The sequence below is a fragment of the Phyllobates terribilis genome, unplaced genomic scaffold (assembly GCF_046119375.1).
Source record: "Phyllobates terribilis strain yellow unplaced genomic scaffold, ASM4611937v1 Scaffold_8__6_contigs__length_399053987, whole genome shotgun sequence".
Lineage (NCBI taxonomy): Eukaryota > Metazoa > Chordata > Amphibia > Anura > Dendrobatidae > Phyllobates > Phyllobates terribilis.
The window spans coordinates 375,959,740-376,201,739 of NW_027362768.1; the positions used below are offsets into that span (position 1 = coordinate 375,959,740).

Genomic DNA, 242,000 nt, shown 5'->3' on the forward strand with positions numbered 1-242,000 from the left:
TTATGCACACGCCCGGACTGACTGGCGTGTGCGGGTGTTGTGGTTCCACTGGACCATGAACCGGAGAGTGCCTGGAGGGGCGTGACTAAGTATCTGGCCGATCCGACCAAGATGGCACGACGGCATACGACGCCAGTGCACCAGGGAGAAACCGGGCAGAGGGACCAGGTGCTACTCCAGGTCAAACTCCGGACACGGGGGTTGACCCACACAGGGATTACTGGATCAGGCTGGTTAGGCTGGCGCACAGACTGGAGGGTATAGGCAGGCACGACTGGTATGCAGGCAGGCGGGTAAGGGCAAGCGCAGCTAGAGTGCAGACAGGGAGGCACTAGCAGGTAGGAACACAGGCGGGATAGGACCCAGTACACACTGGGACTCAGGAACAATACAGGTAGAGGGGTACAGGCAAGCACAGCTAGAGTGCAGACAGGGAGGCACTAGCAGGTAGGAACACAGGCGGGATAGGACCCAGTACACACTGGGACTCAGGAACAGGCAGGTTAGGCTGGCACAGACTGGTGGATATAAGCAAACACGGCAGGTATGCAGATGGGTGGATACAGGCGAGTATGCAGGCAGGGAGGTACTGGCCGAAAGGACGGGCTGGAGCACAGAAAGGTTAAGACCCAGTACAGACTGGGTCACAGAACCGCAGATGCGGTAGACAACCACAGCAGAGAGGGAACGCCCGAAGCGGTGGGCAAGAACAGAGCAGGACGGGGCTGCAGGAGCAGCGAGCACAAGCAGGGCAGGACAGGACTGCCGGAGCAGCGGGCAGAAGCAGGGCAGGACAGGACTGCCGGAGCAGCGGGCAGAAGCAGGGCAGGACAGGACTGCCGGAGCAGCGGGCAGAAGCAGGGCAGGACAGGACTGCTGGAGCAGCGGGCAGAAGCAGGGCAGGACAGGACTGCCGGAGCAGCGGGCAGAAGCAGGGCAGGACAGGACTGCCGGAGCAGCGGGCAGAAGCAGGGCAGGACAGGACTGCCGGAGCAGCGGGCAGAAGCAGGGCAGGACAGGACTGCCGGAGCAGCGGGCAGAAGCAGGGCAGGACAGGACTGCCGGAGCAGCGGGCAGAAGCAGGGCAGGACAGGACTGCCGGAGCAGCGGGCAGAAGCAGGGCAGGACAGGACTGCCGGAGCAGCGGGCAGAAGCAGGGCAGGACAGGACTGCCGGAGCAGCGGGCAGAAGCAGGGCAGGACAGGACTGCCGGAGCAGTGAGCAAAAGGGACAGAGCGGAGCAAGGCTGCGGAGCAGTGAGCAAGGAGTCAGAGCAGGCTAGAACCGCCGGAGCGGTAAGCAAAGGAGTCAGAGCAGACTAGAACCGCCGGAGCGGTGAGCAAAGGAGTCAGAGCAGGCTAGAACCACCGGAGCGGTGAGCAAAGGAGTCAGAGCAGGCTAGGCTGAGTAGGGGGGACAGGGCTCTGTTCACACGGAACAGACAGGAAGGGAAAGGCAGAGCCAGACACCCACAGGGTACTAGCAGAGAAGTAGCGAGTGGACCACAAACTCACAAACGGGAGTACAGAGACAACAAGCAGGAGTTAGGTACGAGTTCAGACTCTGCAGAAAAAGGAAGGGAACGGACATAGAGGCAAAACAAGTAAAGGATAGGAGAGAGTTCAGACTGGAACTGAGTGTACGGAGGAGACCGACACTGCAGCGGAATACAGGAGCGGGTCTGGGAATACGGCCCCCAGAGAGGCAGGACGAACAGGCAAGGTGCGTGTTCAGACAGGACAGACAAGATACAGGAGCGGGTCTAGGTAATCGGCCCCTAGAAGGCGGGAGGAACAGGCTAGGAGCGTGTTCAGACAGGTCAGACAAGATACAGGAACGGGTCTAGGTAATCGGCCCCTAGAAGGCAGGAGGAACAGGCTAGGAGCGTGTTCAGACAGGCCTGGAAATACAGCCTCCAGGATAGGCAGACAAGAGAACACAGAACGGGACCTGGCACCTTCAGAGTGCAAGCACACACTGAATGAAACACTATGCTCAGGCAGGGATAGATGGGAGCAGCTGAGCTATATACCAGGTGACAGACAGCAATAGGCTGAGGACGCACAAGGGGTGTGACCCACAGCAGGTACAAAAAGCAGGAAGTGATTGGGCGCCGCCCTTAAGCAGCAGAAACAGACACAAACAGACAGCATGGAGGGAAGCCAGAGAGACATTCTGGACTGGAGATCAAGTGCGCGCTCTTGCACAGTGGGAGATGGACCACCATGCAAGGACGCCGCCAGGTATGTTACATCCACTATGTATAAGAATATAACTACTATAATACTGCGTCCTATGTACAAGAATATAACTACTATAATACTGCCCCCTATGTACAAGAATATAACTACTATAATACAGCCCCTATGTACAAGAATATAACTACTATAATACTGCCCCTATGTACAAGAATATAACTACTGTAATACTGTCCACTATGTATAAGAATATAACTACTATAATACTGCTGACTCACCCCCTGGGCCATGTTGTGCTGCGTTGCGCATGCGGGGGATACCCGGATCCGATGGGGGTAGTAGTCTTCTTGTGGCGGTGACCAGGTCCGCGCCCAGGGTGGTCAAACTAAGTGGCAGTGCTCGGCATTAAGATGTTATAGAGTTCGACTACGCCACCCGTTGATTGCGGCTATGAAGCCGCCGCTGCAGGGCAGACCGCTGAGGCCGGTGGTACGGTGGTGCAGCGTGGATGGTATAACCCCCAACGGGAGGGGTATAGCCTCAGGGCAGCTGGTGAGGCAGGGAGGAATGATGGTGGTAGTGGTAGTGTGGCAAGGAATCACTGAGACGTGCGGTTGCAGTTTTCACAGCTTTACTCACAGTTCTTTATCAGGTCACTTGTGCGCAGTAAGGACCACCCGAGCCGTGCTGCGCCCACCAGGTGAGGGACTCGGCTAACTCCCAGGCAATTCCGGAGTGTGGTCCAGGGCTCCCCTCTCTTCCTTTCTACTGGCCGTCCCCACCAGGGACCCACCTTTGTCCGGCTCCCTCGGGCCTTCTGGTGGCGAAACCTTTCCCGGCTCCCCTGACCCTATACGTGGTATGCCTTCCTGGTGGATATGGTGAGGGGTCGCGCCAAGGCTTGACCACGACCTCCGGTTCCTGGCTGAGGATAATTGGCCTCCACCAGTTTGGGATCCGGTACCCTGTTCTGCCAACCCTTCACCCGTTAACTCGTGGGATCTCAGGGTTCCCTCTCTTCTTGCGTCTCTGGGCCTTTCCTGGTGTTCCTGTTCCTCCTTCTTCTTCTTTCTCTCTCTCTCCCTGCCTCAGGCCTCCACTTCAGGCCTGGCTCTGGAGCTGGGCCCGGACTGAGCCACAGCTCCCTGTCAGCCCTCTCTGGCTGAGCTCCTCTCCTCCAGACTGCGCTGAACCGAACTGACTGCTGTCCTAAGATGGTGCCCACCTTATATACTCCCTTCTGACACCCGAGCCCAGGTGACTAGCACCCAATGGGCTCCTACCTATGCCCAGAGTCCCTCCCCTCTCTGCTCCTACACCACTGGGATGTTCCTCCCCCCTCCCCACTCCAGCCAGGGACAGAAGCTGTCGTACCTGCACATCTATCTGGTGGGAGTACCGTTGGTCTGTCCCCCGGAAATGGGGTGAGTGTAGTGCATGCAGCTAACTGAGCTATGTTCCACACTCCATCCTTACCCGGGAGTGGAATACCGCACCTCTGGTTCGAGGTGCAATACCCCTGTAGCAGCCGAGTCCTCGGGGTGCTACATTCCCCCCTGGTAAATCACAGCACGTCCTCGGGCTGGAATAGAGCAAAACAATTAGACATACAAAAATTTTAAAGTGCACTCACATATAAGATATTAACTATGAACTCATCCCTTTATGGGAGGTACTCTTTTCTTTTTAAACGTTACAGGTATAAAACATTTTCCTATGACATTATAAAATATCTGGCTAATGCCACCGGAACTCTTTTGTAAAACATTATGCAAGACTTTGGCATTACTGTTTTAGCAGCATAATAAACTTTCTATTATAAGACATTTTCACATACAACGTTTTCAGAACATATTCTTGATTTCTGGCCACGGTGCAACTTGTGACCAGGTAAAGTGCAAGTCACCAATTCCGTAGTAGAAAAACAGTTCCTTATAAAACCAGTAGGGGGCACTTTAAGAAGCGCAACTATTTACAGGGTGTTGACCGCTCTCAGTCCTCGGCCAGTGGGAATAGGGAATGGCTGCTCACAGTCCTCAGCCTGATTAGGGATTAGGGCACACAGGTAACAGTCCCTTTAATAACTCCATACTAGTCCCAACGGGGACCACACTCCAATTAGCAGCATGACAGGTACCCTTACGGGTAACTATATACAGTTTCAGTTACCGTTCATTAGTAACAATGTCCTCCTGCTCCTTCCTGAGGGTAGTCTTCAGACCCGTCCGGGTCCTCTTGGTCTTCCTCATACTGCATCTCCTCCTCAGTCAGCCGGTGTACGTGAAGGGCGTACGGTCCTTTAGCACACTGATGCCGGGTGAAGGCGACCACATCACCCGGGTAGAGGTCACGTCCGCGGTGTCCCTCCAGCAGGTGGCTCTCGACATCCCTGCGGGTGACAAAGACGTCGCCGGGAGTTCGGTGATCCCGGATAAAGCCCCAGCCATTCTCTAGCTGGAACTTTATTACGGTCCCGGTGGTGCGGGGGCCGTGGGCCGTACGGGGGTTTCGTCGGGCCCGGCGTTTCTGCTCCGCGCTTTGGGCCTGCAGCTGTTCCTCGCGGATTCGCCTCTCTCGCCGTTCTCTCCCAAAGACCTCCAGCTGTTGACGGCTGCACTCCTCACGCCGGGCTGCGTCTGCCTGGGTCTCCTTGGTGAACCCCATGAGGTCCTCACCGGTCGGATCCCATGCAAATTGGGCGTCCTCCAACGGGAGTGGAACAATTTTGGCGGGCGCCGGAGCCGGGATCAGGGGCTCGCACAGGGGCCGTTCCCTCCGGAGTCGGGGGTTGACGTACTCCGGTGGCAACACGAAGGGCAGCCCTTCCAGGCAAGTATGCTGTGCGAATAGATCTGCTCCCAGGGGTGGCACTGTGGAGGCAGAGTGCGCGGTGGGGGCTGCGGCGCCCGGGGGTATTCGGCCTTGCGTCAAAGCCGGAGGCATCCTATTCGGGTCTAGAAATGGCACTTTCGGGGCAGAAGGCACTGTGGAGACCGCGGCGCCCGGAGGTACTCGGCCTTGCGACCAGGCCGGGGGCGCTTCCTGTTTCGCCGCGCTCAGGGTCAAGGGGCGTGGCGTGGAAGAGGGCGTGACCGCGGCTCCTGCCGCTTGAGGCCTAGTTGGGAGCAGTGGCAGTGCGGCAACGGGCGCGGTGAGTAGGACTTCGGGCTCTGCGACGGGGAGCTGGGGCAGGCTTACGGCTACTGGGCTCGGGGTAATGACGTCCCCATTACCTGCTTCCATCCTTGCAGCTCCCTCCGCGGCGTCGTCTCCGGCCTTCGTCCCTCCTGCACCATCCTCAGGGGCAGACATGCCCCACGTTGCGGGTGGCGTCCTCTGCTGGCGGGTTCCAGCCTGCTGGGCCATCTCCCTTCTCCATTCGGCCAGTGCTTCCTGCTGTACTCGGGCCATCTTCCGGGCCAAGGCCTCCAGCGCGGTCTGTGCACGCTCCCGATCTCTGGGGAGTTGTGCCAGGATCTCCACCAGGCCTTCTGGGGTGGCGGCCTGCAATAGGCTCCGAACCACGGGGTCGGTGCTGCTCGACTCTTCCTCCATCCCCGGGTGCGATCTGTCCAGACTCCTCCAGGCCGCACCCATCTTCTCAGCTTTATTCCCTATCCGCCCCCATTGGGAGTGGTCCCGGGGCATCTTAGTGACAGTCAGTTTCAGGGGCAGACCCCCCACTCTGATGGACATCTCCATTATTGTAGTCTCGGCTGGTGGGGGCGGTCTCTTCCTTTGGCGCCACTCTGGGGCCATGCCCACGATGGGAGGTGGTCTCTTGCCACCCTTTGGCACGCCCATAATGGCGTCCGCTCTGCCAGGGCGGGAAACCGTCTCAGATGGCGGGAATCGTCTCCTGATGGCGGGAAACTCCGCGGATGGCGGGTAAAGGCTGCAAATGGCGGGCAAACGGCGGGAAACGACTCCGGACGGCGTCCGATGGCGGGAATCCTCCGGAATTGGCGGGAGACTTCTTTTTGGGGTACATGTTAACTTTCCTTCAGGCACGCAGTACCCGGTGGTTGCGGGCACGTAATCCTGCCGACTACGCCAAAGTTGACTCACCCCCTGGGCCATGTTGTGCTGCGTTGCGCATGCGGGGGATACCCGGAGCCGGATCCGATGGGGGTAGTAGTCTTCTTGTGGCGGTGACCCGGTCCGCGCCCAGGGTGGTCAAACTAAGTGGCAGTGCTCGGCATTAAGATGTTATAGAGTTCGACTACGCCACCCGTTGATTGCGGCTATGAAGCCGCCGCTGCAGGGCAGACCGCTGAGGCCGGTGGTACGGTGGTGCAGCGTGGATGGTATAACCCCCAAGGGGAGGGGTATAGCCTCAGGGCAGCTGGTGAGGCAGGGAGGAATGATGGTGGTAGTGGTAGTGTGGCAAGGAATCACTGAGACGTGCGGTTGCAGTTTTCACAGCTTTACTCACAGTTCTTTATCAGGTCACTTGTGCGCAGTAAGGACCACCCGAGCCGTGCTGCGCCCACCAGGTGAGGGACTCGGCTAACTCCCAGGCAATTCCGGAGTGTGGTCCAGGGCTCCCCTCTCTTCCTTTCTACTGGCCGTCCCCACCAGGGACCCACCTTTGTCCGGCTCCCTCGGGCCTTCTGGTGGCGAAACCTTTCCCGGCTCCCCTGACCCTATACGTGGTATGCCTTCCTGGTGGATATGGTGAGGGGTCGCGCCAAGGCTTGACCACGACCTCCGGTTCCTGGCTGAGGATAATTGGCCTCCACCAGTTTGGGATCCGGTACCCTGTTCTGCCAACCCTTCACCCGTTAACTCGTGGGATCTCAGGGTTCCCTCTCTTCTTGCGTCTCTGGGCCTTTCCTGGTGTTCCTGTTCCTCCTTCTTCTTCTTTCTCTCTCTCTCCCTGCCTCAGGCCTCCACTTCAGGCCTGGCTCTGGAGCTGGGCCCGGACTGAGCCACAGCTCCCTGTCAGCCCTCTCTGGCTGAGCTCCTCTCCTCTTCTCCTCCAGACTGCGCTGAACCGAACTGACTGCTGTCCTAAGATGGTGCCCACCTTATATACTCCCTTCTGACACCCGAGCCCAGGTGACTAGCACCCAATGGGCTCCTACCTATGCCCAGAGTCCCTCCCCTCTCTGCTCCTACACCACTGGGATGTTCCTCCCCCCTCCCCACTCCAGCCAGGGACAGAAGCTGTCGTACCTGCACATCTATCTGGTGGGAGTACCGTTGGTCTGTCCCCCGGAAATGGGGTGAGTGTAGTGCATGCAGCTAACTGAGCTATGTTCCACACTCCATCCTTACCCGGGAGTGGAATACCGCACCTCTGGTTCGAGGTGCAATACCCCTGTAGCAGCCGAGTCCTCGGGGTGCTACACTGCCCCCTATGTACAAGAATATAACTGCTATAATACTGTCCCCTATGTACAAGAATATAACTACTATAATACTGCCCCCTATGTACAAGAATATAACTACTATAATACTGACTCCTATGTACAAGAATTTAACTGCTATAATACTGCCCCCTATGTACAAGAATATAACTACTATAATACTGCCCCCTATGTACAAGAATATAACTACTATAATACTGCTCCCTATGTACAAGAATATATGTGGCACCCCAGGGGTCTGGTTTCCACAGTAATAGCAATATTACGTCTGAGAGCAGGTGGGAGGTCTCCTGGTCAGGAATCCTAAGCATGCCACACCTCCTGCCCAGTCCTGGGAGGGGAAGAACTTCCCCTATATAAACTGGGGCTGAGGCAGGGTTAGAGGAGAGAGAAGAGAAGAAGAGGAGTCCCAGACAGAGACATAGTCTGGTCTGGAGAGGAGCGGCTATAGGAAAGAAAGATCAGGAGCTCAGTGGGAGCTGTGCTAAAAGAGATCAGGGGCTGGAAGCTGTAGAGCTCGCCCTGATTGAAGAGTTCTGACCGGACCCGGAGTCCGAGGCTGTGGGGACGAATCCTTACCCAGCAGCAGAAACCGCCCGGCAGGGGATTTCAGGTCCTCTGGCCAAGAAACCCGAAGGCACGGTCACACGCAAGGGACCAGCACCGCCGTCGTGGAGCGGAAGCTACCAGAAGGCCCCGAGTCACCGGCCATACGGGTGAGCACCACACGGTACACTTTTACCCGCCTCTAGCAAGGTAGCCAGAAGAGTACAATTAGTTGGGGAGGCCTACAACTCCGCCTGGCCAGGGGAGATCCCATCTGCTCACGGACTGACCAGGCCCCGATCGCTAGCCAGTACTCCGGGAGGGTCTACCTTTGCCACCAGTAAAGACCCTGAACTACACCGCACCGTCTCCGAGTGTTTCATCATCCACGTCCGCTGCCCTGAGGCCATACCCCTCCCGTTGGGGGTTATACCATCAACGCTGCACAACCGTACCACCGGCCTCAGCGGTCTGCCCTGCAGCGGCGGCCTCATAGTCGCATTCAACGGGTGGCGTAGTCGAACATCGTACCATCTTCTGCTAAACTCTGCCACTCAGCTTGACTCCCTGGGCACGGACCGGGTCACCGCCACGAGACTACTACCCCTATCAGATCCGGCTCCGGGTAGGCTCCCGCGTGCGCAACGCTGCGCGACTCAGGCCCAGGGGCGCGTCAGTTTTTGGCGTAGTCGGCAGGATCACGTGCCCGCAACCACCGGGTACTGCGTGCCTGAAAGAAGACTGTTAAACTTACCTGTGGTGAAGATTCCCGCCATCCGGCGCCATCTTCTGCCTTCTTCCCGCCATCCGTGAAGTTTTCCCGCCATCCGGCGCCATCTTCTGCCTTCTTCCCGCCATCCGTGGAGTTTTCCCGCCGTCGGACGCCATCTTGAAGACGCCGCGCGGGAAGAAGAGGGGCGTGGACTCTGAAAGCGCGCGAGAACTGAAGCCCCGCCTCACGTCCGGACATTGCGTAAGGTCCTGGAAGGAGCCCCGCAGACGCCGACGTCACAGGAGCGCGACGGAAGGTCCTCAACCCTGACGATCCACTGCGGAACCGCGGCCTACGGAAGAGGATCATCGCAAGGTAGGCCACGGTCCACTAGGGGGGAGGAGGATGTCGGATACGGAGGAGAGCTACACTGCCACAGCCACCGCCAGCGCCGCCGCTGCTGCGGTCATGCCTTTCACCATGCCCTATATCCCGGGGGCAGCCTGGCTACCCCAGTACTCAGGGGAGTCACATACCCTGAATGACTTTAGAGAAAAGCTGGATAGCCTCTTCCAGGTGTACCCCCTCACAGAAGAGCAAAAAGTGAGCATCCTGGTGGCCCAACTAACCGGGGCAGCCCAAAGGGAGGTAAAGTCCTGGCCACCTGGGAGGAGGACTGTCGCAGGGATATTAACCCGGCTGAAGGACACCTTTGATACCCGCACCTCAGCCGAGATTAAGCTTAGATTCTACGGATGCAAACAGCGAGCACATGAGAATATAAGGGACTATGCACTAAACCTACAAGAGGCCCTGAGAGCCATTAAGCAGGCAGACCCTGACAGCGTGGGAAACGAGGACAGGCTGTTGACCGAACAATTTATAGAGGGACTATATTGCAATGCCCACCGAACCCAGTTGCAGGCAATGGCCTTACAGGATCCTCATCTGGACTTTGCACAGTTCAAGGACAGAGCCATTCGGGTGCTCCGAGAACCGGCACCGGGTGGCGTTGTGGCCCACAGGCGCCCTACTACCGCTTACCACCAGGAGGCGGCGCCCTTGTCGGCAGGGCCTGTGGGAACTAATGCGCAGGCTTTGAACAATGACCCGGCTCCAGACCTGCACCATCAGGTCCAAGAGCTAGCTAAAAGCGTAGCTGCGCTAACCCGAACTGTGCAGTCTTTACAGGTTTCTACTCCAGGGAAGATCCAGCTGGCATCCGGACCGGAGGACATCCCGTGGCGTCGACCAAGGAGGACCCCACCGGCCAGAGGAAGACCCAGCGACCGATACAACGAGGACGGACAACCCATCTGCCGCCGCTGCAATCAACCCGGACATATGGCAAGGTACTGTCCTTTAAACTGGCACAACCTGGGGTAGAGGGCCAACCCCCAGGAATAAGATCACCAGGCCCATCGAACTGGCGTGACAAATACGTGGGAGGACGTCCAGTCTTGCCTGTAGTACTGGATGGCATTCCTATGAGTGCCATACTTGACACCGGGTCACAGGTCACCACCATCCCGTACGTGCTCTTTAAGCAGTACTGGAATGACTCGGATATAACCCGCTACCCTGACGACGACTTGAGTATCATCGCCAGCAATGGTCAACCCGTGCCACAGATCGGATTCAAAGAGGTGACCATTAAAGTCGGTAGAGTCGAACTGGCAGCACAGGGACTGATCATTGTAGACATTGACAAACACGAGAGTCACCCAAAGATAACTCTAGGAACTAATGTGATTGAAAATTGTCTTGCAGAGGTGATTTTCATTTTACAGCAGGTTGCCAAGAACGCCAGCTCCGGCCAGCAGCGAGTGCTCCAAAAAGAGATCCGGGCACTGATGCGGCGGCAACAGGTGGAACTCTCTGGTGGTGAGATTGGAAGCGTGAGAATGTGTGACCCTTTCCCTATTGCCATGCCCCCAAAAAGCGAAATGATGATTTGGTGCCGGGCAGCTATTGGTCTAAGAGGTAGAGACTACCAAGCAATGGTAGAACCCGTCTACTCAGACAGTAGGCCCACCATTTTGACAGCACGGGGGGTGGTTGATGTACGCCATGGGAGGGTGCCCGTTCGCATAATAAACATCGGGAAAAGGGAAGTGTACCTGCCCCGGTATGCTACGCTAGCCAAATTGTATACCATCAATCAAAATTCTGTACAGTCCGTGGAACCCTTGCCTCCATCTCATCCAGAGGAAGGTAACGGCTCTAAGAAAACAATAGAGGACTGGTGTCAGCAACTACATTTGGGTACTGACTCCACTCCCTCACACCAGAAACAGGGAGTCTATCGGGTGGTTCAAGAGTACGAAAGAGTGTTTAGTAAACACCCGTTAGACTTCGGGCGAGTAAAGGGGGTAGAACATCATATCCCCACGGGAGACCATCCTCCCATAAAGGAGAGATACCGACCCGTACCCCCTGCACACTACCAACACGCCAAGGGAATGCTTAGAGACATGAAGGAGGCTGGGGTAATCAGGGATAGCTGTAGCCCCTGGGCAGCTCCACTGGTCTTGGTTAAAAAGAAAGACAACACCATGAGAATGTGTGTAGATTACCGGAAAATCAACCGTATCACACACAAAGATGCGTACCCCTTACCAAGGATAGAGGAGTCTTTGGCCGCTTTAAAATCTGCTAACTTCTTCTCTACTTTGGATCTCACTAGCGGGTACTGGCAGGTTCCTGTAGCAGAGGCGGACCGGGAGAAGACCGCATTCACCACCCCGATGGGACTTAGCGAGTTTACCTGCATGCCGTTCGGACTCTGCAACGCACCAGGAACCTTCCAACGGTTGATGGAATGCTGTCTGGGACACCGAAACTTTGAGACGGTCCTGTTATACCTGGACGATGTCATCGTCTACTCCAAGACCTACGAGGACCACCTGAAACACCTGGCAGAAGTGTTCGAAGCCCTGGCAAACTACGGCCTAAAGGTGAAACCCTCCAAGTGTCACCTCCTGAAACCAAGGGTGCAGTACCTGGGACACGTGGTGAGTGCTGACGGAGTGGCTCCCGACCCTGATAAGATCACCGCGATTAAGGAATGGCCAAGACCCTCCAGCGTAAAGGAAGTGCGGCAGTTCCTCGGGTTGGTAGGCTACTACCGAAGGTTCATTCCCGGTTTCACCAAAAAGGCAGCTCCTATGCAGGACCTCCTGATAGGCCAGTCCAGGAAGGCCAAGAACCAGAAGCCGCCCTTCAGATGGGAGAAGTTGGAAGAAGAGTCCTTCCGCCAGCTGAAGATGGCCCTCACGGGGGATGAAATCCTGGCGTACCCTGATTACAGCCAGCCCTTTATCCTCTACACCGACGCAAGTAACATCGGGCTAGGAGCCGTACTGTCCCAGATCCAGCAGGGGAAGGAACAGGTAATTGCTTACGCCAGCCGAAAACTGCGACCCACCGAAAGAAACCCTGAGTATTACAGCTCATTCAAGCTAGAATTCCTGGCAGTGGTGTGGGCAGTCACCGAACGCTTTAAGCACTACCTCGCCTCTTCCCGGTTCACCGTGTACACGGATAACAACCCGTTGACACACCTGGATACGGCAAGACTCGGTGCCCTGGAGCAGAGATGGATGGCCCGCCTGTCCAGCTATGAGTTCACGATCAAATACCGGGCAGGACGCTCCAATACCAACGCGGATGCCTTGTCCAGAATGCCAAACCTACCGGACGTAGGGGAAGATCCAGAGGAACTGGAAGAAGTTGAACTCCCCGCGTTCCACCGTCATGGGACTATCCAGTATTCCCACCGTGTAAGGGGTAAGCAATCCGCTACGTTCAACCCCTTACCTCATTACAACTGGGCGGAAACGCAAGACAGTGACCCTGCCGTCCGACTGGTGAAGGAGATGCTGACTCAGCCAGATGCCCGCCTTGACCCAGACGCTCCGGAGGAGACCAAGCAACTGTGGGCTGAGAAGAGTCGACTGTTCCTTTACAAGGGGAAGTTGTGCCGCAGAATGGTTAACTCCCGGACGCATGAACTGATCTGGCAAGTAGTGGTACCAAGAAGAGACGCGGCAATGGTACTGGAGGCATACCACGACGGAGCTGGGCACTTCGGATGGAAGAAGCTGGAGTTCCTGCTGCGTGAGCGGTTCCACTGGGTAGGCATGAGAGGAACCATCGAGAGGTGGTGCAGAGACTGTGGACCGTGCCACCTAAGAAGGAAGGACCGTGCCAGCCAGAAGACTCCCTTGCAGCCCATCATCACCCGACAGCCACTGGAACTGGTAGCTCTGGACCATGTGAAACTGGCTCCAAGCAGATCTGGGTATGTCTACGCCCTCGCAATCGTGAATCACTACTCCCGGTTCTTGGTTGTCGTCCCCGTCAAGGACTTAACGGCTCAAACAGCAGCTAGAGCCTTCCAGCAGCACTTCTGCCGTCCACACGGATACCCAGAGCAGGTGCTGACGGACCAAGGACCTAACTTTGAAGCGGAAGTCTTCCAGGAGTTCTGCACTCTGTATGGCTGCCGGAAGATAAGAACAACACCCTATCATCCGCAAACCAATGGACTCTGCGAGAAAATGAACCAGGTGGTGATAGATCTTCTGAAAACATTGCCCCTGGAAGAACGCAGTTTGTGGCCTGAGAAACTGCCTGATCTGGTGGACCTATACAACCACATCCCGGTAGGTTCTACCAACTGTACCCCGGCTTACCTAATGAGAGCAAGACCTGGTAAGCTGCCTGTTGACCTGGATATGGGAGTCCTGACACCCGAGGACACTTCACCAGAAGCAGACTGGGACACAGAGAGGCAGCAGCAGTACCGGAAAGTACATGAGAGCGTTGAGCGAAGTCTCTGTCAAGCTAGAGAAAGACAGGAGAAGACTTACAACCAGTATGCTCCCGCTGTTCCCCTGGTACCTGGAGAGCAGGTCTTGAAGAGGAAGAGACGGCTCCACAAGTTGGACGACCAGTGGGAGAAGGACCCGTACACCGTACTGCCCTCAAGCCATGAGAACCCAAAAGTCTGCACCATCAGTAAGGACGGAGGAGAAACCACAGCCGTTGTCTCCCGAGATCACCTGAAGAAGTGTCCCGAGCAGCTACGAAACCCTGAAGAAGATCAAGAAAACCCTCAACCCGTAGAGGAAAGGGAGGAGATGGTTAGTACTGTACTCGGAGACTTCCCTCGGTCTTGGACTCAAGTAAATGGCGCTGTTGTGGTACCCGTCCTCACCTTCCTCCAACCAGCATCTCAAGTACCTACGGAGAAACAGGTAGAGCTGGAAGAGCAGCCGGTCCAGGAGGCAGAAGACCCCACACAAGCAAACCAGGAGGATCAACCCTCTGCTTATAGTGAGCCTGCCGTACCCCTAGTGAGCCAAAGAGCCCGTAGACAGCTGCCCAGTTTACCTTTGACAGCTCCTACACCCCGTAGCTCAGGACCAGTCAGTCAGCTCCGTAGGTCCACTAGGGTCACTAGAGGCCAGTTGCCCGTACGTTGGAGGGTCTAAGTGTTTAGACTGTTTTATTTGTATTTACCTGTTTATTGTTGCTTGTGAATAATTGTGTATTTCTAGTTATTTTATAGGTGTCGTTTATGGATTATCCGGAATCCATTGTACATATGTTTGGAGCGTAACCCAGGAACGGACTAAAGACTGTTAAAGACTCGGGGCAGGACAGACCCCTACCTGGTTACGGCTCCCTGTTCTTTGGTGAAATGGACACCCTTGTTTTCTTCAAAAACTGCACCCGGTTGCGGACACGCCGTGACCATCATAATGTGTTTTTCTTTGTTATGCTGTTTCTGTTTATAACTTGCTGTGTTTACAAAAATATGTTTAGTCCCGGAGTACTAAATTTTACTAGGGGGGAATGTGGCACCCCAGGGGTCTGGTTTCCACAGTAATAGCAATATTACGTCTGAGAGCAGGTGGGAGGTCTCCTGGTCAGGAATCCTAAGCATGCCACACCTCCTGCCCAGTCCTGGGAGGGGAAGAACTTCCCCTATATAAACTGGGGCTGAGGCAGGGTTAGAGGAGAGAGAAGAGAAGAAGAGGAGTCCCAGACAGAGACATAGTCTGGTCTGGAGAGGAGCGGCTATAGGAAAGAAAGATCAGGAGCTCAGTGGGAGCTGTGCTAAAAGAGATCAGGGGCTGGAAGCTGTAGAGCTCGCCCTGATTGAAGAGTTCTGACCGGACCCGGAGTCCGAGGCTGTGGGGACGAATCCTTACCCAGCAGCAGAAACCGCCTGGCAGGGGATTTCAGGTCCTCTGGCCAAGAAACCCGAAGGCACGGTCACACGCAAGGGACCAGCACCGCCGTCGTGGAGCGGAAGCTACCAGAAGGCCCCGAGTCACCGGCCATACGGGTGAGCACCACACGGTACACTCAGGGACGTGGGCTACTTTTACCCGCCTCTAGCAAGGTAGCCAGAAGAGTACAATTAGTTGGGGAGGCCTACAACTCCGCCTGGCCAGGCGAGATCCCATCTGCTCACGGACTGACCAGGCCCCGATCGCTAGCCAGTACTCCGGGAGGGTCTACCTTTGCCACCAGTAAAGACCCTGAACTACACCGCACCGTCTCCGAGTGTTTCATCATCCACGTCCGCTGCCCTGAGGCCATACCCCTCCCGTTGGGGGTTATACCATCCACGCTGCACAACCGTACCACCGGCCTCAGCGGTCTGCCCTGCAACGGCGGCCTCATAGCCGCATTCAACGGGTGGCGTAGTCGAACATCGTACCATCTTCTGCTAAACTCTGCCACTCAGCTTGACTCCCTGGGCACGGACCGGGTCACCGCCACGAGACTACTACCCCTATCAGATCCGGCTCCGGGTAGGCTCCCGCGTGCGCAACGCTGCGCGACTCAGGCCCAGGGGCGCGTCATATAACTACTATAATACTGCTCCTATATACAAGAATATAACTACTATAATACTGCCCCCTATGTACAAGAATATAACTACTATAATACTGCCACCCCTACGTAGAAGAATATAACTACTATAATACTGCTCATATGTACAAGAATATAACTACTATAATACTGCTCCTATATACAAGAATATAACTACTATAATGCTGCCCCTATGTACAAGAATATAACTACTATAATACTGTTCCTATGTACAAGAATATAACTACTATAATACTGCTCCTATATACAAGAATATAACTACTATAATGCTGCCCCTATGTACAAGAATATAACTACTATAATACTGCTCCTATATACAAGAATATAACTACTATAATACTGCCCCCTATGTACAAGAATATAACTACTATAATACTGCTCCTATATACAAGAATATAACTACTGTAATACTGTCCACTATGTATAAGAATATAACTACTATAATACTGCGTCCTATGTACAAGAATATAACTACTATAATACTGCCCCCTATATACAAGAATATAACTACTATAATACTGCCCCTATGTACAAGAATATAACTACTATAATACTGCCCCTATGTACAAGAATATAACTACTGTAATACTGTCCACTATGTATAAGAATATAACTACTATAATACTGCCCCCTATGTACAAGAATATAACTGCTATAATACTGTCCCCTATGTACAAGAATATAACTACTATAATACTGCCCCCTATGTACAAGAATATAACTGCTATAATACTGCCCCCTATGTACAAGAATATAACTACTATAATACTGCTCCTATATACAAGAATATAACTACTATAATACTGCCCCCTATGTACAAGAATATAACTACTATAATACTGCCCCCTATGTACAAGAAAATAACTACTATAATGCTGCCCCTATGTACAAGAATATAACTACTATAATACTGTTCCTATGTACAAGAATATAACTACTATAATACTGACTCCTATGTACAAGAATTTAACTGCTATAATACTGCCCCCTATGTACAAGAATATAACTACTATAATACTGCCCCCTATGTACAAGAATATAACTACTATAATACTGCTCCCTATGTACAAGAATATAACTACTATAATACTGTTCCTATATACAAGAATATAACTACTATAATACTGCCCCCTATGTACAAGAATATAACTACTATAATACTGCCACCCCTACGTAGAAGAATATAACTACTATAATACTGCTCCTATGTACAAGAATATAACTACTATAATACTGCTCCTATATACAAGAATATAACTACTATAATGCTGCCCCTATGTACAAGAATATAACTACTATAATACTGTTCCTATGTACAAGAATATAACTACTATAATACTGCCCCCTATGTACAAGAATATAACTACTATAATACTGCCACCCCTACGTAGAAGAATATAACTACTATAATACTGCTCCTATGTACAAGAATATAACTACTATAATACTGTTCCTATGTACAAGAATATAACTACTATAATACTGCTCCTATGTACAAGAATATAACTACTATAATACTGCTCCCTATGTACAAGAATATAACTACTATAATACTGCCCCTATGTACAAGAATATAACTACTATAATACTGCCCCTATGTACAAGAATTTAACTGCTATAATACTGCTATATTTTTAGTATCTACAGTAAATAGGTGTGTTGTCCTATACATGTTCTTCTCACTAAATGCATGGTTAATGGGACAAGAGATATTTGGGGTCCTCTTTTCTTGTGACCCTCCATCATCTCCAGGAGCCATCTCCTCTTTTGTACAGTCTCTCCTTGTATTGTGTCCTTCCAGCACCTTCATGACTTCATCCTTTAGTCTCCTGTTTTTCGAGCTGACCCAGCAGAGCTATAAGTGTCCCCTATGAGCCTATAAATTCCATGTTGCACTAATCACTATAATATCTTCAGCAGTTACCAGACGTTACAGGTTGGAGCTGCGCGTTCTCTCTGTAGCCCCAGGAAGTGCTGATAATAGAAGACAATAAATTATTTCAGCAGAGTGGAGATCTCACTTTTAGATGCCTCCTCTCTATATTCTTGGTTTATAGAAGGTAAACTGCTCTACATCTGCTTCAGAACAAGAGAAATACTACAGAGCGGCTGTCAGAACCAATGACTGTTCTAATAACTATAGCAATGTCTATATCACACTGGTGGTATCTGCAGAGATGGGTGGAATGAGTAGCTGAGCAGCACAAAGGTTACATACATTATATTATCTTGTACTGATCCAGAGATACATGCTATATTATACTCCAGAGCTGCACTCACTATTCTGCTGGTGCAGTCACTGTGTACATACATTACATTACTGATCCTGAGTTACATCCTGTATTATACCCCAGAGCTGCACTCACTATTCTGCTGGTGCAGTCACTGTGTACATACATTACATTACTGATCCTGAGTTACATCCTGTATTATACTCCAGAGCTGCACTCACTATTCTGCTGATAGTCACTGTGTACATACATTACATTACTGAGGCTATGTGCCCACGTTGCGGAAATGAAGCAGAAAATTTCTGCTTCATTTCCGCATGTCCTCTCCCGGAAAAACGCATGCGGAATTGACTTGCGTTTTTAATGCATTGCACAAGGCAATTCCGCTTTCGGAAACGCAAAATTAATGAACATGCTGCGGATTTTTGAACGCAGCATAAACGCTGCGGAAAAATCCGCAGCGTGGGCATTGAACTTGCGGAATCCCCTTGGGGACCATGGGGAGCGGATTACCTAGCGTTTAACAAGCGTTTACGCTGCGGAAATTCCGCAGCGTAAACGCTTGAAAAACGCTACGTGGGCACACAGCCTGATCCTGAGTTACATCCTGTATTATACTCCAGAGCTGCACTCACTATTCTGCTGGTGCAGTCACTGTGTACATACATTACATTGCTGATCCTGTACTGATCCTGAGTTACCTCCTGTATTATACTCCAGAGCTGCACTCACTATTCTGCTGGTGGAGTCACTGTGTACATACATTACATTACTGATCCTGAGTTACATCCTGTATTATACTCCAGAGCTGCACTCACTATTCTGCTGGTGCAGTCACTGTGTACATACATTACATTACTGATCCTGAGTCACATCCTGTATTATACTCCAGAGCTGCACTCACTATTCTGCTGGTGCAGTCACTGTACATACATTACATTACTGATCCTGAGTTACATCCTGTATTATACTCCAGAGCTGCACTCACTATTCTGCTGGTGCAGTCACTGTGTACTTACATTACATTACTGATCCTGAGTTACATCCTGTATTATACTCCAGAGCTGCACTCACTATTCTGCTGGTGCACTCACTGTACATACATTACATTACTGATCCTGAGTTACATCCTGTATTATCCTCCAGAGCTGCACTCACTATTCTGCTGGTGCAGTCACTGTGTACATACATTACATTACTGATCCTGAGTTACATCCTGTATTATACTCCAGAGCAGCACTCACTATTCTGCTGGTGCAGTCACTGTGTACATACATTACATTACTGATCCTGAGTTACATCCTGTATTATACTCCAGAGCAGCACTCAGTATTCTGCTGGTGCAGTCACTGTGTACATACATTACATTACTGATCCTGAGTTACATCCTGTATTATACTCCAGAGCTGCACTCACTATTCTGCTGGTGCAGTCACTGTGTACATACATTACATTACTGATCCTGAGTTACATCCTGTATTACACTCCAGAGCTGCACTCACTATTCTGCTGGTGCAGTCACTGTGTACATACATTACATTACTGATCCTGAGTTACATCCTGTATTATACTCCAGAGCTGCACTCACTATTCTGCTGGTGCAGTCACTGTGTACATACATTACATTACTGATCCTGAGTTACATCCTGTATTACACTCCAGAGCTGCACTCACTATTCTGCTGGTGCAGTCACTGTGTACATACATTACATTACTGATCCTGAGTTATTTCTTCTCTCTGCTTTATATTTTGATTTCTGGAGTCTCCTTGCATTGGGGAATTCCTCAGGCTTTTGTATTTTCTCCTTTAGTGTGAACAGCGCTCACTTTGCAGAATAAAGATTATGATTATCTTATTGATCGCAGTATAACCTGATTTTTTTCCGCCTGTTAAACACGATTGCCTCCTTGGGAATATGTATCTTCTAGATGCGAAAGATGATTTAATTAGTAGTGCGCCATGCGACCTCGCTGCTGCCTGCGCTGGATCCGGGGTGACAGTATAGAAGGGGAGTCTGAGGAATGAATGCGTTACACTCAATGGGATATGAGGGAATCACATTAACCCCTCCTGTCCCAACTGCCCTGAAACTGCATGTGATCAGGATTTCGGAGATCTTCAGTGATTGTAATTTTGTACTACAGGTTGCCAAAAAGTATCTAGTGAAATGTTCTAAAATGTGGTGGAACTTTCTCCTTCTCTCATTGTCGCCCGTCCTGAGCACAATTCTACACCACCTATGAAGCTTTACAGCAAGTGCAGCACCACCACAGGAGAAACATGGTATTACACAAATACTAAAATTCAGTAATGCATGGGCTCGTTAGCAAATATTTTTCATTATACCTACAATGGAGAAATTAGAATTTCCCTGCGACAGGTGTCGAAGTGCTTCCTGTTTTAATGCTCCCATCCCTTCCTTACTTAAATATTCGTGGGGTCATACAGCAGGAGCTCAGGGGGCTGCTGGATTGATTGCCTGTGTATACTAAGAGGCTTCTCGTCCTGGAAATACATTAGAGTCGCCCTTCCTATACCAGGAGCCTTGAGAGACCTTGTGCAAGAGCTGAAATCACAGAGCTAAATATAACAAACTGGCTGCATATATGAATATAAAGTGAGGTCCAACACGACCGCAGGTGAGAAGAGGCCGCAGCACCATGAAATGGCATGAAGTGCACTGATTGTTAGGTTTCATCTTCTCTAGAAATCATTATTTATTATGCTGCTTATTATATCTGTTTCTTTACCACAGAGCATCCTACCTCTCCTTCTTACTCATATACAAAACCATAGCTGCATGTTATCACCACTAGGAGGCGACCTGTATAGGCATAAGTGGTGGCAAATAGATCTGTATAGAGATAAATGACAAGATTCTGTCTGCAGCCACCACTAGGGGGAGCTCCCTGTATACAGAGATACATGATAAGATTCTGTCTGCAGCCACCACTAGGGGGAGCTCACTGTATACAGAGATACATGATAAGATTCTGTCTGCAGCCACCACTAGGGGGAGCTCCCTGCATACAGAGATACATGATAAGATTCTGTCTGCAGCCACCACTAGGGGGAGCTCCCTGTATACAGAGATACATGATAGGATTCTGTCTGCAGTCACCACTAGGGGGACCTCCCTGTATACAGAGATACAGGATAAGATTCTGTCTGCAGCCACCACTAGGGGGAGTTCCCTGTATTTTGGCAGCAAGGTGGCTCAGTGGTTAGCACTGCAGCCTTGCAGCGCTGGAATCCTGGGTTTTAATCCCACCAAGGACAAGATCTGCAAGGAGTCTGTATGTTCTCCCCGTGTTTATGTGGGTTTCCTCCCACACTCCAAAGACATAGTGACAGGGAACTTAGATTGTTAGCCTCATTGGGGACAGTGATGATAATGTCTGTAAAGCGCTGTGGAATTAATGGCGCTATATGAGGGAGTAAAATAAATAAATAAAATACAGAGACACAGGATAAGATGGTGTCTGCAGTCACCACTAGGGGGAGCTCCCTGTATACAGAGATACATGATAAGATTCTGTCTGCAGTCACCACTAGGCGGAGCTCCCTGTATGCCGAGATACATGGTAAGATTCTGTCTGCAGCCACCACTAGGGGGAGCTCCCTGTATACAGAGATACATGATAAGATTCTGTCTGCAGTCACCACTAGGGGGAGCTCCCTGTATACAGAGATAAATTATAAGATGCTGTCTGCAGTCACCACTAGGGGGAGCTCCCTGTATACAAAGATGCATGATAAGATCCTGTCTGCAGTCACCACTAGGGGGAGCTCCCTGTATGCCGAGATACATGGTAAGATTCTGTCTGCAGCCACCACTAGGGGGAGCTCCATGTATACAGAGATACATGATAAGATTCTGTCTGCAGTCACCACTAGGGGGAGCTCCCTGTATACAGAGATAAATTATAAGATGCTGTCTGCAGTCACCACTAGGGGGAGCTCCCTGTATACAGAGATAAATGATAAGATGCTGTCTGCAGTCACCACTAGAGGGGGGGGGCTCCATATATACAGAGATACATAATAAAATTATGTTTGCAGTAACCACTAGAGGGAGCTATCTATATCTGAACTTTATGGCCAGGTTGTGAACTATCATATGTCTGCAGTGAGCTCCCCCTAGTGGGACTAAGGACTAACTTTTTTACTGTATCAGGACGCAGTGTTTATTGTATTTTTGTAGGTAATATTTCGGTTATTCTTTGATGATCTTCGGCCCGAGTGTACATTATTTCCAGGCTTTCAGTCGCTGCACATATTTTGCATAAATGATTTATAGGGAAGTCCCGTCCTTGTCAGTAAATCGTTTCATCTCCTGCAATGGGGGAGACATTTTACTGATCATATTCGTCTCACCTCTTATCAAAGCCTCTTAGCTGATACCAAATACACATCCAGACTCATTTAGGAAATGCGAGTAGTAATGGATCCTCACAGTGTGAGGCGCAATGATAATGTGGGAGTTATTGTTATTCATATTGGGTCTCCCTCCATCAGCCATTTATAGAATTTGCTCTGGAGCCAATATTGCGGATGGGCAGGACGCTCTGTCATCTCTACAGCTCCGGATGTGCAGGCTCGCCCCGAAGATAATAATGAAAAATGGCTGATGGTGAAAACAAGAACTTCAGCCATGCAGAAGAGCAGAAGAAAACCAGCAATTTTTACTTTTTCTAGCAATTTGGTCTGTAGGTGGCGCAGTAGTACTTGTTATATTGTATTCCATAAAGATCTAGAATATTGTTATAATTATTACTATTAATTTTGATACTGACATTTAAGTAATTTCTAAAGATGCAATTCACCTGCAACAGCTCCACATCTTGGGGGTCAACATCCTCCCAAACACAGAATTTATTAAACAGTCAGCAGTCTTTTAAAATAAATCTCCATCTTTCAACATTACATCATTTTTAGGTTCAATATACTGTTCTGATTATTTTTTAAATATATCTTTATTATGGTCAAAGCTCTGTTTGATTTATAATATAGACCATCAAATCCCTGTTTAAATAAAGAGTAAAAATGATGAGATTCTGTCCGCAGCCACCACTAGGGGGAGCTCCCTGTATACATAGATGCATGATAAGATCCTGTCTGCAGCCACCACTAGGGGGAGCTCCCTGTATACAGAGATACATGATAAGATCCTGTCTGCAGCCACCACTAGGGAGAGCTCCCTGTATACAGAGATACATGATAAGATCCTGTCTGCAGCCTCCACTAGGGGGAGCTCCCTGTATACAGAGATACATGATAAGATTCTGTCTGCAGCCACCACTAAGGGGAGCTCCCTGTATACAGAGATACATGATAAGATCATGTCTGCAGTCACCACTAGGGGGAGCTCCCTGTATACAGAGATACATGATAAGATTCTGTCTGCAGTCACCACTAGGGGGAGCTCCCTGTACACAGAGATACAGGATAAAATTCTGTCTGTAGCCTCCACTAGGAGGAGCTCCCTGTATACAGAGATACATGATAAGATTCTGTCTGCAGTCACCACTAGGGGGAGCTCCCTGTACACAGAGATACAGGATAAGATTCTGTCTGCAGTCACCACTAGAGGGAGCTCCCTGTACACAGAGATACAGGATAAGATTCTGTCTGCAGTCACCACTAGAGGGAGCTCCCTGTATACAGAGATACAGGATAAGATCCTGTCTGTAGCCTCCACTAGGAGGAGCTCCCTGTATACAGAGATACATGATAAGATCCTGTCTGCAGCCACCACTAGGGGGAGCTGCATGTATACAGAGATACAGGATAAAATTCTGTCTGCAGCCACCACTAGGGGGAGCTCCCTGAATACAGAGATACATGATAAGATTCTGTCTGCAGCCTCCACTAGGGGGAGCTCCCTGTATACAGAGATACATGATAAGATTCTGTCTGCAGCCTCCACTAGGGGGAGCTCCCTGTATATAGAGATACATGATAAGATCCTGTCTGCAGCCATCACTAGGGGGAGCTCCCTGTATACAGAGATACATGATAAGATTCTGTCTGCAGTCACCACTAGGGGGAGCTCCCTGTACACAGAGATACATGATAAGATCCCGTCTGCAGCCTTCACTAGGGGGAGCTCCCTGTATACAGAAATACATGATAAGATCCTGTCTGCAGCCACCACTAGGGGAGCTCCCTGTAGGCAGAGATACATGATAAGATTCTGTCTGCAGCCACCACTAGGTGGAGCTCCCTGTATACAGAGATACATGATAAGATTCTGTCTGCAGCCACCACTAGGGGGAGCTGCCTGTACACAGAGATACATGATAAGATCCCGTCTGCAGCCACCAATAGGGGGAGCTCCCTGTATACAGAGATACAAGATAAGATCCTGTCTGCAGCCACCACTAGGGAGAGCTCCCTGCATACAGAGATACATGATAAGATCCTGTCTGCAGCCACCACTAGGGGGAGCTCCCTGTATACAGAGATACATGATAAGATCCTGTCTGCAGCCGTTACTAGGGGGAGCTGCCTGTACACAGAGGCACATGATAAGATCCTGTCTGCAGCCACCACTAGGGGGAGCTCCCTGTATACAGAGATACATGATAAGATCCTGTCTGCAGCCACCACTAGGGGGAGCTCCCTGTATACAGAGATACATGATAAGATCCTGTCTGCAGCCGTTACTAGGGGAAGCTCCCTGTTTACAGAGATACATGATAAGGTTCTGTCTGCAGTCACCACTAGGGGGAGCTACCTGTATACAGAGATACATGATAAGATCCTGTCTGCAGCCGTTACTAGGGGAAGCTCCCTGTATACAGAGATACATGATAAGATCCTGTCTGCAGCCACCACTAGGGGGAGCTCCCTGTATACAGAGATACATGATAAGATTCTGTCTGCAGCCACCACTAGGGGGAGCTCCCTGCATGGTTGAGTATTGATTACACTGTATACTTTATATGCAGTCACCCTCCAGCTCCTCCTAGTGGTGACTGCAGGTAGACAGAATTCTATGTCTATGCAGGTGGTTTTGAGCAGTGTTTGGAGTTCCAACCATTACAATACTATACAATCCCCTTCCACGTGTGATATGCTACTTAAATCACTTCTTTTGCCAGTGCTGCAGATCATTTTATGAAAGCTTTCTTTTTCGTTCTTGCATTGGATGCTAGACAATCCCCAGGTCGGCTGTAATAAGGGAGAAGCTATTTATTTTTGATGATGTTGTAATTGCAGGTGGGATGTGTCAGCTCCTCTCACAAATAGCTAATATCTGCATATTTTCTAATGGGTTTAGCTACAAAATTGCAGAATATAAAGGTCAGGAGAAAATCACTGCACTGGAACCAAAACAATATAATAAAAGATGAGCGTGTGTGCAATGTGAGAATCGCTGGGAGTGTTGTGTAACATCTGCTCTTCCCCTAGTGATACAGATAAATGTGAAATTCTGGCCGCCTGCAGTCACCACTAGAGGGAGCTCTCAAGCCTATTGAAGACAAGTCTACAATTGAGTACAATGTAAGAGGTATAATTCTGTATACAGTGATCCCCCCTCGGGGCTGCAGGCAGAATATCATCATGTAGCTGCCAAACTATTTATTTAGGACATAATGACGAAGTCACAGACTAAGAGTGGCATGATCTCCCAGCAGCACAGAGTATTTCAGGAGAGGAGTGTGCAAATCTTTTCAGAGTTAACAGAATGTGAGTTAAATTTGAAGCAGAAGTTACTCTAACAGCACAGAGTATTTCAGGAGAGGAGTGCGCTCATCTTCTGGGAAATCGAGGATGGAGAGCTACACTACAGTATAACGTGGAAGGAAGAGGGTCTCCCAGCAGCACAGAGTATTTCAGCAGATGATGCTTGTTGATCTTGTAAGAAATCAAGAACAGAGAGCTATGTAGTGGAATGAGGAGGGTTTCTCAGCAACACAGAGTTTTTCAGGAGAGGAGTGCGCCTAATGAACATTCCATGATGGATAGAGCAAAGTTCCTTTCCCAGCAGCACAGAGTACTTAAGAGGATAATCAGCATAATTCAGTTGAAGAACTCTAATTGAATGACAGTATTAATATAAATGAGGCAGAAATGACCCCGAAACCTTAAACTGACCCCCGGTCACCCACGCCAGGGGGTTCATCCTTCACAGGGAGTGGAAGCCGATCTCCAGAAGTAAGGATGGTTTATGGCCGCCATTGGCTGCGGGGGGGGGGATCTCTGCGCCTCGGGGAATAATTACGGATTTACAATATTGGTGTTTGGTCTCATCTCTCCTCCGCTGACATCACAACTTGTAATCAGGTCTCCCTATCAGTAGATGATGATGTTAACCCCTCAGCTGCTGCAGGCACGAGGTCTGGTCGCCTCCCATTCTGCACCATGTGGGGCTCATTTATGTTTCAGCGATCATTTGAGGCCATTGACTTGCATTGAACCGCAGCAAACCCGCATGTATAATATATATACCTGCGGCTACTAATATCAGCCCCCAGCGGTCAGCTTTCCCTCTGCTGGTTATAAAAATGACTAGGGAGCCCACGCCATTTTATTTTTTAATTTTAGGCTCTGTGCCCACGATCCGAACGTAGCAGCGCTTTGGACGTATATTTTTTGCTGCGTCCAAAACGTTGCATTCTATTGAACGCAGGTAAATCCGCATGTGCTCACTAGACCATGTGGATTTACCGCATTCAATACGTTATAGTGGTCCTGAAAGACGCGCCGCATGTCAGTGTCCACAGGTGATTTGCAGCCTCAGATGCACGCATAGCGGATATGGGATTTCTAGAGATCTCATCCACTATGCTGTAACATCTGGACACTGCGGGTTTGACGCTGCATAAACACAAAACGTCAAACCTGCAGCGTCTCCTGACCATGGCCACATACCCAAACTCACCCGCAGCATGTCAATTTCTGTAGCGAACACGCTAGTCTCAACTGCAGATTTTGACCGATTGAAATGTCATTATATGCAATGGATTCACATGTACCAACAATAAAAATGCGGCGTTAGAACACTGCGTTTTGGACGCAACAAAAATATGCTACGTCCAAAGCGCTGCTGAGTGCTGATGGGGGGGGGGGGGCGTACTGGCTAATGAAACAGCTGTGAGCTGTTAGTAATGGCCTGGGACCATGTTTGCAAATGGCACCTTCCCAGGCTAAAAATACCAGCTCACAGCTGCCTAATTTATGAATAGAAATGCTAATGAAGATTGAATGAATGGGATCAGCGGACACCTAGCTCTTTTGTTTGGTGATGACACGGTGTCAATCAGACCTTTTCATGACCAAACCTAATTAAAGTAAAGAGTTAAATAAACACACAGACACAGAATAAACACTTTATTTGAAATACAACAGACACAGTCTTTAATCATTTAAATTATATACTCACCCCAGTTCTCACGGTAATCCAAGGGTTTAAGCAATGTCCCACCAAATAAGTTTATTTAGCTCCAAAAAGCATTCATTGATGTATAAAAACGCTTAAAAAAAACGCTTGAAAAAACCATCAAAAAGGCGGCAAAACCGCATGTTTTTTTCCGCAGCGTATTTCTTTGCTAAGGAGATGCAGAAACGCTCAGGAAATTTCTGCTTCAAATCCTGATTATGCGCACATAGCCTTTGTCTTTTTAACTCACAATGTGTCCTCTTCTTTTTTGAGGATTTAGCATTCCTGTGAATCACTAACTTAATATGTAGTTGCATACCCACAGTTTTTTAGAACTGCTTCACATCTATGTTGCATAGAGTCAACCACCTTCTGGCCCCTGTCACCTGTTATTCCAGCCCAGGATGCTTTGACTACATCCCACAATTGTTTGCCATTTGTTGGTTTTGCCTCAGAAATGGCATTTTTTTATGTCACCCCACAAGTGTTCTATCAGATTAAGGTCCGGGGATTGGGCTGGTCACTCCATAACCTCAATTTTTTTGGACTGGAACCAAGATTTTGCTCATTTACTGTTGTGTTTAGGGTCGTTGTCTTGTTGAAACACCCATTTCAAGGGCATATACTCTTCAGAGTAAGGCAACATGTATGTAAGTACCTGGATAAGAATGAAGTGATTAACCAGAGTCAGCATGGGTTTGTAACTAACAAGTCATGTCAGACTAACTTAATTTCCTTCTATGACAGAATCACTGACTGGGTGGATCAGGGAAATGCTGTAGATATAGTATATCTTGACTTCAGCAAAGCATTTGACAAAGTATCTCACACCATCCTTAGTGAAAAAATGACCAAGTATGGAATGGACAAGGCAACTGTTAGGTGGATTCATAACTGGCTTAGTGATCGGACTCAAAGGGTGGTCGTAAATGGCTTCACATCCAGTTGGATGAATGTCTCAAGTGGGGTACCACAGGGCCCTGTCCTGGGACCTGTATTGTTCAACATCTTTATCAATGATTTAGATGAAGGAATTGAGGGTAAACTGATTAAATTAGCTGATGACACAAAGCTAGGAGGGATAGCTAATACTAGAGAAGAGAGAGAGAGGATTCAAAAAGACCTAAATAAACTGGAGCAGTGGGCAGCAACCAACAGAATGGTTTTTAACAGGGAAAAATGTAAAGTCCTACATCTGGGCAATAAAAATGAAAAAAGCATATACAAAATGGGAGGAATAGAGCTAAGCAACAGTACATGTGAAAAAGACTTGGGTATACTAATAGATCATAGACTGAACATGAGTCAACAGTGTGATGCAGCAGCAAAAAAAGGCAAATACAATTCTGGGATGTATTAACAGAAGCATACAGTCCAGATCACGTGAAGTCATTATCGGACTTTACTCCTCTTTGGTCAGACCTCATCTGGAATACTGCGTCCAGTTCGAGTTTTGGGCACCACATTTTAAAAAAGACATTGAAAAACTGGAGCAAGTTTAGAGAAGAGCGACCAGAATGGTGACCGGTCTGCAAACCATGTCCTATGAGGAACGGTTACAGGATCTGGGAATGTTTAACTTGCATAAAAGAAGACTGAGAGGAGACTTAATAGCTGTCTACAAATATCTCAAGGGCTGTCACATTGTAGAAGGATCATCTTTATTCTCATTTGCACAAGGAAAGACTAGAAGCAATGGGATGAAACTGAATGGGAGGAGACACAGATTAGATATTATAAAAAAAAATTTGACAGTTAGGGTGATCAATGAGTGGAACAGGCGGCCACGAGAGGTGGTGAGTTCCCCTTCAATGGACATATTCAAACAGAGGCTGGACAGACATCTGTCTGAGATGATTTAGTGAATCCTGCTTTGAGCAAGGGGTTGGACCAGATGACCCAGGAGGTCCCTTCCAATTCTACCATTCTATAATTCTATGACCTCTTCAAGTATTTTAATATATGCAAACTGCTCCATGATCCTTGGTATGCGGTAAATAAGTCCGGCACCATAGTAAGAGAAACATGCCCATATCATGATGCTTCCACCATGCTTCACTGTCTGCAGGGTGTACTGTGGCTTGAATGCAGAGTTTGGGGGTCGTCTGACGAACTGTCTCCAGACCTTGGACCCAAAAAGAACAATTTTACTTACATCAGTGCACAAAATGTTTCTCCACTTCTCTTTAGGCCAGTTGATGTGATCTTTGGCAAATTGTATCCGCTTCAGTACACGTCTTTTTTTTACCAGTGGGACTTTGCGGGGACTTCTTGGTAAGAGATTAGCTTCACACAGGCGTCTTCTAACTGTCACAGTCCTCACAGGTAACTGGAGACTGTCTGTGATCATCCTGGAGCTGATCATTGGCTGAGCCTTTGCCATTCTGGCTATTCTTCCATCCATTCGGATGGTAGTCTTCCGTTTTCTTCCACGTCTCTCTGGTTTTGATTTCCATTGAAGCATTGGAGATCATTTTAGCTGAACAGCCGATCATTGTCTGCACTTCTTTATAACTTTTACCCTCTCTAATCAAGTTTTTAATTAAAGTACGCTGTTCTTCTGAACAATGTCTCGAACGACCCATATTTCTCAGGCTTTCAAGGAGAAATGCATGTACATGCATGGACTGCTATTATTTTGAACACTACTGTAAATGTTGAAATTGGAGATGTAACTGGTTAGAGACCCTCGTCTTATGGTAATGGGGTCCTATTGTACACATTTGGGATCGGCCCCATCTTTATAACATGTAGCACAGCTCCCTTCGGCTCCCCACAATCTCTGTACGGTGTCGGGTGACATTTTACAAGAGACTACAATCTATTACTCCCTGTTATCATCCATTACTGGGGGAGGTGACTGTAGGACAGGAGACTACAATCTATTACTCCCTGTTAAAAGCCATTACTGGGGGAGGTGACTGTAGGACATGAGACTACAATCTATTACTCCCTGTTATCAGCCATTTTAGGCTGGGGCGAGACCAACATGTTACACTCCTGCACTTTTGGAAGCCACAGCCTTTAGGCCCCATTTGCCCTTGAACAGACGTCGGCCCTGATCCTCGGATGTCTGACAATGAGCTCATATTGGTGACAGCACAATTAATAGTCGCTGACAGCTCATGTATAACTAGACGTCTTTTTAGGAATTGTCAAGTCAGTCCTAGGGGCCTAATATTAAACGAATAACGTCCAGTAATATTGATTGATTGACTGATTGCTCTGCAGTTTTTACCCAGCTGTGGAATTAGTCGATCTAACTTTTCCCTTGTGATGCTGAATTCTACATTACTTATATGATGTTTTGCTTTATTCTTTCTTACAATCCAGAATACAAAAGTTATATAGATTCCAGATGATCAGAATTTTACTTACACAGAGCTCCAAATCCCCTGCTGTCCTTCATACTGATGAAAAAGACAACTGATAAAATCTTGTCTGCCTGCAGCTGCCACTAGGGGGAGCACACTATAATTGTCATTGTATGCAGTGAGCTCCCCCTAGTGGAGGTGACGCGCCCCTGGGTCGTGGGGTACTCGGTAGCCGGGCCGGTCGTTGCTAGGTGAGATGTCACAGTGGCAGTGAACGGGTCTGTGACCCAGGGCGGTCAATAAAAGGGGATTTTATAGTTTTTATATTTAATGTTCGTGACGCCACCTGTAGTATACGGCTATTTGGAGCTGCCGCTGTGGTACAGGTCCTCTGGAGCTGATGGTGACGCAGCAGAGTTGGTTCAGCTCTCCACAGGCAGAGCTAAGCTCCAAGGCAGGAAGTGGTGATGTTATAGATGTTGCTGTGCAGGGGATGGCGCAGATAATAATTCTAGGACACAGTGGGGTGCAGTCTTAAAGGTTTACTCACAGTTGTTGAACTCCAGGTTACCAGTACCAGAGTAACCTCCCACGTCGTCCTGCGTTCACCAAGGAATGGGTTGAGCAATTCCTCAAGTCTCTCAGGAGTACTTAAACGGGACCCCCTTCTGTGTGCCTTCCTCGGTCGTCTTCCTGCGCTGGCTCTCACCCTCCTGCCCTGCGCCTCACAATCAGTGTCCCAATCCGGTAGCCTCGGATCTTGTCGGGCGACCTGCAGTCCCCTGGACCCTCTGTGGCCACCTTTTCGGCGATGTAATTGTGGTGGTTGGCAGCTGCACCTTGCAAGTACAGCAGCCTCCGGTTTCTAGCTGAGCCTTGTAGTTGTCCACTAGTTAGGAGCCGCTCCCCTCTGCGGCCTGATCCCTCCACGTACCTGCAGATTCGGGCGCACAGGTGGCATCCGCACTTCCCATGCCTCTAGGATCCCTTCTGTTCCTCCTGGAGCCTTCCTCTGCTCCAGTCCTCCTGGGCCTCTCACTCTAGGCCCGCTCGTCTGAGCAGAGCTCCTGCAGAGCTCCTGCTCCTCTCACTGTCCTCCTCTGACTGAACTGACTGCTTCTAGATGGTTCCCTGCTTTCTTATACTCCTGCTGAAGGTGCTCCCCTGACCTACTTCCTCCACCCACACCCACTACATGGTTCCCCCTCTCTAGGTTCCCCCCACTTCCAGCCAGGGTCAGGGCTCAGCAGCGCAGCAGTGCATCTTGCCCCTCCTGCTGGTCTGGAGCAGTGTAGTGTTGGATGCAGGTATTGGGGTCCCGGGCAGCACTCTATCCTTACCTGAGAGTGGGGTACCACACCTCTGGGTGAGGTGCAGTACTTCTGTAGCGACTGAACCCGCAGGGGCGCCACAGAGGCTTTTCACATCTATCATTTACTTGGTTGCAGTAAATCACACAATTTTCAGCTAATTATAAAGGACGGATCCATATTTTAAAGTTAAATTTATGATGTCTGAAATATTCTAATTTTTACCATAATTTTTCCTGCCAACAGCTGTTGTCCTGGACTAGTTGACGTAAGAGGTGAAGAGGGCCATTGGTGCAATCCATCCTTCATTTTACTTTGGTAACATTGCTGTATGGAGAGAGACCTACAGGAAACAGTTGTGTGGCTGGAAATCCTGTGGGGCCATTTTCTGCATCCTACATGAGTGCAGCAGGCCGGGAGCAATCCTGAGTCAATGAGACAAATAATAAAAAGTATATGCTGAAAATAAATGAGAAGTGAAATGAAAAATTGGCCCTATTTGTTATGCTGCTCACAGAATTGCAATGAGCAGTACCTTCTACAACCTGCAGGTGTCACTGTTGTTACAGCGGCCTATGGACAGTTTAATTGGTGGCCAATGCCAGGGAGCACTCCGCACTTGGACACTGGTGTAAAAATGATTGTGTGCTGCAAATTTACAAAAATCTTGTACCATGAGTGTCCAGCAGGAGGCACTGCACGATACCTGCTTTCTGACCCTGTTATGGCTTTACCCATATCTGCGGACGCCCCTGTCCATCACGTTGTGCAAGGACCCGTCCTCTTTATACTGCCCTGGAATTGTATTATGTAGAGCAGGGGTGCGATTACCTTTTCTCCAGCCCTGGGCAGATTGCTGGGAGCCGCAGTGCTCGGGCCGGCCGCTGGGTTTTGACGGCCACCAGCCCTTTAATCTCTTCTTGCTCCGTGAGCACACGTGCATGCAATGTTCAATACTTAACGCTGAGGCGCGTGCAATGAAAGATTATGTCCTGACGTCAGTGTCGCGTCAAGACGTACTTTGCGTGCGGACTTACCGCGCCGTTTGTATGGCCCCTGAAGGATGGTATAAGTATCAAAATGGCCCTTGGCAGAAAAAAAGGTTCCTCACCCCTGATGTAGAGCCATTTAATGCTATCTACCATATTAGCAATACATTGAATCAAAAACACTGTGCAGTAATAATGCCATGTAGAGCTATAGACCATATACTATACTACCGCCATACAGTTCCCAAATAATGCAGCTATACAGTGCCCATATCGTAAAGTTTTCTCAATATACAGTACACATAATACTATTACATATATTGCTATATATTGTCATATCCCACAATACCACAATACCAATATATAGTGCTCTATATCTGTATCATAGTGCCACCATTATAAGCTCAAATTACAGTGCAATATAATGCTATACAACATACAAAATACATCCATACGGTGCCCAACTTCAGCACCATATAGTGCCCCACCCCATATAATGCTGTACTACCATTCAGTGCTTAAATACTAGTGACATATAGTGTTCACAGCAGTGTCATAAAATGCTATGCGACATATAAACTAGTACTGCCATACAGTACTCAACGATGGCCCAATTACTGCTTTATACCATATACTGCAAATAACAGTGACAGTGTGTAAAATCAGTGCCATATAATGCTACACAACATATTCCATACCGATATACAGTGGCCACCCTCAGCACCATAGAGTGCCCTATACCACATACTGTAGTACCACCATACTCTGCCCAAATACATAAAGTGCCATACAATATATAAACTAGTGCCACCATACAGTACCCAATTGCAGCACCATATACCGCAGTATAACAGTGACATAGTGGTTAACAGTAGTGCCATATAGTGCTACACAGCATAGACCGTACAGTGGTCAGATAGTAGTGACATACAGTGTATAACAACAGCGTTATATAGCATACAAAATACTACCGCCACAGAGTGCTCAACCGCAGCACCAAATGATGCTCTAAACTATACACTATAGTGTCCACATACTGCGCTCACCCTCCGCACGATATAATCCTCCATATCTTAGTGTGTCCCAGGACCACTCCAGAGCTGCAATCATGTTACCGCCATATGGTGCTTAATAATATCACCGACATACGGAAGCACCCCTGACCCCGATAACTGCTCACCTGGGCAACTACCCATCAACATCCCCTAATATATCTGCTGTGTATGGCGGCAACCTCAAAAAGGCATCAGGGGAGGGGGGGAACCCAAATAATCCCCCCCACGTGGACCATGACGGCTATTGCAGGCTCCTTCTGTGCTGCCAGAACAACAAGCCATTACATTCTGCTCATTGGCCGTTTGTGCAGATATTTCCTACGAGGGAAATTCCAGAAGCGTCCGCTGATAAAACCCAGGTTATGTGAACAGATCTGAGCCCGACCCGGACGACCCCAGATCCTGAGACGAGAGATAGAAATGACCGTCCAGTCATCGGGACCATTAACGGTTCTGGGCACAGAGTCCGGACAGACACAATAAAAAAACAAAGTTGGCCGTAGATTATAATCCTGATATAATCCTCCGGTTCTCGGCCGCAGCCGGTTCCTGATCTTTTATATCAGACCTTGAGGCCGGGGCTAAAGGGTGATTTCGCCCCCCCCCATCATGGCTGTAAAAATTGGTGTGACCAGGTGCAATAATAATAATCTTTTTATTTATATAGCGCCAACATATTCCGCAGCGCTTTACAATTCAGACAATTTTGCTTATTAATACCAGAGATTTCCAATAGTAACATTGTAACAGGGAATTACTATGTAAGCGATTGCCTGCTCTCCTCTGCGCTGGGCTTCCTGCTGTCGCTGTGTGGGATCTCCCCAGCTCGGTCGCTGACAAAGACCCCCGTTGTGGCGGCCACTTGTGAATCCTTACAACTTGGCTTCACGTCCCAGAGTTCTATACACAATCCAGATCCGGATGTTTTTATTCTCATTCACGCCACGTCTCCGTGCCTCCACAAGGTGTATATATATATATATATATATATATACAGGGTATATACAGTGTCAACGACCCCTCCGCTTCCCTTATTGGAGGGGGGCTTATTTTGGTGACAAGTGAGGAAGTTGTCTCTCAAAACGGCACAACATGTTTTCATCCATTCACAGGTCAAATGTGAAGAGGAAAACGGACAAATAAAATGTCACAAAACGAAAATACGACGACTTTCCAAAACAACCAAAACGGCCGGCGCCAAAAATGTATTTGTGTCACTTGTTTTTCACTTTTAGATTATTTTGGTTTCTGTTGTTACTTTCCAGATTAGTAATTTATTATCAGCCATCATTGCCGCCGACAGCGCAAAACTTTCCAGAATATCTTCCATTTAGTTTAATATTCTGGATAGATGGAAATTGTTACTTTATTAAAAAGGAAATATAACAACAGCTCATTTTTATTGGAAGATGAAGAATGAAGCAAGTTTGCAAACAAATCTACTGTGCATTAAACATTTCCTAAAATTTTGCATGGTCTCCACGGTAACAGACTACAAACAAACTCTATGTAGTCTGACCTTACATTCATACTTTATTCCATCTTTTCTCTACTTCTTCCTAACCTTTTTTAAATCAATAATTTAAATTTTATTTCAGCAGGATTAATCAGAACAATGACCTTGTTACTTTTTAGTGGTGGTCAAGAATCTATTCTGTTACTCTGTATGCTGAAGGCGGCTCTCACTCGCAGCCGGTATTGTCTCACCTTTAAGATTTATGGAAGTCACAGCGGCGTCTCTTTAATCCACACTCCAAGGATAACGGCAATGAATACGTAACAACCGCAGAGCATCGTACCAAATCCAAAGTATTTCATACCTGCCGACAATTCATCAGTTTTAAAATGTCATAAAATGGGGAAAAAAGCATTCACATATTACACTCAATACAAAAACTCAGCTCTGAGGTTATTTAAGCCGTTAGTGTTACCCCGAATCTATAATACAGAAGGAAACATTTTATATGCCCCCTATGTATAACTACTATAATACTGCCCCTATGTAAATATAACTACTATAATACTGCCCCTATGTAAATATAACTACTATAATACTGCTCCTATGTACAAGAATATAACTACTATAATACTGCCCCTATGTACAAGAATATAACTACTATAATACTGCCCCCTATGTACAAGAATATAACTACTATAATGCTGCCCCTATGTACAAGAATATAACTACTATAATACTACCCCTATGTACAAGAATATAACTACTATAATACTGCTCCTATGTACAAGAATATAATTACTATAATACTGCCCCCTATGTACAAGAATATAACTACTATAATGCTGCCCCTATGTACAAGAATATAACTACTATAATACTACCCCTATGTACAAGAATATAACTACTATAATACTGCTCCTATGTACAAGAATATAACTACTATAATACTGCCCCCTATGTACAAGAATATAACTACTATAATACTGCCCCCTATGTACAAGAATATAACTACTATAATACTGCCCCTATGTACAAGAATATAACTACTATAATACTGCTCCTATGTACAAGAATATAATTACTATAATACTGCCCCCTATGTACCGGAATATAACTACTATAATACTGCCCCTATGTACAAGAATATGACTACTATAATACTGCCCCTATGTACAAGAATATAACTACTATAATACTGCCCCTATGTACAAGAATATAACTACTATAATACTGCTCCTATATACAAGAATATAACTACTATAATACTGCCCCCTATGTACAAGAATATAACTACTATAATACTGCTCCTATGTACAAGAATATAACTACTATAATACTGCCCCCTATGTACAAGAATATAACTACTATAATACTGCTCCCTATGTACAAGAATATAACTAGTATAATACTGCCCCTATGTGACTCGCCCAGGGGGATGGGGACGACTCGGTACCCGGGCCTTTGCCTGGCCTTGGGGATGTCGCGGTGGTCGGCTCCCGGGCCCGTACTCTGGGGTCAGCTTTTAAAAGGGGATTATTTGTTAACTCTATGAAAGTTCGTGACGCCACCTGTGGTTTCTGGTGAGAATCACCAGCGCTGCGGCAGTCCACTGAGGCCGGTGATAAGGCAGCTCGATGGTATAGCTCCCCATAGATGGAGCTGGGCCTCAGGGCAGCGTACAGAGAGGGAGATTCAGGACAGGCGAGACCCAGCCGGGTCAGAGCAAGAACGGGGACGGACATGGTAGACACTTCAGTACCTTTTACTGGTGGTAGTTCAGGCACATTCCGGAGCACTGTAGGGTGAAGGGTGCATATCAGGATCCTCCTCAATGAGCGGGTGTAGGGCCTCCTGTTACTTGCCTCTGCGTAGTAAGTTTCTGACCTGCCTGAAGCTAGGCCTAACTTTATCTCTGTCCTGCACCGGCTGACGTTGTGGTAGGGCCTTCTCTTGGAGTGTACGCTCCCAGCTTACGGGGCCTATGTGTCTCCTGGCTCTGTTACGTATCAGCTCCTGTAGTTCTCCAGGGATTCCGGTTATGCCTTACTGGGTCGTAGAGATCCCAGTAAGCTCGGACCCGGTGTACGGTATATGTTTCGGGGTGAGCTGGGTAAGTTCCTCTGCCCCCACTGCTACTCACTTTCCACTCGCCTTCGGCCACGCTCGGGCCCTCACTAGGCTACTCACACTAATGGCAGCTTGCCACGCTTCACCGATCTTATGGCGCCGGCACACCTTAAGCTCTAACTGAGCTACAACTGCGTCTGGACTAGGCTCCACTGCAGGCTGACCTCTCCAAACTAGACTGAGCTCCACTGCAGACTGACCTGTTTCTGTGTCTCACTCTGCAGGAACTCTTCAGAGGACTAACTGCCTAGCTCCACATTCCCTATTTATATCCCTAACGGGCTCCCTCTGCTGGTCTGAGGTGGAAGGTGGAGATGTGTGAATGTTTATGGGGGCCTCTTGTGGAGGATTCCATCAATACACCCTTCTAGGATCTGTGGTACCAAGCGCAGCTGGGCGCCACATTCCCCCCTAGCAAAGCTCAGCACTCCCGGGCTGAAGTACATTTTAAAACAACAATATTAAACATTAACAATGCAATAACTCTTCCCTTTATGGGAGGCACATTTCTTAAACGTTGCATAATAACATAAACAGGTACAAAGCGTCCTCAGAATTCAAGTCTCTTATGGCGAGGTTCCCAGACAGGATGTCCATCTCACAGGGTAGAGTACTTGGTGGTTTGAGGGACCTGCCCCAAACCCTCAACGTAGGCCCTGGGGTGGCTGCAGGGCATGAAGATCCCGAGTTGGACCTCCAATAGAGCCACTCCAGACAGGTTTTTACTTCTGAGGTCACCTAAAAGGGCACTCCAGGGAACGCCATTATATACAATGAATAGTTTTTGGGCTGCACACAGTCCTCAGCCACAAAGTTCTGTATGTAACAAAGGAAGTGTCCATATCACTTAAACTGTTCAATAATAAGGCAAAATATAAAATAATATATATATGCATGAAACACACACAGAAATACAGTTTAATACCCCAGGGGTAACTATCTACACTTGTCAGAGTTTAGCTATCTTACACAGTATATCAGACAGGGGGTTGACCTTTAGTACTGCGCGTGGACCTGCGTGGTACTAGGTGCTCTACCTCTCAATGTGTCAGTACTAGGTGTGGAGGGGCTACAAGGCTGCATTGACCTCTCTACAGGACTGACAAGTTCACCATTGGCTGGGCCTTCTTGCTCTTCTCCTACCGGGGATCCTTCTTCCGGGGACTCTTCTTGAGCAGGCTCCTCTTCAGCACTTACAGGTTTTTCTTGCTGTGGGTAGAAGGTAATTACAGGGATGATTACTGCTCCTCCTAGTTGGGGCCAATCTGCCGGGAAATCTCCTAAGTCAGTGTGTATTACTGCTTCTTTAGGCTCCTCCGGAATAACGAGAGGCACTTCCTCCTGGGGTTTTAGCAGATCTGGACAAAACTTTAGATGGTCCCTGGATACTGTTGCAGTCGTCCTTCCTCCGTCTCTACTAATTATGCAGGTCTTCTTATTATCAATTCCTAAATTCAACACAGTGTAGGGTTCCCTCTCCCACTGGTCATCAAGTTTGTGGTTCCTTCTTTTCCTTTTTAGTACTACTTCACCAGGTGTGAAGGGTTCTGCTTGGGCACCTCTGTTGTATTTAGCTTCCAGCTTGTCCCTCACCCGAATGAGACTGTCTTCAACACAGGCTTGTACTCTTCTGTACTGCTCCTGTCTGGCTGTTTCCCAGTCCTCAGTGGTCACATCCGCTTCTGGTTCTACAACACCAAGCTCCAGGTCCATGGGCAGCTTTCCTGGCCTTGCTCGCATGAGATATGCCGGAGTACAGTTGGTGGAACTTACTGGTATGTGATTGTACAGATCTACTAGGTCAGGTAGTAGGGCTGGCCACTGACTTCTCTTCTCAAGTGGTATGGTCTTTAGCAGGTCGATGATGATGTTATTCATCTTCTCACAGAGACCATTGGTTTGTGGGTGGTACGGTGTAGTTCTTATCTTCTTACACCCGTATAGATGGCAGAACTCCTTGAACAACTCAGCCTCAAAGGCCAGGCCTTGGTCCGTCAGCACCTGCTCAGGATAACCATGGGGTCTACAGAAATACGCTTGAAATGTCTTTGCTGCTGTCTCTGCCGTCAGGTCTTTGACGGGGGCGACCACCAGGAAACGTGAGTAGTGATCCTCCATGGTCAGAGCATAAGAGTACCCTGACCTGCTGGGGGACAGCTTGACATGGTCCAGGGCCACGATCTCCAGGGGTCGAGTCGTCTTGATGGGTTGCAGGGGTGCCTTCTGGCTGCTGTAGTCTTTTCTTCTAAGGCCACAGGGTCCACGGTCCCGGCACCACCGCTCAATGGAGCTGCTCATTCCTACCCAGTAGAATCGACACTTCAGCAGGGTCTCTAGCTTTTTCCAGCCAAAGTGCCCCGCCTGATTGTGGTAGGCCTCCAACACCATTTGGATGTCTGTCTTGGGGACCACTATCTGCCATACCATCTCATGGGTTTTTGCATTGACGTACAGTACCTCCGGCACAGCTTCTCACGGTAGATAAACAGCCGGCTTCTCTCGTTCCACAGCTGCTTTGCTTGCAGAGACGCTTCTTTTTCCAGGGAGGAACCTTCTTGGGTTATCAGCTCCTTGATGCGGCTGACAACCGGGTCACTGTCCTGGGTCTCTTTCCAGCTGTGGTGAGGCAGGGGGTTTAATGTCTTTCCACGCTGCCTCCTGGGGGCTCGTTGCTCGTGGATCATCCCATTCCGGTGAAAGGCAGGTAGCTCAATCTCTTCCAGGTCATCCACTTCTTCTTCTGTGTCTGACTGGTGAGGCATCCTGGACAGGGCATCGGCGTTGGTGTTCTTGCGGCCCGCCCGGTATTTAATTGTGAATTGATAATTTGACAGCCGAGCCATCCATCGTTGTTCCAGGGCTCCTAGCTTAGCTGTTTCAAGATAAGTCAAAGGGTTGTTATCAGTGAAGGCAGTGAACTTGCTGGAGGCTAGGTAGTGCTTAAACCGCTCGGTGATGGCCCAGACCAAGGCCAGGAACTCCAACTTGAAGCTGCTATAGTTCTCTGGGTTCCTCTCGGTTGGGCGGAGCTTCCTGCTTGCATAGGCGATCACCTTCTCTCTGCCATTCTGCTTCTGACTTAACACAGCTCCTAATCCCTCGTTGCTGGCATCAGTATACAGCAGGAATGGTTGGCTGTAGTCAGGGTAGGCCAGGATCTCATTACCTGTCAGGATCTCCTTCATCTCCTGAAACGACTCGGCTTGCTCCTTACCCCAGTGGAATGGGGGATTTCTGCCTTTGAGGGACTGTCCTACCAGGAGGTCTTGCAGAGGAGCTGCTTTCTTGGTGTAGTCTTTTACAAACCTCCGGTAGTATCTTACTAGTCCCAAGAACTGACGCACCTCTTTGAGGTTCTTCGGCTCTGGCCACTTCTGGATGGCAGTGATCTTCTCCGGGTCTGGTGCTACCCCTTCCGGACTGACAATGTGCCCCAGGTACTGTACCTTTCTCTTGAGCAGGTGGCACTTTGAGGGCTTCAACTTCATCCCGTACCGGGACAGTGACTCAAAAACCTCCGCCAGATGCTTCAAGTGGTCCTCGTACGTTTTGGAGTACACTATCACGTCATCCAGGTATAGTAACACAGTCTCGAATTTGCGGTGTCCCAGGCAGCACTCCATCAATCTCTGGAACGTTCCGGGGGCATTGCTGAGTCCAAACGTCATACTATTGAACTCGCAGAGTCCCATCGGGGTAGTGAAGGCCGTCTTCTCCCGATCCTCCTCAGCCACAGCTACTTGCCAGCACCCACTAGTGAGGTCAAGGGTGGAAAAGTAATTTGCAGACTTTAAGGCAGCTAGGGACTCCTCTATGCGTGGTAAAGGGTATGCATCTTTATGTGTAATGCGATTTACTTGTCGGTAATCTACACACATTCTCATGCTCCCGTCCTTTTTCCTAACTAGCACTAAGGGAGCTGCCCAAGGACTATAACTATCCCTTACTACCCCCGCCTTTCTCATGTCCTGCAGCATTTCCTTTGCCTTCTGGTAGTGAGCTGGTGATATAGGCCTGTAACGTTCTTTGATAGGTGGATGGTCACCTGTGTGGATGTGATGTTGTACCCTCTTAATCCTCCCAAAGTCAAGTGGATGTTTACTGAGCACCTGCGCGTATTCTTGAACCACCCGGTGTACACCTTGTTTTTGATGGGCAGGAGTGGTGTCTGTCCCAACATGGAGCTGTTGACACCAATCCTCCACCTGGGTTGCAGGGTCATTATCCTCCACTTCGTCTGGTGAGGTTAATGACTCCCCCTTGTGAATGCAGTTATTATTTACAGCATGTAATTTGGCAACAGTGGCATAACGTGGCAATCTGACCTCATCTTCCCCACAGTTGAGAAGACGGACGGACACCCTCCCATTGCGTACATCTACCACTCCCCTGGCGGTTAAGAGCGTGGGTCTGTGCTCGGAGCAAAGGGATTCTACTACCACCTGGTAGCTCTGTCCTCTAAGACCTATGGCAGCTCTGCACCAGATAAGCATTTCACTCATTGTGGGGATCATAATGGGTATGGGGTCTGTCACCCGCACATTACCGATTTCACCTTCTGTTAACCTTACTTGCTGTTGGTACATCAGGACTTGGATCTCCTTCTGCAGCGCCCTCCTCTGTCCTGGTCTGGCAGTGTCAGCTATCTGTTGGAGCAAGAACACAACTTCTCCCAAACAGTTACCAACAATGTTAGTGCCTAGTACCATATACGGATTGGTATCATCAGGATTAGTCTCTACTACAATTAGTCCCTGGTCCTTCAGCTCCACTCTCCCCACCTTTACTGTCACCTTCTTAACCCCGATTAGGTTAAGGGGGAGTCCATTTGAGGCATAAACAGAAATATTTGGAGCTGGCGGGCTTAGGTTGTCCATGGACCAGAACCTCTTGTAGAGGACGTCAGGCATTATTGTTACCTGAGATCCTGTGTCCAGCAGAGCGTGCGTCGGGATGCCGTCCAGCACAATGGACAGGAAAGGTCTTCCTCCGACGAACCTGTTGTACCAGTCTGATGGGCCTGGGGAGTTTACTCCTGGGTGTCGGCCCTCGGCCCCAGGGTTTTCTCATTTAAAGGACAATTCTGGGCGGTATGTCCGGTCTTGCGGCAGCGGTAGCAGGTAGGGTCCTTCTGTGGACGGCGCTGGTCACTGATCCTCGTAGAGGGTGGTGTTGTCCACCTCCTCCTTCGCATCCAGGGGACATCCTCAGGGCTACCGGCAAACAGGATTTTCCCTCCTTCCTCGGGCTCCGTCCGCAGCTGCAGGGCACTCAGCACAGTGGTCAGGGTGTTGCCCAACTGGCGCACTTCAGAGCGCAGACTGTCCAGCTCTCTAGGGGACGTTGCTGGAACCTTGGCTTCAGCAGCCACTGGGGAAAAGGTGGGTGTAGCAGGCACTGGGGTAGCCCCACCCTGGTAACATTGGATGGCATTTGTTTCCAGGGGCTGCAGTCCTTTTATAGCCATGTCCTTAAGATTGTCAAAGGTAGCATCTGGATGATCTAAGGACCACCAACGCACAGTCCTGCTCTCCTCTGGAGACCTCAGTCCCCGAACAAACTGTTCCTTCAGCATTTTGTTCTAATTTTCGATGTTGGTCGGACTAACCTGTTTCAGAGCCCGCAGGGACCCTTGTAAACGCCAGGCATAGTCCCGAACATTGTCCTCCGGCTGTTGAGAACAGTTGTAGAACCTCATCCGGAGGTCTGTCTCAGTATGATCCTCAAAAACAGTCTGTAGCTTTTTAAAGATTGCGGACACTGACTCCTGGTCTGCGGCCGACCATGTTTCCACTTCGCGTTCCGCAGCACCAGTCAGTTGTCCTAATACAACAGCGGCCCTCTGCTTGCCTGTCATAGAGTACATGTCCAAGATACCGCATATCTTCTGTTTGAATCCAGACAGGGTATCTAGTTTGCCGTTGTACTTGGGGAGCCACTTTGCTCCAGGAATGTACGGTAGAGTTATGGGGATGACAGGAGTTACAGGCGCTGCTGGCGGAGCGGCCGCCTCGGCCTGCCCGGCGTCGTGCTGTTCCTCGGACATTCTGACGCCCCCCTAGCGAATCGTGGCCTACCTTCTTTTTCTTTTCTTCCAGTAGGCCGCAGCTCCGCAGGTGACGGTCGTCTTCAGGACCTTGCGTCGCTTGCGTCCTACGTCAGAGCGTTCAGCGACGCTCCTTCCAGGACCTGGCGCTTCCTGGTTTGATGTCGAGGCGTGGGGCGTGTCCGGGGCTTCGTGCGCTTTTGCAGATACGCCCCTCAGTTTCCCGCGGTTACGCCCTTCTTCTAGCTCGGCGGCCCAACAATGGCGGCAATCTTCACCACTGTTTAATGTACACAGTTTTTAATTAAAGGCGCACAGTACCCGGTGGCAACGAGCATAACACTCCGTCGTTGCAGCGGGCACGCAATCCTGTTCGTGACGCCAGGAGAGATGACTCGCCCAGGGGGATGGGGACGACTCGGTACCCGGGCCTTTGCCTGGCCTTGCGGATGTCGCGGTGGTCAGCTCCCGGGCCCGTACCCTGGGGTCAGCTTTTAAAAGGGGATTATTTGTTAACTCTATGAAAGTTCGTGACGCCACCTGTGGTTTCTGGTGAGAATCACCAGCGCTGCGGCAATCCACTGAGGCCGGTGATAAGGCAGCTCGATGGTATAGCTCCCCACAGGTGGAGCTAGGCCTCAGGGCAGCGTACGGAGAGGGGGATGCAGGACAGGTGAGACCCAGCCGGGTCAGAGCAAGAACGGGGACGGACACGGTAGACACTTCAGTACCTTTTACTGGTGGTAGTTCAGGCACATTCCGGGGCACTGTAGGATGAAGGGTGCATATCAGGATTCTCCCCAATGAGCGGGTGTTGGGCCACCAGCATCTTGCCTCTGCGTGGTAAGTTTCTGACCTGCCTGAAGCTAGGCCTAACTTTATTTCTGTCCTGCACCGGCTGACGTTGTGGTAGGGCCTTCTCTTGGAGTGCACGCTCCCAGCTTACGGGGCCTATGTCTCTCCTGGCTCTGTTAATTATGAGCTCTCTGGTGAACCTGGGACCTGTAGTTATCCAGGGATTCCGGTTATGCCTTACTGGGTCGTAGAGATCCCGGTAAGCTCGGACCCGGTGTACGGTATATATTTTGGGGTGAGCTGGGTGAGCTCCTCTGCCCCCACTGCTACTCAGTTTCCACTCGCTTTTGGCCACGCTCGGGCCCTTACTAGGCTACTCACGCTAACGGCAGCTTGCCGCGCTTCACCGATCTTATGGCGCCGGAACACCTTAAGCTCTAACTGAGCTACAACTGCGTCTGGACTAGGCTCCACTGCAGGCTGACCTATCCAAACTAGACTGAGCTCCACTGCAGACTGACCTGTTTCTGTGTCTCACTCTGCAGGAACTCTTCAGAGGACTAACTGCCTAGCTCCACCTTCCCTATTTATATCCCTAACGGGCTCCCTCTGCTGGTCTGAGGTGGAAGGTGGAGATGTGTGAATGTTTATGGGGGCCTCTTGTGGAGGATTCCATCAATACACCCTTCTAGGATCTGTGGTACCAAGCGCAGCTGGGCGCCACATTTGTACCGGAATATAGCTGCTATAATACTGCCCCTATGTACAAGAATATAACTACTATAATACTGACCCTATTATTATTATTACATGTGAAAGGGATATACATAGCAAAACAATTACATTTATCTTGAACAAAATGTGACGGCGACTGGTAAAGGAGGAGAGAGGACCCTGCCCGCGAGGGCTCACAGTCTACGAGGGATGGGTGAGGATACAGTAGGTGAGGGTAGAGCTGGTCGTGCAGCGGTATGGTGGAGCAATGGTTAGTACAGGTTGTAGGCTTGTCGGAAGAGGTCGGTCTTCAGGTTCCTTTTGAAGGTTTCCACAGTCGACGAGAGTCTGATGTGTTGGGGTAGAGAGTTCCAGAGTAGGGGGGACGCACGGGAGAAATCTTGTATGCGATTGTGGGAAGAGGAGATAAGAGGGGAGTAGAGAAGGAAATATTGTGAGGATCGGAGGTTGCGTGCAGGTATGTACCGGGAGACTAGGTCACAGATGTATGGAGGAGACAGGTTGTGGATGGCTTTGTATGCCATATTTGGGTTCTGAACTGGAGTCTCTGGGCAATGGGGAGCCAGTGAAGGGATTGACAGAGAGGAGAGGCCGGGGAATAGCGGGGAGACAGGTGGATTAGTCGGGCAGCAGAGTTTAGGATAGATTGGAGGGGTGCGGGAGTGTTGGAAGGGAGGCCACAGAGCAGGAGGTTGCAGTAGTCGAGGCGGGAGATGATGAGGGCGTGTACTAGTGTTTTTGCAGATTCATAGTTGAGGAATGTGCGGATCCTGGAGATATTTTTGAGTTGGAGTCGGCAGGAGGTGGAAAGGGCTTGGATATGTGGTTTGAAGGAGAGATCGGAGTCCAGGGTTACCCCAAGGCAGCGAGCTTGAGGGACTGGGGAGAGTGAACAGCCATTGACGTTGATGGATAGGTCAGATGGGGGAGTTGAATGAGATAGCGGAAAGATGATGAATTCTGTTTTGTCCATGTTAAAGGGGTATTCCCATCTCCAAGATCCAATCCCAATATGTAGTAGGTGTAATAATAGTAATATTAGCAAATATCTCCAATTAGAAATGTATATTTTTTTCTGATTCACTATCTCTCTTTCCTCATGTGCAGGCATTGCAGGATCTTAGGTATCCATGGTTATGTCCACTGATAAAGTCACAGTTAGTTAGCTAGTTGCTAGTGGTCGTAACAATGGATACCTAAGGTCCTGCAATGCCTGCACATGAGGAAAGAGAGATAGTGAATCAAAAATACTATACTACATTTCTTATTGGAGATATTTGCTAATATTACTATTATTACACCTACTACATATTGGGATATTGGAGACGGGAATACCCCTTTAAGTTTTAGAAATCTAGGAAAGGAGAAGGATGAGATAGCGGAAAGACATTGTGGGATTCTGGTTAGTAAGGAGATGATATCGGGTCCAGAGAGGTAGATCTGTGTGTCGTCAGCATAGAGGTGATACTGAAAGCTGTAGGACTCTATGAGCTGTCCCAGGCCTAAGGTGTAGATGTAGAAGAGCAGGGGTCCTAAGACTGAACCTTGGGGGACACCGACAGATAGGCGGCGAGATGAGGAGGTGGTGTGTGAGTGGGAGACGCTGAATGTCCTGTCTGTTAGGTATGAGGAGATCCAGGATAGGGCGAACTCTGTGATGCCGAGAGATGAGAGAGTCTGCAGTAAGAGGGAATGGTCCACTGTGTCAAAGGCAGATGACAGATCCAGGAGGAGGAGGAGGAAGTAGTGTCGCTTAGATTTGGCAGTTAGTAGATCGTTGGTGACTTTAGTCAGTGCAGTTTCAGTAGAATGCGGTCGGAAACCAGATTGTAGGCGGTCGAAGAGGGAGCAGGAGGAGAGGTGGGAGGACAACTCAGCATGGACGTGTTGTTCCAGTAGTTTTGAGGCATAGGGGAGAAGTGATATGGGCGATAGCTAGTCAGAGAGGGTGGGTCAAGGGAGGGCTTTTTGACGATGGGTATGATTGAGGCGTGTTTGAAACATGAGGGGAAGACGCTGGTTGTTAGTGACAGGTTATGTACAAGAATATAACTACTATAAAACTGCTCCCTATGTACAAGAATATAACTACTATAATACTGCCCCTATGTACAAGAATATAACTACTATAATACTGCCCCCTATGTACAAGAATATAACTACTATAATACTGCCCCCTATGTACAAGAATATAACTACTATAATACTGCCCCCTATGTACAAGGATATAACTACTATAGTACTGCCCCCTATGTACAAGAATATAACTACTATAAAACTGCTCCCTATGTACAAGAATATAACTACTATAATACTGCCCCTATGTACAAGAATATAACTACTATAATACTGCCCCCTATGTACAAGAATATAACTACTATAATACTGCCCCCTATGTACAAGAATATAACTACTATAATACTGCCCCCTATGTACAAGAATATAACTACTATAATACTGCCCCCTATGTACAATAATATAACTACTATAATACTGCCCCCTATGTACAAGAATATAACTACTACAATACTGCCCCTATGTACAAGAATATAACTATTATAATACTGCCCCCTATGTACAAGAATATAACTACTACAATACTGCCCCTATGTACAAGAATATAACTACTATAATACTGCCCCCTATGTACAAGAATATAATTACTATAATACTGCTCCTATGTACAAGAATATAGCTGCTATAATACTGCCCCCTATGTACAAGAATATAACTACTATAATACTGCCCCCTATGTACAAGAATATAACTACTATAATACTGTCCCCTATGTACAAGAATATAACTACTATAATACTGCCTCCTATGTACAAGAATATAACTACTATAATACTGCCCCCTATGTACAAGAATATAACTACTATAATACTGCCCCCTATGTACAAGAATATAACTACTATAATACTGCCCCCTATGTACAAGGATATAACTACTATAGTACTGCCCCCTATGTACAAGAATATAACTACTATAATACTGCTCCCTATGTACAAGAATATAACTATTATAATACTGCCCCTATGTACAAGAATATAACTATTATAATACTGCCCCCTATGTACAAGAATATAACTACTATAATACTGTCCCCTATGTACAAGAATATAACTACTATAATACTGCCCCCTATGTACAAGAATATAACTACTATAATCCTGCCTCTATGTACAAGAATATAACTACTATAATACTGCTCCCTATGTACAAGAATATAACTACTATAATACTGCCCCCTATGTTCAAGAATATAACTACTATAATACTGCCCCTATGTACAAGAATATAACTACTATAATACTGCCCCCTATGTACAAGGTTATAACTACTATGTTGAAATTGTGATTAAATTATGCTTTTATCTGACTTTACATTTGCATGAATCAAATCATAAAATGACACCCCACTCCTAAAAACAATGTGGGGTAATCAAATCATTACCGCAGCAGTTGTCATTAAAATTAGTGTTTATTAATACAAACAATTATTTTTAAACAACATTAAAATATACAAAAGCAAAGTACCTCAGTTGTGAGGGACAGCAGATAGCTCTGCCCTATTAACAGTTATTGCTCTATAGATCAAATTACGTCTAATTGGGAAGGTTCATAATTATAATAAATAATTGCTCAAATAGAAAAAAAATCAACAAATTACCAATCCAATAATTAGCATATAAAAAAAAAAAAAAACATTTACAAAATCACATAATCCATATGGTAGAAAAATGAATGAACAAATAGGATGGAATCCATGTCCTGAATGGAGTAAAGTGCAAGGTGCAGATAATACCAATGTGGAATAAGAAAATATAAATGGTAAGGCGCAAGCAGAGTGCAGCACTCCAACACTCAGTTGCATATGGATATCCAGCAATTGCCATGAATTACCTGTGAAAATGGAGGAGCTCATGGCAATTGCTATTTGAGCAATTATTTATTATAATTATGAACCTTCCCAATTAGAGGTAATTTGATCTATAGAGCAATAACTGTTAATAGGGCAGAGCTATCTGCAGTCCCTCACAACTCAGGTAGTTTAAAAATGTTGTTTAAACATAATTTAATGCTGTGGTCACGGTTTGATTGCCCCACCTTGTTTTTAGGAGTGGGGTGTCATTTTCTGATTTGATTCAATTGATTATGACCGTATTTATTCTGGATCTATTGATTTACTTTACATTTGCATGAATCTGAGTTTTCTCTTCTTGGAGTAACACTACATAATTCATGGCTCTCACAGTTGAGTCTCGTTCATTTACTCAGAAGATTTAATTTACTTCTAAAGAGCAAAGAAAAAAAACAAAGTAATAAGTCTCCGGTCACAAACAAGGTTGGAGGCTTTACCGACCCTGGAGAGCGGAGCAGCAGGGGTTAACTCCTGTCATCCAGGCTTCCCTGAGAAATGGTTCCTGGCCTTCAGGAAACCAAAAGGGCCTTTTCCTGTTATGAAGGTTGCAGGGTTACTTCACTCCAATCATACAGTGCGGACATTGGCAGGAAACGGTGACGGCGCAGGCTCAGTGCTGGCGCTGCAGATCTGGAGCTGGTGAATGTTTGGAATCCCATCACTGCTGCAATAACATGGGCATTATTAGTTGGCACAGCATAGGGTGGTTTCATTTTACCTAAGTCAAAAGATACTCATCATTCTGCTATCATAATACCGCCATATGGTGCAAACATCCAGAACTGATATGGTACCATACAAAGTAACGATGATATAGTAATCATTAAAAATTATTCCAAAAATTATTCACAAAGTATCACAACAGTGAAATACTGCCACACGGTATTGAAGAAGTAGTACCATGCCAAGTACCCGTGTGATAGCACCATGCCAAAACCATGCAATTATACCAGGCATAATCTACAATGTAAAATCTGCACAATAGTGAAATAGTAGTGCCATGTCGAATAACGATCACATGGCCATATAACCGTGCCACAAGAGCAGATCGTACCCATGTAGTGCTACCCTGCCGAAAAATGACTAGACATAGAAGTAAAATACCAAATAACTACTCCGCAATACCTATGTAGTAGAGCCGTCCGAAACCACATAATAGTACCATACCAAAGAAATACCAGAGTACCCACATAATAGTACCATACCAAAGAAATACCAGAGTACCCACAAAATAGTACCATACCAAAGAAATACCAGAGTACCCACATAATAGTACCATACCAAAGAAATACCAGAGAACCCACATAATAGTACCATAACAAAGAAATACCAGAGTATCCACATAATAGTACCATACTATAGAAATACCAGAGAACCAACATAATAATGCCATACAAAAAGAAATACCAGAGTACCCACATAATAGTACCGTACCAAAGAAATACCAGAGTACCTATATAATAGTACCATAAAAAAGAAATACCAGAGTACCTACATAATAGTACCATACCCAAAAAATACCAGAGTACCTACATAATAGTACCATACCAAAGAAATACCAGAGTACCCACATAATAATACCGTACCAAAGAAATACCAGAGTACCCACATAATAGTACCATACCAAAGAAATACCAGAGAACCCACATAATAGTACCATAACAAAGAAATACCAGAGTACCCACATAATAGTACCATACCAAAGAAATACCAGAGTACCCACATAATAGTACCGTACCAAAGAAATACCAGAGTACCCACATAATAGTACCATACCAAAGAAATACCAGAGAACTCACATAATAGTACCATAACAAAGAAATACCAGAGTATCCACATAATAGTACCATACTATAGAAATACCAGAGAACCAACATAATAATACCATACAAAAAGAAATACCAGAGTACCCACATAATAGTACCGTACCAAAGAAATACCAGAGTACCTATATAATAGTACCATAAAAAAGAAATACCAGAGTACCTACATAATAGTACCATACCAAAGAAATACCAGAGTACCTACATAATAGTACCGCACAAAAGAAATACCAGAGTACCTATATAATAGTACCATACCAGAGAAATACCAGAGTACCTACATAATAGTACCATACCAAACAAATACCAGAGTACCTACATAATAGTATCATACCAAAGAAATACCAGAGTACCCACATAATAGTACCATACCAAAGAAATACCAGAGTACCCACATAACAGTACCATACCAAAGAAATACCAGAGAACCCACATAATAGTACCATACCAAAGAAATACCAGAGTACCCATATAATAGTCCCATACCAAAGAAATACCAGAGAGCCCACATAATAGTACCATACCAAAGAAATGCCAGAGTACCCACATAATAGTACCATACCAAAGAAATACCAGAGTACCCACATAACAGTACCATACCAAAGAAATACCAGAGTACGCACATAAAAGTACAATACCAAAGAAATACCAGAGTACCCACATAATAGCACCATACCAAAGAAATACCAGAGTACCCACATTACAGTACCATACCAAAGAAATACCAGAGTACCCACATAATAGTACCATACCAAAGAAATGCCAGAGTACCCACATAATAGTACCATAACAAAGAAATACCAGAGTACCCACATAATAGTACCATACCAAAGAAATACCAGAGTACCCAAATTATAGTACCATGCCAAAGAAATGCCAGAGAAACCACATAATAGTACCATACCAAAGAAATACCAGAGAGCCCACATAATAGTACCATACCAAAGAAATACCAGAGTACCCACATAATAGTACCATACCAAAGAAATACCCGAGTACCCACATAATGGTACCATGCCAAAGAAATACCAGAGTACCCACATAATGGTACCATACCAAAGAAATACCAGAGTACCCACATAATGGTACCATACCAAAGAAATACCAGAGTACCCACATAATGGTAACCTACCAAAGAAATACCAGAGTACCTACACACTAGTACCATACCAAAGAAATACCAGAGTACCCACATAATAGTACCATACCAAATAAATATCAGAGTACCCACATAATAGTACCACAACAAAAAATACCAGATTAACCACATAATAGTACCATACCAAAGAATTACCAGAGTACCCAAATTATAGTACCATGCCAAAGAAATACCATAGTACTCACATAATAGTACCATACCAAAGAAATACCAGAGTACCCACATAATAGTACCATACCAAAGAAATACCAGAGTACCCACATAATGGTACCATACCAAAGAAATACCAGAGAGCCCACATAATAGTACCATACCAAAGAAATACCAGAGTACCCACATAATAGTACCATACCAAAGAAATGCCAGAATACCCACATAATAGTACCATACCAAAGAAATGCCAGAGAAACCACATAATAGTACCATACCAAAGAAATACCAGAGAGCCCACATAATAGTACCATACCAAAGAAATACCAGAGTACCCACATAATAGTACCATCCCAAAGAAATACCAGAGTACCCACATAATAGTACCATACCAAAGAAATACCAGAGTACCCACATAATGGTAACATAGCAAAGAAATACCAGAGTACCCACATAATAGTACCATACCAAAGAAATACCAGAGTACCCACATAATGGTAACATAGCAAAGAAATACCAGAGTACCCACATAATGGTAACATAGCAAAGAAATACCAGAGAGCCCACATAATAGTACCATACCAAAGAAATACCCGAGTACCCACATAATAGTACCATCCCAAAGAAATACCAGAGTACCCACATAATAGTACCATACCAAAGAAATACCAGAGTACCCACATAATGGTAACATAGCAAAGAAATACCAGAGTACCTACAGTCATGGCCAAAAGTTTTGAGAATGACACCAAAATTATATTTTCACATGATCTGCTGGCCTCTGGTTTTTATTAGTGTTTGTCTGATGTTTATATCACATACAGAAATATAATTGCAATCATATTATGAGTACCAATAGGTTATATTGACAGTTAGAATGAGTTAATGCAGCAAGTCAATATTTGCAGTGTTGCCCCTTCTTCTTCAAGACCTCTGTAATTCTCGCTGGCATGCTCTCAATCAACTTTTGGACCAAATCCTGACTGATAGCAGTCCATTCTTGCATAATCAATGCTTGCATTTTGCCAGAATTTGATGGTTTTTGTTTGTCCACCCGTCTCTTGATGATTGACCACAAGTCCTCAATGGGATTAAGATCTGGGGAGTTTCCAGGCCATGGACCCAAAATCTCTATGTTTTGTTCCATGAGCCATTTAGTTATCACCTTTGCTTTATGGCAAGGTGCTCCATCATGCTGGAAAAGGCATTTTTGGGCGCCAAACTGCTCTTGGACGGTTGGGAGAAGTTGCTCTTGGAGGACATTCTGGTACCATTCTTTATTCATGGCTGTGTTTTTAGGCAAGACTGTGAGTGAGCCGATTCCCTTGGCTGAGAAGCAACCCCACACATGAATGGTTTCAGGATGCTTTACAGTTGGCATGAGACAAGACTGGTGGTAGCGCTCACCTCTTCTTCTCCGAATAAGCTGTTTTCCAGATGTCCCAAACAATCGAAAAGGGGATTCATCAGAGAAAATGACTTTGCCCCAGTCCTCAGCAGTCCACTCCCTGTACCTTTTGCAGAATATCAGTCGGTCCCTGATGTTTTTTCTGGAGAGAAGTGGCTTCTTTGCTGCCCTCCTTGAAACCAGCCCTTGCTCAAAGACTCTCCGCCTCACAGTGCGTGCAGAAGCACTCACACCAGCCTGCTGCCATTCCTGAGCAAGCTCGGCACTGCTGGTAGTCCGATCCCGCAGCTGAAACAGTTTTAAGATACGGTCCTGGCGCTTGCTGGTCTTTCTTGGGCGCCCTGGAGCCTTTTTGACAACAATGGAAGCTCTCTCCTTGAAGTTCTTGATGATGTGATAGATTGTTGACTGAGGTGCAATCTTTGTAGCTGCGATACTCTTCCCTGTTCGGCCATTTTTGTGCAGTGCAATGATGGCTGCACGTGTTTCTTTAGAGATAACCATGGTTAACTGAAGAGAAACAATGATACCAAGAACCAGCCTCCTTTTAAAGTGTCCAGTGATGTCATTCTTACTTAATCATGACTGATTGATCGCCAGCCCTGTCCTCATCAACACCCACACCTGTGTAAATGGATCAATCACTAAAACGATGTTAGCTGCTCCTTTTAAGGCAGGACTGAAATGATGTTGAAATGTGTTTTGGGGGTTAAAGTTCATTTTCTGGGCAAATATTGACTTTGCAAGTACAGTAATTGCTGTTAAGCTGATCACTCTTTGACATTCAGGAGTATATGCAAATTGCCATTACAAAAAATGAAGCAGTAAACTTTGGAAAAATTACTATTTGTCTCATTCTCAATACTTTTGGCCATGACTGTACATACTAGTACCATACCAAAGAAGAACCAGAGTACCCACATAATAGTACCATACCAAATAAATACCAGACTACCCACATAATAGTACCATACCAAAGAAATACCAGAGTACGCACATAAAAGTACAATACCAAAGAAATACCAGAGTACCCACATAATAGCACCATACCAAAGAAATACCAGAGTACCCACATAATGGTACCATGCCAAAGAAATACCAGAGTACCCACATAATGGTACCATACCAAAGAAATACCAGAGTACCCACATAATGGTACCATACCAAAGAAATACCAGAGTACCCACATAATGGTAACATACCAAAGAAATACCAGAGTACCTACACACTAGTACCATACCAAAGAAATACCAGAGTACCCACATAATAGTACCATACCAAAGAAATATCAGAGTACCCACATAATAGTACCACAACAAAAAATACCAGATTAACCACATAATAGTACCATACCAAAGAATTACCAGAGTACCCAAAAAATAGTACCATGCCAAAGAAATGCCATAGTACTCACATAATAGTACCATACCAAAGAAATACCAGAGTACCCACATAATAGTACCATACCAAAGAAATACCAGAGAGCCCACATAATAGTACCATACCAAAGAAATACCAGAGTACCCACATAATAGTACCATACCAAAGAAATGCCAGAGTACCCACATAATAGTACCATACCAAAGAAATACCAGAGTACCCACATAATAGTACCATACCAAATAAACACCAGAGTACCCACATAATGGTACCATACCAAAGAAATACCAGAGTACCCACATAATGGTACCATACCAAAGAAATACCAGAGTACCCACATAATGGTAACATACCAAAGAAATACCAGAGTACCTACATACTAGTACCATACCAAAGAAATACCAGAGTACCCACATAATAGTACCATACCAAATAAATACCAGAGTACCCACATAATAGTACCACAAAAAAAAATACCAGATTAACAACATAATAGTACCATACCAGAGAAATACCAGAGAACCCACATAATAGTACCATACCAAAGAAATACCAGAGTACCCACATAATAGTACCATACCAAAGAAATACCAGAGTACCTATATTATAGTACCGTACCAAAGAAATACCAGAGTACCTATTTAATAGTACCGTACCAAAGAAATACCAGAGTACCTACATAATAGTACCGTACCAAAGAAATACCAGAGTACCCACATAATAGTACCATAGAAAAGAAATACCAGAGGACCCACATAATAGTACCATACCAAAGAAATATCAGAGAACCCACATAATATTACCATACCAAAGAAATACCAGAGTACCCATATAATAGTACCATACCAGAGAAATACCAGAGAACCCACATAATAGTACCATACCAAAGAAATACCAGCGCACCCACATAATAGTACCATACTAAAGAAATACCAGAGTACCTACATAATAGTACCATGCCAAAGAAATACCAGAGTACCTACATAATAGTACCATACCAAAGAAATACCTGAGTACCTACATAATAGTACCATAACAAAGACATACCAGAGTACCTATATAATAATACCGTACCAAAGAAATACCAGAGTACCTATATAATAGTACCATACCAAAAAAATACCAGAGTAACCACATAATAGTACCATACCAAAGCAATACCAGAGAACCCACAAAATAGTAGCATACCAAAGAAATACCAGAGTACCCACATAATAGTCCCATACCAAAGAAATACCAGAGAATCCACATAATAGTACCATGTCAAAGAAATACCAGAGAACCCATATAATAATACCATACCAAAGAAATACCATAGTACCCTTATAATAGTACCATACCAAAGAAATACCAGAGTACCCACATAATAGTACCATACCAAAGAAATACCAGAGTACCCACATAATAGTACCATACAAGAGAAATACCAGAGAACCCACATAATAGTACCAAACTAAAGAAATATCAGAGTACCTACATAATAGTACCATAACAAAGAAATAGCAGAGTACCTACATAATAGTACCATAACAAAGAAATACGAGAGTACCCACATAATAGTACCATACCAAAGAAATACCAGAGTACCCACAAAATAGTACAATACCAAAGAAATATCAGAGAACCCACATAAAATTACCATACCAAAGAAATACCAGAGTACCCACATAATAGCACCATACCAAAGAAATACCAGAGTACCCACATTACAGTACCATACCAAAGAAATACCAGAGTACCCACATAATAGTACCATACCAAAGAAATGCCAGAGTACCCACATAATAGTACCATAACAAAGAAATACCAGAGTACCCACATAATAGTACCATACCAAAGAAATACCAGAGTACGCACATAAAAGTAAAATACCAAAAAAATACCAGAGTACCCACATAATAGCACCATACCAATGAAACACCAGAGTACCCACATAATGGTACCATGCCAAAGAAATACCAGAGTACCCACATAATGGTACCATACCAAAGAAATACCAGAGTACCCACATAATGGTAACCTACCAAAGAAATACCAGAGTACCTACACACTAGTACCATACCAAAGAAATACCAGAGTACCCACATAATAGTACCATACCAAATAAATATCAGAGTACCCACATAATAGTACCACAACAAAAAATACCAGATTAACCACATAATAGTACCATACCAAAGAATTACCAGAGTACCCAAATTATAGTACCATGCCAAAGAAATACCATAGTACTCACATAATAGTACCATACCAAAGAAATACCAGAGTACCCACATAATAGTACCATACCAAAGAAATACCAGAGTACCCACATAATGGTACCATACCAAAGAAATACCAGAGAGCCCACATAATAGTACCATACCAAAGAAATACCAGAGTACCCACATAATAGTACCATACCAAAGAAATGCCAGAATACCCACATAATAGTACCATACCAAAGAAATGCCAGAGAAACCACATAATAGTACCATACCAAAGAAATACCAGAGAGCCCACATAATAGTACCATACCAAAGAAATACCAGAGTACCCACATAATAGTACCATACCAAAGAAATACCCGAGTACCCACATAATAGTACCATCCCAAAGAAATACCAGAGTACCCACATAATAGTACCATACCAAAGAAATACCAGAGTACCCACATAATGGTAACATAGCAAAGAAATACCAGAGTACCTACAGTCATGGCCAAAAGTTTTGAGAATGACACCAAAATTATATTTTCACATGATCTGCTGGCCTCTGGTTTTTATTAGTGTTTGTCTGATGTTTATATCACATACAGAAATATAATTGCAATCATATTATGAGTACCAATAGGTTATATTGACAGTTAGAATGAGTTAATGCAGCAAGTCAATATTTGCAGTGTTGCCCCTTCTTCTTCAAGACCTCTGTAATTCTCGCTGGCATGCTCTCAATCAACTTTTGGACCAAATCCTGACTGATAGCAGTCCATTCTTGCATAATCAATGCTTGCATTTTGCCAGAATTTGATGGTTTTTGTTTGTCCACCCGTCTCTTGATGATTGACCACAAGTCCTCAATGGGATTAAGATCTGGGGAGTTTCCAGGCCATGGACCCAAAATCTCTATGTTTTGTTCCATGAGCCATTTAGTTATCACCTTTGCTTTATGGCAAGGTGCTCCATCATGCTGGAAAAGGCATTTTTGGGCGCCAAACTGCTCTTGGACGGTTGGGAGAAGTTGCTCTTGGAGGACATTCTGGTACCATTCTTTATTCATGGCTGTGTTTTTAGGCAAGACTGTGAGTGAGCCGATTCCCTTGGCTGAGAAGCAACCCCACACATGAATGGTTTCAGGATGCTTTACAGTTGGCATGAGACAAGACTGGTGGTAGCGCTCACCTCTTCTTCTCCGAATAAGCTGTTTTCCAGATGTCCCAAACAATCGAAAAGGGGATTCATCAGAGAAAATGACTTTGCCCCAGTCCTCAGCAGTCCACTCCCTGTACCTTTTGCAGAATATCAGTCGGTCCCTGATGTTTTTTCTGGAGAGAAGTGGCTTCTTTGCTGCCCTCCTTGAAACCAGCCCTTGCTCAAAGACTCTCCGCCTCACAGTGCGTGCAGAAGCACTCACACCAGCCTGCTGCCATTCCTGAGCAAGCTCGGCACTGCTGGTAGTCCGATCCCGCAGCTGAAACAGTTTTAAGATACGGTCCTGGCGCTTGCTGGTCTTTCTTGGGCGCCCTGGAGCCTTTTTGACAACAATGGAAGCTCTCTCCTTGAAGTTCTTGATGATGTGATAGATTGTTGACTGAGGTGCAATCTTTGTAGCTGCGATACTCTTCCCTGTTCGGCCATTTTTGTGCAGTGCAATGATGGCTGCACGTGTTTCTTTAGAGATAACCATGGTTAACTGAAGAGAAACAATGATACCAAGAACCAGCCTCCTTTTAATGTGTCCAGTGATGTCATTCTTACTTAATCATGACTGATTGATCGCCAGCCCTGTCCTCATCAACACCCACACCTGTGTTAATGGATCAATCACTAAAACGATGTTAGCTGCTCCTTTTAAGGCAGGACTGAAATGATGTTGAAATGTGTTTTGGGGGTTAAAGTTCATTTTCTGGGCAAATATTGACTTTGCAAGTACAGTAATTGCTGTTAAGCTGATCACTCTTTGACATTCAGGAGTATATGCAAATTGCCATTACAAAAAATGAAGCAGTAAACTTTGGAAAAATTACTATTTGTCTCATTCTCAATACTTTTGGCCATGACTGTACATACTAGTACCATACCAAAGAAGAACCAGAGTACCCACATAATAGTACCATACCAAATAAATACCAGACTACCCACATAATAGTACCATACCAAAGAAATACCAGAGTACGCACATAAAAGTACAATACCAAAGAAATACCAGAGTACCCACATAATAGCACCATACCAAAGAAATACCAGAGTACCCACATAATGGTACCATGCCAAAGAAATACCAGAGTACCCACATAATGGTACCATACCAAAGAAATACCAGAGTACCCACATAATGGTACCATACCAAAGAAATACCAGAGTACCCACATAATGGTAACATACCAAAGAAATACCAGAGTATCTACACACTAGTACCATACCAAAGAAATACCAGAGTACCCACATAATAGTACCATACCAAAGAAATACCAGAGTACCCACATAATAGTACCACAACAAAAAATACCAGATTAACCACATAATAGTACCATACCAAAGAATTACCAGAGTACCCAAAAAATAGTACCATGCCAAAGAAATACCATAGTACTCACATAATAGTACCATACCAAAGAAATACCAGAGTACCCACATAATAGTACCATACCAAAGAAATACCAGAGAGCCCACATAATAGTACCATACCAAAGAAATACCAGAGTACCCACATAATAGTACCATACCAAAGAAATGCCAGAGTACCCACATAATAGTACCATACCAAAGAAATACCAGAGTACCCACATAATAGTACCATACCAAATAAACACCAGAGTACCCACATAATGGTACCATACCAAAGAAATACCAGAGTACCCACATAATGGTACCATACCAAAGAAATACCAGAGTACCCACATAATGGTAACATACCAAAGAAATACCAGAGTACCTACATAATAGTACCATACCAAAGAAATACCAGAGTACCCACATAATAGTACCATACCAAAGAAATACCAGAGTACCTATATAATAGTACCGTACCAAAGAAATACCAGAGTACCCACATAATAGTACCATACCAAAGAAATACCAGAGTACCTATATAATAGTACCGTACCAAAGAAATACCAGAGTACCTATTTAATAGTACCGTACCAAAGAAATACCAGAGTACCTACATAATAGTACCGTACCAAAGAAATACCAGAGTACCCACATAATAGTACCATACCAAAGAAATACCAGAGGACCCACATAATAGTACCATACCAAAGAAATATCAGAGAACCCACATAATATTACCATACCAAAGAAATACCAGAGTACCCATACAATAGTACCATACCAGAGAAATACCAGAGAACCCACATAATAGTACCATACCAAAGAAATACCAGCGCACCCACATAATAGTACCATACTAAAGAAATACCAGAGTACCTACATAATAGTACCATGCCAAAGAAATACCAGAGTACCTACATAATAGTACCATACCAAAGAAATACCTGAGTACCTACATAATAGTACCATAACAAAGACATACCAGAGTACCTATATAATAATACCGTACCAAAGAAATACCAGAGTACCTATATAATAGTACCATACCAAAAAAATACCAGAGTAACCACATAATAGTACCATACCAAAGCAATACCAGAGAACCCACATAATAGTAGCATACCAAAGAAATACCAGAGTACCCACATAATAGTCCCATACCAAAGAAATACCAGAGAATCCACATAATAGTACCATGTCAAAGAAATACCAGAGTACCCATATAATAGTACCATACCAAAGAAATACCATAGTACCCTTATAATAGTACCATACCAAAGAAATACCAGAGTACCCACATAATAGTACCATACCAAAGAAATACCAGAGTACCCACATAATAGTACCATACAAGAGAAATACCAGAGAACCCATATAATAGTACCAAACTAAAGAAATATCAGAGTACCTACATAATAGTACCATACCAAAGAAATAGCAGAGTACCTACATAATAGTACCATAACAAAGAAATACGAGAGTACCCACATAATAGTACCATACCAAAGAAATACCAGAGTACCCACATAATAGTACAATACCAAAGAGATATCAGAGAACCCACATAAAAGTACCATACCAAAGAAATACCAGAGTACCCACATAATAGTACCATACAAGAGAAATACCAGAGAATCCACATAATAGTACCATACCAAAGAAATACCAGAGTACCCACAGATAGTACAATACGAAAGAAATACCAGAGAACCCACATAATAGTACCATACCAAAGAAATACCAGAGTACCCACATAATAGTATCATACAAGAGAAATACCAGAGAACCCACATAATAGTACCATACTAAAGAAATACCAGAGTACCTAAATAATAATACCATACCAAAGAATTAGCAGAGTACCTACATAATAGTACCATACCAAAGAAATAGCAGAGTACCGACATAATAGTCCCATACCAAAGAAATACCAGAGTACCCACATAATAGTCCCATACCAAAGAAATACCAGAGAACCCACATAATAGTACCGTACCAAAGAAATACCAGAGTACCCACATAATATTACCATACCAAAGAAATACCAGAGTACCCACATAATAGTACCATACCAAACAAATACCAGAGTACACACATAATAGAACCATACCAAAGAAATACCAGAGTACCCATATAATAGTACCATACCAAACAAATACCAGAGTACCCACATAATGGTACCATACCAAAGAAATACTAGAGTACCCACATAATGGTACCATACCAAAGAAATACCAGAGTACCTACATAATAGTGCCATACCAAAGAAATACCAGATTACCCACATAATAGTACCATACAAAAGAAATACCAGAGTACCTACATAATAGTACCATACCAAAGAAATACCAGAGAACCCACATAATAGTACAATACCAAAGAAATGCCAGAGTACCTACATAATAGTACCATACCAAAGAAATACCAGAGTACCCACATAATAGTACCATACTAAAGAAATAAAAGAGTACCTACATAATAGTACCATACCAAAAAAATACCAGAGAACCCACATAATAGTACCATACCAAAGAAATACCAGAGTACCTACATAATAGTACCATACCAAAGAAATACCAGAGTACCTACATAATAGTACCATACCAAAGAAATACCAAAGTACCTACATAATAGTACCACAACAAGAAATACCAGAGTACCTATATAATAGTACAGTACCAAAGAAATGCCAGAGCACCTATATAATAGTACCGTACCAAAGAAATACCAGAGTACCCACATAATGGTACCATACCAAAGAAATACCAGAGTACCCACATAATGGTACCATAACAAAGAAATACCAGAGTACCTACATAATGGTACCATGCCAAAGAAATACCAGATTACCCACATAGTAGTACCATACTAAAGAAATACCAGAGTACCTACATAAAAGTACCATACCAAAGAAATACAAGAGTACTTACATAATTGTACCATACCAAAGAAATACCAGAGTACCTACATAATAGTACCACACCAAAGAAATACCAGAGTACCTATATAATAGTATTGTACCAAAGAAATACCAGAGTACCTATTTAATATTACCATACCAAAGAAATACCAGAGTACCTACATAATAGTACCGTACCAAAGAAATACCAGAGTACCCACATAATAGTACCATACCAAAGAAATACCAGAGTACCCACATAATAGTACCATACCAGAGAAATGCCAGAGAACCCACATAATAGTACAATACCAAAGAAATACCAGAGTACCCACATAATAGTACCATACTAAAGAAATACCAGAGTACCTACATAATAGTCCCATACTAAAGAAATACCAGAGTACTGACATAATAGTACCATACCAAAGAAATACCAGAGTACGTACATAATAGTACCATAACAAAGAAATACCAGAGTACCTATATAATAGTACCATACCAAAGAAACACCAGAGTACCTATATAATAGTACCATACCAAAGAAATACTAGAGTACGCACATAATAGTACCATACCAAATAAATACCAGAGTATCCACATAATAGTACCGTACCAAAGAAATATCAGAGTACCTACATACTAGTACCATACCAAAGAAATACCAGAGTACCCACATAATGGTGCCATACCAAAGAAATACCAGAGTACGTACATACTAGTACCATACCAAAGAAATACCAGAGAACACACATAATAGTATCATACCAAAGAAATACCAGAGTACCCACATAATAGTCCCATACCAAAGAAATACCAGAGTACCCACATAATAGTCCCATACAAAAGAAATACCAGAGAACCCACATAATAGTACCATACCAAAGAAATACCAGAGTACCCACATAATAGAACCATACCAAAGAAATACCAGAGTACCCATATAATAGTACCATACCAAAGAATTACCAGAGTACCCACATAATGGTACCATAACAAAGAAATACTAGAGTACCCACATAATGGTACCATACCAAAGAAATACCAGAGTACCTACATAATAGTGCCATACCAAAGAAATACCAGATTACCCACATAATAGTACCATACTAAAGATATACCAGAGTACCTACATAATAGTACCATACCAAAGAAATACCAGAGAACCCACATAATAGTAACATACCAAAGAAATACCAGAGTACCTACATAATAGTACCATACCAAAGAAATACCAGAGTACCCACATAATAGTACCATACTAGAGAAATACCAGAGTACCTACATAATAGTACCATACCAAAGAAATACCAGAGAACCCACATAATAGTATCATACCAAAGAAATACCAGAGTACCTGCATAATAGTACCATACCAAAGAAATACCAGAGTACCTACATAATAGTACCATACCAAAGAAATACCAGAGTACCTACATAATAGTACCATAACAAGAAATACCAGAGTACCTATATAATAGTACAGTACCAAAGAAATGACAGAGCACCTATATAATAGTACCGTACCAAAGAAATACCAGAGTACCCACATAATGGTACCATACCAAAGAAATACCAGAGTACCCACATAATGGTACCATACCAAAGAAATACCAGAGTACCTACGTAATGGTACCATACCAAAGAAATACCAGATTACCCACATAGTAGTACCATACTAAAGAAATACCAGAGTACCTACATAATAGTACCATACCAAAGAAATACAAGAGTACTTACATAATTGTACTGTACCAAAGAAATACCAGAGTACCTATTTAATAGTACCATACCAAAGAAATACCAGAGTACCCACATAATAGTACCGTACCAAATAAATACCAGAGTATCCACATAATAGTACCATACCAACGAAATACCAGAGTACCCACATAATAGTACCATACCAAAGAAATACCAGAGTACCCACATAATAGTACCATACCAGAGAAATGCCAGAGAACCCATATAATAGTACAATACCAAAGAAATAACAGAGAACTCACATAATAGTACAATACCAAAGAAATACCAGAGTACCCACATAATAGTACCATACTAAAGAAATACCAGAGTACCTACATAATAGTCCCATACCAAAGAAATACCAGAATACCTATATAATAGTACCATACCAAAGAAATACCAGAGTACGTACATAATAGTACCATAACAAAGAAATAGCAGAGTACCTATATAATAGTACCATACCAAAGAAATACCAGAGTACCTATATAATAGTACCAAACCAAAGAAATACCAGAGAACCCACGTAATAGTACCATACCAAAGAAATACTAGAATACGCACATAATAGTACCATACCAAAGAAATACCAGAGTATCCACATAATAGTACCGTACCAAAGAAATACCAGAGTACCTACATACTAGTACCATACCAAAGAAATACCAGAGAACACACATAATAGTACCATACCAAAGAAATACCAGAGTACCCACATAATAGTCCCATACCAAAGAAGTACCAGAGTACCCACATAATAGTCCCATACCAAAGAAATACCAGAGAACCCACATAATAGTACCATACCAAAGAAATACCAGAGTACCCACATAATATTACCATACCAAAGAAATACCAGAGTACCCACATAATAGTACCATACCAAAGCAATACCAGAGTACCCACATAATAAAACCATACCAAAGAAATACCAGAGTACCCATATAATAGTACCATACCAAAGAATTAACAGAGTACCCACATAATGGTACCATACCAAAGAAATACTAGAGTACCCACATAATGGTACCATACCAAAGAAATACCAGAGTACCTACATAATAGTACCATACCAAAGAAATACCAGATTATCCATATAATAGTACCATACTAAAGATATACCAGAGTACCTACATAATAGTACCATACCAAAGAAATACCAGAGAACCCACATAATAGTAACATACCAAAGAAATACCAGAGTACCTACATAATAGTACCATACCAAAGAAATACCAGAGTACCCACATAATAGTACCATACTAAAGAAATACCAGAGTACCTACATAATAGTACCATACCAAAGAAATACCAGAGAACCCACATAATAGTACCATACCAAAGAAATACCAGAGAACCTACATAATAGTACCATACCAAAGAAATACCAGAGTACCTACATAATAGTACCATACCAAAGAAATACCAGAGTACCTACATAATAGTACCATAACAAAAAATACCAGAGTACCTATATAATAGTACAGTACCAAAGAAATGCCAGAGCACCTATATAATAGTACCGTACCAAAGAAATACCAGAGTACCTATATAAAAGTACCATACCAAAAAAATACCAGAGTAACCACATAATAGTACCATACCAAAGCAATACCAGAGAACCCACATAATAGTAGCATACCAAAGAAATACCAGAGTACCCACATAATAGTCCCATACCAAAGAAATACCAGAGAATCCACATAATAGTACCATGTCAAAGAAATACCAGAGTACCCATATAATAGTACCATACCAAAGAAATACCATAGTACCCTTATAATAGTACCATACCAAAGAAATACCAGAGTACCCACATAATAGTACCATACCAAAGAAATACCAGAGTACCCACATAATAGTACCATACAAGAGAAATACCAGAGAACCCACATAATAGTACCAAACTAAAGAAATATCAGAGTACCTACATAATAGTACCATACCAAAGAAATAGCAGAGTACCTACATAATAGTACCATAACAAAGAAATACGAGAGTACCCACATAATAGTACCATACCAAAGAAATACCAGAGTACCCACATAATAGTGCAATACCAAAGAAATATCAGAGAACCCACATAAAAGTACCATACCAAAGAAATACCAGAGTACCCACATAATAGTACCATACAAGAGAAATACCAGAGAATCCACATAATAGTACCATACCAAAGAAATACCAGAGTACCCACATAATAGTACCATACCAAACAAATACCAGAGTACACACATAATAGAACCATACCAAAGAAATACCAGAGTACCCATATAATAGTACCATACCAAACAAATACCAGAGTACCCACATAATGGTACCATACCAAAGAAATACTAGAGTACCCACATAATGGTACCATACCAAAGAAATACCAGAGTACCTACATAATAGTGCCATACCAAAGAAATACCAGATTACCCACATAATAGTACCATACAAAAGAAATGCCAGAGTACCTACATAATAGTACCATACCAAAGAAATACCAGAGTACCCACATAATAGTACCATACTAAAGAAATACCAGAGTACCTACATAATAGTACCATACCAAAGAAATACCAGAGAACCCACATAATAGTACCATACCAAAGAAATACCAGAGTACCTACATAATAGTACCATACCAAAGAAATACCAGAGTACCTACATAATAGTACCACAACAAGAAATACCAGAGTACCTATATAATAGTACAGTACCAAAGAAATGCCAGAGCACCTATATAATAGTACCGTACCAAAGAAATACCAGAGTACCCACATAATGGTACCATACCAAAGAAATACCAGAGTACCCACATAATGGTACCATAACAAAGAAATACCAGAGTACCTACATAATAGTGCCATACCAAAGAAATACCAGATTACCCACATAATAGTACCATACAAAAGAAATACCAGAGTACCTACATAATGGTACCATACCAAAGAAATACCAGATTACCCACATAGTAGTACCATACTAAAGAAATACCAGAGTACCTACATAAAAGTACCATACCAAAGAAATACAAGAGTACTTACATAATTGTACCATACCAAAGAAATACCAGAGTACCTACATAATAGTACCACACCAAAGAAATACCAGAGTACCTATATAATAGTATTGTACCAAAGAAATACCAGAGTACCTATTTAATAGTACCATACCAAAGAAATACCAGAGTACCTACATAATAGTACCGTACCAAAGAAATACCAGAGTACCCACATAATAGTACCATACCAAAGAAATACCAGAGTACCCACATAATAGTACCATACCAGAGAAATGCCAGAGAACCCACATAATAGTACAATACCAAAGAAATACCAGAGAACCCACATAATAGTACAATACCAAAGAAATACCAGAGTACCCACATAATAGTACCATACTAAAGAAATACCAGAGTACCTACATAATAGTCCCATACTAAAGAAATACCAGAGTACTGACATAATAGTACCATACCAAAGAAATACCAGAGTACGTACATAATAGTACCATAACAAAGAAATACCAGAGTACCTATATAATAGTACCATACCAAAGAAATACCAGAGTACCTATATAATAGTACCATACCAAAGAAATACCAGAGAACCCACGTAATAGTACCATACCAAAGAAATACTAGAATACGCAGATAATAGTACCATACCAAAGAAATACCAGAGTATCCACATAATAGTACCGTACCAAAGAAATACCAGAGTACCTACATACTAGTACCATACCAAAGAAATACCAGAGTACACACATAATAGTACCATACCAAAGAAATACCAGAGTACCCACATAATAGTCCCATACCAAAGAAGAACCAGAGTACCCACATAATAGTCCCATACCAAAGAAATACCAGAGAACCCACATAATAGTACCATACCAAAGAAATACCAGAGTACCCACATAATATTACCATACCAAAGAAATACCAGAGTACCCACATAATAGTACCATACCAAAGCAATACCAGAGTACCCACATAATAAAACCATACCAAAGAAATACCAGAGTACCCATATAATAGTACCATACCAAAGAATTAACAGAGTACCCACATAATGGTACCATACCAAAGAAATACTAGAGTACCCACATAATGGTACCATACCAAAGAAATACCAGAGTACCTACATAATAGTACCATACCAAAGAAATACCAGATTACCCATATAATAGTACCATACTAAAGATATACCAGAGTACCTACATAATAGTACCATACCAAAGAAATACCAGAGAACCCACATAATAGTAACATACCAAAGAAATACCAGAGTACCTACATAATAGTACCATACCAAAGAAATACCAGAGTACCCACATAATAGTACCATACTAAAGAAATACCAGAGTACCTACATAATAGTACCATACCAAAGAAATACCAGAGAACCCACATAATAGTACCATACCAAAGAAATACCAGAGTACCTACATAATAGTACCATACCAAAGAAATACCAGAGTACCTACATAATAGTACCATACCAAAGAAATACCAGAGTACCTGCATAATAGTACCATAACAAGAAATACCAGAGTACCTATATAATGGTACAGTACCAAAGAAATGCCAGAGCACCTATATAATAGTACCGTACCAAAGAAATACCAGAGTACCTATATAATAGTACCATACCAAAAAAATACCAGAGTAACCACATAATAGTACCATACCAAAGCAATACCAGAGAACCCACATAATAGAAGCATACCAAAGAAATACCAGAGTACCCACATAATAGTCCCATACCAAAGAAATACCAGAGAATCCACATAATAGTACCATGTCAAAGAAATACCAGAGTACCCATATAATAGTACCATACCAAAGAAATACCATAGTACCCTTATAATAGTACCATACCAAAGAAATACCAGAGTACCCACATAATAGTACCATACCAAAGAAATACCAGAGTACCCACATAATAGTACCATACAAGAGAAATACCAGAGAACCCACATAATAGTACCAAACTAAAGAAATATCAGAGTACCTACATAATAGTACCATACCAAAGAAATAGCAGAGTACCTACATAATAGTACCATAACAAAGAAATACGAGAGTACCCACATAATAGTACCATACCAAAGAAATACCAGAGTACCCACATAATAGTACAATACCAAAGAAATATCAGAGAACCCACATAAAAGTACCATACCAAAGAAATACCAGAGTACCCACATAATAGTACCATACAAGAGAAATACCAGAGAATCCACATAATAGTACCATACCAAAGAAATACCAGAGTACCCACAGATAGTACAATACGAAAGAAATACCAGAGAACCCACATAATAGTACCATACCAAAGAAATACCAGAGCACCCACATAATAGTATCATACAAGAGAAATACCAGAGAACCCACATAATAGTACCATACTAAAGAAATACCAGAGTACCTAAATAATAGTACCATACCAAAGAAATAGCAGAGTACCCACATAATAGTCCCATACCAAAGAAATACCAGAGTACCCACATAATAGTCCCATACCAAAGAAATACCAGAGAACCCACGTAATAGTACCGTACCAAAGAAATACCAGAGTACCCACATAATATTACCATACCAAAGAAATACCAGAGTACCCACATAATAGTACCATACCAAACAAATACCAGAGTACACACATAATAGAACCATACCAAAGAAATCCCAGAGTACCCATATGATAGTACCATACCAAACAAATACCAGAGTACCCACATAATGGTACCATACCAAAGAAATACTAGAGTATCCACATAATGGTACCATACCAAAGAAATACCAGAGTACCTACATAATAGTGCCATACCAAAGAAATACCAGATTAAGCACATAATAGTACCATACAAAAGAAATACCAGAGTACCTACATAATAGTACCATACCAAAGAAATACCAGAGAACCCACATAATAGTACAATACCAAAGAAATGACAGAGTAACTACATAATAGTACCATACCAAAGAAATACCAGAGTACCCACATAATAGTACCATACCAAAGAAATACCAGAGTACCTACATAATAGTACCATACCAAAGAAATACCAGAGTACCCACATAATAGTACCATACTAAAGAAATACCAGAGTACCTACATAATAGTACCATACCAAAGAAATACCAGAGAACCCACATAATAGTACCATACCAAGGAAATACCAGAGTACCTACATAATAGTACCATACCAAAGAAATACCAGAGTACCTACATAATAGTACCATACCAAAGAAATACCAGAGTACCTACATAATAGTACCATAACAAGAAATACCAGAGTACCTATATAATAGTACAGTACCAAAGAAATGCCAGAGCACCTATATAATAGTACCGTACCAAAGAAATACCAGAGTACCTATATAATAGTACCATACCAAAAAAATACCAGAGTAACCACATAATAGTACCATACCAAAGCAATACCAGAGAACCCACATAATAGTAGCATACCAAAGAAATACCAGAGTACCCACATAATAGTCCCATACCAAAGAAATACCAGAGAATCCACATAATAGTACCATGTCAAAGAAATACCAGAGTACCCATATAATAGTACCATACCAAAGAAATACCATAGTACCCTTATAATAGTACCATACCAAAGAAATACCAGAGTACCCACATAATAGTACCATACCAAAGAAATACCAGAGTACCCACATAATAGTACCATACAAGAGAAATACCAGAGAACCCACATAATAGTACCAAACTAAAGAAATACCAGAGTACCTACATAATAGTACCATACCAAAGAAATAGCAGAGTACCTACATAATAGTACTATAACAAAGAAATACGAGAGTACCCACATAATAGTACCATACCAAAGAAATACCAGAGTACCCACATAATAGTACAATACCAAAGAAATATCAGAGAACCCACATAAAAGTACCATACCAAAGAAATACCAGAGTACCCACATAATAGTACCATACAAGAGAAATACCAGAGAATCCACATAATAGTACCATACAAAAGAAATACCAGAGTACCCACAGATAGTACAATACGAAAGAAATACCAGAGAACCCACATAATAGTACCATACCAAAGAAATACCAGAGTACCCACATAATAGTATCATACAAGAGAAATACCAGAGAACCCACATAATAGTACCATACTAAAGAAATACCAGAGTACCTAAATAATAATACCATACCAAAGAAATAGCAGAGTACCTACATAATAGTACCATACCAAAGAAATAGCAGAGTACCCACATAATAGTCCCATACCAAAGAAATACCAGAGTACCCACATAATAGTCCCATACCAAAGAAATACCAGAGAACCCACATAATAGTACCGTACCAATGAAATACCAGAGTACCCACATAATATTACCATACCAAAGAAATACCAGAGTACCCACATAATAGTACCATACCAAACAAATACCAGAGTACACACATAATAGAACCATACCAAAGAAATACCAGAGTACCCATATAATAGTACCATACCAAACAAATACCAGAGTACCCACATAATGGTACCATACCAAAGAAATACTAGAGTACCCACATAATGGTACCATACCAAAGAAATACCAGAGTACCTACATAATAGTGCCATACCAAAGAAATACCAGATTACCCACATAATAGTACCATACAAAAGAAATACCAGAGTACCTACATAATAGTACCATACCAAAGAAATACCAGAGAACCCACATAATAGTACAATACCAAAGAAATGCCAGAGTACCTACATAATAGTACCATACCAAAGAAATACCAGAGTACCCACATAATAGTACCATACTAAAGAAATACCAGAGTACCTACATAATAGTACCATACCAAAGAAATATCAGAGAACCCACATAATAGTACCATACCAAAGAAATACCAGAGTACCTACATAATAGTACCATACCAAAGAAATACCAGAGTACCTACATAATAGTACCACAACAAGAAATACCAGAGTACCTATATAATAGTACAGTACCAAAGAAATGCCAGAGCACCTATATTATAGTACCGTACCAAAGAAATACCAGAGTACCCACATAATGGTACCATACCAAAGAAATACCAGAGTACCCACATAATGGTACCATAACAAAGAAATACCAGAGTACCTACATAATAGTGCCATACCAAAGAAATACCAGATTACCCACATAATAGTACCATACAAAAGAAATACCAGAGTACCTACATAATGGTACCATACCAAAGAAATACCAGATTACCCACATAGTAGTACCATACTAAAGAAATACCAGAGTACCTACATAAAAGTACCATACCAAAGAAATACAAGAGTACTTACATAATTGTACCATACCAAAGAAATACCAGAGTACCTACATAATAGTACCACACCAAAGAAATACCAGAGTACCTATATAATAGTATTGTACCAAAGAAATACCAGAGTACCTATTTAATAGTACCATACCAAAGAAATACCAGAGTACCTACATAATAGTACCGTACCAAAGAAATACCAGAGTACCCACATAATAGTACCATACCAAAGAAATACCAGAGTACCCACATAATAGTACCATACCAGAGAAATGCCAGAGAACCCATATAATAGTACAATACCAAAGAAATACCAGAGAACCCACATAATAGTACAATACCAAAGAAATACCAGAGTACCCACATAATAGTACCATACTAAAGAAATACCAGAGTACCTACATAATAGTCCCATACTAAAGAAATACCAGAGTACTGACATAATAGTACCATACCAAAGAAATACCAGAGTACGTACATAATAGTACCATAACAAAGAAATACCAGAGTACCTATATAATAGTACCATACCAAAGAAATACCAGAGTACCTATATAATAGTACCATACCAAAGAAATACTAGAGTACGCACATAATAGTACCATACCAAATAAATACCAGAGTATCCACATAATAGTACCGTACCAAAGAAATATCAGAGTACCTACATACTAGTACCATACCAAAGAAATACCAGAGTACCCACATAATGGTGCCATACCAAAGAAATACCAGAGTACCTACATACTAGTACCATACCAAAGAAATACCAGAGAACACACATAATAGTATCATACCAAAGAAATACCAGAGTACCCACATAATAGTCCCATACCAAAGAAATACCAGAGTACCCACATAATAGTCCCATACCAAAGAAATACCAGAGTACCCACATAATAGTCCCATACAAAAGAAATACCAGAGAACCCACATAATAGTACCATACCAAAGAAATACCAGAGTACCCACATAATAGAACCATACCAAAGAAATACCAGAGTACCCATATAATAGTACCATACCAAAGAATTACCAGAGTACCCACATAATGGTACCATAACAAAGAAATACTAGAGTACCCACATAATGGTACCATACCAAAGAAATACCAGAGTACCTACATAATAGTGCCATACCAAAGAAATACCAGATTACCCACATAATAGTACCATACTAAAGATATACCAGAGTACCTACATAATAGTACCATACCAAAGAAATACCAGAGAACCCACATAATAGTAACATACCAAAGAAATACCAGAGTACCTACATAAGAGTACCATACCAAAGAAATACCAGAGTACCCACATAATAGTACCATACTAGAGAAATACCAGAGTACCTACATAATAGTACCATACCAAAGAAATACCAGAGAACCCACATAATAGTATCATACCAAAGAAATACCAGAGTACCTGCATAATAGTACCATACCAAAGAAATACCAGAGTACCTACATAATAGTACCATACCAAAGAAATACCAGAGTACCTACATAATAGTACCATAACAAGAAATACCAGAGTACCTATATAATAGTACAGTACCAAAGAAATGACAGAGCACCTATATAATAGTACCGTACCAAAGAAATACCAGAGTACCCACATAATGGTACCATACCAAAGAAATACCAGAGTACCCACATAATGGTACCATACCAAAGAAATACCAGAGTACCTACGTAATGGTACCATACCAAAGAAATACCAGCTTACCCACATAGTAGTACCATAATAAAGAAATACCAGAGTACCTACATAATAGTACCATACCAAAGAAATACAAGAGTACTTACATAATTGTACCATACCAAAGAAATAACAGAGTACCTACATAATAGTACCACACCAAAGAAATACCAGAGTACATATATAATAGTACTGTACCAAAGAAATACCAGAGTACCTATTTAATAGTACCATACCAAAGAAATACGAGAGTACCCACATAATAGTACCGCACCAAATAAATACCAGAGTATCCACATAATAGTACCATACCAACGAAATACCAGAGTACCCACATAATAGTACCATACCAAAGAAATACCAGAGTACCCACATAATGGTACCATAACAAAGAAATACTAGAGTACCCACATAATGGTACCATACCAAAGAAATACCAGAGTACCTACATAATAGTGCCATACCAAAGAAATACCAGATTACCCACATAATAGTACCATACTAAAGATATACCAGAGTACCTACATAATAGTACCATACGAAAGAAATACCAGAGAACCCACATAATAGTAACATACCAAAGAAATACCAGAGTACCTACATAAGAGTACCATACCAAAGAAATACCAGAGTACCCACATAATAGTACCATACTAGAGAAATACCAGAGTACCTACATAATAGTACCATACCAAAGAAATACCAGAGAACCCACATAATAGTATCATACCAAAGAAATACCAGAGTACCTGCATAATAGTACCATACCAAAGAAATACCAGAGTACCTACATAATAGTACCATACCAAAGAAATACCAGAGTACCTACATAATAGTACCATAACAAGAAATACCAGAGTACCTATATAATAGTACAGTACCAAAGAAATGACAGAGCACCTATATAATAGTACCGTACCAAAGAAATACCAGAGTACCCACATAATGGTACCATACCAAAGAAATACCAGAGTACCCACATAATGGTACCATACCAAAGAAATACCAGAGTACCTACGTAATGGTACCATACCAAAGAAATACCAGATTACCCACATAGTAGTACCATACTAAAGAAATACCAGAGTACCTACATAATAGTACCATACCAAAGAAATACAAGAGTACTTACATAATTGTACCATACCAAAGAAATAACAGAGTACCTACATAATAGTACCACACCAAAGAAATACCAGAGTACATATATAATAGTACTGTACCAAAGAAATACCAGAGTACCTATTTAATAGTACCATACCAAAGAAATACGAGAGTACCCACATAATAGTACCGTACCAAATAAATACCAGAGTATCCACATAATAGTACCATACCAACGAAATACCAGAGTACCCACATAATAGTACCATACCAAAGAAATACCAGAGTACCCACATAATAGTACCATACCAGAGAAATGCCAGAGAACCCATATAATAGTACAATACCAAAGAAATAACAGAGAACCCACATAATAGTACAATACCAAAGAAATACCAGAGTACCCACATAATAGTACCATACTAAAGAAATACCAGAGTACCTACATAATAGTCCCATACCAAAGAAATACCAGAATACCTATATAATAGTACCATACCAAAGAAATACCAGAGTACGTACATAATAGTACCATAACAAAGAAATAGCAGAGTACCTATATAATAGTACCATACCAAAGAAATACCAGAGTACCTATATAATAGTACCATACCAAAGAAATACCAGAGAACCCACGTAATAGTACCATACCAAAGAAATACTAGAATACACACATAATAGTACCATACCAAAGAAATACCAGAGTATCCACATAATAGTACCGTACCAAAGAAATACCAGAGTACCTACATACTAGTACCATACCAAAGAAATACCAGAGAACACACATAATAGTACCATACCAAAGAAATACCAGAGTACCCACATAATAGTCCCATACCAAAGAAATACCAGAGTACCCACATAATAGTCCCATACTAAAGAAATACCAGAGAACCCACATAATAGTACCATACCAAAGAAATACCAGAGTACCCACATAATATTACCATACCAAAGAAATACCAGAGTACCCACATAATAGTACCATACCAAAGCAATACCAGAGTACCCACATAATAGAACCATACCAAAGAAATACCAGAGTACCCATATAATAGTACCATACCAAAGAATTAACAGAGTACCCACATAATGGTACCATACCAAAGAAATACTAGAGTACCCACATAATGGTACCATACCAAAGAAATACCAGAGTACCTACATAATAGTACCATACCAAAGAAATACGAGATTACCCATATAATAGTACCATACTAAAGATATACCAGAGTACCTACATAATAGTACCATACCAAAGAAATACCAGAGAACCCACATAATAGTAACATACCAAAGAAATACCAGAGTACCTACATAATAGTACCATACCAAAGAAATACCAGAGTACCCACATAATAGTACCATACTAAAGAAATACCAGAGTACCTACATAATAGTACCATACCAAAGAAATACCAGAGAACCCACATAATAGTACCATACCAAAGAAATACCAGAGTACCTACATAATAGTACCATACCAAAGAAATACCAGAGTACCTACATAATAGTACCATACCAAAGAAATACCAGAGTACCTACATAATAGTACCATAACAAGAAATACCAGAGTACCTATATAATAGTACAGTACCAAAGAAATGCCAGAGCACCTATATAATAGTACCGTACCAAAGAAATACCAGAGTACCCACATAATGGTACCATACCAAAGAAATACCAGAGTACCCACATAATGGTACCATACCAAAGAAATACCAGAGTACCTACGTAATGGTACCATACCAAAGAAATACCAGATTACCCACATAGTAGTACCATACTAAAGAAATACCAGAGTACCTACATAATAGTACCATACCAAAGAAATACAAGAGTACTTACATAATTGTACCATACCAAAGAAATAACAGAGTACCTACATAATAGTACCACACCAAAGAAATACCAGAGTACCTATATAATAGTACTGTACCAAAGAAATACCAGAGTACCTATTTAATATTACCATACCAAAGAAATACCAGAGTACCCACATAATAGTACCATAACAAAGAAATACCAGAGTACCCACATAATAGTACCGTACCAACGAAATACCAGAGTACCCACATAATAGTACCATACCAAAGAAATACCAGAGTACCCACATAATAGTACCATACCAGAGAAATGCCAGAGAACCCACATAATAGTACCATACCAAAGAAATACCAGAGAACCCACATGATAGTACAATACCAAAGAAATACCAGAGTACCCACATAATAGTACCATACTAAAGAAATACCAGAGTACCTACATAATAGTCCATACTAAAGAAATACCAGAGTACTGACATAATAGTACCATACCAAAGAAATACCAGAGTACCTACATAATAGTACCATAACAAAGAAATACCAGAGTACCTATATAATAGTACCATACCAAAGAAATACCAGAGTACCTATATAATAGTACCATACCAAAGAAATACCAGAGAACCCACGTAATAGTACCATACCAAAGAAATACCAGAGTACCCACATAATAGTACTATTCCAAAGAAATACCAGAGTACCCACATAATAGTACCATACCAAAGAATACCAGAGTACGCACATAATATTACCATACCAAAGAAATACCAGAGTACCCACATAATAGTACCATACCAAAGAAATACCAGAGTACCCACATAATAGTACCATACCAAAGAAATACTAGAGTACCCACATAATAGTACCATACCAAAGAAATACCAGAGTACCCACATAATAGTACCATACCAAAGGAACACCAGAGTACCCATATAATAGTACCATACCAAAGAAACACCAGAGTACCCACATAATATTACCATACCAAAGAAATACCAGAGTACCCACATAATAGTACCATACCAAAGAAATACCAGAGTAACCACATAACAGTACCATACCAAAGAAATACCAGAGTACCTACATAATAGTACCATACCAAAGAAATACCAGAGTACCCACATAATAGTACCATACTAAAGAAATACCAGAGTACCCGCATAATGGTACTATACCAAAGAAATACCAGAGTACCCACATAGTGGTGCCATACCAAAGAAATACCAGAGTACCTACATACTAGTACCATACCAAAGAAATACCAGAGTACCCACATAATAGTACCACACCAAATAAATACCAGAGTACCTACATTAATGGTACCATACCAAAGAATTACCAGAGTACCCAAATTATAGTACCTTACCAAAGAAATACCAGAGTACCCACATAATAGTACCATACCAAAGAAATACCAGAGTACCCACATAATAGTACCATACCAAAGAAATACCAGAGTACCCACATAATAGTACCATACTAAAGAAATACCAGAGTACCTACATAATAGTACCATAACAAAGAAATACCAGAGTACCTACATAATAGTACCGTACCAAAGAAGTACCAGAGTACCCACATAATAGTACCATACCAAAGAAATACCAGAGCATCCACATAATGGTACCATACCAAAGATATACCAGAAAACCCACATAATATTACCATACCAAAGAAATACCAGAGTACCCACATAATAGTACCATACCAAAGAAATACCAGAGTACCCACATAATAGCACCAAAACAAAGAAATACCAGAGTACGCACATAATAGTACCATACCAAAGAAATACCAGAGTACGCACATAACAGTACCATGCCAAAGAAATACCAGAGTACCCATATAATAGTACCATACTAATGAAATACCAGAGTACCCACATTATGGTACCATACCAAAGAAATACTAGTGTACCCACATAATGGTACCATACCAAAGAAATACCAGAGTACCCACATAATGGTACCATACCAAAGAAATACCATAGTAGACACATAATAGCACCATACCAAAGAAATACCAGAGCATACACATAATGGTACCATACCAAAGACATACCAGAGTACGCACATAATAGTACCATACCAAAGAAATACCAGAGTACCTACATAATAGTACCGTACCAAAGAAGTACCAGAGTAACCACATAATAGTACCATACCAAAGAAATACCAGAGCATCCACATAATGGTACCATACCAAAGATATACCAGAGAACCCACATAATATTACCATACCAAAGAAATACCAGAGTACCCACATAATAGTACCATACCAAAGAAATACCAGAGTACCCACATAATAGTGCCATACAAAAGAAATACCAGAGTACGCACATAATAGTACCATACCAAAGAAATACCAGAGTACGCACATAACAGTACCATACCAAAGAAATACCAGAGTACCCACATAATAGTACCATATTAATGAAATACCAGAGTACCCACATAATGGTACCATGCCAAAGAAATACCAGAGTAGCCACATAATGGTACCATACCAAAAATAATACCAGAGAACCCACATAATAGTACCATACCAGAGAAATGCAAGAGAACCCACATAATAGTACAATACCAAAGAAATACCAGAGAACCCACATAATAGTACAATACCAAAGAAATACCAGAGTACCCACATAATAGTACCATACTAAAGAAATACCAGAGTACCTACATAATAGTCCCATACTAAAGAAATACCAGAGTACTGACATAATAGTACCATACCAAAGAAATACCAGAGTACGTACATAATAGTACCATAACAAAGAAATACCAGAGTACCTATATAATAGTACCATACCAAAGAAATACCAGAGTACCTATATAATAGTACCATACCAAAGAAATACCAGAGAACCCACGTAATAGTACTATACCAAAGAAATACCATAGTACCCACATAATAGTACTATACCAAAGAAATACCAGAGTACCCACATAATAGTACCATACCAAAGAAATACCAGAGTACGCACATAATATTACCATACCAAAGAAATACCAGAGTACCCACATAATAGTACCATACCAAAGAAATACCAGAGTACCTACATAATAGTACCTTACCAAAGAAATACCAGAGTATCTACATAATAGTACCAGACCAAAGAAATACCAGAGTACCCACATAATAGTACCATACCAAAGAAATACCAGAGTACCCACATAATAGTACCATACCAAAGAAATACCAGAGAACCCACATAATAGTACCACAACAAAAAATACCAGAGTACCCACATAATAGTACCATACCAAAGAATTACCAGAGTACCCAAATTATAGTGCCATACCAAAGAAATACCAGAGTATCCACATAATGGTACCATACCAAAGAAATACCAGAGTACGCACATAATAGTACCATACCAAAGAAATACCAGAGTATCCACATAATAGTACCATACCAAAGAAATACCAGAGAACCTACATAATAGTACCATACCAAAGAAATACCAGAGTACCCACATAGTAGTACCATACCAAAGAAATACCAGAGTATCCACATAATAGTACCATACCAAAGAAATACCAGAGTACCTACATAATAGTACCAATGCCAAATAACTACTCTGCACTGCTTATATGATAGAGCCGTCTGAAACCACATAATAATAATATGCCAAAACATACCAAAGAGTACCCATGTAATAGTACCATACCAAATAACTACCGTGCACTACCTACAGCACAATACTTTTCCATGTTGAATCTTTATATTGCTTTAGTATCCTGCCACAGAACTGCAATACAGTATTACAGCACCCACATAGCAGTATCATGCCAAATGACAAAAAACAAATACATAGTACCTACATTGTAATATCATGCCAAATAAATACCACACAGTACCCACATAATAGTAGTATGCTAAATAGCCAAATAACTATTGTGCACTACCCATACTAGTACAAGCCAATGACCAAGGTGTTGTACTTCTAGTACTTTATTCCCTGCCACGTAACCACAATACAGTACTCACATAACAGTACCACGCCATACAACTACCATACACTGCTCACTCCATAGTAAGGTGCTAAATAATAGTTCAGTATGGACATAGTACCCGCATGCCAAGTGCCAACCACCCAATATCACATAGCAATAAAATACAGTAACTATATTGTATAACCATGCCAACAAATGACTTATAGTTTAGTAACCATGTGGTAATACCACACTAAACAAATTCCATAAGGTACCTACCCACATACTAGCACCATGTAACACCTGACTCTGTAGTCACCTCCCCTCCTCCTCTATGTTGATGGTGATAATATCATTAATTATTCTGGGATTATTCTTGTGTTTAGTCAATATTCTGAATAATTCATTGCGTCATTATATTAACTGACAGGTGACAGCAGCTCATAACCTCAATACAGCTGCAACTGCCCATAGTGCCTCACCCAGGTGCCCAGACAGGCGGACATTAACCTCTTCTCTTCCTACATCAAGCATATGACTATGCTGGTATAACCTGGGCATCTCCTGAATATAATTATATATGTACAGCTGGTATAACCTGGGCATCTCCTGTATAAAATTATATATGCACAGCTGGTATAACCTGGGTATCTCCTGCATATAATTATATATGTACAGCTGGTATAACCTAAGCATCTTCTGTATATAATTATATATGTACAGCTGGTATAACCTGGACATCTCCTGTATATAATTATATATGTATAGCTGGTATAACCTGGGCATCTCCTGTATATAATTATATATGTACAGCCGGTGTAACCTGGGTATCTCCTGTATATAATTATATATGTACAGCTGGTATAACCTGGGTATCTCCTGTATATAATTATATATGTACAGCTGGTATAACCTGGGCATCTCCTGTATATAATTATATATGTATAGCAGGTATAACCTGGGTATCTCCTGTATATAATTATATATGTACAGCTGGTATAACCTGGGCATCTCTTGTATATAATTATATATGTATAGCTGGTAGAACCTGGGTATCTCGTGTATATAATTATATATGTACAGCTGTTATAACCTGGGCATCTCCTGTATATAATTATATATGTACAGCTAGTATAACCTGGGCATCTCCTCTATATAATTATATATGTACAACTGGTATAACCTGGGCATCTCCTCTATATAATTATATATGTACAGCTGGTATAACCTGGGTATCTCCTGTATATAATTATGTATGTACAGCTGGTATAACCTGGACATCTCCTGAATATAATTATATGTGTACAGCTGGTATAACCTGGGCATCTCCTGTATATAATTATATGTGTACAGCTGGTATAACCTGGGCATCTCCTGTATATAATTATATATGTATAGCTGATATAACTGGGAATTTCCTGTATATAATTATATATGTACAGCTGGTATAACCTGGGCATCTCCTGTATATAATTATATATGTACAGCTGGTATAACCTGGGTATCTCCTGTATATAATTATGTATGTACAGCTAGTATAACCTAAACATCTTCTGTATATAATTATATATGTATAGCTGGTATAATCTGGACATCTCCTGTATATAATTATATATGTATAGCTGGTATAACCTGGGCATCTCCTGTATATAATTATATATGTACAGCCGGTGTAACCTGGGTATCTCCTGTATATAATTATATATGTACAGCTGGTATAACCTGGGCATCTCCTGTATATAATTATATATGTATAGCTGGTATAACCTTGGTATCTCCTGTATATAATTATATATGTACAGCTGTTATAACCTGGGTATCTCCTGTATATAATTATGTATGTACAGCTGGTATAACCTGGACATCTCCTGAATATAATTATATGTGTACAGCTGGTATAACCTGGGCATCTCCTGTATATAATTATATGTGTACAGCTGGTATAACCTGGGCATCTCCTGTATATAATTATATATGTATAGCTGATATAACTGGGAATTTCCTGTATATAATTATATATGTACAGCTGGTATAACCTGGGCATCTCCTGTATATAATTATATATGTACAGCTGGTATAACCTGGGTATCTCCTGTATATAATTATATATGTACAGCTGGTATAACCTAAACATCTTCTGTATATAATTATATATGTACAGCTGGTATAACCTGGACATCTCCTGTATATAATTATATATGTACAGCTGGTATAACCTGGGTATCTCCTGTATATAATTATATATGTACAGCTGGTATAACCTAAACATCTTCTGTATATAATTATATATGTACAGCTGGTATAACCTGGGTATCTCCTGTATATAATTATATATGTATAGCTGGTATAACCTGGGCATCTCCTGTATATAATTATATATGTACAGCCGGTGTAACCTGGGTATCTCCTGTATATAATTATATATGTACAGCTGGTATAACCTGGACATCTCCTGTATATAATTATATATGTACAGCTGGTATAACCTGGACATCTCCTGTATATAATTATATATGTACAGCTGGTATAACCTGGACATCTCCTGTATATAATTATATATGTATAGCTGGTATAACCTGGGCATCTCCTGTATATAATTATATATGTACAGCCGGTGTAACCTGGGTATCTCCTGTATATAATTATATATGTACAGCTGGTATAACTTGGGCATCTCCTGTATATAATCATATATGTATAGCTGGTATAACCTTGGTATCTCCTGTATATAATTATATATGTACAGCTGTTATAACCTGGGTATCTCCTGTATATAATTATATATGTACAGCCGGTATAACCTGGGCATCTCCTGTATAAAATTATATATGCACAGCTAGTATAACCTGGGCATCTCCTCTATATAATTATATATGTACAACTGGTATAACCTGGGTATCTCCTCTATATAATTATATATGTGCAGCTGGTATAACCTGGGCATCTCCTCTATATAATTATATATGTGCAGCTGGTATAACCTGGGTATCTCCTGTATATAACTATACACTGCTCAAAAAAATAAAGGGAACACTTAAACAACAGAATATAATTCCGAGTAAATCAAACGTCTGTGAAATCAAACTGTCCACTTAGGAAGCTACACTGATTGACAATCAATTTCACATGCTGTTGTGCAAATGGAATAGACAATAGATGGAAATTATTGGCAATTATCAAGACCCCCTCAATAAAGGAGTGGTTCTGCAGGTGGGGACCACAGACCACATCTCAGTACCAATGCTTTCTGGCTGATGTTTTGGTCACTTTTGAATGTTGGTTGTGCTTTCACACTTGTGGTAGCATGAGATGGACTCTACAACCCACAGAAGTTGCTCAGGTAGTGCAGCTCATCCAGGATGGCACATCAATGCGAACTGTGGCAAGAAGGTTTGCTGTGTCTGTCAGCGTAGAGTCCAGAGGCTGGAGGCGCTACCAGGAGACAGGCCAGTACACCAGGAGATGTGGAGGGGGCTGTAGCAGGGCAACAACCCAGCAGCATGACCGCTACCTCCGCCTTTGTGCAAGGAGGAACAGGAGGAGCACTGCCAGAGCCCTGCAAAATGACCTCCAGCAGGCCACAAATGTGCATGTGTCTGCACAAATGGTTAGAAACCGACTCCATGAGGGTGGTATGAGGGCCCGACGTCCACAGATGGGGGTTGTGCTCACAGCCCAACACCGTGCAGGACGCTTGGCATTTGCCACAGAACACCAGGATTGGCAAAGTCGCCACTGGCGCCCTGTGCTCTTCACAGATGAAAGCAGGTTCACACTGAGCACATGTGACAGACGTGACTGAGTCTGGAGACGCCGTGGAGAGCGATCTGCTGCCTATAACATCCTTCAGCATGACCGGTTTGGCAGTGGGTCAGTAATGGTGTGGGGTGGCATTTCTTTGGGGGGCCGCACAGTCCTCCATGTGCTCGCCAGAGGTAGCCTGACTGCCATTAGGTACCGAGATGAGATCCTCAGACCCCTTGTGAGACCATATGCTGGTGCGGTTGGCCCTGGGTTCCTCCTAATGCAGGACAATGCCAGACCTCATGTGGCTGGAGTGTGTCAGCAGTTCCTGGAAGATGAAGGCATTGAAGCTATGGACTGGCCCGCCCGTTCCCCAGACCTGAATCCGATTGAGCACATCTGGGACATCATGTCTCGCTCCATCCACCAACGTCACGTTGCACCACAGACTGTCCAGGAGTTGGCGGATGCTTTAGGAGACCATCCACAACCTCATCAGGAGCATGCCCAGGCATCGTAGGGAGGTCATACAGGCACGTGGAGGCCACACACAATACTCAGCCTCATCAGGAGCATGCCCAGGCGTTGTAGCGAGGTCATACAGGCACGTGGAGGCCACACACAATACTCAGCCTCATCAGGAGCATGCCCAGGCATTGTGGGGAGGTCATACAGGCACGTGGAGGCCACACACAATACTCAACCTCATCAGGAGCATGCCCAGGTGTTGTAGGGAGGTCATACAGGCACGTGGAGGCCACACACAATACTCAGCCTCATCAGGAGCATGCCCAGGCGTTGTAGGGAGGTCATACAGGCACGTGGAGGCCACACACAATACTGAGCCTCATCAGGAGCATGCCCAGGCGTTGTAGGGGGGTCATACAGGCACGTGGAGGCCACACACAATACTCAGCCTCATCAGGAGCATGCCCAGGCGTTGTAGGGAGGTCATACAGGCACGTGGAGGCCACACACAATACTCAGCCTCATCAGGAGCATGCCCAGGCGTTGTGGGGAGGTCATACAGGCACGTGGAGGCCACACACAATACTCAGCCTCATCAGGAGCATGCCCAGGCGTTGTAGGGAGGTCATACAGGCACGTGGAGGCCACACACAATACTCAGCCTCATCAGGAGCATGCCCAGGCGTTGTGGGGAGGTCATACAGGCACGTGGAGGCCACACACAATACTCAACCTCATCAGGAGCATGCCCAGATGTTGTAGGGAGGTCATACAGGCACGTGGAGGCCACACACAATACTCAGCCTCATCAGGAGCATGCCCAGGCGTTGTGGGGAGGTCATACAGGCACGTGGAGGCCACACACAATACTCAACCTCATCAGGAGCATGCCCAGGTGTTGTAGGGAGGTCATACAGGCACGTGGAGGCCACACACAATACTGAGCCTCATCAGGAGCATGCCCAGGCGTTGTAGGGAGGTCATACAGGCACGTGGAGGCCACACACAATACTCAGCCTCATCAGGAGCATGCCCAGGCGTTGTAGGTGGGTCATACAGGCACGTGGAGGCCACACACAATACTCAGCCTCATCAGGAGCATGCCCAGGTGTTGTAGGGAGGTCATACAGGCACGTGGAGGCCACACACAATACTGAGCCTCATCAGGAGCATGCCCAGGCGTTGTAGGGAGTTCATACAGGCACGTGGAGGCCACACACAATACTCAGCCTCATCAGGAGCATGCCCAGGCGTTGTAGGGAGTTCATACAGGCACGTGGAGGCCACACACAATACTCAGCCTCATCAGGAGCATGCCCAGGCGTTGTAGGGAGTACATACAGGCACGTGGAGGCCACACACAATACTCAGCCTCATCAGGAGCGTGCCCAGGCGTTGTAGGGAGTACATACAGGCACGTGGAGGCCACACACAATACTCAGCCTCATCAGGAGCGTGCCCAGGCGTTGTAGGGAGGTCATACAGGCATGTGGAGGCCACACACAATACTCAGCCTCATCAGGAGCATGCCCAGGCGTTGTAGGGAGGTCATACAGGCACGTGGAGGCCACACACAATACTCAGCCTCATCAGGAGCATGCCCAGGCGTTGTAGGGAGGTCATACAGGCATGTGGAGGCCACAAACAATACTCAGCCTCATCAGGAGCATGCCCAGGCGTTGTAGGGAGGTCATACAGGTACGTGGAGGCCACACACAATACTCAGCCTCATCAGGAGCATGCCTAGGCGTTGTAGGGAGGTCATACAGGCACGTGGAGGCCACACACAATACTCAGCCTCATCAGGAGCATGCCCAGGCGTTGTAGGGAGGTTATACAGGCACGTGGAGGCCACACACAATACTCAGCCTCATCAGGAGCATGCCCAGGTGTTGTAGGGAGGTCATACAGGTACGTGGAGGCCACACACAATACTCAGCCTCATCAGGAGCATGCCCAGGCGTTGTAGGGAGGTCATACAGGCACGTGGAGGCCACACACAATACTCAGCCTCATCAGGAGCATGCCCAGGTGTTGTAGGGAGGTCATACAGGCACGTGGAGGCCACACACAATACTCAGCCTCATCAGGAGCATGCCCAGGCGTTGTAGGGAGGTCATACCGGCACGTGGAGGCCACACACAATACTCAGCCTCATCAGGAGCATGCCCAGGCGTTGTAGGGAGGTCATACAGGCACGTGGAGGCCACACACAATACTCAGCCTCATCAGGAGCATGCCCAGGCGTTGTAGGGAGGTCATACAGGCACGTGGAGGCCACACACAATACTCAACCTCATCAGGAGCATGCCCAGGCGTTGTAGGGAGGTCATACAGGCACGTGGAGGCCACACACAATACTGAGCCTCATCAGGAGCATGCCCAGGCATTGTAGGGAGGTCATACAGGCACATGGAGGCCACACACAATACTGAGCCTCATCAGGAGCATGCCCAGGCATTGTAGGGAGGTCATACGGGCACGTGGAGGCCACATGACTCACCCCCTGGGCCAGTGCTGTAGTGCGGCGCGCGTGCGCGCGGGGAATACCCGGAGCCGGATCCGATGGGGGTAGTAGTCTTCGTGTGGCGGTGACCCGGTCCGTGCCCAGGGTGGTCAAACTAAGTGGCAGTTATTGGTATGATGGTATTAGTGTCCGACTACGCCACCCGTTGAATGCGGCTATGAAGCCGCCGCTGCAGGGCAGTCCACTGAGGCCGGTGGTACGGATGTGCAGCGTGGATGGTATAACCCCCAACGGGAGGGGTATGGCCTCAGGGCAGAGGATGAGGTTGATGTTGGGAGTGATGGTGTGGATGTCCCAGCACTAATGGTGCGACAAGGAAGCACGGAGACGCGAGGGTACAGTTCAGGGTCTTTACTGATGGTACAAGGCAAATTCCCCCGGGAGTACTGGCTAGTAGTTGGGGCCTGGTTAGTCTGCGAGTAAGCCGGAGTTCCCCTGGCCAGGTGGAGTTGTAGGCCTTCCCGTTAATCTGTACCCTTCCTGGCTACCCTGCTTTCGGCGGTTACAAGTAGCCCACGTCCCTGGGTATACCGTGTGGTGCTCACCCGTATGGCTGGTGACCTGGGGCCTCCTGTTAGCCTCCGCTCCGGGATGGCGGTGCTGGTCCCTTCGTTGTGACTGAGCCTCCGGGCTTTTATGGCCAGAGGACCTGGAATCCCCTGCCGGATGGATTCTGCTGCTGGGTATATCTTAGTCCCCACAGCCTCGGACTCCTGTGTCCGGTTTTAGTACCTTCTCCCAGGGCGAGCTCTGCACAGCTCCAGCCCCTGGCGCTTCTCCTTGGCTCCTACAGAGCTCCTGATGTCTATCTGTCCCTGTTTCTGCGTGTCCAGACCAGACTCCGTCTCTGTCTGGAACTCCTCTCCTTAACCCTGCCTCAGCCCCAGTTTATGTAGGGGAAGTTCTTCCCCTCCCAGGACTGGGCAGGAGGTGTGGCATGCTTAGGATTCCTGCCCAGGAGACCTCCCACCTGCTCACAGACGTAATACTGCTATTACTGTGGAAACCAGACCCCTGGGGTGCCACATTCCCCCCTAGTGAAATTTAGTACTCCCGGACTAAACATATATTTTTTTTTTTTTTTTCAAAAACATAACAGGGTATAAACAATAACAATTAAATACATGAGATGGTCACGGCGTGTCCGTAACCGGGAAGCAATAAGGGTGTCCATTTCACCAAAGAACAGGGAGCCGTAACCAGGTAGGGGTCTGTCCTGCCCCGAGTCTTTAACAGTCTGTAGTCCATTCCTGGGTTACGCTCCAAACTTATTTACAACAGAGTTCCGGTTACTCACTGTCCATAACCTGTCAGTCCATATAAAGAAACCTGTAACTGAAAAACATAATTAGCAACGGCTACAACAAAACAGGTAAACATAAAATAGTTAAAGCAACTAGCCAACTTAGATTCTCCAACGTACGGGCATCTGGCCTCTGGTAACCCTAGTGGACCTACGGAGCTCACTCACTGGTCCTGCACTACAGGGTGTAGGAGGTGTTATGGGCAGGCTGGGCAGCTTTCTGCGCACTCTTTGGCTCACTAGGGTCACGGCAGGCTCACTACTAGCAGAGGGTTGATCCTCCTGTACTGCTGGTGTGGACTCTTCTGCCTCTTGGGCCGGCTGCTCTTCCAGCTCTACTGGTTCTTCTGTAGGCACTTGCGGGGCTGGCTGGAGAAAGGTGAGGACGGGTACCACGACAGCACCGTTTACTTGTGTCCAAGACCGGGGGAAGTCTCCGAGTACAGTCCTGATCATTTCTTCCCTTTCCTCTGCGGGTCGAGGGTTTTCTTGATCTTCTTCTTCAGGGCTTTGCAGCTGCTCGGGACACTTCTTCAGGTGGTCTCTGGAGACAACGGCTGTGGTTTCTCCTCCATCCTTACTGATCACGCAAATCTTTGGGCTCTCATGGCTTGATGGCAGTACGGTGTACGGGTCCTTCTCCCACTGGTCGTCCAACTTGTGGAGCCGTCTTTTCCTCTTCAAGACCTGCTCTCCAGGTACCAGGGGAACAGCGGGAGCATACTGATTATAAGCCCTCTCTTGCCTTTCTCTAGCTTGAGACAGACTTCGCTCCACGCTCTCCTGCACTTTCCGATACTACTGCTGCCGCCCTGTATCCCAGTCTGCCTCTGGCGAGGTGTCCTCGGGCGTCAGGACTCCCATATCCAGGTCGATAGGCAGCTTACCAGGTCTCGCTCTCATTAGGTAAGCCGGGGTACAGTTGGTAGAACCTACAGGGATGTGGTTGTATAGGTCCACCAGATCAGGCAGCTTCTCAGGCCACATACTGCGTTCTTCCAGGGGCAATGTTTTCAGGAGGTCTATCACCACCTGGTTCATCTTCTCGCAGAGTCCATTGGTTTGAGGGTGATAGGGCGTTGTTCTTATCTTCGTGCAGCCATACAGGTTGCAGAACTCCTGGAAGACTTCCGCTTCGAAGGCTGGCCCTTGGTCTGTCAGCACTTGGTCCGGGTACCCGTGTGGACGGCAGAAGTGCTGCTGGAAGGCTCTAGCTGCTGTTTGAGCCGTTAAGTCCTTGACCGGGACCACCACCAGGAACCGGGAGTAATGATCTACGATTGTAAGGGCGTAGACATACCCAGATCTGCTTGGAGCCAGTTTCACATGGTCCAGGGCTACCAGTTCCAGTGGCTGTCGGGTGATGATGGGCTGCAAGGGAGTCTTCTGGCTGGCACGGTCCTTCCTTCTTAGGTGGCACGGTCCACAGTCTCTGCACCACCTCTCGATGGCTCCTCTCATGCCTACCCAGTAGAACCGTTCACGCAATAAGAACTCCAGCTTCTTCCACCCGAAATGTCCTGCTCCGTTGTGGTACGCCTCCAGAATCATAGCCGCGTCTCGTCTGGGGACCACTACCTGCCAGGTCAACTCATGCGTTCGAGAGTTAACCATTCTCCGGCACAACTTCTCCCTGTAGAGGAACAGCCTACTTTTCTCCTTCCACAGTTGCTTAGTCTCCTCTGGGGCGTCTGGGTCCAGACTGGCATCGGCTTGGGTCAGCATTTCCTTCACCAGGCGGACTGCAGGATCACTGTCTTGTGTCTCCGCCCAGTTGTAGTGGGGCAAGGGATTGAACGTCGCGGAGCGCCTGTCCTTCACACGGCTGGAATACAGGGTAATCCCATGACGGTGGAACGCAGGGAGCTCAACTTCTTCCAGATCTTCTGGATCTTCCCCTACGTCCGGTAAGTTCGGCATTCTAGACAGGGCATCCGCGTTGGCATTTGAGCGTCCTGCCCGGTATTTGATGGTGAATTCAAAGTTGGACAGGCGAGCCATCCATCTCTGTTCCAGAGCACCGAGCCTTGCAGTGTCCAGGTGTGTCAACGGGTTGTTATCCGTGTACACGATGAATTTGGAGGAGGCAAGGTAATGCTTGAAACGTTCGGTCACTGCCCACACTACTGCCAGGAACTCCAGCTTAAATGAGCTATAATTCTCAGGGTTCCTCTCCGTGGGCCGTAGCTTTCGGCTGGCGTAAGCGATTACCCGTTCTTTCCCCTGCTGGATCTGGGACAGTACGGCTCCTAGCCCGATGTTGCTTGCGTCCGTGTGGAGGATAAAGGGCTGGCTGTAGTCTGGATATGCCAGGATTTCATCCCCCGTGAGGGCCATCTTCAGCTGGCAGAAGGACTCCTCTTCCAGCTTTTCCCACCTGAAGGGCGGCTTCTGGTTTTTGGCTTTCCGAGATTGACCTATCAGGAGGTCCTGCATAGGGGCTGCCATTTTGGTGAAACCGGGAATGAATCTTCGGTAGTAGCCTACCAACCCGAGGAACTGCCGCACTTCCTTTATGCTGGAGGGTCTTGGCCAGTCCTTAATTACGGTGATCTTATCAGGGTCGGGAGCCACTCCGTCAGCACTCACCACGTGTCCCAGGTATTGCACCTTTGGTTTCAGGAGGTGACACTTGGAGGGTTTCACCTTTAGGCCGTAGTTTGCCAGAGCTTCAAACACTTCCGCCAGGTGTTTCAGGTGGTCCTCGTAGGTCTTGGAATAGACGATGACATCGTCCAGGTATAACAGGACCGTCTCGAAGTTCCGGTGTCCCAGACAGCATTCCATCAACCGTTGGAAGGTTCCTGGTGCGTTGCAGAGCCCGAACGGCATACAGTTAAATTCGCTGAGACCCATCGGGGTGGTGAATGCGGTCTTCTCCCGGTCTGCCTCTGCTACAGGAACCTGCCAGTACCCGCTAGTGAGATCCAAAGTAGAGAAGAAGTTAGCAGATTTTAATGCAGCTAAGGACTCTTCTATCCTTGGTAACGGGTACGCATCTTTGTGTGTGATACGGTTGACCTTCCTGTAGTCTACACACATTCTCATAGTGTTGTCCTTCTTTTTCACTAAGACTAGTGGAGCTGCCCATGGGCTACAGCTGTCCCTGATTACCCCAGCCTCCTTCATGTCTCTAAGCATCCCCTTGGCGTGTTGGTAGTGTGCAGGGGGTACGGGTCGGTATCTCTCCTTTATGGGAGGATGGTCTCCCGTGGGGATGTGGTGTTCTACCCCCTTTACTCGCCCGAAGTCTAACGGGTGTTTACTAAACACTCTCTCGTACTCTTGAACCACCCGATAGACTCCTTGTTTCTGGTGTGAGGGAGTGGAGTCAGTACCCAAATGCAGTTGCTGACACCAGTCCTCCATTGGTTTCTTAGAGCCGTTACCTTCCTCTGGTTGAGATGGAGGCAAGGGTTCCACGGCCTGTACAGAATTCTTGTTTATGGTGAACAATTTGGCTAGCGTGGCATACCGGGGCAGGTGTACTTCTCTCTCCCCGATATTTATGATGCGAACGGGCACCCTCCCATGGCGTACATCGACCACCCCCCGTGCTGTCAAAATGGTGGGCCTACTGTCTGAGTAGACGGGTTCTACCATTGCTTGGTAGTCTCTACCTCTTAGACCAATAGCTGCCCGGCACCAAATCATCATCTCACTTTTTGGGGCATGGCAATAGGGAACGGGTCACACATTCTCACGCTACCTATCTCACCACCAGATAGTTCCACCTGTTGCCGCTTCATCAGTGCCCGGATCTCTTTTTGGAGCACACGCTGCTGGCCGGAACTGGCGTTCTTGGCAACCTGCTGTAAAATGAGAATCACCTCTGCAAGACAATTTTCAATTACATTGGTTCCCAGGGTGATTCTAGGGTGACTCTCATGACGGTCTATGTCCACTATAATCAGTCCTTGTGCCGCCAGTTCGACTTTACCGATTTTAATGGTCACCTCCTTGAATCCCACATGCGGCACGGGCTGACCATTGCTGGCGATGATACTCAGGTCGTCGTCTGGGTAGCGGGTTATGTCCGAATCATTCCAGTACTGCTTGAAGAGCACGTACGGGATGGTGGTGACCTGTGACCCAGTGTCTAGTAGGGCACTCATAGGAATGCCATCCAGTACCACAGGCAAGATTGGACGTCCCCCTACGTATTTATCACGCCAGTTTGATGGGCCTGATGGTCTTATGCCTGGGGGTTGGCCCTCTACCCCAGGTTGTGCCCGTTTACATGACAGTACCTTGCCACATGTCCGGGTTGATTGCAGTGGCGGCAAATAGGTCGTCCGTCCTCGTTGTATCGATCGCTGGGTCTTCCTCTGGCCGGTGGGGTCCTCCTTGGTCGGCGCCACGGGATGTCCTCCGGTCCGGATGCCAGCTCGATCTTCCCTGCAGTAGAAACCTGTAAAGACTGCACAGTTCGGGTTAGCGCGGCAACGCTTTTAGTTAGCTCTTGGACCTGATGGTGCAGGTCTGTAGCTGGGTCATTGTTTAAAGCCTGCGCATCAGCTCCCACAGGCCCTGCAGACAAGGGCGCCGTCTCCTGGTGATAAGTGATAGCAGGGCGCCTGTGGGTCACAGCGCCACCTGGTGCCGGTTCTCGGAGCACCCGGATGGCTCTGTCCTTGAACTGTGCAAAGTCCAGGTCAGGGTCCTGTAAGGCCATTGCCCGCAACTGGGTTCAGTGGGCATTGCACAGTAGACCCTCAATGAATTGTTCAGTCAACAGCTTATCTTCATTTCCCACGCTGTCAGGGTCTGCCTGCTTAATGGCTCTCAGGGCCTCTTGTAGGTTTAGAGCATAGTCTCTTATACTCTCATGTGCCCGTTGTTTGCACCCATAAAATCTTAGTTTTATTTCGGCTGAGGTGCGGGTGTCAAATGTGTCTTTCAGCCGGGTTAGTATGTCTCTGACAGTCCTCTTCCTCCCAGGTGGCCAGGACTTTACCTCCCTTTGGGCTGCCCCGATTAATTGGGCCACCAGGATGCTCACTTTTTGCGCCTCCGTGAGGGGATACACCTGGAAGAGGCTATCCAGCCTTTCTCTGAAGTCATTTAGGGTATGTGACTCCCCTGAGTACTGGGGTAGCCAGGCTGCCCCCGGGATATAGGGCATGGTGAAAGGCATGACCGCAGCAGCGGTGGCGCTGGCGGCGGCTGTGGCGGTGAAGCTCTCCTCCGTATCCGACATCCTCCTCCCCCCTAGTGGACCGTGGCCTACCTTGCGATGATCCTCTTCCGTAGGCCGCGGCTCCGCAGTGGATCGTCAGGGTTGAGGACCTTTCGTCGCGCTCCTGTGACGTCGGCGTCTGCTGGGCTCCTTCCAGGACCTTACGCAACGTCCGGACGTGAGGCGGGGCTTCAGTTCTCGCGGGCTTTCGGAGTCCACGCCCCTCTTCTTCCCGTGCGACGTCCCGAAGATGGCGTCCGAAGGCGGGAAGCAGCTGCGGATGGCGGGAAGAAGGCAGAAGACGGCGGGAAACGGTCCAAAATGGCGTCTGATGGCGGGAATAGGCTCCGGATGGCGGGAAACGACTCAGGACGGCGGGAAACTTCACCACAGGTAAGTATAAAAGTCTCTTTTTCAGGCACGCAGTACCCGGTGGTTGCGGGCACGAAATCCTGCCGACTACGCCAAAGTTGACTCACCCCCTAGGCCAGTGCTGTAGTGCGGCGCGCGTGCGCGCGGGGAATACCCGGAGCCGGATCCGATGGGGGTAGTAGTCTTCGTGTGACGGTGACCCGGTCCATGCCCAGGGTGGTCAAACTAAGTGGCAGTTATTGGTATGATGGTATTAGTGTCCGACTACGCCACCCGTTGAATGCGGCTATGAAGCCGCCGCTGCAGGGCAGTCCGCTGAGGCCGGTGGTACGGATGTGCAGCGTGGATGGTATAACCCCCAACGGGAGGGGTATGGCCTCAGGGCAGAGGATGAGGTTGATGTTGGGAGTGATGGTGTGGATGTCCCAGCACTAATGGTGCGACAAGGAAGCACGGAGACGCGAGGGTACAGTTCAGGGTCTTTACTGATGGTACAAGGCAAATTCCCCCGGGAGTACTGGCTAGTAGTTGGGGCCTGGTTAGTCTGCGAGTAAGCCGGAGTTCCCCTGGCCAGGTGGAGTTGTAGGCCTTCCCGTTAGTCTGTACCCTTCCTGGCTACCCTGCTTTCGGCGGTTACAAGTAGCCCACGTCCCTGGGTATACCGTGTGGTGCTCACCCGTATGGCTGGTGACCTGGGGCCTCCTGTTAGCCTCCGCTCCGGGATGGCGGTGCTGGTCCCTTCGTTGTGACTGAGCCTCCGGGCTTTTATGGCCAGAGGACCTGGAATCCCCTGCCGGATGGATTCTGCTGCTGGGTATATCTTAGTCCCCACAGCCTCGGACTCCTGTGTCCGGTTTTAGTACCTTCTCCCAGGGCGAGCTCTGCACAGCTCCAGCCCCTGGCGCTTCTCCTTGGCTCCTACAGAGCTCCTGATGTCTATCTGTCCCTGTTTCTGCGTGTCCAGACCAGACTCCGTCTCTGTCTGGAACTCCTCTCCCTAACCCTGCCTCAGCCCCAGTTTATGTAGGGGAAGTTCTTCCCCTCCCAGGACTGGGCAGGAGGTGTGGCATGCTTAGGATTCCTGCTCAGGAGACCTCCCACCTGCTCACAGACGTAATACTGCTATTACTGTGGAAACCAGACCCCTGGGGTGCCACACCACACACAATACTGAGCCTCATCAGGAGCATGCCCAGGCATTGTAGGGAGGTCATACAGGCACGTGGAGGCCACACACAATACTGAGCCTCATCAGGAGCATGCCCAGGCATTGTAGGGAGGTCATACAGGCACGTGGAGGCCACACACAATACTGAGCCTCATCAGGAGCATGCCCAGGCGTTGTAGGGAGGTCATACAGGCACGTGGAGGCCACACACAATACTCAGCCTCATCAGGAGCATGCCCAGGCGTTGTAGGGAGGTCATACAGGCACGTGGAGGCCACACACAATACTGAGACTCATCAGGAGCATGCCCAGGCGTTGTAGGGAGGTCATACAGGCACGTGGAGGCCACACACAATACTCAGCCTCATCAGGAGCATGCCCAGGCGTTGTAGGGAGGTCATACAGGCACGTGGAGGCCACACACATTACTGAGACTCATCAGGAGCATGCCCAGGTGTTGTAGGGAGGCCATACAGGCACGTGGAGGCCACACACAATACTCAGCCTCATCAGGAGCATGCCCAGGCGTTGTAGGGAGGTCATACAGGCACGTGGAGGCCACACACAATACTGAGAATCATCAGGAGCGTGCCCAGGCGTTGTAGGGAGGTCATACAGGCACGTGGAGGCCACACACAATACTCAGCCTCATCAGGAGCATGCCCAGGCATTGTAGGGAGGTCATACAGGCACGTGGAGGCCACACACAATACTGAGCCTCATCAGGAGCATGTCCAGGCGTTGTAGGGAGGTCATACAGGCACGTGGAGGCCACACACAATACTCAGCCTCATCAGGAGCATGCCCAGGCGTTGTAGGGAGGTCATACAGGCACGTGGAGGCCACACACAATACTCAGCCTCATCAGGAGCATGCCCAGGCGTTGTAGGGAGGTCATACGGGCACGTGGAGGCCACACACAATACTCAGCCTCATCAGGAGCATTCCCAGGCGTTGTAGAGAGGTCATACAGGCACGTGGAGGCCACACACAATACTCAGCCTCATCAGGAGCATGCCCAGGCGTTGTAGGGAGGTCATACAGGCACGTGGAGGCCACACACAATACTCAGCCTCATCAGGAGCATGCCCAGGCGTTGTAGGGAGGTCATACAGGCACGTGGAGGCCACACACAATACTCAGCCTCATCAGGAGCATGCCCAGGCATTGTAGGGAGGTCATACAGGCACGTGGAGGCCACACACAATACTCAGCCTCATCAGGAGCATGCCCAGGCGTTGTAGGGAGGTCATACAGGCACGTGGAGGCCACACACAATACTCAGCCTCATCAGGAGCATGCCCAGGCGTTGTAGGGAGGTCATACAGGCACGTGGAGGCCACACACAATACTCAGCCTCATTTTGACTTGTTTTAAGGACATTACATCACAGTTGGATCAGCCTGTAGTGTGTTTTTCCACTTTAATTTTGGGGGTGACTCCAAATCCAGGCCTCCATTGGTTAATAAATGTGATTTCCATTGATGATTTTTGTGTGGTTTTGTTGTCAGCACATTCAACTTTCTACAGAACAAAGTATTCAATGAGAAGATTTCATTCATTCAGATCTAGGAGGGGTTATTTCAGTGTTCCCTTTATTTTTTTGAGCAGTGTAATTATATATACACAGCTGTTATAACCTGGGAATATTTTGTATATAATTATATATGTGCAGTTGGTATTCATTATACATCTTCTTGTATACAGTGTACGGCCAATGTTGGTATAACCTGGGTATTTCTCTACTTTGATGTATTTCCAGCACTTATGTCGCCTTATGAAGGGTTAACCTCTTGCTACTCAATCAGTTCTCTAATTCTTTTACTGGTTATTATTCTGTAACTTGTTAGTAAATGTAATATTTATGTCCACTATGTCGGAGGTGACTGATTTGATCTGGGAATTAGCTGTTCAGCTGCAAGTCACTAGCACGAAACAAGTAATGTAATTCACAGCCCTGTCATTTATATCGTCTGCGGGGGAGGGGGCGGCTTTCAATTAATTCCACCCACTTTCAGTCCCCAACAATTTATGATAAGAGCGCCACCCGGCTCCACTTTCCAATCTTCTCTTCTGATAATTACTCCGGACCCCGGAAAATCCGACAAGACTCGAATGATCATTTCTTCGAGCGATTTCTACATTCATCTCGTATTCTGGACACAATGGAAAACCATTCTCCAATGTCCGATCTCCCATCTTGGACACCAGCACTATGAATGCAGCAACATACTACTGCAACAATGTGTCAAGCATTCTTCCAGTACTATGGGTACATGTATGAGCCATCAATGGTGTGTTGGATTTAGGGGTTAATCCTCCTTATACCATATTACAGCATTGTAGCCCGATGCCCATGGTTCTTGTAAATGTAGATAAACTTTTCTATGGTGGTGCATGCTTGGTACTGTAGTCCCACAGCAGTTTTGAATATTTCAGCAATATGACAACCAAGTGAAACTGGTCGTAGTCGTCACCTCTTAAGTCTAAGCTCTCATATAACCAGGCTCAGACTGGCCCACCGGGGAGCCGGTGAATTCCCTGGTGGGCCCTGGAACTAATTTGATTTCTGCCACTGGTCAGTCCACAATCTATTGTAGACACTGCCACAGTTTACTGTAAACGCTGCAGGCAGTCAGTCCATAGTCTGGTGTAAAAGCTGCGGACAGTCAATCCATAGTCTAGAGTAAACATTGCCACCAGTCAGTCCACAGGCTAGCATAAACGCTGCTTACAATCAGTCCATAGTCTGGTGTAAAAACTGCTGCCAATCAGTTCATAGTCTGGTGTAAATGCTGCAGCCAATCAGTCCATATGGTCTAAATGCTGCCACTGGTTAGTCCATAGTCTGGTGTAAACGCTGCAGCCAGTCAATCCATAGTCTAGTGTAAACATTGGCGCTAGTCAGTCCACAGTCTCTAAACACTAACACTCAGTCCATAGTGTGTTGTAAACGCTGCTACTGGTCATTCCACAATCTGGAATAAACGCTGCTTCCATTCAATCCATAGTCCAATGTAAACTCTGACACGCATAGTCTTCTGAAAATGCTGCCGCTGGTCAGTCCACAGTCTAGAGTAAACGCTGCTCCTGGTCCAACTACAACTTCTACGACATCATGACAGTAGAAAGCTTGGATTCAGTGTACTCCAGGATGGAGCTGGGTCAGCATCCCAGATAGGCTATTCCCATTTCCATGTACTGAATCTGTAGGACAGAACCCTGAAAACAATTCCTATGGTGGGCGCCAGGCACCCCAGTCTGCATGTATCTGCTGCACTAGTTGCTATAATGCTTTTTCCCAATTAGTATTTGTAAGCCAAAACCAGGAGTGGAACAATCGGAGGAAAAGTATCATAGAAACACGTCACCACTTCTGCATTTTTTACCCACTTCTGGTTTTGGCTTATAAATACTGATGTAAAATACTGATCAAATACTGAATGTGTGAATGTGGCTTATATGAAATACTGCGCTTTGGACGGTCTGACACCTGCAACAATTGCTACGGCGGACAGGTGAGAACAATCCTATTGCAAATAATGGGATCAGATCCTCCATCAATTTTCATGCAGCCCCGTTTAAGAGAGTGAAATAAATGGACAGATGAGACTGTGCTCTGACTGCTGTATCTACAACAAAGCATCAATTTTCTGAGGGCGCTAAGATATATGCAAGCACTGAATATAAAGTTCATTAACAGTCTAGTACTAGATTCAAGGCTTATAAATGAGCTTCCTTTTAAGGACGGTCCACATGGGCTGGAAAAACTGCACGTAAAATCCACCGTGGAATACAGTAGCAGGCAGGTGGATGAGATTTGAACTAATCTGACATATGTTCACGTTCTGGACTTTGTAGCCATGAATTAAAAAACTGCAACATGCTAATTTCTGTTGCAGAATTCCCTCTTTGGATTTTACCTATTTTAATGTAGCTGGGTGAAAACTGGTGAATATGCAGTAAAATCAGCAGCAGACAAACAGATTTTGCTGCAGTGGTCAATTTGCCATGTGTGAACCTAACGTTAGTGTAAAGACCCCTCTACAGGACTGTCACATGATGTGATCAGAACCTCACACATAAATAGGGCCGCAATGATGGAAATATACATTATTTTCACATATATTAGCACCCACAGGTTACTGCTGCATTTTGTTATTTTCTTGCTTAGGCATGTACAATAAGGGACCAAATCCATCATAGAAAGTCATATATGATGTGTTATGGAATGCAACGCTGAAGCGGATCTGGCTCATGATTGAGTAAGGCGGTCTCTCGTTCTGGGAATCAGTGGCGGCCCCATTGGTATAAGGTTCTGAAATGCGTAGAATCCCTTTTTTTCATTATTTTCCTTGATCTATACATTGCATTTCATACACCCTGATGAATTATCTACACATTTTAGAGCCCTTGCTAGGTTTCCCTGTTCATTATTGTCTATGGCTGTGTATAGGGATGTGTGAGTAATGACATAGCAGAGTGCAGTGAGTACTATTGTGCCTGTAATGAGCTCAGCCTGCAGTTAATGACTTCTCTATCTACTCACTATATTGTTGTGCTGCTTGCAATTTGGGGGGGTGAAGCTCTGACTGTGCAGACACGTGATCCTCCAGCTGCTGCATCCAGTCACTAGAAGACGCAGAAGAAGTGGTGTCTCTTTAAATCTCAGAGTCCTTGTGTGCTGCAAGAAGGGACATGCTTGTTCCAGCAGCTCAGTGCATAGAGGATCTACTGCTAGTGCCAGGGCTGTGTGTGCCCAGCAGATGCCAGGAGATGATGTGAATGCTGGGGACAGCTCTGAAGAACTTCTCAGGAGCAGGGAAGATGAGCACAGGTAGGTCCAGCAGAGTCTATGAGCTGAGATTTGGGAAAGATGAGCTATGTATAAGATGTGTTATATATATATATGTATGTGTGCTGGGCACTGTATACAGCAGTCTATGCGCGTTTATATAAACTGGCATGATGAGCCATCATACACATGGTGCATCATGACCCTAGAAATGACTGGAGATTGCCGCAGAATTCTGCTATTTTTACAATTTGTAACAATTTGATTTCCGGTAAACAAACAAATAGAACGTTGATGTTTTCACTGTCTGCAGCGGTCACGGTCTCATCTTTACCACATTAGTGCATTTAGAGTGTCAGCTCTGCCGGTTAGGATTGGTTATCTCATCAATCCCATCCTAAGTTACACTCCATGATTGATATTAGTTATTAGGAGGCCATTGTGTTACACTTTGGGAGCAGACTGAACCTGCTTTTGTTTAGCAGTCTGGATAGGTGTGGAGTACGTCTCAGGCTATATTCAAAGATGAGTTTGTCAGATGCAGCAGAGCTGAAACGGTCATTTAGCCCCACTGTGTATTCAATGCATTTACATGGGACTGCAGGCAAAAACTTAATTATTTCAAATAATTATTAAGGTGCATATTTAGCTCTTCTGCATTTACACATCAGGCATTATGAAGTCAGAGGAGTCGATTTGGAAGTGGATTTAGTATTTTTTTTTGTAGGTAGCAATGGTACTAAATAGGGTTTTCTTTTCTTTTTTTTTGTAAATTGGAACTCACAAATTAGTGGGACAATCTGATATCTGATCAATGGCGACACCATCAGAAAAGGGCCCCTGTGCAAGAGCAGTATATTGGCCCCTTCTTTGTGTCTATGACAAAAGTTGCTTACGGCTTTGGAAGTCGAATTGGGCTCCATGACCCCTTGGGGTTTCACCAATGGTATGTCCGCCCCTATATCTGATCACTGTTATATCATATAAGATATAGATAGATAGATAGATAGGAGTAACTAAAAAAGGTGCAGGGATGCAGGTCCCTGGAATCTTGGGGGGCTCCAAAATTTGGCTCACACGAGAAGACCAATACTATTAAAGACCAGTGGTAGCTGGAAGCCCTTTTATGACACTTAATGGATAAATAGAAAGATAGATATGTAATTATTAAAAATTAATTTTGAACATGTTATAATTTATATTAATTCTGCATTAAATAGGGATGAAAGTCAGAAACTTTTTTTTTTAGCTGAACTCCACATTTTTCTCCATATGATATTACTTCGAACCTTGCATTCTCTCTGCTGGCCGGACACATTACACTTGATATTCCTCTTGCAGATGCTCACAGCACAGCCTCATTTATCCAACTGCACATAGTGAATGAATTCTTAATGACACAGGTGCACTACAGAAGATAAAACCATTAATCCCAATTTCTCTAGTCATATCTGGCTGCGAGCATGATGTTGCGCCAGCAGGGGGCAGCCAGTCAGCTTGTGCTCCATGGCTGTACAGTACACATCATGTCCTGGGGACAGAGCCTCTCTCTGTGAGTGTGTCCCTGAGATTTGGGAGTGGGTCATAGTAACAGGATGTGGCCTACAGATCCATTTCTTCCTTCCTGCCATTGCTAAAAGTCTCTGGAGTGTTTTTAACCCTCTAGACGCTGGTGGTGTCTAAATGGCAGGCTATTGTTATTACATCCACTTGGAAAGACAGAAGCAAATCCTTTGATCAGCAGTAAAACAGCAGATGTGTGGGATCAGGATAATCCTACATGTTTTCAGGACCCTGTAATCCATCACTATCACATCCTTTATTCTCATACATCATAAAATTAGGCGCCTTAATAAGATAACTGGTCATTTTTCTAATTATTAGTAAAAAGTACAGTCGGGTAGAGCTGATATCTGTCGTATCCAAAGGCACCAACATTTATGCACAAGACGCCTGAGTCCATGGGTGTAGCTATAGAGGGTGCAGAGGAATCAATTGTATCGGGGTCCTGGCCCCTGAGGCTTCTCAAGCACATATGAAGACACCGGAATTATAAATGGTACTTGGTAGTGGGGTCACGGTTACAAATTTGGGACCCATGAGAGTCAAGTTATGCATCCGATCCCTGGTATCAGTCCCTCCCTCAATATAAACACAACAGCCCAGGATTTCCATTATGACTTACTATTTTCCTATTTCCTATGCAGCTATTACCCATTTAAAGGGCTTCTATTAAAAGTCTCTTTTCTGATGTCATATTATAGCCTTCCTATTATAATTGATGAATCACACCGTGTCAGGGAGTTATAATCGAGTCCGGCGCATGTTCTGACTGATTTCAGAGCCGCGGTGAAGAATGTCACAAAGTGTTATTCTGGGCAGGAAGTGACCTCAGTGACTGATTATATATTGTCCTGCACAACTTCCTGCCAACAATCAGCCCGAGCCGCCATGCTGTTTACTAGGAAACTAGATCATATGTCCCAAGGGTACAGGAAGGAAGCATTTCCCTGGAGGTCGATGCCTACAAATTCCTCATATAGTTCTGGGGATAACGAGATTAGGACCCATAGAAATGATAAATCACGTTCCTTTATTATCCTGACATTAAAATATGCACTAAAACCTCTAAGACGGAGAAATAATGAGGTTTAGGAGGATAAATCATCGCTGAATTGTCAGATACAAAAAGGGGAATCGATTTTGTTTGTTGCACAATCATGCACGCATTATTCATACATTTCCTATATATTTCTTATATTCCACGCTCCGTCATTTCCATAATTCTTCGCCGTGGAGCTTTATTTAGGCCTTGAGTTTGTCGTGATGTAAAATGTTCCCAAAAATGTATCAAAAATAAAAAATGATCATTGTAATTTACTTCTCTAAGAAAAAAATAGTGGCCAAGACATAAAAAATGGTAAGCACCAAGAATAATTTTTCTAAGATCCACTTAGTATTGATGTATATGCAAAAAAGGCATACTATGCCACTGCGGGGGAGCCCCTGTGGATAGGGGTCTCAGCCCTCTCAGCAAACACCAAAACCTTCTATCCTTGGTAGCAATGCTCAGCACAATAATACAGGGCTCATTTTTGATCTTTGCCATGTGACCTCTCTCTGCTTTGATATGACCTTAATGATCCCCTTTAAGTAACCCCTATAGCTATGGCTCTGTCCACAGGCAAAAAAGATGCCCATATACCTACAATAGCTATTGATCAAACACTTGTTTCGTTGTCAGCTCTTCCATTCTCTCTGTCATACACATGCATACTCGGTTTGGACAATTCTGCATGTGTTGTCAATGGGAATAGGGAAGTAATCCGCTGCCAGACTCTACTGACCCCTGCAGACTAGTCACATCAAGACACCTTTGGCAACTCCAGACTGCTCCTCTTCCTCTCCAGACTCCCTTTATCCCACCAGATGCCTCTGTTTTCTATGCACTCCTCCTTCCACCTCTAGGCTCCTCTGTCCTCTCCACCCTCTTCTTTTCACCCTGGACTCCTCTTTCCCCATCAGACTCTTCTGACACCTCCAGACTCCTCCTTCCACCTCCAGGCTCTTCTTTACCCTTAAGACTCCTCCTTCTATCTCCAGACTCTTCTTTCCCCTCCAGACCCCTCTTTCCTCTCCACACTCTTCTCTCTCCTCCAGACCCCTGTTTCCCCTCCCGACTCTTTTTTTCCCCTCCCGACTCTTCTTTCCCCTCCCGACTCTTCTTTCCCCTCCAGACCCCGCTTTCTACTCCAGACTCTCCTCTCTCTTTCAGACTCTTCTCTGACCTGCAGACCCCTGTTTACCCTCCAGACTCTTTTTTCCCTTCCAGACTCTTCTTTCCCTTCCAGACTCTTTTTTTCCCCTCCAAACTCCTCTTTCCCCTCCAGACTCTACTTTCCCCTCCAGACCCTGCTTTCCACTCCAGATTCTCCTCTCTCCTGCAGACCCCTGTTTACCTTCTGGACTCTTTTTTTTCCCCTCCAGACTCTTCTTTCCCCTCCAAACTCCTCTTTCCACTCCAGACTCTGCTCTCTCCTGCAGACCCCTGATTACCCTCTGGACTCTTTTTATTCCCCTCCAGACTCTTCTTTCCCTTCCAGACTCTTTTTTTCCCCTCCAAACTCCTCTTTCCCCTCCAGACCCTGCTTTCCACTCCAGACTCTCCTCTCTCCTGCAGACCCCTGTTTACCTTCTGGACTCTTTTTTTCCCCTCCAGACTCTTCTTTCCCCTCCAGACTCTTCTTTCCCCTCCAGACCACGCTTTCCACTCCAGACTCTCCTCTCTCCTGCAGACCCCTGTTTACCCTCCACCTGTTTACCCTCCAGACTCTTTTTTTTTCCCTTCCAGACTCTTCTTTCCCTTCTAGACTCTTTTTTCCCCTCCAAACTCCTCTTTCCCCTCCAGACTCTTCTGTCCTATCCAGACTCCACTGTCGACCAGTGTTACTTAAGTCATTACATTTGGACAACTTTAATGTATATGGGGCCTTAAATCCTGATTTCTCTTCCTTGGCCATCCTTGTCTGTTCTTCCTCATACAATTTAAGTTTTACCATTCACTTAAGTTCTTTATTTACAAAATTCGTCTTTTCTTTTTGTCTTTTAGAAGTCACTAAACCTGCTCTTGCACCAAAGCCACAAAGTCTGGATTCATTCAGTCCCAAGTTCTCCTCTCCACTGCTCTCCAAAGCTGGTCTTGTCCACCAAGCAAAGTCTATGTCCAGGGGTCCCAAGCCTCCAATCGCCCCTAAACCGGTGTTGTCTCCAGCTACAGAAAGGAGGTGCATAGAGAACGAGAACAATTCCTTAAACAAGTGTTCCAATGGGGATGTCGTGTGTCCGGTGGAGATCTACGATGCCGACCATTATAGACCGCTGTGTGATGAGTCGGAATCATTGGATATGACCTATGAGGATTATATTTCGGTTCCAGAGTCTCAGTTGACAGATGAGGAATGTACAGACTTTGATTGTGAGAAAAGTTCATCTTCTGAGGGGCTTGGAGACCCTTGGACTGCAACATCAGGGGAAGGGGACATCACAAGCTTTAGTCCTTCACAAGCTGGGGAAGAAGACAGTGGACTCCCAGACAGCGCACCCTCGAAAGAAGTGGATTCTGGGGACTCTACAGAGGTGGATGACAGTGACAACACAGATGCCCTCAGCTTGAGGTCTTCATCCACCGCCGAGGCGGACAGCTTGGTGCCTCATTCTGGTTCAATGCAATTTAAAAATGACCTTGGAGATATGGACGATTTTTTAACTTTGGACAGCAATGAATGTAATGCAAAACCTGGGGAAGAACAGGACATAAATAATATGGGGTGTGATGAGGTTATTTTGACACAAGACACAAGTGCAGATAGTCTGTCCAACAGCGATGACATCGTCAATGATGTCAATGACTGTGAGGTCTCTTTGGATGAGACTCAGTGCAATAATTGTGGTAATGGTGATGGATCTCATAGAACATCTGATCATGAACTTTTAGATATTGGGTCTACTGAAATTTCAATAGTCTCTGAGACAGTCAAGTGTGAGGATAAGGCAAACCAATGTGTGGAAGAGACAGAGGAGACAGCCCAGAATGAGGATGAAGAAACCCAATGTGAGGATGAGACTTCCCAACATGAAGAAAATGAAAAAACTGAGCAAGACTTTTCTGCAGACGTTTTAGTCAATGAAGTAGAGACCGTAGAGGATACTAATGTCGATGATGAATTGGATAGCTGCAATGAAGACTTAGGCAACATTGTATCAGATCCCGATATTGAAGAGGAAGTTCAGCAAGAAAATAATGAAGACACTATGGTCAATGGCACTGAAGCCAATGAAGAAGCATCAGCTGTGGGTATTGGGTTTGGTCATGACAATGAAGAAACAAAGCAAGTATCTGGAGATGACAACATTGATGACAACTGTCAGATAATCCCATTTGAATGTGTAGGTAATGATGACATCAATGAGCTGCTAGAAGACACACTAGACACAGAAAATGTACAAGACACCACCTTGGCCATGATTGAGCAGATAAAAGAAGAAGACTCTTCTGAGGACATTGTTGCAGCTGCAGATGATGAAGGAAGTAAGGCTAATGATGCTGTCCCAGCTGTAGATACTCAGGGTGATACATTATTTCCAAAGGATGAAGCTGACGCAGCAGAGGAGTCACCTGAAGACCAGGAAGCCAGGGTCAAGGAGATCATTGTCGAGGCAGAAGAGGATGACAGCAACCCATATGTTCTGGAGGATAGTGCACAATCCCGGAGTAGGAAGCTGCTCGGTACAGACGGCAGTCTTCCCAACAATAAAGGGGAAGAGACCATCATGGAAGAACACAGCCATGATGAGGGCAACCATCTAGTCAACATAGACAGAAAGAATATTGTCACAAGGACAAGATCCTACTCTGGAAAAATCCCAGGGAACGTTCCTGAGACTGTGCCGGAGGAGACTGTTGCAGAAATGGAGGCTCAACCATGCAATACTGACCTATTGATGAATTCCAAATCTGAGAAGATGCCTTCTAAGCCTTTAGATTTCATAAGGGCCTTACCAAGGAAACCGAGCCGTTTTATAATATACCCCAGGTCCTACTCAGTGGAAGGCAGGGAAAATGCAGCATCAATGTATATAGAGTCCGATATCAACTTCTCTCCGTACATTATTAGCTCTTCCGGCAGCTTTTCTCAGAGAAACTACCATACACACAGTGGGATGTCCACACCGACCTCTTTGGTGGACATCCCACCACCCTTCCAGCTTGCCAGTATTACAAAAAAGCCAATAACCAAAAGTTCTCCTTCCCTGTTTGAGAATGACTCTTCGGAGAAAGGTTTCAAGAAGAAAAAATCCTCATTCAAAAAGTTCCTAACTTTGAAGTTCAAGAAGAAGACAGAAAACAAGGTCCACGTGGACGTCAACGTATCATGCTCCAGGTCATCTTCAGAGTCGAGTTACCACGGTCCCTCCAGGTTGATGGACCTTGATAGAAGAAGTGTTGGGAACTCTCCTCAGTTACAGTGTCGCTCCGGGATGCCATGCCATCCAGATTCTCCCACCGCCATGCTCTTCTACAAGGACATGAAGAGGAAAGGAGCTTCCAAGGCCTTTAACAGGAGTGTTGCCAGGGTGGAGTCCTTTGAGGACCGCTCCCGACCACCATTTATGCCTTTACCTTTAACTAAACCCAGGTCTATTTCTTTCCCCAATGCGGACACTTCAGATTACGAGAATATCCCAGCTATGACGTCTGATTATGAGAATATACAGATCCCACCCCGAAGACCTGCTAGGGCCAGCACCTTCACTGAATTCTTTGAAGATCCCACCAGAGCCTTGTCTTCCGCCAATGAGAATGATGGATATGTGGATATGAGCAGCTTCAATACTTTTGAAGTCAAACAGCAGCTTACAGCCGAGCAAGAAGCTGAAAGGTATGGCGCGAAACCTGCAAAATGGGATGTTTTTTTGGGCACCTGTCACATTATAATGTGTGGTCCTAGGTCTAATCTACACAGAGGGTTTGTCTGATAGGACCACAGATGCCGAGGTCCAGTGACTGCTGCCTCTGCGCCTCCTAGCTCTCTAAGCCCCTTAGGGTCTGTGCATACGTTAAGTATTTGGTGCAGAAATTTATGCACCATTTCTGGATCTATTGGCAGGAAAAATGCAGCTGCGTGTTTTTGTTGTGTTTTTCACTTGTGTTTTTGATGCAGATTTTTCCCCGCTTATTAGTATGAGTAAAATCTGCAGTAAAAACACTGAAAGAATTGTCATTATGGAGATTTAAATCTGCAAGTCACAAATAATCAACATGTACATGAGACATCAGGATTCACATTCACTTTTCTGGCATCAGGAAACCCTTCAGGTTTTGTGACAAATCTACACTGAAAAAAAAACAGCAAAAATGCAAAATGTTCACACGGCCTTAGACTTATTGCCAATAGGTAAATTCCAGGAAGAATTTTGCCACGTTTAGGACGGGAGTGGTTGAAATACTGAGGATTTTGTTACAATTGTATCCAGTGTAGCCAATCCTCTGTGAACTGATACATTGTAGCAAACTATCAGAACAGGAAAGAGATTTTTGTAGAGACTTTACTAGACTGGATGCAACTGTAACAAACCTTCAGCTGAGACGTATTAGATCTATACAGGTGTTCAGCCTCCAGTTTTGTTTCCTATTCACTGGCAGCAAGCAGAGATCCTGAATAATGTGAGGAACTGACGCCTAAAGTATTGTGGAAATCTGTTCTGTCCCCCTTTCCCCCATTGTTCCCCGGCTGCAAGATGGCGTCCAGAAAAAGTTGTGTATGCACCGCCATCATGGACTTGTATAGTGCTGCAGGGTGCATGGACTGGAGGTAAATGGGGGGACGTGGGACCCCTGTTATATCAATTGATGGGGGCTCCAGCGGTGGACATTACACATGACTTGGGCTGGAATAGCCCTTTAAGGAACATGTTTTGAAGGTGGCAGAATCTCAGGGGCAATTATGGTTGGAAATGAAGTACAATCCTATAGTAAGACCCCCCCCTCTGATCCTACAGCATCTGATCTGGGGCTTTGTTAAAGGCGCAGCGCCTCCTGTTTCGCACGTGCTTCCCCTGGGCTACGCCGGTATATCACATGATTTAAGCTGCAATTTACACGTGTGACAGCGCAAGCCTCGGCTCTAATAGATGTGTGATTCTCCGTGATCGGGGGCTGATGGCTTCATACAATTATCAGCAGTGGACGTGTTAGTCGCCTTTTGTCGCAGGGCTGATTGGTTTTTGCAATACAGTAATTGCTGAGGCTGACGGGCCGCGCTGCAGCGCTGGGGGCTGAGCTGCTGACTAAGCTCCGCACAACCGTCCCCATGGGGTTTGCAGGCTGCATTTTTCTGTGGAGCGGCCGGATAATATCACATTCAGTGCTACCTATTATCTCCCCGACGTCCTGAGACCTCATCATGAAATGCAGGCGCCTGGATGAGACGCTGCGCTAATCACCCCCCAGCACATCGCTAATTGGATAACGACCAGTGATGTCATCAGATGGGAGGGGCCAGAGTCAAATATTAAGATATTGCTCACTTGATGATAATGTATCTGCGGTTACTAAACCGACCCCCGGGGAGATCGAGAGACGCCAAGCCGCAGTGATCTACAGACAGGATAATGAGAGCGAACCCTCACTGCTGTACACAGCGCAGGTGTGAACATGAGCCAGAGCACACTCACCACCGACAGGGACCATAGTATTATAGCAGTTATATTCTTGTACATAGGGGGCAGTATTATAGTAGTTATATTCTTGTATATAGGGAGCAGTATTATAGTAGTTATATTCCTGTACATAGGAGCAGTATTATAGTAGTTATATTCTTGTACATAGAGGCAGTATGATAGTAGTTATATTCTTGTACATAGGGGCAGTATTATAGTAGTTATATTCTTGTACATAGGGGGCAGTATTATAGTAGTTATATTCTTGTACATAGGGGCAGTATTATAGTAGTTATATTCTTGTACACAGGGGCAGTATTATAGTAGTTATATTCTTGTACACAGGGGCAGTATTATAGTAGTTATATTCTTGTATATAGGAGCAGTATTATAGTAGTTATATTCCTCTACATAGGAGGCAGTATTATAGTAGTTATATTCTTGTATATAGGAGCAGTATTATAGTAGTTATATTCCTCTACATAGGAGGCAGTATTATAGTAGTTATAGTCTTGTACATAGCGAGCAGTATTATAGTAGTTATATTCTTGTACATAGGGGCAGTATTATAGTAGTTATATTCTTGTACATAGGGGCAGTATTATAGTAGTTATATTCTTGTACATAGGAGCAGTATTATAGTAGTTATATTCTTGTACATAGGGGCAGTATTATAGTAGTTATATTCTTGTACATAGGGGCAGTATTATAGTAGTTATATTCTTGTACATAGGGGCAGTATTATAGTAGTTATATTCTTGTACATATGGAGCAGTATTATAGTAGCTATAGTCTTGTATATAGGAGCAGTATTATAGCAGTTATATTCATGTACATAGGAGCAGTATTATAGTAGTTATATTCATGTACATAGGAGCAGTATTATAGTAGTTATATTCTTGTACATAGGGGCTGTATTATAGTAGTTATATTCATGAACATAGGGGCAGTATTATAGTAGTTATATTCTTGTACATAGGGGCAGTATTATAGTAGTTATATTCTTGTACATAGGGGCAGTATTATAGTAGTTATATTCTTGTACATATGGAGCAGTATTATAGTAGCTATAGTCTTGTATATAGGAGCAGTATTATAGCAGTTATATTCATGTACATAGGAGCAGTATTATAGTAGTTATATTCATGTACATAGGAGCAGTATTATAGTAGTTATATTCTTGTACATAGGGGCTGTATTATAGTAGTTATATTCATGAACATAGGGGCAGTATTATAGTAGTTATATTCTTGTACATAGGAGCAGTATTATAGTAGTTATATTCTTGTACATAGGGGGCAGTATTATAGTAGTTATATTCATGTACATAGGGGGCAGTATTATAGTAGTTATATTCTTGTACATAGGGGGCAGTATTATAGTAGTTATATTCTTGTACATTAGGGCAGTATTATAGTAGTTATATTCTTGTACATAGGGGGCAGTATTATAGTAGTTATATTCTTGTACATAGGAGCAGTATTATAGTAGTTATATTCTTGTACATAGGGGGCAGTATTATAGTAGTTATATTCTTGTACATAGGGGCAGTATTATAGTAGTTATATTCATGTACATAGGGGGCAGTATTATAGTAGTTATATTCTTGTACATTAGGGCAGTATTATAGTAGTTATATTCTTGTACATAGGGGCAGTATTATAGTAGTTATATTCTTGTACATAGGGGGCAGTATTATAGTAGTTATATTCTTGTACATAGGGGCAGTATTATAGTAGTTATATTCTTGTACATAGGGGGCAGTATTATAGTAGTTATATTCTTGTACATAGGGGGCAGTATTATAGTAGTTATATTCTTGTACATAGAGGCAGTATTATAGTAGTTATATTCTTGTACATAGGGGCAGTATTATAGTAGTTATATTCTTGTACATAGAGGCAGTATTATAGTAGTTATATTCTTGTACATAGGGGGCAGTATTATAGTAGTTATATTCTTGTACATAGGGGGCAGTATTATAGTAGTTATATTCTTGTACATAGAGGCAGTATTATAGTAGTTATATTCTTGTACATAGGGGGCAGTATTATAGTAGTTATATTCTTGTACATAGGGGCAGTATTCTAGTAGTTATATTCTTGTACATAGGGGGCAGTATTATAGTAGTTATATTCTTGTATATAGGGGCAGTATTATAGTAGTTATATTCTTGTACATAGGGGGCAGTATTATAGTAGTTATATTCTTGTATATAGGGGCAGTATTATAGTAGTTATATTCTTGTACATATTGGACAGTATTATAGTAGTTATATTCTTGTACAGTACAGACCAAAAGTTTGGACACACCTTCTCATTTAAAGATTTTTCTGTATTTTCATGACTTTGAAAATTGTACATTCACACTGAAGGCATCAAAACTATGAATTAACACATGTGGAATTATATACTTAACAAAAAAGTGTGAAACAGCTGAAAATATGTCTTATATTCTAGGTTCTTCAAAGTAGCCACCTTTTGCTTTGATGACTGCTTTGCACACTCTTGACATTCTCTTGATGAGCTTCAAGAGGTAGTCACCGGAAATGGTCTTCCAACAATCTTGAAGGAGTTCCCAGAGATGCTTAGCACTTGTTGGCCCTTTTGCCTTCACTCTGTGGTCCAGCTCACCCCAAACCATCTCGATTGGGTTCAGGTCTGGTGACTTTGGAGGCCAGGTCATCTGGCGTAGCACCCCATCACTCTCCTTCTTGGTCAAATAGCCCTTACACAGCCTGGAGGTGTGTTTGGGGTCAATGTCCTGTTGAAAAATAAATGATGGTCCAACTAAACGCAAACCGGATGGAATAGCATGCCGCTGCAAGATGCTGTGGTAGCCATGCTGGTTCAGTATGCCTTCAATTTTGAATAAATCCCCAACGGTGTCACCAGCAAAGCACCCCCACACCATCACACCTCCTCCTCCATGCTTCACGGTGTGAACCAGGCATGTAGAGTCCATCCGTTCACCTCTTCTGCGTCGCACAAAGACACGGTGGTTGGAACCAAAGATCTCAAATTTGGACTCATCAGACCAAAGCACAGATTTCCACTGGTCTAATGTCCATTCCTTGTGTTCTTTAGCCCAAACAAGTCTCTTCTGCTAGTTGCCTGTCCTTAGCAGTGGTATCCTAGCAGCTATTTTACCATGAAGGCCTGCTGCACAAAGTCTCCTCTTAACAGTTGTTGTAGAGATGTGTCTGCTGCTAGAACTCTGTGTGGCATTGACCTGGTCTCTAATCTGAGCTGCTGTTAACCTGCGATTTCTGAGGCTGGCGACTCAGATAAACTTATCCTCAGAAGCAGAGGTGACTCTTGGTCTTCCTTTCCTGGGTCGGTCCTCATGTGAGCCAGTTTCTTTGTAGCGCTTGATGGTTTTTGCAACTGCACTTGGGGACACTTTCAAAGTTTTCCAATTTTTTGGACCGACTGACTGACCTTTATTTCTTAAAGTAATGATGGCCACTCGTTTTTCTTTACTTAGCTGCTTTTTTCTTGCCATAATAAAAATTCTAAGGCTGTGTGCCCACGATGCGTTTTTTAAGCGTTTCCGCAGCGGCAAAAACGCTGCAGAAAAACGCGTGGTAGAAGGTCTGCCATGTTCCCCAATGATAATCCGCATGTGCTGTGTACATGCTGTGGAAATTTCCGCTGCGGATTATCATTGCGGAAAAAAACGCAGCACTACCAATTATTTTGCGGAACTGCTGCGTTTTCGCCGCCATTGACTTGCATTAAAACGCGCCAATTCCGCAAGACTGCATCTGTACTTGCGTAATTGGCGCGTTCTAATGTGCGGATGGTACCCGGGTGTAAAGGAGAGGAGAGTCTCATCCACACCCAGGTACCATTAAAAAAGCTGTAAAAAAAAGAATAAAATAAAAAATAAATGTATACTTACCTTCTGGCGGCCCGCGCTGCGCTCCTCCTTGCTTCCCGGCATTTCGCGATGGAATGAAGGACCTGCGCTGACGTCAGAGTCATGTGACGGGTCACGCGACGCTGACGTCGGCAGGTCCTTCAATCTACCGCTGCCGGCAGCCGGGACCGAGCGAAGCAAGACAGCGCGGGCCATCGGAGGGTAAGTATATATTTATTTTTTTAGTTTTTGACATTCTCTCGGGTCACACTGTATAAATCCATGCCGGTTGCTGTTTGCATGGATTTATATAGTGTGACCAAGTTGTCAAGCACTTTCCAAGTGATGCTAAAATCGCGTGGAAAGCGCTTGTCAACCCGCATGCAGAAATGCAAGTGAAGAACGCTTCACATCCGCATGTCCCTGGCAGGAAAACGCATGTACAATCCGCGTTTTTTTCTGCCAGGGAGATGCAGAAACGCTCAGGAAAAATCCTGAGCATTTCTGCATCGTGGGCACATAGCCTAACAGTCTATTCAGTAGGACTATCAGCTGTGTATCCACCAGACTTCTGCACAACACAACTGATGGTCCCAACCCCATTTATAAGGCAAGAAATCGCACTTATTAAACCTGACAGGGCACACCTGTGAATTGAAAACTGACGCGCCACCTGGGCCGTGTGTGGGGGAATACCCGGAGCCGGGTCTCTGTGTAATGTCAGGGGTTGTAGTCTCCATGGCGGCGACCCGGTTCCGTGGCTTAGGGTGGTCAAACCAGTGGCGGATCTGTTTACTTGGCTTTTAATGTTTAAATGTCCAACTACACCACCCGTGGATTGCGGTCACTGAGAACCGCCGCTGCGGGGCAGACCGCTGAGGCTGATGTGTGCGCAGCAGAGGGTAGTATAACTCCCCACGGGAGGAGTATAGCCTCAGGGCAGTGAGTGCAGATGGTGGGGGTGATGGTGCGCGGGAGCAACAGTAATGACTCAGAGTCCAGTGATGCAGTCCAGGGTCTTTACTTACAGTTTTACACTCCAAGCCACTTCTGCAGGTAATGGCTGCCCACGACGTACTGTGCTCACCAGGTGAGGGGCTCAGCCAACTCCCAGGTACCTTTGGAATGCTTTTCAGGACCCCCTTCATGTGTCCTCTCTCTGGCCCGTCGTACCCCACAATTGACCACGTTTCTGTCCAGCTGCCTCGGGCCTTGGCGGGCAAACGTATGTTCCGTTTCCCTGGGTCCTATATGGTGCCTTCCTAACTGGTGTAGTGAGGGGCCGTAACACGTGCAATGCCACGGCCTCCGGTTACTCGCTGAGGGTAGTTGCTCTCCTCCACAAGATGAGGGATCCGGTTCCCTTTCTTGGCCTGACCCCCCTACTCTGGTAGCGGCGGGCATACGGTGGCGACTGGCCGGTCCGCACCCCTGGGGTCCCTTCACTCCACTCCTGGAGTTTCCTCCGTTCCTCTCCTTTCTGTTTTCTCTCTCCAGGCTCAGTCCTTGAGACTTGGCCTGCCTGCGAAGCAGAGTTCATACAGAGCCCCTGCTCCCAGCCTCCTTCTCTCCCTGCTCTCCCCTCTCTTCTACTCCCTGACTCCAAGATGGTGCCCACCTTATATACTCCTCCTTCCAGTGCACCCTGAATCTACTCTCCCCACCCACACACTACCGGGTTCCCCCTTTCTAGGTGTTCCCTCCCCCCACTCCAGCCAGGGACAGGGGCAGTTGTGCTCACCCTTGGGAGCATTGTCGCCCAGTCCCCCGGAAATGTGGTGTAGTGCATGTGGGTGTTAGGGTCCTGAGCCTTACTCCACCCTTACCTGAGAGTGAGATATCACACCTCTAGGTGAGATGCAATACCTCTGTAGCAACCGAGCCCTCGGGGCGCTACAAAACCATTTCCGGTGACTACCTCTTGAAGCTCATCAAGAGAATGCCAAGAGTGTGCAAAGCAGTCATCAAAGCAAAAGGTGGCTACTTTGAAGAACCTAGAATAAAAGACATATTTTCAGTTGTTTCACACTTTTTTGTTAAGTATATAATTCCACATGTGGTAATTCATAGTTTTGATGCCTTCAGTGTGAATGTACAATTTTCAAAGTCATGAAAATACAGAAAAATCTTTAAATGAGAAGGTGTGTCCAAACTTTTGGTCTGTACTGTACATAGGGGGCAGCATGATAGTAGTTATATTCTTGTATATAGGGGGCAGTATTATAGCAGTTATATTCTTGTACATAGGAGCAGTATTATAGTAGTTATATTCCTGTACATAGGAGCAGTATTATAGTAGTTATATTATTGTACATAGTGGATAGTATTATAGTAGTTATATTCTTGTACATAGGGGCAGTACTATAGTAGTTATATTCTTGTACATAGGAGCAGTATTATAGTAGTTATATTCTTGTACATAGGGGCAGTATTATAGTAGTTATATTCTTGTACATAGGGGACAGTATTATAGTAGTTATATTCTTGTACATAGGGGCAGTATTATAGTAGTTATATTCTTGTACATAGGAGCAGTATTATAGCAGTTATATTCTTGTACATAGGGGCCGTATTATAGTAGTTATATTCTTGTACATAGGAGCAGTATTATAGTAGTTATATTCTTGTACATAGGGGCAGTATTATACTAGTTATTTTCTTGTACATAGGAGCAGTATTATAGTAGTTATATTCTTGTACATAGGAGCAGTATTATAGTAGTTATATTCCTGTACATAGCGGCAGTATTATAGTAGTTATATTCTTGTACATAGGGGCAGTATTATAGTAGTTATATTCTTGTACATAGGGGCAGTATTATAGTAGTTATATTCTTGTACATAGAGGGCAGTATTATAGTAGTTATATTCTTGTACATAGGAGCAGTATTATAGTAGTTACATTCTTGTACATAGGGGCAGTATTATAGTAGTTATATTCTTGTACATAGGAGCAGTATTATAGTAGTTATATTCGTGTACATAGGGGCAGTATTATAGTAGTTATATGCTTGTACATAGGGGGCAGTATTATAGTAGTTATATTCTTGTACATAGAGGGCAGTATTATAGTAGTTATATTCTTGTACATAGGGGCAGTATTATAGTAGTTATATTCTTGTACATAGGAGCAGTATTCTAGCAGTTATATTCTTGTACATAGGAGCAGTATTATAGTAGTTATATTCTTGTACATAGGGGCAGTATTATAGTAGTTATATTCTTGTACATAGGGGACAGTATTATAGTAGTTATATTCTTGTACATAGGGGCAGTATTATAGTAGTTATATTCTTGTACATAGGAGCAGTATTATAGCAGTTATATTCTTGTACATAGGGGCCGTATTATAGTAGTTATATTCTTGTACATAGGAGCAGTATTATAGTAGTTATATTCTTGTACATAGGGGCAGTATTATACTAGTTATTTTCTTGTACATAGGAGCAGTATTATAGTAGTTATATTCTTGTACATAGGAGCAGTATTATAGTAGTTATATTCCTGTACATAGCGGCAGTATTATAGTAGTTATATTCTTGTACATAGGGGCAGTATTATAGTAGTTATATTCTTGTACATAGGGGCAGTATTATAGTAGTTATATTCTTGTACATAGAGGGCAGTATTATAGTAGTTATATTCTTGTACATAGGAGCAGTATTATAGTAGTTATATTCTTGTACATAGGGGCAGTATTATAGTAGTTATATTCTTGTACATAGGAGCAGTATTATAGTAGTTATATTCGTGTACATAGGGGCAGTATTATAGTAGTTATATGCTTGTACATAGGGGGCAGTATTATAGTAGTTATATTCTTGTACATAGAGGGCAGTATTATAGTAGTTATATTCTTGTACATAGGGGCAGTATTATAGTAGTTATATTCTTGTACATAGGAGCAGTATTCTAGCAGTTATATTCTTGTACATAGGGGGCAGTATTATAGTAGTTATATTCTTGTACATAGGGGCAGTATTATAGTAGTTATATTCTTGTACATAGGGGCAGTATTATAGTAGTTATATTCTTGTACATAGGAGCAGTATTATAGTAGTTATATTCTTGTACATAGGGGGCAGTATTATAGTAGTTATATTCTTGTACATAGGGGCAGTATTATAGTAGTTATATTCTTGTACATAGGAGCAGTATTATAGTAGTTATATTCTTGTACATAGGGGGCAGTATTATAGTAGTTATATTCTTGTACATAGGAGCAGTATTATAGTAGTTATATGCTTGTACATAGGGGGCAGTATTATAGTAGTTATATTCTTGTACATAGAGGGCAGTATTATAGTATTTATATTCTTGTACATAGGAGCAGTATTATAGTAGTTATATCTTGTACATAGGGGGCAGTATTATAGTAGTTATATTCTTGTACATAGGGGCAGTATTATAGTAGTTATATTCTTGTACATAGGGGCAGTATTATAGTACTTATATTCTTGTACATAGGAGCGGTATTATAGTAGTTATATTCTTGTACATAGGGGCAGTATTATAGTAGTTATACTCATGTACATAGGAGCAGTATTATAGTAGTTACATTCTTGTACATAGAGGGCAGTATTATAGTAGTTATATTCTTGTACATAGGAGCAGTATTATAGTAGTTATATTCTTGTACATAGGGGCAGTATTATAGTAGTTATATTCGTGTACATAGGGGCAGTATTATAGTAGTTATATGCTTGTACATAGGGGGCAGTATTATAGTAGTTATATTCTTGTACATAGAGGGCAGTATTATAGTAGTTATATTCTTGGACATAGGAGCAGTATTATAGTAGTTATATTCTTGTACATAGGAGCAGTATTATAGTAGTTATATTCTTGTACATAGGGGCAGTATTATAGTACTTATATTCTTGTACATAGGAGCGGTATTATAGTAGTTATATTCTTGTACATAGGGGCAGTATTATAGTAGTTATACTCATGTACATAGGAGCAGTATTATAGTAGTTACATTCTTGTACATAGAGGGCAGTATTATAGTAGTTATATTCTTGTACATAGGAGCAGTATTATAGTAGTTATATTCTTGTACATAGGGGCAGTATTATAGTAGTTATATTCGTGTACATAGGGGCAGTATTATAGTAGTTATATGCTTGTACATAGGGGGCAGTATTATAGTAGTTATATTCTTGTACATAGAGGGCAGTATTATAGTAGTTATATTCTTGGACATAGGAGCAGTATTATAGTAGTTATATTCTTGTACATAGGGGGCAGTATTATAGTAGTTATATTCTTGTACATAGAGGGCAGTATTATAGTAGTTATATTCTTGTACATAGGGGCAGTATTATAGCAGTTATATTCTTGTACATAGGGGCAATATTATAGTAGTTATATTCTTGTACATAGGAGCAGTATTATAGTAGTTATATTCCTGTACATAGGAGCAGTATTATAGTAGTTATATTATTGTACATAGTGGATAGTATTATAGTAGTTATATTCTTGTACATAGGGGCAGTACTATAGTAGTTATATTCTTGTACATAGGAGCAGTATTATAGTAGTTATATTCTTGTACATAGGGGCAGTATTATAGTAGTTATATTCTTGTACATAGGGGACAGTATTATAGTAGTTATATTCTTGTACATAGGGGCAGTATTATAGTAGTTATATTCTTGTACATAGGAGCAGTATTATAGCAGTTATATTCTTGTACATAGGGGCCGTATTATAGTAGTTATATTCTTGTACATAGGGGCAGTATTATACTAGTTATATTCTTGTACATAGGAGCAGTATTATAGTAGTTATATTCTTGTACATAGGAGCAGTATTATAGTAGTTATATTCCTGTACATAGCGGCAGTATTATAGTAGTTATATTCTTGTGCATAGGGGCAGTATTATAGTAGTTATATTCTTGTACATAGGGGCAGTATTATAGTAGTTATATTCTTGTACATAGAGGGCAGTATTATAGTAGTTATATTCTTGTACATAGGAGCAGTATTATAGTAGTTATATTCTTGTACATAGGGGCAGTATTATAGTAGTTATATTCTTGTACATAGGAGCAGTATTATAGTAGTTATATTCTTGTACATAGGGGGCAGTATTATAGTAGTTATATTCTTGTACATAGAGGGCAGTATTATAGTAGTTATATTCTTGTACATAGGAGCAGTATTATAGTAGTTATATTCTTGTACATAGGGGGCAGTATTATAGTAGTTATATTCTTGTACATAGGGGCAGTATTATAGTAGTTATATTCTTGTACATAGGAGCAGTATTCTAGCAGTTATATTCTTGTACATAGGGGGCAGTATTATAGTAGTTATATTCTTGTACATAGGGGCAGTATTATAGTAGTTATATTCTTGTACATAGGGGCAGTATTATAGTAGTTATATTCTTGTACATAGGAGCAGTATTATAGTAGTTATATTCTTGTACATAGGGGGCAGTATTATAGTAGTTATATTCTTGTACATAGGGGCAGTATTATAGTAGTTATATTCTTGTACATAGGAGCAGTATTATAGTAGTTATATTCTTGTACATAGGGGGCAGTATTATAGTAGTTATATTCTTGTACATAGGAGCAGTATTATAGTAGTTATATGCTTGTACATAGGGGGCAGTATTATAGTAGTTATATTCTTGTACATAGGAGCAGTATTATAGTAGTTATATTCTTGTACATAGAGGGCAGTATTATAGTAGTTATATTCTTGTACATAGGGGTCGTATTATAGTAGTTATATTCTTGTACATAGGGGCAGTATTATAGTAGTTATATTCTTGTACATAGGAGCAGTATTATAGTAGTTATATTCTGGTACATAGGGGACAGTATTATAGTAGTTATATTCTTGTACATAGGGGCAGTATTATAGTAGTTATATTCTTGTACATAGGAGCAGTATTCTAGCAGTTATATTCTTGTACATAGGGGCCGTATTATAGTAGTTATATTCTTGTACATAGGAGCAGTATTATAGTAGTTATATTCTTGTACATAGGGGCAGTATTATACTAGTTATATTCTTGTACATAGGAGCAGTATTATAGTAGTTATATTCTTGTACATAGGAGCAGTATTATAGTAGTTATATTCCTGTACATAGCGGCAGTATTATAGTAGTTATATTCTTGTACATAGGGGCAGTATTATAGTAGTTATATTCTTGTACATAGGAGCAGTATTATAGTAGTTATATTCCTGTACATAGCGGCAGTATTATAGTAGTTATATTCTTGTACATAGGGGCAGTATTATAGTAGTTATATTCTTGTACATAGGGGCAGTATTATAGTAGTTATATTCCTGTACATAGGGAGCAGTATTATAGTAGTTATATTCTTGTGCATAGGAGCAGTATTATAGTAGTTATATTCTTGTACATAGGGGGCAGTATTATAGTAGTTATATTCTTGTACATAGGGGCAGTATTATAGTAGTTATACTCTTGTACATAGGAGCAGTATTATAGTAGTTATATTCTTGTACATAGGGGCAGTATTATAGTACTTATATTCTTGTACATAGGAGCAGTATTATAGTAGTTATATTCTTGTACATAGGGGCAGTATTATAGTAGTTATACTCATGTACATAGGAGCAGTATTATAGTAGTTACATTCTTGTACATAGAGGGCAGTATTATAGTAGTTATATTCTTGTACATAGGAGCAGTATTATAGTAGTTATATTCTTGTACATAAGGGGCAGTATTATAGTAGTTATATTCTTGTACATAGAGGGCAGTATTATAGTAGTTATATTCTTGTACATAGGGGCAGTATTATAGCAGTTATATTCTTGTACATAGGGGCAGTATTATAGTAGTTATATTCTTGTACATAGGAGCAGTATAATAGTAGTTATATTCTTGTACATAGGGGCAGTATTATAGTAGTTATATTCTTGTACATAGGGACAGTATTATAGTAGTTATATTCTTGTACATAGGGGGCAGTATTATAGTAGTTATATTCTTGTACATAGGAGCAGTATTATAGTAGTTATATTTTTGTACATAGGGGCAGTATTATAGTAGTTATATGCTTGTACATAGGGGGCAGTATTATAGTAGTTATATTCTTGTACATAGGAGCAGTATTATAGTAGTTACATATTTGCACATTTTCCTCTTTCTATAACACATACTCTTCCATTGTCTATTTGGCCCTTTTAATGCCTGGCTCTATTCCAGGTGGGTTTGTAAGTGTAGGGGTTACTTTGGATTGGTGTGCAATTTTTGTGTTGGAACAAGGTTTTCTTTCTTGTGGTCCCATCCTCCTCACATTCTATCTTCACTTTCCAAAATTCAGCCCTTTTAGTTATAAATAAAGGTTGTGGACAGGCGCGTGTCAATAATGGTTATTGAAAGAAGCCGTTGCGAGTAAGAACAGCTGCAGGGCTGCCATTGAAACCAAACTGCAACTGTTTCTTTTCATTTGTATATCTTATTTAATAGCTGTTTAATGACATTGCAGCAAGATTGTGTTTATTGCACCATATCTCTCCAGTACTGCGAGAATTTGCTGTAAGGCTGCTGAAAAATGCTCAGTAAGCACAAGGCGGGGGGAAGCAAATACACCATCTTATAGCCCCCCATGGACTACTTATCCAATATGCCAGATATCAAGAGCCCCAATTTAAGATGTATCAAACATCATTTCACAGAGTTTGTCTCCTCTAATTGGGCAGAGATGTAGCCAGCGGCTACAGACTTTAGACAGCGATTGGTGCAGCTATTTTAAGTAGACTGAGATAAGCGGTTACTAACACAGATTTTGCCGCTTATCTCCATATGAAATTAATATTCATATAGGATAAGTCCCGGCCTGAAGTGACTCTCCCTAAATAATCACATAGGGATATTGAGGTTTGCAAACCTGCCTATAGGGGGCACCATAGTGAAGTAGTGGGATGACTTCCCGTAGACATAACTTGGATGATAAAACTTCCCATCTTCCGTGTTCCTCTCATCTTTGCTGGATAAGGATCCAGCGGTTTTCCTGTCCTGCACTTTACAGATATAAATACCGCTGTGTTTTTGTATTTATTCTGTTATTGCCGTTCGTACGGGATGAGGAGACGTCTCTTTCATGTCTTTTTTAGGTCAGTTTGTCACTAAGCTTGTTCATATTTTTCCTAAGATAAACTTCTCTTGGGAAATGCATTAATTATCATTTGGAAAATCATCTGGATGTAAACTGCATAGAAATAGTAGAAATCTGAAAAATATGAAAAAAAGGTCTTGCGTTCGTGGGTACAGTCCCTGCCGCAGCCATGTAACCTCATCCTCTGAAGGATCTGGAAGTTTATAAAGACCAACAAAAGAACTAAGAAAAATATTTGTAATCTCAGATAAACTGTTTACTAAATAACATTTCTTCAATTATTCACCATTTCAAGATCTCTGCTTGCTATCAATGAAAGTGAACATTCTTTATTATTTCAAAAGGGCTGAAAACCTGTTCAGAATAATTCCTTTCACTGCTGAATGTTTGTTACATTTGTATCCAGTCTGTGAGCTAAACAGACTAGTTTTCCCTCATTGATACATTGTAACAGTTTATCAGGACAGAAGAGATTTCTGCTGATGATGTTTAGCTCACAGAGGATTGTGTGAACTGGAAACAACTGTAGCAAACCCTCAGCTGTAAGAAATATAAGTCCATATTTGTATGCAGCACCATGCACGTTTTTTTTTTTTTTAGATCTCTGCTAGCTGTCAATAAATAGTAACATTCTTCTTTGCATCTCTTGCAACCTAGGGCTATGTTCACACGTCGCTTTTAGTTGTGTTGTTTTCTGCAGCAAAAACCTGCTCTCTTGGCAGTAAAAAAAGCTGCTTCGTTTTGGTGCAGATTATACGTGTCATTTGTGTATAGTACATGTTTAATAAAGTTAGTTTCTTTCTCCAAAAAGTAGAAAAAATAGGTTGAATTTTTTTCACTTTCTCATTGCTTTCTATAGTGAAAAAATGCTGCATAACTGCTGAAAGAAGTGACGCTGCAGATTTTAAAAAAAGCAGCAGTTTTTCAATTCAGCAGAAAAAAAAAGCAGTCGTGTTTATGAGATTTCTGAAATCTCGTAGTTTTGCTGGTTCTGTAAAAAGGAACTTTTAATTTGCATTAAAAAAAGATTAAAGAAAACGCTGCATGTGAACATAGCCTAATGCTTCTCACAGCTGATGGTTTGTTCCAATCATATCCAGTTTAAACAATCATCTGTGCTCCAGTCTGACATCTCATCTGCACTGATACATTGTAACAAACTATCAGGACTGAAGAGATTTGGCTGCTTATGTGTATAGTTTACAGAGGATTGTCTAAAATAGATGCAACTGTAGTAATCCTTTAGTTGTGAAAAGAAGTATAGTTTTACAATTAAATGTAGCAAGCAGTGCTTCTGTGTAAAGCATGGAGGACAGACCGCAACAGCCTGAACCTCTCATATGTCAGGAGTTGGATTCTATACGACCTTAGACCACAAAAAACAATGAAGCTGAGACATGCCCAATGAAAAATAGTGTCCAAACGGAGCAGAACGTAATAGGACGAGATCCAGAACATTCTATGTGGGGGATGGGAAATATAACATGGCGTTCATTACCGATCTCTAGGGTAGTCATGTCTGCCACTATAGACTCTGGAGACTCTGGGCCTCCAGGCGCTTTCCGGTTTAGGTGAAGGTGCCAGATCAATGGGTTCTCTGGACCATTAGGTGCCAGATTATAGGAATTTTACCATCGCTCTTTAATAAAAAGCCAATTTGTATTTTGGGTTTATTGGCTCATTAGGAAAGTTTTATTCGAGGTTTTACAGGAGGAGGGTTTTATAAGTTGTTAACATTGTGACAGACATCAAAGCGTCGTATCTTTATAGATCAATTAGAATTAATGAATGGTAAAATATACTTAAGAGGCGATGTCTGTTCGCCATCGGAGACGCTCATCAGATAACCTTTTCATTGTTTTAATTAGGTGCATTAATTACGAATCCACCAGCTTTAACCCATTTCATGCCAAGTAAAAATACAGATGTACAGTGAGGTCCATATATATTTGGACAGAGACAACATTTTTCTAATTTTGGTTCTAGACATTACCACAATGAATTTTAAACCAAACAATTCAGATGCAGTTGAAGTTCAGACTTTCCGCTTTCATTTGAGGGTATCCACATTAAAATTGGATGAAGGGTTTAGGAGTTTCAGCTCCTTAACATGTGCCACCCGATTTTTAAAGGGACCAAAAGTAATTGGACAATTGACTCCAAGGCTATTTCATGGACAGGTGTGGGCAATCCCTTCATTATGTCATTCTCAATTAAGCAGATAAAAGGCATGGAGTTGATTTGAGCTGTGGTGCTTGCATTTGGAAGGTTTTGCTGTGAAGTAAACATGCGGTGAAAGGAGCTCTCCATGCAGGTGAAACAAGCCATCCTTAAGCTGCAAAAACAGAAAAAACCCATCCGAGAAATTGCTACAATATTAGGAGTGGCAAAATCTACAGTTTGGTACGTCCTGAGAAGGAAAGAAAGCACTGGTGAACTCATCTATGCAAAAAGACCTGGGCGCCCACGGAAGACAACAGTGGTGGATGATCGCAGAATAATCTCCATGGTTTAGAGAAACCCCTTCACAACAGCCAACCAAGTGAACAACACTCTCCAGGAGGTAGGCGTATCAATATCCAAATCTACCATAAAGAGAAGACTGCATGAAAGTAACTACAGAGGGTTCACTGCACGGTGCAAGCCACTCATAAGCATCAAGAAGAAAAAGCCTAGACTGGACTTTGCTAAAAAACATGTAAAAAAGCCAGCACAGTTCTGGAAGAACATTCTTTGGACAGATGAAACCAAGATCAACCTCTACCAGAATGATGGAAAGAGAAAAGTATGGCGTAGGCTTGGTACAGCTCATGATCCAAAGCATACCACATCATCTGTAAAACACGGCGGAGGCAGTGTGATGGCGCGGGCATGCAGGGCTGCCAGTGGCACTGGGTCACTAGTGTTTATTGATGATGTGACACAGGACAGAAGCAGCCGAATGAATTCTGATGTATTCAGAGTCATACTGTGTGCTCAGATCCAGCCAAATGCAGCCAAACTGATTGGTCGTCGTTTCATACTACAGATGGACAATGACCCAAAACATAAAGCCAAAGCAACCCAGGAGTTTATTAAAGCAAAGAAGTGGAATATTCTTGAATGGCCAAGTCAGTCACCTGATCTCAACCCAATTGAGCATGCATTTCACTTGTTAAAGACTAAACTTCAGACAGAAAGGCCCACAAACAAACAGCAACTGAAAACCGCCGCAGTGAAGGCCTGGCAGAGCATCAAAAAGGAGGAAACACAGCGTCTGGTGATGTCCATGAGTTCAAGACTTCAGGCAGTCATTGCCAACAAAGGGTTTTCAACCAAGTACTAGAAATGAACATTTTATTTACAATTATTTAATCTGTCCAATTACTTTTGGTCCCTTTAAAAACAGGGTGGCACATGTTAAGGAGCTGAAACTCCTAAACCCTTCATCCAATTTTAATGTGGATACCCTCAAATGAAAGCGGAAAGTCTGAACTTCAACTGCATCTGAATTGTTTTGTTTAAAATTCATTGTGGTAATGTCTAGAAGCAAAATTAGAAAAATGTTGTCTCTGTCCAAATATATATGGACCTAACTGTAACTTTCTTGTAGTATAACAGTTGTAAAATCCCCCATCAAAGTATCCTGGCGCAGTTGTGATTTAGCGCCTCGTCCCTGATGGTCTAGTGGTGTCCAAGCAATAGTCGTCCAGGAAGTCTAGTATCCATCATGGTCCAGATCAGAATGTATTCTTCCTCATACTTAATAGGGGTTTGATGGGAATCTCATAATCCCTGCTGGTCTAGTGTTGCTTATTATAGTCCAAATTTGGTCTTCTTTACACCGCATAATAGTCTATCGGGAGTCTTATAATCCCTATGGCTCTAGTGTTGGTTGTAGTCCCTAATATTCAAGTGGTTGTCTGAGCCAGTAGGTCCAGGGTGTCTTATCACCCATTATAGTCCAAAGTCAAATTTGGTCTTCTTTACATCTCCTAGTGGTCTTGTGGGAATCTTATAATCCCTGCTAGTCTAGTGTAGATCATTACCCTGATGGTCAAGTGGTTGTCTGAGTCCTGGTGGTTCAGTGTTCTTTTAGTCCTAATTGTCCAGTGTCAAATTTAGACTTCTTTACACCCCATAGTGGTCTTGTTGAAATCTTATAGCCCCTGCTGGCCTAGTGTCGGTTATAGTGGCTGTTTGATATCTGGTGGTCCAATTGAGTGACTATTACCCCTAATGGTCCAGAGGAGAATGTATTCTTCTTTATACTTCATAGTGGTCCTGTGTTGATCACTGGGTGACTATTATCCCTAATCATCTGGATGAGAATTTATTTATTTTTTATATTTCTTCTAGGTCCTATGAGGATCATTTAATACTTTCTGGTCTGGTTTTGGTTATAGTGTCATTTTCTGATGGGAGAACTTGGTTATGTTCCCCGATGTCCAGTAAGGAAGGTGAGCTGAGGTCCTGGGCTACCTCATGGCACATTATTTATGGTGGTGTATTTTACAGCCGGAGCCCTGGTGGTCCAGGATGCTTATGATTCCTAATGGTCTGGAGAACAATTTATTTTATTTTATACTCCCTTGTGGTCATGCGGGGATCCTATAATCCCTGCTTGTCAAGTGTTGGTTAAAGTCTGACAGTCTGGTGGGAGAGATTCCCTGGTGTCCAGTAGAGGAGGTGTTGCTTTAAGGTTCTAGGCTACCTAACCATTACATAATACTTATATCTTTGGTGGTCTGAGCCCTGCTAGACTAGGATGTTTGCTATCCTGAATAATCCAGAGGAGTAAGAATCTTCCTTTATACTCCCTGGTGGTCTGGTGGGGACCTCTATAGCTACATAATAAGGATAGAGTATATTTCTTGGTGCCCAGTGGAAATGGATGACTAGGAGATCCCTTTCCTGGCAAAGCACTATTCTGTGAATAAATGCCCAATTAATGGGGTTGTCCAGATAATCCATCTATATTCGGGGACCACCTAGATAAATGGTAAGAGTGACCTCATAATTGTGAGAAAAAAACAACTTGTAGCTCCTGGGCACAAATGGAAGATCTGTAGCCGGTGTCACCACCTTCCATGTGCCGTTTATAATACTGGTGTCTTCTTATATGGTACAAGGGCGATTGTGGCGCCTGAGGCACCAGGGCCAGTGTACAGCTGCTATTTCTGAACCTCCTATAACTGCTACTCTGACTGTGAATCCACAACCAGAAAATGGCCGTATTAGTGGTGCACACGCAGGTAGCGCAGGTCGGAGCAGAGACAGGGTGTCCAGCCGCGAGGTGATGGATGAAGTCACACAGAAAGCTTCTGATTAATGTCCATGCTGAACACGCTCTCGCTGGAATAATGAGCCGTCTATGGTTCTCGTGTTCCTCTCGCTTCCGTTTCGGACTTTGATTGTACTGCTAACTTGGAACATTTTCTTTCCTAATCCTGACACTTCGCTCCAAGAAACCATTAACCGTCACTCTGCCGCACTAATCTCACTTCAAAGACCCAATCAGATGATACAGACTAACATGAAGAACTGTGGGGAAAGTCATAAGATTCACTCTCCTTCCTGATAGTTTCATACAATGTATCAGTGCAATAAAATGTATCAGTCTACAGTTAAGAGGGCTTTCCAGGATATTAGACACATGGCCTACCATTAGGATAGATTGTCAGCTGGGGTCCCACCACTGATATGTTCTATGAAGACCTTTAGCCCCAAATTTTCCTTCCTAGTACTGAGGCTGTGCCTGGTACTATGGCTTTGCCTGGTACTAAGTCTGTGCCTAGTACTGAGGCTGACTGACACTGAGGCTGTGCCTGCTACTATGGCTGTGCCTAGTACTGTAGCTGTGCCTGGGACTAAGGCTGTGCTTGGGACTAAGGCTCTGCCTGTGACTGTGTATTGTACTGAGTTTGTGCCTGGTACTGTAGCTGTGCCTGGTACTGTGCCTGTGCTTGGTACTGTGGCTGTGCCTGGTACTGTGGCTGTGCCTGGTACTGTGGCTGTGCCTGGTACTAATGCTGTGTCTAGTACTGTGGCTCTGCCTGATACTGTAATCGCTGTCTTGGGTACTGAAATAAGGGCAGTAGTGGAATTTTGCTGGTCTTTGAAAAATGTATCAGTCTACAGTTAAGAGAGCTTTCCAGGATATTATACACATGGCCTACAATTAGGATAGATTGTCAGCTGGGGTCCCACCACTGATATATTCTCTGAAGACCTATGGCCCCAAATGTTCCTAGTACTATGCCTTTGCCTGGTACTAAGTCTGTGCCTAGTACTGTGGCTGTGACTAGTACTGAGGCTGTGCCTGGTACTGTTGCTGTGCCTGGTACTGTGACTGTTCCTGGGACTAAGGCTGTGCCTGGGACTGTGCATTGTGCTGAGTTTGTGCCTGGTACTGTGGCTATGCCTGGTACTGTGGCTGTGCCTGGTACTGTGGCTGTGCCTGGTAGTGTGACTGTGCCAGTTATCAAGGCTGTGCCTGGTACTAATGCTGTGCCTAGTACTAATGCTGTGCCTAGTACTGTGGCTCTGCTTGATATTGTGATCGCTGTCTTGGGTACTGAAATAAGGGCAATAGTGGAATTTTGCTGGTCTTTGAAAGTACCCAATGATTCCTACCAGTCATATCGATGGCCTAAGCATCCTCTGTCATAAATGATTGTCTACACTATCTAAAATTGCCACAAACCCTCAGTTGTGAAAGGTTATTTATTTAAAACAGGTGTTCATAAAGTTCCAGTTCACTAACAGCAAGCAGAGATCTTGGAAACAGTCAAGAATTGATACATAAAGGTCCTGATTCCTCATTTAAGTCACTTTTCTTTTTTCCTGTTATGCTACTGGTTGACGTCTTTTGCGCCAAATAATTAAAAATGGTGCACGCGGTTCATAAATTTTGCACAAAATCAGAAATCACTCTTTCTTGTTGTTTTTCATCTTTTGGGAAAAAAAATCACATTTCACTAAAATGGCACAAAATTTAGAAGGGGGGGGGGACACTGGAGTAGATCCGCAGAAAAATGTAGGTTTTTAAAAAATTGCAATTCATGTATCAGTCAGAAAACATCAGGAAACCTGGAACCACGGCCTCAAAGGTGAACCTGAAAAAAGACAGGAGAACACATTGATAATAGACTTACAAAAAGGCACAAATGAAAAACAGATGGAAAATGGCAAAAAAATAGAATAAAAAGGTGCAAGAGCAATAATGTATCAGACCTAAAGTCTATTAGAAAGTTGCAGAACTTTTTACAATGCAGTGGTTAATGTTCTCTACCTTGAGGGTCTCCATCCCAGACATGTAGTGGTCCCTTCCCCATCACTGACATGTGATGGGAAAGACAAGTGGCAGCAGGCAACGATGTGTCACTTTTTTGGTCACTTTTATTACTCCTTGATGCACCTGATGATGCAGGAACATGGAATTGCTCATTTTATGCCGCCATTATTTTTTACATTTTTCACGATAAAATATTAACTCCTTAGATAACTTGGAAGGTGAAGGGGTTAAGGGGGCACTGTGCGACAGCCTTGGCTCGGAGTGGTCCAGGGTGTGCCGCCTGCCCAACGTCAGTCTCCTGCGGTTCATTGCCAGGTTATCTCTAGGGAGGAAAAGACTCCCTGTTTACAGGAAATGCGGCACAAGGGTCTCTGGCGGTGGGAAAGGCGTGTGCAGTAATGAGGACACTGATTGTTTGTAACCCCTTCATGACCGGATGATGATCAGAGGGTTAAATATTCCTGGTTCATGGCCATTACTGGCAAAAAATTGGAACATTTCCACATTGCAACATCAGTTACATCATAGAATTTCCTGATAGTTGGATTTTATGATTTAATCGTAATTAGTGTAAAATGTCTGCGATCCGACGAGAGCCGGGAACATTCAGATTAGTATCAGCATCGGTTTTATCTTATACCTCCACAATGATGAGAGTCCAAGAAATCACATCACCTCAATGTCTGCAAATATTACTGACTTTGTATCATACTCCAGAGCTGCACTCACTATTCTGCTGGTGCAGTCACTGTGTACATACATTACATTACTGATCCTGAGTTACATCCTGTATTATACTCCAGAGCTGCACTCACTATTCTGCTGGTGCAGTCACTGTGTACATACATTACATTACTGATCCTAAGTTACATCCTGTATTATACTCCAGAGCTGCACTCACTATTCTGCTGGTGCAGTCACTGTGTACATATATTACATTACTGATCCTGAGTTACATCCTGTATTATACTCCAGAGCTGCACTCACTATTCTGCTGGTGCAGTCACTGTGTACATACATTACATTACTGATCCTAAGTTACATCCTGTATTATACTCCAGAGCTGCACTCACTATTCTGCTGGTGCAGTCACTGTGTACATATATTACATTACTGATCCTGAGTTACATCCTGTATTATACTCCAGAGCTGCACTCACTATTCTGCTGGTGCTGTCACTGTGTACATACATTACATTACTGATCCTGGGTTACATCCTTATTATACTTCTGAGCTGCACTCATTATTCTGCTAGTGCAGTCACTGTGTACATACATTACATTACTGATCCTGAGTTACATCCTGTATTATACTCCAGAGCTGCACTCACTATTCTGCTGGTGCAGTCACTGTGTACATACATTACATTACTGATCCTGAGTTACATCCTGTATTATACCCCAGAGCTGCACTCACTATTCTGCTGGTGCAGTCACTGTGTACATACATTACATTACTTATCCTGAGTTACATCCTGTATTATACTCCAGAGCTGCACTCACTATTCTGCTAGTGCAGTCACTGTGTACATACATTACATTACTGATCCTGAGTTACATCCTGTATTATACTCCAGAGCTGCACTCACTATTCTGCTGGTGCAGTCACTGTGTACATACATTACATTACTTATCCTGAGTTACATCCTGTATTATACTCCACAGCTGCACTCACTATTCTGCTGGTGCAGTCACTGTGTACATACATTACATTACTGATCCTGAGTTACATCCTGTATTATACTCCAGAGCTGCACTCACTATTCTGCTGGTGCAGTCACTGTGTACATACATTACATTACTGATCCTGTACTGATCCTGAGTTACATCCTGTAGATCTTTTATTATAAAAATGAAAAACATAACAATAATAACAGAAACATAACAAAATTAATAACCAGAAAATAAACAGTGTAATGAACTGGTCCAGCCGCTCCCTCTCTCCTCACACACATATTATACATATCTACACAATAATAACTACCTACACCATGACATCTGGTCCGGTTACCAAACAAATAATAACAATATAATAAACAAGAACCGACAAATTATATACAAACTAATATATACATTCTTTTTTTTTTTTTTAAATAAATAAATAAAATAAAATAAATACTAACTATACAAATATATACAAGACAAAACAAAACACCACACACTCGAGCCCACCAGTCCCTCCCCGGCACTGACCTGAGAGCTGGTCCTGCGCCTCATGCCTCAGTCCAACGTCCATAGGACAGATCAGGCAGTGCCAGTTTTTCACCCAAATAACCAGTGTCCCACAAGATGAACCCACCTCCCCCCTTTTCCCTCCACCCAACCTAACACCTACACCCAAACCCATATATACAATATATACAGAAACAAACAATACAATAACCACAACTGACAAAGCCCAAGTTCGGCGCCTGCAGCCCTACATCACTGTCTACTGATCAATAAAACAAAAATCTATGGTGTCAGCAGCAGCCCACCACCAGGAGAGGAGATGACCAGACTAGGGCACACTAAAAGAAAAGCCCCTCCAGAGGAGAGCGGCCCTCCGTGTACCCAGTCTCTCATACTCCAGAGAACGCACCTTCACCAGGTCACCGAGTATGGTCCTAAACACATCGTCCACTGGGAGGATTTTCTGCTACGTCGATACTAAGCACCGTGCGTTCCACGTGTGATACCTAACCACTGTGCTAACTAGAAATAAGGTGCAGCGGTCCCGACCACCCAGGTCCCCGAATGCTCCATAGGCCCATTCCGCATAAGAGAGACCGGCCAGCCGGGGCCAGCCAATGGAGGCGCCCACCCTGTTGTACACCTCTGTGTTAAAGGGACAACGAAGCAGGAAGTGGTCCATGCTTTCAAGCATGGTACCACAATGCTCCCGAGGACAGTTCCTGTCCTCACAGCTCCCTACACTTCAGATTGTCCCTCACACACAGTTTTCCATGGAAGCAGCGCCAAGCCAAGTCCCAAACCTTCGAGGGGATCCTGATAGAATTCAAAAGATGCAGACCCACCCCAAGATCCCGACTTGGGCAATCCCTGAGCGCCAGAGGCCTCTGAAAACAGGTCAACAGAACCCCTTTGTCAAGGAGCTTCCTTGTCAGAGTCCTGACCTCCCACATTCCCAGACCCCACCGGCGAATTACCTTCAGAACCACGGTAGCGTAAGCCGGGAGATGTCCATGCGGTGTGCGGAGATCCTTCACTTGCCCTCCTGTCTCCCATTCCTGGAAGAAAGGCTGAAACCATCCCTTACAGGAGAATACCCACGGAGGAGCCCTCTCTTTCCAGAGGTTTGCAATATTGATCTTAATGAAGGTATTCACAAGGAATACCACAGGGTTGACCATACCCAACCCTCCTAGTCTCCTCGTACGGTAAGTAACCTCCCTCTTGACCAGGTTCAGTCTATTCCCCCATAACAGTTGAAAGAACAAACTGTAGACCCGAGTCCAGAGAGGCTCCGGCAAGATGCACACACTGCCCAGATAGATCAGCAAAGGGAGCAGGTAAGTTTTGATCAGGTTTACCCTTTCCCTTAGGGTCAAAGACCAACCCTTCCATTGGTTCACCTTCTGAGTGGCGATCTCTAGCCTGCTGTCCCAATTTTGTTTGGGGTAATCCCCCTGGCCAAATTCGATGCCAAGAACTTTTGCAGAGACTTTGGGTTCTGGAAGGGTGTCCGGGAGATCAAAACCAGGATCTCCTCCTCCCAGCCAGAGACTATCACACTTATCCCGGTTGATCTTAGACCCGGATGCCTCCGAGTAGCGCTTTACCTCTGACATCAGCCATTCTGCCTCCCCATCAGAGGAAACAAAAACGGTGACGTCATCGGCATACGCCACCACTCTCAGAGTGGCTTCCGGTGCTGCCCGGTCCATCCCGATCCCAGCCAACGGTCCACGCTCCACCCTCCTAAGAAGTGGGTCAATCGCAAACACGTACAGTAGCGGGCTCAAGGGACAACCCTGGCGAACACCACACCCAACCTCAAAAGAGCTGCCAATCCAACCGTTCACAAGCGGGAAACTCTCTGCCCCAGCGTACAAGGTCTTAAGCCAAACAACAAACCCCCCCGGCAGGCCATACCTCAGAAGGACAGACCAGAGGTACTCATGATTAACCCGATCAAACGCTTTTGCCTGGTCCAATGACAGCATGTACCCCTTCCAGTGGCCAGCCCTACCCTGCTCCACCGCCTCTCGGACACAGAGTACAGCACTAATTGTACTGCGGCCCGGAACAGAGCAATGCTGGGCCCCCGAAAGGAGCTGGGGTGCAAATTTCACCAGCCGATTAAACAGCACCTTTGCCAAAACCTTCCTGTCTGCATTGAGAAGCGCTATGGGACGCCAATTCTCAATGCAAGATGGGTCCTTACCCTTTGACAAGATGATCAGGGCAGACCTTCTCATTGACTTTGGCAGAGTGCCCGAGGAAAGACACTCATTGAATACCTCAGTCAAGAGGGGAACCAAGGCGTCCTTAAAGGTCTTATAGAATTCAGATGTTAAGCCATCCGGACCGGGAGATTTCTTCAGGGCAAGCCCTTCAATCGCCAACTTAACTTCCTCTTCCCTGATCATCTCTGTCAAAACGCCAAGAGAGGGGTCTACCCCTGGTTCGGGGACGGCTTCAGCCAGAAAAGCCAACATCTCATCCCAATCCAGATCCCTCTTCCCCAAGAGGTGCGAGTAGAAGGATCTGACGACCTCCAGGATCCCTGATCTGGATCTTTTCAGGGACCCCGCAGTGTCAACCAGTCCTGTAACAACTTTACAATTCACTGACATCTTGCAGTTTCTATAAGGGTCGGGCGAGCGGTACTTCCCGTAATCCCTCTCAAAAACCAAAGATGCGTGTCTATCATACTGACACCTCATTAGCAAAGATTTCACTCTGGAGATCTCCTCGCGGCTACCTCCAGTTGAGACAAGATGCTCGAGTTTCCTCCTCAGGCCCTGATACAGGCGGTACCTGTCCAGGCTCCTGAGGCTCGAGAGCTGGCGGAAGAATCTCGCCACCCTTTTCTTAAACATCTCCCACCACTCTGACTTACTACTACAAAGATCCAGTAAGGGTACCTGGCTCTGAAGAAAATCCTCAAAGGACTGTCTTATCTCCGCTTCTTCCAAGAGAGACGAATTGAGCCTCCAAAAGCCTCTTCCCATCCGGGGGGTCTCTGTAACATTCAGGGAAAACAAGATCAAACAGTGATCGGAGAACTCCACCTCAACAACAGATACTGCTGAAGAGACGGCTTCCTCCTTTAAATAAAACCTGTCTATCCTGGACCTACAGTTACCTCTATGATAGGTGAACCCCTCGTGGCCTGCGGTGTGCCGGATGTGGACATCCACCAGGCGAGCCTCACTAGCTATACTATTAAGGGCGACGCTATCATAAGTCAGCTTGTCTCTGGAACCTCCTCTATCCCGGGGCCTCGTGACAGTGTTGAAGTCCCCTCCAAAGACGACCTGCCGACTCGTAAAAAGGTAGGGCTTGATCCTCATAAAGAGACACTTCCGGTCCCATTTAGATTGGTGACCATAGATGTTAATGAGCCGAAGCTCTTGTCCCTTCATGAGGACATCTAATATCAGGCACCTCCCCATTTCTAACTCAATAACCCGTCGGCATTCTACCGGTGCGGTAAAAAGAACCGCCACTCCGCTAAACGGCTCGGCCGCAAGAGACCAATAGGAGGGCCCGAGTCTCCACTCCCTCTTAGCTATAAACACCTCTGCCATATTTGGCAGCCTGGTCTCTTGCAAAAAGAAAATGTCAGCTTCAACCCGGCTGAGAAAATCAAAGGCCGCAAATCTAGCCATGTTTGACTTAATGCTGGCGACATTAATGGACGCCAGCGTCAACGGAGTGGGTACCGCCATCATTGGTGATTGAGTTAGATGGCTTTCTTCTTCCCACTCCCCTTATCCTCTGCCTCAGAGGAGGAATCCTTCCCCCTCTTTAATGACACAGAGGTGTCCATTCCCACATTTTTCCTTCTTTTTTCGTCCTCGTCTCCGGACTCTGGGCCAGTCCCTCCCCCCAAGGACCTTGCATCCCCAGGAGAAGGAGACTCGGCACCCCCTGTAAGCTCTGCCGAAGCCGGAACCTCACCCTCAGCCTCCTTCTCAGAGGAAGAGATGTTATCAAGGGCTTGGAACCGGTTAGAAAGACCAACCAGAGGGGAGTCAGTTTTACCTTCCTTAGGTACCTTGATCAGAGCGGGAGAAGATGTTTTATCTCCCTTCTTTCTCTTCTTTTTGGTGCCGAGCTTACGCTTGTGCTCTAGCCACCGCTTATTATCCTCATCCATACTTTCATAATGGGAGGATTCTGAGGCAGAGGCGGTTTCCTCCCTGTGGATCCTCCTGACCTCCTCATCCAACTCATCATCCCTCGGGGCCTCAGCAGCAACACTGGCATCCAGGACAGGGGCCGCCTCAGTAGCCCGGGTCTCGCCCCGCTCCCTCTCCTGTCTGCGCTTGTCTAGACACCTCAGCTGGGCAGGCGTCTTTTTATTGCTTTTCTTCCCTGGCCCCTCGGCACCCCCACCCCTGCTAGTCCCCTCCCCAGCAGAATCGGCCTCACGGCTTACTCCCACCGGGGTCTCGACTGCATTAGCAAAGGAGCGAGGACAACGGCTGAATGGGTGGCCTAACTCACCACACAGGTGGCACCTAATCTCCACACAAGAGGCGGCAAGATGGCCGACACCCCCACACAACGTGCATTTCTGCACGGTGCAGTTTGCACTGAAGTGTGTGGGGTCGCCGCACCTGTGACAGAGCTTCGGTTGCCCCTGGTAGAAGACCAGGATACGCTCCCTACCCAGGAAGGCAGACGATGGAATGTGGGCAACCGTACCACCTGAACGCTTAAGTTTTACCATAAACGTCCAGGCCCCTGACCAGATACCAAACTCGTCGCGGTTTTTCTTTGGCATCTCCACCACCTCTCCATACCGACCAAGCCACGTCATGATGTCATAGCAAGAAAGCGACTCGTTACGAGTTATCATGGTCACTTTCTTGATCTGGTTTTGGCGAGACACTGCCTGAACGGCAAAGTCTCGCCAGCCGGGCTCATTTTTTGCCAACTCATAATTCGCCCAGAAGAGCTCAAGCACCTCCGGCCGAACAAAGCTGACATCAAACTCAGGCGTGGAATAGGGATGTATCAAGGCGTAGATGTCAATCGCCTTGAAGCCCATCCTCAGCAGGAGCTCCACAACTTTAGACCTTGGCGGACATGCATCACTGCCCCTCCACCGAAGATGGACCACATTCCTACGCACACTGCCTGGCCCGGCTGTTGGGAGGGACCACACTGTATCTCCCCCTTTTTGCTCTCGGAAGGCCCCGAGGCCATGCCTCTCTATCCAGAAGGATAGATCAACCTCTCGACCCTCTACCATTAGTGATCTCTCCCCCTTCTTTAGAGCCTCCAGAAGGCGCCGTTGCAACATGCCGTCCCCAAAGCCCGGAGACGAGGAGGATGCCCTATTTGCCCCGGAGGTGACACTGGCATAACTCTGGACAGGTGTTGCCACCTCCGGGGGGGCAACCGGACCAGTGACCACATCAGCCCCAACAGTATCACCATTACCCACCTCCATCTCACCCTCCACCAAACCAGCAACCACACCACTAGACAATGAATTATCCTCATTCACCTCCACCACCACATTCATTCCTGCTGGACCAGTAACAATGGCGGATGACATTTTGACCTCCGCATCAGGCACAAGGGGCTCAGTCACCTCCATAGAACTGGAGGCGACCTCACCCCCGGTCTCATGTGTGCCCTCCACATCATTGGTCGGTAATTTCCGCTGTTTGGCATTCGGAATAATGTGCCGCTGATCTTTAGATGCTGTTAGGCGCCGCTGATCTTTAGCATCAGGATCTTCCGGACCAGCGACGCCAACACAAAATAGCACTTTGGTGGGAGGACCGGAACGCTCAGCCCCAACTGCCCCCTCACACTGCCGCCGCTTCTCAACTAAGTGATCAGCGGCAACAGCATTCAGAGGCGCCGAGGCTACCGGAGCTGCCCCCGACACCGGGCTGCTCCCCCCTCCCACTGAGGAGCGCACCACAGCATCGTGGCCTGAAGGAACGCCCGCCGCCGGGCCGCCCTCACTGTCCAGCCTCTCGGCTGATGCACCTCCTGCTGCGTCCCCGCTACTACAAGCAGAGACGGAGCTCTGCGCCTCACTACCGCGCTCTGTAATCTCCCCGCGCCTTTGCACCGGATCCACAGCAGAACCCGGGCTGGGCTGGGCAACGGGGCTTATACAGCGAGATGAGCCTGCCGCCGACTCAGGGGGTACAGGGAGGGGGGCATATACGTATCTTACCGCCTCCTGCAGCTTTGGCTTGGTCTTCTTTGCCTTTTTGTGGCCCCCAGGTGCCTCTTCTGGTAGATCGTCACCAAGATGGAAGTTTTGGAGGCACACTGGGGACTCCAGGAGCTTTATCTCCGCCATTAGCGCCCCTCCCTGGCCGCTGCTGTCACTGTTCTCCCCAGAGCCGGCAGAACTGCGACCGGATGTCACTGTCGCCTGTCCTGCAGGGAGCTCACTGCACGTGGCCTGCGGGTGACTTTGCAGGCTGCCAGGTGGGGCTTGCTGCTGGTCATCATCACTCTCATCATCCACCTGGCTCTCAGGCTGCAGCCCTATCTGCCTTTGCTCTCTGGTATCAGCCATTTCTCTGTAGCGGTCTTCATTTATAAGTTTTTCTTTGAAAGGACCACTCTGCTCTCTGATGGTGGCTTTCCTAAGTTCCAGGCGTTGAATTTCACTGCTCAGTCTTTTTACCTCGGCTTGGAGTTTTGCCTTCCTTGGTTTGGAGGCCCCCGCAGCTTTGGCGCTTGTGCAGCGCAGCTCCTCCCGGAGCCTCCTGATGAGCTTACTGGCATCTTCATACTCACGGAGGCGGATCATGACCCGGGAGGCATAGGTGGACACAGACTCCCGGGGTCCCTGCAGCGCCCACCTCCCTTCAGGGAGGTCGGCCTCACCTCCGTGAGCACTCAGCTTTCCTCCGGAAGGAGCGCCATCTTGCACGCCGCTGTCAGGCTTTTCCTCCATGCTGGAAGCCTTGCGGCTTCTGGGGGTCTCCACAATCCCGGGGGGAGTAGGAGCCACATTGCTGCGACTCCTTGTGCAGCGTCTCACCCCCGAGTCCTCTGATGTGCAGGCCGGTTGCTGGTTTCTTCTGCCCCCCGCCAGCCTGGTTCGGGAAGCAGAAGCCTGGGGCTTGGCTCCATCACTCATCCCAGAAACCCGCTCCCTCCCTGGGAAAGAGAGAAAGCAGGTCCCCAGGTGGAGAGGTGTTGGTTTCTCAGAGATCAGGAGCTCACAGCAGGATCTGCAGCCACCACACCCGTAATCACCACACTGACTAGCAGCTGATCAGAGCTGCACCCAGTATGCTGCTGGTGCAGTTACTGTGTACATACATTACATTACTGATCCTGAGTTACATCCTGTATTATACCCCAGAGCTGCACTCACTATTCTGCTGGTGCAGTCACTGTGTACATACATTACATTTCTGATCCTGAGTTACATCCTGTATTATACTCCAGAGCTGCACTCACTATTCTGCTGGTGCAGTCACTGTGTACATACATTACATTACTGATCCTGAGTTACATCCTGTATTATACTCCAGAGCTGCACTCACTATTCTGCTGGTGCAGTCACTGTGTACATACATTACATTTCTGATCCTGAGTTACATCCTGTATTATACTCCAGAGCTGCACTCACTATTCTGCTGGTGCAGTCACTGTGTACATACATTACATTACTGATCCTGAGTTACATCCTGTATTATACTCCAGAGCTGCACTCACTATTCTGCTGGTGCAGTCACTGTGTACATACATTACATTACTGATCCTGAGTTACATCCTGTATTATACTCCAGAGCTGCACTCACTATTCTGCTGGTGCAGTCACTGTGTACATACATTACATTACTGATCCTGAGTTACATCCTGTATTATACTCCAGAGCTGCACTCACTATTCTGCTGGTGCAGTCACTGTGTACATACATTACATTACTGATCCTGAGTTACATCCTGTATTATACTCCAGAGCTGCACTCACTATTCTGCTGGTGCAGTCACTGTGTACATACATTACATTACTGATCCTGAGTTACATCCTGTATTATACTCCAGAGCTGCACTCACTATTCTGCTGGTGCAGTCACTGTGTACATACATTACATTACTGATCCTGAGTTACATCCTGTATTATACTCCAGAGCTGCACTCACTATTCTGCTGGTGCAGTCACTGTGTACATACATTACATTACTGATCCTGAGTTACATCCTGTATTATACTCCAGAGCTGCACTCACTATTCTGCTGGTGCAGTCACTGTGTACATACATTACATTACTGATCCTGAGTTACATCCTGTATTATACTCCAGAGCTGCACTCACTATTCTGCTGGTGCAGTCACTGTGTACATACATTACATTACTGATCCTGAGTTACATCCTGTATTATACTCCAGAGCTGCACTCACTATTCTGCTGGTGCAGTCACTGTGTACATACTTTATATGATCCTGTCATGATGTACATTGTCTCGGTGATAGTTTTCGGTAGTGTGAATCCTCGCCCTCCATACATTAGTCTGGTGCTTTGTCTCCCTGGTGGATTTTTAGCTTGGCCTCATTCACCCTCTAGCCGCAATCTGGTATCACTCAGCCATATCATTACTACAAGCAGAGGAATTACCAGGGGATGAGACTGTGGAGAGGAGGAAAGTGTCTCCTGTGGCTCATCTGACACTTCTCTCAGAGAAAGCTGCCCAATTAATTATTAACCCCTTACTGCACCATGTACTGACCCCCCCCCCCCCAATACATCACAACCAGAAAGTCAACTGTGCACAAGTGTATCACACACTGCATCTACAAACATCTCCAGCAGACAGTATCTCCCAGGATAGGATTAGATACACGGCTCAGCAGACAGTATCACACAGGAGAGGATTAGATACACAGCTCAGCAGACAGTATCACACAGGATAGGATTAGATACACGGCTCAGCAGACAGTATCACACAGGATAGGATTAGATACACGGCTCAGCAGACAGTATCACACAGGATAGGATTAGATACACAGCTCAGCAGGCAGTATCACATAGAAGAGGATTAGATACACGGCTCAGCAGACAGTATCACACAGAATAGGATTAGATACACAGCTCAGAAGGCAGTATCACACAGGATAGGATTAGATACACAGCTCAGCAGACAGTATCACACAGGATAGGATTAGATACACAGCTCAGCAGTCAGTATCACATAGAAGAGGATTAGATATACAGCTCAGCAGACAGTATCACACAGGAGAGGATTAGATACACGACTCAGCAGTCAGTATCACATAGAAGAGGATTAGATACACGACTCAGCAGTCAGTATCACATAGAAGAGGATTAGATACACAGTTCAGCAGACAGTATCACACAGGATAGGATTAGATACACAGCTCAGCAGTCAGTATCACACAGGATAGGATTAGATACACAGCTCAGCAGTCAGTATCACATAGAAGAGGATTAGATATACAGCTCAGCAGACAGTATCACACAGGAGAGGATTAGATACACGGCTCAGCAGAGAGTATCACACAGGATAGGATTAGATACACAGCTCAGCAGACAGTATCACACAGAATAGGATTAGATACACGGCTCAGCAGACAGTATCACACAGGATAGGATTAGATACACTGCTCAGCAGGCAGTATCACACACGAAGAACATAATTTAGCTGCTTGGATGAGTATGTTAGTACATAGTGTAGTATCAAAATGATAAATATAATGCCCAAAAATTCAGGACTGTAGTCCGTGGCTTCACATCATACTAGCAACAATCATATAAGAAAAAAGTGTGGACAACCACAAGAAAATGAATTATTACTGTCAACTTTTATTTAGAAATAATTTAAAAGATCACAAAATCAGTCAACTAATAATTGGCATCAACTCTCAGCAGAGATAACAACGTTCACAATAAGTTTGTCCCTGATTTCTGTATGTACAGTTGAAACCAGAAGTTTCCCTCCACTATATAAAGAGATACATATGATGTTTTTCTCAATATCTGACATGAAATCAGAATAAACCTTTCCCATTTTAGGTCAATTAGGATTATACCATCACTTTTAATATTTGCCAAATGCCAGAATAATGAGAGAGAGAGAGAGAGAGATTGTTTTAAGGCATTTTTATTTGGCAAATATTAAAAATGATGGTATAATCCTAATTGACCTAAAATGGGAAAGGTTTATTCTGATTTCATGTCAGATATTGAGAAAAACATGGAGATGTGTCTTTTTATATAGTGGATGGAAACTTTTGATTTCAACTGTATATATGTAATGGCTAGATAGTATAAGATAATTCATTAGGTAAAAAGCTTATGTGGCAAATAATCTCCCAACCGGGGTATAAGATGAACAGTCAACACCATTAAGAAACACAAAATCATGAGAATGAAGTACAGCAGTTTATATGGTAGTTACCAGAGCATGAGAGTGATGCCGCATCCCCTACGCGCGTTTTGCCAGTATCCCCTACGCGCATTTCGGCGCCAGAACCTTCTTTCTTGTGGCTGTCCACATTTTTTCTTATATGATAGTAACATACATGATAAGATTAGATACACGGCTCAGCCAGCAGTATCACACATGATAACCCTACATACATGGCTCATGAGATAGTATCACACTTGCTAGGCTTACATGGACACACCAGCTCATTATTTTATGACATTACATGATGGGAGTTGTAGTGCTGCCATCAGTCGTGCCGTTCAGTGATTGTGAATTATTGTCGTCTTTGCCTCAGCAGACATGAAGCCCCCACTAGTAAAAACCGCAGGTGACCCCATAAATCAGCGCCCCCCCCCCCTCCACACTTTGCTCTAATTGGAAGGTATTTTTCACCATCCGCATCCCCTGCCGTCCATCAGCCGTTGCCCCAGGGGGCGATTTTCTCTCGCCCCTCAATAATAAGATTATGGATTGCGTCCCTGGATGGCGGCTCTGCGCTGTGTGATCTCCGCCCTATATCATTGCTGTCCAGTTCTATTGCTCCTGATGTGTCCGTCCATCTTCTGAGACCAGGATCTGACTGTATGAGGAGCAGTGGCAGCGGTTACGTCCTGCAATGCAGGGGCGGACATATCATTGGTGCAACCTGTGCGCCGTCCAGGGGCCCAAGAGGTCAGGGGCCACTACTGCCTTCATATCAGGTGCATTATAAGGAGCTATTGGACTGCACAGGGCCCATATACTGTTCTTGCACAGGGGTCTCTTCCGTCTGTTTCCTCCATGCTGTCATGTGACTAGACCGGCGGTAGTGCACCGGAATGTGGTACTGATGGCAGCGCTGCAGGCGATCAGCAATGAACTTTACGCCCCCAAACCTGCTGCGCCCCAGTGTCACCTCCTCCGCAGTATATTCCACCCACACTGCTCCAGGCAGAGGCTAAAATCCAGCCCTGAATACAGCTTCTCACAGCTGAGAGCTTGTTACAATTGTATCCTGCTCATCATGAGCTTGTTACAATGTATCAGTCTGGAGTCCAGGGATGTTAGGCTCACAGAGGATTGTCCAGACTAGATACAACAAACCCTCAACTGTGAGAAATACAAGACCTGTTTGCTGCACTCGGATGTAAATAGCAAACAGAGAAATTGGCAGAAATTCAATTATACAGCACAGGGTCCGTCCGTCTGTCTGGTCCATTCACCCACACACAACTGGGGGAGACAAGTATTAAGATTTTTCTTCCAGCTTTAAAAATTAGCACATTTTGGCGCACATTTTTGCTCAAAAATATGCAATTTTTTACGATTTTGTGTCACTTTTGCCATTTGGGCGTGGCTAACTATGCAAATGAGGCTTTAGCCAGATTTATGAAATGTGAGTTTTTTTTTGTTTGTTTTTTTTTAAAAAGTCACAAAAAAGTCATCAACTCGTCGAAGTAATAAAGTGCAGTAACGTCAAGATGCGCTGAAACTTCATGTGACATTTGGTGCAAATATTGACGTCGCAGCCGCCAGGAGAAGTGACATTAAGAAGCCCCTGATAATCGCTTCCTCCCGGGAGTTTGCCCTGTTGGACAGAATTGCTGATGACGTATCGATACTTTATAATCTTTTTTTTATTATTATTATACAATTTTGCGACAATTATGGCAAAATAATAGGATGGAATGTCTCGTGGCGGAAAGTTCTATTTTGTAACTTTCCTCTGCCATATTGCCTCTCTATACGCAGTGCCTACACGGAGCCCTACAAGGTCTGTCCCATCCCCATGAACAACATCGAGGACATCACGTCTGACGAGGACCAGAAAAGCTCTGAAGGCGAGGAGTGCAGCTCCGGAGGAAGTGGAGGCGTACCGAAGGTACTGGGATCTACAGTATACTGGTCTCTGTGTCGGGATTATTTATGCGATTTATGTCATTATTTACTGCCCTACAGAACGTCCCCCTGATCCTCACACCTTACATAAGTGCAATCTACTGCTCACGGTTATCAGCCATTATGGGTTGTGAAGGGTTAATGCAGTAAATAATTTTCTGGTATCAGTTATACAAGGCTTGGGAAGGACTAACTGTAGGACCGGTCTGTGCAGCTTGTGTTCTTCTGTTACCAGTAGCGAAATGCAATCTATTGCTCCCTGTTATCAGCCATTTTAACACTGCAATCAGTTGTTCTATCACTTAAGGCTAGTGAGAAGTGGAGGTTGGATAGATGCAATCTATTGCTCCCTGTTATCAGCCATTTTAACACTGGGGAGGGTCAGGTTTTAGCAATCAGTTGTTCTGCCATTAGAGACTGGCGACGAACTGACTGTAGGTTGGGTAAATGAAATCTATTGCTCCCTGTTATCAGCCATATCAGGCTAAGGTATTCTTTAATGTCCATCAAGACCTCCACATATCTCCAGTGGACCCCCCCGGATAGATTTACCCCCTACATTTACATGCCCCGACCTCACACTGTGCATACATTATATACACATTATAGCGGTGATATACATTTGTACGCTCAGTTAGCTTTCTTTGCGCTTAGTAGGAAAACCCATCACACTGTCCTTTTATACCACTCCACTGGGGGGACGACGACCTCTGCACCCCCCATAGCTCCGGCTCTGCGCTCACCCACCTAGTATGCAGATGTCGCCCTTTCTCCGGCAGATGTGCCCCTCACCCCCTTCCTCCAGCTGCACATGTCGTCTCAAAGAGCAAGAAAACAGAGGGTCTCATTGATGGGAACGTCTCTGCACCGGGTACACTGAGCCTTTATCCCAATCCTGACCCCGGCTGTAAATGTATTGTGTGTGTACAATATTTATAAATATGTATATATGTGTATGTGATACAAAACATGTACAAGTGTGTGTAGATGTGTCACTATATATATTGTAGGGATTCGCGCTCTCAGGTAGGCATTCGTTCACACAGGCAATGCGGTTTGGTCCAAACAGGTGCGGTTTTATTGCTTTCATAAAACTTCAAGGAATTCACATCCAAAATCAGCCTCTTCTGGGCACAAAGGTATCACAGCAAATAAACAGTTCATTTAGCAGCTCATATAGTGCGGCTCACCCGGACAGCTTACAGTCATTTCTCCCGGAGCAAACGTCATGCACATGAGAAGCCTGATCCCACCAGTCTCGGTATCACCTTCAGCCCGAGCACTAGAAGCTTCCAGTGCAAAACGGAAGTGCTCAACTCCGGGCACAGTTCACACTGAACAGGCTGCAGCTTCCACACGGTTCTCTGCAGCTCCAACACACAGACTGCTCAGCTTTCCTAGCTGACCCATACAGTCTGCTTTCAGAGAGATCCTGTCATGTCTCGCTCAGCTACAGCTCACATTTTGGCTGGTTACTCACCAGCAGCGCACTCAACTCCAGCAGAATGACACCTCTAGTGACCTCCGGCTCTGGTTCTAGTAAAAAGCTAGTCAGGTGCATCTAGTCAAATCTTGCAGAGCTAGGACTTAACCCTGTGTAACCTGGCTCTGCTACAATATATAAATGTGTTTGTAGGTGAATATGTATGTATATGTGTATGTAGATGCACATGTGATGAGTATATATGTACAATATATAAGTGCAGCTGTTCAATCTTGTAACAATGGATAAGTGCCAAATTATCAAATATTCCAGATTATCAGATGATCATTAAAGTAATAAATTATCCCATACAAGAGATAACTTACTGATCGTTGGGTGTCCGACCGCCGGGACCACTCACAATTCTGAGATCAGGGCACTGCAACCGCATTGTAGGTGCGCACACTCGCTCAGCCTCCGCTCCATTCATTGTCTATGGGGCTGTAGGAAATATTGGGGAACTGTACACGGATATTTCCTGGAGTCCGCAGAGTCCAGTTCCTTGGTTGCAGAGCCCCGATCTCAGAATTGTTGGACCCCCAGTAATCTGTAAGATATCCCCTATTCCACTGTTAGGGGGTCATTTAGTATTTTGGGAATAAATCTTTGAGGAGTTTACAGAATTACCCCACGATCAGACACCAGTATAATACATGTGACTTTTCCTCTGTGGATCTGTGGGTGCTATGGATTCCTGATCTGCTGCACGTTAGTTACACTGGATTCTTTTTTTTTTAAAGATTTTAGATTTTTTTTTGTCATTTTTTGTTTTAGCAATGCACAGGGGGAAATCGGCAGCCAAATCTGCAGCGCGCAGACGTATGTATGAGATTGTTATAGACTTTCTGGATTACTGGATGCAGATTCAGGAAATGTTGCTGTGATGTGTATACAGTATATGCAGATATAATGCGGGAGGACAACTCCTGGGATTATAATTGCCCAGGGTTTTTGATTTTTGGGGGTAAAAAATACCCGTTAGGTCTGCCATTATCCCTGCCGTTGCATCGGCGTTCTCTGCTTTCGTGCCGTAACGTCAGGCCTGCGGGGAGGATTGCAGCCGTCTGGCAGAGTCTCCATGTCCGGCCATGAATAATAGATCCAGTGTATCACGTCGTCCTCTTATTCGGAGCAGTGACCCATCCGTCAGCGCCTGTCACCGTGTTATTACATTATTGCTCCGCAGTCAGCACTCTCAGGGCTCGTTGGTGGAGCTCTTACCCTCCAGGTTAATGCACAATGCGTCTTCTTGTGCCGGGGACGGATATTTCTGAGTGACGGGGAGGCCATCAGCAGGTGTGAGGGTGCAGATACATTCAGGTATCATCCCTGCAGAGGATATTACCCAGCTTTCCCAGGCGCCTGAATGGCAGACCTGTGCAGTTCTGGAATGAGGGGGTTCTATAGAGGCCATCTGTATGGGGCCACAGGATAAAGGGCCCAATCATGGTTGGGTATTTTGCTATTGACTGGCAAGAACCTGTGCAGGGGCCCCCCTTACCATAGACACCACAATGGCGAGTTATTAAGTCCATGTCCATACGGGGCCCCTGGAGAAAGGGCCCAATCATGGTTGGCCCCAGTGCAAAATCTCTAACTGTCACAGGGTATTAACAATTTGGGTTCTCTCAACTGGGCCAAAATTATCTTTTGAGCCCCCCTGGTTTGTCTGCCGCTGCATCCCCTACACCCCTCCATTGTTACGCCCCTGGTCCTTGGCTATTTGATGGCAAGAACCTGAAAATGACCCCAATTCCTTAGGGGCCGTAGATTGCAAACATAGGAGGGGGCAATCAGCACAAGGGGCAACCAAGGATTCTAGCATTATATCTAGGGGGGGTGGGAAAGGGGGCCCCTTTTTGGTGCCTTCTATGGGGCCCCCTTTCCCACCCCCCCACCCCTAGATATCCCTGCACACTTTGGTAAGCTTGGGATAAGCGGTGCCACCATATTGGTTGTCACCCAGCTTTCCCAGATACAGATAATCATAATAGGACGATTTATTCTGGGCTGTTGTCTGTAGATTGTAAGCTCCTACGACCAGGGTCTGGTACAGGAGACGCATTGTCACAGTATTTGCCGGCAAGGAAAGGGTGGAGGCGCGCTCTATTTTTAATAAAATCTTTTCACCCCCCCCCTCGCCCTGCACAAACTGATAAACAGAAATATCCTTCCCTCGCCCATACATCACCCAGCGCCGGCCCTCTGCGCGGTTGTAAATAGCGCGGTCACAGACAATGGGCGGAATATAACGGAACCTTCTCAGGGCGTCAATTCCTCTGCGGCTGTTTGTAAATACAAAGGATAGAAAAGAGCAGCGATGGATCGGAGCGCGGACGATTCCCCCCCCGACGGCTGCGGGAGACGTAGAGACCTGATGTCCAGGGATAGATAGGCGCTCATCAATGGATTCTATATAGAGATGTAGCAGAGCCGAGTTTGTCAGATGTAGCAAAAAGCTGTATTTGTCATCCTGCAAAACTACATATTGTAAAAAAAGTCATCAAGTTGTGCTTGTTAGATGTAGCAGAGCTGTGTTTGCAAGATGTAGCAGAGCTCTGTTTGCAAGATGTAGTAGAGCTGTATTTAAAAGATATAGCACAGCTGTGTTTCTTAGATATAGTAGACCTGTTTTTGCAAGACGTAGCAGAGCTGTGTTTGTTAGATGTAACAGAGCTCTGTTTGCATGAGGCAGCAGAGCTGTGTTTGTCAGATATTGCAGAGCTGTGTTTGTTAGATGTAGCAGAGCTGTGTTTGCAAGATGTAGCAGAGCTGTGTTTGTTAGATGTAGCAGAGCTGTATTTGCAAGATGTAGCAGATCGTGTTTTCGCAAGATGTAGCAGAGCTGTGTTTGCAAGATGTAGCAGAGCTGTGCTTGTCACATGTAGTAAACTTAGTATTTCATTGGCATTAGAAAATAAAGGGCTGACATCACGGTCCATACATTTTGAGTTTGCCTCTCATCTTTGGAGGTGACAGTTTTATGCTTCCATTCCTTGATGACATTGAGATGTGGTACTTTTACATGGGACTGCAAGTATTGATGTATATACGGGAATAATATTACATCACTTAGGAATAGGGGAACCTATAAGAAGTAACAATACTCCCTGACCACTGACAGTACCACACAGGAGAGGATTAGATACATGGTCTAAAAAGCCTCTATTCACACGCTGCAGATTTATTGCGGGGTTTTCTGTGTTTGCCTCATTAATCTGAATAGGAATTACAGTAATCTGTGCTCCGGCCGCAGACACGGCTCCATTCACATTATGAAACTGATGTCCAATTGCAGCAAATCAGCTGTGTGTTAACGTAACGATTTCCCCGTGACCTCTCTGTACCCCCAGCGCTCATCCCTTTAATGGCTTCCTGTCTTATCCCAGATAATATTTCCCTGCCGTCTCCATCAGCTAAAATCCTCATAACCAGCGCTGTAATTCCACATTACTGTCCCCTGGAGGGTGAAGAGATTGCAGTTGTGCAGAGACCCTGGTGCCGGAGGGGACCCAAAGGTCTGTCTGACAAAACGTAATATAATTACACCCCTGGTGGCTGACAAGTGTTACTGCACCCACCAGGATTAGAAAAATATAGCGCTCCCATGGGTTGTGTCTGGTATTGCAGCTCAGCTCTACTAAAATGAGAAAAGAGTGAAGCCAGCGGCTCCTATAATTCTGGATGCCGCCAGCAGTAATGGGCACTTCCTTCCCCATCATGTTGGAGGGTCATGTGATCTGCCGGGCACGAAGACATATCAATCAGAGGATGACCTCACATGGTGGAAGTGGGGCCTCCCCGAGAACTTGGCACCGACCACAGTGGGGATATGAGGACGTGCGGAGCGCCCAGTGCCTCATTATAACCCCAGCGCCATGCCAGCCTGACCAGCTCCACTCCACTGTGTGCACAGCGGCATAGAAGTGTGCGAGAAATACAGCGATCCATCATGTGATATCTAATATCAGTCTGTTATCTATCAATCATCCATCTATCTATTATCTATCATCTATCAATAATCTATCTATATTATCTATCTATCTATCTATCTATCCATCCATCCATCTATTATCTATCATCTATCAATCATCCATCTATCTATTATCTGTCTATCTATCTATCTATCTATCTATCTATCATCTATCTATTATCTATCTATTTATCTATCATCTATCTATTATCTATCTATTATCTATTATATATCTATTATCTATCTATCTATCTATTATCTATCTATCTATCTATCTATCTATCTATCTATTATCTATCATCTATCATCTATCATCTATTATCTATCTATCTGGATGTGTGAGATGTTATTAGATGCAGGATCCTCAGTGACTTCCAGACCTCACAGAACATGTTCCAGTATATATGTAAAATGTTACCAACATCCATAAATAACCTCCAGAGACAGTGTATCTAATCCCATCCTGTGTGATACTGTCTGCTGAGCTGGGTATCTAATCCTATCCTGTGTGATACTGTCTGCTGAGCTGGGTATCTAATCCTATCCTGTGTGATACTGTCTGCTGAGCCGTGTATCTAATCCTATCCTGTGTGATACTGTCTGCTGAGCTGTGTATCTAATCCCATCCTGTGTGATACTGTCTGCTGAGCCGTGTATCTAATCCCATCCTGTGTGATACTGTCTGCTGAGCTGTGTATCTAATCCCATCCTGTGTGATACTGTCTGCTGAGCCGTGTATCTAATCCCATCCTGTGTGATACTGTCTGCTGAGCCGTGTATCTAATCCTATCCTGTGTGATACTGTCTGCTGAGCCCTGTATCTAATCCCATCCTGTGTGATACTGTCTGCTGAGCTGGGTATCTAATCCTATCCTGTGTGATACTCTCTGCTGAACTGTGTATCTAATCCTATGTGATACTGTCTGCTGAGCCGTGTATCTAATCCTCTCCTGTGTGATACTGTCTGCTGAGCTGTGTATCTAATCCTATCCTGTGTGATACTGTCTGCTGAGCTGTGTATCTAATCCTATCCTGTGTGATACTGTCTGCTGAGCTGTGTATCTAATCCTATCCTGTGTGATACTGTCTGCTGAGCTGTGTATCTAATCCTATCCTGTGTGATACTGTCTGCTGAGCTGTGTATCTAATCCTATCCTGTGTGATACTGTCTGCTGAGCTGTGTATCTAATCCTGTCCTGTGTGATACTGTCTGCTAAGCTGTGTATCTAATCCTCTCCTGTGTGATACTGTCTGCTGAGCCGTGTATCTAATCCTGTCCTGTGTGATACTGTCTGCTGAGCTGTGTATCTAATCCTATCCTGTGTGATACTGTCTGCTGAGCTGTGTATCTAATCCTGTCCTGTGTGATACTGTCTGCTGAGCCGTGTATCTAATCCTATCCTGTGTGATACTGTCTGCTGAGCCGTGTATCTAATCCTCTCATGTGTGATACTGTCTGCTGAGCAGTGTATCTAATCCTATCCTGTGTGATACTGTCTGCTGAGCTGTGTATCTAATCCTCTCCTGTGTGATACTGTCTGCTGAGCCGTGTATCTAATCCTATCCTGTGTGATACCATCTGCTGAGCCGTGTATCTAATCCTATCCTGTGTGATACTGTCTGCTGAGCCGTGTATCTAATCTTATCCTGTGTGATACTCTCTGCTGAGCTGTGTATCTAATCCTATCCTGTGTGATACTGTCTGCTGGGCTGTGTATCTAATCCTATCGTGTGTGATACTGTCTGCTGAGCTGTGTATCTAATCCTATCCTGTGTGATACTGACTGCTGAGCTGGGTATCTAATCCTATCCTGTGTGATACTGTCTGCTGAGCCGAGTATCTAATCCTATCCTGTGTGATACTGTCTGCTGAGCTGTGTATCTAATCCTATCCTGTGTGATACTGACTGCTGAGCTGTGTATCTAATCCTATCGTGTGTGATACTGTCTGCTGAGCCGTGTATCTAATCCTATCCTGTGTGATACTGTCTGCTGAGCTGTGTATCTAATCCTATCCTGTGTGATACTGACTGCTGAGCAGTGTATCTAATCCTAACCTGTGTGATACTGTCTGCTGAGCTGTGTATCTAATCCTATCCTGTGTGATACTGTCTGCTGAGCAGTGTATCTAATCCTATCCTGTGTGATACTCTCTGCTAAGCTGTGTATCTAATCCTATCCTGTGTGATACTGTCTGCTGAGCTGTGTATCTAATCCTATCGTGTGTGATACTGTCTGCTGAGCTGTGTATCTAATCCTCTCATGTGTGATACTGTCTGCTGAGCCGTGTATCTAATCCTATCCTGTGTGATACTGTCTGCTGAGCAGTGTATCTAATCCTATCCTGTGTGATACTGTCTGCTGAGCTGTGTATCTAGTCCTATCCTGTGTGATACTGACTGCTGAGCTGTGTATCTAATCCTATCCTGTGTGATACTGTCTGCTGAGCCGAGTATCTAATCCTATCCTGTGTGATACTGTCTGCTGAGCCGTGTATCTAATCCTATCCTGTGTGATACTGTCTGCTGAGCTGTGTATCTAATCCTATCCTGTGTGATACCGTCTGCTGAGCCGTGTATCTAATCCTATCCTGTGTGATACTGACTGCTGAGCAGTGTATCTAATCCTATCCTGTGTGATACTGTCTGCTGAGCTGTGTATCTAATCCTATCCTGTGTGATACTGACTGCTGAGCAGTGTATCTAATCCTATCCTGTGTGATACTGTCTGCTGAGCTGTGTATCTAATCCTATCCTGTGTGATACTCTCTGCTAAGCTGTGTATCTAATCCTATCCTGTGTGATATTGCTGAGCTGTGTATCTAATCCTATCCTGTGTGATACTGTCTGCTGAGCCGTGTATCTAATCCTATCCTGTGTGATACTGTCTGCTGAACTGTGTATCTAATCCTATCCTGTGTGATACTGTCTGCTGAGCCGAGTATCTAATCCTATCCTGTGTGATACTGTCTGCTGAGCCGTGTATCTAATCCTATCCTGTGTGATACTGTCTGCTGAGCTGTGTATCTAATCCTATCCTGTGTGATACTGTCTGCTGAGCCGTGTATCTAATCCTATCCTGTGTGATACTGACTGCTGAGCAGTGTATCTAATCCTATCCTGTGTGATACTGTCTGCTGAGCTGTGTATCTAATCCTATCCTGTGTGATACTGACTGCTGAGCCGTGTATCTAATCCTATCCTGTGTGATACTCTCTGCTAAGCTGTGTATCTAATCCTATCCTGTGTGATATTGTCTGCTGAGCCGTGTATCTAATCCTATCCTGTGTGATACTGTCTGCTGAGCCGTGTATCTAATCCTATCCTGTGTGATACTGTCTGCTGAGCTGTGTATCTAATCCTATCCTGTGTGATACTGTCTGCTGAGCCGTGTATCTAATCCTCTCATGTGTGATACTGTCTGCTGAGCCGTGTATCTAATCCTATCCTGTGTGATACTGTCTGCTGAGCAGTGTATCTAATCCTATCCTGTGTGATACTGTCTGCTGAGCCGTGTATCTAATCCTATCCTGTGTGATACTGTCTGCTGAGCCGTGTATCTAATCCTATCCTGTGTGATACTGTCTGCTGAGCTGTGTATCTAATCCTATCCTGTGTGATACTCTCTGCTAAGCTGTGTATCTAATCCTATCCTGTGTGATATTGTCTGCTGAGCCGTGTATCTAATCCTATCCTGTGTGATACTGTCTGCTGAGCCGTGTATCTAATCCTATCCTGTGTGATACTGTCTGCTGAGCAGTGTATCTAATCCTATCCTGTGTGATACTGTCTGCTGAGCCGTGTATCTAATCCTATCCTGTGTGATACTGTCTGCTGAGCTGTGTATCTAATCCTATCCTGTGTGATACTCTCTGCTAAGCTGTGTATCTAATCCTATCCTGTGTGATATTGTCTGCTGAGCCGTGTATCTAATCCTATCCTGTGTGATACAGTCTGCTGAGCCGTGTATCTAATCCTCTCATGTGTGATACTGTCTGCTGAGCCGTGTATCTAATCCTATCCTGTGTGATACTGTCTGCTGAGCAGTGTATCTAATCCTATCCTGTGTGATACTGTCTGCTGAGCCGTGTATCTAATCCTCTTCTGTGTGATACTGTCTGCTGAGCTGTGTATCTAATCCAATCCTGTGTGATACTGTCTGCTGAACTGTGTATCTAATCCTATGTGATACTGTCTGCTGAGCCGTGTATCTAATCCTATCCTGTGTGATACTGTCTGCTGAGCCGTGTATCTAATCCTATCCTGTGTGATACTGTCTGCTGAGCAGTGTATCTAATCCTATCCTGTGTGATACTGTCTGCTGAGCTGTGTATCTAATCCTCTCCTGTGTGATACTGTCTGCTGAGCTGTGTATCTAATCCAATCCTGTGTGATACTGTCTGCTGAACTGTGTATCTAATCCTTTGTGATACTGTCTGCTGAGCCGTGTATCTAATCCTATCCTGTGTGATACTGTCTGCTGAACTGTGTATCTAATCCTATGTGATACTGTCTGCTGAGCTGTGTATCTAATCCTATCCTGTGTGATACTGTCTGCTGAGCCGTGTATCTAATCCTCTCATGTGTGATACTGTCTGCTGAGCCGTGTATCTAATCCTATCCTGTGTGATACTGTCTGCTGAGCAGTGTATCTAATCCTATCCTGTGTGATACTGTCTGCTGAGCTGTGTATCTAATCCTCTCCTGTGTGATACTCTCTGCTGAGCTGTGTATCTAATCCTATCCTGTGTGATACTGTCTGCTGGGCTGTGTATCTAATCCTATCGTGTGTGATACTGTCTGCTGAGCTGTGTATCTAATCCTATCCTGTGTGATACTGACTGCTGAGCTGGGTATCTAATCCTATCCTGTGTGATACTGTCTGCTGAGCCGAGTATCTAATCCTATCCTGTGTGATACTGTCTGCTGAGCTGTGTATCTAATCCTATCCTGTGTGATACTGTCTGCTGAGCTGTGTATCTAATCCTATCCTGTGTGATACTGACTGCTGAGCTGGGTATCTAATCCTATCCTGTGTGATACTGACTGCTGAGCTGTGTATCTAATCCTATCCTGTGTGATACTGACTGCTGAGCAGTGTATCTAATCCTATCCTGTGTGATATTACTGAGCTGTGTATCTAATCCTATCCTGTGTGATACTGTCTGCTGAGCCGTGTATCTAATCCTATCCTGTGTGATACTGACTGCTGAGCCGTGTGTCTAATCCTATCCTATGTGATACTGTCTGCAAAGCTGTGTATCTAATCCTATCCTGTGTGATATTACTGAGCTGTGTATCTAATCCTATCCTGTGTGATACTGTCTGCTGAGCTGTGTATCTAATCCTCTCATGTGTGATACTGTCTGCTGAGCCGTGTATCTAATCCTATCCTGTGTGATACTGTCTGCTGAGCTGTGTATCTAATCTTATCCTGTGTGATACTGTCTGCTGAGCTGTGTATCTAATCCTATCCTGTGTGATACTGTCTGCTGAGCTGTGTATCTAATCTTATCCTGTGTGATACTGTCTGCTGAGCCGTGTATCTAATCCTATCCTGTGTGATACTGACTGCTGAGCCATGTATCTAATCCTATCCTGTTTGATACTGTCTTCTGAGCTGTGTATCTAATCCTATCCTGTGTGATACTGTCTGCTGAGCTGTGTATCTAATCCTATCCTGTGTGATACTGTCTGCTGAACTGTGTATCTAATCCTATCCTGTGTGATACTGTCTGCTGAGCCGTGTATCTAATCCTATCCTGTGTGATACTGACTGCTGAGCCATGTATCTAATCCTATCCTGTTTGATACTGTCTGCTGAGCTGTGTATCTAATCCTATCCTGTGTGATACTGTCTGCTGAGCTGTGTATCTAATCCTATCCTGTGTGATACTGCCTGCTGAGCTGTGTATCTAATCCTGTCCTGTGTGATACTGTCTGCTGAGCCGTGTATCTAATCCTATCCTGTGTGATACTGACTGCTGAGCCATGTATCTAATCCTATCCTGTTTGATACTGTCTGCTGAGCTGTGTATCTAATCCTATCCTGTGTGATACTGTCTGCTGAGCTGTGTATCTAATCCTATCCTGTGTGATACTGTCTGCTGAGCTGTGTATCTAATCCTATCCTGTGTGATACTGTCTGCTGAGCCGTGTATCTAATCCTATCCTGTGTGATACTGTCTGCTGAGCCGTGTATCTAATCCTATCCTGTGTGATACTGTCTGCTGAGCTGGGTATCTAATCCTATCCTGTGTGATACTGTCTGCTGAGCCGTGTATCTAATCCTATCCTGTGTGATACTGTCTGCTGACCTGTGTATCTAATCCTATCCTGTGTGATACTGTCTGCTGAGCTGTGTATCTAATCCTATCCTGTGTGATACTGTCTGCTGAGCTGTGTATCTAATCCTATCCTGTGTGATACTGTCTGCTGAGCTGAGTATCTAATCCTATCCTGTGTGATACTGTCTGCTGAGCCGTGTATCTAATCCTATCCTGTGTGATACTGTCTGCTGACCTGTGTATCTAATCCTATCCTGTGTGATACTGTCTGCTGAGCTGTGTATCTAATCCTATCCTGTGTGATACTGTCTGCTGAGCTGTGTATCTAATCCTATCCTGTGTGATACTGTCTGCTGAGCTGAGTATCTAATCCTATCCTGTGTGATACTGTCTGCTGAGCTGAGTATCTAATCCTATCCTGTGTGATACTGTCTGCTGAGCTGAGTATCTAATCCTATCCTGTGTGATACTGTCTGCTGAGCTGTGTATCTAATCCTATCCTGTGTGATACTGTCTGCTGAGCCGTGTATCTAAGCTGATAATGTTAGATTTTGGCATCCTATAAGTGCCTTCTCATTATTGACCTCTAGTCTGATGGTGATCTGTACTCAGGGACTAATGGGAGGACGGGGGTAACTCCGGGGTCAAATCCACAGCAGATACCGCAAAATCTCCCATCCAAACCCTTGATGTCCTCAGCGGGGACCAATGGGGGCACAGATGTCACCCCCAATAATGGCGTCCGTGGTGGTTGTCGCTCCTGTAATAACTGATCTGTTACATGTGACGTCAATGTGACTCTTCTCTCCGACAGACGGACGGTCCGACGAGAGCGTGCAAGATAGTGGAGGAGCTGGTGACATCGGAGAAAGTGTAAGTGCGGCTCGTCCTGGACCTACAGCGCTCCAGCCGTGGTGGAACTACATCTCCCAGCATCCAACAGAGCACACTGGGAGTTGTAGTTCCCAAACCTCTGGAGCATGAAAGGTTGTAAAAGTGTGATCTGTGCTCTCCTGGTTATTATGTATCTATGTAGGAAAGGAGATGAGAAAGGATTTCATCCTGTGCTGGACATCGGGTATTGTTGGATTGTTACATCCCGGATTATCAAATTTATGGATTATTGAATAAGAAAGGACTTGTATTATAATAAATCTATAATAATAAATAAATATGCATAAATATGTAATTATAAATAATAAATCTATAATAATAAATAAAAATATATCAATCTTTAATAATAAATAAATCTATAGTAATAAATAAATATACATAAATGTATAATAATAATACATCTATAATAATAAATAAAAAGATATCAATCTATAATAATAAAAATATATAACCGATTATATAAGTATATAATAATAATAATAAATAAAAATAAATATATAATAGTAAATAAATATATAATAATAAATAATATCGGCCTCTTCTTTTTTCCTTCCAGATATGTGGAGATGCTGCGACGACTGCACACGGTAAGTTAATAAATGTGTAATTATTGTGTAGAGCTTCACTATTATTGGAGGGCTAGGACCCTTTAAGGGGAGCCCGTCTGGACGATTTTAAACAAGACTCTAGTGGTATGACTGTAGAGATCAGTGTCCAACAATGCAGATTATACCTTTATTTTGTACTGATCCAGTGTGCCATGGTTGAGATATCAAGAGTTGAAGCCATATGCAAATTAGGTAGGAAGTGCATAGGGGGCGGGTTAATGCACTTGGACGACTCTTTCTCTCTTTATTAATCCCCAACTGGTTCCCCCTTATTCTCCCAAATTAACAAATTATTTTTTTTTTGTAAGTTTTTGAAAATCTTTTCAAAGTTGTACTTCAGTCCCCAGATTGCACTTCCAGAATCTCAATGAGGTCATTCCAATGGCGATTCGCTAATACACGGTGCTGGGGCCCAGAATATCTCGCGCCTCTGTCGTGACGCCGGCTGCTCGGTATCACAAGGATAATGACACCGTCCAGCATAGAGATCTATCAGAACTGCTGCAAAAGAGCCGCTGTCCTCATGTACATTGCCGCAGCCTAGGTTGCTGCTATATAAATACAGGGTTTCCTCCTCTACACATTGAGGACCTGGAGCTGATGGCAATAACAATACCCAGGATGGCGCATAAAAATAATCAATGGTAAAACACGTTCACCAACAGCTTTAATGTTCTCGAAAGTGAAAGTGCTAAACACATCGTCACATGCATAATTAAACATCAAGCAAAATGCAACGTTATCACAGCGCTGCGAGAAGGACGGCCACATCGAGCGGCCGAAGAGTCACAGATCTGGGCCCTCAGGGGACAATGCGGTGTATTGAGAAAAGACAAGAGAGAGATGAGCATTGTACCCGGTCATTGTAAAAGAGGGTAAAAACGTGCACTGTCCTGAGGATGGGGATAAGGAAGATCAATGGAGCGAGAGAAACAGAGGAAGAACGTGACCATTACATTCCTGCAACTCACCCTAAAATGATGAAGACAGTGAAAGAAACTCTAATATAACACTGCCCCCTGTGTACAAGAATATAACTGCTATAATACTGCTCCTATGTACAAGAATATAACTACTATAATACTGCCCCTATGTACAAGAATATAACTACTATAATACTGCTCCTATGTACAAGAATATAACTACTATAATACTGCCCCAATGTACAAGAATATAACTACTATAATACTGCCCCCTATGTACAAGAATAAAACTACTATAATACTGCCCCCTATGTACAAGAATATAACTACTATAATACTGCTCCTATGTACAAGAATAAAACTACTATAATACTGCCCCCTATGTACAAGAATATAACTACTATAATACTGCTCCTATGTACAAGAATATAGCTACTATAATACTGCCCCTATGTACAAGAATATAACTACTATAATACTGCCTCCTATATACAAGGATATAACTACTATAATACTGCCCCATGAACAAGAATATAACTACTATAATACTGCTCCTATGTACAAGAATATAACTACTATAATACTGCCCCCTATGTACAAGAATATAACTACTATAATACTGCCCCCTATGTACAAGAATATAACTACTATAATACTGCTCCTATGTACAAGAATATAACTACTATAATACTGCCCCCTATGTACAAGAATATAACTACTATAATACTGCCCCTATGTACAAGAATATAACTACTATAATACTGCTCCTATATACAAGAATATAACTACTATAATACTGCCCCTATGTACAAGAATATAACTACTATAATACTGCCCCCTATGTACAAGAATATAACTACTATAATACTGCCCCCTATATACAAGGATATAACTACAATAATACTGCCCCCTATGTACAAGAATATAACTACTATAATACTGCTCCTATGTACAAGAATATAACTACTATAATACTGCCCCTATGTACAAGAATATAACTACTATAATACTGCCCCCTATGTACAAGAATATAACTACTATAATACTGCCCCCTATGTACAAGAATATAACTACTATAATACTGCTCCCTATGTACAAGAATATAACTACTATAATACTGCCCCTATGTACAAGAATATAACTACTATAATACTGCTCCTATGTACAAGAATATAACTACTATAATACTGCTCCCTATGTACAAGAATATAGCTACTATAATACTGCCCCCTAGGTACAAGAATATAACTACTATAATACTGCCCCTATGTACAAGAATATAACTACTATAATACTGCTCCTATGTACAAGAATATAACTACTATAATACTGCTCCCTATGTACAAGAATATAACTACTATAATACTGCTCCCTATGTACAAGAATATAACTACTATAATACTGCCCCCTATATACAAGGATATAACTACTATAATACTGCCCCCTATGTACAAGAATATAACTACTATAATACTGCCCTTATTTACAAGAATATAACTACTATAATACTGCTCCTGTGTACAAGAATATAACTACTATAATACTGCTCCCTATGTACAAGAATATAGCTACTATAATACTGCCCCTATGTACAAGAATATAACTACTATAATACTGCCCCCTATGTACAAGAATATAACTACTATAATACTGCCTCTATGTACAAGAATATAACTACTATAATACTGCTCCCTATGTACAAGAATATAACTACTATAATACTGCTCCCTATGTACAAGAATATAACTACTATAATACTGCCCCCTATATACAAGGATATAACTACTATAATACTGCCCCCTATGTACAAGAATATAACTACTATAATACTGCCCCTATGTACAAGAATATAACTACTATAATATTGCCCCCTATGTACAAGAATATAACTACTATAATATTGCCCCCTATGTACAAGAATATAACTGCTATAATACTGCCCCCTATGTACAAGAATATAACTACTATAATGCTGCCCCTATGTACAAGAATATAACTACTATAATACTGCCCCTATGTACAAGAATATAACTACTATAATACTGCCCCCTATGTACAAGAATATAACTACTATAATGCTGCTCCTATGTACAAGAATATAACTACTATAATACTGCCTCCTATGTACAAGAATATAACTACTATAATACTGCCCCTATGTACAAGAATATAACTGCTATAATACTGCCCCCTATGTACAGTGTGTATTTCATTCTGCTGATCTGTAGGGATTCCTGCTCTTGTGGTCTCGGGTTGTTATCGTGCTTCCTACGCAGCACATAATGTCACATTATCATTCGTGTAATGACCGGACAGAGGCTTCCACATCAGGGAGTGACGCCCGCTGGCGCTGTGGGATGCCGCTTTGTGCCAGCTGTTCATACAGCGCTGGATCTCCGGGTCTGTATCCTGGCAGAACAAGTCCTGGGTGAGGATCTGTCAGATTATCAATGGAGGACTTATGTGGCTAATCGTTCCTCTGTCTATTTTGGAATGTCAAGCAGCTCGGCCGCGTCCCTTCCTCTGACCTCCCTCATTCATCCTCTCCCCCTCGGCTCTATAATAGAATCAGTCATTACACCCCAACGTGGAGGAACGTCGGCTGCGTATGGTAATGAAGACGACATTAACGTGGCGGTGACGTATGTCATGATAACAGAACCACGCCACTGAGATTGGGGGTCAGAGTCAGACTGTGGTGGTCTGTTTCCATTCACTGACAGCAAGCAGAAACTGTAAAAATAAAGAACAATCAAATGATTATCTCCATTTCTAAACATAATGTCAACTGTCTTTTTTTTTTCTTCTTATGAAAGGTCCTTGATTCCCATTATTTCTTATACTCCAGTCACATCTAAAGCTGCAATCGAAATTAAGCTGCTGGAAAAAGTGTCAATATTATATTGTCATGCAATATATACTGCTATAATATATACCGCTATAATATATACTGCTACAGAATATACCTCTATAATATATACCGCTATAAAATGTACCGCTAAAATATATACTGCTATAAAATATACCGCTATAATATATACCGCGATAATATATACCACTATACTATATACTGCTACAGAATATACCGCTATAATATATACCGCTATAATATATCACTATAATATATACCTCGATAATATATACCGCTATGAAATATACCACTGTAATATATACCGCAATAATATATATCGTTATAAAATATACTGCGATGATATATGTCGCAATAATATATGCCGCTATAATATATACTACGATAATATATACTGCTATAATATATATTCCTATAATACTCGGTATACAGCTATAATATATACCACTATAATATATACCGCTATAACATATACCACTATAATATATACCGCTATAATTTACACTGCTATAATATATACCGCTATAATATATACTGGCATAATATATACCGCTATAACATATACCACTATAATATATACCACTATAATTTACACTGCTATAATATATACCGCTATAATATATACTGGCATAATATATACCGCTATAACATATACCACTATAATATATACCGCTATATGGCGCTGAAGAAGATGTCCTTACATCGCTCTACCGACCAGTGATGGATGCAAACATTACATCTTCCACAATGCAACCCAGCAGAGTCCAGAACAGACACTGAACCAGCAGGGACTGTGAACTGCAAGGTCCTCTGACCCTCAGACCTGAGACACAGCAGGAATCCAGCACAGTTGTGTATGCAGCTTTGGATGTGATTGGAGGATGGTGTAAATTCCGGTAATTTGCATCATGTTGTATTATTGGGTGGTGATTACAGATATTACACAGTTAATGAATGTGACAAAATACTAAATATGGCAGCGGCTGGTACCAGGTTTAATGCCACATCCCCTCCCTGCCCTTCCTATGAGCACCAGACGTGAGCAGACAATGTTGTCTCAGCTGAATGGCAGCGTGGGAGTTGGAGGTGCCACTGACTTGGCATCAGCCCAGCAGCCGGTCACGTCTATGAGATGTGGGTCCTGCCGGCCCCTTCTCATCTACACTGATGTGCGGAGTGAGGACGGCACAGTCCTTGTTTCTGTCCTTTTTGGGAGAAGATTTAGAAAACATTTTCACACCTTATTTCTATGTACAAAGTATCAGAAAATTACAGAAATGTGCGGCTCCATGGTGAATGTTGGTTACATGTTATTCATAGCAAAATCCTGTGGTGCAGACACTGAACAAGCAGAGAAAAAGGGGAGATTTCAGACGTGAAACTGCAGAATAGTGAGTGCAGCTCTGGAGTATAATACAGGATGTAACTCAGGATCAGTAATGTAATGTATGTACACAGTGACTGCACCAGCAGAATAGTGAGTGCAGCTCTGGAGTATAATACAGGATGTAACTCAGGATCAGTAATGTAATGTATGTACACAGTGACTGCACCAGCAGAATAGTGAGTGCAGCTCTGGAGTATAATACAGGATGTAACTCAGGATCAGTAATGTAATGTATGTACACAGTGACTGCACCAGCAGAATAGTGAGTGCAGCTCTGGAGTATAATACAGGATGTAACTCAGGATCAGTAATGTAATGTATGTACACAGTGACTCCACCAGCAGAATAGTGAGTGCAGCTCTGGAGTATAATACAGGATGTAACTCAGGATCAGTAATGTAATGTATGTACACAGTGACTGCACCAGCAGAATAGTGAGTGCCGCTCTGGAGTATAATACAGGATGTAACTCAGGATCAGTAATGTAATGTATGTACACAGTGACTGCACCAGCAGAATAGTGAGTGCAGCTCTGGAGTATAATACAGGATGTAACTCAGGATCAGTAATGTAATGTATGTGCACAGTGACTGCACCAGCAGAATAGTGAGTGCAGCTCTGGAGTATAATACAGGAGGTAACTCAGGATCAGTAATGTATGTACACAGTGACTGCACCAGCAGAATAGTGAGTGCAGCTCTGGAGTATAATACAGGATGTAACTCCAGATCAGTACAGGATCAGTAATGTAATGTATGTACACAGTGACTGCACCAGCAGAATAGTGAGTGCAGCTCTGGAGTATAATACAGGAGGTAACTCAGGATCAGTACAGGATCAGTAATGTAATGTATGTACACAGTGACTGCACCAGCAGAATAGTGAGTGCAGCTCTGGAGTATAATACAGGAGGTAACTCAGGATCAGTAATGTATGTACACAGTGACTGCACCAGCAGAATAGTGAGTGCAGCTCTGGAGTATAATACAGGATGTAACTCCAGATCAGTACAGGATCAGTAATGTAATGTATGTACACAGTGACTGCACCAGCAGAATAGTGAGTGCTGCTCTGGAGTATAATACAGGATGTAACTCAGGATCAGTAATGTAATGTATGTACACAGTGACTGCACCCGCAGAATAGTGAGTGCAGCTCTGGAGTATAATACAGGAGATAACTCAGGATCAGTACAGGATCAGTAATGTAATGTATGGACACAGCGGTGATCACACGTAGACAGCCCCTTGATTTTGCGCTTATTTGCAGCATCTTGTTACAGGAGTTCGTTCTTGTTCTGTGGTTGCTGCTGTTAGATAATTATATTTATAGCTTTGGTTGGAGACATTTTTAGTACTATGTGATGGGTTGATAAATGCGACACTTAATTTTCACCTTCGCGCTGCCATTGTGAGGGTGAGTGTCCTGGGCTGAGTGTTGTGTGTCGGAGGACAGGATGTCCGTTGTTCTGTATAATCACAGGATGAACATTATCTGCCCTGATCATTCAGCTTCCTGTCACTGGCCCTTTAACTGGAGGATGTTTCTCATGTTCAGTCCAGTCTTCAAGGAAATGACTATCTGGGTGGTGGAGTTCTTCTTCCATTGGAGCGAGAGGCAATGGCTGACCGAATACAACACTGGGAAACTGGGATCATGTATAAAGCCCCCCATACATGTGAGATAGCAGTGCGGCCGCCAGATATCCCTCCCGTCTCCTCCATATACAGGAGCGCGAGCGCTACATTCTGCTGACAACTCATCTCCTGGTGAAGAAAAGAATCGGCAGTCTGAATTCAGACGTATCGGATCCTTATTTCCCCGGACGTCATATGAGTCAGGAATCTCCCACATACATAAGACTGGGGGCCAAGCCCGCCGATACCTGCGAGTCCAGCCAACATTAGTCTAATGTGTGTGGGGATTCCAAGAGATCAATGGTGGTCGACACTTGGTCTAGATTAAAGGGGGAGATTGACAAATCTTCAATACATGCACTATGCTGCATACAATGGATAGATGATAGATAGATAGATAGATAGATAGATAGATAGATAGATAGATAGATAGATAGATAGATAGATACAGTGGTGGCCAAAAGTATTGGCACCCCTGCAATTCTGTCAGATAATACTCAGTTTCTTCCTGAAAATAATTGCAATCACAAATTCTTTGGTATTATTATCTTCATTTAATTTGTCTTCAATGAAAAAACACAAAAATAATTGTCCTAAAGCCAAATTGGAAATAATTCCACACCAAACCTAAAAAAGCGGGTGGACAAAAGTATTGGCACTGTTTGAAAAATCCTGTGATGCTTCTCTAATTGGTGTAATTAACAGCACCTGTAACTTACCTGTGGCACTTAACAGATGTTGGCAATAACTAAATCACACTTGCAGCCAGTTAACATGGATTAAAGTTGACTCAACCTCTGTCCTGTGTCCTTGTGTGGACCACATTGAGCATGGAGAAAAGAAAGAAGACCAAAGAACTGTCTGAGGACTTGAGAAACCAAATTGTGAGGAAGCATGAGCAATCTCAAGGCTACAAGTCCATCTCCAAAGACCTGAATGTTCCTGTGTCTTCCATGCGCAGTGTCATCAAGAAGTGTAAAGCCCATGGCACTGTGGCTAACCTCCCTAGATGTGGACGGAAAAGAAAAACTGACGAGAGATTTCAACGCAAGATTGTGCGGATGGTGGATAAAGAACCTCGACTAACATCCAAACAAGTTCAAGCTGCCCTGCAGTCCGAGGGTACAACAGTGTCAACCTGTACTATCCGTCGACGTCTGAATGAAAAGGGACTGTATGGTAGGATACCCAGGAAGACCCCACTTCTTACACCGAGACACAAAAAAGCCAGGCTGGAGTTTTCCAAAACTTACCTGAGAAAGCCTAAAACGTTTTGGAAGAATGTTCTCTGGTCAGATGAGACAAAAGTAGAGCTTTTTGGGAAAAAGCATCAACATAGAGTGTACAGGAAAAAAAAGAGGCATTCAAAGAAAAGAACACGGTCCCTACAGTCAAACATGGTGGAGGTTCCCTGATGTTTTGGGGTTGCTTTGCTGCCTCTGACACTGGACTGCTTGACCGTGTGCATGGCATTATGAAGTCTGAAGACTACCAACAAATTTTGCAGCATAATGTAGGGCCCAGTGTGAGAAAGCTGGGTCTCCCTCAGAGGTCATGGGTCTTCCAGCAGGACAATGACCCAAAACACACTTCCAAAAGCACTATAAAATGGTTTGAGAGAAAGCACTGGAGACTTCTAAGGTGGCCAGCAATGAGTCCAGACTTGAATCCCATAGAACACCTGTGGAGAGATCTCAAAATGGCAGTTTGGAGAAGGCACCCTTCAAATATCAGGGACCTGGAGCAGTTTGCCAAAGAAGAATGGTCTACAATTCCAGCAGAGCATTGTAAGAAACTCATTGATGGTTACCGGAAGCGGTTGTTCCCAGTTATTTTGGCTAAAGGTTGTGCAACCAAGTATTAGGCTGAGGGTGCCAATACTTTTGTCTGGCCCATTTTTGGAGTTTTGTGTGAAATGATCAATGATTTGATTTTTGCTTCATTCTCTTTTGTGTTTTTTCCTTGCAAGCAAATTAAATGAAGAGAATAATACCAAAGAATTTGTGATTGCAATCATTTTCAGGAAGAAACTGAGTATTATCTGACAGAATTGCAGGGGTGCCAATACTTTTGGCCACCACTGTAGATAATAGATAGATAGATGATAGATAGATAATAGATAATAGATAGATTAATAGATAGATAGATAATAGATAGATATATGATAGATAGATAATAGATAGATAATAGATAGATAGATGATAGATAATAGATAGATAATAGATAGATGATAGATAATAGATAATTATAGATGATAGATAGATGATAGATAGATAATAGATAGATGATAGATAATAGATTAATAGATAGATAGATAATAGATAGATGATAGATAGATGAGGAGAGATAATAGATAGGTGATAGATAGATAACAGATAGATAATCGATAATAGATACATAGTTGCAGTATGATGGTGACAGTTTTGTTGTATTCTTCCATCCGCAGTATTATTATAGCTCAGGTCTCTTTGTCCGGCGGAGTCTTATATTTGTGATAGTTTTATCCAATCAGCTCATGGCATTGGGTGATTGACATCTCGTGCCCACCCTGAGAGCACGGACAGCTGAATTCATGCATACGGGGGTCTTCTACAGACAGTTACAGAGATTACAGCGCAGCTTTCTTCCACTGGAAGGAAGCAATGGCCGCTGCCGATATTAGAGGGTCGACCATCACAGCTGCGGCTCAGGGTCGTACACCAGATAACATTGCATCCATTGCCGCGCGCCTCAGGAGTAATTATTGGAATTCTGCTTGCCGTTTCCCTGGATCTCGTTGCCGCTGGATATAATCAGATCAATTAAATAATTAAATACGTAGAAAATAGGTGTTCTGTTAACTGATCCTATAAATCCGCCGCACACTCCCCTAACCGCTCCGCTAACTGCCTTTATTATTCCCTTAACTGCTTTTATCATAAGGACATTTTTTTTCTGCTGATTTAACTCTTCCCTTTATCGCCGCCTTAAACTACTTAAAGGAGAAATCTGCCTTAAAGGAAAAGTATCATCAGGTTTTTGTGTTACATGAGGTTTTTAAACACTTTTGGTAATAGTTTTTTTTCATATCACAGTCTAAGGGGCCCGGGAGACTGAGGTCCCTGGCAGGATGGTCTCATCCTGTTGCTGAGTGGTGATTGGTGGGATCCTGTAGACATAGCCCCTCCCCTGAGGAACTGCATTACTAGCGCAACAGTGAGGGGAAATGAACCAAGAAAGGGGAAAAATAACAGTCCCGACTGGTAAACTCCAGCACCATAATATGGGGCCCCTCGCATGTGTCCTATACGGGTAACCCAATGTTTGAGGGTTTTTAACACTGCTTTTTGCTAACCTATAAGGCTTGGCAATAATGCGGCTACCTGGGAAGTCCCGGCGTCCTATATAAGTTTTCTCAATATTTTCTTACATTTTCGCACCAATGGAGACTGACCTGGAATGGGCCCCGGTTTTCAGGGGCCCCATCCTCATAGGCTGCCTTTACGTTATATAAGGGAGGATCGGTCCATTTACTTATATCCGGGCTAATCTCAGGATGGGGGAATTATTTGGATGGGTCCGATCGTCCGTATACACTAACGGCGAGGGTCAGTCACAGACTTCATGCTATGGTCACCTTGTGGTTTCACCTTTAACCTCTTTGTTTAGGATATTGGACATTCAGCAACCAATTACGCTTTTTGATTGATTAGGACGCACAGATTCTCACTTGACCCCTGGACCGGGAATCCTCAGGGACATTAGACTTGAAAGCCTCAGATATTGTGGATCTATATTAATAGAGCCGGAGACACTTTCCCTTTAATATCTCTTTTTGGTGGGGTCAGAGGTCATCCCTGGGCAAATCTCACTATATTCCAGGAATAACGAAGCGTGAAGGTCGGCGAGTTCCAGGGTTACGTTATTCACGGTCCCCACCTTGCACTAGAAGAACAGAAAGAAATGTATGGCAGGAAGGACGGCCGCTTCCTGAATTCCTGCCGCTCACGTGACGTTTCCGATTTTGTGAATCCGCATTTAGGACAATGGGCCGCTCTTGGTCACGGAATAATTGTCTAATATTTTATATCTTTGTATATAGCAACATAGGTAGATCGCGGAGTACTACAGGTCTCAGCATGCCCGGCTTGAATGTAGGGATGTGCTAACATAGAAGAAGGATTCAATGGCTGCAGCACAATTCTAGATATATGATACTGCCCCCATGTGCTGACAAAAGGCTAAAAACCTACGCAGACCAAATTCTTTCCACGGCTGAGGGTTTGTTACATTTACATCTAGTTTAGACATTCATCTGTGAGATTGATACATTGTAAAAACCCATCAGGAGAAAAGGGAGAGTTCAGCTGCTGATGTGTAATTGTAACAAACTTTCAGCTGTGAAAAGTATTAGGTCTGGAGGAATGGAGCCTCTAGATGGAATATACTGTTCACTGACAGCAATCAGAGGTCTGGAAAATGAGGAAAGCAACATAGGCTTAGTAAGAAAGTTGCTAGTTATTGTGATTAAACTCTATTTACATATGAGGAAATAGCAGGTTACAATGTCTCTTGTAGCGGGTTACAATGTCTCTTGTAGCGGGTTACAATGTCTTGCAGCGGGTTACAATGTCTCTTGTAGCGGGTTACAATGTCTCTTGTAGCGGGTTACAATGTCTCTTGTAGCGGGTTACAATGTCTCTTGTAGCGGGTTACAATGTCTCTTGTAGCGGGTTACAATGTCTTGTAGCAGGTTACAATATCTTGTAGCGGGTTACAATGTCTCTTGCAGCGGGTTACAATGTCTATAGTAGCGGGTTACAATGTCTCTTGTAGAGGGTTACAATGTCTCTTGTAGCGGGTTACCATGTCTCTTGTAGCGGGTTACAATGTTTCTTGCAGCGGGTTACAATGTCTCTTGCAGCGGGTTACAATGTCTCTTGCAGCGGGTTACAATGTCTCTTGTAGCGGGTTACAATGTCTTTTGCAGCGGGTTACAATGTCTCTTATAGCGGGTTACAGTGTCTCTTGTAGCGGGTTACAATGTCTCTTGTAGCGGGTTACAATGTCTCTTGTAGCGGGTTACAATGTCTCTTGCAGCGGGTTACAATGTCTCTTGTAGCGGGTTACAATGTCTTGCAGCGGGTTACAATGTCTCTTGCAGCGGGTTACAATGTCTCTTGCAGCGGGTTACAGTGTCTCTTGTAGCAGGTTACAATGTCTTGTAGCGGGTTACAATGTCTCTTGTAGCGGGTTACAATGTCTTGTAGCGGGTTACAATGTCTTTTGTAGCGGGTTACAATGTCTCTTGTAGCGGGTTACAATATCTCTTGCAGCGGGTTACAATGTCTCTTGCTGCGGGTTACAATGTCTTGCTGCGGGTTACAATGTCTCTTGCAGCGGGTTACAATGTCTTGCAGCGGGTTACAATGTCTCTTGTAGCGGGTTACAATGTCTCTTGTAGCGGGTTACAATGTCTCTTGTAGCGGGTTACAATGTTTCTTCTAGCGTGTTACAATGTCTCTTGAATCGGGTTACAATGTCTCTTGTAGCAGGTTACAATATCTTGTAGCGGGTTACAATGTCTATTGCAGCGGGTTACAATGTCTCTTATAGCGGGTTACAATGTCTCTTGTAGCAGGTTACAATATCTTGTAGCGGGTTACAATGTCTCTTGTAGCGGGTTACAATGTCTCTTGTAGCAGGTTACAATATCTTGTAGCGGGTTACAATGTCTCTTATAGCGGGTTACAATGTCTCTTGTAGCGGGTTACAATGTCTCTTGTAGCGGGTTACAATGTCTCTTGTAGCGGGTTACAATGTCTCTTGTAGCGGGTTACAATGTCTTGTAGCGGGTTACAATGTCTTGTAGCAGGTTACAATATCTTGTAGCGGGTTACAATGTCTCTTATAGCGGGTTACAATGTCTCTTGTAGCGGGTTACAATGTCTCTTGTAGCGGGTTACAATGTCTCTTGTAGCTGGTTACAATATCTTGTAGCGGGTTACAATGTCTATTGCAGCGGGTTACAATGTCTCTTATAGCGGGTTACAATGTCTCCTGTAGCAGGTTACAATATCTTGTAGCGGGTTACAATGTCTCTTGTAGCGGGTTACAATGTCTCTTGTAGCAGGTTACAATATCTTGTAGCGGGTTACAATGTCTCTTGAAGCGGGTTACAATGTCTCTTGTAGCGGGTTACAATTTCTTTTGCAGCGGGTTACAATGTCTCTTGTAGCGGGTTAGAATGTCTCTTGCAGCGGGTTACAATGTCTCTTGCAGCGGGTTACAATGTCTTGTAGCGGGTTACAATGTCTTGTAGCAGGTTACAATATCTTGTAGCGGGTTACAATGTCTCTTGAAGCGGGTTACAATGTCTCTTGTAGCGGGTTACAATTTCTTTTGCAGCGGGTTACAATGTCTCTTGTAGCGGGTTAGAATGTCTCTTGCAGCGGGTTACAATGTCTCTTGCAGCGGGTTACAATGTCTCTTGCAGCGGGTTACAATGTCTCTTATAGCGGGTTACAGTGTCTCTTGTAGCGGGTTACAATGTCTCTTGTAGCGGGTTACAATGTCTCTTGCAGCGGGTTACAAAGTCTCTTGTAGCGGGTTACAATGTCTTGTAGCGGGTTACAATGTCTTGTAGCAGGTTACAATATCTTGTAGCGGGTTACAATGTCTCTTGAAGCGGGTTACAATGTCTCTTGTAGCGGGTTACAATTTCTTTTGCAGCGGGTTACAATGTCTCTTGTAGCGGGTTAGAATGTCTCTTGCAGCGGGTTACAATGTCTCTTGCAGCGGGTTACAATGTCTCTTGCAGCGGGTTACAATGTCTCTTATAGCGGGTTACAGTGTCTCTTGTAGCGGGTTACAATGTCTTTTGTAGCGGGTTACAGTGTCTCTTGTAGCGGGTTACAATGTCTCTTGTAGCGGGTTACAATGTCTCTTGCAGCGGGTTACAATATCTCTTGCAGCGGGTTACAATGTCTCTTGCAGCGGGTTACAATGTCTCTTGCAGCGGGTTACAATGTCTCTTGTAGCGGGTTACAATGTCTTTTGCAGCGGGTTACAGTGTCTCTTGTAGCAGGTTACAATGTCTCTTGTAGCGGGTTACAATGTCTTGTAGCGGGTTACAATGTCTTTTGTAGCGGGTTACAATGTCTCTTGTAGAGGGTTACAATGTCTCTTGCAGCGGGTTACAATGTCTCTTGCAGCGGGTTACAATGTCTTGCGGCGGGTTACAATGTCTCTTGCAGCGGGTTACAATGTCTCTTGCAGCGGGTTACAATGTCTTGCAGCAGGTTACAATGTCTCTTGTAGCGGGTTACAATGTCTCTTGTAGCGGGTTACAATGTCTCTTGTAGCGGGTTACAATGTCTCTTGTAGCGGGTTACAATGTCTCTTGTAGTGGGTTACAATGTCTCTTGAATCGGGTTACAATGTCTCTTGTAGCAGGTTACAATATCTTGTAGCGGGTTACAATGTCTATTGCAGCGGGTTACAATGTCTATAGTAGCGGGTTACAATGTCTCTTGTAGCGGGTTACAATGTCTTTTGCAGCGGGTTACAATGTCTCTTGTAGCGGGTTGCAGTGTCTTTTGTAGCGGGTTGCAATGTCTTTTGTAGCGGGTTAGAATGTCTCTTGTAGCGGGTTAGAATGTCTCTTGCAGCGGGTTACAATGTCTCTTGTAGCAGGTTACAATATCTTGTAGCGGGTTACAATGTCTATCGCAGCGGGTTACAATGTCTATAGTAGCGGGTTACAATGTCTCTTGTAGCGGGTTACAATGTCTTTTGCAGCGGGTTACAATGTCTCTTGTAGCGGGTTGCAGTGTCTTTTGTAGCGGGTTGCAATGTCTTTTGTAGCGGGTTAGAATGTCTCTTGTAGCGGGTTACAATGTCTCTTGCAGCGGGTTACAATGTCTCTTGTAGCGGGTTACAATGTCTCTTGTAGCGGGTTACAATGTCTCTTGCAGCGGGTTACAATGTCTCTTGTAGCGGGTTACAATGTCTCTTGTAGCGGGTTACAATGTCTCTTGCAGCGGGTTACAATGTCTCTTGCAGCGGGTTACAATGTCTCTTGCAGCGGGTTACAATGTCTTGCAGCGGGTTACAATGTCTCTTGCAGCGGGTTACAATGTCTCTTGTAGCGGGTTACAATGTCTCTTGTAGAGGGGTTACAATGTCTCTTATAGCGGGTTACAATGTCTCTTGTAGCGGGTTACAATGTCTCTTATAGCGGGTTACAATGTCTCTTGTAGCGGGTTACAATGTCTCTTGTAGCGGGTTATATACATCTTGCTGCCGTTGTGATTTTTAAAGGGGAAGTACCTTAATTTTCTTAATTGACAGAATAATTTTGGCGCCGGTGCATTGACGTTGCTGCGGTTGCTCGGGGTGTCGTTCTTCACATGCACTTGGCAGCTCCTTCTCTTATGATATATTCTCCGCGTCAGGCTGTAAGCGAGAATCCTCCATGCAGATAAAACGTCTTTAAACGCTCTGCACCCGATGCGTCTCGGGGGGGATTTGTCAGCTTTTTCGTGTTCTGCCAGTTAATGCTTTACAGATTTCTTCAGCAGATTAGATGCCAGAACTGTTCTGTTAACCTTCTCTGATCTAGGAGCTGGTCGCGGTACAGACTGCGCAGCACAAGGCAGCAGGACGGTGGCACCGCCAAAATAGGCAAAAAAATATGGTGGAGACCCAATTCTTAGTACCGGTGTCATATGGGGCTGTCTTAAAGGACCTCTCCCCATAGAACCTGAAGCAGCCGTGCTTGATTGCTGAATGCACAGGATCGGATGGAGTACGTGTGATTTTTGCACTTTTTTCCTGGAGGATAAGCAGTTTACAGATGGCATCAGGTGGTAGAAGACTGCTGGCACCCCCTACTGGACAGACCTGTAGTTTAATGCACATTACAAACATGAGGAGTAAAATGTCACCTTGTTTTCTTCCAGCAATTCCATGCATCGATGCTCAGGGTGCTCGGCAGTGAGGAGGAAGATGAGGAGGAAGAGCTGAGGCTGCGGCATGGACTGAGCCAACTGCTGGACGTCTACCTGCTACATGAAGAGGTTCTGGAGGAGCTGGAAGACAGATTAAAGCACTGGTGGGTTTCTGGTCGAGGGGCTCAAATACTACACAAACTTAGATCACTTAAAGAGTCACATTAAGAACTTGGCAAATACTTTACATTACTTATCCCATATTGATCAGAAGAAAGAGTCTTTTTTATCCTCCAGAGCTGCGCTCACTAATCTGCTGGTTATTAGTCAGTAACCTTATAACCAGAGGTGGCCCTAGCTCCTACACCAGATAAATGTACAGCAGCTATTGTAAAGATGACACTACCAGCTCTTTTCAGAAACTGAACAAGCAGGGAAAGCTGAATATTTCATCTTTGAAGCTTCCAGAATTATGACTGCTGTTCTGGAGTATAATACGGGAGGTAACTCAGGATCAGTAATGTAATGTATGTACACAGTGACTGCACCAGCAGAATAGTGAGTGCAGCTCTGGAATATAATGCAGGGTGTAACTCAGGATCAGTAATGTAATGTATGTACACAGTGACTGCACCAGCAGAATAGTGAGTGCAGCTCTGGGGTATAATACAGGATGTAACTCAGGATCAGTAATGTAATGTATGTACACAGTGACTGCACCAGCAGAATAGTGAGTGCAGCTCTGGAATATAATGCAGGGTGTAACTCAGGATCAGTAATGTAATGTATGTACACAGTGACTGCACCAGCAGAATAGTGAGTGCAGCTCTGGAGTATAATACGGGAGGTAACTCAGGATCAGTAATGTAATGTATGTACACAGTGACTGCACCAGCAGAATAGTGAGTGCAGCTCTGGAATATAATGCAGGGTGTAACTCAGGATCAGTAATGTAATGTATGTACACAGTGACTGCACCAGCAGAATAGTGAGTGCAGCTCTGGAGTATAATACGGGAGGTAACTCAGGATCAGTAATGTAATGTATGTACACAGTGACTGCACCAGCAGAATAGTGAGTGCTGCTCTGGAGTATAATACAGGAGGTAACTCAGGATCAGAAATGTAATGTATGTACACAGTGACTGCACCAGCAGAATAGTGAGTGCAGCTCTGGAGTATAATACAGGAGGTAACTCAGGATCAGTAATGTATGTACACAGTGACTGCACCAGCAGAATAGTGAGTGCAGCTCTGGAGTATAATACAGGAGGTAACTCAGGATCAGTAATGTAATGTATGTACACAGTGACTGCACCAGCAGAATAGTGAGTGCAGCTCTGGAGTATAATACAGGAGGTAACTCAGGATCAGTAATGTATGTACACAGTGACTGCACCAGCAGAATAGTGAGTGCAGCTCTGGAGTATAATACAGGATGTAACTCAGGATCAGTAATGTAATGTATGTACACAGTGACTGCACCAGCAGAATAGTGAGTGCAGCTCTGGAGTATAATACAGGATGTAACTCAGGATCAGTAATGTAATGTATGTACACAGTGACTGCACCAGCAGAATAGTGAGTGCAGCTCTGGAGTATAATACAGGATGTAACTCAGGATCAGTAATGTAATGTATGTACACAGTGACTGCACCAGCAGAATAGTGAGTGCAGCTCTGGAGTATAATACAGGAGGTAACTCAGGATCAGTAATGTATGTACACAGTGACTGCACCAGCAGAATAGTGAGTGCAGCTCTGGAGTATAATACAGGAGGTAACTCAGGATCAGTAATGTATGTACACAGTGACTGCACCAGCAGAATAGTGAGTGCAGCTCTGGAGTATAATACAGGATGTAACTCAGGATCAGTAATGTAATGTATGTACACAGTGACTGCACCAGCAGAATAGTGAGTGCAGCTCTGGAGTATAATACAGGATGTAACTCAGGATCAGTAATGTAATGTATGTACACAGTGACTGCACCAGCAGAATAGTGAGTGCAGCTCTGGAGTATAATACAGGATGTAACTCAGGATCAGTAATGTAATGTATGTACACAGTGACTGCACCAGCAGAATAGTGAGTGCAGCTCTGGAGTATAATACAGGATGTAACTCAGGATCAGTAATGTAATGTATGTACACAGTGACTGCACCAGCAGATTAGTGAGTGCAGCTCTGGAGTATAATACAGGATGTAACTCAGGATCAGTAATGTAATGTATGTACACAGTGACTGCACCAGCAGAATAGTGAGTGCAGCTCTGGAGTATAATACAGGATGTAGCTCAGGATCAGTAATGTAATGTATGTACACAGTGACTGCACCTGCAGAATAGTGAGTGCAGCTCTGGAGTATAATACAGGATGTAACTCAGGATCAGTAATGTAATGTATGTACACAGTGACTGCACCAGCAGAATAGTGAGTGCAGCTCTGGAGTATAATACAGGATGTAGCTCAGGATCAGTAATGTAATGTATGTACACGGTGACTGCACCTGCAGAATAGTGAGTGCAGCTCAGGAGTATAATACAGGATGTAACTCAGGATCAGTAATGTAATGTATGTACACAGTGACTGCACCAGCAGAATAGTGAGTGCAGCTCTGGAGTATAATACAAGAGGTAGCTCAGGATCAGTAATGTAATGTATGTACACAGTGACTGCACCAGCAGAATAGTGAGTGCAGCTCTGGAGTATAATACAGGATGTAACTCAGGATCAGTAATGTAATGTATGTACACAGTGACTGCACCAGCAGAATAGTGAGTGCAGCTCTGAAGTATAATACAGGATGTAACTCAGGATCAGTAATGTAATGTATGTACACAGTGACTGCACCAGCAGAATAGTGAGTGCAGCTCTGGAGTATAATACAGGATGTAGCTCAGGATCAGTAATGTAATGTATGTACACAGTGACTGCACCTGCAGAATAGTGAGTGCAGCTCTGGAGTATAATACAGGATGTAACTCAGGATCAGTAATGTAATGTATGTACACAGTGACTGCACCAGCAGAATAGTGAGTGAAGCTCTGGAGTATAATACAGGATGTAGCTCAGGATCAGTAATGCAATGTATGTACACTGTGACTGCACCTGCAGAATAGTGAGTGCAGCTCTGGAGTATAATACAGGATGTAACTCAGGATCAGTAATGTAATGTATGTACACAGTAACTGCACCAGCAGAATAGTGAGTGCAGCTCTGGAGTATAATACAGGATGTAGCTCAGGATCAGTAATGTAATGTATGTACACAGTGACTGCACCAGCAGAATAGTGAGTGCAGCTCTGCAGTATAATACAGGATGTAGCTCAGGATCAGTAATGTAATGTATGTACACAGTAACTGCACCAGCAGAATAGTGAGTGCAGCTCTGGAGTATAATACAGGATGTAGCTCAGGATCAGTAATGTAATGTATGTACACAATGACTGCACCAGCAGAATAGTGAGTGCAGCTCTGGAGTATAATACAGGATGTAACTCAGGATCAGTAATGTAATGTATGCACATAGTGACTGCACCAGCAGAATAGTGAGTGCAGCTCTGGAGTATAATACAGGATGTAACTCAGGATCAGTAATGTAATGTATGTACACAGTGACTGCACCAGCAGAATAGTGAGTGCAGCTCTGGAGGATAATACAGGATGTAACTCAGGATCAGTAATGCAATGTATGTACACAGTGACTGCACCAGCAGAATAGTGAGTGCAGCTCTGGAGTATAATACAGGATGTAACTCAGCATCAGTAATGTAATGTATGTACACAGTGACTGCACCAGCAGAATAGTGAGTACAGCTCTGGAGTATAATACAGGATGTAACTCAGGATCAGTAATGTAATGTATATACACAGTGACTGCACCAGCAGAATAGTGAGTGCAGCTCTGGAGTATAATACAGGATGTAACTCAGGATCAGTAATGTAATGTATGTACACAGTGACTGCACCAGCAGAATAGTGAGTGCGGCTCTGGAGTATAATACAGGAGGTAACTCAGGATCAGTAATGTAATGTATGCACACAGTGTCTGCACCAGCAGAATAGTGAGAGCAGCTCTGGAGTATAATACAGGAGGTAACTCAGGATCAGTAATGTAATGTATGCACACAGTGACTGCACCAGCAGAATAGTGAGTGCAGCTCTGGAGTATAATACAGGATGTAACTCAGGATCAGTAATGTAATGTATGTACACAGTGACTGCACCAGCAGAATAGTGAGTGCAGCTCTGGAGGATAATACAGGATGTAACTCAGGATCAGTACAGGATATGTATGTACAGTGGGTACGGAAAGTATTCAGACCCCTTTAAATTTTTCACTCTTTGTTTCATTGCAGCCATTTGGTAAATTCTAAAAAGTTCATTTTTTTCTCATTAAAGTACACTCTGCACCCCATCTCGACTGAAAAAAAACAGAAATGTAGAATTTTTTGCAAATTTATTAAAAAAGAAAAACTGAACTATCACATGGTCATAAGTATTCAGACCCTTTGCTCAGACACATATTTAAGTCACATGCTGTCCATTTCCTTGTGATCCTCCTTGAGATGGTTCTACTCCTTCATTGGAGTCCAGCTGTGTTTAATTAAACTGATAGGACTTGATTTGGAAAGGCGCACACCTGTCTATATAAGACCTCACAGCTCACAGTGCATGTCAGACCAAATGAGAATCATGAGCTCAAAGGAACTGCCCAAGGAGCTCAGAGACAGAATTGTGGCAAGGCTCAGATCTGGCCAAGGCTACAAAAGAATTTCTGCATTACTCAAGGTTCCTAAGAGCACAGTGGCCTCCATAATCCTTCAATGGAAGAAGTTTGGGACCACCAGAAGTCTTCCTAGACCTGGCCGTCCAGCCAAACTGAGCAATCGTGGGAGAAGAGCCTTGGTGAGAGAGGTAAAGAAGAACCTCAAGATCACTGTGGCTGAGCTCCAGAGATGCAGTAGGGAGATGGGAGAAAGTTCCACAAAGTCAGCTATCACTGCAGCCCTCCACCAGTCGGGCCTTTATGGCAGAGTGGCCCGACGGAAGCCTCTCCTCAGTGCAAGACATATGAAAGCCCGCATAGAGTTTGCTCAAAAACACATGAAGGACTCCCCGACTATGAGAAATAAGATTCTCTGGTCTGATGAGATGAAGATAGAACTTTTTGGTGACTTTTTAGAATTTACCAAATGGCTGCAATGAAACAAAATGAAAAATTTAAAGGGGTCTGAATACTTCCCGTACTGTAAGTATTTTTTTTCTTTTTTTTTTTTTTCCAAAGGGAGGAAAGCCAAAAAATTGCAGATGTGTTTTTAAGTAGAGAATCGAAATTCCAGCATCATACGGCTTTTATTGTCGCCTTTGACAAGACAATATCTGCCCTTGAAGATTGTAACCTGAAAACCCCCCAGGTCACCACCGTCATCAGAGACTTCGAGGTCAGTTCCTGCACTGAAATAACCAGTCGGCCTCATTCCGCTTAGCAGGTTGTGATAGTAATGGTGGTGGTTGTAGTGACTGAAGATTGTCATTTTTCTTTCTTTATTACGGAGCGTAGAGAAACTTCCAGCGCGGACATTCAAGTGTTAAACATGAACTAGTGAAAGTGGTGCAGAGAATCTTCCAGTATCACATGATCCTCACAGGTAATTTCTCTGAAATCTTGTAATTCTCCATCCTTCTTCTTAAATGTTACTCTGCAGAAAGGGTCTACATTGCATGGGAGCTGCAGACAAAAACAGGAGAAGATTTTTTTGGACTATTTGCTGCAATGTTTTACTTTTTTAAATTTTATTTTAGATGCAAAACTAACATACCCTTTTATGTGTAACGCTGTGAGTAGTTTGAGTGATATTTTATTTTAACTTTCCGTCTTTTCAGTAACATTATATCCATACATCAGAGCTGGCACCTCTGTTCCCAAGAAGATTGACCACCGCTGCCAGATCCTTCCCAGAGGACACACAAAATCAGTTTCTGCCAAATTCCTGATCTCTGACTAGACGTGGATTTTTTCTGGTCTTAACCTTTTTTTATTGTATTTGCAGTCACTGAGATAATCACGTCTCCTCATCTTTAGTAACGCTGTGTAGTATTAATTTACTGATCGTAAAGCTGCCTGCAATAGAGGAAATCACGTCTAAGTAGTTACTGCCCTAATATAATACTGCTCCTATGTACAAGAATATAACTGCTATAATACTGCCCCCTATGTACAAGAATATAACTACTATAATACTGCCCCCTATGTACAAGAATATAACTACTATAATACTGCCCCCTATGTACAAGAATATAACTACTATAATACTGCCCCCTATGTACAAGAATATAGCTACTATAATACTGCCCCCTATGTGCCAGAATATAACTACTATAATACTGCTCCTATGTACAAGAATATAACTACTATAATACTGCTCCTATGTACAAGAATATAACTACTATAATACTGCCCCCTATGTACAAGAATATAACTACTATAATACTGCTCCTATGTACAAGAATATAACTACTATAATACTGCTCCTATGTACAAGAATATAACTACTATAATACTGCTCCTATGTACAAGAATATAACTACTATAATACTGCTCCTATGTACAAGAATATAACTACTATAATACTGCTCCTATGTACAAGAATATAACTACTATAATACTGCTCCTATGTACAAGAATATAACTACTATAATACTGCTCCTATGTACAAGAATATAACTACTATAATACTGCCCCCTATGTACAAGAATATAACTACTATAATACTGCTCCTATGTACAAGAATATAACTGAAAATAACACTGCCCCTATGTACAAGAATATAACTACTATAATACTGCTCCTATGTACAAGAATATAACTACTATAATACTGCTCCTATGTACAAGAATATAACTACTATAATACTGCCCCTATGTACAAGAATATAACTACTATAATACTGCTCCTATGTATAATAATATAACTACTATAATACTGCTCCTATGTATAATAATATAACTACTATAATACTGCCCCCTATGTACAAGAATATAGCTACTATAATACTGCTCCTATGTACAAGAATATAACTACTATAATACTGCTCCTATGTACAAGAATATAACTACTATAATACTGACCCTATGTACAAGAATATAACTACTATAATACTGCCCCCTATATACAAGAATATAACTACTATAATACTGCCCCTATGTACAAGAATATAACTACTATAATACTGCCCCTATATACAAGAATATAACTACTATAATACTGCCCCCTATGTACAAGAATATAACTACTATAATACTGCTCCTATGTACAAGAATATAACTGCTATAATACTGCCCCCTATGTACAAGAATATAACTACTATAATACTGCCCCCTATGTACAAGAATATAACTGCTATAATACTGCCCCCTATGTACAAGAATATAACTGCTATAATACTGCCCCCTATGTACAAGAATATAACTACTATAATACTGCCCCCTATGTACAAGAATATAGCTACTATAATACTGCTTCTATGTACAAGAATATAACTACTATAATACTGTTCCTATGTACAAGAATATAACTACTATAATACTGCCCCTATATACAAGAATATAACTACTATAATACTGCCCCTATATACAAGAATATAACTACTATAATACTGCCTCTATGTACAAGAATATAACTACTATAATACTGCTCCTATGTACAAGAATATAACTACTATAATACTGCCTCTATGCACAAGAATATAACTACTATAATACTGCCACCTATGTACAAGAATATAACTACTATAATACTGCCCCTATGTACAAGAATATAACTACTATAATACTGCTCCTATGTATAATAATATAACTACTATAATACTGCCCCCTATGTACAAGAATATAGCTACTATAATACTGCCCCTATGTACAAGAATATAACTACTATAATACTGCCCCTATGTACAAGAATATAACTACTATAATACTGCTCCTATGTATAAGAATATAACTACTATAATACTGCTCCTATGTATAATAATATAACTACTATAATACTGCCCCCTATGTACAAGAATATAGCTACTATAATACTGCCCCCTATGTACAAGAATATAGCTACTATAATACTGCCCCCTATGTACAAGAATATAACTACTATAATACTGCCACCTATGTACAAGAATATAACTACTATAATACTGCTCCTATGTACAAGAATATAGCTACTATAATACTGCTCCTATGTACAAGAATATAGCTACTATAATACTGCTCCTATGTACAAGAATATAACTGCTATAACACTGCCCCTATGTACAAGAATATAACTGCTATAATACTGCCCCTATGTACAAGAATATAACTGCTATAATACTGCCCCTATGTACAAGAATATAACTACTATAATACTGCCCCTATGTATAATAATATAACTACTATAATACTGCTCCTATGTATAATAATATAACTACTATAATACTGCCCCCTATGTACAAGAATATAGCTACTATAATACTGCTCCTATGTACAAGAATATAACTACTATAATACTGCTCCTATGTACAAGAATATAACTACTATAATACTGCCCCTATATACAAGAATATAACTACTATAATACTGCCGCTATGTACAAGAGTATAACTACTATAATACTGCCTCTATGTACAAGAATATAACTACTATAATACTGCTCCTATGTACAAGAATATAACTACTATAATACTGCCTCTATGCACAAGAATATAACTACTATAATACTGCCCCCTATGTACAAGACTATAACTACTATAATACTGCCACCTATGTACAAGAATATAACTACTATAATACTGCCCCTATGTACAAGAATATAACTACTATAATACTGCCCCTATGTACAAGAATATAACTACTATAATACTGCCACCTATGTACAAGAATATAACTACTATAATACTGCCCCTATGTACAAGAATATAACTACTATAATACTGCCCCTATGTACAAGAATATAACTACTATAATACTGCTCCTATGTATAATAATATAACTACTATAATACTGCCCCCTATGTACAAGAATATAGCTACTATAATACTGCCCCTATGTACAAGAATATAGCTACTATAATACTGCTCCTATGTACAAGAATATAACTACTATAATACTGCCCCCTATGTACAAGAATATAACTACTATAATACTGCCACCTATGTACAAGAATATAACTACTATAATACTGCTCCTATGTACAAGAATATAGCTACTATAATACTGCTCCTATGTACAAGAATATAACTACTATAATACTGCTCCTATGTACAAGAATATAACTACTATAATACTGCCCCTATGTACAAGAATATAACTACTATAATACTGCCACCTATGTACAAGAATATAACTACTATAATACTGCTCCTATGTACAAGAATATAACTACTATAATACTGCTCCTATGTATAATAATATAACTACTATAATACTGCCCCCTATGTACAAGAATATAGCTACTATAATACTGCCCCCTATGTACAAGAATATAGCTACTATAATACTGCCCCTATGTACAAGAATATAACTACTATAATACTGCTCCTATGTATAATAATATAACTACTATAATACTGCCCCCTATGTACAAGAATATAGCTACTATAATACTGCCCCTATGTACAAGAATATAGCTACTATAATACTGCTCCTATGTACAAGAATATAACTACTATAATACTGCCCCTATGTACAAGAATATAACTACTATAATACTGCCCCTATGTACAAGAATATAACTACTATAATACTGCCCCTATGTACAAGAATATAACTACTATAATACTGCCCCCTATGTACAAAAATATAGCTACTATAATACTGCCCCCTATGTACAAGAATATAGTTACTATAATACTGCCCCTATGTACAAGAATATAACTACTATAATACTGCTGCTATGTACAAGAATATAACTACTATAATACTGCTCCTATGTATAATAATATAACTACTATAATACTGCCCCCTATGTACAAGAATATAACTACTATAATACTGCCACCTATGTACAAGAATATAACTACTATAATACTGCTCCTATGTACAAGAATATAACTACTATAATACTGCTCCTATGTATAATAATATAACTACTATAATACTGCCCCCTATGTACAAGAATATAACTACTATAATACCTCCCCCTATGTACAAGAATATAGCTACTATAATACTGCCCCTATGTACAAGAATATAACTACTATAATACTGCTCCTATGTATAATAATATAACTACTATAATACTGCCCCCTATGTACAAGAATATAGCTACTATAATACTGCTCCTATGTACAAGAATATAACTACTATAATACTGCTCCTTTGTACAAGAATATAACTACTATAATACTGCCCCTATGTACAAGAATATAACTACTATAATATTGCCCCTATATACAAGAATATATCTACTATAATACTGCCCCCTATGTACAAGAATATAGCTACTATAATACTGCCCCCTATGTACAAGAATATAGCTACTATAATACTGCCCCTATGTACAAGAATATAGCTACTATAATACTGCCCCCTATGTACAAGAATATAACTACTATAATACTGCTCCTATGTACAAGAATATAACTACTATAATACTGCCCCTATATACAAGAATATAGCTACTATAATACTGCTCCTATGTACAAGAATATAACTACTATAATATTGCCCCCTGTGTACAAGAATATAACTACTATAATGCTGCCCCTATGTACAAGAATATAACTACTATAATACTGCCCCTATGTACAAGAATATAACTACTATATTACTGCCCCCCTATATACAAGAATATAACTACTATAATACTGCCCCTATGTACAAGAATATAACTACTATATTACTGCCCCCCTATATACAAGAATATAACTACTATAATACTGCCCCCTATGTACAAAAATATAACTACTATAATACTGCCCCCTATGTACAAAAATATAACTACTATAATACTGCCCCCTATGTACAAGAATATAACTACAATAATACTGCCCCTATGTACAAGAATATAACTACAATAATACTGCCCCTATGTACAAGAATATAACTACTATAATACTGCCCCTATGTACAAGAATATAACTACTATAATACTGCCGCTATGTACAAGAATATAACTACTATAATACTGCCTCTATGTACAAGAATATAACTACTATAATACTGCCTCTATGTACAAGAATATAACTACTATAATACTGCCCCCTATGTACAAGAATATAACTACTATAATACTGCCTCTATGTACAAGAATATAACTACTATAATACTGCTCCTATGTACAAGAATATAACTACTATAATACTGCCTCTATGTACAAGAATATAACTACTATAATACTGCCTCTATGTACAAGAATATAACTACTATAATACTGCCCCTATGTACAAGAATATAACTACTATAATACTGCCCCCTATGTACAAGAATATAACTACTATAATACTGCCCCCTATGTATAAGAATATAACTACTATAATACTGCCTCTATGTACAAGAATATAACTACTATAATACTGCTCCTATGTACAAGAATATAACTACTATAATACTGCCTCTATGTACAAGAATATAACTACTATAATACTGCCCCCTATGTACAAGAATATAACTACTATAATACTGCCCCTATGCACAAGAATATAACTACTATAATACTGTCCCTATATACAAGACTATAACTACTGTAATACTACCCCATATGTACAAGAATATAACTACTATAATACTGCTCCTATATACAATATAACTGCTATAATACTGCTCCTACGTACAAGAATATAACTACTATAATACTGCTCCTATGTACAAGAATATAACTACTATAATACTGCTCCTATGTACAAGAATATAACTACTATAATACTGCTCCCTATGTACAAGAATATAACTACTATAATACTGCTGCTATGTACAAGAATATAACTACTATAATACTTCTCCTATGTACAAGAATATAACTACTATAATACTGCTCCCTATGTACAAGAATATAACTACTATAATACTGCCCCCTATGTACAAGAATATAGCTACTATAATACTGCTCCCTATGTACAAGAATATAACTACTATAATACTGCCCCCTATGTACAAGAATATAACTACTATAATACTGCTCCTATGTACAAGAATATAACTACTATAATACTGCTCCTATGTACAAGAATATAACTACTATAATACTGCCCCCTATGTACAAGAATATAACTACTATAATACTGCTCCTATGTACAAGAATATAACTACTATAATACTGCTCCTATGTACAAGAATATAACTACTATAATACTGCCCCCTATGTACAAGAATATAACTACTATAATACTGCTCCTATGTACAAGAATATAACTACTATAATACTGCCCCCTATGTACAAGAATATAACTACTATAATACTGCCCCTATGTACAAGAATATAACTACTATAATACTGCCCCCTATGTACAAGAATATAACTACTATAATACTGCTCCTATGTACAAGAATATAACTACTATAATACTGCCCCTATGTACAAGAATATAACTACTATAATACTGCTCCCTATGTACAAGAATATAACTACTATAATACTGCTCCCTATGTACAAGAATATAACTACTATAATACTGCCCCCTATGTACAAGAATATAACTACTATAATACTGCTCCTATGTACAAGAATATAACTACTATAATACTGCTCCTATGTACAAGAATATAACTACTATAATACTGCCCCCTATGTACAAGAATATAACTACTATAATACTGCTCCTATGTACAAGAATATAACTACTATAATACTGCCCCCTATGTACAAGAATATAACTACTATAATACTGCTCCTATGTACAAGAATATAACTACTATAATACTGCCCCTATGTACAGGAATATAACTACAATAATACTGCCCCTATGTACAAGAATATAACTACTATAATACTGCCCCCTATGTACAAGAATATAACTACTATAATACTGCCTCTTATGCGGTTACTTTTGCCCCTTCGATAACCCACCAGCTTACAACTTTAATAAAAGTAAATCATTATCACTTTAGTAATAAAGTTATATGTTTTTTATAAATCTCGGCTGACGTCCGTGACTCTGAGCGCCGGTCCTCACCCCCGGGGACTCCTGGGTCTGTGACAGTAATGAATTTAAAGCTGTGTCTTGAGCTGCGGTTTCGCTCCCTCGCTCGTCCTCAGACAATTGAGAAATGTAATATTGTTCCATCAGATTATCAGCGCGTTGTGGAGTCGGGGGCAGATTTATGAGCGGCTCGTCTCATTGTGACATATTGGTGTCATGCTCCCGATTTTTTAATAAAAAGATAAAATAAACCATATGATTATGTAATAGAGCTTATTGCCTGAACTGAAAACGTTATTTAAAGGAATTGTCCAGTTTTTTTTTTAGAACCTTCGTACAATTAATTCTGCAACTTTGTAATTTTCTTCCAATTCTTCACTATTATGTGTTTGCTGTTAGTGAATGGAAAGATTCTGTCACAGATTAGATAGCGGAGCTCAGCACAGGGTCAATGTGACCCTTTATGGTCCCTATAGGGGCTGCACCTGTATCTCCGGCGGACGGTAGAGATGAAGGCGGCGCTGCAGTTATTCTTCTCCTTTCGCCGTTCTCGCACTGAATTGTTTCTTTCTTTCCAACAGATTATCTCAACAATCTGTGTCCTGATCTGGTGGAATATGAAGACACTCAGGGTGGGAGAAACACTTATCTATTTATTTATTCTTTGTTTGTATTATTAGTAAATATTTCTATGTAAATGTTTCTTTTTTTATTACTATAATTATTTTTTATTTTCCTGTTTATTTGCTCTCTGTGTGCATGGTCTGTGTATAAAGTGGTAGAGGGCGAGGCTCATGCGGAGGAAACCCATGACATGACGATCCCAGCAGGGGGCGCAGTGTTTGTGGCCTGATATTATGTATATACTGGGGACGACGGGACCGGATATTATACACGGGGGGCAATGAGGCCAGATGTTATACACTGGGGAGGAAACGGGGATGAACGTTATACACCAGGGGGGCAATGGGGCCAGATATTATACACTGGGGAGGAAACGGGGATGAACGTTATACACCAGGGGGGCAATGGGGCCAGATATTATAAACTGGGGACAATGGGATTAGATGTTATACACCAAGGGGCAATGGGGCTGGAGGATGTACCCTGGGGTAATGGGACTGGATGTTATATACTGGGGGCCAATGAGGCCGGACGTTATACACCAGGGGAGCAATGGGGCTGGAGGATATACTCCGGGGACCATGGGACCACATATTTTAAATTGGGGACAACAGGACTAGATGTTATACACTGGGGGGCAACAGGACTGAATCAATGGGGGTGTAGGTTATACTTTGGGGGCCGTGAGGCCGGAGGATATACGCTGGGGTAATGGGACCAGATGTTATATATTGGAGGTCAATAGGACCTGACGTTATATGCCCGGGGACAATGGGGCTGGACGTTATATACTGGGGGGCAATGGGGCTGAAGGAAAAACTGGAATTCAGTGATGAGAATGTGCGGCCCCAGTACTTTCCTCATTATAGTATATATTATGTGCTGGTGTATATAGATATATAGTCTGTGTATATAAGTCCTACATATGTGATACAGTGCATGTGCTACATGGGTGCAGGGCTCCGTACAGATGATTAATTACTGCCCGTGTGTCGGCCGCTGCCAGAGTCTCTCCATCAAAGTCAGACTTTGGGAACTCGCAGGCGTCCGCTCCGCTCATCTCTGCACATTTAGCTCCAGTCAATTCATCAAACTCAAATGTGCGCAGAGAAAAGCAGACGGGGGGTGAAAATCTGAGTTGCAAAATTGTTTCATCACGTTGACACATAATCGATTGACGGTGATGAAAATTCACGGAACGAGCAGTTAAATCCGAACAATAGAGAAAGTGACTCCGAAATAAAGAAAGAAAAGAACGTAAAAAAAGCGAGAAGGGAGAATTCTGTGAACAACTCCCCAGAGAAAAGTTTGAAGTTTGGCCCAGAGAAAAGTTTGAAGTTTGGCCCAGAGAAAAGTTTGAAGTTTGGCCCAGAGAAAAGTTTGAAGTTTGGCCCCCGATACTTCGCTGTGAGGGGCCGCGTTCAGTGTGGAAACTGTGGAGGAGGAATGAATTGTAACATGTAATTCTCCTCTATTACAGCCGCCCTCCTCATCGTCTCAGAAGTCGCAGATCGCGCCGTTGAGAGCATGCGCCACGGGGTAAGTCACTCCGGAGAACTTCTTTTTCGATGGCAGGTTTCGGGGCAGGTGGACATGTTATACGCCAAATAACTGGAGCCTTGGAGTTTTTTTTTGTCTTTTGTTTCTTGGTTTCCACTTTCTTTTCTCGTCTCCGTTTCTCTTTTCTTTTTTTATGACGTCTTTGCTTTATTTTTACCTTTCAATCGTCTCCATCTGAGTTTTCTCCAGAGACGACTTGTCAACGTTGAGAAATTTCATGGCCGCTCACATGTCGGCCCCCCGCGGGAGCAGGGAGAGTTTTCTTCTCCATCTGGACATTTTCTCATTGCCGGGTCGATACGAGGCGAGATCAATAAGTCCATCAGATGTGGTCGGGAGGGTGTAATGCTTTTCTTACAAGATGTAACTGTGAATTGGCTTTATCCGCTAAAGATGACGGCAGCGACGCTTCCACATAAATCTGGGGAGCGACGTAATGGTAAACTACACAGGACGTCCGACATTTGGCGGAGAAATCGCACCCTTGGGCCACGTTCACACTTACCAGGACGGATGCAGAAGATGTCTGCAGCCAATCTGGAGGAAGCCTCTGGGAATATTTGGCTTCTGTGGGCTCTCGGGTGGACGTTTCTACTTCTGAGCGCCGTCCCCGGCTGGCACAGAAGGTAGAGGGCATGGACTATGAATGCCAATCACAGAGGAGAGCTGGAGGACGGCAAAGGACGCCAGTGTGACTGAGCGGCCAAAGGCGGCTGTCATTCGTCTGCAAGGTGGCGGCCACTGAAAATTCTCACAGCAGACCCAGAAAAAAAAACAGAATTCTGCACCAAATTACGGATTTGCTTCCGTGCGTCACGTCCGTTATATATTTTTAAAAGGTCTTGTCCACCTTGGGGAACAATGTTTTTTTTTGTTTTTTTAAATACCTGTATTATTGGCTAAAAATAATTTTTGAAAATTAGTTTGTAGTCGCTGTGCTGCAGAAAGAGTTAACTGAGAATCTGTCAGTGAGCTCCTTCCGGGATCCTTTTCTGAGCTCTTTATTTATGACTACAGATCTGCAGGAAATAAAGAGCCTGTAAAAGCCATATGGTGCACAATTTTTAATGAAACCCAAATTGCAAATATGAATTTTAGCCAGGAAGGTATCTATAGTCTAGGATTTGATAAAAGGGTTGTCTTTTTGATAATTGTACCCACATCTAACCCTGTGCGCTGTATGGAGATCGCCCCCAAGTGGTGGTAACTGGCAGGAGGAATAGCAGGTGGCTGGAATCTCCAGTTTTGCAGTACCAGCAGCGGCCTCTAGGTGCACAGGAACTTTCCAGTCTGATCCTATTGTTATTGTAGTCGGTGATTTGTGCACTGACGCAGGATGGAGTCGTATATACTGCCCCCTGGTGGTAATGTATTATACACAGTATGTATTAGACCAGGGGTCTCAAACTCGGCTGGGTATATGGGCCGCACATGGAAAAAATTTGAATTTGGGGGGCCGCATTCTTTGTTCAATGTGACATTTTTAGTGATACCATTTTTTTTGTATACACCTTTTGAACATTTTTGCCGTGTTTATTTTTTTATGGCTTGGGTCGTTATGGATGTGGCGATAATAAACGTGCACTTTTTTGTGTTTACTTTAGTTTACATATAAAACAGCATTTTTAGTGCCCAATATTTTTTCATCCCTTATTTTATTTTTTATTTTTTTTACAATTTTATTTCCCCCAATTGGCCACATACAGTAATATTGTCTTACAATTAGCATCATATAGTAATAATGGAAAACATCTTGTAGTAATGTTCCCCATCCAAGTCCCCATCTTGTACTAATGTGCCCCATCCAGGTCCCCATCCTGTGGCTATGTGCCCCATCCAGGTCCCCATCCTGTGGCAACGTTCCCCATCCTGGCGCCCATCTTGTACTAATGTTCCCCATCCAGGTCCCCATCCTGTGGCAATGTTCCCCATCCTGTGGCAATGTTCCCCATCCAGGTCCCCATCTTGTGGCTCTGGTCCCCATCTTGTGGCTCTGGTCCCCATCTTGTGGCTCTGTGCCCCATCCCGGTCCCCATCTTGTGGCTCTGTGCCCCATCCCGGTCCCCATCTTGTGGCTCTGTGCCCCATCCAGGTCCCCATCTTGTGGCTCTGTGCCCCATCCAGGTCCCCATCTTGTGGCTCTGTGCCCCATCCAGGTCCCCATCCTGTGGCTATGTGCCCCATCCAGGTCCCCATCCTGTGGCTATGTGCCCCATCCAGGTCCCCATCCTGTGGCTATGTGCCCCATCCAGGTCCCCATCCTGTGGCTATGTGCCCCATCCAGGTCCCCATCCTGTGGCTATGTGCCCCATCCAGGTCCCCTCTTGTGGCTATGTGCCCCATCCAGGTCCCCTCTTGTGGCTATGTGCCCCATCCAGGTCCCCATCCTGTGGCTATGTGCCCCATCCAGGTCCCCTCTTGTGGCTCTGTGCCCCATCCCGGTCCCCATGTTGTGGCTCTGTGCCCCCTGTGCTGTTCTTCACACACATAAAATAGAAAAAAAAAAAGATGATTCTCACCTGTCCTCCGTTCCTCGGCGGCCTTCCTGCAGATGTGGCCCGCAGGCACCACAGAGTCCGACCCCTTGACGATCCCGACCTGGTCCAGGAGGAGCCGCCGACAGCAGCGCTGCATTGCCGCACAGAGACTGTCTCCCAGCACTGCATTTTCAATGTCAGCCGCCGGCCAATCAGAGGCCAGCAGCTGACATCTGCATATGGCAATGACGTCATACTCGCTGCGCCGACACGCAGATATCAGCTGCTGGCCTCTGATTGGCCGGCGGCTGACATTGAAAATGCAGTGCTGGGAGACAGTCTCTGTGCGGCAATGCAGCGCTGCTGTCGGCGGCTCCTCCTGGACCAGGTCGGGATCGTCAAGGGGTCTGTGCCTGCGGGCCGCATAAAGCAGCCTCAGGGGCCGCGTGTTTGAGACCCCTGTATTAGACAATCGCATTACTAACAATTCCCTAATGTTAGGTCACTATTGTTTTAAATGAAGAGAAAGCAGAGGGCGAATATCCAATTAAAGTAATGGAGGAGGGGGATATTTTTGCAAAAATTCATTTGGCGTCTTCCTGCTCCGCCGCCTGCTGAGCGACATGCGGTTATTAATCAGATGAGGCGCGGTGCATTGTGCTGTCGGCGGCGGATCATTACCGGCTCCGCAGCACAAAGCGATGACATTATAATCACATTTATAGATATGACGACGGCGCTGAATCGTCTTCTCTTGTGTTGTAGGAGAATCTGCAGAAGTTGGTGCAGATCGAGTACAGCGTGCGGGGACAGCGCCGCCTCCTGCAGCCCGGGAGAGTAAGTACCGCGGGTACAGGATAATGGCACTGACACTCGGGGTACAGGATAATGGCACTGACACTCGGGGTACAGGATAATGACGCTGACACTCGGGGTACAGGATAATGACGCTGACACTCGGGGTACAGGATAATGACGCTGACACTCGGGGTACAGGATAATGACACTGACACTCGGGGTACAGGATAATGACGCTGACACTCGGGGGTACAGGATAATGACGCTGACACTCGGGGGTACAGGATAATGACACTGACACTCGGGGTACAGGATAATGACGCTGACACTCGGGGTACAGGATAATGACGCTGACACTCGGGGGTACAGGATAATGACACTGACACTCGGGGTACAGGATAATGACACTGACACTCGGGGTACAGGATAATGACGCTGACACTCGGGGGTACAGGATAATGACGCTGACACTCGGGGGTACAGGATAATGACACTGACACTCGGGGTACAGGATAATGACACTGACACTCGGGGGTACAGGATAATGACACTGACACTCGGGGTACAGGATAATGACACTGACACTCGGGGTACAGGATAATGGCACTGACACTCGGGGGTACAGGATAATGACACTGACACTCGGGGGTACAGGATAATGACACTGACACTCGGGGTACAGGATAATGACACTGACACTCGGGGTACAGGATAATGACACTGACACTCGGGGTACAGGATAATGACGCTGACACTCGGGGTACAGGATAATGACGCTGACACTCGGGGTACAGGATAATGACGCTGACACTCAGGGGTACAGGATAATGACGCTGACACTCGGGGTACAGGATAATGACGCTGACACTCGGGGGTACAGGATAATGATGCTGACACTCGGGGTACAGGATAATGACGCTGACACTCGGGGTACAGGATAATGACGCTGACACTCGGGGTACAGGATAATGACGCTGACACTCGGGGTACAGGATAATGACGCTGACACTCGGGGTACAGGATAATGACGCTGACACTCGGGGTACAGGATAATGACGCTGACACTCGGGGTACAGGATAATGACGCTGACACTCGGGGTACAGGATAATGACGCTGACACTCGGGGGTACAGGATAATGACGCTGACACTCGGGGTACAGGATAATGACGCTGACACTCGGGGTACAGGATAATGGCGCTGACACTCGGGGTACAGGATAATGACACTGACACTCGGGGTACAGGATAATGGCGCTGACATTCGGGTTCAGGATAATGACACTGACACTCGGGGTGCAGGATAATGACACTCGGGGTACAGGATAATGACACTTGGGTTCAGGATAATGACACTGACACTCGGGGTGCAGGATAATGACACTCGGGGTACAGGATAATGACACTGACACTCGGGGTGCAGGATAATGACACTCGGGGTGCAGGATATTGGCACGCTGATGGTTTTGCGCTCGCTTGTCTCGCACGCTCCGGTGTCGTTGGTGCTGGCTGAGTGTGAATGATCCTATTTTTAGCGGTAATTGTGTTGCCGCAGCCGTCAGGTCATGTGATGAGCGGTCGCTCCGTTCTTTTGCTCGTTATTCTTCTTTCTATTCTCACAGGAGTTCGTTAAGGAGGGGACGTTGATGAAAGTGTCCGGGAAAAACCGTCATCCTCGACACTTGTTCCTGGTAAGATCCATGTCCGAGCCGCGACCTTCCATAAATATCAGAGAACATCTGATAATCCGGCGCGAGCACAATCCTATCAGCGCAGCAGGGAATTACCACTTGGGCAGTTTTCTTTTCTCCTACATTAGTGGCAGCCTCATGTGGCGCAGACGCGGGCGACTGCGTTTGTCTCCTTTACTGCCGAGGATTTCATCTTGTTGGGAGATTTCCCGGCTACTTCCCTCCCTGTGTCCATCAGATCCCACCCTCGGGTCCGGGCCGTCCTGAGCCCTGTAGTCCCTTCCAGGCATTCCTATGTAAGAGCATCCTGGCAGGAAATTTACACGGCCCGCGCTCCTGGGGCCGATTTCCTGATTCCAGACTATTGTTTACTGGGATGTTAAAAGTTCTCAGATAGAAAACAAGGACCCTTCCCTGACCCCAGTAATTCCGCGCCGCCCCGGCCCCTTATCTGACACTTCCAAGAATCGCTCCACAAAGGCGGCTTATAGCCGAACATGACGAGTAAAGCCTCGGCTTAAGAATAAACATCAATTGTGATCTTATCATAGATGAAAGCTCAGTAATCACCGCCCTAAGGATGACGAGACATGTATTTTTAGGCTGACTGCTTGTAATTACAGAATCTTATCATGTAGGGAGCGCCCCCTAGTGGTGGCTGCAGATAGGTTCTTATTATGTATCTCTGTATACAGGGAGCTCCCCCTAGTGGTGGCTGCAGACAGAATCTTATCATGTATCTCTGTATACAGGGAGCTCCCCCTAGTGGTGGCTGCAGACAGAATCTTATCATGTATCTCTGTATACAGGGAGCTCCCCCTAGTGGTGGCTGCAGACAGGATCTTATCATGTATCTCTGTATACAGGGAGATCCCCCTAGTGGTGGCTGTAGACAGGATCTTATCATGTATCTCTGTATACAGGGAGCTCCCTCTAGTGGTGGCTGCAGACAGAATCTTATCATGTATCTCTGTATACAGGGAGCTCCCCCTAGTGGTGGCTGCAGACAGGATCTTATCATGTATCTCTGTATACAGGGAGCTCCCCCTAGTGGTGGCTGCAGACAGGATCTTATCATGTATCTCTGTATACAGGGAGCTCCCCCTAGTGGTGGCTACAGACAGGATCTTATCATGTATCTCTGTATACAGGGAGCTCCCTCTAGTGGTGGCTGCAGACAGGATCTTATCATGTATCTCTGTATACAGGGAGCTCCCCCTAGTGGTGGCTGCAGACAGAATCTTATCATGTATCTCTGTATACAGGGAGCTCCCCCTAATGGTGGCTGCAAACAGATCTTATCATGTATCTCTGTATACAGGGAGCTCCCCCTAGTGGAGGCTGCAGACAGAATCTTATCATGTATCTCTGTATATAGGGAGCTCCCCGTAGTGGTGGCTGCAGACAGAATCTGATAATGTACAGTGGTGGCCAAAAGTATTGGCACCCCTGCAATTCTGTCAGATAATACTCAGTTTCTTCCTGAAAATAATTGCAATCACAAATTCGTTGGTATTATTCTCTTCATTTAATTTGTCTTCAATGAAAAAACACAAAAAGAATTGTCCTAAAGCCAAATTGGATATAATTCCACACCAAACCTAAAAAAGCGGGTGGACAAAAGTATTGGCACTGTTTGAAAAATCCTGTGATGGTTCTCTAATTTGTGTAATTAACAGCACCTGTAACTTACCTGTGGCACCTAACAGGTGTTGGCAATAACTAAATCACACTTGCAGCCAGTTAACATGGATTAAAGTTGACTCAACCTCTGTCCTGTGTCCTTGTGTGGACCACATTGAGCATGGAGAAAAGAAAGAAGACCAAAGAACTATCTGAGGACTTGAGAAACCAAATTGTGAGGAAGCATGAGCAATCTCAAGGCTACAAGTCCATCTCCAAAGACCAGAATGTTCCTGTGTCTTCCGTGCGCAGTGTCATCAAGAAGTGTAAAGCCCATGGCACTGTGGCTAACCTCCCTAGATGTGGATGGAAAAGAAAAATTGACGAGAGATTTCAACGCAAGATTGTGTGGATGGTGGATAAAGAACCTCGACTAACATCCAAACAAGTTCAAGCTGCCCTGCAGTCCAAGGGTACAACAGTGTCAACCCGTACTATCCGTCAGCGTCTGAATGAAAAGGGACTGTATGGTAGGATACCCAGGAAGACCCCACTTCTTACCCCGAGACATAAAAAAGCCAGGCTGGAGTTTGCCAAAACTTACCTGAGAAAGCCTAAAATGTTTTGGAAGAATGTTCTCTGGTCAGATGAGACAAAAGTAGATGGGAAAAAGCATCAACATAGAGTGTACAGGAAAAAAAAAGAGGCATTCAAAGAAAAGAACACGGTCCCTACAGTCAAACATGGTGGAGGTTCCCTGATGTTTTGGGGTTGCTTTGCTGCCTCTGGCACTGGACTGCTTGACCGTGTGCATGGCATTGTGAAGTCTGAAGACTACCAACAAATTTTGCAGCATAATGCAGGGCCCGGTGTGAGAAAGCTGGGTCTCCCTCAGAGGTCATGGGTCTTCCAGCAGGACAATGACCCAAAACACACTTCCAAAAGCACTATAAAATGGTTTGAGAGAAAGCACTGGAGACTTCTAAGGTGGCCAGCAATGAGTCTAGACCTGAATCCCATAGAACACCTGTGGAGAGATCTCAAAATGGCAGTTTGGAGAAGGCACCCTTCAAATATCAGGGACCTGGAGCAGTTTGCCAAAGAAGAGTGGTCTACAATTCCAGCAGAGCATTGTAAGAAACTCATTGATGGTTACCGGAAGCGGTTGTTCAGTTATTTTGGCTAAAGGTTGTGCAACCAAGTATTAGGCTGAGGGTGCCAATACTTTTGTCCGGCCCATTTTTGGAGTTTTGTGTGAAATGATCAATGATTTGATTTTTGCTTCATTCTCATTTGTGTTTTTTCCTTGCAAGCAAATTAAATGAAGATAATAATACCAAAGAATTTGTGATTGCAATCATTTTCAGGAAGAAACTGAGTATTATCTGACAGAATTGCAGGGGTGCCAATACTTTTGGCCACCACTGTATCTCTGTATACAGGGAGATCCCCCTAGTGGTGGCTGCAGACAGGATCTTATCATGTATCTCTGTATACAGGGAGCTCCCCCTAGTGGTGGCTGCAGACAGAATCTCATCATGTGTCTCTGTATACAGGGATCTCCCCCTAGTGGTGGCTGCAGACAGGATCTTATCATGTATCTCTGTATACAGGGAGCTCCCCCTAGTGGTGGCTGCAGACAGAATCATATCATGTATCTCTGTATACAGGGAGTTCCCCCTAGTGATGGCTGCAGACAGGATCTTATCATGTATCTCTGTATACAGGGAGCTCCCCCTAGTGGTGACTGCAGACAGAATCTTATCATGTATCTCTGTATACAGGGAGCTCCCCCTAGTGGTGGCTGCAGGCAGAATTTTATCATGTATCTCTGTATACAGGGAGCTCCCCCTAGTGGAGGCTGCAGACAGAATATAATCATGTATCTCTGTATACAGGGAGCTCCCCCTAGTGGTGGCTGCAGACAGGATCTTATCATGTATCTCTGTATATAGGGAGCTCCCCCTACTGGTGGCTGCAGGCAGGATCTTATCATGTATCTCTGTATACAGGGAGCTCCCCCTAGTGGTGACTGCAGACAGTATCTTATCGTGTATCTCTGTGTACAGGGAGCTCCCCCTAGTGGTGACTGCAGGCCGAATCTTATCATGTATCTCTGTATACAGGGAGCTCCCCCTAGTGGTGACTGCAGACAGAATCTTAGCATGTATCTCTGTATACAGGGAGCTCCCCCTAGTGGTGGCTGCAGACAGGATCTTATCATGTATCTCTGTATACAGGGAGCTCCCCCTAGTGGTGCCTGCAGACAGAATCTTATCATGCATATGTTTCAGGACAGCAAAGGCAAAAATGTATTACTTTTGCCTACTCTGTCTTTAGAAGGGGGATGGAGAAGATGGGAATAATTCTTTACCTTCCCGTTAGGTTCAATTCATTAATATAGAGAGATGGAGAAGAAGATGAATAATAATAATAATAATAAAAAAGTAGCAAATAGAAATTAGAAAGGAATGGAGATAATTAGATAAAAATGTCAGTGAAAATTCAGTAGTGACTTTCCTCATTTTCCCTTGAAATAATGAGCTTGCACCAGCCCTTCCCCCACTCCATTATCATCCCCAGAATAAGACTCTGTTTTTGTGGACTTTCTCTGCTGCTTTGGGAATCACGACCATCATCGTCATCCATAACTCCGCAGCCGATGACACGCTCATTAAAATAATCCCCCTCCCTCCTGTGCAGACCATGAAAAATGGGCTCAATTAATGCAGGATGACATGAACCAGATTACTGCTGAGCTCGCAGTGCAGACCCTACAGGAAGCAAAGCGTGCATTAAAACGGTGGTCTGCAAAACTACAACTCCCAGCATGCTCTTGTAGTCCGTAGTGTTACAGCAGTTACAGGTGAATGCACAAGAGCTACAAACAGCATCTTTCCCAATCAGTAGAACCTGGCAGCTCCATGCAATAAACTGAAAATCCATTAATTTAATAGGAGCCATGTAATGCGTCTCCTCTCCTCTGGGGGCGCTGCAGAGAAATTAAAAACTTGCTGCAAGTTTATCTCACCAATTACAGCTGATCACTCGGGGCCTAAGGAGCAGGTCAGCATTACATGAGGCTATTCTTGGGTGATACTTCTTACAAATAGGTTGGGCTTTTAAAGAGGTATTTCCAAATAAAAAATGGACAGTTAAGGGGGGTCCCCCAGGATGAATACAAGGGGCATAGGTTTGTATGGCACCTGTTATGATTTAATTATTGGCAATATCTTAAAGGAACACTCCACCCCCAAGATTTACAGCTCTCCTATACATGACGTAAATGATGTCCAGCGTCATTTCTTAGTAAATAATTCTGATTTATCTGTAATGAGACGTCACCGCGGTCATTTATCTGATCCCTCGTAAACACCAGCGGTGAGAATTTACGCGGCTCGGATCATTGATTGTCTGTTATGATCTATACGTCGGCCGCGGAGGATCCCGGGATCGGCTGGGTGGAGATGCCACCGATCAGATTAATGTCAGCCAAGAATGTAATTCACGAAGCAATAAGTAAAGTGAATAAACCCCGGCCGACCCGTCATCCGTCACGTAAATCCCCTCGGCCCCTGGCAGAAGACGGCGCCCGGCCCGGGATGATTGACAGGTCCGGCAGCGCTTATTACATACGAGGACATACATTATTTACACTGAATATTGTGTATAATGATGCGGCGCGGCCGCCAAGGTCACAGATGGCGCCGGCGCAGGGGGTGGAGCCGCACGGAGAAAAATTCACTTGTGGCTTCTATAATAACCAAAATTTCCATGAGGCCGTCCATCACCGCCGGCACCGCGGATCGCTCATGGAAACGGCGCTCCTGACATGTCGGATCAGGGGGGTCTGTAGGAAGATGGGAGTGATGGGTGGCAGCGGGGGGCGATCTGTGGTTATAAGATTTATGAAGTCGGATTTCGTGGGGTAAAAAATAATAATAAGTCCCAGCAAGGAGAAGGAGCGATCGCTGCTGCTTAGATACATCATGGAAATGGTAACATGATGGGGGGAGTAGTGCAGACAGAGGCTCAGAAACTGTATCACACTGGATAGGACACTGTCCCTTTAAATTATTTTATCCCGCTTGTAACCGTATATACCGTCTTTATTTCCCTCCTTAGATGAATGACGTTCTGCTTTACACCTACGCACAGAAGGACGGCAAATACCGGCTGAAGAATACGCTCTCCATCCCTGGGATGAGGGTACGTGGCCCCCAATCTGGAATTCCAGAGATTCTGCAGTCCTATGTAAATTATGAAAATAGTGCACATTTGTAATATGCCTTGCACATCAGTTCCTTACTGACTGTCAGTGAATGGAAACCTTTTTTACATCCAGCGGATAAATCCCTGCACATAGTTTATGCTTGTCACAGCTGAGGGTCTGTTACAGCTGCAGCTGCTCTACCCCAGGCCGGACCTCCTTGTGATATTCATTGTGCTCTGCACATAGTAAATGTCGCACCTTTCGCTCCCTTTTACTCCCCTGTAGGTGAGTCGGCCGATTGTGGAGAACGCCCAGCACGTCCTGAAGATTGAGTGCATGGAGTGCTGCCTCATGTTATCCGCCAGGTAATACCGCGCCGCAGACGGGGGGGCCACGTATCCTGCAAATACTGAGCTGCTCGATGTCTTATACTCTGGTCACAGCCAAAGCTGCAGTATGAATGGTTTGGTGTGTGCGCTGCTCACTGGTCACAGGAAACCGGCAGCATTGTGAATGCAGCTCTGGATGTAACTGGAGTATAAAACACCATGTAAAATGTCTCATATGATATATATAGTTTTTATGTTAAGACATAACTGTTGAACCCCCATCAATCATGAGCACTGGGGTCCATAGCCCCCCTATTTGAGTCGAGCACTATTTCCCTTAGTCCCATAGGTAGTGAATGGAGCGAGAGTGCACAGACTAAACCTCCACTCAAATGGGGGACTCAGGACCCCTGTTTTTGTCATCAGTGGGGTCCCAGTGGTCCCAACTCCCAGTAGTCTGATATCCTATAGATAGGCAATACTTGTAACCTTGGCACAACCCCTTTGATCACTGCACTAAAAAAAGTTCTACAACTTACTTTTATACTTTCTCCTTCATTTCTGCCTCCTTTTTAAGAGCTCTGTTTGCTGCCAGGGAATGGAAGCAGCTGAGCTGAAAACTGGTCCTGATCTAAACCGCTGAGGATCTGCTACAATTGTGTCCTCTCTGTTTAGTAAACAGCTGAGGACTGATACATTTTACCTGTACTGATACATTGCGACAAACTATCAGCAGAAAGATTTGCTCACAGTTGTCTGGACTCCAGAGTGGATACAACTGTAGCAATTTTGGATTGGTTTTCAGACTCTACATATAAACCAATAAGTCTGTGTTCCCACTTGGAGAAACGCTGTTTTTTTTGTTTTTTTCCTGCCGTATTTTGTGTCCACACCAAGATAATACGTCATAGCAATTTGCTGTGATCGTTACATTTTCTTTATTCCTTTTTTTTATGGAGATTTGATGCATTTTTTTAATCCATTTTTTGAGTTTTTGCCATCACATTTTTTATGTGCATTTTTTTTTTTCAGGCTTCACATAAAAACCAAAAAGAAAAAGATGCAACAAAAATGCACAGTTTCACACGCGCAGCGGTCAGGACTTTTCAGGAAATTGCTCGAATTGATAAATGGAAAAAAAAAAAAAAAAAAAAAAGGCGCTATGTGGGAACGCGGACTAATGCTCCTGTGTGCTGACAGCAAGCAGAGATCTTGGAAGTCCTGCAGAGATCTTGGAAGTCCTGCAGAGATCTTGGAAGTCCTGCAGAGCTGTAACTCCTCCGCTCACACGGATGATGTTTCTTCTGGTTAATAATCAGTGATATCATCTAGAAATACATCCTGACACCACTGCCGCTTATTTATGGCTGTCTCCTCAATAATGGGGGTAGTAGTTCTGCTCCAGAGCTTGGCGCTCATTACGCTGCTGAGTTTCCACCTCCTGAACGTTTCGCGTGCGATCCGGCCGCTGTGACCGCCATTACTTTTGTGAAAGGTGGAACCAATTTGCACATAAGTCACCTCCGGAGGCCGGCGGACATGTGTTTGCTGCGCGCGTTGGCAGTTTACGATGTGTGATTATCACCCGGAGCTGTTAAATGATGCGGAGACGGCCGCGGACACCGCGAATACCGCGCTCCGCTAATGAAATCTATATAATGGCTCTGAAGGTGATTGTTAAACCGCACCATATGTTTATCCCCGTGAAGCCGCTGACAGATTATTACCTCGCCATCTCTGCAGACACAGATACAGCACCTACTAATAATCTCTTACATCCGGGAATTCATCTTCTCTTTCACGTCTCATGATGTCGTGCACGGTGAATGTGTTCAGCCTGAGCCGCCTGATTCATGAATAGAACGATAGAACAATAGTGTAAACGGCACGACTGCAAAAGAGAGAAAGAAGATGGATAGATAATAAATAGATCGTAGATAATTTCCCAGTAATTTGAAAAATGCACAAACTGGCAATTTATGTGAGCCCACCGGCCATGACAAAGCGACACTTCTCTAATTCCTCCCATCAGTCTGTTTTCCATTAGTTCTGGATCCTACCTGCCCTTTAAATTTGTAGACTGTCTGATAGAAACGGTTCGGGTCCCGTCGGAGAAAGGTCGCCTTGTCGTGGCTGGTGGGCTCACACAAATTAGCCCGTTTGTTTGTGAAGTACCTTCATTCATTTCATGTAGTCGATATTTGCAGACATCTTCGCGCTGACAGAGGCGGCTGTGTTCTTTGGTTTGCCCCGGCAGCTTGCACCTGTTCACACTTGCTTTATTCTGTCGGGAGGTGCTGGTCATTTTTTTGTTTCTTTCTAGATAGATAATGGACTTTGAGTCTTTTATTACAGGGAGGGGGGGACTCTCAGCTTTTCTGCAAATGTTTAATAGTAATAGTCTTTTCACATGGCCAAAGTGACCTTTTGGGCCCCGGGTGTGATTGCGCCTCCTGCTGTTCACTCCTGCTCACTGCGGTCTTCTTTTCCTCGGCAGCTCCTGCTCAGAGAGGGACGACTGGTTCAGTTGCATCGGCAGAACCGTGCAGGAGTATTACAAGGCGCCGACTGTGTCCGTCTATAACAACGTGGAGGTAAGTGACGGGTCCGAGGTCCTGCCCCGGAAATCTGTGCGAGACCCTCACTCATTACGTCTGTGCCGCAATCGTCTCACACATTATTACCATCTCTCCTGCACGGACGTCTTCCTGATGCTTATAAACAGCAGCCATTGAGAACAATCAGAGCTGTAGTATAAAGCATAGGGGAGAAGAGCGCAGCAGCCTGAGCCTCGGATGTCACCATACTTAGTTTCTGACAATGCAGAATGGAGTCACTGGTCGTAGCTGTGCGGTGGATTACATGGTTGCTCCACACTGACCCATCGATGATGAAAGGTGTCAGTGTCCTAATCTATGGCCATGTATCCTCTATGCTTTACACTGCAGCATTGCTTGTTTTAGGATTTAAGAATAAGGTTCTCTGCAAGTTGCCACCTCTCTTACATGACACGGGGTGGATGAAGAATGGCGTCTAGTCTCAGATATTGAGTCGATCGTAGACGCCATATTTAATAGGGACAATGGAATTGATGATTGTTCCCCTCCCCCGTTTATTTGCTTGCGGATAGTAAATGCGTCTTCTGTCTTCCTCCTTACGAATGTGGCAATTAAAAGCCGTAATTTGTCGCCGCGGCTGCGACCGGCTGCTGGGATTTATATTGGTAGTGATCTATAATAAAACACTTCTGCTTCTTCCCTCCTCCCAGGCTGCAGATTATCTCCCCAGGCTGCAGATTATCTCCCCGAGATCAGGCTGTTAGTAGGATGAGTGGGCGCCATGCTACTGATTGTAGGGTATTCTCCTGCCCAGGATCAGTGCCATACACAGCCTTAGGGGGCGATATCGAGCTCCTCTGCCATAATATAATCCATTCTTGTGCCCAAAAGGGAGACGACATGACCCCAAATGTGCCCTCTTGCCCCGATCCAGGCATAGACGCAATGTAAGGGGCGTCTGGATCACAAAGAAGAGTCAGAATTTTTAGTCTTAACAGCACGAGGCAAAAGCCAACTAATGCTTCTCACAGCTGAGGGTTTGTTACAATGTATCCAGTCTGAACAATCCTCTGTGAGCGGAGCAGCCCGGACTGATACATTGTAACAAATAGAACAGGAGCAGATGTATTTAGTATCCCAAGAGGTAAATGAAGGCTCAGCCTTGTGAATATCCTGATCATCCCTTTTCTGCGGCCGGTCGTGTCGATCTGCTCTTGCTCGTCCCTTGTAGGGACTCGGCTGTATAGGATCTTCTTTCCTGATAAAAAATGACACCTCTTTTGCAGATTTCCGATGTGCCAGGCGTGAGAAATCCAGCATCATATGCAGATCAGGCTGGAAGTGCACTGGGGGCGTGACAATGCACTTGGACTGCTTCCATTGACACGCCCCCGGTGCCCCTCCAGCCTGATCTGCATATGACGTCTATGCTGGATTTCTCAAGACTAGCACATCGGAAATCTGCAAAAAAAAAAAAAAAAGTGTCATTTTATAGGGGAATTAGCGCCATTTTAATCAGTCCGCTACTTTAAGGAGAGTGTACTGCTCTTTTAGATGTTTTATTTTAACCTTACCAATCCTCCACCGCTCCCAGATCTCTGTAGCGTGGTCTCTGATGATGACCTGTGACCACTACAGTCAGTGATTGGCTGCAGCGGTCACATTTCAAAAATTGATTGCTAGGACAGGAGAGACATTGGGAGAAGTTTATTGAGCAAAAAAACGTGATGGCGTCTTCACTTTGGCGGAGCGGATGCTGCTGCGCTCCGTGGATAAGAGTCTTCTTCTCTTTCCTCGCAGATGAGGGAACGATTAGGACTGTTCCTGGGGGAGCGGCCGCCGAGTGTAGCGCACGTGTCCCACATCATGATGTGTATGAACTGCGGCAGCGACTTCACCTTGACCCTGCGACGTCATCACTGTCACGCCTGCGGCAAGGTGAGAACCAGAGCCGTTATCTCAAGTGGTGCGAGTGACAATCCGAAGCTCTGATGACCGAGGGGAAGAAACGGAAGAAAGAAGGAAAGGAAGAAGGAAAGAAAAGGAAGAAGGAAGGAAAGGAAGTAGGAAAGGAAAGGAAGAAGGAAAGAAAAGGAAGAAGGATGAAATCAGAACACAATTAGATACAGTCACTGCCAAAAGTGTTGGCGCCCTCAAAATTGTTCCAGAAAATGAAGTATTTCTCCCAGAACAATATCCTAATTCCACACGTTTTGTTATTCACAGGTTTATTTCCTTTGTGTGTATCAGAACAACACAAAAAAAACGGCAAATTGGACATAACTTCACACAAAACCCCCAAAATAGGTGGACAATATTGTTGCCCCTCTCCTTAATATTTGGTTGCGGCCTTTGGAATAAATATCTGCAATCAATCGCTTCCTATAACCATCAGCTTCTTCCTCCTCTCAGCCGGGATCTTGGACTCTTCTTACAATCGTTTCCAGGTCTCTCATATGTGACGGCGTCTTCTCCCAACAGCAATTGTAAGATTTTTCATCAGTTTTTCTCCTTCGTCCACGTCCAGGTAGATTTCCTACAGTGCGATGGGTTATCAACTTCTTGATTAAGTTGCACACTGTGGTCAAAGGAACATTAAGATCTCTGGAGATTGACTCGTAACCCTGAGATTGGTGATATTGTTCAACAATTTTGGATCTCAAGTCCTCAGACAGTTCTCTTCTCCTCTTTCTGTTCTCCATGCTTAGTGTGGCACAAACAGACACACAATGCAAAGACTGAGTCAAGTTATCCCCTTTTTATCCGGTTTCAGCTGTGATTTTCATACTGCCCACACCTGTTACTTGCCACAGGTGAGTGTGAACGAGCATCACATGCTGGAAAAAAAGTTGTTTACCCAGAATTTGGGAATTTTGTGTGAAAATATGTCCAATTTTCCTTCTTTCGTCTGTTTTTCTGTGTTGTTACAATACACACAAAGGAGATGAACAAGTGCATAAGAAAACGTGTGTAATTGTGATAATTTTCTGGGAGAAATACTTATTTTTCTGGAACAATTTCAAGGTGCCAACACTTTCGGCCATGACTGTACATAGTAGAGATATGGGTATTAGATGGAGATACTTGATAGATATCACAGTCTTATCTCCTTTTTTGCCAGTGTTATCAGCCCTCACATCCTATCTCTGCTGTCTGTGTGTTTCACAGATCGTTTGCCGCAGTTGCTCAAGAAACAAATATCCTCTGAAATATCTGAAGGATCGTCCATCTAAGGTCTGCAATGGCTGCTACACGGAGCTGCGGAGAAGAGGTGAGTGCTACCATCTGTACAGCACCACCTTGTGGCAGACTATAGATACTGCACAGCACCACCTTGTGGCAGGCTATAGATACTGCACAGCACCACCTTGTGGCAGGCTATAGATACTGCACAGCACCACCTTGTGGCAGGCTATAGATACTGCACAGCACCACCTTGTGGCAGGCTATAGATACTGCACAGCACCACCTTGTGGCAGGCCATAGATACTGCACAGCACCACCTTGTGGCAGGCTATAGATACTGCACAGCACCACCTTGTGGCAGGCTATAGATACTGCACAGCACCACCTTGTGGCAGGCTATAGATACTGCACAGCACCACCTTGTGGCAGGCTATAGATACTGCACAGCACCACCTTGTGGCAGGCTATTGATACTGCACAGCACCACCTTGTGGCAGACTATTGATACTGCAGGTAATAGCAGAAATCCTCCACTGCATCATTTCTGGATTACATTTTATTATCAGCAGATTCTGCAGAAGGAATAAATTATTAGTTAGTACACCAGCCCTGGAAGTGAGGGCTCGGTTTTTTGGAGTTTTGGTGTCTGCTCTGACTGCTTCTTTTACATTCATAGATCTGGCGTCAGCGGGCACGGCTTCCTCGCCGCAGTTGCCACGTTCGGCCAGCAGCGCCTTTACATCGATGCTCCACAGTTTTCACCCGTCTGCCTTCAAGAGACACAAGAAAGTCCCGTCAGCTCTGATGGAGGTAGGGCCAAGGCTGTCTGAGAAAAGGCAAGAGCTCTGCGTATTGTGATGTGTTCTCTGTACTGTGACATCGTGAAAGCGATGGCAAAGATAGCATCTCTGAAATACTCTGTGCTGCTCTGCACCTTTCATTAAGTAACCTACAGCCTGTGACCTCCCACAATGTGTTGATTCCACTATACAACATTTAGCCCATTCCTCTTCTGAAATACTCTGTGCTGCTGCAAGGCCCCCTCGCTACATTCTCTCTGTCCTTTCTTATAAGAACACACTGCCCCTATGACATACCGCATTGTCACATTGCCTGAGAAGACGCACTCTTCTGAAATACTTTGTGCTGCTGGGAATCGTGCTCAGAACAAACAAAAAAACCTCATGACTGAAAAAACAAAACTGTAGGAAAAGATTGAGCGGTAAAGAAACTGCCAATGGCGGCTGAGCCCTGGTATCCGGAGCGCGGAGAAGGTTATTACCGTAATGAGAAGCTCTCAATGGACAAGATAAATCACAGTTAAAGCGACATAAACATTTCATGGCGGCAACGAGAGAAGACGATGCGTCCGCAGATCTGTATGTGATATTACTGTAAACTGCGTTGTTTCATATTAATGACTAATACAGAGAGATACAGACTCGTAATATTCTGTTATATGGTAAATTACAAAGAAAGTTACATCCTGTATTATACCCCAGAGCTGCACTCACTATTCTGCTGGTGCAGTCACTGTGTACATACATTACATTACTGATCCTGAGTTACATCCTGTATTATACTCCAGAGCTGCACTCACTATTCTGCTGGTGCAGTCACTGTGTACATACATTACATTACTGATCCTGAGTTACATCCTGTATTATACTCCAGAGCTGCACTCACTATTCTGCTGGTGCAGTCACTGTGTACATACATTACATTACTGATCCTGAGTTACATCCTGTATTATACTCCAGAGCTGCACTCACTATTCTGCTGGTGCAGTCGCTGTGTACATACATTACATTACTGATCCTGAGTTACATCCTGTATTATACGCCAGAGCTGCACTCACTATTCTGCTGGTGCAGTCACTGTGTACATACATTACTGATCCTGAGTTACATCCTGTATTCTACTCCAGAGCTGCACTCACTATCTGCTGTGTACATACATTACACTACTGATCCTGAGTTACATCCTGTATTATACTCCAGAGCTGTACTCTCTATTCTGCTGGTGCAGTCACTGTGTACATACATTACATTACTGATCCTGAGTTACATCCTGTATTATACCCCAGAGCTGCACTCACTATTCTGCTGGTGCAGTCACTGTGTACATACATTACATTACTGATCCTGTACTGATCCTGAGTTACATCCTGCATTATACTCCAGAGCTGCACTCACTATTCTGCTGGTGGAGTCACTGTGTACATACATTACATTACTGATCCTGAGTTACATCCTGTATTATACTCCAGAGCTGCACTCACTATTCTGCTGGTACAGTCACTGGGTACATACATTACATTACTGATCCTGAGTTACCTCCTGTATTATACTCCAGAGCTGCACTCACTATTCTGCTGGTACAGTCACTGTGTACATACATTACATTACTGATCCTGTACTGATCCTGAGTTACATCCTGTATTATATTCCAGAGCTGCACTCACTATTCTGCTGGTGCAGTCACTGTGTACATACAGTACAGACCAAAAGTTTGGACACACCTTCTCATTTAAAGATTTTTCGGTATTTTCATGACTATGAAAATTGTACATTCACACTGAAGGCATCAAAACTATGAATTACCACATGTGGAATTATATACTTAACAAAAAAGTGTGAAACAACTGAAAATATGTCTTATATTCTAGGTTCTTCACAGTAGCCACCTTTTGCTTTGATGACTGCTTTGCACACTCTTGGCATTCTCTTGATGAGTTTCAAGAGGTAGTCACCGGAAATGGTCTTCACTTCACAGGTGTGCCCTGTCAGGTTTAATAAGTGGGATTTCTTGCCTTATAAATGGGGTTGGGACCATCAGTTGTGTTGTGCAGAAGTCTGGTGGATACACAGCTGATAGTCCTACTGAATAGACTGTTAGAATTTGTATTATGGCAAGAAAAAAGCAGCTAAGTAAAGAAAAACGAGTGGCCATCATTACTTTAAGAAATGAAGGTCAGTCAGTCCGAAAAATTGGGAAAACTTTGAAAGTGTCCCCAAGTGCAGTTGCAAAAACAATCAAGCGCTACAAAGAAACTGGCTCACATGAGGACCGCCCCAGGAAAGGAAGACCAAGAGTCACCTCTGCTTCTGAGGATAAGTTTATCCGAGTCACCAGCCTCAGAAATCGCAGGTTAACAGCAGCTCAGATTAGAGACCAGGTCAATGCCACACAGAGTTCTAGCAGCAGACACATCTCTATAACAACTGTTATGAGGAGACTTTGTGCAGCAGGCCTTCATGGTAAAATAACTGCTAGGAAACCACTGCTAAGGACAGGCAACAAGCAGAAGAGACTTGCTTGGGCTAAAGAACACAAGGAATGGACATTAGACCAGTGGAAATCTGTGCTTTGGTCTGATGAGTCCAAATTTGAGATCTTTGGTTCCAACCACCGTGTCTTTGTGCGACGCAGAAAAGGTGAACGGATGGACTCTACATGCCTGGTTCCCACCGTGAAGCATGGAGGAGGAGGTGTGATGGTGTGGGGGTGCTTTGCTGGTGACACTGTTAGGGATTTATTCAAAATTGAAGGCATACTGAACCAGCATGGCTACCACAGCATCTTGCAGCGGCATGCTATTCCATCCGGTTTGCGTTTAGTTGGACCATCATTTATTTTTCAACAGGACAATGACCCCAAACACCTCCAGGCTGTGTAAGGGCTATTTGACCAAGAAGGAGAGTGATGGGGGGCTACGCCAGATGACCTGGCCTCCACAGTCACCAGACCTGAACCCAATCGAGATGGTTTGGGGTGAGCTGGACCGCAGAGTGAAGGCAAAAGGGCCAACAAGTGCTAAGCATCTCTGGGAACTCCTTCAAGATTGTTGGAAGACCATTTCCGGTGACTACCTCTTGAAACTCATCAAGAGAAGGCCAAGAGTGTGCAAAGCAGTCATCAAAGCAAAAGGTGGCTACTTTGAAGAACCTAGAATATAAGACATATTTTCAGCTGTTTCACACTTTTTTGTTAAGTATATAATTCCACATGTGGTAATTCATAGTTTTGATGCCTTCAGTGTGAATGTACAATTTTCATAGTCATGAAAATACAGAAAAATCTTTAAATGAGTAGGTGTGTCCAAACTTTTGGTCTGTACTGTACATTACATTACTGATCCTGAGTTACATCCTGTATTATACTCCAGAGCTGCACTCACTATTCTGCTGGGGTAGTCACTGTGTACATACATTACATTACTGATCCTGAGTTACATCCTGTATTATACTCCAGAGCTGCACTCACTATTCTGCTGGTGGAGTCACTGTGTACATACATTACATTACTGATCCTGAGTTACATCCTGTATTATACTCCAGAGCTGCACTCACTATTCTGCTGGTGCAATCACTGTGTACATACATTACTGATCCTGAGTTACATCCTGTATTATACTCCAGAGCTGCACTCACTATTCTGCTGGTGCAGTCACTGTGCACATACATTACATTACTGATCCTGAGTTACATCCTGTATTATACCCCAGAGCTGCACTCACTATTCTGCTGGTGCAGTCACTGTGTACATACATTACATTACTGATCCTGAGTTACATCCTGTATTATACTCCAGAGCTACACTCACTATTCTGCTGGTGCAGTCACTGTGTACATACATTACATTACTGATCCTGAGTTACATCCTGTATTATACTCCAGAGCTGCACTCACTATTCTGCTGGTGCAATCACTGTGTACATACATTACTGATCCTGAGTTACATCCTGTATTATACCCCAGAGCTGCACTCACTATTCTGCTGGTGCAGTCACTGTGTACATACATTACATTACTGATCCTGAGTTACATCCTGTATTATACTCCAGAGCTACACTCACTATTCTGCTTGTGCAGTCCCTGTGTACATACATTACATTACTGATCCTGAGTTACATCCTGTATTATACTCCAGAGCTGCACTCACTATTCTGCTGGTGAAATCACTGTGTACATACATTACTGATCCTGAGTTACATCCTGTATTATACTCCAGAGCTGCACTCACTATTCTGCTGGTGCAGTCACTGTGCACATACATTACATTACTGATCCTGAGTTACATCCTGTATTATACCCCAGAGCTGCACTCACTATTCTGCTGGTGCAGTCACTGTGTACATACATTACATTACTGATCCTGAGTTACATCCTGTATTATACTCCAGAGCTACACTCACTATTCTGCTGGTGCAGTCACTGTGTACATACATTACATTACTGATCCTGAGTTACATCCTGTATTATACCCCAGAGCTGCACTCACTATACTGCTGGTGCAGTCACTGTGTACATACATTACATTACTGATCCTGAGTTACATCCTGTATTATACTCCAGAGCTACACTCACTATTCTGCTGGTGCAGTCACTGTGTACATACATTACATTACTGATCCTGAGTTACATCCTGTATTATACTCCAGAGCTGCACTCACTATTCTGCTGGTGCAGTCACTGTGTACATACATTACATTACTGATCCTGAGTTACATCCTGTATTATACTCCAGAGCTGCACTCACTATTCTGCTGGTGCAATCACTGTGTACATACATTACTGATCCTGAGTTACATCCTGTATTATACCCCAGCGCTGCACTCACTATTCTGCTGGTGCAGTCACTGTGTACATACATTACATTACTGATCCTGAGTTACATCCTGTATTATACTCCAGAGCTACACTCACTATTCTGCTTGTGCAGTCCCTGTGTACATACATTACATTACTGATCCTGAGTTACATCCTGTATTATACTCCAGAGCTGCACTCACTATTCTGCTGGTGCAATCACTGTGTACATACATTACTGATCCTGAGTTACATCCTGTATTATACTCCAGAGCTGCACTCACTATTCTGCTGGTGCAGTCACTGTGCACATACATTACATTACTGATCCTGAGTTACATCCTGTATTATACCCCAGAGCTACACTCACTATTCTGCTGGTGCAGTCACTGTGTACATACATTACATTACTGATCCTGAGTTACATCCTGTATTATACCCCAGAGCTGCACTCACTATACTGCTGGTGCAGTCACTGTGTACATACATTACATTACTGATCCTGAGTTACATCCTGTATTATAATCCAGAGCTGCACTCACTATTCTGCTGGTGCAGTCACTGTGTACATACATTACATTACTGATCCTGAGTTACATCCTGTATTATACCCCAGAGCTACACTCACTATTCTGCTGGTGCAGTCACTGTGTACATACATTACATTACTGATCCTGAGTTACATCCTGTATTATAATCCAGAGCTGCACTCACTATTCTGCTGGTGCAGTCACTGTGTACATACATTACATTACTGATCCTGTACTGATCCTGAGTTACATCCTGTATTATACTCCAGAGCTGCACTCACTATTCTGCTGGTGGAGTCACTGTGTACATACATTACATTACTGATCCTGAGTTACATCCTGTATTATACTCCAGAGCTGCACTCACTATTCTGCTGGTGGAGTCACTGTGTACATACATTACATTACTGATCCTGAGCTACATCCTGTATTATACCCCAGAGCTGCACTCACTATTCTGCTGGTGCAGTCAGTAAGCTCATCCACTTTATGGCTTCTTCGTTCCTATGTCGTATATGTGGGATGTCACTTTGCGGAGTAACTAACAGCTGGTGATACATTTTAAGCAGCGGTCACATTTGTGAGGTTACTGCGTCTTTAAGGATCTCTCGGCACTGAGCTCTGTTGTGGGGGAGATATAATGTAGACCCTCAGACCCGATAAGAGGTAAACAATAACTAGAGGTCGTGTTAACCTCCAGTGAGAGCGCAGACCCCCAGTTTCCCACCAGGGGGCAGCAGTTAATATCTGTATCAGCTCACATGGACCTTGATTAGCGCTTATACAAATGCAGCACCTGGCAGGAATGTAAGAGCTAATTAGCATATTCATGAGGGCAGACTGTAGGAATATATCTAATTGTACCCCCGGGAAATATGTAATTACGCGCCTCCGCCGCTCCAAGCGCAACATATGACAGGTCTGATGGCGGCTTTTTAGCACCGCACACATTGTGCGAAGCAGCTGCAGAAGGAGATGTCCCGTCAGCTGATGTGTGAAGCGTCGCAGCCCTTCATCATCGCACAATGAAACGAGCTGCTACTTAAGATCTCTCCTTGCTGTCAGTGAATGACCACACTGCAGCGTTCAGACCGGTGGTCTCCACCCTGTGAATCTGCAACTGCTGCACAGTAACAACTCCCAGCATCCCCCGGTGACAGTCTGAGAGTTGTAGTTGTGGAACACATGGATAATCACGTTGGATACAATCAGGGCTGCCACCAGGAAATTCAAAGCCCCATACTGGCAAAATTTTGGGGCCCCCTTGAAACTCCGCCCAGGCTCCGCCTCCACCCCTTGAACCTTCCACAGTCCCACCGCTCACTCTTGGAAAAACTCCACTTCTGCACCAATCACACATTAACAGTTCCCATCGAACACCAGATCACATATAGAGCTGCAGCTTTTGTTTTGGCCAAAATATTTTTTAAGCCGCCACCATGACAAGGAGACCCTTCTGGCCGGGCCCTTCTCTACTCTAACCTAATAAACATTGCTTAAAAATATCCAATACTCTTTTTAGGAATATTTTTAATTTACTTTAGTTTAAGGGAATGTGTCATATACATTTTTTTAAAATCACCAATAATACCACATACAAGGGACAAATACCGTCACACCATAGCCGAACCACATATTACCACCACATAGTGACCGAATAATACCACATACAAGGGAGAAATACTGCCACACCGTGACCAGACCACATATTACCTCCACATAGTGACTGAATATTATAATACTGATCATTAATAAAAAAAAACAACAATACTAATATTACCATAAGTGCCATATAGACAGGAGCTCTGTACATGGTATACAGTGTATAATGTAAGTGTACAGGTAATACAGTGATCACCAGTGACATTATACACAGGAGCTCTGTATATAGTGTCAGTGTACAGGTAATACAGTGATCATCAGTGACATTATACACAGGAGCTCTGTATATAGTGTACAAGTAACACAGTGATCACCAGTGACATTATACACAGGAGCTCTGTATATAGTGTCAGTGTACAGGTAATACAGTGATCACCAGTGACATTATACACAGGAGCTCTGTATTTAGTGTCAGTGTCCAGGTAATACAGTGATCACCAGTGACATTATACACAGGAGCTCTGTATATAGTGTACAGGTAATACAGAGATCACCAGTGACATTATACACAGGAGCTCTGTATATAGTGTCAGTGTACAGGTAATACAGGGATCATCAGTGACATTATACACAGGAGCTCTGTATATAGTGTCAGTGTACAAGTAACACAGTGATCACCAGTGACATTATACACAGGAGCTCTGTATATAGTGTCAGTGTACAGGTAATACAGTGATCACCAGTGACATTATACACAGGAGCTCTGTGTATAGTGTCAGTATACAGGTAACATAGTGATCACCGGTGACATTATACACAGGAGCTCTGTATATAGTTTATAGTGTACAGGTAATACAGGGATCACCAGAGACATTATACAGAGGAGCTCTGTATTTAGTGTACAGATAACGTAGTGATCACCGGTGACATTATACACAGGAGCTCTGTATATAGTTTATAGTGTACAGGTAATACATTGATCACCAGTGACATTATACACAGGGACTCTGTATATAGTGTCAGTGTACAGGTAATACAGTGATCACCGGTGACATTATATACAGGAGCTCTGTATATAGTGTCAGTGTACAGGTAATACAGGGATCACCAGTGACATTATACACAGGAGCTCTGTATATAATTTATAGTGTACAGGTAATACAGGGATCACAAGAGACATTATACACAGGAGCTCTGTATATAGTGTCAGTGTACAGGTAATACAGTGATCACCAGTGACATTATACACAGGAGCTCTGTGTATAGTGTCAGTATACAGGTAACATAGTGATCACCGGTGACATTATACACAGGAGCTCTGTATATAGTTTATAGTGTACAGGTAATACAGGGATCACCAGAGACATTATACAGAGGAGCTCTGTATTTAGTGTACAGATAACGTAGTGATCACCGGTGACATTATACACAGGAGCTCTGTATATAGTTTATAGTGTACAGGTAATACATTGATCACCAGTGACATTATACACAGGGACTCTGTATATAGTGTCAGTGTACAGGTAATACAGTGATCACCGGTGACATTATATACAGGAGCTCTGTATATAGTGTCAGTGTACAGGTAATACAGGGATCACCAGTGACATTATACACAGGAGCTTTGTATATAATTTATAGTGTACAGGTAATACAGGGATCACAAGAGACATTATACACAGGAGCTCTGTATATAGTGTCAGTGTACAGGTAATACAGTGATCACCAGTGACATTATACACAGGAGCTCTGTATATAGTCAGTGTACAGGTAATACAGTTATCACCAGTGACATTATACACAGGAGCTCTGTATATAGTGTCAGTGTACAGGTAATACAGTGATCACCGGTGACATTATATACAGGAGCTCTGTATATAGTGTCAGTGTACAGGTAATACAGGGATCACCAGTGACATTATACACAAGAGCTCTGTATATAGTTTATAGTGTACAGGTAATACAGGGATCACCAGAGACATTATACACAGGAGCTCTGTATTTAGTGTACAGGTAACATAGTGATCACCGGTGACATTATACACACGAGCTCTGTATATAGTTTATAGTGTACAGGTAATACATTGATCACCAGTGACATTATACACAGGGACTCTGTATATAGTGTCAGTGTACAGGTAATACAGGGATCACCAGTGACATTATACACAGGAGCTCTGTATATAGTGTCAGTGTACAGGTAATACAGGGATCACAAGAGACATTATACACAGGAGCTCTGTATATAGTGTCAGTATACAGGTAACATAGTGATCACCGGTGACATTATACACAGGAGCTCTGTATATAGTTTATAGTGTACAGGTAATACATTGATCACCAGTGACATTATACACAGGGACTCTGTATATAGTGTCAGTGTACAGGTAATACAGTGATCACCGGTGACATTATATACAGGAGCTCTGTATATAGTGTCAGTGTACAGGTAATACAGGGATCACCAGTGACATTATACACAGGAGCTCTGTATATAGTCAGTGTACAGGTAATACAGTTATCACCAGTGACATTATACACTGGAGCTCTGTATATAGTGTCAGTGTACAGGTAATACAGTGATCACCAGTGACATTATACACAGGAGCTCTGTATATAGTCAGTGTACAGGTAATACAGGGATCACCAGTGACATTATACACAGGAGCTCTGTATATAGTGTCAGTGTACAGGTAATACAGTGATCACCAGTGACATTATACACAGGAGCTCTGAATATAGTGTTAGTGTACAGGTAATACAGGGATCACCAGTGACATTATACACAGGAGCTCTGTATATAGTGTATAGGTAATGCAGGGATCACCAGTGACATTATACACACGAGCTCTGTATATAGTGTCAGTGTACAGGTAATACAGTGATCACCAGTGACATTAGACACAGGAGCTCTGTATATAGTGTCAGTGTACAGGTAATACAGTGATCACCAGTGACATTATACACAGGAGCTCTGTATATAGTGTACAGGTAACAGTGATCACCGGTGACATTATACACAGGAGCTCTGTATATAGTTTATAGTGTACAGGTAATACAGGGATCACCAGAAACATTATACAGAGGAGCTCTGTATATAGTGTCAGTTTACAGGTAATATAGTGATCATCGGTGACATTTTACACAGGAGCTCTGTATATAGTATACAGTGTAAGTGTACAGGTAATACAGGGATCACCAGTGACATTACACACAGGAGCTCTGTATATAGTGTCAGTGTACAGGTAATACAGGGATCACCAGTGACATTATACACAGGAGCTCTGTATATAGTGTCAGTGTACAGGTAATACAGTGATCACCAGTGACATTATACACAGGAGCTCTGTATATAGTGTATAGTGTACAGGTAATATAGTGATCACTGGTGATATTATACACAGGAGCTCTGTATATAGTGTCAGTGTACAGGTAATACAGTGATCACCAGTGACATTATACACAGGAGCTCTGAATATAGTGTCAGTGTACAGGTAATACAGGGATCACCAGAGACATTATACACAGGAGCTCTGTATATAGTGTCAGTGTGTGTGTACAGGTAATACAGGGATCACCAGAGACATTATACACAGGAGCTCTGTGTATAGTTTAAGTGCACAGGTAATACAGGGATCACCAGAGACATACACAGGAGCTCTGTATATAGTGTCAGTGTGTGTGTACAGGTAATACAGGGATCACCAGAGACATTATACACAGGAGCTCTGTGTATAGTGTAAGTGCACAGGTAATACAGGGATCACCAGAGACATTATACACAGGAGCTCTGTATATAGTGTCAGTGTGTGTGTACAGGTAATACAGGGATCACCAGAGACATTATACACAGGAGCTCTGTATATAGTGTCAGTGTACAGGTAATACAGTGATCACCAGAGACATTATACACAGGAGCTCTGTATATAGTGTCAGTGTACAGGTAATACAGTGATCACCAGTGACATTATACACAGGAGCTCTGTATATAGTGTCAGTGTACAGGTAATACAGGGATCACCAGTGACATTATACACAGGAGCTCTGTATATAGTGTATAGGTAATGCAGGGATCACCAGTGACATTATACACAGGAGCTCTGTATATAGTGTATAGCATACAGGTAATACAGTGATCACCAGTGACATTATACACAGGAGCTCTATATATAGTGTCAGTGTACAGGTAATGCAGGGATCACCAGTGACATTATACACAGGAGCTCTGCATATAATGTCACTGTACAGGTAATACAGGGATCACCAGTGACATTATACACAGGAGCTCTGTATATAGTGTCAGTGTACAGGTAATACAGTGATCACCAGTGACATTATACACAGGAGCTCTGTATATAGTGTACAGGTAACATAGTGATCACCGGTGACATTATACACAGGAGCTCTGTATATAGTTTATAGTGTACAGGTAATACAGGGATCACCAGAAACATTATACAGAGGAGCTCTGTATATAGTGTCAGTTTACAGGTAATATAGTGATCACCGGTGACATTTTACACAGGAGCTCTGTATATAGTATACAGTGTAAGTGTACAGGTAATACAGGGATCACCAGTGACATTATACACAGGAGCTCTGTATATAGTGTACAGGTAATACAGGGATCACCAGTAACATTATACACAGGAGCTCTGTATATAGTGTCAGTGTACAGGTAATACAGGGATCACCAGTGACATTATACACAGGAGCTCTGTATATAGTGTACAGGTAATACAGGGATCACCAGTGACATTATACACAGGAGCTCTGTATATAGTGTACAGGTAATATAGTGATCACTGGTGATATTATACACAGGAGCTCTGTATATAGTGTACAGGTAATACAGTGATCACCAGTGACATTATACACAGGAGCTCTGAATATAGTGTCAGTGTACAGGTAATACAGGGATCACCAGTGACATTATACACAGGAGCTCTGAATATAGTGTCAGTGTACAGGTAATACAGAGATCACCAGAGACATTATACACAGGAGCTCTGTATATAGTGTCAGTGTGTGTGTACAGGTAATACAGGGATCACCAGAGACATTATACACAGGAGCTCTGTGTATAGTGTAAGTGCACAGGTAATACAGGGATCACCAGAGACATTATATACAGGAGCTCTGTATATAGTGTCAGTGTGTGTGTACAGGTAATACAGGGATCACCAGAGACATTATACACAGGAGCTCTGTGTATAGTGTAAGTGCACAGGTAATACAGGGATCACCAGAGACATTATACACAGGAGCTCTGTATATAGTGTCAGTGTGTGTGTACAGGTAATACAGGGATCACCAGAGACATTATACACAGGAGCTCTGTATATAGTGTCAGTGTACAGGTAATACAGTGATCACCAGTGACATTATACACAGGAGCTCTGTATATAGTGTCAGTGTACAGGTAATACAGTGATCACCAGTGACATTATACACAGGAGCTCTGTATATAGTGTCAGTGTACAGGTAATACAGGGATCACCAGTGACATTATACACAGGAGCTCTGTATATAGTGTACAGGTAATGCAGGGATCACCAGTGACATTATACACACGAGCTCTGTATATAGTGTCAGTGTACAGGTAATACAGTGATCACCAGTGACATTATACACAGGAGCTCTGTATATAGTGTATAGCATACAGGTAATACAGTGATCACCAGTGACATTATACACAGGAGCTCTATATATAGTGTCAGTGTACAGGTAATGCAGGGATCACCAGTGACATTATACACAGGAGCTCTGTATATAGTGTATAGCATACAGGTAATACAGTGATCACCAGTGACATTATACACAGGAGCTCTATATATAGTGTCAGTGTACAGGTAATGCAGGGATCACCAGTGACATTATACACAGGAGCTCTGTATATAGTGTCAGTGTACAGGTAATACAGTGATCACCAGTGACATTATACACAGGAGCTCTGTATATAGTGTCAGTGTACAGGTAATACAGTGATCACCAGTGACATTATACACAGGAGCTCTGTATATAGTGTCAGTGTACAGGTAATACAGGGATCACCAGTGACATTATACACAGGAGCTCTGTATATAGTGTATAGGTAATGCAGGGATCACCAGTGACATTATACACAGGAGCTCTGTATATAGTGTCAGTGTACAGGTAATACAGTGATCACCAGTGACATTATACACAGGAGCTCTGTATATAGTGTCAGTGTACAGGTAATACAGGGATCACCAGAGACATTATACACAGGAGCTCTGTGTATAGTGTAAGTGCACAGGTAATACACTGACTCACCAGTGACGTCTCTATTTGAAGTCCTTCATCTTCGCTTTTCTTCATCATCCAGTGCAGATCGCCAACACTTCTTCCAGCCAGGAGTCGTCTCTGCATAAAATAACAGTTATCTTGAGCAGATTCCAGAGCACATTCTCCAACTTCTTCTTAGATGAAGAAAAAAAATAGTGACAGTGCCGCCCTGCACAGCAATGCCCCCCTCACTGAAAAGAGTATCCTCAAAAATAAAATACATCACAGCAGTAATAATATCCCTTAATTAGCCCCTACAGTAATAATGTCCTACATCCTGCTCCCATATGTGCTCCATTCTGGACCCCACATCTCTCATTCCTGGCCCCTTGTGTTCTCCAATTTGAGACGCACGTTCAGGTACTGGTCCAGGCCCGCTCTGCTCCCTGGGCCCCATACGCCAGTGAGGGTAGTAATGCCCTGATTATGTCCCTGGATACAATGTTGTGAATGTAACTGGATTCCATTTTATGTCATTCTTGTTACACTTTATCAGTCTGGACAATCCTCTGTGAGATAAACGCAGCAGCACAGACCTCCAGATTGTTATAATGTATCAGTCTGGAGTCTGGACTGTTCAACTCACAGAGGATCGTCCAGACTGGATGCAAATGTCACAAACCCTCAGCTGTGCATGAATTGTGTCATATATTCGATTTTTGATAACTGATGGTCAAATCTTAATTTTAATGACACAAGAAGAGAAAAGTAGCTGCCCAATTCCTCTGGAGCCACTTATCTTGGGCAGAAAGACAACTTCTAGAAATCAGTATGACTTTATACGGATTCTCACTTCTTTATAACTTCTTATGGCGTCTCACGACATAAGATGTTCTATTGCTGTAATTCTAAGGAACCAGCTAGACCCTGTATGGAAGAGGTCTGTAATCTTTGGCACTCCAGCTAAGAAACTACAACTCCCAGCATGCCCTGCAGCCATCATAGCAGGTTGGGAGTTGTAGTTTCACAACAGCCGGAGATTTCGAATTCCTGCATCAAAAGTCTAAAGGCCGTGTTCACACGATGAGTTTTTTTTATTGAAGTCATTGTCTGTATGTCGCCCGCTTTACCAATGTGGAATATTCGTCTCAGAAAACCTCTTAATCTTTTGTTTTATTCGCAGGCCGCAGCGTCCGGAGAAAGCGCCTCAATTAGTGGTTATTTACATCGGTGCAAAAAGGGCAAGAAATACTGGAAGAAACGCTGGTTCGTTATTAAAGGCAAAGTGCTATATACGTACACGGCCTGCGAGGTGAGGGGGCGCTCATCACCCGACACAGTGTGAAAAAATCCTAGATATTACAGGGTGTAAACTATATCCTCATCCCTGAACCCCGGCAGGCGCGTGACATATCGCTGGGAACTGCTCAACTAGTCATTCCCTGCACAACACTATAAGAGTCTCCTGTATCATCCTCAGCGGATAATGCACACAGGAGGCTGATGGAGCCGAGGCTGAAATGCAATCGCAGGAACATTTGCAAAGAAGTCCCCCACTTCTATGCAAATCAATCATAAAAGGGTCCCCCAGTCCCATGCAAATAAAACTTAAAATGGTCCTCCAGTCCTATGCAAATAAAGCTTATAGGTGGCATCCAATCCTATGCAAATAAAGCTTATAAGTGGCATCCAGTCCTATGCAAATAAAGCTTATAGGTGCATCCAATCCAATGCAAATAAAGCATATAGGTGGCATCCAGTCCTATGCAAATAAAGCTTATAGGTGGCATCCAATCCTATGCAAATAAAGCTTATAGGTGGCATCAAATACTATGCAAATAAAGCTTATAGGTGGCATCCATCCAGTCCTATGCAAGTAAAGCTTATAGGTGGCATCCATCCAGTCCTATACAAATAAAGCTTAAAGGGGTTATTTAGTCCAATGCAAATAAAGAACAAAGGTTTTTTTTACAGGTGCCAGAGCAAATGGATCTGTCCTGGAAAACCCCCTTATTCATTGTATAATAAAAAGTTTTGCAACTTTCTAACAAACTTTTGTCTTTCAATTCCCCATCATATATACAAGATCTCTGCTTGCTGTAGGTGCATGGGAACATTCTTGCTTCCATCGGTATGAGCATGGTACTTTTCACAGCTGAGGGTTTGTCACAATCCTCTGTGAGCTAACCAAATCAACAGCACAAATCTCTCCAGTCCTACCAGTTTGTTACAATGTGTCAGTGCATATAAAATGTATCAGTCTGGACTGTGGATCACAGAGGATTGTCTGAACTGGATACATTTGTAACAAACACTTTTTTATAAGTAGATTTAGCCTCAGGGACAGGGGATGTGAACAATGTTACTATTCACCGACAGCAAGCAGCCATATTAAAACACGAAACTGTGGGGAATCCTTGCAATGTGGGGGGCACTAATCGGCTCCTACCCGTGATATACCCTCCTATATACCCACTGTAGCTGTTCTGGGTAACATTTTATCACCTTTCATTTGCGTCTCGTGGTTTGATCTCCTCCATTCACATCTGTCTTGTTTGATTAAAGTCCAGAGGAAAGTGCAGCCGCCGGTGCTGGTTCGATTCACAATGTTTTCTTTATCCTTTTCAGGACAAAATTGCCACAGAAAGTTTACCCCTATTAGGTTTCCACATTGTGCCTGACAACTGGGACCAGAACCCCAAGCTGGGCACAGTGTTTCAGCTTTACCACAAGCAGACCCTGTTCTATAGCTTCAAAGCAGCAGACACCAATGCAGCCATCAGGTACCACCGCCATCTCCGGTCGCTGCTGCTGCCTCTCTTCTTTATCTAGTCTATCCTTGTCTTCTAGAGGAAATAATAGCAATGCTTCTGAACAGTCTGTGGCAGCCAGAGCATGCTGGGAGTTGTAGTTTCACAACAGCTGGAAAGCAATGAGCCAACAACCTTTATCGAGCTGTGGGGGGGGGGGGGGTGTTTCAGAAGTCAAATATTCAAAACTTAGCTGCAAAGTGTCAAAACGTGTGCATGCTGTGACATCCCACTGCTCGAGTCTCCCACAAAGAGCCCACCAAAGTGGTGACTGCTGTTGGAGTAACACCCAGAGGCAAGGCATCTTGTGTCTGCAGAAATAAAAAGATACACAAGTTTTGTGCACACAGCTCCAGTGCAGAGCAATGTGTCTCCATGGTAACTGACCATAAACATTCCGCAGACTGATTCTACAATTATAGGGGTCAATTAATCAAGTTCACAGCAGCAAGATGTTGCAAACTCATTTCCGCTTTAGGGTGTATGTGGTGCATATAAAAATATTGATGTTGGTAAATGCTCCCATAGTTCACTGGTTGCACCATTCGCTATCACTTGCTGCGGGGATCCCCGTCTCTTGCTGTGGGGATCCATCTCTTGCTGCGGGGATCCCCCATCTCTTGCTGCGGGGATCCCCCATCTCTTGCAGTGTGTGCAGGGCAGATTTGTATTAGGTCCCCCCTGACAGGTGATTTTCCAGATCTGGCCGTCACTGCTGAGTCCACAGCTCTTCATCCTCCGTCCTTATTCTTCCTTTTCTCATTTTCTTTCTTTTCTCGCTACTAATTTTTGCCAAATATTCAATGTCTGTTCATTCCTAAAGGAGGTTTGTTTTTTTGTTCCTCCGTCTGCAAAACCACAACTCCTAGAATGCACAGACTTGCTGGGATTTGTAGTTTTGCAGCCTCTGACGGAGCCCAGGTGGATGCACTGCTTCTCTATAGCTTGTGGAAGATATATGTGCAAAGTTTTCTGACAATATCTATAACCGGCATTGAGACCAACCAGGTTTATAGTTCTCCCGAGCGAGAGGCGATCTGCACGATCCTGAATAATGGACGCCACTGTGTATTAACCATTTTATATATCTCTTTACTAAACTTTTCAGCAGTTCTCACACTTTACCGCAGGACGTTCTTCATTACCCTTGCCCAATAACACTCTCCTTGTCTCTTGCAGGTGGGTTGAAGCCATTAAAGCTGCGTCAGTATTATAGCATTTGCTCTCTGCAGACTTTGACCGATTGACTTTATTATCAGAATGTAAATTCAATTATTTCAAGTAACAAAAATTAATTTTTATGTAAAAAGTGGAATCAGCGGCGCCCCCTGCTGGCTGCAGACTCTTTCGCTCTTTGGGTCTCCAGTGGAATGTATTGTGGGTGAAAGCGACACCCGCTTCCTCGCTACTTACGGCCTTTTGGTTTGCAAAACAGTCTCATTATTACCCCGGGCGGCTCGCCGCTCCCCTCCGGACGGCCCTGTTTACACTTTCCAGGTGACTTGCGTTTAGCAGGCAATTTTATATGATTTTTATCGGCCTCGCTGGAGGCAGGTGCTGGTCGGCCGTGTCTAGAAGCGGCTCTATGTCTACGATCATTATGGGGGAACTCCACCCTTGTTCTTTTCCCGATGATGAGCTGTTGTCACACGCCTATAGACCAACAGGATTTTCTATAAATGGCGGAGCTCCCCTTTAAGCAACCTGATTAACCTCTAGGAGACAAATCTATCAAACCTCATATCATTCGTGTCATATTTTCATATCTATGTGATGTTATGGAGGAGCAGGTCTGACCAGGTCTGGAGGACTCCTTTATACTGGGATGACTGGAAGCGGAACCGGCACTGATTGTGATCATAACACCTATAAAACTAGCATCATACTCATGAACCAGGAAGCTCAGGATGAACGTTACTTCCGGCCTTGCACAGGGGCATGGATGGGAATGCATGACAATGCTGAATCTGTTGCTGCAATCCATGAAAGCTCACACGCCCTGGATGTCATGCTGGGTCTAGTAGACCCCCACATTGTATTCCTCTGATAAGTGCATTGCAGACCACCCCGGTTCATCCGATATACGGGCTCTGCCGCACCATTGTTTACAGAGAACTCGCTATCCTTTACAATACGAAAAGCCTTAAAACGATTCGTTGGTTCTTTGCGTCCGATTCAAGAAATAAAAAAAAAAAAAAATGTACAGCCAGATTCACCTTGTAATAAGAATCTGTAAGACATATCTGTAGGAATAAAGACGTTTAACAGTGTTGTCCTTATTTGTGTGTGTTCCTTTAAATTTACAAAAAACAAATCTATTGAAAAGTGGAATTGCCCTTTAAGAGAAACTGATTGCAACCCGGGGTGCCGAGATATTTAATTATAATAATTCAACGTGTAAAAAGCTGCAAGAAGCCCGCACATAGCAGTAACGGTTTAGTTCTTGCCTCCATGCTTTACATTGCAGCTCTGCTTCCTTCCTTACACACAGGGACGCCATACACCGAAGGATCCAACAAACATAAAAAGAAACAAGGTTAAAACTGCACAGAGAAATAAGCCTGAAAGGGTTCAGACTCATCAGCGTAAATAAAACCGGTCCGAAGTTGTTCCTGAAAAGTCGGACGAGTTTCATGCGAGTACAATGGGATTTTTCTCACCTAGTATCTGTATGCAAACCGTTTTTAACATACAGGAATTCTGCATTCTTACATACAAGAATTCTCCCCCTCCACAAAAAAAAATTACTTGGGGACAGCCCTAGAATTAACAACCAGCAAAGGCTAGGCAGACAGCTGCGGGCTGATATTAATAGGCTAGGAAGGGGCCATGGATATTGGCCCCCTCCCAGACTAAGAACATCAGCTCTCAGACATCCCAGAAATGGCGCATCTATCTGATGCGCCAATCCTGGGACTTAGCCTCTGCCCTTCCCACTTACCCTGGTGCGGTAGCAAGTGGTGTAATAATATTGGGGTTGATTTCAGCTTTGTATTGTCAGATAACATCAAGCTCAGGGGTCAGTAATGGAGAGGAGTCTATCAGACATCCTCATTACTAATCCCATAGTCAAATTGTAAAAAATACACATCCAGAATAAAGTCCTTAAATTGCTAAATGGTGGCATGATCCGACTGTTCAGTCAAGCATTCAGAAGAGACACTGAGCTGTGCATGATAGGAATAAGGTCACTGGAGACCATAGCTGATGAACTCCGTTCACCTCACTGATGTCAGCGCTAGCACCGTAGGAATGTTCAAGTGAGAAGAGCGGAGGCCAAGCATCTGAACTGCCGCATGTAATGGATGCAACATTTCTGGGTCAGCTGAGAGCTGATCTTAATCTCGGAGGAGGCCAATATCCATGGCCCCTTCCTAGCCTATCAGCCCGCAGCTGTCTGCCTAGCCTTTACTGGTTATCAATTATAGGAGGAACCCAACGTCACTTTCTTTTTAGGGTCTTCCATTTTAATAACCAGTAAAGGCTAAGTAGACAGATGTGAGCTGATATTAATAGCCTGGGAAGCACCATGTTTTTTACCCCCTTCCCAGGTTATAAACATCAGCCCTCAGCTGTCGGCTTTCTCTCAGCTGGTTAAGAATATGAGGGACCCGGACGACATTTTTTTCTTTCATTTATTGAATTATTAGCTAAATACATGAACATTAAACTACACGCGCACTGCACTAATTTTATATGTCACTGACGGGTCACACTGATTTTACTGTACTCTGCTGATGAAATGTCGGGCTTTATAGGAGATGGGTGCGCACCACTACCACTGGTACTAATACAACAGTCATGTTTGGGGGGCACAGAGATGTCACCGTTACAATTTTGTTAGGGCAATTACGAGGCCGCAGCTGCTTCCACTACTAGGCCGTTTATGATATATATACACCTCTGATTGCAAAGCATGGAATATATATATTACAGTATATACACGCTGCCAACCCCACATTAATAAAAGAACCACTAGCTACAATTGGGTTTATACAGACCGATTGAACACCAGTTACAGGTAGAGTATGGCTTCAGGGGTGCAGTTTACAGAGCAAGAGGTACAGAGCTATTCAATCTTATATATTTACTCTGGAAAGGTAGGCAGTGTTTATAAAAATATACAAGATGATACAAAATGGGAACAAAAACTATATAATAAAAAGGAAAACCAAAAGAAAGTTATTAAACCTGATGGCTCAGAGCTTAGCGGAGAGAGGTACTCCTTATGAAACCGGACAGCAAGATACACCTTCCAGGACTGACAAATGACCTAAAAACTGCTTTTATTAGATCAAGGATAGCCCCACACACCTCACCTTGATGAGCTCGTATGGGGGCTTATTGTAGAATGTGCTGGGCATTTCAGAATTTTATAAGATCCACAACTTATAGGATATCTTCGACTTTGAAGGTCCCAGGCGGGAGATATTGTCATCATATTTCTTATCATGATTTTATTTTTATATAGAGATGGATGAAGAATGGCCTGGATAGCATCATCCATTGGACAATTATTACATTGTAGGGGGTCTCTTGGGCTTACAGTGATGTGAGTGAATGTGTTATGTCCAACCCTTCGCTATGGCGCCAAACAAATATCTCCCATAAAAACCAGATCAATACAAAACCCAATATTTATTACTGACCAAGGGCTACAAAAGGTCTGCGATCCTGGCTTTAAACAGAGGAAGATTATTCCTGAGAAGCATACGCCCCCTGCCTCTGATTAAACAAATCTTACTCTTACTGTCTTTTTCTCAAAAGATTTCTCTGATGTGATTACATGGTCAATGCAGGAGGTCTCAACTTCAATGGAGGTTGAAGTGTTAGCTTTCTCTCATTTCCCCAGTTATAATTAGTTTCATTCAGTCACAATTTCTCTAGAGAGAGCTTATGGATTTTTCATTTTTCTCTGACAACTACTATAATACTACCCCTATGTACAAGAATATAACTACTATAATACTGCTCCTATGTACAAGAATATAACTACTATAATACTGCTCCCTATGTACAAGAATATAACTACTATAATACTGCCCCCTATGTACAAGAATATAACTACTATAATACTGCCCCCTATGTACAAGAATATAACTACTATAATACTGCCTCTATGTACAGGAATATAACTACTATAATACCGCCCCCTATGTACAGGAATATAACTACTATAATACTGCTCCCTATGTACAAGAATATCACTAGTATAATACTGCCCCCTATGTACAAGAATATCACTACTATAATACTGCCCCCTATGTACAAGAATACCACTACTATAATACTGCTCCCTATGTACAAAAATATACAGTGCCTACAAGTAGTATTCAACCCCCTGCAGATTTAGCTGGTTGACACATGCGGAATTAACTTGGCATTGTGACATTTGTACTGTAGATCAGCCTGGAAGTGGGAAATGCACTGCAGCAAATTTTTTATTTTTTTTTTAAAACGTTAAAAGTTAATTCAGAGTGTCATTTATTATTCAACCCCTCAAACCACAAGAATTCTGTTTGGTCCCCCTAAAGTATTAAGAAGTAGTTCAGGCACCAAGAATAATGAGCTTCACATGTGTGGATTAAAGATCTCTTTTGCCAGCCTTTTCTGACTATTTAAGACCCTCCCCAAACTTGTGAACAGCACTCAGACATGGTCAACATGGGAAAGACAAAGGAGCATTCCAAGGCCATCAGAGACAAGATCGTGGAGGGTCACAAGGCTGGCAAGGGGTACAAAACCCTTTCCAAGGAGTTGGGCCTACCTGTCTCCACTGTTGGGAGAATCATCCGTAAGTGGAAGGCTTATGGAACTACTGTTAGCCTTCCACGGCCAGGACAGCCTTTGAAAGTGTCCTCCCGTGCCGAGGCTAGGCTTGTCCGAAGAGTCGAGGCTAACCCAAGGACAACAAGGAAGGAGCTCCGGGAAGATCTCATGGCAGTGGGGACATTGGTTTCAGTCAATACCATAAGTAACGTACTCCACCGCAATGGTCTCCGTTCCAGACGAGCCCGTAAGGTACCTTTACTTTCAAAGCGTCATGTCAAGGCTCGTCTACAGTTTGCTCATGATCACTTGGAGGACTCTGAGACAGACTGGTTCAAGGTTCTATGGTCTGATGAGACCAAGATCGAGATCTTTGGTGCCAACCACACACGTGACGTTTGGAGACTGGATGGCACTGCATACGACCCCAAGAATACCATCCCTACAGTCAAGCATGGTGGTGGCAGCATCATGCTGTGGGGCTGTTTCTCAGCCAAGGGGCCTGGCCATCTGGTCCGCATCCATGGGAAGATGGATAGCACGGCCTACCTGGAGATTTTGGCCAAGAACCTCCGCTCCTCCATCAAGGATCTTAAGATGGGTCGTAATTTCATCTTCCAACAAGACAACGACCCAAAGCACACAGCCAAGAAAACCAAGGCCTGGTTCAAGAAGGAAAAAGTCAAGGTGTTGGAGTGGCCTAGTCAGTCTCCTGACCTTAACCCAATTGAAAACTTGTGGAAGGAGCTCAAGAATAAAGTACACATGAGACACCCAAAGAACCTAGATAACTTGGAGAAGATCTGCATGGAGGAGTGGGCCAAGATAACTCCACAGACCTGTGCCGGCCTGATCAGGTCTTATAAAAGACGATTAATAGCTGTAATTGCAAACAAGGGTTATTCCACAAAATATTAAACATAGGGGTTGTATAATAATTGACCCACACTTTTATGTTTAGAATTTAATAAAATTCAACTGAGCAACATAACTTTTTGGTTTGTAAGATTTATCCTTCTGTTCATAAAACCTACTCTCGTTTGCAGTTTGAAGGCTCTAACTTATTTGCATCTTATCAAACCAGCTAAATCTGCAGGGGGTTGAATACTACTTGTAGGCACTGTAACTACTATAATACTGCCCCCTATGTACAAGAATATAACTACTATACTACTGCCCCCTATGTACAAGAATATAACTACTATACTACTGCCCCCTATGTACAAGAATATAACTACTATACTACTGCCCCCTATGTACAAGAATATAACTACTATACTACTGCCCCCTATGTACAAGAATATAACTACTATACTACTGCCCCCTATGAACAAGAATATAACTACTATACTACTGCCCCCTATGTACAAGAATATAACTACTATACCACTGCCCCCTATGTACAAGAATATAACTACTGTAATACTGCCCCCTATGTACAAGAATATAACTACTGTAATACTGCCCCCTATGTACAAGAATATAACTACTATACTACTGCCCCCTATGTACAAGAATATAACTACTATACTACTGCCCCCTATGTACAAGAATATAACTACTGTAATACTGCCCCCTATGTACAAGAATATAACTACTGTAATACTGCCCCCTATGTACAAGAATATAACTACTGTAATACTGCCCCCTATGTACAAGAATATAACTACTGTAATACTGCCCCCTATGTACAAGAATATAACTACTATAATACTGCCCCCTATGTACAAGAATATAACTACTATAATACTGCCCCCTATGTACAAGCATATAACTACTATAATACTGCCCCCTATGTACAAGAATATAACTACTATAATACTGCTCCCTATGTACAAGAATATAACTACTATAATACTGCTCCCTATGTACAAGAATATAACTACTATAATACTGCTCCCTATGTACAAGAATATAACTACTATAATACTGCCCCCTATGTACAAGAATATAGCTACTATAATACTGCTCCCTATGTACAAGAATATAGCTACTATAATACTGCCCCTATGTACAAGAATATAACTACTATAATACTGCCCCCTATGTACAAGAATATAACTACTATAATACTGCCCCCTATGTACAAGAATATAGCTACTATAATACTGCCCCCATGTACAAGAATATAACTACTATAATACTGCTCCCTATGTACAAGAATATAACTACTATATTACTGCTCCTATGTACAAGAATATAACTACTATAATACTGCCCCCTATGTACAAGAATATAACTACAATAATACTTCTCCTATGTACAGGAATATAACTACTATAATACTGCTCCTATATACAAGAATATAACTACTGTTAGAGAGCGAAGGCCGTGGGGCTCAACGGGAACCATGGCCTGAGCATGCTGTTATGCACACGCCCGGACTGACTGGCGTGTGCGTGTTTATGTAGTGATTCCACTGTGCCATGAACCGGAGAGTGCCTGGAGGGGCGTAACTAAGTATCTGCCCGATCCGACCAAGGTCGCACGACGGCATACGACGCCAGTGCACCAGGGAGGAACCAGGGTCTACTCCAGGTCAGACTCCGGACATGGCTGTTGACCCACACCGGGGAATACAGGAACAGGCAGACTAGAGCACAGGCTGGGTAGGGTCCAGTACAGACTGGGAGACAAATTCGAAACCGCAAACGGGGCGGACAGAGCAGAGCAAAGCGAAAACCGCAGACGGGGCGGACAGAGCAGAGCAAAGCGAAAACCGCAGACGGGGCGGACAGAGCAGAGCAAAGCGAAAACCGCAGACGCGGCGGACAGAGCTGAGCAAAGCGAAAACCGCAGACGCGGCGGACAGAGCTGAGCAAAGCGAAAACCGCAGACGCGGCGGACAGAGCTGAGCAAAGCGAAAACCGCAGACGCGGCGGACAGAGCTGAGCAAAGCGAAAACCGCAGACGCGGCGGACAGAGCTGAGCAAAGCGAAAACCGCAGACGCGGCGGACAGAGCTGAGCAAAGCGAAAACCGCAGACGCGGCGGACAGAGCTGAGCAAAGCGAAAACCGCAGACGCGGCGGACAGAGCTGAGCAAAGCGAAAACCGCAGACGCGGCGGACAGAGCTGAGCAAAGCGAAAACCGCAGACGCGGCGGACAGAGCTGAGCAAAGCGAAAACCGCAGACGCGGCGGACAGAGCTGAGCAAAGCGAAAACCGCAGACGCGGCGGACAGAGCTGAGCAAAGCGAAAACCGCAGACGCGGCGGACAGAGCTGAGCAAAGCGAAAACCGCAGACGCGGCGGACAGAGCTGAGCAAAGCGAAAACCGCAGACGCGGCGGACAGAGCTGAGCAAAGCGAAAACCGCAGACGCGGCGGACAGAGCTGAGCAAAGCGAAAACCGCAGACGCGGCGGACAGAGCTGAGCAAAGCGAAAACCGCAGACGCGGCGGACAGAGCTGAGCAAAGCGAAAACCGCAGACGCGGCGGACAGAGCTGAGCAAAGCGAAAACCGCAGACGCGGCGGACAGAGCTGAGCAAAGCGAAAACCGCAGACGCGGCGGACAGAGCTGAGCAAAGCGAAAACCGCAGACGCGGCGGACAGAGCTGAGCAAAGCGAAAACCGCAGACGCGGCGGACAGAGCTGAGCAAAGCGAAAACCGCAGACGCGGCGGACAGAGCTGAGCAAAGCGAAAACCGCAGACGCGGCGGACAGAGCAGAGCAAAGCGAAAACCGCAGACGCGGCGGACAGAGCAGAGCAAAGCGAAAACCGCAGACGCGGCGGACAGAGCAGAGCAAAGCGAAAACCGCAGACGCGGCGGACAGAGCAGAGCAAAGCGAAAACCGCAGACGCGGTGGACAGAGCAGAGCAAAGCGAAAACCGCAGACGCGGCGGACAGAGCAGAGCAAAGCGAAAACCGCAGACGCGGCGGACAGAGCAGAGCAAAGCGAAAACCGCAGACGCGGCGGACAGAGCTGAGCAAAGCGAAAACCGCAGACGCGGCGGACAGAGCTGAGCAAAGCGAAAACCGCAGACGCGGCGGACAGAGCAGAGCAAAGCGAAAACCGCAGACGCGGCGGACAGAGCAGAGCAAAGCGAAAACCGCAGACGCGGCGGACAGAGCAGAGCAAAGCGAAAACCGCAGACGCGAGGAACAGGGCTCTGTTCACACGGAACAGACTAGAAGGGAAAGGCAGAACCAGATACCCACAGGGTACTTGCAGAGAAGTAGCGAGTGGACCACAAACTCACAAACGGAAGTACAGTGACAACGAGCAGGAGTTAGGTACGAGTTCAGACTCTGCAGAAAAAGGAATGGAACGGACATAGAGAAAAAACAGGTAAAAGATAGGAGAGAGTTCAGACTGGAACTGAGTGTACGGAGGAGACCGACACTGCAGCGGGATACAGGAGCGGGTCTGGGAATACGGCCCCCAGAGAGGCAGGACGAACAGGCAAGGAGCGTGTTCAGACTGGCCTGGAAATACAGCCTCCAGGAGGGCGGAACGAACAGGCAAGGAACGAGTACAGACTGCAGGTTAAGGTACACAGATAGGACACAGTACAGACATGGGAACAGATACTGCAAGACAGGTAACAGACAGGACCTGGCATGTCAGAGACAAAAGCCAACTGACAGGGCAAGATGCTCAGGCATCAGTTAATTGGGGCAGCTGATTTAAATACCAGGTGATAGACAGCAATAGGCTGAGGACGCACAAGGGGTGTCCCTGCAGCAGGTACAAAAAGCAGGAAGTGATCGGGCGCCGCCCTTAAGCAGCAGAAACAGACACAGACAGCATGGAGGGAAGCCAGAGAGACACCCTGGACTGGAGATCAAGTACGCGCTCTTGCACAGTGGAAGATGGACCACTATGCAAGGACGCCGCCAGGTATGTTACAGTACCCCCCCCCCCCCTTACGCCCCCTCTTCTTCAGGCCTGCCAGAATGTTCCGCAGTGAACTCGAGGGCCAATCCTTTACTTCAAGGAGATCACTTCCACTGTCCACTGGAGAAACTGGTCTCATCTGGGTAGCTAGGATGCTACCTCCTATCCAGCCATCCTCAGCAACAGACGAAACAGGTGGAGTACCAGGAACAGCACACAAGGAAGTCTCTCTCCACTTATTATCAGGTAGCACCCCAGAGGGTTTAGGAGACAACTGGAAGTCCTCCGCCGGGTTGAAGGAGTGCAGAGACTCGGGGGTAACCTCTGCTTCGGGGTACATCTTGTCAAACTCACAGGATGAAATGGGCGAGGTATCAGGTACAAGATGTAGAAAAGTCCCTGTTACCTTGTTATCTGGTGGTACCCAGGAGGATTCAGAAAACAACTGGGGGTCCTCCGCCGGGTCGGAGTAGTGCAGAGACTCGGGGGTAACCTCTGCTTCGGAGTACACTAGGTCGGACTCGCTGGATGAAGCGGGCGAGGTATCAGGTACCGAATATAGAAGAGTACCTGTCCATTCGTTATCAGGTAGCACCCCGAAGGGTTCAGGAGACAACTGGAGGTCCTCCGCCTGGTCGGAGGGGTGTAGAGACTCGGGGATAACCTCTGCTTCGAGGTACATCTTGTCAAATTCACAGGAATAAATAGACGGGTTATCAGGTACAGGGTGAGAAAAAGTCACTGTCTCTTTGTTATCTGGTGGTACCCCGGAGGAGTCAGGAAACAACTGGAGGTCCTCTGCCGGGTCAGAAGAGTGCAGAGGCTCGGGGAAAACATCTGCTTCAGAGTACACTAGGTCGGACTCACTGGACGAAGCAAGCGAGGTATCAGATCCAGGATATAGGAAAGTCTCTGTCCATTCACCACCAGGTGGCACCCCGAAGGGTTCTGGAGACAACTGGAGGTCCTCTGCCTGGTCGGAGGGGTGTAGAGACTCGGGAGTGACCTCTGCTTCGGAGTACACTAGGTTGGACTCACTGGACGAAGCGAGCGAGGTATCAGGTACAGAGTATAGGAGAGTCTCTGTCCTTTCGCTACCAGGTAGCACCCCGTAGGGTTCTGGAGACGACTGGAGGTCCTCCGCCTGGTCGGAGGGGTGTAGAGACTCGGGAGTAACCTCTGCTTCGGAGTACACTAGGTTGGACTCACTGGACGAAGCGAGCGAGATATCAGGTACAGAGTATAGGAGAGTCTCTGTCCTTTCGCTACCAGGTAGCACCCCGAAGGGTTCTGGAGACAACTGGAGGTCCTCCGCCTGGTCGGAGGGGTGTAGAGACTCGGGGGTAACTACCACTTTGGGGTACCCATTGTCAGGCTCACATGACGAAGCGGACAAAGTATCGAGTACCGAGTGTAGAGAAGTCTCTCTCCATTTGTCATCAAGTGGTATCCCGGAGGATTCAGGAGGCAACAGGGGGTCCTCCGCCAGGTAGTAGAGGTGCACAGACTCAGAGGTAACCACAGCTTTGGAGCATCCTTGGACATGCACACCGGTTAAAGTGGGTGAAGCATCTGATGCCGGGTGCAGGAAGTTCTCCTATGTGGAGTCTGGATGGGCAGAAGTCTCTTCGGGCAGGAGAACCGGTGCACTACCCACGCACATTACCCGTTGGGGCTTCTCCGGGATACAGGGAGATGAAGCTTCAGTAGGGACTTCAAGGTTGGGGTCAGGAGGTCTCAGGGAGGACAGACCCTGGCGTGACGGCTTGCCTCTACGTCTAGCACGTCTGGACTGCCTCTTGAGGTTGGGAGAAGTATTCCGGAAAGCGTAGTCACCCTGTGAGGATTCTGGGTGGGCAGTAGTCTCATTGGGCTGGAGGACTATTGCGCTACCCACACACATTACCCATCGGGGCTGCTCCGGGATATTGGGAGGTGAAGCTTCAGCAGGAGCCTCCGGGTTAGGATCATCGAAGACCATTAGAAAGGCCACCAGGAAGGCCATTAGGTCCAGGAGGATCGGATCCTGTGTTTCATATAGGGGGTTGATCCATTCCAAGGCATCACCCGCCAGGTAAGACATAATGAATGCCACCTTAACCCGATCGGTGGGAAAACATAGAGGGTAGAACTTGAAGTGTAGCATGCATTGCTCCACAAATGCACGACTTTGTCTTGGATCCCCATAGTAACGTGGCGGATCCGCAGGAACGAGAGCAGATAGATCCATCTGGACGGGTGCGTAATTCGCCTGGAACTCAGCTGAGAAAAAAAAAAAAATTATTTATTTATTTTTAATGCATGTATTCGCTGGAAAACTTCTCAGAGAGCGAAGGCCGTGGGGCTCAACGGGAACCATGGCCTGAGCATGCTGTTATGCACACGCCCAGACTGACTGGCGTGTGCGTGTTTATGTAGTGATTCCACTGTGCCATGAACCGGAGAGTGCCTGGAGGGGCGTAACTAAGTATCTGCCCGATCCGACCAAGGTCGCACGACGGCATACAACGCCAGTGCACCAGGGAGGAACCGAGCAGAGGAACCAGGGTCTACTCCAGGTCAGACTCCGGACACGGCTGTTGACCCACACCGGGGAATACAGGAACAGGCAGACTAGAGCACAGGCTGGGTAGGGTCCAGTACAGACTGGGAGACAAATTCGAAACCGCAAACGCGGTAGACAGAGCAGAGCAAAGCGAAAACCGCAGACGGGGTAGACAGAGCAGAGCAAAGCGAAAACCGCAGACGGGGCAGACAGAGCAGAGCAAAGCGAAAACCGCAGACGGGGCAGACAGAGCAGAGCAAAGCGAAAACCGCAGACGGGGCGGACAGAGCAGAGCAAAGCGAAAACCGCAGACGGGGCGGACAGAGCAGAGCAAAGCGAAAACCGCAGACGGGGCGGACAGAGCAGAGCAAAGCGAAAACCGCAGACGGGGCGGACAGAGCAGAGCAAAGCGAAAACCGCAGACGGGGCGGACAGAGCAGAGCAAAGCGAAAACCGCAGACGGGGCGGACAGAGCAGAGCAAAGCGAAAACCGCAGACGGGGCGGACAGAGCAGAGCAAAGCGAAAACCGCAGACGGGGCGGACAGAGCAGAGCAAAGCGAAAACCGCAGACGGGGCAGACAGAGCAGAGCAAAGCGAAAACCGCAGACGGGGCAGACAGAGCAGAGCAAAGCGAAAACCGCAGACGGGGCAGACAGAGCAGAGCAAAGCGAAAACCGCAGACGGGGCAGACAGAGCAGAGCAAAGCGAAAACCGCAGACGGGGCAGACAGAGCAGAGCAAAGCGAAAACCGCAGACGGGGCAGACAGAGCAGAGCAAAGCGAAAACCGCAGACGGGGCAGACAGAGCAGAGCAAAGCGAAAACCGCAGACGGGGCAGACAGAGCAGAGCAAAGCGAAAACCGCAGACGGGGCAGACAGAGCAGAGCAAAGCGAAAACCGCAGACGGGGCAGACAGAGCAGAGCAAAGCGAAAACCGCAGACGGGGCAGACAGAGCAGAGCAAAGCGAAAACCGCAGACGGGGCAGACAGAGCAGAGCAAAGCGAAAACCGCAGACGGGGCAGACAGAGCAGAGCAAAGCGAAAACCGCAGACGGGGCAGACAGAGCAGAGCAAAGCGAAAACCGCAGACGGGGCAGACAGAGCAGAGCAAAGCGAAAACCGCAGACGGGGCAGACAGAGCAGAGCAAAGCGAAAACCGCAGACGGGGCAGACAGAGCAGAGCAAAGCGAAAACCGCAGACGGGGCAGACAGAGCAGAGCAAAGCGAAAACCGCAGACGGGGCAGACAGAGCAGAGCAAAGCGAAAACCGCAGACGGGGCAGACAGAGCAGAGCAAAGCGAAAACCGCAGACGGGGCAGACAGAGCAGAGCAAAGCGAAAACCGCAGACGGGGCAGACAGAGCAGAGCAAAGCGAAAACCGCAGACGGGGCAGACAGAGCAGAGCAAAGCGAAAACCGCAGACGGGGCAGACAGAGCAGAGCAAAGCGAAAACCGCAGACGGGGCAGACAGAGCAGAGCAAAGCGAAAACCGCAGACGGGGCAGACAGAGCAGAGCAAAGCGAAAACCGCAGACGGGGCAGACAGAGCAGAGCAAAGCGAAAACCGCAGACGGGGCAGACAGAGCAGAGCAAAGCGAAAACCGCAGACGGGGCAGACAGAGCAGAGCAAAGCGAAAACCGCAGACGGGGCAGACAGAGCAGAGCAAAGCGAAAACCGCAGACGGGGCAGACAGAGCAGAGCAAAGCGAAAACCGCAGACGGGGCAGACAGAGCAGAGCAAAGCGAAAACCGCAGACGGGGCAGACAGAGCAGAGCAAAGCGAAAACCGCAGACGGGGCAGACAGAGCAGAGCAAAGCGAAAACCGCAGACGGGGCAGACAGAGCAGAGCAAAGCGAAAACCGCAGACGGGGCAGACAGAGCAGAGCAAAGCGAAAACCGCAGACGGGGCAGACAGAGCAGAGCAAAGCGAAAACCGCAGACGGGGCAGACAGAGCAGAGCAAAGCGAAAACCGCAGACGGGGCAGACAGAGCAGAGCAAAGCGAAAACCGCAGACGGGGCAGACAGAGCAGAGCAAAGCGAAAACCGCAGACGGGGCAGACAGAGCAGAGCAAAGCGAAAACCGCAGACGGGGCAGACAGAGCAGAGCAAAGCGAAAACCGCAGACGGGGCAGACAGAGCAGAGCAAAGCGAAAACCGCAGACGGGGCAGACAGAGCAGAGCAAAGCGAAAACCGCAGACGGGGCAGACAGAGCAGAGCAAAGCGAAAACCGCAGACGGGGCAGACAGAGCAGAGCAAAGCGAAAACCGCAGACGGGGCAGACAGAGCAGAGCAAAGCGAAAACCGCAGACGGGGCAGACAGAGCAGAGCAAAGCGAAAACCGCAGACGGGGCAGACAGAGCAGAGCAAAGCGAAAACCGCAGACGGGGCAGACAGAGCAGAGCAAAGCGAAAACCGCAGACGGGGCAGACAGAGCAGAGCAAAGCGAAAACCGCAGACGGGGCAGACAGAGCAGAGCAAAGCGAAAACCGCAGACGGGGCAGACAGAGCAGAGCAAAGCGAAAACCGCAGACGGGGCAGACAGAGCAGAGCAAAGCGAAAACCGCAGACGGGGCAGACAGAGCAGAGCAAAGCGAAAACCGCAGACGGGGCAGACAGAGCAGAGCAAAGCGAAAACCGCAGACGGGGCAGACAGAGCAGAGCAAAGCGAAAACCGCAGACGGGGCAGACAGAGCAGAGCAAAGCGAAAACCGCAGACGGGGCAGACAGAGCAGAGCAAAGCGAAAACCGCAGACGGGGCAGACAGAGCAGAGCAAAGCGAAAACCGCAGACGGGGCAGACAGAGCAGAGCAAAGCGAAAACCGCAGACGGGGCAGACAGAGCAGAGCAAAGCGAAAACCGCAGACGGGGCAGACAGAGCAGAGCAAAGCGAAAACCGCAGACGGGGCAGACAGAGCAGAGCAAAGCGAAAACCGCAGACGGGGCAGACAGAGCAGAGCAAAGCGAAAACCGCAGACGGGGCAGACAGAGCAGAGCAAAGCGAAAACCGCAGACGGGGCAGACAGAGCAGAGCAAAGCGAAAACCGCAGACGGGGCAGACAGAGCAGAGCAAAGCGAAAACCGCAGACGGGGCAGACAGAGCAGAGCAAAGCGAAAACCGCAGACGGGGCAGACAGAGCAGAGCAAAGCGAAAACCGCAGACGGGGCAGACAGAGCAGAGCAAAGCGAAAACCGCAGACGGGGCAGACAGAGCAGAGCAAAGCGAAAACCGCAGACGGGGCAGACAGAGCAGAGCAAAGCGAAAACCGCAGACGGGGCAGACAGAGCAGAGCAAAGCGAAAACCGCAGACGGGGCAGACAGAGCAGAGCAAAGCGAAAACCGCAGACGGGGCAGACAGAGCAGAGCAAAGCGAAAACCGCAGACGGGGCAGACAGAGCAGAGCAAAGCGAAAACCGCAGACGGGGCAGACAGAGCAGAGCAAAGCGAAAACCGCAGACGGGGCAGACAGAGCAGAGCAAAGCGAAAACCGCAGACGGGGCAGACAGAGCAGAGCAAAGCGAAAACCGCAGACGGGGCAGACAGAGCAGAGCAAAGCGAAAACCGCAGACGGGGCAGACAGAGCAGAGCAAAGCGAAAACCGCAGACGGGGCAGACAGAGCAGAGCAAAGCGAAAACCGCAGACGGGGCAGACAGAGCAGAGCAAAGCGAAAACCGCAGACGGGGCAGACAGAGCAGAGCAAAGCGAAAACCGCAGACGGGGCAGACAGAGCAGAGCAAAGCGAAAACCGCAGACGGGGCAGACAGAGCAGAGCAAAGCGAAAACCGCAGACGGGGCAGACAGAGCAGAGCAAAGCGAAAACCGCAGACGGGGCAGACAGAGCAGAGCAAAGCGAAAACCGCAGACGGGGCAGACAGAGCAGAGCAAAGCGAAAACCGCAGACGGGGCAGACAGAGCAGAGCAAAGCGAAAACCGCAGACGGGGCAGACAGAGCAGAGCAAAGCGAAAACCGCAGACGGGGCAGACAGAGCAGAGCAAAGCGAAAACCGCAGACGGGGCAGACAGAGCAGAGCAAAGCGAAAACCGCAGACGGGGCAGACAGAGCAGAGCAAAGCGAAAACCGCAGACGGGGCAGACAGAGCAGAGCAAAGCGAAAACCGCAGACGGGGCAGACAGAGCAGAGCAAAGCGAAAACCGCAGACGGGGCAGACAGAGCAGAGCAAAGCGAAAACCGCAGACGGGGCAGACAGAGCAGAGCAAAGCGAAAACCGCAGACGGGGCAGACAGAGCAGAGCAAAGCGAAAACCGCAGACGGGGCAGACAGAGCAGAGCAAAGCGAAAACCGCAGACGGGGCAGACAGAGCAGAGCAAAGCGAAAACCGCAGACGGGGCAGACAGAGCAGAGCAAAGCGAAAACCGCAGACGGGGCAGACAGAGCAGAGCAAAGCGAAAACCGCAGACGGGGCAGACAGAGCAGAGCAAAGCGAAAACCGCAGACGGGGCAGACAGAGCAGAGCAAAGCGAAAACCGCAGACGGGGCAGACAGAGCAGAGCAAAGCGAAAACCGCAGACGGGGCAGACAGAGCAGAGCAAAGCGAAAACCGCAGACGGGGCAGACAGAGCAGAGCAAAGCGAAAACCGCAGACGGGGCAGACAGAGCAGAGCAAAGCGAAAACCGCAGACGGGGCAGACAGAGCAGAGCAAAGCGAAAACCGCAGACGGGGCAGACAGAGCAGAGCAAAGCGAAAACCGCAGACGGGGCAGACAGAGCAGAGCAAAGCGAAAACCGCAGACGGGGCAGACAGAGCAGAGCAAAGCGAAAACCGCAGACGGGGCAGACAGAGCAGAGCAAAGCGAAAACCGCAGACGGGGCAGACAGAGCAGAGCAAAGCGAAAACCGCAGACGGGGCAGACAGAGCAGAGCAAAGCGAAAACCGCAGACGGGGCAGACAGAGCAGAGCAAAGCGAAAACCGCAGACGGGGCAGACAGAGCAGAGCAAAGCGAAAACCGCAGACGGGGCAGACAGAGCAGAGCAAAGCGAAAACCGCAGACGGGGCAAACAGAGCAGAGCAAAGCGAAAACCGCAGACGGGGCAGACAGAGCAGAGCAAAGCGAAAACCGCAGACGGGGCAGGCAGAGCAGAGCAAAGCGAAAACCGCAGACGGGGCAGGCAGAGCAGAGCAAAGCGAAAACCGCAGACGGGGCAGGCAGAGCAGAGCAAAGCGAAAACCGCAGACGGGGCAGACAGAGCAGAGCAAAGCGAAAACCGCAGACGGGGCAGACAGAGCAGAGCAAAGCGAAAACCGCAGACGGGGCAGACAGAGCAGAGCAAAGCGAAAACCGCAGACGGGGCAGACAGAGCAGAGCAAAGCGAAAACCGCAGACGGGGCAGACAGAGCAGAGCAAAGCGAAAACCGCAGACGGGGCAGACAGAGCAGAGCAAAGCGAAAACCGCAGACGGGGCAGACAGAGCAGAGCAAAGCAAAGCGAAAACCGCAGACGGGGCAGACAGAGCAGAGCAAAGCGAAAACCGCAGACGGGGCAGACAGAGCAGAGCAAAGCGAAAACCGCAGACGGGGCAGACAGAGCAGAGCAAAGCGAAAACCGCAGACGGGGCAGACAGAGCAGAGCAAAGCGAAAACCGCAGACGCGGCGGACAGAGCAGAGCAAAGCGAAAACCGCAGACGCGGCGGACAGAGCAGAGCAAAGCGAAAACCGCAGACGCGGCGGACAGAGCAGAGCAAAGCGAAAACCGCAGACGCGGCGGACAGAGCAGAGCAAAGCGAAAACCGCAGACGCGGCGGACAGAGCAGAGCAAAGCGAAAACCGCAGACGCGGCGGACAGAGCAGAGCAAAGCGAAAACCGCAGACGCGGCGGACAGAGCAGAGCAAAGCGAAAACCGCAGACGCGGCGGACAGAGCAGAGCAAAGCGAAAACCGCAGACGCGGCGGACAGAGCAGAGCAAAGCGAAAACCGCAGACGCGGCGGACAGAGCAGAGCAAAGCGAAAACCGCAGACGCGAGGAACAGGGCTCTGTTCACACGGAACAGACTAGAAGGGAAAGGCAGAACCAGATACCCACAGGGTACTTGCAGAGAAGTAGCGAGTGAACCACAAACTCACAAACGGAAGTACAGTGACAACGA

At 44.4% G+C, this 242,000-nt stretch overlaps 2 protein-coding genes across 3 annotated transcripts; one reads left to right on the forward strand and one right to left on the reverse strand.

Moving 5' to 3' along the window:
- The first annotated feature begins 100,644 nt into the window (after positions 1–100,644).
- Positions 100,645–225,004, forward strand: FGD5 (FYVE, RhoGEF and PH domain containing 5). 2 transcript variants are annotated; one of them, XM_073644985.1, is made up of 21 exons: positions 100,645–100,886; positions 105,454–108,283; positions 144,656–144,785; positions 157,359–157,417; positions 157,995–158,025; positions 173,805–173,956; positions 179,080–179,236; positions 179,356–179,443; positions 187,483–187,533; positions 189,006–189,064; positions 192,328–192,399; positions 193,981–194,049; positions 199,798–199,881; positions 200,171–200,250; positions 202,712–202,808; positions 204,573–204,710; positions 205,941–206,043; positions 206,635–206,768; positions 221,114–221,242; positions 222,559–222,713; positions 223,920–225,004. In XM_073644985.1, exons 1-21 carry the CDS (start codon positions 100,835–100,837, stop codon positions 223,954–223,956), a joined length of 4,707 nt encoding a protein of 1,568 aa, XP_073501086.1. In that variant the 5' UTR covers positions 100,645–100,834; the 3' UTR covers positions 223,957–225,004. The 2 variants fall into 2 exon arrangements, with proteins under 2 accessions (XP_073501086.1, XP_073501087.1); XM_073644986.1 differs by lacking the exon at positions 222,559–222,713.
- On the reverse strand, positions 129,677–139,730 carry LOC141157560 (uncharacterized). Its single transcript, XM_073644987.1, has 2 exons — positions 138,687–139,730; positions 129,677–130,134 (listed from the first exon to the last, which is right to left on the reverse strand). Exons 1-2 carry the CDS (start codon positions 139,605–139,607, stop codon positions 130,123–130,125), a joined length of 933 nt encoding a protein of 310 aa, XP_073501088.1. The 5' UTR covers positions 139,608–139,730; the 3' UTR covers positions 129,677–130,122.
- Positions 225,005–242,000: the final 16,996 nt, after the last annotated feature.

Bases quoted from the DNA above. Each gene is read 5' to 3' on its own strand.
- FGD5 (XM_073644985.1), top strand. From the start codon at position 100,835: ATGCTGGGGACAGCTCTGAAGAACTTCTCAGGAGCAGGGAAGATGAGC. The intron at 189,065-192,327 runs GTAAGTCACTCC...CTTGTGTTGTAG, and splicing joins TTGAGAGCATGCGCCACGGG to GAGAATCTGCAGAAGTTGGT. The intron at 206,044-206,634 runs GTGAGTGCTACC...TTACATTCATAG, and splicing joins CACGGAGCTGCGGAGAAGAG to ATCTGGCGTCAGCGGGCACG.
- LOC141157560 (XM_073644987.1), bottom strand. From the start codon at position 139,607: ATGAGTGATGGAGCCAAGCCCCAGGCTTCTGCTTCCCGAACCAGGCTG.